At 40.3% G+C, this 243,793-nt stretch overlaps 12 protein-coding genes across 23 annotated transcripts; 2 read left to right on the top strand and 10 right to left on the bottom strand.

The window, feature by feature from the left end:
* Positions 1 to 490: 490 nt before the first annotated feature.
* atp2b3b (ATPase plasma membrane Ca2+ transporting 3b) lies at positions 491 to 69,488 on the bottom strand. Of its 5 annotated transcripts, none has more exons than XM_063463602.1 (27): positions 68,964 to 69,488; positions 58,710 to 59,496; positions 48,300 to 48,497; positions 46,299 to 46,556; positions 44,242 to 44,367; positions 42,775 to 42,900; positions 40,837 to 40,893; positions 39,572 to 39,613; positions 39,293 to 39,457; positions 38,837 to 38,908; positions 38,551 to 38,693; positions 36,032 to 36,164; positions 34,317 to 34,426; positions 33,970 to 34,104; positions 33,091 to 33,197; positions 32,839 to 32,914; positions 31,525 to 31,683; positions 30,843 to 31,022; positions 28,874 to 28,961; positions 28,675 to 28,781; positions 28,106 to 28,297; positions 22,250 to 22,463; positions 20,745 to 20,956; positions 15,785 to 15,892; positions 15,342 to 15,524; positions 14,262 to 14,348; positions 491 to 6,257 (listed from the first exon to the last, which is right to left on the bottom strand). In XM_063463602.1, the coding sequence occupies exons 2-27, from the start codon at positions 58,957 to 58,959 to the stop codon at positions 5,745 to 5,747; spliced, it is 4,041 nt and encodes a 1,346-aa protein (XP_063319672.1). In that variant the 5' UTR covers positions 58,960 to 59,496; positions 68,964 to 69,488; the 3' UTR covers positions 491 to 5,744. The 5 variants fall into 5 exon arrangements, with proteins under 5 accessions (XP_063319672.1, XP_063319668.1, XP_063319669.1 ...); XM_063463600.1 differs by having other exon boundaries at positions 6,125 to 6,257; positions 14,189 to 14,348; XM_063463598.1 differs by lacking the exon at positions 14,262 to 14,348.
* A 10,411-nt stretch (positions 69,489 to 79,899) lies between these two features.
* Positions 79,900 to 90,122, bottom strand: ccnq (cyclin Q). The gene is made up of 6 exons (XM_063465290.1): positions 90,012 to 90,122; positions 89,760 to 89,894; positions 87,081 to 87,264; positions 85,991 to 86,123; positions 85,494 to 85,712; positions 79,900 to 82,105 (listed from the first exon to the last, which is right to left on the bottom strand). Exons 1-6 carry the CDS (start codon positions 90,013 to 90,015, stop codon positions 82,016 to 82,018), a joined length of 765 nt encoding a protein of 254 aa, XP_063321360.1. The 5' UTR covers positions 90,016 to 90,122; the 3' UTR covers positions 79,900 to 82,015.
* A 482-nt stretch (positions 90,123 to 90,604) lies between these two features.
* Positions 90,605 to 101,429, top strand: cfap126 (cilia and flagella associated protein 126). Its single transcript, XM_063465074.1, has 6 exons — positions 90,605 to 90,675; positions 90,762 to 90,824; positions 90,940 to 91,014; positions 91,114 to 91,314; positions 99,444 to 99,551; positions 101,376 to 101,429. Exons 1-6 carry the CDS (start codon positions 90,649 to 90,651, stop codon positions 101,427 to 101,429), a joined length of 528 nt encoding a protein of 175 aa, XP_063321144.1. The 5' UTR covers positions 90,605 to 90,648.
* Positions 99,775 to 108,009, bottom strand: zgc:101663 (alpha-1,3-mannosyl-glycoprotein 4-beta-N-acetylglucosaminyltransferase C). Of its 3 annotated transcripts, XM_063464613.1 has the most exons (5): positions 107,780 to 108,009; positions 104,314 to 104,412; positions 103,926 to 104,076; positions 103,241 to 103,495; positions 99,775 to 103,140 (listed from the first exon to the last, which is right to left on the bottom strand). In XM_063464613.1, exons 2-5 carry the CDS (start codon positions 104,407 to 104,409, stop codon positions 102,245 to 102,247), a joined length of 1,398 nt encoding a protein of 465 aa, XP_063320683.1. In that variant the 5' UTR covers positions 104,410 to 104,412; positions 107,780 to 108,009; the 3' UTR covers positions 99,775 to 102,244. The 3 variants fall into 3 exon arrangements, with proteins under 3 accessions (XP_063320683.1, XP_063320686.1, XP_063320685.1); XM_063464616.1 differs by lacking the exon at positions 104,314 to 104,412; XM_063464615.1 differs by lacking the exon at positions 107,780 to 108,009 and having other exon boundaries at positions 104,314 to 105,337.
* Positions 108,010 to 108,160: 151 nt separating this feature from the next.
* On the bottom strand, positions 108,161 to 131,375 carry ap4b1 (adaptor related protein complex 4 subunit beta 1). The gene is made up of 14 exons (XM_063464823.1): positions 131,268 to 131,375; positions 130,968 to 131,085; positions 127,839 to 128,063; positions 127,629 to 127,759; positions 127,326 to 127,473; positions 125,810 to 126,095; positions 123,907 to 124,005; positions 122,107 to 122,218; positions 121,243 to 121,326; positions 121,008 to 121,111; positions 116,594 to 116,801; positions 116,195 to 116,509; positions 110,331 to 110,483; positions 108,161 to 109,164 (listed from the first exon to the last, which is right to left on the bottom strand). The coding sequence occupies exons 2-14, from the start codon at positions 131,078 to 131,080 to the stop codon at positions 108,665 to 108,667; spliced, it is 2,478 nt and encodes an 825-aa protein (XP_063320893.1). The 5' UTR covers positions 131,081 to 131,085; positions 131,268 to 131,375; the 3' UTR covers positions 108,161 to 108,664.
* Positions 131,376 to 133,947: 2,572 nt separating this feature from the next.
* On the bottom strand, positions 133,948 to 139,484 carry sephs3 (selenophosphate synthetase 3). The gene is made up of 8 exons (XM_063465141.1): positions 139,083 to 139,484; positions 138,275 to 138,378; positions 137,711 to 137,818; positions 137,387 to 137,541; positions 136,196 to 136,286; positions 135,528 to 135,627; positions 135,132 to 135,344; positions 133,948 to 135,037 (listed from the first exon to the last, which is right to left on the bottom strand). The coding sequence occupies exons 1-8, from the start codon at positions 139,357 to 139,359 to the stop codon at positions 134,787 to 134,789; spliced, it is 1,299 nt and encodes a 432-aa protein (XP_063321211.1). The 5' UTR covers positions 139,360 to 139,484; the 3' UTR covers positions 133,948 to 134,786.
* Positions 139,485 to 140,690: 1,206 nt separating this feature from the next.
* ikbkg (inhibitor of nuclear factor kappa B kinase regulatory subunit gamma) lies at positions 140,691 to 155,790 on the bottom strand. 5 transcript variants are annotated; one of them, XM_063464523.1, is made up of 17 exons: positions 155,706 to 155,790; positions 155,445 to 155,491; positions 154,751 to 154,891; positions 150,335 to 150,609; positions 149,808 to 149,882; positions 149,592 to 149,693; positions 148,962 to 149,147; positions 148,097 to 148,158; positions 147,821 to 147,868; positions 147,130 to 147,232; positions 146,898 to 147,013; positions 146,648 to 146,800; positions 146,018 to 146,090; positions 145,767 to 145,901; positions 144,468 to 144,604; positions 144,229 to 144,305; positions 140,691 to 141,930 (listed from the first exon to the last, which is right to left on the bottom strand). In XM_063464523.1, exons 3-17 carry the CDS (start codon positions 154,887 to 154,889, stop codon positions 141,746 to 141,748), a joined length of 1,866 nt encoding a protein of 621 aa, XP_063320593.1. In that variant the 5' UTR covers positions 154,890 to 154,891; positions 155,445 to 155,491; positions 155,706 to 155,790; the 3' UTR covers positions 140,691 to 141,745. The 5 variants fall into 5 exon arrangements, with proteins under 5 accessions (XP_063320593.1, XP_063320592.1, XP_063320594.1 ...); XM_063464522.1 differs by having other exon boundaries at positions 155,445 to 155,785; XM_063464524.1 differs by lacking the exon at positions 147,821 to 147,868 and having other exon boundaries at positions 155,445 to 155,785.
* Positions 155,791 to 157,358: 1,568 nt separating this feature from the next.
* tmed4 (transmembrane p24 trafficking protein 4) lies at positions 157,359 to 163,827 on the top strand. The gene is made up of 5 exons (XM_063464391.1): positions 157,359 to 157,551; positions 159,163 to 159,263; positions 160,375 to 160,500; positions 162,155 to 162,301; positions 162,406 to 163,827. The coding sequence occupies exons 1-5, from the start codon at positions 157,389 to 157,391 to the stop codon at positions 162,553 to 162,555; spliced, it is 687 nt and encodes a 228-aa protein (XP_063320461.1). The 5' UTR covers positions 157,359 to 157,388; the 3' UTR covers positions 162,556 to 163,827.
* A 106-nt stretch (positions 163,828 to 163,933) lies between these two features.
* plpbp (pyridoxal phosphate binding protein) lies at positions 163,934 to 167,735 on the bottom strand. The gene is made up of 8 exons (XM_063464390.1): positions 167,572 to 167,735; positions 166,879 to 166,986; positions 166,744 to 166,779; positions 166,588 to 166,663; positions 165,933 to 166,073; positions 165,710 to 165,852; positions 165,491 to 165,589; positions 163,934 to 165,110 (listed from the first exon to the last, which is right to left on the bottom strand). Exons 1-8 carry the CDS (start codon positions 167,659 to 167,661, stop codon positions 164,907 to 164,909), a joined length of 897 nt encoding a protein of 298 aa, XP_063320460.1. The 5' UTR covers positions 167,662 to 167,735; the 3' UTR covers positions 163,934 to 164,906.
* A 1,794-nt stretch (positions 167,736 to 169,529) lies between these two features.
* snrpg (small nuclear ribonucleoprotein polypeptide G) lies at positions 169,530 to 172,487 on the bottom strand. The gene is made up of 4 exons (XM_063464168.1): positions 172,367 to 172,487; positions 172,171 to 172,193; positions 171,372 to 171,496; positions 169,530 to 169,780 (listed from the first exon to the last, which is right to left on the bottom strand). Exons 1-4 carry the CDS (start codon positions 172,396 to 172,398, stop codon positions 169,730 to 169,732), a joined length of 231 nt encoding a protein of 76 aa, XP_063320238.1. The 5' UTR covers positions 172,399 to 172,487; the 3' UTR covers positions 169,530 to 169,729.
* A 1,257-nt stretch (positions 172,488 to 173,744) lies between these two features.
* si:ch211-148l7.4 (uncharacterized protein LOC563603 homolog) lies at positions 173,745 to 177,716 on the bottom strand. The gene is made up of 2 exons (XM_063463935.1): positions 177,573 to 177,716; positions 173,745 to 177,154 (listed from the first exon to the last, which is right to left on the bottom strand). The coding sequence occupies exon 2, from the start codon at positions 177,127 to 177,129 to the stop codon at positions 175,567 to 175,569; it is 1,563 nt and encodes a 520-aa protein (XP_063320005.1). The 5' UTR covers positions 177,130 to 177,154; positions 177,573 to 177,716; the 3' UTR covers positions 173,745 to 175,566.
* Positions 177,717 to 179,692: 1,976 nt separating this feature from the next.
* tbc1d22b (TBC1 domain family, member 22B) lies at positions 179,693 to 200,498 on the bottom strand. Of its 2 annotated transcripts, none has more exons than XM_063464404.1 (14): positions 200,205 to 200,498; positions 195,724 to 195,780; positions 193,707 to 193,899; positions 193,430 to 193,592; positions 190,438 to 190,605; positions 187,942 to 188,012; positions 187,536 to 187,664; positions 187,381 to 187,446; positions 185,133 to 185,247; positions 184,866 to 184,972; positions 184,716 to 184,791; positions 184,491 to 184,618; positions 182,556 to 182,651; positions 179,693 to 181,939 (listed from the first exon to the last, which is right to left on the bottom strand). In XM_063464404.1, exons 1-14 carry the CDS (start codon positions 200,258 to 200,260, stop codon positions 181,811 to 181,813), a joined length of 1,554 nt encoding a protein of 517 aa, XP_063320474.1. In that variant the 5' UTR covers positions 200,261 to 200,498; the 3' UTR covers positions 179,693 to 181,810. The 2 variants fall into 2 exon arrangements, with proteins under 2 accessions (XP_063320474.1, XP_063320473.1); XM_063464403.1 differs by having other exon boundaries at positions 193,430 to 193,595; positions 200,205 to 200,497.
* Positions 200,499 to 243,793: the final 43,295 nt, after the last annotated feature.

Genomic DNA, 243,793 nt, shown 5'->3' with positions numbered 1-243,793 from the left:
TGTTTTATGTTTTATTGGTTTTTATTGTGTGTGTTCTCCCTGGTCAGGGTTGTTTTAATTGCTTTTAACCTTTTAAACAGTTTTTGTATAATAAATTATATTTTAGTCATACAGATTCATATCCTTGGCTGCTCCACTGATCCGTTCGGTTGTTGTTTTGGAGGGTTTCCCTCAGAGTAACACCTGGTCAATCCACTTTACATATTCCCATCTAGTGATATTATTATCATTATGTTAATATACCACAAGGTTCAGTTAGCTTTGCACAAAAATGGAAACCTCCTCCAAAGAGCTACTTTTCACCTTGAGTACATTTTTACTTGAGTAAAGAGGTTGAATCAGTACTAGAGTATTTTTTTTTAACAGTAGTATTTGTACTTCAACTTAAGTACAGAATGTTTGTACTTTTGTCAACTCTGCTTATACATACACAAACCTCGTTAACTTTAATATCCGAATTCACCATTGTGACAGGATGTATTACAGAAAATAAGAAACACCATAACAAGCCCACTTTAATACTATCCACTCCACCTGTTTGACAAGCCACCATGTTTGTTGCGCAAGAGGTTTATTGAAGAAAGTAGCTGAAGCGTCAGGTTCATTGATGAAGAAACCCACACAGATATAAATCCTCGATGTTCATCAGGTGATTTTTAGTTACCTTTGAGGGACAGGATGACGCATCACCTTGTGCAGAGGTTTAAAAATGGAAGGGCATTCCTGCATTGTTGTGAAAAAACAACACAGGACCACACAAACTTTGTCAAAGTTATTATTGTAGAATACTTTGATGTATTTTTTTTTCTTTCATACAGACAAAAGGTGTTGGACTTAATTCCCATTAAATTCTCTTAGATTTCCATACAGACTTAGTCTACAGTATACAGGTGTGTTCTTTCTCATATATAGATATTTATTCGCTTAAATAACAGGCAGGTAACTCTTTAATATATTCAATAGTCTTCATGGTTTTTTTTTTTTTGTTTTTGGTCTTTTTTTAATTTCAGCACAGTTAAGGCTGCATTTTCTGTCTGCAGAACAGGACTGCTTTGTGCAAGAAGGGGGACCATTCCACACATAATATTTACAATAGTATGTATAATGAATAATGTAAAAGCCTTCATTCGTTCCTGTGGTAACATGGCAGTAAATACTGGTGGCAGATCTAAAAGAGCAGCCTAAACAGCACATGGAAGCACTGCACTTCTGAAGTCTCTAGCTCTGCATCACCTTCTGATTCTCCGTCCTCTCTGGGTCCCCACTTTGTCCAGTCTTTCAGACTATAATGAGGTACATTTGTATCTCCTGTTCTCTATTTATAGAGTGGTGTCTCTGGTCTTAAGAGACTGTAAGCATCTCTGCACCTCTGCACACTTCAGGGGCTGTTCACTGGACAGAAAACACAGCCCTCAGAATATGCTCAGGAGAATGTGCAACTGTCTTTCCATCAGTGGGAGCACCGGTGGAGAAAATCAAGAATAATAATCATAATAATAACAATATAATACAAGCGCTTCCATTTTGTTGTTCCTCTCTTTACAAAAAGCAATTAAAATAAAAGAAAGAAACATTTAAAAAAAAAAAGTGTAACAGGAACATAGTACCTGTAAATCAAAGATCCACGTGTGCACATTTGGGCGATCTGTACAGTGGTGCAGTTGTACAATTTAGAATTTTGATAAATAATTCTGATAAATATATTCTTCTTCACATTATTTTGTCTTTTGTGAATCTGGCTCACAACATCATGATGTAACATGGCTGGACAGATGGACAGAGGTGGCTGGACAATCAAATTTACACCACTTGAGATTATCGCCCTGTAGTCTGGTGTGTGTGTGTGCGTGTTTTCATACATACAGAAAAAAGCACTGATGTAGCTGTGCTGAAATAGAGGAGACTTGAGCAGGATGTGCGCATGCGTGCGTGTGTGTCTGTGTGTGTGAGAGACAGAAAGAGAGTGAGCGAGAGGAAGAGAGCAGATGTGGAGAGATCAGTAGCCTAAATGACTTACCAACACATAAAGAGTGACATTAATGATACCAAATGCATGCTTCAAAACAGACAGACCAATACAATGTCACCACCTGCCCCACCCAGCTCGGGTCGGTTTAAGGTGGTGACGATGATGATGAGCATTCAAGAAGACAAGAGTTCTGTACAGGTAAGGGTGTTCCCAGAAAGCCCCGCGCACTTACTGAAACAGAACTAGCAGGACAGATGCGTTCTCTCGCTGTGGTTTTAATCCTACGGTTGGGTACGTTTGTCGACATGGCAGTCTTTTGCATATCGTCTGCCCTTGCCTTAGTCTGGCGGTGGGACAAGTCAGCTGCGGGGGAGGTGGAGGGGCAGAGGAAGGGAAGGAGAAAGGGGAGGTAGCAGGAGTTTGCATTGCTTTGAGGTGTCACACTCTGAGGCAACATGAAGTCAGCGGTCCGCCCACACCTAATACAATATGGGATACAGGAGGGCGCTCTCACAGCCGCTCTGGAATGTGATGTTTGGAATGTATGTTCCATGGAATGTCAAGGTGGAGGTGATGTCACTGGTGTCGTCACTATGGTGGATATCTGATTTTTTTTTTCTCTTCTTTTGTTGTTTTCGGTGGGCTGTGTGCTCATGCAGTGTGTTATGGCCTTTTAGGTTGGCAGCTTAGACATAATGTCTGGCAAAGTGGCTGACTGGGTTTCTTGTAGGGAGTTAGATAAAGGCATGGGTTCAGCAGGAAGTTAGCTTAGTTTAGCTTAGCTTGACATAAAGACTAGAAACAGTTCAGTTCTTCTAGCAGCACATATAAAGCTCACAGGTTAGATGTGGTTTAATACAGAAGTGTACTTAGCCTGACCCATAAATCACTCTGCACACAAACCTTCCTAAAACCATGACTTATCCTTCTACTTCTAACCATTTCTCTTAGGGATTCTCAAAGTTAAGATGATTGGTTTCCAGCTTAGCAAGCCTACATTTACTTCACTGTTTGCAATGTCTAACCAGATGTTTTTTTATATGGGTAATTGTGGTTAATTGTTTGGGGGTTTTTTAAACACTAGTGAGCTGTTCTATTTTTTTACACTGAAATTGAGTTGAGTCATATCTCCTTCTGCACTGCATCACACCATGGTATGACATATTGAAGAGCGAACAGATGTACAGTAATGTAGTTGCTGGCTATGTTTTTAAGGGCTATGACCTGGAAAGGACTTGGTTGATACTTGTGTTTGTTACCAGAGGCTTTGGCCTTATTTCCTGGATGTGTGTTGAAAAGTGAATGAAATGCAGTAAGTTTAAATTCCATGCCCTTTCACCTTTTATATGATGAGGCACCACAACAGCAAACCTTCAGAAAGCTCTGTTGTAAAAACTGCAATAGATCTAGATTAGTGTCACAAAGAAAACTTACTATCTGTTTCATGGGCCTGCTGTCCAGAGTCTGGCTGGGGATGTTTTAAGCCCTGAAGTCTTTATTGCATCCAGTTTTAATTTTAAAATAATTTAATAAATGAGACTTGGACCTGCATAAACAGCATAAAGTGGAAATAAATGGAAATAATGTGTCAACAACTATGAGACCATTATGGGACTGTGAGCTTTGTGGTGTAGCAGCAGCAGTTCCTCTTGTTTGCTGTCTAAAACATCCTCCTGCAGCACAGTCCACTGTCACCACAATGCTGCTCTTTCTTGTAGCAGTCTGATGTCTCTTGACAGCCAAGAGAGAAGAGATTTTGACCTGCCCGTGTCCTGTGTTTTTTAAAGGTTACAGAACCATCAATGTATAGGCCTAACCCCTATATCTGCATTTAGGATGGCATTTACAGATCCTTATCTGTGTGTCATATGTTTTCATAGATATTGTGATGAATAGCTGTCAGACTTTAACTAAGATTTTGCTTGTTTCCCTGGAACAAAACAAAAGCAATAAAATTGCATAACTCAAAAATTTAAAAGGGAGATGTCATGTGGTAATTGGAGTGCTTTACAGGTGTTTCTGAATAAGGTAGGCTAGCTCTTTATGCTAAATGGAGCTAACTAGCTAAAACACATAGCCTTATATCCTTAAAGGTATCCCAATCGATGACCTGTACATAGTAATGAAGGGGAATGCGCAAGGACATAATAACGTTTACAATACGCTCTTCTTGGTTGTACCTGATATCTAAAAGTGAACACTGACATTAGACGTGGGCAAGTGGTTGAGACACTGAGCAGGTTAAAATGGCACAATCCTTTTGTCTGCGCAGAGGGCGCTGGTTACATAACAGAGACGACCTGATCATGTGAGCAGGAGGGGCTTCCAACCGAGTGCACGTTAAGTCTTAAAGGGCCTTCGCCTGTGCATTGCGTGTTTGATGGCATTTAAAGGGTTAATGCTTCCCAAGCATTCAGCTTTTTTTCCAAAAAGAAAAAAGCTGACACACACACACGCACCGACAAACTCGTAGACGTAATGCGACAAAATGAGCAAAGGAGGAACAGCAAGAGAGAAGACGATGGGACACGGAACAGAAATGAAGGGACTGGAAGAGGATGTCAGCCATGGAGGTTGCCCAAGGTGACAGGTGCAGATATTCCCCATGCATACTGGGGATATGGCAGGAGGCTTGAAATGAAGTTTACACAGTACGTAGACATGTATATATCCAAATTAACATGACATCTCATACACTGTTCATCTCAGAGCAATATTCCAGATAACAGGTCATGTGGACAAATGGGGCAGCATTCAAAGACAAAGTGAGGTGATGAATGAGTTCTGTGTTGTTGCTTCCCAAACATTTATATCTATGTATCTATAGACAGATACATAGATATAAATGCCCTGATCTTTTAGACATTGTCGCAGCCATTGTATTTAAATGAACAGCAACCTGTTTTTGTTATGCTTTTGTTTGTTTTTTTCAGAAGAGACAAGACAATACACGTACACACAATGAACGAGAAAGAGGGATGAAAGAAAAATAACTAAAAGTTTCTGAGAAGAAATAAAATGATACATAAGAACGAAATAAATGAGCACCATTATGTTGGGAAATAAATGAATGGGAAATGGAAATGACTTTTTTAAAGCTTTAACAAAGCATTTTACGTATATTACAAGCAAAGTAGTGACTTTGAAGCGGCTGCAGAATCTACCCAGATAAATGGTGGTAGATAAATGGTGGTAGATAAATGGTGGTGGAAAGTGGGTGACAACAACATTAATGATGAACACCAATAGAAATGGAGTGAGTCAGCCCCCATAGCCGCATGGCCTTGTTCTGCTGAAGCATTAAGGGATGTGTGGTTTTCTTCTGGACGTCTGTCACCACCACCCCCCACCCCCAACCCCCACTCCCACTCAGACCCTGCCAAAGCAGACTTGCAGGTGTGTGTGACAAGAGCGTGCATGAAGTCGGTGTGCAGCTGGGCAGGGTGAGTGGGGTTCCACAAGGAGGGGGTGACAGACTGAGTTGGATGGTTTTGTGGGTAAAGGAGGGGAGGGACTGGGGTGAAGGTGGGGAGTCAGACTGAGAGGGCTGGAGTAAGGGCAAAGGGAGGGAAAGTGGCAACATGTTCTCAGGGAGTTGTAAGCAGAAGTCTCCGGCCATTGTCCACTCCCTCCTTGTCCTTTGCTCCCTCTTGTGAGCTTGTTGAAAGGGTGATTAGATGAAAATGTCATGTGTGTGTCCTCAGCCCTCTCTTGTTCTCACCCTAACTTCATCCCCCCTTTTTCCATCCCCCTCCCAAACCCAAGTTCAGCTCAGTTATAAGGAGGTCTCCACACAGTAGAGATGGGCCGGGTAGGGGGTTGAGGGTTTCACCGGCCTGTCCCTGCCATGATGATTATGGTGGAGGTGGTGGTGGTGATGACGGGGGCTTCGGTTATAGGTGATGACTGCGTTGGTGCTGTTTCGGTTGCTGTAGGCGACCATTGAATCAATGCTGCTGCTGCTGCTGCTGCTGTTGTTGTTGTTGTTTCGGTTGCATGGGGTCACCGGGAGGCTGTACTGGCGGTAGGGACGGGTGGGATGGGTGCGAGCCGGGAGTTGGGGCTGGGTGGGAGGCGGGGGCGGCTTGCGGAGGGCCGGGTGCAGGTGCTGGTATCTGCTGAGTTCTGATTCATCATCCACATCGGTGTCGTCGATCAGCGGGATGTTGTGGATGAGGTCATTGATGAGGAACTCTGGGTGGACCATGAAGTTGTGGATGGAGTTGCGGGATTCCGGTTTCTCCCGGCCCTCGTACAGTGAACTACGGAATGCTTTCACCACTCGCATCTGCCCAGAAGAAAAGAGATCAGGGAGAGACCACAAGAAAGACAGAGGAGAAAGTCAGAGAAAAACAAGAGAAAAAGGAGACATGGGACCCCAAAGACAGACCCACTGTGTCCTCCAGCAGACAAACAGAGTGAGAGACGAGCAGACACTCAGGGCCAGGTGGCTGCAGTTAAAATAAAGGCAATGTAACTTCTAATGGTCAGTTAAGTTTTAATATAGATTTCTGACCAAGAGCTGCTGTGGAAGCTGAAATTAATAGGACTCGCTCAGGACAAAGGAAAAAGGCACATCAATCTTCCACTTTGTAAACAGAGTACAAGTAAAATAATATTTTGAAATGATAAAATATGCTTCGTTTTTTTTACTGAGATTTAAGGTGTTTTGACACTGCAAGTGACTAGTGCTCTTCAGAATGATATCAATCATTCTAATCGACACATCAATATTATTTTCAAGGATAAGAAACCCTTAATTGTATGGTAAGTTCATTCTCTTAACTTTGGATATGGTTAGGCTAGCGCTATATCTCTTGCTTTTTTGTTACTTAAGTTAAGCTAAACCTAAACATCAAACTCTTAGTATGAAGAAAGATTTTGAAAAAGATTTTGAAAAGGCTCAAATACACAAATCTGAACTGATACCCTTCTTGTGTCAGTCTGCTAAATATAAATGTACAGCTAGCACACTGTTAGCTAGGTCTTGATTTCTGATCTTCTGCTCTTGATTTATCCTGTTTAAAATCCCCGTCAGAGCAGTAGCTTTTAAAAAAATGAATTTATTTATTTTACATGAATTATATTTAGAATTTAAGTAAAAACACAATAAAAGCATTTAATAAATGATGAATAAGTGATATTATATTTTAGGCTTTAAGATGCTAAATAGTATGTGTCATCTGAACAACTTGTCAAATTAGTTCAAATCCCTACTTAGCTCTTTTCGCTCTGCCCCGCAGATGCCTTTTTGAATCATGCATCTTTAATTGCCCAGAGTGATCAAACTTCATGCCCTAAGCCCCTTGATGTCATAGATTTTAACACTGCATTCTTAAAAGCAGCATAAATACTGTAAGACCTATGTTTTTAATATTTATATTATGGCACGGATTCAGGTAAGAAGCAAGTTAAGAAAATGCTATAAAGATGACGTGAGAGCACAAATTGATATAATCATTTGACTGGTATGGAAGAAGGTTGACAAATAGCCATGGAAAGGAAAACATGGATTAAATAAATATATTTATAACTTCGTTTAGATAGATGTTGTTTTAGGTAGTTTATTTCTACACTTGGATCTGCATGATGTCATTGAAAGTGGATATCCCTAACATAGACAAAAACAGCCCTGGCTGTGAGCACAGAAGTCTCTTCTAGCTGTTGCTTAGACCTGTTGTTTATGAAGGGAGGCCAATCAAAAGAAAGTTGGCTTAAAGTGAGGGTAGTGTTAAAGGACGAGTTTCTTTCAGACAGGACCTCTATGACCTGAGAGGTTGTTATAAGACAGTAGAATAGGTCATATTGAAAATAAATTGGTGCATTTCATTTAATTGAGATATATCACCATATCAGGTAATAACCACCAAGTCCTTTGTGTTGCCTGCATGTATGATCAGTTCTGCATAGAAACACATTTTTCAGAAGCTACACCACATTGTTAAATAAGCAGAATAGATCTTGTTTAAAGTTTTTAACTATATCACCATCCAAACCATGGCACTGCACTATTTTAATAGCAAGCTGTCCGACAATTGTCCATTTGAAGATTAATTATACTGGGGTAACATCATATCTGGATTAATTTAGCGTCAGCTAGACATCCACCTGATCCTGTGTGTCTCCAACACACAAAAGTGAAAAATAAATAGTTTTAAAATGAGTTGGCTGATGACATATTTCTGTCAGTTCTCACACATCAGTCACACCTTACAAGACAAAAACATTCAGTAGCCACCATCACAAAAAACACAAAAGCTGCAGAAACTTTACATCACACACACTTGGCATATGTGTCTATATGACTGTGTTTGTGTGTGTGCATCTGTTGGGCTGGTGATACAGTATGCATGGGAAAAACACTCATACCTCAGCACACAGGATCACAGGCATGCACACACAGATGAAGGTGTTTGTTAGGCACAAATGGGGAAAGAAGCAGGAATGGTGAGTGTGTTAATTCAATATACAATAAAAGAAGAATTTTGCAAGAACCTATAGCAGTGACCAAACACACATACACACATAAATAATACACGCATGCAGCAGAGTGGACCAGAGTTATCTCCACATCATGCAGTTTGGAGTCTGAATTCCGCATGCATCGGGCAGCTGTCAGTCATGGGGGCTGTTTGTTAAAGAGAGCTGCTTTATAAACACAGCCAAACTGTGAGTCATTCAGTCAGCACCCCGACACGTGTGCTCATGCACATGTGCAAAGTGTTCTGTGTGCCATGCAGCAGTGACAGACAGGAGAGCAGAGTGACAAGAATGATGACGATGAAGTTGCTGCAGGATGTAAAATAACAAATCTTGCAAAACAGAAAAGTGACATCATGAAGAATCAGCAGGTTAGAACGCTACGTGATTAGCTAGATTACTAGTAACAAAAGAGTGAAGCTTGGGTGTCAGCCCTGCCACACAGAGAGAGACAGTCAGGTCATGCTGAATCAGATCTTTGTCACTTACACTCTCTTTCTGTCTCTCCCTCTCTCTCACACACATGCTCGCACACAAACACACGCACAAGTGAGTTTTACGAGTGCACTTCAAGGTGGTGTATGCGTGCATAAACACATTCCTTTGCCATAGCAGTTGGTCCATGCACCCCTCTCCAACGCCCAAACAGAGGAAAAGAAGCAGCATGAGCTCAAAAGAAAGAGAGACAGTTTAATGCAAATATACTGACAGGCAGAGGCAGACAGAGCCTTATACAGAGACAGTTTGGCCGAATGAGATCGGCAAAGAAAAAGCTTCATGTTCACTGCAACACCTACTGGAGTCCCAACTGTGATTATGAGAGGCGGATGGTCAAGCAGCTGAATGGAGTTCAATGCTGCAGTTGGCCAAACTAGGAGAAGTCTCTATATATGACTCTGGCTCATATGATAGACTGAGAGACATACAGATGTACAGACAGACGGTCAAGCGGTAGGTTCAGTGCTTATCTGTTTTTCCAAAGAGCATGTCAGACAGTAGAAAAACACCTCATGCAGCCTGAGAAGGTTTCAGAATGTTACTTTCTCACTTCGTCAGTGCTCGGTTTGTTTTCATTTTGTCTCCATGGTAAGAGTAAACTTTCGAGTATATGACGCCCACCAGTGTGACCAGAGAGGCCCGGAGGTCAGGGCACTGCTGTGTTACTTATTCCTCTCAACCATTTCTTTTCTCTCTCTCCCTCTCTCCCTGTTGGCTCTTTCAGCAGTGCTTGATGGAAAAACGATGATGGTTAAAGTACGAGGAGAAAAAAGGGCGCTGAAAAATAGAGAGGCAAAAGAACTGCTGGTGAGAAGAGACTGCAACATAAATACAGGGAGAAGCTGTGAGGTAGATGACTGGTTAATGGTTCTTATTTCCCGAAGTGAGGCCCAACTGAAGAGGCATTCACCTCTGGATATAATGAGCTGTAATCCATAGCGACACCTTGTGGCATTAAGAGCATCTTTTCTTCATATGTCATATGCTCACATCCCATTTAAGGGTGGAGGCTGATGTATTTTTTAATTTTTCATTTAATAATTCTTTACTAAAGAACTGAATGGATTAGAGTAAAATATCTTATTGCCCTTTGTTTTTTCCCGACAAAAGTAAACTTAAAGGTTAATCTCTTTAATGGGACTTGCTCGTGGAATTAACTAACTCAGCTTGAAATGAAAAGAAACTGGATCCATAGATCACTTCTAAAGATCCAGAGGAATCTCTAAGATCCAACACAGCTCAGGTGAATGACGGCAATAAACAAAGACTTTTATCATTTTTATATCTCCACTTATTATTTGTGATATTTCCCTCGAATTTGCCTATGCTGTCTTCTCACAGAATTGGTCAGGGAGTCAGTGGTGTCAATGTCAGGGTGTAGGCACACCATAATTCAACAGGGCACAAGTCTGGTTGCTTTAGAAAGAACTTTGGGTAGTGGATTAGAGTCTGTCCCTGAAACAAACTGTGGATAAGCAGCAATGCAGGGGGACAGGCCACTCTGTTTGGATAGCACATGGGCATCTGCAAGTAATGTGAATTTGGTACTTTGGTCCAATCAGACAACCAACCCCTGGCAATGAAGGGGACATTTCCCTCATCTTAAGAGGTCATTTTTTTAAAATGGGTGATAATATAAAACAATTTCCTGAATTGTGAAAGCTTCACTGCCACCTTAAACTTGTGGTCACTCATAGTATTACAGTCCAAATCTCTTTCACACTGTTAACAAATTAATATAAATAATCATAGAGTAAAACTGTTTACAGGACAGCCACAACTACTACAAGGCCAATTTTACCTTAAACATTTTTTAAAACAATTTTCAGTCCATTTGCCCCAGAAGTATGACTATCCCAGCTGACACTGGACGAGCTGCAGGGTATAAACTGGACACTGCATCAGGTCATATGCGTACTGGATATTAGCATGTTTGAACTGGCATAGAAGAGGAAAACACTGAAAAAAAAGTGGGGATTTTATTTCTAAAAAAAATGTCACTATAAAAAGATTCATTTATACCCCTTGTAAGCTGTTATAAAATCCAGTTCTAGCTATGTGTTATGTGTGCAACTACACTTGCTTACACACCGCTAAGGCTTGTGAAAAAATAAAAATGGTGCTCACAGATTTCCAATTTATAAACATTCAAATTAATGTAACACAAAGTCAAAAGAGAGCCATGACTTGGTCTCTCCTCCGGATTGTGGGTGTAAAAGCACATTTTACCCACTGTAAGCAGGTTAGCATGCTGACATTCACTGATAGCAGTAATGTCTACAACCAAAGAACATCTGAATACTTCATGGGGGCAAAAATTTCAATGGTTAAGCAGTTTTATCACGATTTTGACCAAAGGGACTATAGATGGCGTATTAGGGCCACATTAAGAACTGAAACATTACTGTTAATTTTAAGAATAAAGTCGAAATCTTGAGATTAAACTCAAAAGACAAAAGCTAAAATACGATTTTGACTATGCAAGTTGTAGAGAGTATAGCAGCTGTGCCAGTGTTTGATTTGAAATGACAACTTAAATCTCAACATTCTGACTTCATTCTCAAAATATTATTTTAACTTTTTCTCTCAAAATAATATTTAATCTCAAAATCTCTTTCTGTAATCATTACAGAAAGCACTTAGAGTCCGTGGTAAATCTTTAACAGAAGAATCAGCATGCATTAGCTGAATGGTAGCATTTTATGGCAAAATCTTGGCCCATGTAAAGAAAAAAAAAGCTAAAGCAAACTAGTGTTGTTTTGTTTCAGTTAATACAGTGGGGAAAGTTCACCTTGGCTGGCACATGCATAAAGAGCCATGGCTGAATACTCTTGCAGGCACATTACAATATGTGTTGGCACCATACTTTCATTGTTGGTTCACCTGACCTCTCCTTTAAGAAAAACCCTTTCTGATATATATATGTGTGTGTGTGTGTGTGTGTGTGTGTGTGTGTGTGTGTGTGTGTGTGTGTGTGTGTGTGTGCGTGTGTGTGTGTGTGTGTGTGTGTATATATATACATTTTATTTGACCACTGGATGCCTCCAGACAGCACAAAGTGATTCAGGGAACACAACCTGGGTCACATCAGACTCAAAGTTAATGCTTGGTCCTTCACATTCTCTCCCTGTTCCATTTGTTTGTCCAAATCCATTTTGTTTCCCATCAGGGGCTCAGCCACTACAGGATGACTGCAAAATGTAAAAAGTATGTGTCACGCTGCTGTTGAGTAACAGATTTGGACATAACAAGCTCTTCGAATTAAGGTAGAAGACTAGAAAACGCAAGCAAATGAGCTAGCAGACCTAAAAACTTGCTTCATACTTGGACTGTACATCCCTCCTTCCACTCCTCTACAACCAACTTTACACCAAACCAATGTTCTACTTTCAGTGTTGATATAATACATTTTTTAACATGCAATATTATAAACTGTTGGAGTGAAGGATATGTTTCCAAAGTACTTAAACAAAGCCCAGGTTCCTCCTACTGTCTGTGCAGGGTGATTGTGACAATGAGGTGTCAACAGTGCTGACTTGGGCCTCTCTGTATTTACACCTACATGTGATGGAGCATGGTGGAGAGGAGGTCAGCATGAAATGGAGGAAGGGAAGGATGGACGGAAGGGAGCAAGAAGGGTAAAGAGAAGCAACTGAGAAGACGGTTGATGACAATCAAATGAAGAGACAGCACAAACACACGCATGCATGCACGCAGTCACACAGACAGGTATACGAGCACAGGTGCACACACTCACACGCCAACAGAGAATACACACAAGTCAAACTGCAGCTCTCGGATATGTCAGCAAAGAACACATGTTCAAACAGGCTTTCACACAGACGTGCAGAACTGACATACAAAGAAATCAAGAGAAAAGATGGAAGGGTGATCGCTATTCTAGTAAGAAAATGGAGGATGACAAAAAGGGATGAGGTAAAGGACAAAGTAAGATCCAAGAAAACTGAGAAAAAAAAATTAAATGAAGAGAAACCTACTAAAGAAATCTTATCAGTATGCTACACAAGAGCCTGTATTTAGATCTGATAAAATCTAAATACCACTACAAAAGAACAACTCTACTTATGAAGAACATTTAGAAAACATTTCACAGAATATTTCTGCAAACAGGGAACCTGTAATATCTCATAAATAAGGAAGAAAGACAAGAAAGAGAAAACTGCCATTGAGAGAGAGAGAGAGAGAGAGAGAGAGAGAGAGAGAGAGAAAGGGGTGAGGAAAAACAGAGTGGACAGAGAGAGAAATCAGGACTTTTTGGAGACGTCAGGGGGCCAAACTTGTGACGTTGGAGCTGGAAATACTGTTACAGAAATAACCAGTTGACAACAATTTCAGCACCGAACAAAAGTGAGAGAAGAGGAAGAAGGAAAGCTAGAAAGATAGAGGCAAAAGGAACCGTTTCTTTATAAAACTACATTCTTAAAAAGAGCAGTGTGTTATAGGGCTTTTATACTCGAAGGTTTACAGTATTGCTGAAGCCACATGGAAGCCTTTTGTTAATGATAATGAATTCTATGGCAGTGAAATATATTTGTAGCATTTTCCAAAGTATGTAGAGACTCCAGAATGTATTAGAGAAGTACTACATTGTGTTGTTGTTCAGAGAATAGAAAGACACCTTTACAATAGAGATGTTTACAACAGAGGCAAACCACAGTAACTACGCTTGACCTCAGTCACGGACAAGAAATAACACATTGTGCAGGAGGAGCTGTTATCTGCTCTCTAAACTTCAGGATGCATCCGTAGCTTCTGAGAATTATGCATAACAAACTCCTTGTTTTTTAAAAATCTGAGTCACTTATAAAAGTGTTGCATCTTTTGCATCAGGGCACATCAGACAGAGAGAGAACAGTTAGCTCCCTCCTGCACTGACAAACGACAAAAACAGTCTCTGGCCTGGGACCAGGAGTGGGTTGGGACCAGACCAGACAATACCAGAACTACACAGCCGTGGCAGGATTGGGTGCTGTTTGAAAGGGAGAATAAGAGCAAAGAACAGAGGACACATTGCACACAACACGAGTAGCGAGCGAGCCGGAGGGACACAACCATAGAGAGTCAAAATACTGCAGTCCACGTGCCGTGCAGCTGTGTGGCAGTGTGTGGGTGGTTGGGTGGGTGCAAGTGTGTGTTTCTGTGTCTCTGAATGAGTGTGTGAGTGTGTGCATGTATGCACGAATGCTTCTGTATGTGTGTACATGCGTTCGGCGGACTCACTCCCAGGGGCTGGGCTGGTATTGGCTGTTGCAGTGGAGAGAGCTACGTGAGAGGGGGTAGAGATAGTGTTTACGTCGTGGAGCTGACTGAGCACAGAGGAGCGCCGTCTCACCGCTCCCTGAAACGAACCGCTTCGCTTGAACGTGCTCACTACCTCCATCTGCAGGACAGAGATACAAACAGCATCATTCAGTGAGGGCAGGAAAGTCCAGTCTGAGTGTGTGCGTGTGTCTTTGGTCCTTTTAAAAGATTCTCCTGTCACAGACAGAGTACAAAATTCTCTGATTTCAGTGTATCATAACTGATTCATGAATATTACTAACAAAATCTGTGCGTCTACACACTACGCACTCAGACCAAACCCTCTTAATGAAAAACTGGCCACTTTATGCAAAGACAGGCACTTAAGCAGAGAGTCTGGGCTGGCTCTCTGACACTCCTTAGGAGGAGACTGCTGTGGTTTCCCTGTCTTAAAGTTCGCTCTCACACAAAGTTGTGCAAGAATCAGTCAAAGCAATCAAGCGAATCAGTGGCCTGTCTAGTTGCATAAGCTTGCGTACAACATGTAAATACTCACTCTCGCACGCACAAACATATACACACACATACACTCACAGCATTTATCTCCTGTTATGTTTCTGAGCATCTAAAATAGCACTCTCAAGGTAGAGAACGCCATTGTGTGATTGTGACTGAGTGGAACAAAAAGGTTAGCTGCGTTGGGGAGAGAGAGAAAAACAAAAACCTGAATCATTATGTTTGGCACAATTCAGAAGAGCACAACAGCATGGATGAGAGAGATTGACTTTTGAAGAGTAAGAACAAATCTAAAATTGTAACTCTCAAAGAAGAGTCAAATATGCAGCACTTCTTTCTTTCCAAAAGTCTCTTTAGTTAGCATGTGACGGCCATGATACTAACAGTTTATTTAGGCAGTAAGAACACTCCCATAGTAATGTGGATTTTATCATGCTGCACATGATTAAAGAAGTGCAGCTCTTTGTGATACATACCACATCTTTTAAAGATTCCCCAATCTATCTGTAATTAACCTTAAACAAACTGCTTGTGGTCATGACCAAGTGAAGCTTCTGGCTGACATGTCTAGAAATCTGTTGGTGAGATTTTTGGTTAGGGCCTGGTTAAACAGTACCTGGGTCTGGATACGGTTGAGGCCTCTGAACCAGAGGATCTGTCCACGGCGCAGCTCTCTTTCTGCACAGTCGATCTCCTCCTCATCCTCTGCCAGCTCCTCCCCTTCCTCCTCCCCTGGTTCTAGTCCCAGCCCCGCCTCCTTCAAACACGGCAGTCGCTCTGCAGGAACTGTAGCGATCACCTGGAAGCCAGATTTGTAACAATGTTACTTGACCAGAACAAACCAGAGTGACAAAATAATGAGCAGTGTGTGTGCTTTTCCAACCTTAGTTCACATGCAGTGGTTTATTATTTAACTGTCAGTTTTAGCACAAAATAGCTCTGAAGTGTTCTCTCAGGCAGTGTGAATATATTTCCTTAGCCTCACCTTGGAAGAAACCAGGTCTGCCAGCCTACACTTGCTTAGTGTTGTTTGATTCAGCAGGCTGAAGAGCTACTTACCTGCCCCCAGAGCAGCTCTCCAACTCCCACAAACAGACACCAAAGCCACTGCTCGATGTTGAGAGGAGCACAGCTGAAGGGTTTCCCTCCAAACTGCACAATCACAATCTGCAGCATAAACACAGGAAAAGACGTCATTACACATATACACAAACAAAGCAGAAAGCAGTGCTACACCATGTAGCTCTGCTCTATCCATCACTAACTTTCACACTTCTTAGCATGTGACACAAGTCCCATCATAGGGGCAGAGTTCTCATGCTGCCAAAACTTACAATCCCAACAAAAAGGGGAGTCCTAAGGGCTTAAGACTGAGCCCCGAGCATGCCCAATTTCATCTAATCTCGCAAACTAATTAGGGTCGAGCTTGGTTAGTACATAGATGGGTGATTACCGTTGAATACCAGAGCCTATTTGAGTGGTTGTGGCTTAGGAGGTAGAATGGGTCAGCAAACAAAGAAAGTTTGTGGTTTGATCCTTGGCTCCACAAATCTATATGCTGAAGTATCCTCAGGCAAAGTACTAAAGCAGAGGTTCGTACGGAATCAGCCACTGGTGTGTGTGTGAATGTGAATGTTGTTGTTTTTTTTTCTACTCAGAGGACAATGTCTGAACATCAGGCTTTTCAATATGTTAGTGCTAACACTGATAAGTAAAAACCACAAATGATTATATTAAATAAAGGATGATATTACTTTCAGGTTGTGATTAATGTGGCAGAGGTATGTACACATACATATGAGGTCAGAATTATTAACCTCCCCCCCAGAAAATGTCTGTTATTAAAGTAACTCCCAGGTGTTGTTAAATGGAACAAGAGAATTTCAACACAGCCAAATATCCTAGTTTTATGTGGATGCTTATATTATTTTACTTTGAACACAGAAATACTTTTTTTTCCACAAAAAGCAATCATTTGCCTATCCTTTTTGCTCGATAACAGCCCGCAGTCATTTGTTGTCTCACTCATGTCTCCTGAGCAATCCAAGCGGATTCTTCTTTGGTAAATCTCTCAAGCTCCTCCAGATTTTATGATCTTCTGGCATGGACCTTGGTCCACGAATTTTCAATGTGATTCAAGTCAGTGCTTGGTGCAGGCCAGCCAGTAATATTCACTTTGGTCTTCTGGAGGTATAATTTGGAACATTGTCGTGGGGGAAGGTGACAAAGCGACAACCCAGACCCAGTTTTGCTTCTGACTACTTAAAGCTTTCTTTCAAAATCTTTACATATGCTTCTCTCTTTATAGTTCCTTCTACATTGATGAGATTCACAATTCCAACCGCTGAATAATATTCCCCCCACCGTGTTTCACTGTAGGAAAGGTGTTCTTGGATTGTACATCTGTCTTTTCATTCTCCAAACAAAAGAGTGTGTCTATTCAATTAAATTTTATTTATACAGCGCTAAATCACAACAGTCACCTAAAGGTGCTTTATATTGTAAGGTAGACCCTACAGTAATACATACAGAAGAGCTAGCTCTATGGCTAGAATTCTAGTTTCATTTCATCTTAACAATGGATGCATAATTGTTATGGCTGCCGTCGTGGGCTGGGGTTCTCACATGTAAATGTGAGTGTGCAGGTGCGCCTCCAGGAGTGGTGGATCCTGAAGATGGTGTGCCCGGATTGGATGCTGCTCTGGAGGCGAGTAGAAGACGGCGCGGTTGAGGACGGCAATCCATCCATCCTCGGTTTTACCCCAACCGGCTGGGGTTGCGACATGCCCTGTGTTGCTTTGTGATTCCAGGAGGAAGTTGGGCACAGTTTTCTCATGTTTTGTTAGTCAGGAAGGTAAGTGATTGTTGTTTGGTTATGTTTCTCTGGGGCTAGGCAAGCAGTTGCTCCTCTGAGTTAGTTTCCTTTTGTTTGTTATTTTGGCGTGGGTCCACCCCGAAGCCTGAGTGACTCCTATGAAACCCATTTTTGTTTCGTTCCTGTAAATAAACCATTCCTTATTTTAACTGATGGTGTGATGTGCTGCTTGGGGTTGAACTGGGGGTGGATCATTCCTCTTGTTGCGGTCAGGTCCCCTAGACCAGTCGTAACAATAATCTTTTCTCAAGGTTGTCGATAGTATGCTGCAGTCTAACTTGAACTTGTCTGCAGAAGTGGTTTTTCTTGGTCTTGTTAAAGGTAAACCTTGTTAGAGAAACCATAGTTGGCAAGCACAGCAGTAATGCATATCTTGTAGCTGATCACCAGGTTTGCACAGATCTTAAGAAGGATTCTGGGAAACGCTCTAAATTCCTTAGTTGTCTTGGCTGCCACTTGACAGCTTAAAGCTTCAGCTCCCTCCACAGCTTTTCTATAGGACTGAGGTCTGAATTCTAGATAGACCTTTATGTGGTTCTTCTTTAGCCACTCCTTTGTTGGCTTAGTGGTGTGTTTTAGGTTACTGTCATGCTGGAGAACCCATCCATTGCCCATTTTCAGTATTCTGGCTCAGGTAATTTGTCCTGTACGCTTAGCACAAATACAGCCCCAGAGCATAATGGTTCTACCTCTGTGCTTGAGTGTGGGGATGATGCTCTTTGGATCATAAAAGCATTTATATTGCTTCATTTGACCACAGCACTTTATTCCAAACCTTCTCTGAATCATTTAGATGGTTACTGGCAAATTTAACACAGGCGACTGTGGCTCAAGAGATGGCAGTTCGTCTTGTAATCGGAAGGTTGCCAGTTCGAGCCCCGGCTCCGACAGTCTCGGTCGTGGTGTCTTTGGGCAAGACTACTGGTGGCGCCAGTGCCCAGCAGCCCTGCCTCTGTCAGTGCACCCCAGGGCAGCTGTGGCTACAATGTAGCTTGCCATCACCAGTGTGTGAATGGGTGGATGACTGAATGTAGTGTAAAGTGCTTTGGGGTCCATAGGGACTAAGTAAAGCACTATACAAATACAGGCCATTTACCATTTACCATATACATGTGCCTTCTTGAGCAGGAGGACCTTGTGGGTCTTGTCGCTGCAAGATTTCAATCCATTATGGTTTTTTCATCATTTGTCTCTGCTGTAGTAAATAGGCAAATATCCGAGTCGGCAAATAGGTTTGATAATAAATAATATCAACTCATTAATATACTGGCCTAAAACGTATAAGGGCATCTGCACCCAAAAGCCTGTATCAGGCCAGCTCTGATAAAATGTCCTTTATTTCAGGGTCACTGACTTTGTACAACACAAAAGACTGCAAGTGTTTTAGTCTTATTGCTGCAGGGAAAACACTCAACATTGACAAACAGAATATGTTCCTGTTGCAGTGTGCTGATTTAAACTAATGAGATTTGAGTTTAATGGAGTATATAGTCACTGAACACATTAGTCATTGTTTGAATTTCCCAGATTTCTTTGAGTGTGGATTCTCCTGATTCCAAAAACAATCAACTGGAGAAGAGGCTTGCAGTTGCCCTTTACTGGGAGATGGAGTTTTTTTGTTTGTTTTATATATAGAAACAGGAAAACATGGAGTGGGCTTTGAGAAGAGTGAGTGAAATCATATGACCTCCAGGTATGTGAAATATATTACTTTAACTTATCGCCAACCATCAGATGTACTGCTCTTGTGTCACCCTGCAAATATTTGTTGGTTTCTAAAAGCACACTTAGATCAAGTGAAACGAGTTAAAACTTTGCCTGAACTCTACTTAAAAGTTCTTCTACAAGTGCAACCTCTTCTACTTTTTCCAGATTATCTGTGATACAGATAAAAACATCAACATTACATAATCATACAATGCTGCTCTTAAAACTGGATTTTATCACTACTTGAGTTGTGGAAACTTCTGGACCCCTGGAGATCTGTGACCCCTGAGCAGATTCATCTTTGGTAACTCAGACTTGATTGTAAGCTGAGAACAGGGAACCTCTGCCATATTAGGCAGATCAGTCAGTCTGCCCCAACTTACATTACTGTGTAAAAAGATGTATATAATGTATAGAACTAAACTTTAAGAGTAATTATTCCAAAACAATATACGTGGCTTGCTCAAACCACTTCTTTAAGCTCAAAGTAAAGCAGCACTCTTATGTCCTCTAAGGTCTACATGCCTCAGTGGATGTACCAACAGCACTTGATCATTTACACCTGGAACAAGGCTTATCAGTGACACTGTCATCTTTGGACCAACCCAGAGAGTCAGAAATCACACTGTGAATACGACCCATCATATCACATATAATATAATTTTGTAGCTTTCTTAGTTATTTCTTCCTCTTTCACCTCTCTCAAGCTGCTTCCACTCTTCAGATCTCTCTGATTTTTTTTTTTATACAAATCTGTTTTTTCATCACTATTATACCCCAAATCCCTGCTGCTCCCCTAAATGACTAAAACGTAAAACCCAGTTACAGTCTTACTTCTTTTGGGAGCATTACTTTTTTCCCAAAAATAAACTATGTTGTAATCCTTTACCAAACTGTTGAGATGAGACATTCATTTATGTCTCACTATAAATAACTATGATACAAAAAAAGAATTTAGAGTTCTGGATATGGAAATGTTAAAATAAATGACATGTCAGTGACATGCCATCTATGTAATGAAGTTCCAGTAAAAAAAACATGTGTTTTGTAGAATGTCATGTCCATGTACTATGAGCTTCCATTGCTAGTCTTGCATCTTAGAATTTAACTGAACTGAACCAAATGCAAATGGTCATTTTTAATAGAATTCATCCCTCATACGGTTATTATAAAGGTGAGAACCTTAGCCATAAATCCAACCCAAGCTATTTTTGTAGCATGCTGTAAACACTTTCATTTCATGGACTTAAGTGTGACATTTTAACACCGGAGTCTGTGACGTTTGACTCACTCTTGAAACAGCCACAAGTAGTCATTGGAGGAATTAGTTTTTGGCACTTGAATAACACAGTATGCTGTACCACAAGAAGGACAAAACATCAGGGGCTCAAAATTTCCTCTAAGAAATACTAAAAGGTGTTAAAGGATTAACCTGACCTGCACTGCAAAAGTTCCCAAAACAATGGAGCAGAAGATTGGGTTAGAAAAAATGCCATCAAAAACATTTCTCTCTCCATGGATTTTGCGAGCATTGATCTCGTTGAAAAGCTGCATGAGGACAAAGGTGTTGAAGATAATGGTGTAGTGCTCAGAGGGCGGGGAGTGAAGCGGAGCATTACGACCACTGTCAATGTTGAACATTCGTTCGCCTGGAGAGCACAGAAAAAAAGAATAAATAAAAGAACATTCAGACTTGGTCTTAGGGGTAAGATTAGAGACAGGTTTAGGTTAGGGCTAGCATGGCCAATTAATTCGGGATGCCCAAAAACTATTTTAAGTACATAAAGTCACAAAGAAAGGTGCAGTTGAGTGTGTTATATTATTCAAAATTTTTTCTAAGGTTTTCTTCCATATTGCCCAACCCTACTTCTGAACTCGCTAGTCCTCAGTGCAACACAATATTTTACCTCAATGATATAACACACTGTTGGCATTAAAGAAATTGTCCTGCAAACATTGGAATCATATTTATTTGATAGATTCCAAACTGAGCATGTAAATGGGGAATTTTCTTCACACATAAAAGTTATGGAGTTCCACAGGGTTCTGTGCTGGGACTAATATTGTTTCACTTAGACAATATTATTAGAAAAAATTATACATTTTCATTCTTTCTCCATGAAACCAGATGATACAAATCAGCTAGTAAAACTACAGGTATGTCTTAAAGCCCTAAATGCCTGAATTTACTTCTTTAAAAAAGAAAACTGAAGGGCAATGGGCCTAGAAAGAAAGACCATGTATTAGCTTATGCAGTGGCTCCCTTTTAAATCCAGAATTAAATTTAAAATCCTTTTCCTCATATAATTTTTTTTTAAGAAGTCATACTTTAAAGAACTCACAGTACATTATTATCCAATCAAAGCACTCAGAATGCACGCTTACTTGTAGTTCCTAGAATTTTTAAAAGTACAAAGGAAGACAGAGCCTTTAGTTTAGGCTCCTGTGGAATCCAGTTTGGATGTGGAAGAAATACACTCTCTCTAATTTTCTGATGAGAAACTTGCCTTTTTGATAAAAAGTTATTGTTAGGTGACATGATAGGTGTCCTTTGTGTCTCTCTGTTCTCTTCCCTTTCCCCTCACCCCTAATTGGCCATGGTAAATGATCGCCCCACCCTGACCCTGGTTCTTCAAGAGGTTTCTTCCCGTTAAAAGGCAGTTTTTCCTTCCCATCAAATGTTTCCTAACAGCGGATCTTCTGACTGTTGCTATTTCTTTCTAATATTGTCGTACATATTAGCCTACAATACAAAGTGTTTTTAGGTGACTACTGTCATATATTGGGAATATAGAAATAAAATGGAATTGAATTAATTATGGTTAGCATAAAGGGAAGGAGAATACATTATACCCTTAAGTATCCTAAGCCTGTGTATCAACCAGTACTCAATCTGAGCATATAGCCTGTATGTGTGTTTATTTTTAAGTGTATTTCTGTACCTATGAACAGCAGGGTAAAGATGATGACCAGCTGGTACACTCCATGGCCCAGGATGTTCTTCATCATGGTCAGTGAAATGAGCGGGTTGTTCCGGCCATAAGGCTTTCGTAGCAACAGGGCCTCAGTGGGGGGTTCGGTAGCAAGGGCCAGAGAAGCAAACGTGTCCATGATCAGATTCACCCACAGCATCTGCACCGCCTTCAGGGGAGAGTCCTGCAGAGAGATTTGCAAACATGGGTTGGTATCACAAATCATGCATAAAGTTCTCCTGCAGCAATTTATTTCTTCTACAGTTGGAATTATTAATTATTTTATTAATTGTCTATGTGTGTCTGCGTGGTAAAAGTAATCTAAAAGTGACTGTAAGGTTGCTGAGGACAGACTGTCTGCAGTTAAATTAGTTTTGTATTTTCCATTTGTTTTTATTTAGTTTAACATTTTTATTTTCAGTTAATTTCAGAGTAGGTTTACTAATTTAACTTTTGTTTTTATATGTGTGTGTGTGTAGGTTCTCGGTCATTCAGGTCATGGAAATCTAAGAGCTTGGAAAAAAAGCCAAGTCACTAAAAGAAATGTCCTTGGAATCCTAAGTTAAGTTTCAGTTGTATCCCTACAACTGAGGCAGTGGAGACGGTCAGAAAACGACTACAGCAAGACAGCTCCTTAGAAAACAGAACCAGCTTCACCCCTGATCAGATGTGCACCTTGTTAGGCCTCTGGCTTACCACCACATATTTTAAACGCAATGCAGGTTTCTGTAGAGGAAAACCTAGATGTGCCATGGGCACATTCTTTACATGGAGGAAGGGGAAAGTAAAACTCTTGGCTCTTATAAAGGGACAGCACCTAGCCACTGGTACAGACACCAACTAGGGATGAACAGAATGACAAACAGTGCTGGGGAGTAACACAATACATGTACCGGTGTTACGTATTTAAAATACAAAATATGAGTAACTGTAGTGCATTACAGTTACCTTTTAAATAGGTGATAATTAGAATACAGTTACTTTGTTGAAATAAACGGTTTACACGGCAGTCTTTTTCTGTTTCATATGTTAGGCTCTTAGGCTCCCTTTTTAATTTTGGATTCTTAAACGCATTGCCGGAAACCCAAAGAAAACATGCGAGAGGCTCTAGTGTAAGCATCCTGTTAATGTTGGTGGCGTCAGTTATAAATGTGTCACTTCAATCTCTTTGATGTACTATTGCTGTGTGATTTATTACTATTACTGAAGGCTACTCGCAACCAAGCTAACATTGTTAGCTGGCGTTAGCTAAGGTCAGTTCACAGACTGCAGACTGTTAGACTTTATGGACAGCATTAACAACCTGCTAGCTGCAAATAATCATGTGCAGTTCTGAAAGCAGACAAAAAGAAAACATATTACTGATGAAAAAGTTTTCTATACGAAATCACTGCAAGAAGTGCAGCCTTACCTACTGTTTTCTTTACTGTTACTTATTATTTATATCTTTAACATGTTTCTTTCCACATGTTTCTTTTTCCATAGCCGACAGCACCTCTGTCACTGTGGACGGGTCACTGTCACATGTTGAAATGTAACTGATGCAGTTTTAGAAGGCTCAAAAACAGCTGAATTTAATTCTTTCATCTAGATTTTAATAGTACAGCATATAGCTATTTTTAAATATGTTTCCAGCTTGTTTCTAATGATATGATACAGTATGAAAGCATGTAATGTGAGATAAAATGATATGTGATCTGATACTCCTTTGCAAACTGACCAGAACCATTGGTGTCCTACAATAGTCCACTCTCAGTGAAGTAGTGTGTGTGGCTGTGATTAGGGTATTAGGGTTGCCATTTCAGTCACCTCCAAGAACAGGAACTATTCTTTGAGAACTAGCCTTCTTTCTAGTTACAGCACCTCTTCCATTGTGTCTGCCTGCAATGGCAGATCTAGAAAATTGTACTTTACATTGGGTGGGGGCAAATCAGTCTAGGCAGGGTGGCACATACCTCTTAGTGAAGTATGTGGAAATCCCCTATATCTAAATGGAGTTAACACAATATCCACAAAAACACTTTAGAACTATTTATTGTATCATTTTCTTTTCTAAGTAAACAAACCTTTTGGGCAAAAAAGCAATTCGTTTTTCCACGTATTTTAAGGACATAAAATTTGGGGGCACCTGCACCTACATTTCAAAGATCAAAGCCATTTGTAAACAAAGTTTTAGGCTTTGTTCTATCTCTCTGTGTGCATGTTAGTGTATTCATGTTTGTGTATCCCAGGGGGGACTTTAATGTGACTGCATGCTAACCCATGGAGGTTACATTGAAGTCCTCATTTTTTGTCCCTGAGAGGGTAGTGTGTGTGTGTGTGTGTGTGTGTGTGTGTGTGTGTGTGTGTGTGTGTGTGTGTGTGTGTGTGTGTGTGTGTGTGTGTGTGTGTGTGTGTGTGTGTGGCTTTTCAAATACTTTTTTCAGAGTGTCTCTTCAGTGGACCTTAATTCACAGCAGACATTTTTCCCCTGTCATAACAGGAAACCAAAGGTGGAGATGAAAAGCGTTAATGATAGCTCAGATCCATTAATCGTTGTTCCAGTAAGCCAGCATACAAAACACAGGAGCAGAGTGGAATGCACCTATTATCAATATCATCATCATCATCATCATCGTTTATTTATATAGCACTTTAAAAACACACCTGGTAGACCAAATTGCTGAACAATACAACTATAAATAATAATAATATAAGAACTTAGCAAGACAATAAAATTAATAAAAATGTCTGTCACCCACAGAGTTAAAAGCCAGAGAATAAAAATAGATCTTCAATCTGGACTTAAAAACCAGCACTGATGTAGCCTGTCTAATGTGAAGAGGAAGATTGTTCCAAAGCAAGGGGGCCACAGTAGAGAACGCCTGGTCTCCTCTGAGTTTCAGCCATGACTTAGGGACTGAAAGCAGCAGTTGCCCAGCTGACCGGAGGGAACTAGTGGTTACATAAGGCTTCAACAAATCTGACAAATAAACGGGTGCCAAACCATTTAAGGATTTAAAAAACAATAAAAGAACTTTAAAACGGATCCTAAATTTGATTGGAAGCCAACCGGAGTGATGTGGTCGAGCTTTCTTCTACCAATTAAAAATCAAGCCGCAGCATTTTGCACTAATTGTAAGCCCAGCCCCTATTAAAATGGAATTACAGTAATCCAGGCGTGAAGTAATAAAAGCATGAATTACAGTTTCTAAGTTACATTTGGAGAGAAAGGGCTTGACCTTCGATAGACGTCTGAGGTGGTAGAATGCTGATTTTACCACCCCATTCACGTGGTCATCAAAGGTAAGTGCAGAATCGATCTTTACTCCAAGATTTGTGTTTGAACTCTTCAAATGAGAGGTCAGAACAGCGAAATCAACATCTGGAGGGTTGGAAAATTGATTTGGGCCAAGTAAAATCGCTTCCGTTTTACGATTGTTAAAATAAAAAATAAAAAAATTGCCATCCATGACTTAACATCACTAAGGCAGTTAAGGAGAGGTTGAATTGGGAAGGTATCCGCATGACTAAAAGGTAAATAAAGCTGGCAGTCATCAGCATATAAATGAAATGACACATTATGTTTTTGGAAAATCACGCCAAGAGGGAGAAGATATAGCGAAAATAAAAGATGCCCAAGAATAGATCCCTGCGGCACACCCCAACGTAGAGGGGCCACAGAGGATGAAGCCGACCCCAACATAACACGAAAACTTTTGTTAGACAGGTATGATTTAAACCACAACAGTGCCAAGTCATAAATTCCCACACAATGGTGAAGGCGGGAGATCAATAGATTGTGATCCACTGTGTCGAAGGCAGCGGTTAAGTCCAATAAGACCAGCACTGCATATTTACCACGATCAGTAGCTACCAGAACATCATTGATAACTCTTACAAGGGCTGTCTCCGTGCTGTGAAAAGGCTTAAAACTGGATTGAAAAATTTCAGACAACTGGAAGTCATTCAAGTAGTTCATCAGCTGAGTATAAACAATCCTTTCCAAGATCTTACTTAGAAAAGGAAGCTTAGAGATAGGTCTAATATTTGACAAGACTGAGGTATCTAAGCCAGGTTTCCTAAGCAAGGGATGTATAACTGCGTGCTTAAACTCACTAGGTACTTGACCAGACAGAAGAGTAGTGTTAATAATGTTCAGAATGTGAGGTCCAATAATAGGAAATACCTTTTGGAGAAAGCGGGGAGGAACCACATCATTCGGAGAACCACACGGTTTAGCATTTAACACCAGTTTCTCTAAATCAGGCAGAGCAATTGGTTGGAAGGCGGATAGCAAACATGAGCACGAAACATGCTTAGAAAGGTCGGCAATAGAAGGAGTTGGAGGTCTCAGGCTTTCAACCTTGTCCACGAAGAAATTAATAAACTTATTACACAAAGCCTCAGAGGACGGCACGGAAGCATAGCAAGTACAGAATTTATAGTGTTATACAGAATACAAGGACTATGCCAGTTTTCTTCTGAGTGGCTGCTACTCAGAAAAAAAACAAACAAAAAAGAAAAACAAAATTAGGTGCACGGTGAAAACTAAATGTCTGAGATGACCTTTAGTACAAATGTACAAGTTACGTCTGACCCAAAGGCTCAGACTGCTTTCAAACACTGTTTCAGAGAGTTTTTCTACTCTTGGCTACCAATCTCAATGTTTGCAACATTGGCCAAATTCAATATGAGCATCAAGATGCTTGGAAGCATGATAGTTCCTTCTTCGTAATTAAAGATTGTTAAAGTTGTTCATAATACAGAAATACAAACATGTAGTTACTAGGGGTGGGCTTAAAAAATCGATTTCCCCAAATCAAAACTATTTTAGTTTGAATAATGCGATATCGATTCATTAAATCCTGTATACATGTATTTTGCCAGAAACACCAGAATCTCAGGTTAAAGCTGACAAAACTATTTCAACAACCATCAAACAGCTAAAACAGCAAATAAGAGCAGGTAAACAGATTCCGCAAAAAGATGTAAACACAAAGCGCGGATCTCGCCGTTCACCCGGTGGCACATACGCGACACGCCATCGGGTGCCGAAAGTCGACATGTCACAGATTCTGAAACTGCAGGTTTTGTCACTCTCCCACCAAAATTCACTGAACCAGCAGCAAAAGAAGATCAAAACTATGCTTCATGTTTGAAAAACACTAACATGATTTCTCTCTTGCTTTTGCTGTTCCGCTTCCACCAAGATAAAAATCATACTTCCTGCACAGCTATGTGTAGACCAGTTTACCATCAAAAATCTGTTTTCTGCATTATTCGTTTGCTTATCAAACACCAGTCTACGTTGTGCACAGCACTGTTGCCCGCTGTTTTTTTTTATTCAAAAATGACCTCCAACTAGAAAGCCTAATTTCTGCTGTTCAATATCGAAAAAATTAAAGTTTTTACAAAATATGCCTAATTGCAAAATACTTACCTCTGCCTCTAATAAAACCCCTGCAAAAAGCCAGGCCAGGAAAATCTCCTTTATGTTTTTCTGTGCTTTATCCTCAGTTACTCTGACTCACTTTTGACTGAGTCAAAACTGAATCAAATCAAATCAGTTATAGAAATAGAAATCGATACCCAGCCCTAATAGTCCTATTACATAACTGTACATTTCTAAGTTGATCATCGTTACTTGTCAAACATATAGAAATGTTTCCAAGTGTCAGGACATCACTGCTTATATAAGCTTGGTGTACAAATGCATAAAAAAGCATTGTGCATTACGTTTGCCCTAGCAGGTATAAGTGAGCGACATTTACAGAAGTGATATCTGTGTGTGTGTGTAGGAAGGCACATGTGTCAGCATATATGTGTATTCATCTGTCTGTCTACCTGGGTGATACAGGCCCCGGTGAAGGCCACGATGACAGCCACTACGTTGACTGTGAGCTGGAACTGCAGAAACTTGGAGATGCTATCGTAGACGTTTCTTCCCCACATCACCGCCTTGACAATGCTGCTGAAGTTGTCATCAGTCAGGATAATGTCAGATGCCTCTTTAGCCACGTCCGTCCCTGCGATACCCTGACAGAGATTGAGACAGAGTGAGGGGGAGTCAGAGACTCATGACATGATTCATGCAAGCATTCAAGCATCCAAATTACTTTGGAGTGCTACTGTCTCAATATCATGCTGTCCTGCCTCCAAGTGCTACCACTTGGCATGAGTAAGAGCTGTGGCCAAAATAAAATGCACACTACTCAAAACACTTGTTATTACAAAGTACAATGGAAAATACTCTGTCCTTTACAGATTTATAATAGATGTATTTTATACATCTTGAATCATAAAAAGATTTACTTCAAAAATACAGAATAAGAGACTGATTACTACAACAAATGTCATGACAGAAGCACTTTAATCCCAAATAAACACTAATGGTGAACAGTATCTCAGGTTACCATGGCAAAGCCCACATCAGCCTTCTTCAAAGCTGGTCCGTCATTAGTTCCGTCTCCTGTTACTGCAACAACCTGCCTCTGTTCTACAACGCTGCTATCAATGATGCCTGGGTGCAAACACGAAGGAGAAAAAAAAAACAGTTTTAATTGGCAGTGAATCAGTTTGTGTGTGAGTGTGTGTTTTGGTTTATGGACTCACCTTTAACCAAAGTGTGTTTATCAGTTGGTGAGGACCGAGCCAGCACGCGCAGTTTGGGCCAGATTTTATCGATACGCTCCTGTTCAATCTGTTAGTTTAAAACAAAGAAAAGCCATTAACTAGTCTCTGCTTTAACTACATGTCACTGTGGATTCAAAGCGTTAAATGTTAAACAAGAAGCACTTGATTCTTATATACTGCCCTCCCTCATTCAGTGTAACCGCACCCTTGTATAATGATCACTTACACACAGCATTTTTAAGTGTACATTTAAATTCATACTCCATAGAAAACTAGAGCCACAGCACTAATCAACAGCCATCTATCCCATTAAGCATTCTGCTAAATTCAAAGCCTAAAGCTAAATAGGCTATATAAAAGCATTGCCCATACAAATTTTGCCTTTTATTGTGTGCACTAACTACAGTGGATACAGCCATGCCAGAGGTAATTTGAACCTCTTTATATTGGTTGCAAACCCAAATAGCTTTCCTTTGATAATTTAACTGATTTTAGATGCCATCTTTGTGCAAGTGGACTATGAAAATAGAGTAGCTAATATTCTGTGTGCTGCATCCTGCATGCTCTGTCTAGGCATCTACCTCGCACAGTGTACTTCCTGTAATTAGAATGCATCTGACTCCTATTGTGTTTCATTTTAGATTTGTGAATATTTGTGAAAACATCTGTAGTTTCTCCTCATGGTCTGGCAGCCCTCGCCAGTCGACCTTCGCCCGATGTGTCTGTGTATTGTGTTTTGTTTTGGTCTTGGCTCCCCTCTGATCCTCTATTTCCCTGTTTGTGTGTATTTGTTTTTGGACATGTGTGTGTTTCCGGAAGTCCGGTTGCGAACGTCTGCAGACCCAGAAGATTTCCTGCGCTGAAGTCAGCCACACCTACTGCTCATCAGTTCTCGCCAGCTGCAGCTGCTTGTCATCGCGGGCAGCCTCCCTACTTAACTGTGTGGCTGAGCTTCAGTCGATGCTGGATTGTTGAGTTTAGTTGTCAGTATAGCCCCAGCTCAATAGTGAAAACTTTGTGTGTATATCTGTGTGTTGCTCGCTAGACTAATCGTTGCATCTTGTCTTGCCAGGATTTGGGAGTGGAGCCACGGTACAGATTGGGATTTGGAGTTTCCCGATACACGCCACAGACATGAACACTGTGTGGGATTTGGGAGAAATCGCCACGGGGGCCACAGTGCGGGGATTGTCACATTGTTATTCACCTTTGTTCACTGTAAATAAATTCACTGTCTCTCTTTTGGAAAAGTCCTGTGTTTGGGTCGGATTCTTACCACAGATGTCACACCTCCCAAATGTCATAAATTGACTACAAATTTATGACAGAAAGTTTTTTAGAAAATTGAGCCACCTATGACTTGCATATCAGTTTATCAGCAATTTTACATATTGACATTAAATAAATACAAGCTTATATATAATAAACATTTGGATAAACGAGTGTATAAACGATTCACACTGCATTAGAGAAGTGAAACTAATGCAAATGTTCTGTAAACCTGCATTCTTTTTAATGATCAGCAGGTGGCGACTCCTATGATTGTAAAAGACCTCTCCAATTGTATAGAAGTCAGTGGCAAACTTGCACTTAGCTCTCAGTAAACATTTTCACTTTAACATGAAAATGATTTTATAAATTTAATTAACTAGCTCATATACAATGGCTAATAGCTTATTATTGACAAATAGTGGATGGTGAGTGTGCAGTGTTATGCTCTCATGATGATTTCAAAAAGCGAAGTTGGCAACATATGTGTCTGCTTCATTCTTGTTAAAAACAGGGTCAATAATTCAAAAATCTCTGTTTTAAGGGTCTTTAAAGGAAAGAGAAGCCCAGCTGTTTGACATGAAAGAGATGCAATCATTTTATAGTTTTAAAACAAATGTGTTAGTGTGCTTGGAATCCAGTTGACAAGGTATTCAACTAATTTGAGACCACCACTTACCTCTCCTTTCTCGTTCCTGATTCGTCGGTTAAAGTCTTTGCCCTCTAGACAGATGAAGTCATCTCCGGGGTGGATGATGCCACATTTAGCAGCAATGGCCCTGGCTGTGTTAATGTTATCGCCAGTCACCATCCGGACTGTAATGCCTGCACGCTGACACTTACGGATGGCCTCGGGCACCTTGGAGGACAAGGACGTTTGTTCACAAAAAAATATAACAATATTATTTTTAACAGCACAGTCGCATTATGGCATGAACAAACCCAAAGAACCAATTCAAATTCCAACTATTCCAAAACACATGCTAGCTCTCAAATCCCATACTTCCATACTGACACTTGAAAAAGTGTATTCACTCAGTAAAGGACAGCTAAATGCTAAGTGTTTGACGAGTGGCCAGATGGTGTACTCAGTTGCTGAGTGGACACATCTTGCCCTCGACTGTCACTGTCCTGAGTAATACAAAGCAGCAACCGAAGGACCACCAAACAATTTCCAGCCAGTGGAAGGAGCAGAAATCATCAGTACAATAATCATACTAATGCTAGCTGGCTACCTATATGGCTAACAGCACAATTTACTTAATACACAAGTATATATGTAGTGGACTATACAAAAATGAAAATGGATTTATCCAAATTACCCAAACTGAGGCAAACAAACACACTTCGTTGTATCCTACCTCAGGCCGTACAGGATCCTCTATCCCAACTACAGTGATGCAGGTCAACTCCGTTACTATCTCTGCCTCGTTGTCCCATTCTGGTTCCGGATTGGATGGAAGGTCACGGTATGCAATGCATATGGTCCTCAACCCCTCACATGCCATGGGCTCAATCACCTATTAATAATCATTATTGCAGCAATAATCAGGAAGATTAGACCATACTGCTTATTGTCCTGTATATAACATTTAAATATGAATACACAGCTGGAAGGAAAAGACCTCAAGCAGTAATGTAAAGATGAGGTGACTAAAGTTGCCACAGTGGAAACTGAACTACTGAGCTGGAACAAAATTGTGTAAGAAATTATTTTTCTCACGGCAGAAGTTGTTTATCAAAACGCAAATGTAGGCCAGTCAAGCAGTCTGTCAATTAACAATACTCAGCCTGCGCAGGCTTAGAACTATGTGGAGCAAATACATGTGTTTTGCTGTTAAAAGTTTTAGTTACATCAAAGCTGATCTGGTAAACACGTATAGCAGATTTAGAATGTATCTAAGTCTACCAACGCTGGTCTTAACTCACATTCTGTTCTGTGATGCTTATGGTGTTTAGTGTGACTCCAAGTGTGACTTCTTATCTATAATGTGTGAAGAATATTTTTGCTAGTGGATATTTAAGGTACAATATGGGCAGACTGAGTCAGGAAAGCAGTGGCCTTACAGAGTTTTTATCTGGTTTCACAAAGTAACAGCCAAACGTAATGATGCTACAACAGGCCTCTGTCTATCAGCAGAATACTGATACAAGAGATCCTTGTGGCAGCACCACTGGTGAAGCTTGTGCTTATCATGACAATTTCACGATGTAATAAGCGGTGCCGGCATCTCAAAGTTTGTCCTACACAATAGCATAGCTCCTCACTAACATCACGCATCTAACAAGATTATTAAACAAAAGAGGTACAGTATTCAACTCTGTACAACTCTGTATACTGTTTTATTTCACTTTCATAGCTTTCTTATATTTCTGTTTGCAGCTTTACCTGCTTGGCATAAAACAGCAGAAAGGCACAGTTAGAGACTGTGACGATTACTTTAAGTTTTGGCACTCAGCACTCAATCTGGGTTTTAGTTTCTGTTGAAGTCACCCCTCTGGATAGAATTTCTGTTTGATGTTTGTGGAAAACAAAAGAAAATCTGTCATGTTTTGTGACATGCTAAATCTTCTAGTTTCTGAAAATGGAAAGTCTTGAAAATTACTGAGAAGGTAGCTAAAATCTATTAGAAGGACTTTTAGAATGATACGATGAAGGAATCAGAAAGTCTTACCTGTTTTACCATCTCATCTCTGTCACGTGGGCGGAAACTGTGAGATTCTCCATTGGCATCGAGAATGTAGGAACACCTGGAAGACAGATGAAGATTTTTGGGGAGGAAAAAGAGCAGCTTTTATTTTACAGATTAAAACCATTTAAAAAATTACATTAAACACAGTGTGAGCTGTTGCTGTTATATTAGTTTACATAATCTCATGTAACACCAAACCATTTCCTCATTTGCTCATCCTCCCCTATCACTCACTTCTTTAACATGATTTCAGATGCTCCTTTGCTGTAAAGCCGGAAGGAACCATCAGGCAGCTTGATCACCGTGCTCATGGATTTACGCACTGAGTTGAATGTATACACCTGAGAGAGAGGGGAGATGTGTGATACATAAGAGTACAATCAAAAATAGACTTTAATATCCCTGACTTAACGCCCCACGGGGTGTGCTGAAGGTGTACTTAAGGGTTTGAATCTTTATCAATGTGAGAAATCATGCTTGCTGCACTGTCAGCATGTCGACTCATCATAAAGTAGGGGAAATCAGCTATACCCTCATCATTTCATCACTGAAAAGCGATTGTGGTTTATGTAGCTATGAATAAGTGATGATTTGAGTCATCACTGTGATCTGCCAGCACCAAGGAAAACAACACGCTTGTTTGTCTCCCATCATTGTAGCGGAGAGAATGCTGTTGAACCCAATCGTCAAGAGAATGTTTGAAAATCCTGTAAGATTTTACAGCAGAGGTGTCAAACTCAGATTTACCAAGTCTGATACCCCTTCTCATTTAGCAAGTTTAAAGATTGCACAATGAGAATCAAATCAAGGGCCATCATCACATGGCAAAAGTGCATCATTACATCATCAAAAGTGCAACAGAATGCAGTTCTTGCTTTGTTTTGAGGACACTGAGTGTGATTAGCTCCCACTTGATTTTGTTTATTAAAGCATATTGTGAAAATGTATAATTTAATTCTCAGACTTTAAAAAACACAATATAAAGTCTGTTGATTCTTTCAGTTAGATGAGTTCAAATACATAGTGACCTAACCTTCTGGCAAACTTTTACTAAAATGTTCTAAAAATAAAAATTGAACTGGTAAAAGTGAAATGTGCTGCATGAGTTCCTACCTTGTACAGTCGCTCCTCAGGGATCTGCTCTCTGATGGGGGCATAGTCCTGTTGTAGGTCTAATACAAATCCCAGCAGGCCACACTCTGTCTTGTTGCCCACCTGCTTTGCCAAACCCCCTTCCACATCAGGTGGCTGATGGAAAGTTAGTTGAGGTGTTTGATTGGAGAGCGAGAAATGATGGAGGGCAGAGAAAGTACAAAAATAAAAATGATATTAAAGAAAAGGAACAGGAAAAAGAAAACCCACAAGTCCAATTAATTAGTGACAACCAAGGACCGGTAAAGCATTATTAAACCAGAGAGCAACCTGCAACATAATGGCACCTCTGTCAATACATGACTCACTAAGATCTTGGAGGTGTAGGCGCTGTTGATTGCGATAGCATTGACTAACAGATTCAGTGTCCGGGGGTTGATTTGTCCAGGTTCTGGGATCACACGGTGGTGCACATCACCTGAAAACAAGAATATCACTTTAATCCACATTGGTAATAGATTTTTTCTGTGCTGCTATTGTGCCATCAAGCTGATAATGAGTCACCCATGACAGAAAGTTGTTTTGTCAAGACAGAAGACTGCTATGCTGCTAAAGCTTGTTTCCCCATTGTTTCCACTGGTGAGTTTTTGTAAGAGGAATGTATGTAGTACAGTTATGTGCCAATACATTACTGGCGGCATTTCACAGAGGCACTGTTTTCATCATGCAGAGTGCTGCTGAGCCTGTCAGAACAGTTGTATAATGTATTCTGTGGCTCTGCAGGCGCTTTGTCAAGCCCTAGAAAATACCCTGCCGATGTCATCACGTGACTACAAATTTATGACAGAAAGTAATTGTTACAAACTAGGACATTGTGTTTGAATGACATCGCTAGAAACTATTGAGTAAAAAGGATTCAGTATGTTTTGGAGCTTGACTCATAGCAAGAACTAAAAGTCAAAAGTTAATCTTAGCCTCTGCTAGTGACTGTTAACCAATCTTTTTGAAACAAGTTTCTTACAAGTTTCTTAACTTTGTAAAAGTGAGAAGTCTGATTTTGAAAAAGAAACATGAAATATAAACAGCAACAAAAAAGAAGAGGTGACTGTAACCAATTCATTGTGGATGTAGAGAGACTGTCAACAACTAGCATGTAATGTATTAACTAACAACGACAACTATTATTGTTGTAAAAGAGTTATATAAAGCTGCGCATCATCTGCAAAACAGTCAAAAGATCTAATATTTCTGGACACACTGAGCAGGCGCATGCATAAACAACAGTTCCATCTCCTTTATACCTTGAGGCAATGTTAAAAGGGATGTCATATATTTATTGTTTCAAATCATAGGTCAACGTTTCAATTAATGAGGTCAGCTTATAGAATCTTTCAATTTATTTATTTAACTAGAACTAGACTGTCACTAATTGCAATACTGAACTACACTACAGAATATTAGAATGAATGAAAGTTTGATTTAAACAGAATCTTATTTGGAAGTTTAAAACATCTAAAAGATGCTGATGAGACTGAGGGGCAACGCCATCACACAGTATAAACTAAAATATACTTATTTTGAACTTGGACTCTGCTTCCTTACTAATCCTGTGACAACTGTTCATCCATCCATCTTCTTACACTTATCCAGGACCGGGTTGCTGGGGCAGCAGCCTAAGCAGAGAAGCCCAGACCTCCCTCTCCCCAGCCAACTCCTCCAGCTTGTCCTGGGAAACAACAAGGCGTACCCAGGCCAGCCGAAAGATATAATCTCTCCAGCGTGGCCTCCTCCCGGTGGGACATGCCCAGAACACCTCACCCAGGAGGTGCCCAGGAGGCATCCTTTTCAAATGCCCAAACCACCTCAACTGACTCCTTCCGATGTGGAGGAGCAGCAGCTCTACTCTGAGCCCCTTCCGGATGGCTGAACTAAGGGAGAGGCTAGCCACCCTTCGGAGGAAGCTCATTTCTGCCAATTGTATCCGTGATCTCGTTCTTTCGGTCACTACCCACAACTCTTTAGCATTCACAAATTTGTTCACAAATCTTCAGCATGGCATTTATGAATTATCACTTGTACTCACCGATGTAAGCCTGCACTACAGTCATGCGGTTCGTGGTGAGGGTGCCTGTCTTGTCAGAGCAGATGGCCGTAGCATTACCCATGGTCTCACATGCATCAAGGTGCCGTACAAGGTTGTTGTCTTTCATCATTTTCTATAAATGACATAGCAGTGTGTGAGGGGAGGACAGGAGGGAGGGTGGGATGGTGTGAATGAGGATAGATAGATAGATAAGGATAAGGGAGGATATGGAGAAAATGTTAAATGTAGAATTAATGTATTAATAGTATACACTACGACACCAAACCCTTTTTCTGAAACTAGATGGACACTTTCTTAAGGTTCTCAATCATATTCTTTTAGAAAACTGATTTAGACACACCTCCTCCCCATCTTACCTGACACCAGTGTCTAGACTCCGGAGGGTCCTGTTCTAATTCCTAACACCACTGGGATTCTGTTCTGCTATCATGGGTCATCTGAGTCTAATTGCCAAATATGTTAATAGAATTCTGTATCTCAATAAATCACTTCACTTCTTACAAATGAACTCTCTTCATTGAACTGGCACAGTGGGATTCTCATGGTCATTTCAGAGCTCTTAATTATTTATTTATTTTCTTCATAAGGATTTCTGCTCTTTTATTAGGTTGCATTTTTAGTTTTCACTTTTCCTGTGTTTTAAAGTATTCAGCAAAGAGTTTTTCACATTTCCTTTTATCACAACATGTAATTACCCCACTTTACCTTACATTTGACCTTGTATACATGACTGTAAATGTCACTGGAACAACATGTGTACCACTTTGCAAGGGGAAAGAACAAAGATTGCGATGATGATTTAATGGATTAAAGACTGTGTGAAAGAACCACTGAAATCAGTGTAATATCACCCTTTTTGGGGACTTGCCTAGCCCTAGGGGGGGCCTCACAGGCGCCAATCCTCAGTTTCCCTGGCCCTTCCTCTGCCCCACCCTCCAGTGATAAGAGTGGGCAGGTTCAGCCTGTCATTCTCTGTCCTCTTCGCTCTCCAGATCACCTCCAACATCGCCATCTATATTCAACCTTGAGGAAAAGGGGCTTGGGGCAGCGAAGAAAGGCTGGTTACAAGACTGAGTACGGTGGCCTCACACCAGAGAAGTCTCTCTTTCAATTTCTGAGGATTCAAGACTGCGCTAGCCTGCTCTCCTGCCTCAGGATGGCCGTTCAGCGTACCAGAGCTCCCGCTGCCTGGCCCGTCAGCCTTGTCGTTTACATGGGAACATACAGCATGGGACTGTTTGCCAGCCTGTGTCAGCCAAGCTGGGTTTTCCAAGACCATGCCTGTCATGAGTAAGACTGACGTGTGCCTTTTCTGAGTTGGCCAATCTAAAATTTGTGTTTCCTCTTCATCAGTTGGTTGATATGTCTGGGACCATGAAGTTTGTTTCTTTAATGAACATTAAGAACTTGTCTTCCTGAGCCAGCTAATATGTTTTGTATTTCAGAAACGGTTAATAAGAAGAACATGTTTGGTGCTTCTGTACTGGCCAGATTTAAAACAGTGTTTCCTTTCCATATGGTCTTACAGAGTTGATCTTTTCAAAAAGTGATATTGTGTTTTGTCCAGCCTTTTTAAAGCCTGTTTCTGTGACTGAGCCACTCTCCCCAGAGACTGTTAAGGTTTCACAGCATGTCTCCCCAAGAACTGATTCACAGCACGACTCCCTATAGACCATTAGTGGTTTGGCTGAGCTGGCCTCCCCAGAAACTGTTGCCCTGCTGGGGGTTTCCTCAAAGACTGCTAAGTGCGCAACTGTGCTAAGCAGTCTAAAAGACTGTTCCGCTTCCTAGCTTGGTTTTGTAGAGACTGCTGCTCCACCAAGGGCCACTCCAGAACCTAACCCTTCACCTTTCCCATCCCCCAGAGTGAGCGTAGCCAGGATCCACCCTGTCCCTACATCCGTACCCACTCCCAGGGTGAGGACAGCTGTGGTTCCTTCTACTGGTGCCTGCTCCCAGGGAAGCTAGTGCCCAGACAGGGCTCAGCATGTCCCTACTCCTGTTCCAGTCCCCAGGATGAAGGTGGCTAAGTCTCTGCATCAGCACCACTCGCTAGCAGAGATGTGAGCCGGAGATGACTCCGGAGATGACTTGGGGAGATGCAAACTATAATAACAACCCTATCAGAGAGCATGAAGTCCTGTATGAAGCCTGCCAGGTAATACTGGGGGCAAAAAAGAAACACTTTCACTTATGCTCATACAAAACATCGGATCTGGAATTTGACAGCTGGACACTCAGAGAATCCAGATTATGGAAATTTCACTGAGAACATCAAGTCCAAGACATGTGACATGTCAGACTGGACGCATTCTAATGACACATACTGTCCAAAAGCATTGATTGTCCATTGTTGATTTCAGTATTCACATTCTCGTTTAGCTGACTTTTTTTCCCATGACAGTCTCAGCGTGAAGCCAACATGACCAGCTAAAGAAGTAGCAGTTCCTACATGTCCATGTGGTTAATCATTCATTAAAGCTGACAGGCGAATGTACCTTGACAGAGTAAGCCAGAGAGATTGTGACAGCGAGAGGTAAGCCTTCTGGGACAGCAACAACCAGCACAGTGACTCCAATAATGAAGAACTTGACAAAGTACTGGATGTAGACTGGAGTGCACTCTGGCAACCATGAGCGACCTGCAACACACAGCAAACTGCATATTAAACCTACACAACCTCTGTTGAAAGCCTAAGAAATGTTCGACATGACAAGAAAACACTGTTGTGTTTAAAACAGTAATGAGTGATTGTGTATGTTGGAAAGCTGCATAAACACAAACCTTCAACGACAAATGTGTTGATGACAAAGAACAGCACCAAAATGATGACAGTGATGGCTGACATCACCAAACCTGTAGGGAGATTAAGAAAGAGACAACTCATCAGAGTTGCTCAGTCAAGACTGCATTGCATTTTATGTTGGCCCTGTAGTGACGCATGCCAAGAATAAAAACATGTCGTTCACATTCTTGTAGCAGTCAAGAACATCATCTTGCACACATGCCTGTCTCTGAACAGTAATACAGCATCTTTCTACCCAAGTCTTCACACTTTCACACTCAGAGCTTCACACTATTCCCACAATTTGTTTTTCATACTGAGAAACCCATACATTGTTGCAACAAAAGCTCAGTAGGACATACAGCTGCAGATTCCACTTTGTGTGCTGATATTTTAGAGGACACTGAAACTATAAGGGCGTGAAATTCTGCCCGGTATAGGGATGAGTTGTGTACCTGCTTTGCCAATCTGAACAGCCAGTTTTGTGAGCTTTCCCTGCAACACACTCTTCTCTTTCTTTGGAACATTGGTCTTCTTCTTCTCTCTGTCCTCTACCTCTCCTCCTTCTGCACTCTTCAGAGGTTGCATCTCCATGGCAACTCCCCCATCCTGTTTTTTGGCTGAAAAACACACACAGCAAAAACATTTGAAAACTGTAAATGTCTTCAGCACCTGATGATAAAACAAACTCACTCGACATGCAAACCAAATTCCAACCAAACACAAGCCTCTACCTTTGTTCTGATTGTTCTCCACTGCACCATCAGGTTGCTTTCCTGAGACAAAAGGAGGCCAAGTTAGACAGGGCCATAAAGGTCAAAGAACAAGAACACAAAAAATAATAAAACAAATAGTGCATTTTTATTGTGATAACTTGCAGAAACAGAAAACACACAGAACAATACTAAAGGGAACAGTTCATACTTCATACACTGGGTTATACAATAGAGTGAGAGACATTTTCAAAGGTATTATCCAAAGGTAATCCACATAATCTGATATCACCACAATGGTGTTCCTACAACATGATGACCAATGTTGCTCTGGTAGTCACCTCACACAAATGGTTTTGGCTTCATGACATTGTTCCAATCAGTGTTTTCTCCATTAAAAAAAAACACAAAATAGCACTAGAAACAGAGATCATGTTTCCCTTATATAGGCTTCTCTTGACAAGCTTACTGTAAAATCTAAAATTGAATTGAATTTAAAATCATTTTCTTCACATACAAAGTCTTCAATAATAAGGTGCAGCCATATCTTAAAGACCTCATAGTACCACATTATCCTAATAGAGCACTTTGCTTTCAGACTGCAGGTCTAATTACTGAAGGCACTCTTCTGTGGAACCAGCTCTTGGTTTGAAATTGGGAGACAAACAGTTGACGATTAGATTTAAAACATTCCTTTTTGATAAATCTTATAGTTACGACTGCATCAGGTAACCTTGTAGCATTCCTTAGTTACACTGCCAAAGGCTGCTGGGAGATTTCTTGTGATACACTGAGTATTTCTTCTCCACTAACTTCTTTTCAAGCCCAGATGTTAATGTCCCACTGCTGCATATCATTATTTTTTGTCTTCTCTCTTTCCAATAGCATGTATTTTGTCCTTGTTTCTCCATGCTCTCCTTTTTCTCCCCCAACCACTCATGGCTGCGTCTCCATGGTTCTGCTGAAAGGGAGTATTTTCTCCCTATCATCATCTAGCCCTTACTCATAGGGGATCTTCTGATTGTTAGTGTTTCCGCTGTAATATTGTGGAGTCATCACAATATAAAGTTTTGCTGTAGTGATTTTAGGATAAAGGGGGGGGGGGAGGGGGAATTGCAATAACAGTTCCAGAGTAACATCATTATGATACTGCAGGATGAACATCAACACGGTGATATCAGATACAAAGTGGCATCATACGGCACTGTCACTTTCACTGTGTACACTATGGGGTCAATTCATTGGTTGAGGAAAGGAGTGGGGCGGATAACTTTATGCTCACATACCATTGGTGACTGTGCTGTAACTGGCATCTGTAGTGATGAGCAACTCAGTACTCTCCTCTGTTCGGGTAAATGTGTGACAAAGGAAGGTTTTTGTGGGAAGGGGCACATGAAGGATTTGGCAAAAAGGGAAAAACAAAAAACAGCAAATCAAGAATAAAAAAAACTCAAGAAGTGAATGTGTCTGTATGCACAGCTCTGCGTGCGTAATGCGTATTGCATAGAATGAAACCTCAATATAGGAGACAGATTAAAGAAGAAACGTAAGCAGCCCCACAGCAAAATCCCACTGCATGAGGAAAAACTAACAAGTTCTGGCATTTGTAGAAGTCTTCTGAATAATGTATTAGTTCCAGTAAACGAGTGTCTGAACGATCCAGCCCACAGAGGCAGCTGCACTGAGCTGCAACACATCCCAGGATGCAACGAACACTTTGGGAACAGAACGAAAACAACAAGCTTTAAGAGTATTCTTTAATAAAATAAGTGTCATCAGGCCCTTTGTTGCTGTCTATTTCTGCATTCCAGGAACATGCGTTCTCCTTTTTCAAGACGTCAACAGTAGCAGACGCATTCCAATGCAGAAGTGAGAACTGCAGCAGTATTGTAGAGGCACAGAAGAGTGCACTAATAATGATATTAACCTTAAGTGCTTCTGAAAGTATTTGTACCTTCTGCTGTCTGCAGCTCTGCTCTGACTGCATGGCTCCTACGGAACAAATATGAGCACAGACTAATGCTTTGTGCACTGACCAACCAACACTCTTCCCTGAAACTCTCCAGCTGCCTCACTCTCCCCTGCTCTTTCAATAATTGATTCAATCTGCAGCCTCAACCTCTCTCTCTCAGATTAAGGGTGGGGAGGAGAGACAGTGGAGGGCAACGCCAGAGAGAGGAAAGTGAAAGAGGGCACAGGAGCGGCGTAAACAAGAGAAACAGTGAGAGAATCGGAGAATGACGGACAGGCTGATAGAAGAGGGGGAAAATGAGAAAACAAGTGGGGAAAGAGAAAGGGAAACAGGTAGTGGAGAGAGAGATGACGAGGATGTGGGCTAAATTATCTATGAGGTTAAACTGGTGTGTTTCCTGTTGAAGCTCTTATCTGAAATCATTCGGGCATTCAGCTAACCCCATACACACACATCCCAGCACACGCATGTCACAATGTGTGAGCATGGATGGATTATGAAACAATAGCCCCCTGGGCAGAGACATGTAACAGCCCCCCCCCCATAAAAGCAAGACCTCCCTATTGAAGCAGACACAAAAGAAGACGGCTGTGTTATTTGTAGTTTCTGGTCTTTTCTTTACCATATTGTGTCTTATTTTTATGCTGGGTTTTAAGTCTTTTGTGTTTGTTTTGTATGTTTGATTACTTTGTTTCTGTTTCTCTTGGTGTGTGTCTCTTTGTAGTCATCTTGTGTCTTTTGATTTTGTTTTTTTGTCTGTTACTGGTTACTCTTGATATATTATACATTTTGAATGTCCTTATAGATTTTTCTCATCAGCACAGTCTCATTTAGTTACAATTTCAATGTAATTTCATTTATATAGCATCAAATCACAACAACAGTTGCCTCGAGGCACTTTGTATTAGTGAGTTTTTTAAGCTTACCACACTGTGAATTTTCATTTTTTGTTTTTTTTTGTTTGTTTTTTTAAATTTCAGTTAAATAATGTTGTAGTATGTGTGTCAGATGCTAACCAAAAGATAACCTTGTAAAGAAAGGGCGACTAAACCAAAGGTCACAGAGGTGATAAAAGAGAGAGCTTTATCTGCTTCATCTTTTTACATCCTCTACTGGTTTGAATATATCAACAACAATACTGCACGTATTAATAATAAAGATGAAAATATTTAAACCTATCATAAAGGTGAAATGCATCTTCAACAAAATTATCTTAATTATTGTCATTTATTGTCTCCACTGAGTCACTTACCTTTCTTCTCTTTCCCATCTTCCTCCACATCTCCAGCTCCCAGGAGAGTGAAGATGATGCCTGTCTGTGAGTTGACACCAACAGCTGTCACCAGCATCCTCCCCGAGCCCTCCATCACATGGGTACCTTTAATAGTTTAGATGAGTGCTACATGTAAAGTGTTGGTCTCAATAGTTACAGTAAAAAAAGACAATCTAGAGGAAAAAAATTAGTTAAGGCTAAACCCTAACCCTCAGGAGCAGGGTCACAAAAATACTGACTTCTCTTTCGTTGACTTGAATTGATGGCAAAAAGCTGACAAGACTTGACTTGGTGACCCATAGCATTTATAAATTGAATATGTTTGTATAGTTTTACAATCTGTTACTTTACCAGACAGTTATGAATAATAAATAACATCACGAGGATGTGCTTCATCTTCATAGCTGCATGCACACTTGTAGTTGCAACTGCTGGCACAAGAGCAGCATGAAGAAAACTCAGACTGCACAAGCCAACTAAAAATTAGCCACTGGATGTTTCATTCTGTTTAAAAGCTACAGCTTGTTTCCGCCTGATGTTTGGCATCAGGCCGACAGGTACTTTACCAGAGCTTTTTCATTGGTTGCTGGAAAAAAAAGTAGTGACACAGACAAACAACAAGAGCAGTCAGAGAACGCAACTCCCCCCAAAGGGCAAGTGCTATACTAAAACTTTGATGATGTTTTTATTACAACATGTTGATGAGGGCCTGCTTTTATAACATGCTGATGTCTGACCTTTGACCTATGAACTTGAAGCATTACATACTATAATTGTGTATTGTATTACCTTTACCCATATGGTTGGAGCAGAAGTGGTTGAAATTTTTGGCTTCTATAAGCTGCAAAACTTAAGATTTAAGATATATTCATGCAGTGTGTAATTTTCCAAAAGTTTATGGTGTCATTGTGATGTCACAGGGTGTTGTATTGAAGAAAGAAAAAGTGTGTTGTATTGTTCTCTCCATAATATATCAAATGGTATATTGGTTTAATTTTTTGACCTTTATTCCATGCTTAGCCAACGTAGGTACCAATGTCCCCCAAGACATTGTGAAGTTGCGAAGTTTGAAGATGAATTACAAATAATTGTGGGTAATATGAAGTTTTTACTGATTTTGACATTTGGTGTGACCTTGATCTTGACCCAATTTTCACCAAAATTAAATCAGCTCGAGCTGATATTGGTATCTACCGCCACACAAACTGTAATTAGAATTTTGATATCTTAATAACTGTGGACTCTAGACTGCTAACAAACAGACAGACAGACAAAAAAGCGAACAGAATGATCTCTCTGATCTCTCTTTTTGGTGGGAGAATTAAAAATAATAAACAGTGAGCTAAGGGGCATTAAATGCCCAGTACATTTAAGTACGTTATGTACTTAAAAATACCTGGGGGCAAAAAAACACTTGCCACTTTTTGAGCAAAAGAAACAACAAACCTGAGAGCAGCATGGGGTCCTTATCCACAGATTTGCGTACATGGTCAGACTCTCCGGTAAGAGAGCTCTCATCTATCTTCAGATCATTTCCTTGGACCAAGATACCATCAGCTGGCAGTAGGTCACCTGAACATAGACATACACATATCAGTGTTTTACTCAGCTTGCTTGCATTATATATTCTCACTATTACTGCACAGCACCAATTAAATTCACTTGACTTTAACTGCTTTTTATGCCATTTCCCTCTCTCGCTGTCTCTTTTTTTCTCACTGCCGATAGTATCCCCATCAATGCATGCATGCAAATGGCGTGACCTAAATGCTACAACAAACACAAGAAGGAACAATAAATGTATGGAATGGATGGTGTTCTTGATTATTTGTGTGTGTCTGCTCGTTTCAGTGGTCACTGTGGCTGGTAGCTTGACTAATGAAAAATGCCTTACCTTAAAAAAAAAAGCTTTTAAACTCTTTACTCTGTGGCAAGAAGTATAATCATTTAAAAAATAATTACTTTCTATCAATGAGAAGAGTGTCCAAAGTTTGAGTGTACACGTGTGCATTCACTGTTGAGGTAATGATTGCCATCTCCCCCTGGTTCTTTACCTGACATGCAAACCCATATTATAAATGAGTGGGGAAATGTCTTTGTTCTCATCAAGCAGTGGTATTTTTATGTTTCAGCATGACACAAATGATTAGCATCATCTCCTAGGCTAAAGGACATTTGTGATTCATAACTGAAATCAGTGTTATTCAATCATCCACAATCCAGGGTTGATTCTCTTTCCTTCTATGACCTTCACATTTTCTTTTAGACACTGCTGATTTGGAAAAACCAACATCCCTCTTAGTTCCCACTCATTTTACAGGCTGTCATTCTGGATGCTTGAAGCTTTGCCTCGATTCCTCACTTCCAGTCCCAGCATCAACAGAGAGTATCAATAGCTAATGGTATCTTTGGTCCCAGTCATAGAGACTTAGAGACTGGTTGGTGATTACCTGGCAAACACTGATCATTAGGGTAAAGTATTCCCCGCAAGTGGTTGCTGAAGGTTCCTTGCAGTCTCTATGATTTTAGCTAAACCACAGTCATGCAGGCCTACGAATGATCAGTGGGTCCAAGCCATGAAAAGTGTGTTTCTGGGTGGTTGGTGGTTGTTTGCTGACACTAGGTAAATTGGTCACAAAAAGGTATATGGTGATTCACCATGGTCTGCTGGTGACCAAATTACAAGGAGGTTAATGGTGCAGCAGCTTCTTTGTGACCAATTTGACCTAGCAATATAAGCAACTTCCAGCAACCAGCTGGTCGGAAAGGCACATTTTTCCCTAGTGATCAGAATTTGCCAGGACTGTCTCTAGGCATGTGTGACTGAGGCCTTACCTAAAAAAACCCCTAAACATATCTGAGTGCAAATGCTGGTTAGCTAACCTGTTGAATTATTGTTATTATTGAACAAGCTAGCACAAGCATATGTATGACATCAAATAGTATTGATTTTAGCCATAAGGAAATCATATAATGACCTAAAGTGAAAATGGTGCCTAGCATTGGTTAACATTAAGTTAACTTAACACCATCTTATACAATATCTATCATATCTCAGTTGTTGTACAAGATACATAACACGCAGTACATAAAACAGAGCCTCGTGCATGTCTCATCACTGTTTTGGATGACAGTAGCAGACACATGAAGTCGACACAAGCAATAGTGTTGATGTGGTTCATTTATTGCTATGGGTGTCATTAATTGCAATGGTTTTCTGAGGTTACACAGAGCTCCCCTAACAGCATACATTACATCTGTGTTTTACTAAACTGAGGTAGGTTTTGTGAAATTTGTACGTCAGCTTTCATTCATTTCATTTCATTCAACATATCAGATATGTTTGTGATTGACTCTTGTGATTAAGTTTTCTTTTATCTGCAGTGTCCTTAGATCTTCTAAATTAATCAAAATACTTACAAAAATGAAACTGAACAAATCATTTAATTTGTTGGTATGTTGTTGGGTTTTTGTATGGGAAGATCTTATAATGGATTCCTTACCATATTTGACCTGAGCCATGTCCCCCACCACCATGTCAGCCACAGGGATCTGGATGACATTTCCTTTTCGCACAACAGTGAACTTCTGCTCTTGCTCAATTCGACTCTGTAGACCCCGGAACTGCTTCTCTTTGGACCAGTCGTTAAACGCTGTCACCAAGACAACACACACAACAGAAAGCAGGATGGCAGCGCCCTCAATCCAGCCAGCATCTGCCTCGCCTTCATCCTCTGCACCCGCCGACACATTCCCGCATGCTGAAGATGGAGCAATTGTTTAGAGTCAGATATTTTTTGAACATACCTCGGAAAATCAATAGCTTTTTTCCCAAAAAATATCTAATTTCAAACGGGGAGGAAAATAACAGGGGAAAATATAATCAAATGGTCCACAAGAAAAACTGATATTAGGTAAATATCAAAACCTCATCATTGTTTCTGGTGAGTCACAGAGCGCAAAACAATATGGCTTAAGCTTAGAAGTGCAGAGGCTACTTTTGACTGCTATTTTCAGCATCATCTAATGACTACACATGGTCACTGCTCTTTTTAATTTGCATGTGTGGCTGGTTTAACACAGAGCCACAGTGTCCCATATCTGCATCCTCTGATGAGACCACTTCCTCTCTATCATGACTCTTTATTGTCACTGAATGGCTCACCAAATCCAACAGACCCAATTTGGTGAGCCATTTCACTTTCTGTCTCTTCAGCTTTTGTCTATTGTGTGCTTGTATTTTTCTTCCTTATATAAAAAGATTCTTATTTTTTTCACTCCTCTCTGATTTCACCAAACAACAGGAAAATCAACAGCAACAAAGTATAATATTTTGCTAAACAGATCCTGGTCTGATCCTGAGTAAAATGGGTCTACTGGAATGGGTCTCTGTATACATAGACAATTTGATGTTTAAAAGTCTCAATGCTGATGCCATTTTGGGCATCAACATCTTGGTCTTAGTTGGCATTAGTTGGCTAAAAAAGTAAATATGATAATAAATGAGCAGTTAACTTTGGGTAAAAAGAAAATCAGGACTAAAAGAAATGTACTCGCTTTTGCACCAGGCTCTAAATTATGTTTATTTCTTCTCTAAAGTCTGGTATTATAGGTAGCATAGGACTCTATAGGGACTGACTCACTATTAGATCCACCATTCAAAAAATTTCTCTAGCTTATACAGCAATTTTCAATAAGCTGTAGCTGACATCACTGAACAGCTGGCTGACTTTAGTGCTTTTATAAACACTTAATCTAATGCTTTCATACTTATGTTAATGTCAACTAATTTCTAGTTTGGCCACTGTGAGGCCAAAAAAGAAATTAGTTAGTGGTGATTGTTACTATATTTAGCATTTTGCTTTTTTGTAATTTTTGAAAGTCTAGATTAAGTTTAACAGAAATAAAACACGTTCAAGTTACTGCTGCATTATAATATTTGCTAACACTAATAAAATTTGAAAACAGATAAAACTGAAAATAAATAACTTTGCATTTTTCTCAGTCCTACCAGTCCTAGTCCTAGTCCTAGCAATTCTTCTTAGCTTTGCTCTAATATACTTTATATATTGGTTTCATAATTTGATTTGACCAACTCTTCTCAACTCAAGTTCCACTTCCTTTTTTCCAACAGCATTTAGTTTTTCACTAGCAGATTGGATTTGGATGAATTTAGCTCTTCTTTATTAACTTTTGACTTCTCTTTTTCAATTGCCATCAACATGTAAATGCAAGCTGGACCACAGTGCTGAGCAAAATGGCTTGCTTCAACCCTCTCCCTTTGTATTCTTTTCCAGTGTTTGTGTGTTTTCTTCATATAACCTTAACTTCTCCTCTGTCTTGTTCCTCCTCTCTTATCCTACTGTATGTATACTGACAATGTCTTACTTTTACTTCTCTCTATCTCATTTTCATTTTTCACGTCCAACTTTTTCACTCTTGCTGACAGACCTTTTGTCACACCCTCCCAAACCAGCAACCACACCCTTTGTCCACATCCTCACATTCAGTTTCTTTTCCAGGAGGCTGGTAGAAGGAGAGGCCAAGGGAGATGATGGCAGCGGCCTCCAAAATGATAAGTGTGACATCCTGTAAGGCCTCCCACACAAGTTCCAGGAACGTCTTGGCCTTTTTGGGGGGAATGAAGTTTTGGCCGAAGGTTTGGCACCGACGTTCCAGGTCTGCCGGCTCCCCACTGAGACCTGATAAAGGGAGTGGGAGGATGAGGCACGTGAGGCAAGGCTGAGACAGAAAATGCAGTTTCGTAAAATAAATGCTTTGAAATTTACATAGCCAAGTGAAAAAACAAAACACATTTGAATGCACAGATGTGCAAGTTTCATTCCTAAGTGAAGATATATGTGGAGATAAACCATCAGTGTACATAGGGACAGTAAGACACTTGGAATGCGACATACATGCACAAAGCATCACCCACACTAAATTTAACAAAAGCCCTTTGCCCAGTAAAATAATCTCAAAGTCTTTAAAAAATGTAGCTAAACATGGCTCTATATTTCGTTTGAGGATTTTGTGGACAAGAGACTAGGCGTAGAGTCTTGTTGTACTCTCTCTGGGAATTTTAATGGGTGGTAGGGGGTGTCACCTGAGTCCACCTGAAATCAGGAGGGCTGTTGTTGTCAAAAGTCTATCTACACTCATCATGTGCATGGATATCATGGTTAATTTGGGTGTTTAATGACTTCTTTGAACTGTTCCTTTTCCAGGGTGGAATGATTGTACACCACATGTCATTATGACTTTAAATAAGTTTGAATTTATTTGGGATTTTCTCCAATCCAGACAGAGTCAAAAGCATACATACAGACTTAAATATATACATACACTTAAATCTTTTAAGACGTGCTGCTCAGTGTTCTACAATTTCTTTTAACTAGACAAGGCAATGGCCTATTAACTTGATCATGTTTGACTGTAACTGTAACTATCATCCAGCACAAAAAGGATATGTTTGAAATAACTAATCAATATTCAGGGAGAAGGGAGAAGTCAGTGAACTCAGTAAAGATTTACACAGATTAGGAAGGTCTTTGACAACGTCTAAAAGAAGAAACAGATGAGATCTGGCACTATGTTAATTGACTTGAATTGAATTAAACAGAACTGAATTGAGATACATTTACTTACAATGTTCAAGAATAACCCAAGAACCATCAAGGCTCAAGCTTGCTATGAACTAGTAAACTAGTAACTACTGAAACATCTCTGACTGTCAGCAGTAAAGTGAATTTTACACCGCTATGGACTGAGAGGGTGCCAACCAAGAAAAATTGGCACCTTCAAGCTCAAGTGAAATTTGCAGTTGCCTTCTGGAGAAAAAAAAATTGAGCTACTTGGCCACAAGGATGAAATGCATGTTTAGAGGAGTAAAGGTGAGGCTTTCAGACCTAAGCACAATACACGTTAGTGGTAGCCTCATGTTCTGAGGTTGTTAATAAATTAGATGGAATAATGGAGAACTACCTCCAAATTTTTCAACATTGCTTCAGATTAACAGTTAAATGGTTGAAATATGGACACAATCGGGTGGACCGACACACCAATGATCACAAACACACTGGTTTTTGAATGGATAACATTAAGCTAAGAATAATTAAGAACATTAAGCTAAGAATTGGCCTTCCTGAAATGACAACCTCAAACCTATAGAACATTTGTGGATTATGCTGAAAAGCCAGATTCAGGAAATACAGCAAATTTAAATAAACCTGAAGAGACTGATCAACTATCCAAGAATTGTGCCAGCAGCTTGTTGATGGCTACCAAAAGTGTTAAGGTTCAACTTGCTTAGAGATATTTAAACAAATATTAATGGGAGCTCTATGTATTTTTGATCCTGTGTGAATTAGAGAAAATCCAAAATAAATTTACATTTAAAATTGTGCAGCCAGTTCTTTTAAAATTAAAGCTGTATGCTGTACAGCCATTCCACCCTGTAATCAAAAGCTCAAATTTACCATGACATTTATGCCCATGATGAGTGTATGCAAACTACTGACTACAACTATACATCTATGAAGGTAATACATCTCCATACTCACCCTCCTCTCCCCTCCCTAAATGATTCCGTTTCCATAGTGACTAGGACATCAGGACCAGGGCTTCCTGTCTCTAAGAGGTTTCTGCCCAGCAACAGGTGATGTCATTTCTCCTGCATGGTAGGTTTGAAGCAGAATCATTTTTTTCTTTTGTGATTGGCCGCGGGGGATAGGAAATGGCAATTTGTATGCTACTGTGGTTGGCTGAGCTCAATGACTTGTGTGCATGCATGTGTGTGTTTTGAGACATCCTGCTCCAGCGTGCTTGCAGGAGAGGAGTCATATGTAGCTCCCAGCATTGCTGAAGAGTTGTGTGGCAACAGGAGAGAGAGAGAGACAGAAAACAGGTGACCTTATGCTGAGTAATTGTATCCTCCTTTTATTAGTCCCACCTCTTCATTCTCTTCCATAGCCTCTCTACTCCTCCTCCTCTCTCTTTCTCCCTCACTCAATCTCCCCTTGATGTGTCCTTGACAATGCGGCAAGCTGTTCTAGCTTTTCCTCCTCAACCCCTCAACCACATCACACACACGCACACACACACACATGCACACACACACACACACACACACACACACACACACACAGACACACACACAGTTTATCTTATGCCCTCTTTCTCATCATTTCTTCTCCCATTCCATGTCTTCAGTCTTGGTATAATGGTCTCACACTGCAGTGTTCTAGTATCCATACACTGTGCGTAAGTGAGAGAGAGAGAGTGCTTCCATGCTGATCGGTGGATCATGTTACAGATGATGTTCAGCATTAACTGCATCATAATGTATACTTGTGTGGTGTGTTTTCCCTGGTGTGTCTGTTTGTGCAACACTGTATATACCCATAGTCTCCAATCTGATCTGTCAATACACATTCCAGCTCTATGTTCTGCGTGATTGTAATCATAGAGAGCAGAAGAAGCAGCTTTTGTTGGTGTGTCAGATCTGGAGCAGAAAATATTTCACGGAAATTATCAGCCACAAGTTTTTAAGCAGATCATTACAAGGTGGGGATAGGAGCATCTTTCTTCATGTGTGTTTGCACTTTGGCTGCTTTGAGATGACACCATATGTGATTTGTGAAAGCGAGCACAGTGCAAGAGAAGATGGTCAAAGTGTGTGGAGATCACCATTTGTGTGTGTGTGTGTTTGTGTGTTGTTTGCCAACTGTGCTTTGTAGGGACATCTGCAGATACATGACACCGTGTCAGAGAGGGAGAGAGTGACCGTGTGTGTATTTATGTGTGTGTTTTTGCATTAGGTTTGTTGGGACTTGCTGCACTGACTCCTGCCCAGCTCACAGTATCAAATTAGCAACACTCAACACAGACTTACTGTAGCTCAACACCCACCACCCCTCTCGTGTTTTTTCAATCTCTCTTCTCTGTCTCTCATTCTTACACACACATCTCACAGATTTTACTTGCACTTGAGTACACACACACACACACTCTCTCTCACTTCTTGCTCTATTCACCTCTCTCTGTTCATCACCATCTCACTCTTCTTTCACTCTCTCTTGCTGACTTCCCAAGCCAACTTCTCTCTGCCGTTGTGTTGCTAGGTTACAAACTAGTTGAAGGAGTGGGCGTAGTGTGGTACCACACCCCTGGTAGAATACACAAGTGTGCGCATCTACACATTCACAAATATTAAAGACACAAATATCCAAAATCTAGTTTGGCAAATTCATTATAACTTGATCTTTGGGAATCATGTGTGTCAGAAAAAAAGACTGCATGAAAAATTTACAGCACTGCAGAAGAAATTAGTTGCTTAATCAGTTAGTTGTATGAAAAGATCAGCTGACTTGTTTAGTGTTTCTCACACACACACTTTTCATGTTCTTTTTTATCCGAGACAACATGTAATCAACATAGTTTGGAATAATACACAAACTTTTATTTTGAATAAACTGGTTACCAGCTAACATAAGGTCTGTGTTGTAGCCAATTTGAACGTCCACCATTTGAAATGCAGCTGGCGATGGTAATTGTTCTGCTATATTGGATTTGGATTTCTGCTGCAAGTTGGAAGGTCAGTCTAACCAGAACCTGAACCAGCTGGAGAGCCAGCGATACTGTGTTGTAGCTCACTGAGTCTGCAGAACAAAAAGAGGAATACTGTTGCCAGTGGCAGTGCAAAACTATAAAGATGAAATGGGAAGAACTCATAAGACAAACACCTGATTATTGCTATAATATTATTGTTATTATTATTATTATTGTTATTATTATCATGTTACAATATATTGGTAGCATTATGAATTCATTTAAGAAAGCGTGGGTGCGCCTTTCTCTCATGCACAGGAACACACATGCAAATGCAATACAATCTAATTCTGGGGGAAACACTTATTTATTAAGTTAAGTTTGTCTCCTGGCATTGTCGATCTCCTTTTGACTGCTAGATAAGAGTCTTTCTGAAAAAGCAGCTGAATCAGTTTAAACACCTGAGAGGGGCAGGGAGGGCTAGCTGGTTAGCAGAACTATCAATATAACTGTGACAAAATTAATTCCTAGTTAATGTTTTTTCCTAAGTTAATCACAGATCGGCTGTTCACTATAGTGTATAAAAAGATAAAAGCTCAAAGTACACTTGAGCCAGACATCATTCTACCTGGGCAACCCTACCAAAGTGTGATAAACGCTGACATTACATATTTAAAAGTTTCATACTCTGCCATGAATTATACGTGTGTAAAAGTAAACCTCCGTGTCCCTGAATAGGGGCAAATCTTTGAATATGCAATTTGGTTCAGTTCCATCTCCATCTCCACCAACACCTACACCATTCACTCAAGCCTAGCTCCCCGCCTCCTCACAGACTGCAAGCTGTAATAATTCATCCATAATGTTCTACTCAGAAACCAGAGGAGGAGCAAACTGAACAGGTCAATGTATCAGAACGGCCATGAATTTTATGTGAACTGCAATGTTATAAATGTAACAACAGTTACCAATCATTACAAAGCATTACCAATTGATGCATTAATGTACTCACATTACATTTTTCTGTGACACAATAATGATGCCAGTATGTCACATGGTCACATAATGTAGAATTATCAGCTTCATATATTAGAAGAAAAACAGAAGAAAATCAACCGTTTTTATCTGGATTTACATAACATACTTCTTTTGAGTGGAGATATGCACATTCCTTCAAATTTGTTACCTAAAAAGACAATAATGAGATAGTTATACGTGCTGTTATTGGGATAGATATGTGGAACAATAGGATGTCAACTGGCTATTACAAGACAGTGCATCTCAGGCCATGTTGCAGAATAAGGCTATATAAGTAGCAGCGGAACGAATTACCTTCTACAGTGACCAAACAGAAAAATAATGTCATTTTTACTACTTAGCATTACATCTATTTTTTTTTTTTTTGCATTGCAACCGCACTACAGTACTGCACAGTATTAATATTGGGCAGTGGGCACACCTCAGGTTTGAGGGGTGTGTTGGCTGCTAATCTCCAGGGCAAACTAATGACTTCAACCTAACAATGACAACTTACCACATCCCTGTGGGTTGTGAACAAAAAGGGCCATTGTGCACATCAATTAACTTTCACTATTGTGTCATGATAAGCGACAGTTTATTACACACTGAGAAGAAGGACTGATGTCCAAATTTAAAGCCTTGGTTTCCTTGTTACTATGATGTTGATCAATGTGAGCAATTTGTCTAATGCTCAGCTTGTGTACAACTATAAAGAAGACAAAGCAAAAGAGGAGTAATGTTGTTGGTGTAGCTAGGTCGAACTGAGACGGCATAAACAGGCAGTACAACCACAAAACACTTGGTTGCCATTGTCTATTGACATCTTTTTCTGGACCTCGCTAGTTAACAACATTAAACATGACTGATACCCTTGTCTTTCACAAAATGGCAGGAGTTTGTGCCTCTGTAACGGCCTAATCTCACACGGCGCCCACCATGTCTCCAATAGCAGTTAGCGTGAGACTGGAGGCATGGTGGCTAATGTTAGTGGTTTAACTAACATTAAATATAACAAAAAGGTGAGATATCTGACAACAATGATGAACTTCACCTCCATCAACGGCCAAGTTCTCCCAAGATATTAACATGATTTGATTTCCACATACTGAATAAAACATTCAGGTCATTTTGCAATTTTTAGTCATTATACATGCCAGAAAGGAGGAGCAGACCAAGGATCTGATCATTGACTAATGGCTTGTAATTGGGAAGTTGTTAACCAATGAGCAAGCAGCTTCACAGTCAGAGCCGCCATATTTGGTTTCAAAACACAAAGCTGTTGTTGCCAAATAACACTCATCTTAACGCTTCAGAACGAGTGCTCACAAACCTATAGATGGCATTATGGTGGCTATATCCATCTTTTATACCATCAATGTTTAAATTTAGAATATTACATGAATATTGATATTATTATATATTGCTGATAATATATAATGTTGTAAATATGATAAACCATCAGCAACTCTGGCAAGTTACCGCCACCAGGCAAGTCAATTTGTTACATCACGTCTCCTTTCTCAAGCTGTCAAACTCAATTCTGTTGTCATTACTCTGGTCCATTAATTTGCTTGCCCACCTTCTGCAAGCCAGTTAGCTTTCTCTGTTCTCTGTGCCTTAATTCTGTGCTCCTCTGTCATTCTACCTTTCAGACTCTCATTCATGCCACCTGCCTCCCCATCTACACCTCATCATCTCTCCAGTCACTAGTATCTAGGCCCCAGGAGGTCCTGTCCTACTTCCTACCATTGTTGGACTCCACTCTGCTGTGTAGCTTTATCACAGACTAATTATCAAATAGTTTATTACCCAAACTCATTGTGCCTTAAAAAAATAGTTTTCAGTTGTTTCAAAACATCCTATTTATTCATTGTTTAAGTCTACAAATAATCAAACATTAGCGATAACTAATCTCCAATATACACCAATCCAACTTTTTCCAGTTCTGTACTGATGATATTGGCACTTTGGCTTCAGGTATCTGCTGATACCAAATACTGAAATCATACCACAAATAAATTAATAAGCCTAATTTATCACTGTTCTCATTAGTCGTTTGTTATGATAAGCAACAGACTCGACAATTTAACACTGCTTTGTAAATTAGCAGTTTAAAACCTAATATAGAATGCAGAAAAAAATCACTAAAAAATCTAAATAAATTTGTCCCAATTTTATTTAGATTTTTAGCGTGCAGCTCTTCGCATCTAAGAAAAGTAAAACAAAGACAATGCTAACTGACTTGACAAAAGAGAGAAAGGAAAACACTGTTGGTGCTTTTCATTTGTGTCAATGCACTTTGCAGTTCATTCAAAACTACTTTAAACATGCAAAAACAAGCTGTAAGCCTAGCAGGTGTGAAATACCTGCAAACTTGAAAAAATGGGCAGTTAAAAAAAGCAAACGAATTCAAAGACAAAAAAACATAACAAAACATTTATCAAATTTGAAAGGTTCAAAAGTAATGACAAGCACGTCCGTGGCCAGGTGAGGCCAGAACCCTGAGACTCAATGACACATTAAGCAGATAAAAGAAGTGTTGTACTTGCATTAGCTGTTCAATTAAACTCTCAATAAGAAGTCCAAAGAGATCTAAAAAGAGGCCTTTATTATGCTGAAAAACCAAAATAAACCTGTCAATCTATTGGGTTCTCAAAAATAACAGTAAACAGGCTAAACAGTTAATACTTTTGTTAAGCCTCTTGAACTAAAACTGAAAATCTGTAAATAATAATAATAATAATAATAACAACAACAACAACAATATAAAAACAGATATAAGTTAAAGTACTTCTTATCTTGATGGCCTGAATGTATTACTTTAGTGAGTGAGGGTTTATAACCGTCCTGCAATCAACCCTAACTTCATGAATGTTGTGATGTTCAGTATTTGCACAAACCACCAACATGAGTCATACAGAGAGGTATATTAAGGCTAACTTCACTGATGTGAATAAGACAGGAAAAACACTAAGCAAACACAGGTATAGCTGAACAGCTTCAACAACTGCGAGACAACACTCGGGCATCATAATAACTTTGAAAAGGATTTATTTTATTAGCATGTCCCGGTAACTGGCAGCCTATGAAAATGATTATTTTTCCTTTTGCCTCCTTGATTGTTAACAGTTGAGAGACAAACATAACAGACTTGCACCTAAACCACCAGACACCCTTGCAGGTATACTGTCAGAGATTGTAGTTCATCCATTTATTGATTTACTCTATCAGCTTCCCATTCACCCATCCAATATAATCCCATCATCCATTCACCAATCAGACCATCCGCCCATATTCTCTTTGCACGCACCTCAACCAGAAGCTGCCTTCCAAGGTCAGGATTACAACTACAGGAAAATGGAGGCACCAGCACTTAATTCAGAATTCATCTAACATGTGTTGCACTCATTTGTGTATTGATATTGCGCACAACAATAAACATCATTAGCAGTTTTAGTGTATGTCTGTAGCTTGTTAAAATAAAAGGTGGCTTTGTTCTAAAATGACTGGTTTCTGTTGGCCAAATGATGCCAAATGATGATGAGACAGAATTCCCACCAGTGATGGGAATAACGGCGTTACAAGTAACGGCGTTACTAACGGCATTACTTTTTTCAGTAACAAGTAATCTAACTAATTACTATTTCTATTGTTACAACGGCGTTACCGTTACTAACAAGAAAATGCGGTGCGGTCACGTTACTATTTTTCAACAAACAGACGGTTGAAGCTGTCTTCAGCTTACCGCATCTTATATCAGTTGCATGGAAGTAGCTGTCTATGTAAGTAATCTGGGCGCTACAGCTTTAAGCAGCTGCGCGAGGTCCCGCGGACGGCAATCACTTTCTGCCCGACAATCACTTTTTTGCACAACACCTGGAGCTAAGGGGGCAAAACAATCGCATGAGTGCTGCTGTTTGACTGAGGAAGAATAAAGTAGTCGTGGTAAGCCAATCACATGACCACTTCAAGATGATAAAGCAAAAAGGTGATATATACCAGTTTTTAAATTGTGTTGATAGGCCACGTAAAACCAGAGTCATGATAAACAACATATATGTGGCGTTTTTTCCTGAATAGTTTCGTCATGTTTACTGTTTAAGGACAGCGCTAGCAAGCACTCTCTGCATATGACCAAAAAACCCCAAAAAACAGCCCTTTCGTGTTGGTGGAAAAATGCACCATGTCGACCAATCAAAAATGATATGGCAACATGACATTTGGTTGTTTAGGAAGAGGGGGAAGTTTTAGGAGTGACCGAGAGAGAGAGAGAAAGAAAGACAACAGAAAAAGAGAGAGAGCGAGTTTTGAGATGTGAGAGATTTGTGACGTTTAGCGTGTTTGGAGTGTGTAGTTAATGTGCTGTCTTGTGTAGTTAGTGTGTAGTGTTGTGGATAGTTTTGTGTTGTGTGTCAGAACAATGAGGCGACTGCTGTCTCCAGGTAAAAAACAGGATGAGTGACACACCTGCTGCTGTCAGACCTGCAGGTATCAGGCTGTGATGTTCTCCTTTATAGTGGACAGGAATTATTTTTTTGGAGTGGCACAAATAATTTGTGTGGCATCTTATTGAAGAACAGCTGATTGTTATGTAAATAGTTTGAAATGGTTATTAAAAAAAGGGGTAAAAAGTAAATGGCTGCAAATAACTTTGTTGTTTGCAAAACTTGTGCATATGATTTTAAAATTGACAATTTATATTTACATTTAAAGTTATGAAATATGATTCAATAAACATGTTTGTGGTTGTTACAGTAAAAAAATATAACTTTTTTCTACTCGGATTTTATGTTTTTTGTCTGGTTTTAGATCAATTGTGTTAATACAGTCAAAATGAAAACATAACTGTAAATTCAGACACGTGAGGTTGTGCTGAAAACAATGATACCAAACAAGACAAAGTAAATAGTTTTTAAAGGTGAAATGTAGAGGAAACATCAAAAGTGGTTAAAATGGCCAATTCTACCCTGGACCCCAGAGGGTTAAACTTTTTTTTTATAATGCAATAGTTACTTTTCAAGTAATTAATTACTTTTAGAATCTTGTAACTCAGTTACTAACTCAGTTACTTTTTTGAAGAAGTAACTAGTAACTATAATTAATTACTTTTTCAAAGTAACTTGCCCAACACTGATCCCCACTGATGCGCTGGTGCCTGTGTTTGACTCCAATCAAGAGTACAATCTCATTCATCCTCCATCTTCTGCTCTATAAATTCATCCAACCAGCAACCAGCTACTCATCCACTGTACCATTCCTCCACCAGCCCATTCATCCATCTAGGCACGTCTTCTTTTGTTATCAGTTCTTCCCACTGAACCGTTTCTACACCCATGTCTGCTCACCATCAGTGGTATTGGACTGTAGTCGCCGGCAGAGACCCTCTGTGTCTCCATAGCTGTCCTGTATCTTCTGTAGGGCATCAGCCCCTCGGAGCTCCATCAGCTCCCTGAGCTCCTGCACTGTGACCCCAAAGTCTCCCCCTGCATGGCTGCCATCTGCCCTTCCTCCTCCTCCTCCTCCACCTCGTGTCCCTTTGGGGTAAAACTCCACAGCGCTGTTTGCCATTTCACCCATTGTGGCTGTTGTTGACATGTCAGTAAAAGGTTTTGTGTGTGTGTGATTTCCTTTCTCTCCGTTGTCTACTCAGGCCCCCTTTGGTTTGGATTCTGGAGGGTTGTTCATGTGCTCAACAATCCTGTTTCTGACTAAATGTTTTATTCAAAAATGATTTTATATCAGGGTAATATGTATTTTTTTCACTTTAATGTCTTGGCCTAATCTCTCACTGCTCCTTTAAATCTCCATAACTGAAGAAGGCTGAAGAGGAGGATGAGGGGGATGAAGGACAGCGAGCAGGGCCACTTCAGAAGCGTGACATCTGAATGAATCCAGCTTTCTCTTCCGTAGTCTCCTCTGCGACTCCACTCTTTCCTTGTTTCTGTCCCCCTCCCTCCAGAGTCACGGCCAGTCCATGGACAGATGCAGGTACGGTCAGGTGGACCAGCTGTTGGGCTTACTGATGGGGATGAAGGGATGATGAATGGATGGAGAGAGGGGCGATCAAGGCAAAGGCGGCTGATAAATAAGAGACAGGATGTGGAGGCAGTTCAGAGGTAGCTACACCAGGACCTAAGAGCAAGAGAGAGAGAGAGAGAGAGAGAGAAATTACCAGCCTGTTCTACCAGTCTCAGTCATTAAGATTACATCAAATCATTTCTCGGGGCAAGTCGGCAGAGTCAGATGCAAAACTGGTGCTTTCTATGCAATAGTTAAAAATGAAAGCATTAATCTTAACATAAATAAATGTACAAAGAGGAAAAAGTCACAATAAAACCCTGAAACACACAAACCAAAGACCATCACCCATATAGTCATTGACTTTTTGGCAACTTGGGAGTAGCAAGCAAAGTCAAAACACAACATTATATTTATTATATTAAACAGTGTCTTACTTTGACAGCCAGCTCACAGTGAACAGCATTAGCAGTAAGTTCATTTTCAGAATTTTGAGTTTTGTCCCCAGACATTGAGAAGAGTAACTAAAGTCTCTTAAGCTGCTAAATGCACAACAGTTTTTTGTTACAATTTTTCTTTTTCAATGATGAGAGCAATGAGAGTAAATCCAAGCAGCAGTAGAGATAAAACAGAAACAAGACAAGAAACTAAAAAACGTATTGTATTCTATAAAAATCTTAAGTTACCCTTTCTTTCTTTATATTTTGCTTCCAAGGAACTTTCACGTCATTTTTCAAAATGGTCTATTCTTTCCCTTTTCGTTGTTGTTAAACACTTATGAATCAATCAAGCATAAAAACACAGCTAACTCAAGGATTCAAGCAGTGCTGTCTTTACATGTCACAGACAACTTAGCAAAGACACACCAACTACAAATTGTATCTTTAGGCACTTTGTTACTAGCAGCCTGTGAACATAATTTGTTCTCATTTCTTTAGTTAAATCAACAAAAAAAGACAAAGATAACACACTCTGACAGCCAAAAAAAAGTATTTTTGCACCAACAAGGTGATTCACGAACAACTATTAGTTCTAAACTTTGTATAGCGTGTAGTGAGTCCTTTAAGATGGTAGGAAACGGTACAAACTCTGTTTTTGACTTATATACTATATTTCTATATTAAACAGAAATTAAAAACAAATATCAGCAAAAGGCAAAGAGCTCAGCTCTCAAAGCAGATCACTGAAAGCAAAGACCCTACCATAATACAGAGAAATAATACAAGCAAGCACTTGGTGACAGTGGGACGGAAAAGCTCCCTTTTTACAGGAAGGAACCTCAGGGAGGGGCAGCCATCTGCCACAACTGGTTGTGAGTGAAGGGAGGAAGACAAAAGACACCCTGTGGTAGAGAGCCAGAGAATAATAGTAATTAATGATTAAATGTAAAGTTGTGTATAAACATATATAGAGTGAAAAGCAGGATTAAAAAGAAACACTCAGAGCATCATGTGACAATCCCAGCAGCCCAAGCCTATTGCAGCGTGACTAAGGGAGGATTCAGGGTCACCTGATCCTACCATAATTATATGCTTTAGCAAAAAGGATGGTTTTAAGCCAAATCTTTAAAGCAGAGAGGGTGCCTATCTCCCAAATTTAACCTGGGAGCTGTTCCCACAAAAAAGTTTCAAGTGTCTGCGTTTCAAAAGCAACACAACATCTTACTCAACATTCTGAAAACTCGCCCATTCTGCAATAACATGCATGCATAAAGGTCAAGGAAGACAACAGAAATTGTCCGACATCACCTCAGACATCCATAAAAAGGAGTCTGTACAGATCATAGCATTTAGCTCGCAAAGATGAACGGCCTTCCTGCCTTCTGCAATGGCATATTGGGAACAATTTTAATTTTACTCATATCCATCATGCAGGCACAATGAAATGAGTGAGATTTTAAATTTTGCTTTAAGGACATCTGTATCTAAGAATACGCTTAGGTCAGACACATTATGTATCTGCAATAAACAGAAATGTAGCACAACTTAAAACTTAAAGAATTCTATGTTGATTTAATTTAGTGTTAAGTTTATAATTTCTATTTCTAATCTAAGAGATACACTGAATTAATTGGGTAAATAAGGAGGATGATCTTATGTTGATGCAAAGATTTGTACAATAGTAAGAAAGCAGAACAAAATGGATGTAAAAGCAGTGTTATGTTTACATAAAAATACAATACACAAGTATTTTGTCACTAAAATCAATAAGAATACTTGAATAGAATAATACTGATCTCAAAATTCTGGATTATCATAACTATAATTATGTAGCCCTAAAAAAATACAATAACATACAAATAAATACAACACAATACAACTAGGATATTCCATGAACTTAAAACTTTAACTTTGCAAGAATTATTGAAAACTGAAAGGTTTAAGTTCAAAAATATTTTCTGAGATTATAAAGTTACATTTTTGGCATTTTGTGCATCTGCAACGTAGGGCTGTTCGATATAACGATATATATCGGATGACGATATAAAAACGTCTATCGTTTCATTTTACGCTATCGTTTGTTTCATAGTGTCGAAAAATAAACTGTTTACGGCAATATTTTTTCATCATTTTGATGGTCACTGTAGCGGCTATATTAATTTCTTAAAGTTCTCTCTTTCTCTTATATTTAATATAACCACAGGACAGACAGACAGGCGCTTGTTTTTATGCGTTGTCGTTAGCAACAACAACGGTAAAACCACGGCGTGTCCGCTTGTTTATTTTCCACATAAACCTTTCACAATAAAGCTCAAGATCCTGTTGAGACTTTTCAAAATAAACTGAATCACGTGAAAGGTGCAGAGTATTTACGGATGAGAAGCAAAAAAGAGCCGTCAGGTGCTAAAAAAAAATAAACCTTAGACTCAAACATTAGAACACGCTTTTCCCCGCAGCACGCTGTGTAATAAATACTCACAAAGAAAACGGCGCCGTTACAACCTATGTCTAAAAACGTATAGTTTCATGATTCAGTTAAAACACTGGACTCTAGGTACACAACGCCCAGCTGGAAACACTTCACGCAAGTCGAGCTGCCCAAGATTCACAGAATTTACAGAAAATGTTACATTTTTGTGATTTATATCGTTATCGGACGATAGATGTCTTAATATCGGGATATGAGATTTTGGTCATATCGCACAGCCCTACTGCAACGGATTATTCAAACAAATTATAGTCTACTTGACGCAATATGGAAATACCTACGACTAAAGTCTATAACAGACATTAAAGAGACACTGACATAAACTGGGTCTAGTCAAAAAAGAGCCGAAAAACCCTAAAACAACAAAACACTAATTTAAACTGATTTAAAGAAACAGGAACTGAAACACAACAAGCAGATATAGCCTGACACATAGCTGGTTACATTCTCTTTACTGAATCCATGGATATCGGTCATAATACATGATTATAAGACTTCAGGGTTGTTCTCTCTGAAAGCTCCATGAGTCTTTGTCTTTGTCTTTTTCCCATTTGTAGCTTTTGCTTATATCAACTAAGAATTACAAACTTGAACACACTCATACTGGATCATTAAAATGCAATATTTGCCTTGCTGACCGTTTTGTCAATAAACACCACGAGAAGACCTAAACCTACACTCTACTGTACAACTGGGTGATACACAGATAAAAATAATTATCATGCGAAAACCTTCCTATGTAAGTATACCAAACATAATCAAAGTCAACAGAGATCATTCCAGCCACGTTTTGACAGACAACACAAAAGGCCAATGACAATGAGAATAGTGCTGCCCATAACCAATAATATGATTGGAATAGTTAACGCCATGTCAACTTAGGTTGGCACACACAACACAGAACGTAGGAGGGGGAGCCAGGAGCAGCACAGGAGCTAATGTTTGGGCTGCTACGCACTAGTAAATTAGGAATGCCAGCGAGATAAAAGACACGATGACATCTGAAAATATTAACAAAAACTTGAGTGACAGCATTACCGAACATGACACCCCAACGGACACGGCTCCGAGGCTCAAACGCAAGGACAGTGTTGAAAAGAAGGATTCGAGGAATTTGGGAGTATGGAGATATTTTGGATATTTAAAGTACGGCAAAGAAGCACAGCAGCATGCAGACAAATGCAGGTAACACCACAACATTATCTCAGTAGCCACAGTCAGACATGTCAGACTTAAGCAGCTAAATAAAGAGACTGACCCTGACTACCAACGTGGCCGTAAACATTTCTCGCTTTTCTAGCTACATCCGAACAACTGTGTTTGCCACATCAGACTGATGTTGGCATGACTTGCACACCAAATCATACATAAACCTCACTGCTCACTTCATTGACACTGTACAACACTTCCCTTGGACCATAAGCGATCACATTTGAGTGAATATGTCCATTTTATTTCTGTTCTCGTTAGTACAAATTCAAGAAATGTTTTCACATGTGAACGAAGGATCATCAGTTCTAAACAGTTTATTTCTATACATAATTATCTACTTTATTTCTTTGGAACTGATCAAAAGATTTCAGTTTCTTTGTGTTTTTCTGTACAGTGGTCCCTCGCTACACCTTTCGCGGCCTCGCAGTTTCGCGGATTTTTTTTTTTTTCTTTTTTGGTGCAATTTTGCATGCTTTTTTTTGACAGCGCATTGTGTTTTGCGTCCTGAGTGCCTGTAGACCATTCTCAATCAATCTCGTGCCGTGTCTCCTCTACAGTACAGAATGCGTTCAGCTTGTCAAATTTACATAAATCTTCGATCGCTAGCAATGTGACTCTGAAGTGCTGTACTGTATGTCTGTAAGTTTTCTCCCCAACAAACACAACAATGTCGTGTTTTGCACGGTCAAAGGCAGCCGCGGGTGCCTTGGTTTCATTCTATAATACTCGACTTATTTTTCTACGAAGGTTTGAACTTTGAGTGTTTAAACAAGTGAGAAAAGTGTGAAATGCTCATGCCTGTCTGAGAAAAGTGTATAAAGTGTGTAATGAGGAGTTTTACAGCCTATAATTGTAAAAAATAAAGTTGGCTACTTCGCGGATTTCACCTATCGCGCGTTATTTTTAGAACCTAACTCCCGCGATAAACGAGGGACCACTGTAACACTTAAAGGTTTTGCTTTAGTTTGCTATTTAAACCATGTTATTAATTTAAAATACAGTTGTTGCAGTACATTTATAATGTTCAGCTTCTGACAGAAATAATATTTAAACCATAATTGACCTTATATTTTTACAACTCACCTAAAATTAAAAAGGAAGAGAAAAAGTCATCCTTGTATTTTATATCATGACATATATCAATATGAAAATAGTTAGATTGTTTTCCATATCTCCCAGCCCTACTCTAGTGCTTTGTTGCTCAGTCCTTCTCTGCCCTGTCCATGTTACTGAGCCACAAGCTGTGGGACAGAGAGCTTTTTATCGAAGATGTAAAAAATTGGTCCCAAATTCAGAGCTCTTTCCTTAAAGTGGGTCTGAGAGGGTCTGCTCATTTCAAACTTAATATGCTTAATCTCTACTGTTTACTGTGTGTGTACCCTTTCATGCTTCACAGTTCAGAGTAATCTTACACTAATCATTTATGAAGCTCCTCAGCTGATGCTCATCTAAAATAATCTGTTTTCGGTCCCCTACCGCTCCCTTTCAGATAACTTTCTTCTGATTGGCTGCCCCTCACAAGGTTTTATAAAGTCATGTGAATAAGGCTTATATGCGCACCACCAGACCTACTCTCACTGACATCACACAGAGTCAAACAGAAAACAAAAGACTGTGTCAAAGTACGTGAGTGAAGCAGTCTGAATCCTGAGCTTTTCACTCAGACCGATTACTTGTACATATGATAACCACATTAATTGAAAGACTGGCTATGTTTTACAGTATCATGCACCTTTGGAACAGTATACAGGGAACAGAAATACAGGTAAAGCAGAATAGACCCATTTAAAAACAGAGCACTGCAGTTTTTTATTGCTTAAAGAGGACTAAACTGATGTTTTACAGAGAACTATTTACAACTGTGGGTCAAAATGCGAATGTGTGCAAACGTGGGAAATGAGAGAGCATGTCACCCAATGTAACACTGTGCCTAAATAGCAATAGTGTTTCTTTTCTACAGCCTACCATTCTCTAACTTCTTTACTTTACAAAGGAGGACTTCACACAAAGTATGGGTGAGACGTTATTCTTTAATTCTACCACTCAATAAAATAGTTTTGTATTTACAGCGCTGCACTGTTTTAGCCCTACTATCCCCGGGAATCTTGTCCTGCATCATACATGGGGTCACCATATGGTTATAGGGCAGCCACGTGTCCTACTGCAAAGCCCCTTGATGTAGTTGCGAGGTCTGTGATTATTAATGTCGTGGGAACTCACTGAATTTGCAAGTAATTTTAGCTGGTTTGGTTTTACTTCAGATGGAATTTTCTGATCCCATCCCCCCGGTTCACTGGGGCTATTACATTAAAAAAGGGGAAGAAAAAAAAATGGAAACGCCACTGGTGGGGAAACTAGATATATTCTTCTTTCCTGCTTTGGATATTTTGATATTTTTGTGGGACTTCTAAACAGTAAGCTGGCCTGTCATACTCCGATAGTATTACTTTAGACCAGTTGAATACACTACATCTGGAATTTCCTGAAGTGAGCTCCTCATCTTAATCTATTGAAAAACAATTTCCTAATCACTGACAAAAACATGTTAACCTATCTCTGGGACAAATTTCATTAAAATAAATCTGACACCAACAACGCTCAGCATCGCCTAGGACAGCAGCACATTCCTTTCTCTTTCCACTGCACCAACACTAACGAAGCTTCATCCTGCATGAGCAAATAGCACCACCTTTAACTATTCTCAGCATCACACATGACACATCAGATTCTTTTTCCCTATAAGAGTATTTTACATGTGGACGAGCAGAAAAAACCCCAAAGTGAAACTGATTATTAATTCCTTTTCTCCTCCCTCCTCTCCACTCTTCAGTCTCTGCCTCTTGCATCTTCTCCCTCCCCTTTTTCTTCTCTTCCCTGTCATGCTTCTATCCTGACTGAGAGTGTTAGTTTATGACTGAGTCACCCTCCTTTGCCTTTGAAGCTTCCTCTTGCTCTATATCTATCTTTCTGCTCCATCTATATGGTTTTACCACCTTTTTGTGTTCTTCCATTCTGTGTCTTGTGGTGTCTCATTGCTTGTTATTATTTTTACCAATTTTTACCTCCGCCCCAATCCCAACACCCTTTTCTTGCTGCTCTCCCCGTCTACCTGCTTCCTGCTACTGCAATCATTTATTTACTCAGCCAGTCGCACATTTTCTTATCCAGCCTGATGTCTTACTCACTGATTCCGTCTGATTTTGTAACAGTCACGCAACAAACAGCTTCTGTTCATCCTCCAAACTACTGCACCCAACTCTGAATGTGGCCTTCTGCTCGACTCAGCTTTGATGTGTGCAACACACGAGTGCATGTAAGGCTGCATTACATACATAGCAAAAAAAGAGAAGCACTTTGTTTTGTCATGCATTTCTAACTCTTATGCACACAAACCTTTAGGCACAGGATGCAAGCATCACAAATGGACAGTAAGCACACAAAGACACAAACCCTCATGCCCAGAGACATCAATTATATGATCTGTCATGACACACACAAATGTGTCATACACAACGATGCTTTCAAAATAAGAGAGTCAGCGAAGGGGGTAGGGGTGTCCTGTCCTGACTGAAAATGTGTCTGAACATGAAAAGAGTCAAACAAAAGGTCACCACAATTGTCAGCAGCCTGCCCATTTATACTGAATTCTGGACCTGCTTGTCCACATACTATCCCTTAGAGGGTTGAAGCAATTTGATTTTTTTTAAAAAGAGAAAGTGTCCGCTCTGTTCCCTCTGGTGTTTTCTCTTCATTGCAGCAGCAAGGAGGTTGAGAAGTGTGCAGAAGACACAGGAGAGAAGATCCTCATGGGATTTGAATTCGGGCCAGGAGGTCCATGTATGCTTTCTGACTTTGTGTGTGTGTGTGAGTATGTGTGTTTATGTGTGTTGTGTGTGGTGGATAGAGGCAAACCAGGCTCCACAGACTTGAGCATGTGTAACTGAATAAGTTTGTGTGCAGCAGTGTGTTCACGTTTCTAAATCTTGTGCACACTGTTGTCATCTGGGGTGAGATTGTCCACATTCCGTGTGTGTGAGCGTGTCAGTATTCCCTATAGCTCGACTGCAGTCCACCTGTGCACCTGCAGTCCTACTTTCCGACAGGCATCTGAAGGGTCACCTCTGGTGGGGCCTTTGTATCTGGGCAGCTGCCTGCCTGGCTTGGCGCCAGTCACACTTCTGTTATTCCCCAGTGGGAATAGCACACTTAGAATTTAACACAGTCAGAGGCTGAAGCCATTAAAGGTGGGCCGCCAACAGGGCTTAGATATCCACATTACGGTAGAGCCCGTTAAAGAAACAGGATAATGATGAGGGGGGTGGGGATGGAGAACGTTTGAGAAAGACAACAAAATGTGGGCATGAATTTGAAGAAAGAAAGAATGAAAGAAAATGGCCTGGTGATAACCAGTTAATGGGCACTATCGTGTATCCATCTGTATCCATCACATCCAGCACAGATATACTCAAGGTATCCGATGTACTTCCGACATGAGCACATATACATCTCCACCCACCCAAAGCTAAAGTCACACTCACACACATTACTAATTCTTGGTGCACCTGGAGCTGCCCCATGCAACAGTGTATTTCCCACTCAAAACGACCTTTCCTGGTCACCTTCACACTTACTCAAGCTTCATCTCTCGGCTCATCTTCAACACATACAGCAACAAGAGGAGGTTATGAATAAAGTCGAGACACTTACACGGCAGGCCCGCTAAAAGGCAAGGAGAGACAGAGTGAAGCCAGTGGTGCGCCACTAGCTTACCGATGTCCCTCCGCAAGGTTACTGGCCCGGCCACCGCCGGCCCACTCTGCCTAACTCACACCCACGCGACGCCGGGCGACATGTGAAGGTCCCTCGGGCCACGGATCATTACCGGATCAAAATGAAACCCCCGCAGTTGGCGCTGCAGGTGCGATGCGCCGTAACCGAGACAAACAACGCAACTGATCCCAAATAGCCCTTACATGCCTGCTGCATACAGCGCCCGGGAAAGGCGAGAGACAGGCGCGAGAACAGCGCGTGCTGCTCGGTGATAATGTGGGACTGTAGCCCTTCATCAACTGACACGGGACACGGATGAGTGGATGGATGGAAGGATGAATATATATGTAGATTTACACACGCGTGCGCACGCACATCGGCGCGTAGACGCGCGTACACGCAGGCACACACTTCCTTATAATGTCATAGCGCTGCTCGCCAGGTTATTATGGTATGCTCTACTGTATAGGCTTTATTATAGCTGTGTAAGGCCTGCGATGACAAATGCCACATCAGGCCATGTTGCATATTCTGTAAGCCCGTAAAAACCTCCCGACATGCGAGTAATGAATCACAGCGAAAGCAGCACATCTTCCCCATTAAAAAGGCGCTCGGGTGCCCGGGGTAAATAACAGTCACGCACGCGAGCACGCACAGACTCATCGACTCACCGTCCAGGCCGAGCTCAAGGACATCAGCATCAGCGCGCGGGTGGGGAGGCAGAATCCCCGTTAATCTGCGTGTGCGTGGAGCGGAGAATGTCCCAAACCGGATGAGAGGACACGGGGGGACAGGGAATGCGGCAGCTCCCGTTGCCTGGAGTCCGAAGGAGTGAAGGGATGAAAGTCGACGGCCGTGCGGGTGAATATTCCGCTCCGCGCGGTCACCTTACGGTTGGTCGGCGGAGTTCTGCGGCGGTTGGAGAGAGAGAGAGAGAGAGAGAGAGAGAGGATGCGCCGGTTGAGGGTTTAAACACCTCCGTTGTGGGGAGGGGGCGTCCGTGTGCCTGGACGAGGATAGCTACTCCCCGCTGTGAAAGCAGCTAATTTAACCAAATTCGGCGAATTGTGAAGGGCAGTGGGAGAAAAGGGAAAGAAAAGAAACGTGTGAGGAGAAGCTCATGCGACATCTTTGCAGGATGAGGAGGAGGTTGAGCTGCTACCAGAGCTCGCGCGCACAGGAGCTCAGTCTCAGCATCCGTTAGAGGGGGTTGAGGGATGCTCTGTACGTCACCCCCACCTACTCGCCTGCGTCATGACGACACCAGACACACCGCAACGAACGTTTTTCCTCTAGAGCGCTCTGTTATCAGTTGGCATCTAAAGCCATCTTTTAAAAAATCCCAGCACGGGCACGCATTGAGCTCAACATTACCTTTTAAAATAAAACTTCCAGTCGTCCACTTATAGGCCTATAGCCACAAACTAACCATTCTAATCCACTTCATTTTGGCTTAAATTGAGTTCTCCAAATTACCAAAATAGGCAGCCATTTTGGTAATTTGGAGAACTCATTTTATGCCAAATCAACTAACGGCAAATGTTATAACAACGGAAAACATCAAAACTCTTATTCTGCAAACAGCAAAATATGAAATCCAGCACCTTTAAACAAAATGGCAATTAGTACTACATTTAAAGAACACGTGGATCAGATCCTGTCCATTTAAATTCACTACAATCTTTACATGTCTGGCATTTGAGTTACGAACACTTTATACAGAAAGAACACCAACATTTTCCTTAAAGGTTTACATAAATGGTGTGGTGTTGGTGGTGATATGTTATTTTGCCAAATGTGTGCATTATGCTGTGCCTTCACTAGCTGGGACCACATCCTCATTTAGAGTTTCAGGTAGATAATGGTTAAGCAAGAATTAAGGCTGCAGTTTAGGGACAATCTCAGCTTCTGGGCCAGGCATAGCTTCATGTGCTAATGAAAAGTAAATGAGTTTTTAAAAGGGAGGGAGGATGTGCCATAAAAACAAGTAAAAACAACAAACAGCTTGTCTTTCAGGAGGTGGGGGTCATATACAGACAGACAACTGGAAGGGGTGTGTATAAGGTGTTGGCCCACTCCTGAAATTCAGATAAATTGTCTCCAATTATGAGCTGCATTATGGCCAAACATCTCCACTTTTGTCTTGTCCATCCAAAGGACATTATTCCAGAAGTCTTGTGACTTCTTCACATGCAGTTTTGCACCTCTAAGCCATGCTGCCATGTTCTTTTTAGAGAGGAGGCTTTCTTCTGGCAACCCTTCCAAACAAGCCAGACTGGTTCAGATTTTTTGTTATTGTGCTGTCATGAACTTTAACATTTAACATGCTAACTGAGACATGTGGAATGTGAGATATAGCGCTTGGGTCTTTCTGTTTTTGGGTATTTTTTTTTTCTTTTCTCTGAGCATTGCATAGTCTGACAGGACAGCCACTCCTGCGAAGATTGTGACATTGTTTTAACACACACCTGAATGCTCCATACAAGCAAACTGCCACAACTTCTTTTATAGAGGTGTTCACAGTGCTCGATTAGCAGCACCTGGATGCTAATTACCTTCTTAATTCCTGGCAGCGCTAATGGTATACTTACCTTTCACAGGACTGCATAGAGTCCCGTTAACACTTGTTTTGTTGTTTATCATATTACTGTAGTAGCTCTGTTCCAGTCTTACTAACCAACATTTGATTGTATGGAAGTCTGTGAGGAAACAACACATTTTAATGACCTTGTATTGCCCCCTAAGTAAACAGTGTCCTGATGACTTTATGTTCTCTATAATGCCACACAATGTTTCATGTAGGCCTGCTTTGTTGTAGAAAAGTTACTATTACCAGCATGCAGAGTCATTTGGTTTCTTAGTCGCTCTTTGTTTCTAATTTCAAAACACCAAGAAGGCAAAAGCTAAATTCTCAACTTAAAGCTCCAAAACGAGACTTCACTAAATAACAGGTGATGAAATGATGGCTAACTTCATTGTGTATAGTTTACAGTCAGATAGATTTTTTTGTTTGTTTTTTGCTTAAGTTTTTTGCTTAAGTGTGTAAAATCTTTAAACCTCTGCCATTTATTTAAATAAAGTTGTGAGCTTTGTTACAGCTGCTAATCTGAAAACTGACCGAAAAGACAAACACTATGCGTCTTTGTTGTCACTGTTTTAATCTTAGTTTAGTACCAAAAGATTGAAAAAATGGCACAGAAAATTTTCAGCAAGTTGTAATTATTTTTGATTGTGGACAGACCTACTGCCTCCATAAAAATGCATTAGAACATTTGGCTACTTTGTAGCAATACAACAGCTGTACTCTAATACAAAATTCCCTGTAAGGTGGCAGAGGGAACAAAATGGTGTCTGGTGACAGCCAGAAATATGTCTTATTCTAATGTCTCACACATTCATCTTTAAGTTCACCTTTGCAAAGTAAAGGAAATGTTAGGCAGTCGGCCAAACCGCTGAAAACCACATAAGACCTACCTAGTACCATCTGAGGTCTTCCACCTGTACCACCCCTGCAGTACAGGATATTAATAAATATACTATGTTACTCTCCAACTTTAAACTTTAATACTTTAAAGCTAACATGCAGACAGAAGCTGTGCTTAACTGTGCTTGCATGCTTAAGTAATTTGTTTGAGCACCATTTGTATCCAGTTAATTAAAGCCCTTCCTGTTCTGTTTGCAGTGTGTGGTTCTGGGAAATCTCCTCTGGGGCACAGGAGAAGATGAGTTTATATTTCTGGAAGCAGCAGCAATTCTTATGACATGAATGGAAAAGGATGCCCTGTTATGTGGAGTGAGATCAACTGAAGAGACAAAGTGTTCTTTTCATGCAAACTCTATGAAGTCAAGTGCAAAAACAATGCTTTTCAGAGTCTGCACATACAAGCCCTGTAGATAGTGGCCTCCACACATTGGGAAGCTGGTCCACAGCTCATGTGTCTGGGTGAGAGGGACCAGAGTTAATCCCACTTTAGAAGCTGGGGGCTGTTCTTCTGTTCTCTGCAACTCCGCAAAGCTCAGGAACTGTCCACTGTGCTGAAAGCTTGCATATCCTGGCGCTGAAGAACAGAGAGTCATATGTTCACTTCATGTAATCTCCAGCCAACACACACATATACACCAGTCACCCAGACCCACACCACCCTCCCCCATCCACATGCATGGCTATTGTCAAAGCTGTTGTACAGCATTATACAGCACACCAGTGTGAGGAGAAAGAGGAGAAATGTATTTATAGATGAATCAAATGAATTTATTAATAGATATCCTCTACACTGCAGGGAGATGGACCACAGACTGTCCATGCAGACACACACACACACACTGGCACGGCATGCACACACATCTTGATGAAAGCTTTGGTGCTGATTTTATAGTTTCATCTTGTTATCTTTAACTCAAGTAAAGTCTTGCGTCTTTACTTGAGGTTCACATTTGTGTTGTTATCTCAATCACAGTTGAGAGTGATTTGCATTCCACATGATGAATGAGAGATAGTATATCTGGATTTCAAGAGCGGGTTCTCTTGTCCATATATGATTCCCCTGTACTACAAGCTGTTTGTTCTTGTTTTAGTGCCCCACCCTCCCTCCCTCCCTTTTTCAATTCATTTACCTCTCATTAGTACATGAGGATCTGCCCTGCCTGGGAGCCGGCGCCAGTCCCCTCTGAGCCCTTCCCCAAACTGCAGCCTCAATTCATGCTCACACCATCTGCCATTATCTACTCGAAACACTGCCAAACCTAAACGTGGATGTGGTCCCAGGTAGTGAATTGTAATTCCTTTGCTGATCGTTTTAATCTAGCACCAGCCTCAGGTCAAAATTTTATTCTGTCAAATTCTGTACCTTACTGATAATTATCAACATGCTGGAGACATGCTTATGATTACAAGTTAACAAACAAGCTCCTGCTTCCATTTAAGTTTCATTTGAGTTTAATTTAATTCCCAAAAAATTGAGAAGCTGTAAAAATATATATTGCAGAAAAGACAGTGCAAAGTCACATAGTGGAGCTACTGAAGTCTCCGAGGAACAAGACACAAAATTCTGATATGACGCCTCTTATTAAACAAACCTTTGTCATTTGTCATGATGTGGCAGGTAATTGAGGGGATCCAGTGAGTGAAATATGTTCATCTGCTTTAAAAAAAAAAAAAAAAGCATCTCAGCAGTAGATATTGTAGTTAACTCTTCCATTAAAAAAGAATTTAAAAAACAACAACAACATATTTTCTATTCAGACTGAAAAGACGACTCAGGATATGATATCATCTGATGGATGATACAAATCTTTTTTTGTAAATATATACTTTCCCACCTCGTACCAAATTTGAATATTATTCTTGACAACTGGATCACCAGCGTGCGTTTACAGGTTTTTCATATTAGCATATCTGCTCAAAGCACGGCTACATCCAAGTTAAACTTTCCAAGCTGCTGGCATGCCTAGAGACTCTTGGCCTTGAGTCTTAACTCTTAATAAATTATAACTGAAGATGTTTTTTCAGAACACTTTGTTTTTGTTACATAACATCTATTTTTACAAAGAAATGCTTCACATTTGAACAGTTTCTTTATAATTATATTCCCAGTAAGAAAGGCTGTGTCTCATAAGGCCTTGACAGACCTTCAGCTGACAGTACGATGGCTTTTTCTGTCTGCTGACCGATCCATCTTTTCATTATCTCTCTGTTTACACGAACGATGAATCATGCAAACTGCGCTTTTTGCTCCTCCCCTAAATACTAAGACCAGGCACACACACACGCACACACACAGACAGACAAACTTGCTCTCTTCAATCTATTGTCTGTGCATTAGGCATTTAGTGTGTTTAGAAGCACTTGGTTGATCTCTAATAGGTCTGAAGCTGAAGGCTGCAGGGCTTTTATCAGGTCAAGGACACTCAGCTCCTAGACTGCAGGCTTGATACAGCTTCAACATCCCAAACTGTCATTTTGATATAAACACTCGTGCACATGGAGATGCACATGAACACAGCTGGTTGTGTGAGTGTGACCTTCTGACTTGCCCTCAAGCCCAGAGTAAAGGCTGAAGTGATGTGTAAGCAGATCAGAAGTCGACAGAGGAGAGGGGAGGCCATCCGAGCAGGCTGGAGAGTGCTGAAGTGTGATACAAAGATAAACTCTCCAATCCTCCACTCGTCATTTTACCTTCATCTTTGCCTCCTTCTTCTCCTCACCTACCAACCTTACTTCCAGTCCTCTCACATCCATCTATGTTGCTCTCCTTTCTCCCTACTCCTCTGCTCCTTCCCATCTGATGGTTAATTTATGGAGCCTGCCTGAACGTGCACCTTCTCCATTATTAATACAACATTAGGGAGACAGAGGGAGGAGGAGAGCAGAAGGGAGGAGAAGCAGAGAAAAAATGTGGGAGATGCAGGGACAGAGGACAGACAGTGAAAAGAAAAGCAGTGGAAGGAAGCTGAGGATTTGGGCAGAGGGATAAGTATGGAGATGGACAGCAACAGAGAGAGAAGAAAAACAGAGACAAGGAAGACAGGAAAGGAGCAACTGAGGAGAGAAGCAGACAGATTTTTCCCCAGTACATACACAACGGGGGGAAAAAGCTGGAGATAAACGAGAGTGACAGATGAGAAGGGAGAAAATGTGTCAAGAAGAGGAATGCTACATGACACGTGATGCTGTTGGGATGCATGCAATGTATCCTGCCCCGTGAAGAGAGGCAGAATGCACGAAGAGGAGAGGAGAGGAGAGGAGGAGGAGGGGGGCAGAGACTCAGATGTGTCACAAATGATCATGTGACTATCTTCAACCTGGACAAACACACACGTACAGGCAGACCTGATTTTTTTTTGCAAGCTAAATTCAGGAAAGTAAGGTGCTCATCTGCTAAATATATCACATCTAAGAAGCTTTGAACAGAAGGAAGAAAAAAAAGACTTTAATAGTATCCACAATTTCAGTTTTCCCCTCGCACACAGCAGCAGTGGCAACATACAGAATGTAAGGATGGATATATTCCATATTCATCTTATCATCAGTATATCTTCAAGAGATGATCACAACCAGCAGTGTGGCAGACATCCAAGCACAGTGCCAAACAAGAAGGAAGAAAACATACATTTCACCATATTGATTTATCTCAGTTTAGTATTTTTCTGTAGTGTGGGTTCACAACAACAATCTTCTTATGGTGCTTTCTATTGGAGCGACCGTGGTTCAGGGGGTTGGGAAGCTCATCCTGTAACAGGAAGGTTGCCGGTTCGATCCCCAGCTCTGTCTGTCTTGGTCGTTGTGTCCTTGGGCAAGACACTCTACCTACCCCCTACTGGTAATGGGCCGCTGGCACGATATGGCAGCCTCGCTTCTATCAGTCTGCCCCAGGGCAGCTGTGGCTACAACTGTAGCTTGCCTCCACCAGTGTGTGAATGAATATGGGTGAATGAGACATGTTATATAAGAACCAGTACATTCACCAAAGGATTCAGGAATACCTTGAATAAGAATAGGATCCACAAGTTTTTCATTTATTTTGGATTTCCTCTAATCCGCACAGGATAAAAGTATACATATATACCCAGGAAAATATCTGGCTAATTGTTAAATGTCCCTTGAGAAGTTGCACATTGACCAGATGCTTCTGGTAGCCATCAACAAGCCTCTTGTATTTGCTGGATATTTGATACAATTTTTCAGTAGGGTTGAAAACGGGGCTTTGGGAGGGCCATTCCAGCAAGTTAATATTAGCCTGCTTTATCCAGTCCAAAACCAGTTTTGGTGTGTGTTTGGAATCACTGTTGAAACACTAGGTTGAATTCAAGTTTCAACTGTCTAGCCATTGATTTGAGGTAAAGGTATTAAAGATGTACAGATGAGGATTACAGAATTTGTAGCCCTCTATGAAAATTTATTGGTAGTTATGTGGAGGTAAGCATCAACGACACAGTGCTCTCAGTTCTCACTCCTTCTTTATTCGTCTCCAACATCAACTGGACATATCGCGCCACAAAACAGAGGACACACTTCCTCAACACTGGGTGTGAGTGGAGCCCTCTAGTGGTCCACCACACATGCCCCCCCCGAACACCCAGCAGAACTAGTCCAGGACCCGGGGCTTAAGCAAACGGCCGGAACGGCTGAACCGGGGGGGTGGGGAACTGACAGAGGGCAACCCAGCCCGGAAGCGAGGTTGGCACTGGCGGTCAGAAAAAGCTGCAGGCGACTCGGACTCCGTTGATTGCGCGGCGCTCCTGGGGGAAAAAACAGAATCCATCAGCCCGGTGGCAGGTGGGCGGCCGCGGCGAGGGGCCTGGGCCGGGACCACCTGATCCTCTTGCATAACATGTGCAGGCTTAAGTCTGTCAACAGAGACAACCTCCTGCCGACCGCCAAAGTCCAAAATGAAATGTTTGCTGCCTGGTTTAAGAACCCTGTATGGCCCGTCATATGGTGGACGCAGCGGAGTCCTATGGGCATCGTGCCTGACGAAAACGAAACGAGCAGAGTCCAACGAACTCGGAACAAAAGTGTCAGGCAGGCAGTGGTGCACAGGACCGGGAACAGGAAATGAGTCTCTCGGGGGGCGAAAAGGCAACAAAGAGGCATCAAAACATGGGGGAGGGCTCTCAGGCAAGAATTCCCCGGGGACCCGGAGGGGCTGGCCGAGGACCAGTTCAGCCGGGGAAACCCCGAGGTCTTCTTTAACCGCGCTACGCAATCCCAGCAAAACCCACGGAAGACGGTCGACCCAGTCGCCACCTGTTAAGGAAGCCCGGAGCGCGGCCTTAAGAGACCGGTGAAACCGTTCGCACATCCCGTTAGCTTGCGGGTGGTATGCTGTGGTGCGGTGGACCTTGACCCCCAGGCCGTCAGCCATAGCAGACCTGGCTGCGGAAAACGCATGGAGGCGTTCTGGCAGCCAGTCAACCGGATCTTTGGCTGTCTTACCTTTTAAGGCAGCATAGAGTGGCTGTAACAGGTGGGCAGCTCTGGGGAGAAAGCGGTTGTAAAAATTTATCATCTCCAAGAACTCCTGCAACGCTTTAACCGACGTGGGGCGCGGAAAAGCTGAAACGGCCTGGACTCTGTCGGGCAACGGAACCACACCTTCAGCGGAAATGCGGTGCCCGAGGAAATCCAGAACAGGCAACCCAAACTGGCACTTGGAAGGGTTGATGATCAGGCCGTGCGCTGCCAAACGCTGGAAAACCTGGCGCAGATGGGACTCGTGCTGGCTCGCCGAGCAGCTGGCCACCAGTATATCGTCCAGATAAACAAAAACGAACGGCAGCCCACGCAAAACTGAGTCCATCAGCCGCTGAAAGGTCTGGGCGGCACCTTTCAGGCCAAACGGCATGCGCAAAAACTCGAACAAGCCGAACGGGGTAATGACAGCGGTCTTCGGCGCGCACGGGAACTTGGTGATACCCCCGCACCAAGTCAATTTTAGAAAAAATCGACGTTCCGGCGAGATTGGCAAAAAAATCCTGAATGTGGGGGATGGGGTAACGGTCATTCTCCGTGGCATTATTTAAACGGCGGAAATCTCCGCACGGCCGCCACCGACCGTCCGATTTGGGCACCATGTGAAGCGGAGAGGCCCATGCACTGTTCGAACGCTGTACAATGCCAAGGCGCTCCATGGCAGCAAACTCTTCCCGAGCGACGGACAGTTTCGCAGGGTCGAGGCGACGCGCGCGCGCGAACACCGGGGGCCCGACCGTGGGAATATAATGCTCAACCCCATGCTTCGTTACCGTGCCAGAGAAATCAGGGACAGACAGCGATGGAAACTCTGAAAGCAAACGCTGAAAAGCATCCCCGGAGGTCACTACATTAGCCCGAATTACGGGTTCGGCGGCCCGAGTAAAACACGGTAGGGAAGAAAACGAGAGAGCATCAATTAAACATCTGTTAGCAACATCGACAAGCAGTCCATGAGCGCACAGAAAATCAGCACCTAAAATAGGTACAGAGCTAGCGGCAACAACAAAGTTCCACTGGAAATCCCGGCCGTGAAAACAAACAGTCACCAACCTTTCCCCAAACGTTTTGATGGGAGAGCCATTAGCTGCCATGAGCTGCGGCCCACAGTTCGCTGCTAGTCCGTCGGCAGCGGTAGGGGGAAGGAGGCTCTTCTGGGAGCCGGAGTCCACGAGAAAACGTCTCCCGGAGCGCGAGTCCTCTATGAAGAGCAGCCTTTCTGTGTCGCCAGCGGTCGCGGCTGCTACGGCGCGCTGGCGGGTCCGTTTCCCTGGGCCGTGAAAGCGCAAGGCGGCAGGCAGCGACGCGCTCTGTCGCCAAAACGCTGATAGTAGAAACAGATGTTCTTTCCGCGGTGCCGGCGTGTAGCAATCCCTGCCGTCAGCAAGGGGGCGGATGCTCCGGGGGAGGCAGGTGGAGCAGTGGAAGGCGCCGCCGGCGAGTCCGTAGCCAGGGCGTGAACGTTGAAAGTGCGGCTAGCCAGGAGAATGCGATCCGCTTCTTCAGCCAGGGAGCGATAATCCTTCGCCGGCAGAAGTGGGGAGTTTGCGAGGACAGCTCTCACGGCGGCCGGTAGCTGGCGGAGGAAGAGGTGGGCGAAGAGGAATCCCCCGTCATCCGGCCCGAGCAACGATAGCATGTTCTCCATGAGCTCGAGCGCGGTACCGCCACCCAAGCCTGACAAGTTGAGGAGCTTTTCGGCTCGTTCAGCGTCGGAGAGGGCATAGCGCCGAAGAAGCAGCTCTTTAAGGGCGGCGTATTTCCCTTGGGCGGGTGGGTCCCGGAGGAGCGCCATCGCGCGACGGGTGGCCAGCGGGTCGAGCGAGGCCACCACATGGTGATACTTCGTGTCGTCAGCCGAGATGCCGCGAAGGGCGAACTGAGCCTCCACGTGTACGAACCACGACGGGGGGTCATGGAGCCAAAAGTCCGGCAGTTTCAGCGCCACAGCGAACGTAGCTGCAACAGGAGGCGGAGGTCCGGCGGCCGCTGATGCCTCCATAGCGGAGTCTGCGTCATCTGCGGCCCGTTGCATGCTCGAGTCAGGGGTCACCAATGTGGAGGTAAGCATCAACGACACAGTGCTCTCAGTTCTCACTCCTTCTTTATTCGTCTCCAACATCAACTGGACATATCGCGCCACAAAACAGAGGACACACTTCCTCAACACTGGGTGTGAGTGGAGCCCTCTAGTGGTCCACCACAGTTAAATATTTTCCAAGTGCTGTTAAACAGAGCAGGGAATTTTTGACATAGCTTTCCCAAACATCATAGTTTTATTTTGGATACTTTGCTTACTGCTTACTGAAACAAAATATTACACAAACCCCCCAAACTACCAGCGTGAAAATTATTAGCCCCCTCATGCTAATGGTTAACTTTATATGAGTTTGCTAAATAACAACCTGCAGTCATTTGTTGCAGTATTAAAATGCATCCAAATATTAACAGAGAGAAGTCCAATCATTAGGTGATGTATTTTGAACAACTTGGTGATACTGGGGAAGTAAAACTACATTTTAACAAGAAGATAGGTACAGCAGAACCAGCCTCAGAGAGGGAGAAGCAGTCTGCCTAAAAAAAGTTGGTTGGTGAAGGAAAGACAAGAATATGAGGACTGAGGACCAAAGAAAAGTGACTTCACAAACAGTGTTGACATATTTTCTTTTATTTATTATTAACTTTGTTTACTGGTATTTGTTGCCATAACAACAACTGAACACCTGTTCAAGTCACATTAGGTGACACAATGCAGTGAATCAAGCATTTTTGAAATGTAAGAAATTACATTTAAGATTTGTTGAGGCCTTTTTATACCAAACAGAATGAAATTTAATCCCTGCTTCATGATCAAACCTTCTAAAGAATCAAGACATCACTAAAATCCAGTAGGGATTTACAGAGAGCAAAAATTGGAACTGGATTTAAAAAAATATCCTTCTGCCAGGTTTCTCATCATTGTAGAAGTTAATCAAATAAATCTAATTATTCCCAATGTATGCCATATTAGATTATGCTGAAATGTTATTTTGTATGTTATGTTGTTTTGTCACAAAACGCATCAGACTCTGCGAAATGTAGTGACGGTCCAAGGAAAATAGCAGCTCCATTGTTGTGACTAATGTGAATCTTACTAAATGAAACATGCTATGTAACCATAAAAAGCACTAAGAAGGGAATAATATGCCTGTTATGGACATCACTGTAACATCATTATCTTCATTTTGTTTATTTTGTCAAAAAACAACACAAAAAGACCAAAACCTGCATTTTCTTGGTCTGTTTCTCAGTATTTCCCTTTATTGTCTCTCACTCTGTCCCAAACAAATTGGTTACAAATTTAGTTCCTTTTTATAGTTTCCTTAAAAAGATCTTCTTATTTTCATTTCCAACACCATATTTTCATTTTTGGGCGACACAATGTTAACTTTAAATGATTAAACTTTAAAAGTTCAACAATATCTTTTCCATTCAAAGTATTTCCTATAAATGAGCTTGAAAAAATATACGTAAAACTTAGGAATAAAGAACCATTTAAAAATCTCTTAACACTGTTTTATCTATTCATTTGACATCCATGAACTTAAGGTAGGCTCAGTCTTATAATCATACTGTAAGTGAATGAGGTCAGCTCTCCCCTGGTATATAGACATGTTACTTTCTCGCCATGCTGGAAGTGAGAAATATACTCCCTCGTCTCCCCGTCTACAGAGCTGCACTTACTCAGCTTGCTCATGTCTGTGCGTTTTGCAATAAGCATTTTAGTTGCTCTATAGCACTATACCCGACTCCACTTGCTGGTTTAACATCTTTCCTGGTGGAAAGCCACTGTAACACAATGTATTTCTGATAGAATATAGGGAAAATGAGTCCCAAATATTTGTATTATTATCAGAATGAGCCCCCTTTAAATTACAAACAGTTTCTAATCATAATATGTAACATTATTATACATGGAGAAAATGCATGAATATGTAAAGATTTGCTAGCCCTGAAACAGACTTGCAAGTTGTTTAGCATACGATGCCTCTCGCCCTAAAGCGGCTGGGATAGGCTCCAGGCCTCCTGTGACCCTGAACTGAACAAGTAGTTAATAAAATGAATGGATTAATGGAAATTACACTGCTGCCAGATATTCCTCTATAATACTTCATCCAACCAATGTATTTGCATGTGAATACTATGCATCGTAAAAATACGAGATATTTATGGTATCCAGTATGTAGCATCCATTGTCCTTGAAAATATGCAGGTTTATTCTGCAAGGTACTAATCAAGCCTATAATCTCAAAGAAAAAACAAACAAACAAAAAAAAACTGTGCAGTACTACCCTAGTCCAGAAAGATCTAAGAGTAGTCACCATTTAGCATTTGTAGTAAAAATGTGTGATGTGTGGAATATGAAGAGATCAGTGGTACTGAGAGTCGGCATGTTTTTGAAGCGCTCAGGATGTATTATGCAGTGCAAGGCCAACAAATAACAGATCAGAAATGAAAGAAATGTCTCCCCACACTGGAAGAAATCAGTAGTGCAGGCATGTTTTTGTCAACTCACGGAATAACTGGGGCAAACACACAAAGTGCTCTTCTACCTTAGACATACCTGAACACAAGCGCTTTGAGTGCCCAGTTGTAGCAGAGCACTATATAAGTACAGTTTTACACTACAATGTGCACCATAACACACATTCAGCTTTGTACTGCACAGTCAAGTGGCAAAACAGAGACGTGATGGTCTTGTAGGTGTGTTGTTCAGATACACTTGGCCTCCATATCGTAGAGCTGAAGAAGGTCTGCGATCACAGCGTCGATATCTGCTTTCATCACGTCGTCACACAGCACCTACACACATACACACACACACAGACCTCAATAAACAGCAGACATCAAAAGGTCGACACACCATTTTTAAAAAACATATTTTTTTGTCCTCTTGCCTTGAGGACCAAAGCAGAAAGACAGAAAAAAACTGGGTTTGCTCCATTTCCATTTGAATACTGCAACTTAGAAAAAAAAATCTAATCTGGTCAGGTTAATGTTACTTCGGTTTAAGTGCACAGTGGCACAAACAGTATGTTTGACACTAACCATGATAAAACTAAAATCATGGAGTGCCTATGCAAGATCTGTACTGTTTCTCCACCTCACAGTGCTGTTATAGACAAATCTAAATGCACACACACACTTAAGCCAGAAGCTCACGTTCCACATCCTGCAGGCTCCTTCAAAGAATAATTCCAATTTGTGTCAACCAGCTGGATTTTCCATTGACATGGCTATTGTCTCCTGCAGACACTTGAGGAAATGAGGACATGCTGAACAGAAAGTTATCCACAGGTAAACAAGTCTCTCTCATGTGGACCAATATACAACAGGAGTTTCAAACAAAGGGTTTCATTCAGCAAACTGAGCCTTTGAAAACTATGAAAATTATAGTGAAGTCATTAATTTTTAAACAAAAAGTACTTGTATTCTTGTTCTTCTGGTGTCTGCATAACTATGCTAGAGTGAAATGTATGGAAAGTAAAAATTAAATAAAATATCCAGATATTAACAAGTTGTTTGAATAATAAAGTTGAATATTATTATTGTTGTTGTTTATCATTTAGTTAAAAAAAAACAAAAACAACTCAGCATGCAAAGGTTTTGTGCTTCTTGGTAAACGCTTACCAAGAATGCAGGCAGAGAATCCTGACCGCATGTTATAAAACGGCCAAACCTCTCACATGTCTGGAAATGCAACCTGGGCCAGTCAGACAATGAAATCTGCTGGCTGACAGGCCCAGGAAGGCTTTTCCATCTTTAACTTGTGTAGCATGCTGTAAGAACTGTGATCGATCCGCAAGTTTCTTATAAACATATAAAGGAGAGTTTAGTCAGAAGTTTAGTCATTTATGAATGTGCTATACATAAGTATTTATCCATTTGTGTCATTATAAATCACAAAAGTTCAAAAGGTTTTAATTTTTCAAGTTAAAAACTTATAGAATATAGACAAAAATACATGTAATGAATGAACTGTGAATTGTGGCGTATTAATTCAGAATTTGGAAATGTTCTCAGGCACTCCATACCACTCAATAAAAGAAGAAAATTATCTCTGATATAGAGGAGTAGGACATCATGTAACTTTGTCTGGGGCTTGTGGTTTCAATGTAAAAAAAAAAAGTGGCTGATGTGAGGTTTTCTTCTCCACTCGAGCTCAAACTGTTCTGGATGTGAAAGAGTGCTGTGGAGCAACATCAGCATACAACCCTGACCACCTGGATGAGGCAGTAAACACCACTTTGGTACTGCAGATTATTCCTTAATTTTTGAAGCTACAGCAGCTCTATAAAACATCTATTTACTTTTCGACTGCTATCAACTTCAGCACATAAACTAACGCTTCAATTAACTGAACACAGATGCTTTAACTGACATTTTAAATGCAGTGTCAGGGTGGCTGAAGCTCAGGAGGCAGAGAAGGTCATTTGCTAATCGGAAGGTTAGCGGTTTGATCCCTGGCTGCTCCAGTCTGCATGCCAAATATCCTTGGGCAAGATACTAACCCCTAAGTTACTCTCTGATGTATCCATCAGAGTCTGAATGTGTGTGAATGTTAGATATAAAGCACTTACATAGAAAAAGCATAGATAAAAGTGCTTGTGTGGATGGGTGAATGAGGCAAGTTGTGTAAAGCACTTTGAGTGCTCAGGTCGATTAGAAAAGAGCTCTATAAGAACCCGGTCCATTTACCATTTACCAGTTGGTGGTTTCATACAGTTACCATTACTGGCTGCATATGAGCTCATCAGTCAGCTGCTTTCAAATAACACATCAAGAGTGAAGAGTAGGCTTTAACTAAAGACACATGGCAGATGCTGCCTCTCTCTAAGCCTGGTTCTACTGGAGGTTTCTTCCTCTTAAAAGGTAGTTTTTCCTTTCCACTTTTCTCTGTATCATTGTAGGGTCTTTACCTTAGAGTGCAGCTGTTGTTGTGATCTGGCACTATGTGAATAAAATGGAATTGAACTGATATCTATAACTATGGTCACTGTAAACATACAGACTGTCACTTCAAGTATTTTCAGCCATGATATTTCACTTGCTATCATTGCCGTACTTCAGCTGCTCATCCTTATTCGTCGAGTTAAACGTTTCTTGTTGCTGCTAACATGTTGACACTGGACACTTAACGGCTGTCACTTCCTACACAAAACGAGTTCCAGAGGTTTGCACACTAAAATACTTTAAGTATCTTTAGTGCTTAGAAGTTAACTGAAACTTTAATCACATTTACAGTTTACATTCTTCCCTGAGATTTCAGTTGCTTTCACTGGAACACTTTGACTGATATCCCACTTGCTTCCATCTCTTATTCTTTGACATTTGCCGTCACATATCTGCCATTTCAGTTGCTTTCATTGGTGACACATCAGTTGATAAATCGCAACAACCAAATGGGACTAAAACCTTTTTCGAAATCTGACACTGCAACTGGTATACCAACTTGTGTTGTTTTGACGAACTGTGACCTTGGACGTAATGCTGAGCTTGTCATTGGATGTAATTTGTTAGCTTGTTTTCTAATTTTTAATTCATTTTCTCTATTATTAAATTTATATTAGATTCAATCTGCCTCCCTGTAGTTTCATGTTGGCATCCAGGCATAAAACTGACACTCGTGATACACAATGTAAATGCCTGCGCCTCTACCCTCACTAAAATGAAAGTGCCATGTGAGCAGCTACTCTGATCCGACATCATCATCTCAAAATGAGGGAAAAACAGAAGGAAAGTGAAGGAGGGTTTCTGTTCTGTTTAAACTGGAGCTTAATGGAAAAGTAGAGATGTCAGTTCATCATCATTAGTGACTAACTTCATACTTTAGAAGCTGGAATTGGAAAATAAACTCCCTTTTGGCATCATACAGCAGTGGCGCCTCCAGAATGTTTTCATAGGTGTGGCAATAGGAGGGTCATTAAAAATACTAGGGTGGCACACCAAAAACAGAATTTCCTGTGTTGATTTCAGAGCTAAATGAAGGAGGAAATAACTTTCATCTTCTGGGTTTATCAGCTAACACCTGCTAGCCTCTAACTTCCTATAAGATGATGTCACATTTTCCTCTTGAAGTAATAAATCCACCTACAGTGCACAGATTCTTTCTCTCACTTGAGCACGGACACACGCACTTTGGATTAGCCCTCTCTGTTCAGAGAGAATAGGAACACTTTTCAGCACGTACCTGCCACCACTCTCTCTCCCCAGCAGGCAGTTCCACTCCATAGCTGTTTAGAGCCAGGTACAGCATTGCTATGGCGATGTGTTGGGGTCTGTGGCGGATGACCATGGCTCCATGGTAACAGTCTCTAAGCAGCGCCCAGGAAGTTTCAGCCACAGGAGTTCGAGACCAAGCATGGCGGTTCACAAGTGACTTGACAGACAGCAGGTAGTGGAGCAGATACTGAAGATGAAAGACAGCAGACAAATTTAAACTTCAGAGATCAGGCACTACTACACTTTAAACCTGAAAAACTTACTATTTTATTAAATGCAAGGGTCATGTAAGTAAAACTAAAAGCATTCAAGCCAACAGAAAACACTTGTTTGTCCCAGAGATCACAGAGATCGTAAACACAAGCACATTTGCATCAGAAAATCAGGCAGTAACACAGACCAAAAAGGAGGTTTAACACCAAATAAGGAGGGAACAGGGATCCGTGCACGTGCGCTCACAACTACCTTGTGAGGGTGTTCGAAGGAGACTTGGAAGTTGAGCTGTCGGAGGATGAGGAGCTCACACTGCACCACGCTGTCCCTCAGGTCCCAGAACTCCTTGTCACATTCTAAAGGAGTACTGCCACTGTTGAAATACCTGAAAGGGTGGAGGAGGGAGCAGGAGTGGGAGGAGAGCATTTAAGGTGACAGCTCCAAAAACTGAATGGTTAAACTGCCTGGTAATGAATTTGTTATTTAATGTATCCACTTCCATAAAAGTGTGATGTGAAATGTAAAATAAAACAGGATTCACAGTTGCCTGCTCATCCAGCTGAGCTAAACTGGTGCCCGCCAACATAGAAAAATCAGTGCCAAACTACATAATACATATGTTCCATGTCCAGAGTGGAGTTCAGGTTTTTTTAAGGCACAGGGAAAATTTCAGTGAATGCAAATATTGAAACAATCAAAAGCTTCAGAACAAGCCAGTAGGTGGAGGAGTGGGACTGGCAACTTTTAACTTGGCTTAATTTTTAACAGAAATACTTTTATTATTATTCATGTTGATGTTTTTTTCACTTTTTAATATGTTTACTCTTAAGTTAATGTGTTTTCTCCATGCATTTTCTCACACATGAGTGGGTTAGAGCCTGTCCAAAGTCATACTTTAAGAACATCAGGGTACCAAGTGCAGATCCCGGAAAATTAACATGCTTTTGGACTTTGTTTTATGTCTTATTTAAATGTATGTTTATGACTGGAGACTGAGTATATTCTGCTTTTGCACTGTTGATGGGACAGAGTCTTATCTAAAAATATTACCTTGGGCTTTACAAGCCTTCCTGGTCAAGGCTATTTTGTTTTTACTCTTTTGTGATGTTTTTCAGACCAAACCATTTATTCAAGAAAAGCAGACTACTCATTAAAAATGATTTATTAAATGTTTGGGGCTTTTTAATGTGCCTCTCATAACAAAAAGAGTTCAGAAAGACAAAACACCTTTTTGTTCTCAAGCAAAGTCAAATATCTAAGAGGCTCAGTTAGCAAGAAATTGTTTTTCTCTCAGCAGTGAGGTTAAAATCTTGATTATACACTCCACCTTATAAATTATTACCTGTGGCTTACATTGATGATATCACGGGTCCTGATGTGCTGCTCCTCCACTTTACCAGCCAGGTACACACAGCTCATGGCCACTAGGTAGGGTTCATAGGCATGGATGCTGACCCTCTCAAAGAAACGATGATAGAGCACACATGCTGTAGCCACGGGCACCGAGCGCATGCAGAGTTTCACTCCTGAATAACAGAGGAGGGGGTAAGATGTAGGTCTTTAAGGGCACACTAATGTTTTATCATCTTTAGCTGACTGATTCACACCTATTTTCACCTGCTGTAATCCTGAAATGCAGTTTCAGTTCACATTACTATTCGTTTGAAATCCCATTAAATCAACAAATCAAAAACCAGGAAAGAATACATAATACTGGACACGTTTCAAAAACCTTAAACCTTGACTTTCTTAAAGAGAACCTGCTCATTTCCAACTCAATATTTTTTTTCTTGAATTCTCATAAAGAAGCTCTATATGATTTAAAATTTCAAATAGTCCTTATTTAGATTTTAGTGGGTCTCAGCACAGCGTTCATACGCTGTGTGAAACAGACTGTCTTCCCCCTTTAAGCGTCAGAGCAATGGGAGATGACTATTATAGGGAACTCCGATATCTCTCACTGTCATCAGAGTGTAGAGCAAAATTATTTTGGCTCATTCTTTGATACTATGGTGATGTTCAATATGAACATCTACCACTGGAGCAATGTATTTGAAAGAAAATAAAGACGAGCATAAAATGTGTTCTTTAATTTATCATTACATCAAAATAAGCAATCACTTGCCTTATGTCAAAAACTAAATGTCAATGGGAGCTGCTTAATCACGTGTGTGATCACATGTGTCAGAAAGTGAGGACCATTTCAGGAAAAAGGCTGATTAGTCTTTCTAAATTTCTGGCACCATATATCTAATTTTTATATATGCCCATTTCCACTTGGTAAAAAAAAACATGATATAAATTAAAAAACAAAACAAAACAATACAATAATGCATACTTTAACCATCTAGATCATAACTAGGGCAGTAAAGGTTAGTCAAAATCTATGTTTTCACTGAGTAAGTACATAGACAAAGTATTGTCCTATAACAAAACCTCTTTTTTTCCAGGCTTAGACAAAATACAAAAGATGAACGTAGACAGTGTTAGCACTTTGCCCGCTGCCTCGTTGTTTATTTGAGACAGAACTGGCTATATTTAGACCGGAAGATGCAGCGCTGAGCTCAAACAGAAAATAGGAAAACAAATATTATTATTATGGTTTTTTGGTGTGCTGTATATTCTTAGCAAACCATAGTATTTATCAGATATAACATACATACAGATATAACAATAAAATTTTAAAATAGAATCAAGATGAGCACCTCTGTACAGTTGTAATGAAGGGAGAGATTAACTATAGAGACCAAAAGCATTTTTTGTGAACATGTTTACCATGCATTGCTGAATTCAGGCATTTGAACATGGGAGTCTAATGTTCAAAACACTCTAAGCACAATGAAGTGGGTAAGAGGGGAGGTGTCGTGGGGAATGGGGGGGGGGGGGATTTGAGACAAGAGCAAGAGTGAAAGGTAAAGTTTACAAGAAGCTAGTGAGACCTGCTATGATGTAAGGTTTGGAGATGGTGGGACTGAAAGAAAGATAGGGTGCGGAGCTTCAAGTGGCAGAACTGAAGATGTTAAGATATTTACTAGGGTCCACCACGATGGACTCATTTAAATGTTTAAAGTGTGTGTCTTTTAACTTGACACAGGGTTATTAACTTCTCATTAGTGATCATGATTGACTATAACTTGTAGTTAATCTTGACCAGCATAAAAAGGATTTCTTTGACAGCAATCACTGGACTGTATTCAGAACAATGGGAAAGTACTACAACGTCAGTGAAGCTCTGTGACGCAGAATGGGAATGTCTCTTGGAGACATTTATGAATAACTGTGCTTTCAATATAATCAGTTCAGACAATTGTGCATAAGTACAAGTTATTCAGATGTCACCACTTCGCCAAGTCTGGAGGAAAACCCAAATGAGACAAAATTGGTAACGATGTTCGCAAATAACCCAGGAACCAACAACGCTCAAGCCAACGATGAAACTTTCAAGCTCAGCTGAAATTTAATGCTGCTCACATGGTTGCCTCTTTAGGCATTTGACTTTAGGCATTTAGCTTTTTGGACAAAATAACAAGAGATCGTTTTGAGGAGTAAAGGTGGAGCTTTCAAACCTAAGAACATTGTACCATCTTGCCAAGAATGGTGGTGGAAGTATCATGCTCTGGGGCCGTTTGTGGTGGTACGAGTTGTACTGGTACATTGCACAAAATAGACAGCATTATGAAGAAGGAGGACTACCTCCAAATTCTTCAACTTCAGCACACCTTAAGGGCTAGCTGGCTAGCTGAAACTTTGATCTGAGTGTTCCAACAGGACAGCGATCTCAAACACATGAAACCAATTAATAAAAATGAACAACAACCCACCTTTTTTTTAAACTTTTGATACAACTGATGATGTAAATCAGCTGATACATTGATCTGAATTCATTATACTTTTTTTTTTTAAATCAAAGACTTTACTTTTCATTCCTGGTAGGTAAGACTTGATAAGGTTACTTTATAGCCCTGAAAACGTGCTCTTCGAACCCTCTCTCACACTCACACACAGACCACCCCTGGTTTACCTGTCTCCATGATGAAGCGACAAACGCGAAAGTGTTTCGTGTCACGGCTCGGATCAGCCTCTATATCCCCACCAGAGTCTCTCCTTCCAGCAACGCGCAGAGATGCGGTCGAGTCAGCAGATGGTCCCTCCATGTCTAGTGGAGTACAAGCAGGGGTAACCAACAATAGAAAAAAAAAAGCACAGACTGTCTACGAGAGTCAACAAGATGATAATTGAAGGCTGTGAGTTTCATTGTAAACTTTTAACTTACCCATCCAAAGTGCAAATTCTACGTGATATATTTATTCCTACTTTTTGAAAAACAAACACAAGATCTGCTTGTTAGTTACATATCTTAATCAACTTGTCTTCTCAGTTGCCGCTAGTAATACCCGGAAGAATAATAGTTGGACTTCCGGTTAATATATATATATATATATATATTTTTTTTTTTTTAAGTGCGTAAGAAAGAAATATGCTTTATGCAACACTCTGTGTAATCCCGTCTGCAGAAAAATAAAAACATAGTTAAACGCAAGCATCCGCACATGATGTGTTTTGACATACGAAATCGTTTCTACCTCATAACTTCCGTTTAAATCTTTCAAAATAAAAGCCCCCCTGAAGGCGGGACAGATCACATTTAGGCCAATAAAACAACTTGTAAATTAATCATTATAAACACGGAATCAGATAGTACTGATAAAACCTGTATGAATAACAACAACAAAAAACACAAACAAAAAATAAATAAACTGTACAAACTGATTCATCTGAGGGGTTTTCCAGGCCACAGTTTGTAACTCTTTTCAAATAAGCTGTTGTAGGAAGAAGTCTGTTTGTCTATATTGCTAAGCAACGAGTCAACAATTTAACAGATTAGGAGACCGTAACTTACAGATCCAGCAATGTCTTCCAGCTATTCGGCAAACCAGGTAATCTAAATAACAACGCCAATAAAAACTCTAAACATTACACATTTTACTGCTCTGTTTATGCGTTTTAAAACTTCTATTCACAGTATGACAGCGCCTTTAAACCGCACAGGCTGCAGAACTGGTGTGAGACTAAGCACTTCAGAGAGGTATAGGAAGTTTTCAACTCTTGATCATTTCCATTTCGTGTTAGATTCAAACAAATTCGTGCAAAAATAGATTTGTACAAAGATTTTATCTCCCTCTATGTGTGGGTATTTGCAGAGACCTAGTGCACAGGTGGGCCGTACCACCTTCATCGCTGATGATAGAGGACACCTGCTCCCAGGAGTGGGGAAGGTGAGATCACATCTTTCTTCTTTCCCCTCTTCACTGGAAGTGATGTTTTTCACTGTGAATATATGACTTCACTCCCTCACTGTGTGTGTGTTGCTACAGAGAGGCCTTGCATGGCCTGACTTTAAAGGCACCTGGGATCTACCTGCTCGCATCCCAGGCCAGCGAATCAACCCTACCGCCCGCTCTGTGGAGGGCCTCAACAGGCTCAAATCATGGGGACTGTACCCAAAGAACGCTGACATGTCTCAGCCACACAGAGGCAGCAAAAGCACAAATAGGCAGAAGGAAACTGGCGAGCAGGTTAGAGCCACACAAACACAACAGCCTGGTGTGGTGTTGAGTGTATACTAACAATTTTTCCATCCAGACTGATGTTTTCACAAACTCTGTGCTGTTTTCACAGTGTGTTTGTCAGTCATGTGACTTACCCAAAAAAGTTGCTGAGTACTGCTTCATCTTTCCAAGTAAACGGTAATGTTTGAGCTGAATCTTGAGACTGCCTGAGCAGGTTTCAGCGAAGACTATCTTTATTTTTAACTACATGCTTTGGTACAAATATTACTGATTCACTATGATGAGTACAGAGAAAGCATATTGCTGTGAATGCTTTCATCAGCAACTACACTCGTGTGAAAGAGACAATTTTCATAGGATTCTATGATATTCTATGATATATTCATTGTTCAGTAGCTTAACAAACGACCACAAAAAGAACATTCCTCTGAAAACAGTCAAGTAAAAAGACTGGATGGAAAATGAGTGAAAAAGAAACCAATATCTAAAGTAAAAGTTTAAAAAATCTTCAGAAAGCCTGGAACACTATTTCTCAAGACCACTTTAAAAATTGCAAGAAAATCTGGCTCCAGGAAACAAAATATAAAGAAATGAGCAGTGAAGACTTGTTGTAGTTATAGTTGGAAAATTGTAGGTACATATTACCTTCCACAAGTCAAGGTCAAGGTCAAGGTAACTTTATTTATGCCCATAGGCAAGGTAAATTTGCTTTACAGAAAAATGATAGCATTTGGCATCCCTTCAAAAACACACAAGTTTACATATTTGTGGTGCATTAACAATCACATTTTACAGGATATCTGATTGTCAGATTTTTGTTCAGATGTTACATCATATCCTTAAAAATGTATTTAGTGTGTCATCAAATGGAAAAACTTTTTAGATGCTCCTAATATCTTCTGTATATAAAAGACACTGTTCAGATTATGTCTTTAAAGCTAAAGGGAGGCCATGCTTTGCTTTGAAAGACCATAACTATACCACTCCAAATAATATCTTCTTGGAGAGGAGGAGGAATATACAAATAGGTTGTAAGTAACCGGAGCTACTGTCTTGTTTCCATATGGTGAGAGGATGGAAATTAGCTGGCTTCAGGTTGCCTCAGAGCGTTGTTGACATTTAAAGGTCTCTCTGGTCACTCTGGACCAAAATAGAATAGGAAGAGGACCAAAGAAAAACAATAAGGAACCCAAGAGTCCAAAAAACAAAGGGGTAGTTCTGAGGGTCTGCCTGGTAAGACAGATGAGCCATAGGGACCGGCTGCAAGGCAGAGAGAGTGCTTTGGAGGGCCGACCCCGGTGGAGAGGACCTTTTAGAAACTTGACTGGGGGCTCACTTGGGACGGACAAAGGCGGAGGCAATCTAACACCCATGAGGAATTTTGCTTTTTTTTTTTAGATAATTTTGGTCCCGTTTTTCAAAGAAACATGTTGCGTCATTATTTTTTTTCACATTTTTCATTTACTGTCCCTTGAAGTGGATATCAGGTTTTACAGGTGCTTCTCAAAAAATTAGCATATTGTGATAAAGTTCATTATTTCCTGTAATGTACTGATAAACATTAGACTTTCATATATTTTAGATTCATTACACACAACTGAAGTAGTTCAAGCCTTTGACTGTTTTAATATTGATGATTTTGGCATACATAACTCATGAAAACCCAAAATTCCTATCTCAAAAAATTAGCATATTTCATCCGACCAATAAAAGAAAAGTGTTTTTAATACAAAAAAAGTCAACCTTCAAATAATTATGTTCAGTTATGCACTCAATACTTGGTCGGGAATCCTCTTGCAGAAATGACTGCTATAATGCGGCGTGGCATGGAGGCAATCAGCCTGTGGCACTGCTGAGGTGTTATGGAGGCCCAGGATGCTTCGATAGCGGCCTTAAGCTCATCCAGAGTGTTGGGTCTTGCGTCTCTCAACTTTCTCTTCACAATATCCCACAGATTCTCTATGGGGTTCAGGTCAGGAGAGTTGGCAGGCCAATTGAGCACAGTAATACCATGGTCAGTAAACCATTTACCAGTGGTTTTGACACTGTGAGCAGGTGCCAGGTCGTGCTGAAAAATGAAATCTTCATCTCCATAAAGCTTTTCAGCAGATGGAAGCATGAAGTGCTCCAAAATCTCCTGATAGCTAGCTGCATTGACCCTGCCCTTGATAAAACACAGTGGACCAACATCGGCAGCTGACATGGCACCCCAGACCATCACTGACTGTGGGTACTTGACACTGGACTTCAGGCATTTTGGCATTTCCCTCTCCCCAGTCTTCCTCCAGACTCTGGCACCTTGATTTCCGAATGACATGCAAAAGTTGCTTTCATCCGAAAAAAGTACTTTGGACCACTGAGCAACAGTCCAGTGCTGCTTCTCTGTAGCCCAGGTCAGGCGCTTCTGCCGCTGTTTCTGGTTCAAAAGTGGCTTGACCTGGGGAATGCGGCACCTGTAGCCCATTTCCTGCACACGCCTGTACACGGTGGCTCTGGATGTTTCTACTCCAGACTCAGTCCACTTCTTCCGCAGGTCCCCAAGGTCTGGAATCGGTTCTTCTCCACAATCTTCCTCAGGGTCCGGTCACCTCTTCTCGTTGTGCAGCGTTTTCTGCCACACTTTTTCCTTCCCACAGACTTCCCACTGAGGGGCCTTGATACAGCACTCTGGGAACAGCCTATTCGTTCAGGAATTTCTTTCTGTGTCTTACCCTCTTGCTTGAGGGTGTCAATGATGGCCTTCTGGACAGCAGTCAGGTCGGCAGTCTTACCCATGATTGCGGTTTTGAGTAATGAACCAGGCTGGGAGTTTTTAAAAGCCTCAGGAATCTTTTGCAGGTGTTTAGAGTTAATTCGTTGATTCAGATGGTTAGGTTAATAGCTCGTTTAGAGAACCTTTTCATGATATGCTAATTTTTTGAGATAGGAATTTTGGGTTTTCATGAGTTATGTATGCCAAAATCATCAATATTAAAACAATGAAAGGCTTGAACTACTTCAGTTGTGTGTAATGAATCTAAAATATATGGAAGTCTAATGTTTATCAGTACATTACAGGAAATAATGAACTTTATCACAATATGCTAATTTTTTGAGAAGGACCTGTATTTGATCGCAGAATAATGATGATGGGTGAGCGAGGCAGAGAGGGTTTTCCTCAGAACTGGAGTCATACTTAGAGCAGTCAGCAGATTAGGGCTGCAACTAACAATTATTTTGATAGTCGACTAATCTGCCTAATTTTTCTTCTATTAGTCGATTAGTCAACTATTATTTCAGCAACTCTTATGTCCGCTTCCTGTGGGCAGACCTCATGTTCTAGGCTTTAGTGCCTCACCTGCTCACCCTGTTATCTCATGACCCAGAAAACATATGAATTTGAAAAAAATCAGATGTATTTTTAACATAAGACTGTCAGAATAAAAATGAAATAAATGAAAATATTAGGTAAGACAAATTTAAGTGCAAGTAGTATTTAAACAAAATTAATGTGTAAACAGAAAACTAAAATGGCTTCTGTCCACAAGTTCGAATAAAGTTTCAAATTAATTTTAAAAGATTTTATTTTCGAGTTTAGAGATGATTCAGTTCATGAATTTCCGATTGCAGTGAACATGCTCTGGAGTGAGGCTTGCTCTTATCTTTGAGATGATGTTCCCAGCTGTTGATAACTATGCTAAAGATGCTCTCTATCATGACTTCAGCCATTTGAAAGGTGCATGAGCTTCTCAGATGGGGATATGACACGTCAACAATAAAATTCTGTGTCGACAAATTTTATATATTCGACGACATCGATTATGGCGACGAATCGTTGCAACCCTACAAGAGATGAGGTTGAGGCGTGCCAGACAATAGAGCAAGAAGGTGAGAGCTCACACAGAGGACATACCAGCTTTTGGGGAACCCGAGAAGGGGAAAAATGACAACACCCAAAGTCCATTATGGATAAGAAGTATTGTGTAAGCTGGGGCTATGAAATTGTGGGATTTGGTTTCTCAGTTTCCATACAAGACACTAGCCTGTGAAGGGAACCATCTTTCCATGGCAGCCTTGTTACATTGTGTTTAAGTGGCTTTAAGAGGCAGAATAAAGCCCTGACTTTCCACAGGGCTTTATTCTTTTCCTGTTTATCAGTTACAAGACAATAGAACTTCTAACTATTAAATAATAACTATTATAACTTGGAAAGACTAAATTCTGATCCTAGGTTATCTGAGCCATTCAGTAACCACAGATATGCTGAAGAATGTTTTGGTCCAGAATGTTTCATGAGAATTCAACTAAATATCATGGTTTGGGGTTGATGACCCAGCAACCTTTGAATCTATAATTTCATTCATTATTGTTTTGATTTGGAGAAGTTGGCTTTGAGGTCTCCAGTTTAGTCATAAATAACTTTAGGGTTAATTGTGTACTTACTCTTCCCTTTGTCTCATCTCTGGGTTTCATCCTTTAGTACCTTTCATGTTAAGGCTATCATGTTTCTGTTGCCTTTGTCAGGCTTGTGTGTCGTAATCCTGTGTGCTTATCTTTCCTGTTTTATTTTGATAGTCCCTTGTCTTGTGTGCTAAATGTTCCGTTTTGCTTCCTCTGTCTCATTGTGTCTAATTTGTCCCTGTTGTTTTTCCCAGCCCTCCCCTACTCATTTTCCTGTGTATATACTGTGTATGTGTTGTGTCAGTCTCTCTTTGTTTATCTGTTCAGTTTCCTTCAGTGTTATCTAGCCCCTTGTACCTCTGAGTATTTTCCCAGTTTAGGTTGTGTAATCCAAGGTTTTTAGTTTCTTTTGTATTTTCATGCTCAGTTTTTGTTCTTGGAAGTTCAATCTAATAAACCACCCGCTTTTATTTAAGATGATCTTGTCTCCAAGTGTCTGCACATCACTCTTGGTTTCCACAAACCTTGGACACTGAAAGGGTTCTTATTCCCCCTTCTAGATATAATAATGGCTAAAAGCTTCAGAGTCCTACATTAAACAGTTCTTAATATTATAGATGGTAGGTACTGTCACACTGTCCCTGCTCAGGCTCTTCAAAAGCTGATATGTCTTCCTCTTAGTTTTCAACTTCTTGCTCTGATATCTGGCCTTCCTCCACCTCATCATACCCTGACAGCAATGAGACTGATTCCGCTTCCACAGTTGTGAATAAATTCCTTTGGGCCTCTTTCTGCTCTCTGCTTCCTGAAGTATGAGAATTGGTTCAAAGCCAGTAGGGCACTGAATAAAAGTTTTGTTTTGGAAGGGTAAAATTACTTTACATTCCTGAAATCCTACCTAATCCCAGTCCCTGTCAGAACTGTTGCTGCAGCTTTCTGAATCAACTGGGAGCTTTTTTGAGCTTTTATGGCAGTCTGCTGAATTACTTTGAGTTGTCAAGCCTGGAAGTAATAACTTCATGAATCTTTTCAGCATCTCTTTGAAACAGGATATTTCTAACTTTGGAGTTATTGTGCAAATGAAGGGCCAGCCTTATATATTTAATATGCACATCAGTAACTAAAGCTGACTAATTGCTTGCGACCTATTGGGACTTATTAAGTATGAAATATATTTGTAATAGGTGGATATCAGTCCAGCTCCAAGATGAATTTGATTAAACTAGTATATCCAACATCAGTCAAAAGACCACGTGCCCAGACCTTAGTTCAGCTAAGACTAGTCCCCCTTTTCCTACTCTTGTGCACATAGTAAGTGGTAGTAAAGACTTTTAATGCTACTGACATTAGCAAAAGTTAAAAATGTAAAAAATGTTAAAAAGTATTTCTTTATATTGGGGGTTACTGATTAGATGTGCTTACTTTATGACAGTTTTCTGTGTGTGGCACACAGTTTTTGGCATTTAACATTATCTGGTGACTACAGCTGCGCTATAACAGTTACAGTAGGAACACTGTGCCAAGAATGAGGGCAGTTCTGTGGATGACCTCAGCCCTGCTAGTGTGTTTAAGCCAAGTCTATGAAAACTTCTAAATCAATATTCGTACTGAGAGGGAGTAAAAAGAAGAAGAATTAAAAAGCACAAGTTGTCTACCAGGACTAGTTCTTAAAGAAAAGCAAACAGTTATAAACTGAATTTGGTTCCTCTAGCTTACTTGTTTCTTGCAGTGCACAAAATGGTCATCTCGGTTAGTTTTTGTAAAGACTTGCTAATTCTTCAGGTATTTGCCTGAAGCAGTAAAAATCGTCACTGGCATGTTGCACTTAATGTCTGACCTAGGGAAATGCAGTAGAAACTCAGAAAAAAGAGAATTTTCATACCACTCACCACAACTGAAACTAAATTGCAGCCGCAGTGCTCATGCAAACTTTTTGCAAGAGGAAACTGGCCTCGTACATGTTGGTATTTCTTGTCCCAGTTATCTTATGAGCAGCCACCGGGCTCTAGTCCTTAAGAAATCAAGATTTAAAATTGATATTGTTGCTTATTATTAGATCGAAAGCTTTCAAATTTAAGAAAATTAAATAATTTAGTTCAAATTGCAAATATTACTTAATAATGATAATAATTATAATAATAATAATAATGGGGAAGGCTTTAGGACCCAGGGGACCCAAGGGAGGGTATAGAAGAGGAAGTAGCAGCAGGTGCTCTTTTTTTTTCTTTTCTTTTTTTTTTTTAGAAAAAATAAACCTCTTACCAATTAGCAACCTTTGTACAAAAAACGAGAGAGAGATAAAGACGGAGTTATAAAAGTTAACAGAGTATTAACTCACTAAATCAAAATCTTCCAAAAAGGAAACAAAAAAAATGCAGCCTTTTTCTTTTTAACTAAAGTCAGAGATTTAACCAACAGGTTTAAGTCGTTTTTCCAGTGAAGTAGGGTTGGTTTGGTCTTAAATAAACGACATTTATGTATATATTGCTTACACAACATTAATAAAACATTAACACCATAATTGGCTTTCTTTTCCTTCAGAAACACTCCAAAATCCATGAAAATCCAACCAAAAGATTTGTAGTTTCGATTGTCTTATACACAAACTGTCATTGTAAATCTCTACAGCAGAGGTTCAAGGTACAGGCTGTTTTTCTTTTATTGTTTTTTTAAGGTCGTTTAAATGTATTTGATGTTTATTGTATTTCATGTTTTTAGTAGTGATTTTATAAGACCGCAAGCAAGTTGTGCAGCAAACATAGTGGTCAGCTGGAGGTATGTTAATTTAATATATTTGACATTAAAAATAGGATAATTATGCACTGCAATGTAATTTATATTGTATTGCCTGCTACAGGACAGGCTGCACATGTGAATTTGTCACTGTTTTTTCCTCCTTCTCCTTTTTGTTGCATTTTCCTCCCAAATTGGTTTTAGAGTACAGTCACATTTTAAAATTGATTTTTTTTATTTTGGGTTTGCTTTTATGTCTACTGGACTGGTGCAATATTGGTCAGGCAATGCACAATCCCTGAGCTGGGCTCTTACCTTAGAGAGATTAGGCCTTGCATAGGTGCTCACTGTGAGTGGAGTTGCTGTGCTTAAGATTGTAGTGCTACCAATCTTTGAACTTAATCTGTTCGCTGCCAGGTTTTCTTTAACAAACTCAGAAAACTCTTGAGTTTGTCTCTGAGTTCTCACCTTCTGCTGCATTTTAACCAGCTGACTAACATAATTCATTTCTTCATTAATAAAGTTGCAAAGATGTGAGAATTCATTTGCAGAATTCTACAATTTTCATGAAACATTAGTTTGCTTAGTTATTTTTGTATTTAACATTACCGCTTTCACAGTTATTCAGCTCTTAGCGACAGCAATTACGTCACAGATTTATTATCAGCTCAGAATCAAATCTATAGACTCCATCTCTGTAATTCTGTAGACAGTAATGCTGTCAGCTAGTTTTCTTACACTGCGAATATTTACTGTACGTTACAAACTATGTGGTAATTGGTCACATTGATCTTTTTCTACTAACGCATGTGTTTAAATCAGGTTGAACAAGAAACTCAGAGTTGATCAATTCAGAGTTTGTTTTTAAACTCAGAGTTTGAATCTGCTTCCTGGAACAGGGCCCTGACATTATAAAGAATGCTGAATTTTTAAAAGCACTTTGTTTTCAATCATTTAACAGCAGTACCATTAAAAAGTATAGTGAATTTAAATGTTTCAGCTTCTGTTTCAATCCTTTTCAGACCAGTTTGAAAGTACTGCAGGATGATGCCACCCAGTCTGCTGCAGCTGCTCCAGCTTCTCAGAATTGGTCCACTACTGGGAGTGACAGAACTACCAACCAGAACCAGGCAGGCTCACAGGCAGCAACAGAACAAGCTACAGGAAATTACAGGCTCCCTAGCCATTGCTCTGCAGCTGAAAAGAATTCAGCTTTGAATCAGGCTGCTGTGGAGAAAAACCATATCAGGCCTGATACTGGTGAGGGGAGACAAACAAGAAATATGTCAGCAAAAGCAGTCAGCCAGCCATCACAAGCATCCATTGAGCAGAGACAGAGAAACATACAGCAAGACCTGTGAACAGTCCTTTATTTCTCAGTGCATCAGAAAATGACAGAAACCTATAAAAATAAATACACCTGAACAATAGTAGTGTTGACCAGTTGTAATGAATCCATTTTCAGCATGTGAATTATGGAAAGGAAAAATATGGTAATACAAGGAAATGTTATTGGTGTTGCCTCAAATGTTACTGATTGCACTCAAACTGCCCACTACATCAGCCCTTCACTTCTCCTGTGCCTTTTACCTCTAATCTGAAATTTTTTTGTCAAGTTGACACTCCAATCAAGAATCTCTTATTGTTCCGTCAGCTGACCAGTGTAATGAGTTCCAGCATTACTGAATGATGGAGAAGAATAAAAGGCATTGTTCTCTCACACACGCTGTTGGTTAGTAACATTACAAGTGTTCAGTGTACTGTCAGACTTTGTGATAGGTTCAGCAGCATTTTGCAGCTTTATTCTGTCACATTTGTAAAGCTTTGTATACACTGGGTTCTGTTTTATAAAGCTAATCATTGGGAAATTGTAAGCAGCCCATTTTTGTCTCCCACTATATCAAACCATAAACGGATGAAGCCAGAGTTTTGGCAAATACTGTGGTGTTTATCCTCTTTCTTTGTTAATCCAGACTGTATTAATTTGGAATCTGTGGGTGCTCCCAGAAGACAGGGTATGTGTTCATTTATTGCATGAAATGGGTTGATTGGATACTTGATAATTCAATCCAGAAGCAGGGCATGAGACCATGAAAGGAAAATTGGCAGTGCCAAGAAAAAAAAAAAAAAAAAAAGGCAAGAGGGGCATTCTCACAGAATATTTTTAATCTACTTTTTACACTATAAACTTTAATTACTGCCCTACAAAGAAGTAGATGCAGAAATTTAGTTTTTAGCCAAATCAAAGTGAAATTAATCTCACTGATTATTATCTGTTATATATTCTAAAAGTGGAACAGATTTGTCTAATTAGCTGAATGAATGCAGGTTTCAGTGGAAAGACATACCTTTGTGTCTTCAGTGCATATCTTTGTTGGGCTGTGTTAAAAACATGCTGTTCAACAGGTGGCTAATGGATGGACACTTTCTCTCAGAGAGAGATTGTCTGCTCTGTTATTCACAACAGGTTGCCACAGTGGCTAACTGCATGCAGAATGGTAAATGGACTAGTTCTTATGTAGCGCTTATCTACTCTACTTGAGCACTTTATACAAGATGTCTCATTCACCCATTTATACATCAGTGTTGAAGCGCTTTCTATGTAACATTCACACACACTCACAATCAGATGAATACATCAGGATTCAGTATCTTACCCAAGGATACTTTGGCATGCTTTTTTCAGCCCAGTTTAATGCGAAAGAGTGTAAACTGGTCTGAAGCAAGTTAGATGTGCAGTATAAATTTAATCTAGTCAAGGGATCCATCCATCCTCTTAACTGCTTATCAGATTTAGATTTGGGCATGGGAGCCTGAAGCCAAGAGTCACCTGAGCTGGTTACCAGTCCATCACAAGACCAACAGAAAAATGGTCGATGACTCATGCTCACATTCACACCTGCAGCCAATTTACAACCACCAGTTAACCTAACGTGCATGTCTTTGGACTGTAGGAGGAAGCTACGGTGCCCAAAGAGAACCTACACAGACACAAGGAGAACATGTAAACTCCAAATAAAACTTTCAGTTGGCACATTTGAACCCAGACTTTTAATCCTGTGAGCCAACAGAAAGAACCCAGTGTACTGCTTTTGTGATACTGAAAACTCAACATACCTTGTTAACCCATTACCCTTTATAGTGCACCCCCCGGAATCAAATAAAAACATATGTACTTATTGGAAAAAGGAGCTGAGGTATTTAAGAAAGCAAAAATTCCTATTTAAAAAAAAGAAAAGAAAAGAAAGAAAGATCAGACTGCAAATGGGACCCGGCATCTTTTATCCCCTCTGTGTAGCTGTTGTAACATGTGACAGACGTACACTATTTATAGATCTGGCCTGAGGTTTGAATCAGGCTGCTGGTGCGAAAGGCCATAGCAGGCCTGATACTGGTGAGGGAAGACAAACAAGTAATATGTCAGCCAGCCATCACAAGCATTGACCACCTATTGACCGTAGGTTTCAACCTACAGTCAATAGGTTTCATAATAAGCACGTGGATTTTCTCTCGTCTTCATTTTAAAACAATGAATTAATGATGAGTGCAGTTTCACACACAATGCAATTACCCAAATGCATTAACAATACATACATACAACACATGGAGTTGGTTGTCTGCTTATAGCTCTTTGATTCTGTGAAGAGACAACATGTCATCACAAAGTTTGGTCAAACTTGCTTCAAAGTGACAATTTGCTTAGAGCACTTAGTTGATGTTTGATAAATAAAACATTTTAACAAGGCACACAAGTCCCAAGTTCAGTTTGGCAGATTTTGATCAAAATAGTTTTCAATCTGCCAGGAAGAACTAACATCTACGTCTATTGATGAGGTACAGTCAGCTTTGTGGTGATTCTGATTTTCGTAATGATCAACCAGTCCTTCTGAGTAGCTGTGACCTTTATCTTCAGACACGAAGAGGCTGAGCTGTACTTTTTATCCATCTCCTGCATTTTAAACTTTCCATTCTCAAATGCTCCCACTGACTCAAACTCTGTACAACTCTTCACTTTGTCTGTGGCCACCACATTGTGACCCATCTCCACCTCACCTGACTCCAGGATGTCTTTGCCTCCTGACCCTGTTTCTACAAATATCCCTGTCACCACAGTAGGTTCAGTAAACACTACAGTCAGGTAATTTCCTTTTTCTGGGGTGCGGCCCCAGAAGAATCCTTCGCCAGCATCCCAGGCCAGCTTGGGGAAGTGCTTCTGATAGGTGGACATGTCAGAGTAAACTTCAGCTGATGGATTGGTATAGACATCCTCCTCAAAATCCTTGTCTTTCAGCTTATTGTATGTGCCTTGAAATGAGGAGAAAGTTCCCATGTGTTGAAACAGCGAGGGTTTGAAAAGGATGGTCTCCTTTTGAGTCATCACCTCCCGGAAGTGAGTCATCAACCAGTCACAGGGCATTTCCTGGTAAAAGATGAAGAGGAAGCGAGCCAGAAGAGGAAGATGGGCTGATTTGTAGAGTTTACCAATATAGCCGAGGGCAGAGAATTCCAACGTTGCCCAGGTGCCCTTCTTTCCTTCTTGCTCCTCAACTCGCTTTTTAATGGTTGTGAGGAAGTTTTTTGCAGAGAACACATCATCCTCTAGCTGGAGGTAATACCGTCCAAGACCTGCACAGTAGTGGATCAGGAAGGAATAATCCAGGTTCTGCTTGGAGCGGAACGTTACCCTTTCGGGAGCATCGTTGAAATTCCTCTTCAGACCTACAGAGAACCAGACAGATTTGTATCACAAGAAAAAAAAAACATTCGAACTGTATGTGAATGAATATGTACACTAGGGGTGATTGCATGTGAGCTGCACCTGTAATAGGAGGGTACCAGTCCTGGGGAACATGGATGACCAAAAGGTGGCCTTGTTCCAACTCAGAGGCAAAAGCCGATTTGATCTCCTTCACAGTGTCGACTCTCCAGCTGACGTCGAAATCTGCTAGCAGCACTACCACCACCATGGAGGAGCGCTCCTCAGGAGACGACTGGGAGAAGATGGATTTCAATGTGGGGACCAGGTAGCTGCCCTTCTTCCTCTTTACTGAGGATAATCCAACAGATAAATACTCTGAAGCCGAAAGAAAAAGGAAAAAAGTGAAGGGTTTTATGCAATTTCAAATCTAAAGCTGAGACTAAAAAATATTTCTGACAACAATTATTAATTAATGTGGCATGAAATTCAGCATGGCAACACCTTCAGACTGTGAGTGAATAAAAGTAAAACAAAAAAAAGGAGAATTATTATTGAAATAAAAACAATAAATGCATGACATAAATACCAAAATAATACAAAATAAGGCACAACTGCTCATACAAATAGGAATATGCAAGTGACAGTGAAAAAACGCATTCCATAGTTTCCATAAGTTAGGGAACAACACCGGAAAGTGCTGTCATTATTTCTATACGTGACTTTTTGCAATTTCTTTTTTTTTTTACAGTTTGAAAAGGCAGCAGCCGCCTTATTATAATAATGAGAACAAAGTGTGGAGACTCACTCTGTTGAGTAGGCAGCACTCCAGCAAGCAGCTGATAGGACACATTGAAACTCAGATAATCTGCCTGGTCAATCCAGGACTCCATACTAACCGGCCTGTCTGCTTGCCATGTTAACTCATTAAGAACTATTTCAGGTGACCTTGCAAAGACCTGCAAAACAACAACAACAACAAAAAAAACAAACCCAAAAGACAAAAACATGATTATTGTCTGATTAGAATATACACGTTGATGAGTGAGACAATGCACAACCTTTGTTACTTTGCAAAGCAAGATGAGAGCAAGTGCAGTTACAGGGATGGTGACTTATACAAGTCTACCTACAAGTAAGTAAGGTGTACAGTTTGAAAAATAACTCAAATATCCTATGTGTAGGTGTGTTCTTACAGCCAGGAGGAAGTCCGAATGGTTAATGAAGTATAATCCCCCAATGACAAGCAGCACTGCCACAACAATATTCTTCTTCTTCGAATGAATCCGCATTTCCTATCACAAACACATACGTGATATTCCATCCATTATGCTGGTGTGTGAGGCAGTACAACTGTAAATAATTCAGCCAATAGTTAATGATTCAGAAGGCTTGGACACAGGTTACACGAAACTGAGTGTGTTGTTGTAACTTAGAGTCTCATATATACACTTTGTATGTATCAGATACAGTTTACTGAACACTGTTGCTCTGCTGTAAATAACCCTGTGTCGCAAGCTGCAAAAGCCCTTTAACATATTCTATAGAGATGCACATTGAGAACCACTTACAGTTCAGGACAGGAAACAAATTGTCCCATTCAGTACATTTCTCATTTTATCTCATCTTTTGCCAGTGCTGGAACTTGGTGAAAGTTCAATGAGTGAGTTTATATGTGAAACAGTGATGACACAGAGTGCTGACTGACCCTGACGAATTTTCTTTCTAATGTTAAGGTTGTTTAAGATATTAATTGTCAGTGGTCTAGTTCTACTTGATCACAGTAAAAACACAGTTCAGTTTGGCTACAGGCAATGTTCCCTCTAATTTTTCATGTGTCTGAGCGAACACACAAACTCCCTGAGCGGTCCCTTGGACCACTGTGAGCAACAGCAGACGTGTGCACTGTTGTCACGCCAGCATCGAATCCATCCAAGTTACATGGTTTATTAAAATAACCAAATTACAGCATTTACATTTATGTTAGACTACTTTTAATTAACTGCTTTAGCCCACTTACAATGAAAAAAAAATCCTGTTCATGACCTGTGTAGTATGTTAACACTATTGGAAGTAAAAAATAACTTGAACTTCAATTTTGAAAACACAACTTTCTTTTTTTTTTTTTATAAAGCTCTGACTTGTATTATGAGTATGAGTCTGTGGTCTGGGAGAGAGTCCTGTAACTCTCTGTCTGTAAAATACAGTAAATAATGACCAATGTTGGGCAATTAATTATATAGTTACTTCTTCAAAAAAGTAACTGAGTTATGCAAACAACAAAGTTTTTTGCAGCTGTTTACCTAAAAATGCAGCCAAGGCATTTTTAATAAAATAAAATAAAATAAACATTTCAAACTATTTACAGAACAATCAGCTGTTCTGCATCAAATTTGATGCCACACAAATTATTTGTGTCACTCCAAAAAATAATTTCTGTCCACTATGAGATAAAGGAGAACAACAGCCTGATACCTGCAGGCCTGACAACAGGAGATGTATCACTCCTGTAACACCTGTAACATTCAGCAGTCGCCTCATTGTTCTGACACACACAACAAAACTATTGACTACACTACACACTAACTACACAAGATTTGCGCTAAACGTCTCAAATCTCTCACACCTCAAAACACTCCTAAATTTCCCCCATTCCTAAACAACTAAATGCCATGTTGCCATATCATTTTTTGATTGGTCGACATGGTACATTTTTCCACCAATAGGAAAGGGTGGGGTTTTTGGTTTTGTTTTTGCTCACAGGCGGAGAGGTTTTCCTTATAAAACGCCGTTTTTACCGTTTCTTCCCGCAGTAAATAAAAACAACGATAGTATTCAGGAAAAAACAAAGAAACACTGCATATATTTTTATCATAACTCTGGTTTTACGTGACCTATCAACACAATTTAAAAACTGGTATAAAGTCCACACTTTTTCCGCCAATTGTTCCGTCTGTCCTGCTCACATCTCCAATGGTTGTACACGTTGTCATTAACGTGGCTTCACTCCACATCAGCCACGCCGCTTTGCTAGCTAAAACACCGGTGTCGGCACATAAGGACGCTGTCATAGCCTGTCAACGACGTTGATTAGCTGCGTATATACGAATGTGAATCGCATTATTGGCTGGACTATGGGATAAGGTGGCATCGTTCTAATCCCATACGGGAGCAGCCGGTCACTTACTGACTAACACTGCAAAACAGTGCAAAACAGTACAATTGCGCACGCGCGCAGCTTAGAGGGAACATTAGTACTAGAATGTGGCACAAAAGGATGAACACCCCTCCTCCAGCAGATAAGTGTTGATTTGGCATTTTGGTGATGGTGAAGGAAACAGTTGTTAAACACTGTAAGAAATCCCATTTGGGTTGAGATCCGGTGACTGAAGGCCACAGCATAAAACCCTTTATTTTTTTCAATCAACCCACTCAGTGAAGTGTGACTATAACTAATTGTTTTAGCTACAGACAATTTATTTGTACTGATGTTTTTAAATGGAAAAACCTCGTTTCAATCACAAGCCCGCTGAGCAATCTGTTAAAGTTTGAGACAAACTCATGTGGCATGCTCAGCCTTTTGGGTAGTTAGGATACAGTGCCATAATCTACTCGAGCGGAACCATTTGCAGCAGCTGTTTATTATTTATTCAGCTTTCCCCCCTTAATTTGTCCCTCGTCTGAATATTTCCTACAGCCATTACAGTGCAGTCTCCCTCAGACGGAGTTTCTGCCAGTGTCGACTGTTACTTAACCTTTTTTCTTCTTGTTTGGTTACATTGTTCCCGAGTTCTAAACGGAGGAAAGGGCAGAGAGGTTACAGGGAAGCAGTGAGTAAACACTGTAGATGATAAGCTGCTGAGGTTTATAGCCAGGCTGCCCCACTCTTTTGTTTTGTTTTTTTAAACGCACTGAGAAGTAAGGACAAGTAAGGAGATATGAAAAGCGTTGCGTAGCCTCATGTCAGACTAATCCTTAGAGCCAGGCTAGAGGTCAAGCTTTACTTAGATTTTTAAAATGCTTTTGTTTTGTCAACGAGTACAGGGTCACTTCATAGAAGATACCAATTATAGCCGAGGCCACCTCATCTATAATTAGTACGCGGTCTCCTCTTTGATTTTTGCAATGTAACGCTCGCTGAAACAAACGCTTCCCGAACAGAACGACGAAACCGCAGTTACCCAAACAATGACAGAATATAGAGAGCTGTCCGTGTGTTTTAACTTAAACAGCTCTAATAATTTGAAGGTACCGCAAGAAAACTAGCCAGTCTTATGGAACGTTTTCAGATAGCGTCTACAAACAAGTGACTTCCGTAGAAGATATTTCAAGTTAAGAAATCCGGAGGATTTTTTTCTTGCTACCGGGAACCTGTCTCTGCGCGATCAGGCTTTAAAAAAGCCATATCAATAGGGTTTAGCAATTATTTCCAACCGTCGCTCATAACACAAACACAGCCACACCGAAAAGTCTTGTGCCATGTATGAACCCACAGCTACGGTAAATGAGAAGAGTCCAAATAAAGAGTTAGCAGAAGGTACAGTGCATGAGCTAAACCAGGCATCCAACCATCCCGTCACTGAAAACAAAAAGCAGCTGCTGTGAGTCGGAACATAAATGATATAGCTAATAAACTTGTTCCTGACCGGCATCTCCACTCACCTCCCTCCGCCGGTTGTCCTCAGCTCGATAGATAACAGTCAGTGAACGAGTTGCAGTCACGGCGTGATATACTTACAGTACAACGCACCGAAAGTCAGAAAAGGCACTGACGGAAATGAATTATGACTCGCCCTTTGGCACCCATGCATATAAACCAGTAATGCCGCATTCTGCACGTGTATTTCCACCTATAGTCCCCGACGCTCAACAGGCGACCCCAAGTAGCAGAGGCTGTACGCCAGCCAGGTGTGGCGTCACGGTCGGACGACAGCCAACCGCTTACGTTCAAAGGCGGCCACATTCTTTGGAACTACACCAGGAAATTAAAGCAAACGCCCTGAGCTATTATGTTAACACAAAAGCAAAAGACAGATACACAGGTTTCCTTTATTTTATAAGTTCTTAGTCATTTTTAAATTATTTTCTATTTCTCTTGCATTTTCTCATCAGCCATCTAACATTTTAATTTTAAAAATCATATCAAACGCAATCTAGCATCAAATAAACTACAATAATAAGCAGCACACCGTGGGTAGGTAAGATAACATCATCATTGTATGTGTTTGTAGGTAAACAGTATTTATCAGCCGCTTTTGGTGCATTGGGACTGATCCACAATAGTGCCCCCATAAGGCCAAACATAGCCTGAACTCAGCTTTAAAAAAAAATCCTCTGAGTTTACGTTACAACTTTTTGGTAGTTTTCTCTTAAAAGGGGGTAGTAACTGTCAGTTGCTTGTGCTTTCCTGTTTTATTAGAATAACAATGCTTCATAAAGTTGGACCAGTTTTGAATGTGTTTACTCCTTCAATATGCTGTTAGGCCCAGGCGGTGTGACTGATGAATGAATTTGGAAGGATGTAGATCAAAGGGGAAAAGTCTATTTTTAATCTTTCTCTGAGGACAGTGTGTTCAGTACAGTGGTAAGGATTGTGAGAAACTGTCTCAGAGCGTCATCATCTTTTGGTTGCTGATTGAGAATCACTTTTATTCCCTCCTCCTCTTCCTGTCTGTCTTCGCTCACCCTCAGCCTGTCAGCTGTTGCATCCATTTCCTTTCTCACCAGTTGGCCTTCTTTACCCTCTGCTTCAGCTTCACTGTAAGCTGTGCCTTTTTTTACTCCTGCTTTCTGATTGGCTTCTCCAGAACATAGCAGCTCCCCCAGTATGAGCGTAGTGTTGGGTGCGTCCATGGAGTGGGAGCGCTGGGTGTGTGTGTACAGGTAGACCCTCCAGGGCAGCATGTGCTGTGGCGTGAACGCCAGCGTCTGGATATTGACCAGCTGCATGGCAGCTTGGAGGCTTTGGGGAGAACAGTGAAGTACTGCTGGACACCGGACACATTCTTCTATCCACGCACAGTCAACCTCCTCTATTTTCTCAGCACCTTGTCACAACAAAACAAGAAGTCACAATGATAGCTTTTAAATGTGGAGAAACACTGTACATGTCAAATGTTCATGAAACAAGAGAAATCATGAATTTTAAAATTATTTTATTTTCTAAATCTATGTGCTGGAGACCTTATTACTCACTCAGAGTCAAGAAAGAAAAAAAAAGCTGTCTGACTCTGACATTTAAAGCCATCTGAAGCCGGAGGTTTTCTCTCACACACAATACTTGTGGTGAGGTCACTGCAGATGATCACCATATGATAAAAAAGGTAACTGGATAATAATAAATGATAACTATTATTATTACAAGTTTGTCATTGCTCATGCTGTAATGTACAAACAGTATTTAACTATAATTTTCAATAATAGTTTAAATATCCTGGCTATTTTCTCAAGAAACTAATTGTCATCTAAATGTACAGAAAACAAACAGACCACATTCATATTTGAAAGCTGTATCTATAAATTCATTCTTCTTACATGAGTAAAACTAGCATTTTCCCTCATGAATCTATGCACTCATTATTCATACTTTTTTTGCAGTTTTTATCCACTTTAAAGTTAATTGTGTTGTGTTTTGTTGTGTTTAGTGCTGACGTGGGACAGTTTTCCAATTTTATTGTACTATCATGCTAAGTATGACTGTGCAATGACAATAAAGAGTTATGATCTCTCATGTTACTCGATAACCCATACTGATGAAACAGAACGTTTTTGTTCGGTATAATTAGGTACAGTTAGGTATAATTAAGTCCTTTTACAGCCAAAAATTTCAGTTTTGTTGTCTTATTTTCCTTTTAACTGAGGGCAGTGTTCTCATGGGAATATCTTAACTATCTGAGCTACAATACATCCTGACACATTCTAACATGCAGTGTGGGTTTCAGACCTTTATATATACACAGTTGTGAGCCTTTCAAACATCAATTTGCCACAGCTTGACACTAATCAAATCTAAAGTATATCAGATTTGTAATTGAGTATATACACATTACTTTGGTGGAATTGGTATATTCCACCAATGGAGATTTCACACTCTTGTTAAAGATTTTTAGGAGGCCTACATGCTCCTTTTAACCACATTTGCTATCGAATAAAGGGGAAGCTTTAGCTATGAATCTCTGACTTTAGTTTTCAATATAACCTTCCATTTCATTACCGCGTTCAGTATGCAAAGCCTGTCGCTGCAGCCACAGGTGCTCAAAGTCCTCTGGGCTGACAGCTGGGGAGAGGGACAAACTGAGAGGGGCTGCGATGCTGGAAGCCAGGACATCAGTGGAGGAGTCTGAACACCGCATGGCATTGTCTGATCCTAGAGAGGACATACAGAGACAAAGTGAGAGGAAGAAGGGGAGGATGAGGTTAAAAAACAACCAAACAAAAAACAACAGGGCATTCTGAGAGGAGTGGGAGGGTTTTAAGTATTATTAAGTATTATAGTAACACAACGTTCTCAGACTCACACACACACACACACACACACAAATTACCCCTAAACCTACTAACTGATTGCAGTTCTTGCTGCCAAGGGTACCACAATCAAGCATTTGCGATAACTGGCAATGACTCATTCACATCACTGTGGGGGAATTTTGGCCACTCCTTTTTGTAGGATTGTTTTAATTCCGCCACCCTGCAGGGTTTTCAAGCATGAACAGCATGTTTAAGGTCATGCCAAAGCACCTCAATAGGATTAAAATCTAGACTTTGACTAGGTCTCTCCAAATCCTTCATTGTTTGTGTTTTTTTGTGGGGGGTTTTAGAGTCATTCAGAGGTGCTCAAGTGCACTTGGGTTATGCAGGTTTTGGGATAAGTGGGTTACGTGCATATACTAATTTCTGGACTTTTGGCTTGCTTCCTGGACCACTTCAGGGCTTCATGGTTCCATCAGTTATAACTTCATTAAAAAACGAAAACAAAAGTTATAACATGTCGTCCAAGTCTCGTTAGTCCACAGAATATTTTCCCCAAAGCCTTGGGTATCATCAAGAGTCACAATGTTTAGGAAATGTTTTTGTAACGCTTTCTAGACTGACAGATGTCAGTTACTTTGAAAGAGAAGTAGGTTAAAAAAGCTAAAAAAAAAAAAAAAAAGCAGCTCATCATGCAACAATAACGACAGGTGGGGCTTTTCTCTGTTTTCGTTGTATTATTGTAGGGTGTTTGCTTTACAATATAAAGCGCCTTGAGGCAACTGTTGTTGTGATTTGGCGTTATAAAATAAAAATAAAAATTGAAATAGATGGCTAAGCCTTACTGATCTTGGCTGAAGACCTCGTGCTGTAAGTGTTGCTTATGAGTATTATCTGACTGATGGAACATTCTGTCTAATATTGTGGTGAACTGGTGCAAAAGGAACAAAATGGAATTGAAACATGTGAATCTGCAGTGTCACAGCAAAGTTTTACACTAAATATGTGGGAAAGAGGTGCTACCTACAGCATGGAACACATCTCTAATACACTGCTCCAATTTTGTAATACCACTATAATTTTCAATTTTGGCTTAAGAACAAGACTTGAAATTGCTGCCGTTCCTTTCATGCAGGACACATACATTTTCCATTAGGTGAGGACATTTCCTTCTAGCAGGAAAACCGCAAAAATACCAGCAACTGAACCCAGATGACAATGTGTTGTTAAGTAACCTTGATAACCTCCTGCAGACAGATTAGTCATGTTGTGTTTTGTGAGGCAGTGAAAGCAGAGTGCATGGCAACACTGCGCTGCAATTCAGTGCTCCATTAGAAACGTGCATACACGCAACTTTTTGGTGACAGTATGAAAACTGTGAAAGTTAAATATGAATGTTTAAAGTAAATTAAGTTAACAGATAAAGATGGTGTCATGGACTCTTTAATATTTAGTGGAGTTTTTATGTTTTATTTGTTGTCCTTCCTGCTTACAGACATATTAGACTACCTACCACACAACTAATAAGCATCATGACTTAGATCTGTGTGGCTTTACACTCCTGTATAGCACTTACTTGTTTAAATACTCAAAGTGATCAGTTACCCCAACATAGAAAGAGGATTTGTCATGGGAAATAATGTATACTGTTTTGGTCAACAACACAGGCAGAAATAGGTCCAGCTCTCAACTCAAGGGAAATGCTGCAGTGGGGCAATAAGACAGCTATGCATAAACAAACGCCCACAAAGCTCAATGAACTGATGCAACATGGTTAAGTAATCTGAGAGACTAATACAAATAATACAGAAAATGATTATTATAAAGGTTATTGCTGGTAAAAGGCAATTCTAGAAGCTAGTGAGTCTACTTAGTTTTTCACAAGACTTCATGTGACTGTACTATTTTGTCCAGTGGGCTTTGAGCCAGTGTGAGGTAGCATAACGTAAGCAGCAAGGAAGGTGATAAGTAAACAGCATCAGCAGACTATTTAAGTTTCTTTTAAGTATACTTTATTTCTGGCATCTCCATTCTACCATAAAAACAACCAACCTGGTAGGCAAAAATCCCACTTGCTTTATACAGGACTTTACACACACCTGAACCTCGTTAGTCTCTACCACTGGAAAAAAATAGGTCAGACCAAACAATGCAATTCTAAACAAAGAACAGGAATCCGATTATGCATGAAATTGACAAACTCATTTTCTCAGCTAAATGGTCTGAGAAGTAAAACACTGCATACAATACAACTCAAAAGGCTACTTTAAAGAAAATAAATAATACTATACAAAATGAAAAGCCCTTCATTTGGTTACACCCAGTGATGCAATCAATGACCTCATGACCCTATATAAACAGGAACTACTGTGGCGGCCCTTCCCACACACCTGGTTTAGATATAGGACCTGAAGTGTGCTGACATATTGCATCGGTGTGTGGTTCTCCAGCTGCACCACAGCACAGAGAAAGGCACTCCAGAGAGTCATCAATATGGCCCAAAAAATCATTGGACATCCTCTTCCCTCCCTGAAGGACCTGTACAGCACTCGCTGTCCCAAGAGGGCACGCAGCATCCTACGGGACGGTACACACCCAGGACACGAGGTGTTTAAGCTGCTGCCGTCTGGCAGGAGGTTCAGGCTGCTGAGGTCCCGAACAAATAGACTCAAGGACAGCTTTTACAACAGGGCAATAGCCCTGATCAATGCAAATAGCTGACCTGACTGGCTACCTACCTGGACTTTTTTGGGAGGGGTTAACAACGGTAAAAACAGTAATAATAATAATATTTATATTTATAACAAGGTGCAATAATAATTAATGTGCAATAATAACAGTGTGCAATACAAATACACTTATTCTTCTTTTTTATTACTAAGTTATTATACTGTGTTGTGTTGGTTGTGTTGCGTTGTGTCGTATCGTGTTATATGTAGTGCCGACGTAGGACAGTTTTCCAATTTCATTGTACTATTGTACTATGTATGACTGTGCAATGACAATAAAGAGCTATCTTATCTTAATAAATGGACAAACGTGGTAAGTATAAACAAAGCAACATAAAGAAACATAATTTACTAGACATTTGCCTGTGAACAGAAGAAAATTCAAATGACCTGATGGTTAGTAGTGTTTGCTTTAAAAAACATATGCATGGATGTAATGAATGTAACTACTGCTACCACAAACAAACCCGGGATAGTGTGTTAAGCAAAGTTACACCAGCAATGTCTAAAATAAAGGACTATGGTTGACTGTAGAATAACAAGGAAATAAATTATCCATATGGTTAAGGGACAGGTGGTAAATGAGTTCATGCCTAATCACTTTGTCACAGCCAGTGATGCTATTTCATTATTTATTATGAGACATTAAGTCACAGTTACTAGATAAAGCCTTTCTCTCTCTTTTTTTTTTAAACCTTTAGTACATCACATACAATGCTTTTATTGTAAGACCTGCAGTCTTCAATATAAATACAACACTGCTGCTGTGTCGTAAAATCTTTTTATGATGCTTCTGTCATTGAGTTGTTGTGGACTTTGCTTTGAAAAGCACACTTCATTCAGGAAAAAATAAAAATAAAATAACATCTAAAAAAAAAAGAAGAATATAAAGGCAGGAGATGCCAACACTATACAGTTAGCCATAAAGTGAATTAGCTAAGCCAACAAACACCCAAGAATTTCACTCAAAGTTAGCCTGCACAGCAAAATTTACCAAACAATAACAACGTGTGTGTGTGTGTGTGCGCGCATCTGGATATAAAACTAAGTTAAACCCTCTGAATGAAAGAGTTTATGATCATACAGAGTCACTAACCTTGACTAATGCAATAAGTAAAGCTATGCTCCCACACCCAGTGGCTATGGCTATGAGCTCGACTTTCCTGTGATCAAAATGTGAACATGAAACGGATATATATGTGGTTTGATTGTGGTTGATTGGGCTCACAAGCTTGTCGTGGTCTTTGAATGTTTCCCTTGTTAGTGAGAGAATATTCTTCTACTGGTTTAGTGCACCTCTTCCCCAACTATGACATCACAGATGGCTTCTAACTGTTCCTCACTCTGTTCCTCACATTTCTACATATTAAATGCCGTGGAACAGCATAAGGAGGAACGTCCTAAACTTTGACAGTAAAATATTACACCCACAAAATCACAATAAACACAGGCGTGGAAAATCCTGTCAGATTTGTTTAGAGAAAATTTTAATTAGAACAATTTAAAAGAAACAAAGTGAAGAATCATAAATGGAAAGTTGTGTGGTTGAGAATCTGCAGGTGGCCATACAGAATCCAAGGCTTCTGTAAAGGTAAGATTTATTTTCCAGCAGTGGGGAGAACAATGTTTTAGCCACAACATGTAAAAACACTGCCCCACAGTAAAACAAACATATGGGAGTTTGAAAGACATCATCCAGAACAACATTCCTGACAAGCCAGAAACCAACCAACCTTCCAAGAACTACACCATCGCTCATTTGGACAAAGTATTAGCCCCTGACTCATTTCAAACATTTAATTAGGCAGAAACTCTTCCTGGTGCTAAAAATTGTCACAGGCGACTAATTTAAAAGTATAGAAAATCCGAACAGTGTATGCTCAGCTTTATTGGCTTTCCTCCAACATCAACTTCAGGTAGTGGGCATGCTGAAAGGTTGATACGACGACTCTTACCCTCAAAAGGGAGTTCCTGTTGCTCCGCAAAGATAACACAAGCAAACAATTCACATCTACTTTGTTTTTGTAACCCCACCCTGCAGAGTCCAGACGCTAGCAGTGTGCTTCTGTGAATGGAATACCTGTCAGCTGGATAGGAACAAATCTTTATACCGATTTTAAATATCCACAGTCCTGGTGGATGAACCTTAAGGACCTAATGATGGTAATTTTTCAGGACTAAAATGTTAAGTTTTACAGAGCTTAGCCTTGTTTATTTGAGGGTTGTCCCAAATGTCCAACGGTGACAAGATGATTTGGAAATATCTGCTAGGAGGCAAGTCAGGTTTGCTAAACGATTTATGTTGTGTACAAGGAAGCCTTTGCATCTTCTACAACCCTCACTGCTTCACCTGAGTGAAGTAATCGTGTCCTTTACTATGTAGATCTAAAGCAGGCACACAGCCACACAAACACCAAACAAACAGAGCTGGATTTAAAAATGTAGACGATCCATTAAGTGTAATCTTAAAAGAAAAAGAAAATGTAAGACAATTAAAACATTTCAGTCATTATTATGCCTCAGAAAACGTTCATAAAAGAAACCCAACTTCATTATAAGTCGTTAGCATTTTTAAATCCTATTTTCTATGCAAGAGGTGACACAGGAAACTCAACTGAAGGGAATATTTGAACAGAACGAATTTGTATAAGCAAATTCTTTGGTTTAAATATATGCTAGTCTCTGTCAGCGAGGCGTCCTGATGGTGAATTAGCATGAACATTATAAGGAAGTAATTTTAATAGTTTGTTTTTAGAACTCCATTGGATTTTTATTTTAGAACAGGCATTTAGTTTAAATGTGGAAAACATTTGCGCTGTGCATAGCACAAATTCAGCCAATCAGATTTTCAAAGCAGAAGGATTTCAGTGTCATGACTCACCTGAATGAACCTCCTCAATGTGACTACAGCTCAGTGTGTCTGATAGGTCGGCATTTGGCTTGGGGTTATAGGTCATGTGTTCGGGGCTTTCCCTGCTGGCTGACTCGGCCTCTACAGTACCCTGGCTCAGAGGCTCCAACGTGTTAAAACAGCATGCCCACTGGCTGACAGGCTTGGCGGGACGCCCAATCAGAACACCCAGAGAGGGATCTGACCTCCGACCCTGAAGGACCTCGCGTGTCTTTTCTATCCCACAATGAAGCAGGCGATAGTAGAGAAGAGCCTGATCACGCACGCACATGTCTGTCTCCTCCTCTGGAAAACACAAGGGCATCAAAAATGATCTATTTTTATCATGATCTGTCGTATACACACGTGTACACACACATAAACACAAACCTATGCAGTAGTGCAGCAGTCTTCCCAGCATGTCTTGTGTCTCAGCAGGCCGACACAGGAAGAGTCTCATGGTGGCTGTCAGCAGCTCCATCTTGATTCCCAGAGAAGCCTCGCTTCTCACTCCATCGATGAGCACTTCCAAAGTGTAGGGGGCACTGGAAATTCGCTCCCCATATACACCCAGCAACCAGAGCAAGGCCTGCCTGCCCTAGTGAAGGACGCAGTGGAATATTTAGATCCGTGACAAATGGGACTGCGCAAACAGAAACTGACCGATTTATCAGTCGGCCAATATCATCCACCTATATTTGTGTGGATGCTGGAAGCATCCACACTATTGAGTTCCTGTTTCTCTTTATTCTTTATTCCACTATATTATTCTAGTTGCTTCTGTACGTTTTTTGGCACTTAACTAGTCCCTCCCTGTGCTATTTTCACTGTTCAAATTTTAAAAAATTCTGCTCTTTCTGGCTATGACTTTTGGTGCTCATAACTTCTATACTTTTTGAGATATTACATTTTTTATGCAATTTTATTTATCCCATTGAAATGAATGGAACACATTATCAATGTGGTCACTTATTTTTGCTTGCTGGGTTGAGTTGTGTTTTAGCTCAGTGAGATGAGCAGCCGTTCTCAGAGCGGGAGGCCGGGGTTTAAATCCCACTTATGGCAGCATTTTTTTCAGTTGACAGTTAAACTTTTTAAATTCTTTTCAACACAAATTTTAGCTTCTTCACCCCTTTTCAGCAGAATTTTCAGTTTTTTCACCCCTTTTCAGCTCAAATCCCTGCTTTTTTAGCTGTTTTCAGCTGAAACCTCTTTTCAGCAGAAATTCTGCTGATTCACCTCTTTTCAGCCTTTTCACCTCTTATCAGCACAAATCTCAACATCTTCTGCTCATTTCAGCAGAATTGTCAGTTTCTCCATCTCTTTTTAGTTTTGTGAGAACCGGTTTGGCTCAGTGAGATGAGTAGCTGTCTTGAGACCAGGAGGCCTGGGTTCGAACCCTGCTCAAGGCAATTTTTACTTTCAACAGACAATTGAACTTTTTCACCTATTTTCAGTACAAATTTCAGCTTTTTCACCCCTTTTCAGCAGAATTTTTGGCTTTTCACCTCTTTTCAGCAAAAATTTCTGCTTCTTCACCTGTTTTTACTGACATGGAATTTTTGCAACTTTTCATCTTTTCAGTAATTTTCAGCAGACAGCTTCAGCGTTACAGCATCCACACAGCATTTTTGCAGAAAATGCAACTTTTTCTAGTAGCTATTAGCTATCAGTGTTGGCTTTTAACATTGGTCAATAAATGAAACTGTCAGTATAAATGTCAATGCTTTTCAACCATAGTATGAGTTTTGATACTGCATACATAGTTTGCCCAACACAGGATACTTTGCAAGCTTGTTATTGAAATGCAGACTTAGTATACCACAAACAACTAGCTGATCAAAATAGTAAGGCAGAGTGTAACTGAGTGAACATGTAAGTAACGTAAGTGTTAGAAATTAGTTTATGATTTGTATGTCTGAAAGAAGAAAATTTCTGCTGAACATTAGCCATAATACGACTCACCAAACATCAGTATTACGCTTAAACCATTATATACTGCTGTTTGACATTTGCAAATCATTGATTTCTGTTTTTTCTAATTTACATTTTGCACATTGTCTCAGAATCTTTGGAATTGGCTTTATATTCTCATTGTTGACAGTTTCAAATGACCATTTTCGCAGTTACTTAGTTTCATAAGAATTTATGCCTACTCACATTTGCTGCCAACATTACATAACATTATAAATTTCTCTGCTGTTCAAGTTCTCAAATTTCTGGTGGCCTCAGTGCTTCAATTCAGTAAGCCTACTCCAAACAACAGAGCGTCAAGTACAACCATGACTGATAGCATGGTATAATGAGGCTTTTTATTTTTTGTTTGATTACTGCAAAGCTTTATCAGGGTGATCATGTATCTGCAAACATAATACAAAGTCTAGTCAAACAGAAGTGGTTTCACTGTCGTCCTATATCACTACCAAGAAATGCTTGGTAGTATAATTACCCAGTGCCAAGCTTGTTTTTATCTCCTCAAAAGTCAGTTCTACTCCAAAGTACAGTTCTGAAATATATCTGCATTTCTATTTCATGCATTTATTACAACCCCAACTCCAAAAGAATGCGTACAGTCGTTATAATGGGGGAAACTATACAGAAAAAAGTTCTTGTACTGGGCTGCTGTGGAATACTGCCAAGTTTGCCATTATAACATGGGAGCCTATGGCGACTATCTCACTTCATTTGTCACCCCTTGATATTTCAGCGGTCTAAAACAAAGTTTCAGGGATTTTTTTCTACACATCAGTGTGAATAAGAGAGCAGCCGAAAGCAGCGCAGTGAGAGCAGATATTTTCGATCTGATCATCTCAGCTACATGGTTCTGGCATTAAGCACAGGTAATGAAAAGAAAAGCAGGTTTTCAGGGGGAAGGAGAGGTAAAACAGCTTGTTTCAGACAAATGAACTTAGTGGTAAAACAGTGCCCTGCTAACAAGGATTAGTTTCAACTGTGAATCATATACAACTACCAGAAACTAGAGTTGCAGAATAACAATAGGAACTCAGTAGGATATATCTACTTTAATGGGGGCATCTGGATATTTCACTTGCACTTAGCATGAAAAGAAACCTGGCCCCAATTCAAATACTTTGGAGGCAATCACTGACCAGAAAACCACATAATTTGTTAACATTTCTTCACTTTAAACTATGTTTCATAAATTGTGTTTAAAGATAAGATAGCTTGATTAGCATAAAATTATATGAAACAAAGAAGTTGTTGGCCTAAAAACTAGCTACGACAGATGAACAGTATCTGAATGTCAAGACATAAGTAGAAGTGCAGCAGATCTGACCAGACATAGGACCTGAGAGATGCATCTGGGCCTTTGACTGATCCATTAATTGTTGACTCATTCAAAAAGTCCTTTATAAGGAAAGTAAAGAGGAAGAAAAGGCTGAAGAACACACTGCACAATAACTAGACTGACAATCCGTGGCAACGGGTCTTATTGTGGCTGCTCCATAACCAACGGCTGTGGCAGGCTAAGCGTGGGTACTGAAGACGCGCATCAGTAAACACATAAAATGCACTTTGAGCTGTTTGTTCTACTTATTTAACCATTACACTGTCCAAACCACAAGTCAGTACATGGGATCCAAAAAAACCCAAATGCACAGACTCCACAAACAAATACAACTGTTGCACCAATTATTACACCAAACTGCAGCATCAAATTGCAGTCAACTGAAAGTTTCACCTTATGCTCACCCTACCTTTCTGCTAATCAAACAACAGGTGAGGTGAACAGGTGGGTGCAACCACCACTGTTGCCTAATACGCACCCATGAGTCACGCCCCACAACTGTGCACCAAAACATGTGCTTTCAGATTCTAAACCAACGCACTTGACCCAAAAGGAAAAACTCACACATGGCAAGTGAAATTTGAAATGTATGATTCAAATCATTTTCAAAATGCGCAGAGAAGCTTAGGAGAGAGATACAACAGTGAGAGTCTACAGCTGTAAAGCACAATGGAGGTTTGTGACTACATTTGAGCCAATGATGTTGGAAATCTTGTCAGAACCGATGGACTTATGAAGACAGAACAGTACCGTCAGATTTAGAGCCATCGTGTAATAGCATCTGATTGGCAACAGATTCATTTTTCGGCACGACAGTGATCCCAAACACACTGCCAGTGCAGCAAAAAACATACCTGAATAGAAAAACAGGTCTGGGTCTCCCCAGAGCCCAGACCTTAACATTACTGAAGTAGAGAACAGCCAACATCAAAGAAGAGCTTTAAATGTTCTTAAAGAAGCCTGGAGAACTATTCCTGAAGACTCGTGTTGAAGAATAAAGGTGGTTACACCAAATACTGACTTTCAGGCTTCTTAGAATTGTACAAACCCTGTTTTTACCTTATTTACTATATTTCTGTGTTTGTTTGCACGTTTCAATAAAGAGCTGAAGCTAGTTTGCAGTTTTCTACCAAAATATGAAAGGATTAAGAGTGGCTCATGAACTTTGCACAGTGCTCTATACCCTACAGAAAATGAAATAAATTATTAATGGATGCTTGGGATTATGTTCACCAACTTGACCATAACTGAAATGTATCGTTACAACAGACTGAAATAACCTTGCAGAATTATGAAAGTAAATTTAAATTTCAGCATATAAAATAAAATACCATGATAATGCCCTGTAGAATAAAAAAAGTTTCTGTTAAGTATATTTCTGATAATACTTTTACCAATTTGTATTTTCAAAACAGGACATCTACAGCACATACTCATTTATGGCATGATATTGTTTTTTCTTGCACTCAGTATATAGGTATGTCAGGATCTAACCTGGATATCCTGCAGTGTTTCCTCGCAGCCTTCCAGTGCAAGGCACACAGTGTCGCTACACTGGGGACACACCCAGACCAGGTCACGCATGGTCTGCACCACCGCTGAGAAGGGTAGCAAGAGAGTAGAGAGACAAAAAATGTGGTGGAAGAGTAAAAAAACAGCTCTGACAGCATGAAGCTGTTTGTGTGTATACTGTACTGTATGTGGGAGGTTGTGGAACTGATGTTTTTACCAGAAGTGATATGATCCTGTTTGAGTCCAAGCAGCCCAGTGAGGATTTGTAGACATCTGTCGCTGTAGCTGCGTCCAATATGACCTGCATACAATAAAGGCAAACACAGGGCGTTAGAGTGACTGATCAAACACATGGATAATGAGTTTTTAGAACCTGAACATGTTCTACCCAGAAAATGCAGCACGCTGTGTATTCTTATCCTTAATAAAAGGGATGTGTTGTTCTTTGCTTATCATTATTTACTTATTGTCAGACAAATGGGTTAACATTTTGCATTTCAGGAAGGCTGAAAACAAATGAATGTAGAAACTCCATTTGGAAAGAGTGTGTCTACTGGTGTGTAAGATTAACATTAACATCAGCAATTTAAATTTGAAACGAAAAGCAGTTAGTTACATTTAGAGAAAAAAAATCCTTTAATTCGTAGTTTATAACACAATGGGTCTGGGTAGTGGAACCACAGAGCTGGAATGGTCTTGGTCCCAAACTCTGGTGCTTATAGCAAGATAAAATGTTTTCTATTCAATTGTTTCAATTTCAACATATACTTCACACACACAGGTTCGGGAACACAGCAAAAACATGAAGGCTTATAAATATAAACCAGCCTTCATTTAATACAGTATGAACAGAGTAAGACAAAACATTTGAATATCAGGATGTGTTACTAAATCCATATTATTTACAATCTAGTGCTCCTAATCACTACACCCTCATTGATACAGCAGTCTCCACCTGAAGAAGTTTTGTAAAAAAAAAAACAAAAAAAACAAAACAAAACCCTACAATAGTAGACACAACAGAGCCTGAGTGTCAAATTACATGATACTGGCACACAGCAGCATGTGTGAACATGTTTACCTATTGCTGAGATTGCAGCCTGGGCAGTGTCAGTGTTGACATCAGTGCAGTATCCTTTCAGCTCATCCAGTATCATTGCTACGTTCTCGTCATTCACCAGCTCTACCAGCACCTGCAACACACAGCAGCTGAAGCTATAGTACCGTCAAATGATCGCCTCCAGCTGCTAACACTGGGTACTAACTCTGGACTTGTGGAAAAAAAAGTAGTAATGCAAAAAGCTAAAAATCCAATTCTTGGGGCTGGCTCCAAGATTAAGCTAATCCTTTTGGATATTAACATGTCCAAAGTTAGGAGTACGGCGTGGACTGACACAGGCAGCTGTAACCATGAGCTGTCTGTTAGGTTTTATCTCCATTAATGGGGTCACTATGAAGCTTCAAAATGCAGTCCCAAAAACCAAAGGCTAACATCAAAGTGGCTATGGCCATCTTTTATTTACTGTCTATGCCAAAGTATATACATGAAAGCAGTGTCATGGAGCATCCTGACCAAAAGGAGGAAATACAAACTTATCAAAGCACCTGAAAGATGTTTCCACATCTGTACAAAGAATTCATGCTAAGGGGGTTTCAGGTGCTTGTTAAACTTGGCAGCTGTGAACCAGTTGGGATCAAACTCCACCCCTCCAGCTACCTGTTACAAAAGGATTAATTACTTTGTCGGGGTGTGGAGTTAGCTCACAGTTTGGGTAAAATGGAGATGGACAGATTGGCATTGTACCGTCGACAAGGTGAGCATTGTATAACGCTACTGAGGAGGCAAATGACCCAGAAGGTAAACCTCTCAACCAAGTCTACATTGAAAATCTCACCTATGAATATGAGCACTAATTAGTGATAAAAATGTTGAGTTTGAACAGGAACTCAAATACAGTTGTTCCTCATTAGGTTTGTAGCTGCCTGAGGAACCAAGATAAGCAGAAAACTAGAGGCAGCTTGTAGATGGGGGTGCTCTGAAAAGAGCCCGTTGAGGCTGTTTGAGCATCCTGGGTGCCTTCCAATTGGAGTTTTTTCAGGCATAACCAACTGGGATAAGATGCAGAACATGTAGAGACTCAGCATCTCACTTGTCAGGATCTCCCAGGAAGAGATGGTAAGTGGTTCTTATATAGCCATTTATGTAACTTGCCTCATTCACACAAACACTGTTTGCTATCGAAAGTGCATTTTACCGATGGATGCATCAAAGAGAAACTTGGGGTTAGTATCTCACCCAGGGACGTTTGGGTAAGAGCTGGAGCTGCCAGGGATCAAACCTCCCATCTTCCAATTAATAGATGCCCTGCTTTACCTCCTGAGCTACAGCCACCCAGGATGGAAAATGATCCTGTGTAAAGGAAATTTTAACTACCCTGTTTAGCCAGCTGCAATCTGACTCTGTGCGCAACAAATGGATGAATGAATGGATAATGGAAATAGTGGAGTGGAGTGAACAGAGTGTCATGCTGCAAGATGAGTTGACCACTAAGTGAAACTGAGAGAATCTATTCAAGCAGGACTTACTGAGGCAACCTCAGGGTTAACTTTCAGTGTTCTGCAGCATTTGTAATGTCTGGAGTCTGCATTTATTTAATCTCATGTTTTTCTAAGACATAAAGTTTCCTTTTCCTTTGTATAAAACAAGAAGTTGGTCCACCAACACAAAAGTATGTCCTATGTTTACTGGTTAGAGTTTTACAAAATAAGTATTAGGACTTTGGATTATTACAGCTAAAGTTTTCTTCTTTCAAAAAGCACATCATCATATAAAAACAAACTGAAGATGAAAAATTCAAAGGATGAGCAAAACTGGCATCACCTGCATCTTCCTTTCTTTGATGTAGGCAGGCTCAGCATAGCCACAGAAGAAACGCTTGTAGTGCGGCCCCAGCAGGCCAGGGACAGAGCGCAGCAACAACTGCAAGCAGACAGACATATCTTTTTTTTCTCAGCATGACATGTACACATAAATCCAGATGCGGTGAATCTGAACTGTTGCTGCTCCCTCTGGGGACTAAAAAAGACACACGTCCACATGCCAATGATTCACTAAGTGATTAAGCTTTTCCACAAAGACAGAGTTATCCAGTCAGATGTCATATTAATTTGTACAATTTCTTACACTTTAACTTAATACCGAAAATTTAGGATTTTGGTCTAGACAACCCAAAATGTGATGTCCACATATGTGGACGCCAGGTCCTAGGAGGTTTTAATTTCCTCAACGTAGCCACTACTTGCAATTTACCTAATAATTTTTAATAATTTTCCAAGCAGCTTGTGACTGCCCTCTGGAATAAGGAATAATATCTTACATTATTGAATTTAATTCTGTTATATTTATGCAGTGCCAATTTACAACATATTTGTACCAATGTGAATAGGGTCATTCTGGTCTCTGGTCTGATGACAAAAGTCTCTTTGTGATAAGGTGAACTGATTTGAATGTGTGGTTCCCACCATGAAGCTAGCAGGGTTTCTGATGACAATGTTGAGGGAAACACTTTAACCAGCAGGGCACTGTTTGTTTTCCAGCATGACCAAAAGCCAGTGCTGGGGAGTAACGAATACATGTACCGCCGTTACGTATTTAAAATACAAAATATGAGTAACTGTATTCCTTTACAGTTACCGTTTTAAAAGGTGGTATTCAGAATACAGTTACTTTGTTGAAATGAGTGGATTGCATGGCGGAATTTTCCTGTTTCATAAGGCTATGAACTCTAGATCTTTGGTGTCCATGCCGGTGGAAACCCAAACAAAAACACGCATTAAGAGGCTCTCATGTCTGTGTCTCAATCACGCGGCCCATGTCACCGCTACTTGCAGCCCGCATAATGGCGTGAAGAAATATTTTAAAAAATTATTCACAAAAATGATTTAATAAGAAGGCAAGAGGCAGAGTGTTACAGGCATCGCCCTAAAGAATGTAGCCTCATGGGCAGTGTAGTCCGTGCTGCAGGGAGAATTGACTGTCATACCTGTTATGTGTCTGTGAGCGCGAGGAGGGAGAAAAAGGAGAGTCGAAAAGTAAGAGATGTCACCGACCAGAAACGGGAGATGGAAGCATATATATATATATACACACACACATACAAAGTTGACCCAGACAACAAAGTAAAGCTAGTTTTCGGCTACGAGCCCGACATAGAACTCAACGTATTAGCCAGAGGTCTCTTTACGGTTTTATGCCTTTACGGTTCGGAGCCGCGGACCGGTTTTATACTCGCGCGGAATAGTTTTCTATACAAGATCGCTGCAAAAAGTGCAGCCTTACCTAATGTCCATCCTACTGTTACTCATTTTATATTAACATTTAAAAATCTAGTTGCTATTGGTATGGTGAATAACCTTCAGTAAAAGTAATAAATCACACAGCAATAGTACATTCATGTAGTTGTAAAAGCATGATAATATATTAAGTAATCCAAAGTATTCAGAATACGTTACTCTCATTGAGTAATGTAATGGAATACGTTACAAAATACATTTTGGGGCATGTAATCTGTAGTGGAATACATTTTAAAAGTAACCTTCCCAACACTGCCAAAAGCACACCTCCAGCCTCTGTGAGGGCTGTTTGAACAGGAAACTCAGTATATGTGAGAACTCTGAAAAGCTCAGAATGACAACCTCATGAGGCTGGTGGAGAAAATGAAGCTGTTATTGAAGCAAGTTCTAGCTGCACAGTCCACTCACATGTTTAAATTAGTCGCACTGACCTGTATGTGGCAGACGGCAGCAAACCTCATCTCTCTGGACCCACTCCCACAGGCCGCAAGCAGGGGTCCACTGACTCGTTCCAGGGCCGCAAGACTGATGGCGGGCAGGCTGGAGGAGACGCTCAGGAAGAGGCTAAGGGTGGCAGCCATGACAGGGGGGTGGGGGCTTACAAGCAAGGAGTCCAGCAGGGACAGGATGTCAAAGAGCTCGTCCTCTGACTGGGGCCTGTAGCGCTGAAGAACTCTCAGCACCTCACACTGACCCCAAATGTCACACTCCTTAAGCCTAGGAGGACAGACAGACTTTTTTTTCTAACAGTGTCTTTATTTATTTTGAACATAGCACTGTACACATCCACTAAGCGTAACAAAACAAGTAGCTAAACTTACATAAACTACAAACTACACATACTGCCTTTATCCACATAACACCATAAAGGAAAGGGAAAAAACAAATATTAAATTTCAGTTCTTTGTATTCTCTACGGCAAAGAAAGACACGGCTCAAAATGGTCTAACTCAAAAAATGATCTTTAATTTTACAAAAACAAAAACAGGAAGGACAGACAGACTGTAATATGTGAGCCACAGCTGCTCAGCTCACACATGAGTATTACCTTTCAGCCAAAGCACAGGATCAGTTTGAAACTGATAATGTGATGTGCATTCATCATAGTTTACGAACTCATTTTGCCACTGAGAAATCAGTTTCAATGTTAGGACAAAATATAATGTTGATGTTAGGTGATGGAATAAAATGTGATTTTATAAGCGTGATTATTTAGGGTCAGTTCCTGGGCAAGTTCTTACATCCCCCCAGTGCCAGTAGCGGAAATTTGCTGTCACTGACAAAAATGAACAAAACAAAATAGCCTGGTAGCAGATACGGCTGAGGAAAGTCACCTGGACATTGCCAGCGTTATGCTATGCTACAATAGTTAAACATGCAGGGAAATATATTTATGTGCACATCTGCTCTTCCTGTCTATAATGCTGGTTTAGACAGAAGTCTAACAGGAAGCTATTTGGCTCTGCTGATATGATTAGCTATCTGTAGAAGGCTGGATGGTAGCCACACACACAGACAGTCCTGCAGATTAAGGCTCTCATTAGACGAAAAATGAATTCAATTTCAGTAAGAAGACAGAATGCCTTTTTTCCATTAACTGAGTAGCAGATAAAGAGGAGAATGTAAAAACATTAGAAACAAATTAATGGCTTTCTTCAAACCTCTCCTTCTTTACCCCCCTTTTTTAACTTCTTCCTGTGATGGGATTCTTTTTCTTCTGGTGAAATTTCACAGTTTTCTAGATGTGTCACCATCCACCACTTCAGCTACCCACTTTGCCTAAAGGTAAAACAGTAGGGCACTCCCCTAAAAACATCACATCTGAAATTAATCAAAGACCTAATGCAGTTCAGCACTAACAGTAAAATAAACTGCATGCCAGAGCATCCTTATTTTGACAGATTTCATGTATCCACATTTCATCTGATGTTTTAACTGTGGACCAACCTGTTGAGCAGGTGGTGGGTAATGGGTTTGTTAATAGCAACACCACCCTCCTCCTTCAGGATCTCCTCCAAAGCTCGGAGGCAATTCACCATCACCACGGGGTCCGGGTCCCTCAGGAGGCTGTAAAGTTCATTCACCACTGCTGCATCTGGAAAGAATCACAAACAAGAGGTTTCTGTACATGACGCTGATGTATCAGCAAGTGAAACACACCTGCTGATACATCAATAGTGATGGGATTAACTTTCTTCTTTCTTGCAAGAGAAGAAGAGAACTGTGTTAACGGGATAAAAAAATCCCCACCTATCTCAGAGCTAGGTTGGAGGTTGTGCAATTTGGCCCAGCCGAGTACAGCCACACGTCGTACGCAGGCTGCTCTGTCTCTCAGTCCTGCTGTTAGAGGCTGTTCCACATACTCCACCAGGCTGGGTAACCTGGCAAACAGACACATTCAAAACCAGTCATGAGTGGATGTGGCAGCTTACACTGAGGTCCCTGTGTACAGCAGCTCACCTGAGGTTGGTCATGTTCCTGAGGGCTAGGCTGCGGACCATTGGGTTTGGATCCTGGCAGTCCTTCCTCAGAGTGTTGATAACCAGCAGGGACAACTCCGGGTTTAAAGTGGCGTAGGAACACAGGAAGACATAAACCAATTTCTTCTGGACTACATCTACTGTGGCACAGGCTTTCACCATCTCACTGAACAGGCCAGACACATCTACTCCTTGTGACATGGTCCTGAAATGGAAGGGGGTGTAGAAGGGGGACAGATAAACAAGAAGAAAGACAAAAGCGGGAATGAATAAGGAGGGGACAGTCAGAGTTGAAATAGAGAAAGAAAGATTACAGGAAAATGAAAAATGGGGAAAGAGAACAAAGAAAGAGACACATGGAACAAGAGGAAATGATAGGACACAGGAAAACCTTTTAACATCACATTTAACAAACATTTAATTAACATATTCTTCTTACTAACAAAACTTTGTCAGTGCCCAGATATTTCAAAAACATGTGAGTGCAGAGAAGAATATTTCTGCAGGCTTCCTGAAAGAGATCCAAAGCTCTCCTTTGGAAGCTGGTTGTCTTTTGTTCTGCTCTCTATCAAGATGATCCCCCACTGCTTCAATAATATTCACGTCTGGGCTCTAGGGAAGCAAGTGCTCCATTTTGTGTTTTTCTCTATAGGTTTTTTTTACTGCACTCTGTTTGGAATCATTGCCGTGCTGACAAACAAATCCACTGCCAACCAGATGCTTTCCAGATGGTATTGCACGGTAGATTAAATCTGACAGTACTTTTCTGTCTTCATAATTCCATCAGTTCTGGCATGCTCCCCAACACACTGGCTGAAATGCAGCCCCAAACCACAACAGAGCCTCCACCATGTTTTCAGATACCATTCAACTGCGGTAGACAGTATTTCTTAAGCCTGCCACTTCTTCTTCTTCCTCGGTTTCTTTAGGGACAGCCTGCACACCACTTTGAGATAGTTTTAACCTCATTAGAGCAAAAATACTATTTCATGTCTTTCAAACTCTATTACTGTTGGCATTTCTGTAAATTTAACAAACAAATTGGAACAAATTATGTATTTTTGCAACAGGCTGCTAGTAAAAAAGAGCCTAAAGAATACAAAGCACAAACTAGGTCTTTGCTACTAAGTTGTCTGTTATGTGTAGACACAATGATTCATCCCTTCAGTTAGGCATCTTTTTATGCGTTAATGCTTCCTTCATAAGTTAGTGATAAGTATATAAAACAAACAACAAACATCCCTCTGAAAACAGTCAGGTACAAGGACTGGAAATGAGTAAAGAGGAAGTCTAAAGAAACACGTCAGAAAGCCTTGTGAAATATTGTTTAAAAAACATACAAGAAGGTCTGGGTGCCTGAAAGCAAAATATAAAGAAATGAGGGGTGGCTCAAAACTTTGCACAGTACTGTATATCTTCATATAGTGACCTAATTTTCTTTTTAATGTTGCCCAGTGTTTAATATCAACATTCATTATTGGAACAGAATAAGTCCACTTTAAACCTTCAGCTTACGTCTTTCCTTGAAATGATCTACTGCTTCGTAGCGAAAACAGGATGATAAACCCCCAGTCAGTAGTGATGTTAGTGCTATGTCACTAGTCCTGGTTGGTCTTAAGCCATTGAAACAAAGGGGAGTATTAGTCAAAACAACAGAGTGTTACTACTGAGGGGTACGATTGGGACCTAGGGGCTGTGTAATGCTTATATGTTCACTTTCCTTTCCAATATTATTTATATAAAAGGCGAATGGAACTTTGGGGTCTTAACAATGCAGCCAATGTAAAAAAGAGCACTGTTTTCCTGGGTCCATCTCCTGACAGCCTTCCATTTTGATGTTTCTCGTGGGAAACAGATGTATTTTTTCATGATCCTTAAACTGTATTTGAATAACTAGAATCCATACTTTAGTAAGTTTTATGTGTTTGTTTAATGTTACCTAACTTTCCAGATTGCCTATGATATGTAGTCTACACCAGTGTTTCACAAACTGATTACAGTTTTAACGCATCTGTTAACACAAGGGATGTTGAATTAAGTAGCTTGCTGTTTTTTTCTGTTGTTTCAACACTTCAGCTCTCTTTCCTTCAAAGACACAGCAAAGAGCGAGACTTTAAAAACACACAAAAATGAATCATGGTGAGTCGAGCCACATGTGGGACTGTTCAATTGGGTGTAAAATGAATTTCATCAATCTGAGCTTCCACAATAAATAAGCAAAATGTTAACAACGCTGACAACAATTCGCAACCATTTTCACTGCGATTATCTCATTTTCTTCTTATTCACAGTTAGATGCTTATGACTCGCTGTCAGCAGTTGGAAGAATGTACTGAGACAAGTGTGCAGGGACTGTATCTCAATTTGTTAAACTTTATTACTGAGAATGTTTGTTCACATAGCTTCTTCTGAACATTTCTCCTTATGTGTGGAAAGTTTCAAAGATGAGTAACTGGGCTGCCTTGTGGACAACAAACACTCTTAAAAGTGTTTTTTGTAATTTTGTGAGAATATCGACAAAGCTCCTGGTTGTGTACAGCTTGGTAAAAAAGTCCTTGTTGCTTTTGCAGATGTCTGTTCTTGTTCTGCATCAGTCAAGTTCTTATAGTTCTCTGCATGTGTAGCCTCATAATGTCGATTTAAACCATCATCCTTAACCATAACCATAGCAACCTGCTCTCCACCAGCTAAGCACACAGCATTGCCTCTGATTTTAATAAATAACTTCTGAATAGAAGTCAATGTCTAATAAAAGACTGCCAAACTCGTATTTCTCATAAACATGGAATCCAGCACATTTACAATGAAGCTGATTTCCTTGTGCACACATATCTACGTAAATCTACAACAATAGCAGTCATCTTCAGAACCAACAAAGCTGTATTGTAATTTCCCACAAAAATTATGTCACTCTTTCATATTTCCAGTTAGCTGCTAGCTAACACCTGCTTTTTACAGTGACAATTAACTTAAATTGCATGGGGGATGGGTTGGGGTGGTAAGCAGGTTCCCAAAAGCAAATGTGTGCCCGGCACCGTTTGACAGATGAATGCGACCTTGCAGGCAAACCGCAGCGCCTGGTGGCTGAGCAGAGGGATGAGATGAGTACCTGATCACTTTGAGGATGGTGTTCCTGTACCGCAGCGGGTCTGACTGGACGTTGGGGTTGGACAGAGCTCTCCTCAGCTCCCTCACCGTCTCCTCCCCGCCCAGATAAGGCATGGTGGCTAAGAGACACAAAAAACATCATTCTGCTTGTCAGTAACAAGCAGGTTCCAACTGCACCTCTGGCTGGTGGTTTGACAACACAGCCGGTGACCCAGCGTTCAGCCGGTGAGATAAAACGCAAAGCTTTTATATGACACAGCAACCCAGCAACACACGAACTTGTTCATTTCAAAAGCATTACCGTTTAGCACTTTGAAGGACGAAGTTCATCCGTAACAAAACAACAAAAATGGCTAGAATATTTACTCCCTCTACACATCCGCATTTCTTCTTCAGCGTTGTTTTTCTCGTTTTAATCCCATGCTGCTCTCTGCTGGCTGGCGTGAGTATAGCACGACAAAGGCAATACTCGCCCCTATCTGATACTTTGTTTATATTTCGGTGGAAAATGTTGCACTTTACTCCAGTCCAAATTGTTGAAATTTGAAGACTTAGTGAAATTACAGACATTATTATTCATGTTCAAGGCAAGAAATAATACATTACCTCTTAAGTTACAAAGTTTGTTTGTATTGTGTTCAGGAAGTGGGGACAGTAGAAGGAAGTTTGACTTTAAGCATCAGTTTGCTAGGACCACACAAACGCAAATGTGTCCGACAGTTAAGGGTATAAGAATATGGAATTCTCTTCAAGATAATCTCAAGAGTTGTACAAACATGCACCGTTTTAAAATGTGTTACATACTTAAAAGGATAAATCAATATGAAGAACATGAAAGTAATTTGGGCTAAATGTGGAAGGAAAAATTTCCATTGCCATTTAGTGCAGTATATTGCTGATTATACTGATTTGTTGTTTAGTTTTGCATTGTTACATAAAGATACATGTTAGAGGGTTTTTTGGGGGGTTATTGGCGCCCTCTTGTAAGAATAATTGGATTGCAGATAGGGGGCAGGTGCTAACAAGAATTTATTCTTCTTCCTGCTCCTTTTCACCCATGGGTGCAGTGTTATATTAATGGGAAGGAGGGTCTGTTTGTAGGAAACGAAACATTGTTGAACCATGTGTGAAATAAATAAATGAAATGAAATGAAATTAAATTTACTCCATCTGACAGTGGTTGTTAGTCATGTGCAGACCGACATAGGGTACAGTCTTATAGATTTAACTGCCTAGAGCAGAGCTGGATTAAACCACTGCAGGCACCTAAGAAACTGTTGAGTTTCAGTGACCCTTGTTACATTCTTTCTTTAAGCATAGTATTGTTTAAAACAGAAAAGTAAATGCACACAGCAAAAAAAAATCTAATTTGTAGACCCACAAACCAACTATTAAACTAAATGATGTTTCAGGTCCCTGGATGTCTGGGACCATACAGTCCTTTTCTACTCTTGGCTGATAATCAGACTTTGTATAACATAAGAATAAACTCAAATAATTATGACAAGACTGCTATAATCAAAAGAAAATATTTTTTTAAAATCAAGCACATGAATGTTGGTCCATATGCAAATGTGGAAAGTCAGAAGCTAGGAGAGTAGCAGCAAGAGCTCAGTTCCTTTACATTAAACATTAAATTGTAGTTTTCCTATTGAAACTGATATATCCCATGATGCTGATGCTCAAAGTTGGTTAAGGAAAAAAATGGGGAAAACAATATGATTTTGACTCAATATTGTTACATTTTGCTTTAAATTGATTTGGTTGAAATTACAGAAAACTGTAATGCGTCTCTTCTGTCCAGAACATTTCATCTGGTTTTATCCTGCACTGATGTTTATGCAGGAAATGGTGGCACAAATAAGGTGATCTTGTGTTCTATGGTGTATTGATAGTCATGTGCTTTTTGTGCTGAGGTGTTTTTTTTCTGTTATCAAACTGTTCTCCCATTAGGAGCTCAGTCTGAGTGGAGTTTTTTTTCTCCTCCTCTCACCTCATGTTATGTATTTTCCTTGTTTTTTTCCTATCAGCCTACCTCTCTGACATGTCTTCCCAATGTGTTGTTTGTGTAAGTTTGGTCAGAAGGTTCCTTTGTAAGCGTGCATGCTGTAACCCTAATTTCCCTCGGGATTAATATAGTATTCTGATTCTGATTTAAAAATAACCAAAATTCAACCTATTCCTGTGAACTTATTCTTGTGTTGTCCAGGGAGGGACTCACTGATTTCCATGGAAATCCCACAGACAGCATCAGGTTTACATGCAAACATGCATGGATCAGCTATCTTTACACAGATCACTTTGGTAACCCAGTGTAAATCAGGCCATATGCCGCTATAACTTTCTGCGCATGCAGCCATTTGAAGATGACAAAATCCAGAATTTAACTGAAAAACTGTTAGCAGTGCATTTGCACATATTCATCCACCCAGTAGATCAATACTACTCTATTTACTCCAGGTAGGTCTCAGTGGATGTTTTTTTGTTTGTCTTCCAGAACAAGATCATGCTAAATGAGGCACATGCGTAGTGATGGATGTGTGTCAGTCCCACAAAGTAAAATGGGTCAACGGTCTCAATGTCAAAATGCTGGAGTAGCTATTAATCTAGAAATGAATATGATTTGAGATTAACATTTGTGAACTTGGACGTTGTCTGAATGTCCAAGTCAACACCAGTGATGGAGGAGCTGTCTGAGCAGCTTAATATTACAAATATACTAGCAAGCAGGATGACTGACGCTAACAACACGGCAGTACAGTCCTGACACGACTGGTGTATGCTTGTATTAAACCTGACCAAAGGTTCAAATAATGAACTCATTGTATGTACTAATCCCTGTGAGACAAAAGATCAGGCTTCAGACTGCTCCAAACCCCTTCAATGTTATTCTTAGCACTTTTCAGTGAAGGTTTCTTGGTGTAAAAATAAAAATGTGCCTTCACACTACAGTTGCATAAGACCCAAACAGCACTTTGGTCTAAATTGATGATGGATTTATTTGATTGTGAAAAGCAAGAAATCTACAAACAGACAGCACTAGACCTCCAGCACTGAAAGTCCAATCCCTGATCCAGAGACAAACATCCACTCTGCCCGGCCCTGCTGGTTGGGGTTTGAAAGGCAGAGCTTCATTAACAAGGAAGGGCGGACTTTGTGCTTGGGCGGTCAGTCGACTGTTGACCCAGGTGGACAATCTGAACACGGCCCAACAGGTCCCAAAGGAAGCTGCTCAAACCTTCCTCTGGATGGCGTGGGCAGAGCCAGGTTCTAGGAGTGATACATCATTTCTTTTCCACAGTAAACCGTCACCAAATTAACACATTTAATGTTAGCCATACATCCTAAAATAAATCACCCTAATCCAACCATAACACACGCACACGCGCACACACACACAGTTCTCATTATTTGCTGCTTTGGGCAAGTATGATTCAGTATTTTTCTTTTTTATAGAACTGAAACTCATTTTCCAGAAGCTGTTTATGATTTTGATAAATCATATAAAACAAGTTTTCTATATGAAAGGCAACAGGGAAAAATAATGCTGAGAGAGGCAGTACAGCATTGTGCCCTGAAGTTACAACATGAAACATGAGAAGTACACCATGTTTTAGCAGCTCCTTCTAAAGCTGGAGATGTATGCAGCCTGTGGTCCATTTCCTCTCTCAGTGGATCACATGACACTGGGTTTTGGTCTGTGCACTGCCAACTTTTTGACAGAAAAGGTAGATGGGATGAACAACAATTAATACACACATAGACACACTCATTCTCTCTTGCACACACACACCAGAACAGTGTCAGAGGGTGACAGTGTCTATGACACATTGGGGCTTGGGTCAGGGCTGGTGGAGCTGTTTTCCTGATTTGCTGCCTGGCTTCCTCGGGGTGGAACCTCAATAATGCGGGGTTTGTCAATGATGCGAGCATGGCGGTCGCCTTTCTCCACAATACCAATAATCCACGCTCCGCCCACCGCCCCCTGACCCCCTGCTCCGGAGCTGAGGTTTTTCATCTCTGAGCAGAACTTGGCTGCCTGCTCTCTGGGCAGACACACCAGCAGCCCACCTGGAGAAGAGGGGGGGAGAAGGGATGTGAGTTCCTAGCTTTAAATACTGCATTTATTCAAATTTAACCACATGTTTAATGTCACTGGTCGTACCGGAAGTCTCAGCTGAAGTGCCCTGAAGCAGGTTAAACAGGTTTCCGCAGGCTTTACTGATGGCAGCCATCTTGGCTATGATTGGAAGGTTATGGATAACGAAGGCCACCTCGTTTTGCTGCTGTCTTGCCAGGTTGTTGGCGTGACCCAACAAGCCGAAACCAGTCACGTCTGTGGCAGCGTGGGCCTGGTACTTGTGCATTAGTCCCGCCGCTGGAGGCAAAATGTGAATGAGCCAGAGTAGAACCACAAGAAAGAAAAGGGAAAATAAATTAATCAATAACAGCTCATATAAAGTCTGCTAACTGTAATTTAAACATTATTTAGTTAAATAGTTAACTAATAATACATTTTCATGACCACTAATGACTGCAGATCTTAATCAAAGTAGTGTACCTGTGCGGTTAAGGGTTGCCATGGAAAACATAGCTTCCTGATAGGCCTCTATAACTTCCTCTTTGGTGACAACCAGCTTGATCTTGTTCCACTTTTCAGGCTGGTAAAACAAAAACAGCAACAAGAAAATTAATCTTCAAAGCCCTGGTTGCTTGTTTCATGAGCAATCCAGTGCTTTTATACATTTCTACATGCACAATAACCCACACATGGCAACTGTTAGCAAACAAAACATTTTTTTGTTACACGGACACAAACCCTGTCAGCAGTCTTGGGCGTTTCATCAAAGAACTGGAGCAATTTTAGCTCATGTGACCAGTAAGTAACCAATACATATTGTCTTTCTTGTAAACATTTTTCCAAATGTGTTGGCATGCAATTCTCACCAGATATTGTCAATCAAGTGCCAATTAATATCATGGTGTGGGGCTGTTTTCAGCATACGGCACTCGCACACTACATATAACACTGAAGGAAGGATGAATGGAAAAATGTACTGAGACATTCATGATAAAAGTCTGCTGCCATCTACCAGGATGATGAGGATGAAACGAGGGTAATGTTTCAGCAAGACAATGATCCCAAACACACAGCCAAGGAAACTCTCAATTGGTTTCCTGTGGCAACATTACACTTAATATTTCTGGGAACACAGTTGAATGGCTAACCTGATCGATCCACAGATAAGCGTTTACAGCCACCCGAGTGCCCAGAGGTTTGGTCAGCACCAAAACGTCACCTGGTACAGCCCCATCAGGCCTGGAAAATAAAACAAAACGTAAAACATGCAAATCTTTGCATTATGTGAGTCACAACTTTTCATAATGCGTTATTCATAAAACCTCTTTGTTTCTTTGTCTTCACAGGCATCTCTGCTAACGAGACACTGGCAGAACTTTTATTGTTCATCAGAATTTTATTGCTAATGAACAATAAAAGTTAGTCACATCCAGAATATTGCAGCTGTAAGAGATAAGAATGCAGAGCGTCCCACAACACAGAGTTGACTTGTGTGGTCCCCCATGTTTCACAGCTGCTCAAACACAACCAGTATTTGAGTGAACACCCTCACTCTTGTTATGAAAGCTTAGCTGGATGTGGCCCTTCCTCCCCAGGCATCCTGGCTAGTTCAGTTATGCAGGTCTTGTCCTGCTGTGAGGCAGACTCCAACTCCACCTACTTGGACTGCAGTAGTTTTACACTGAAGTACCACTGAGCTGAAGGCCACTATCTAGAACTAAGTAGAGACCTGGCTTAGCTATGTCAGGAGTTGAACTAAATGTAGATATAAGACTCTCAAGAAAAGTCTGATATTGATAAGTTTGTTTGTCACGAATAAGTTTTAAAATAACAAATTTGTTGTATTCCCAGTCATTATTGGTATTATTTGATAATTACATTAAGAACGCATGTGCACCTCCATTTGTGGTGCACATGCATCATCCCTGCCAAGAAGAAAATGTAAATCTGTGGCCACAGTTGAACACAAAATGTTAAAGTATTATTACACAATAATGCAAACTAATTAAATGTAGTTTCGGGGGTTCTGGAGGTTTGTTAACAGTGTTAATTATGACCCTGATTTCCTTGTTACAGAGGTAGGATTGCATTAACAGTTGGGAAAAGGGAAGATCAGGTCCAAAAGGACAGAAAGAGGTCTGTAAAAATGTAATAAATATGAGGTGAAATTCTAATTGACCAATTCAAATAAACATTAACAGTGATGTGATACCAACCAATCTGCATCACTGATATCAAAACTGGTGCTTTTAAAACTGGAATTCAATTAAGGAGAACTGCACCAGTGGCAGACTGAGGTGATCTAACTATAGTAAAGTAAAGCTGTTTCAGGTACTCACATAATGAACTCATTAGGTTGGCAGACGACCGATGCTACTCCTCCCACAATGATCCAGGGATTTATCACAGTCTGTCCACCTGTCACTGAAGTTCCTCCCTCTTCTGCTGCGTCACGAAAGCCTCGAATCATCAGCGGCATCACCCGCTCACGGTCCTGTTTTACACATGCATAAACACATGACCATAAACTATCAACGAAGCGCTTATGCCAGCTTTAATCAATGTTAATTTATTTATGAAAATTACAAGGACACAAATCTGTTGACAACCCCCACTTCATAATCACATCAGAGACTGACTCAACACAGCACACAAAATCCTACCTTTTCATTCATCTTCTGGCTGACACTCAGCAGCATCAGCATGTTGTCACACTCTGTGATGCCCATGGCATAGAGGTCGCTGAGGACATTAGCGCATGCTATCCTGCCCTGTAAGACAAACGGAGAGAGAGTAACAGTCATGTGACTGTTATCTTTACAAAGCTCCCATAGATAGGTGGCACTCAAAGACAGAAATCCTCACCAAAAACTGCCAGTGGCACAACTAATGAACAGAAGGAGCTGGAAGCTTTATCACAGTATCACAGTCTAATTGCCTGTGATGTGGGTTTTTTTTTTTTAATCTTGATATTATAGTCTGCAGTACTGTTTTGGACAAAATAAGTAATAATTTAATATGTGCATTTGATGTTTTGGTTTTATGGGCTAAAATCTGCTATTATACTGCTATAATACTGTAAAAAAGAAAAAAAAAGATGTCACTTTAAACAAAGATGCCTAATTATCAGCAAGTTATGCTGTTACGTTGTTTGAATAGCTTTCCCTCCTTGCCCATGTACTGTCTAGTAATGCTTAGTGGAGGGAAATGCATGCTAGTAAACTCACCATCATGTATGGATCTTCCACCAGAGGGTAAAAGAAATCTGTGGTCTGGACAAGTGACAGTCCTCCATGTCTCAGAGGAATGACAGCGGAGTCCATCCCTATGCCTGTAAACACACCACAGGGGTGAGGACAAGACAAGCGCGCAGCACAGCCAACAAATGTTGACTTATTTTGTGTTACTACTACTTTTTATTTTTGGTAGTCCGTATTTAACTGCAGTTAAACAAATTTAGTAGTCTAGTTATTACGGGACTGTTACACGGAATTGCCTGACACTGTCTGAACTTTACATGAATTTGTTTTAATCTTTGGGGGTTACTCAGTGTAACTTCGTATATTGCTGTTACACGGAGTTAGAAAGTGTGCAAGTCAGTTACAACAGGAATATTGGACTATCTGCACGAACTTCGCACTCAGAGCATCCGAGACATTTCTGCTGACTCATACTTACCGTGTGGTAATTTGATAACTTGCAAAACATGTGTCCTGTACTTGCCTGGCTAGTTAACTATTACATGTATTAATTATTAATTATTTAGCTAAGCTAAAGCACTATGCAAACTAAAGCTAAGCACTACATGGGTAGCTTTAGCTATCAATATAGTGTGTGTGTGTGTGTGTGTGTGTGTGTGTGTGTGTGTGTGTATTTGAATCTTAAAGTGTTTTCCGCCCATTGCTTTCTATCAAATAAGCTGCCATTAGTAAACACAAGCTAGCTAGGTTAGCAACAGTTGCATTAGCTAACTGACGTTAACTTGGGTTTTAGAGTATAATGGCTAGCTCTACTAACTTCGAATTTGTCCTTTACCTAGTCGTGGGCCAGGTAGCTGTTGGCCGAACTCCGAAGCTTGGTCTCCGGCCTTCCCTGTCCCGTCGGCCCGGTCCGGCTCCAGTCCCGCCAGGAGTTTGAGCAGAGCCTCCTGCGGGACTTTGCAGCCTCATCCCTTCAGTTCCGAAAAGCTTGTGAGGCGGAACCCGCGCTCCAGTCCGTGCTCCTCGGGTTTGAACGGTTTGTATCCTGGGGGAAAACATCCCTCAGTGCCCACAGCCTCCACTGTAGGAGGCGGGGAAGTTGAGCCTGACATGCTCGTGGCCCTCTTCTCCCACACAATACCAGCTGCGTAGTATAACACCGGTGAACACAGGCGCACGGATGAATGGAGCGTGTGTCTGGCGAGTGGTACGTGAAACGGAAGACCTTGGGAAAGTTAAACGGCATAAATGGAACTTCCTGGTGTTATTTTCACTGTAAAATCGTTTGCGATTCAGCAGGTCTAACAGCATTCAAAATGTTTTTAAAAATCCCAAATACTACATTTGTCGCATAACTTGGGGATTTGATTTATTGCTACTACTATACCAGAAAAAAAAGGGGGGGGGGGGGGGGGGGGGGAAGCAACAATTGAATGAGATCTAGAGGAAACGCTTTATTTTGTAGGTGATGACTATACTTCCGGCTTCTCCCTGTGTTTCGCAGTCAAGCAATAGGACCACAGAGTGATTAGAATATTATTCTCTGCTCTTGCTGCCGGGTACACTTTTCTAAACAGTGCAATTTGTATGTATTAATTTAGAAATTGAACTGCTCGGTGACAGTGAAATTGTAACTGCGAAAAATATATTGTCACTATGCCAAGGTTTTGATAAACTAATTACCCCGCCCAAATGGTCGTAAACGGTTTTTTCATAGTTGCGAGAAAGCATTTACGATGACGCAAAACAAAGGCAAGGCGAGTCTAACGTGTGAAGCAATGGTGTGACTATGCCGAAATTGTGTCGAGGTTAAGAAACAATCAGAGCGGTTTCCACAGTGACATCTCATAATGCTGTTTTGTGAAAAAAAAATACACAAACTCTGCACAATTACAATCAAGGCCAATTATTACACCAGACTATCAATAACTTTGATCAGCACGTGTTTTGGGGAAATACCCGTACAAACAAGGAAGAAAAAAAAAACACCGAGGCTGTTCCCACATTGAGTGTTCGCTGACGGTAGTGTCCTTCAGAAAATTTTCAACAATACCATTTTCTCTCTGTTGACCTTCTTGAAGCTGTTTCAGTTGCTTAGTGATTGTTATGAAACACACAATAAATCCATCTATAAAATAAAATATTTTGCGAATGGACCGATATGTTTATTGTGACAAGTGTTTAGCTGTTTTGGGGCTCAGTGAGCTTCATTTTTAGCGAGCCTTGCCAACAGCCTGGGAAAACACCCTTAAAAAAATCGGAATCCTTGCGCCTGGCCTGCCTTGAAACAGCAGGTGAGCCACCTGTCGAAACTGAGTTGAAACGCACCAAAACCCTTACTTATGTCACATGACATACGTGTTTGAACCCCACTCTGGAGCAGTGTTTCTAAACGAAATGCTACAGTGTCGAAACATCAATTCCATATCTATATAAAAACATATAAAGTCAAATGAATAACTGATTTATTTTGTAAATCTCCAACAGTTTGATGCATTTTTTCCACAAATGTTTCTATACTTAGTTAAAATCCACACAAACTGTGAAGAAATCTTACATTCAGATAGATAAATAGGTGCAACAGGTAAAGCTAAGACAGAAGAAGGGTCACAAAAGGGCTGTTGGGTTAAGGACTGGGTTTAGCATGAGGTGCAGTCAGTCATGTACACAGGCACCGAACACAGAGAATGGTTACTTTTCTCCCCCAACAAGAGTAAATCCATCTCTAATACATCATAATACATGCTCTGAGGTAATGCAGACAGCTACATTTACAACCATAACATATCTGATTTTTTTTAAGCTCAATATGTTATTCACATGATCATGTGTTTTCTTCTCTGGACTGTCACTTCTTTTTTTTTCTTCTAAACTTATCATCACCTTAGGTCTAATAATTACTGATCTTTTGGACTGATGCAATTACAAGTATACACATTTACTTCACAGCATGTAGTGTGCTCCTCTGTCATCACTACAGCATTGAAGCAAAGAAGCAAGGAAATGGGGGATAGAGGATCATGTGAATCTAATCACTGAATCTAAAAAATACTGATGAAAATGTGCATCAAAGTGCTGTCTCAGAGGAAAGTAAGCATAGGAAAAGGTAAGAGGGGAAACATAAGAACAGAAATGATTATAATGATTGTGGAAAGGGAAAAACTACAGCAGAGACTGGATCCACACTAGAGCTACAGGGAAATATCATGCTGATTTTCTTGTTTTTCTTTCACTTGTTCAGACTGTCATCAGATTGCCTTGGCGTGAACTGTCTCGATTCCAGCATACTGAACTGTTCAACAGAAAGATCCAGAATTTGTGTTCAGGTTTGTGGATGTGTGTTTGTTTGAGAGAGAAAGCGAGAGTAAGGTGCAACTATCCAAACATGTTTTTCCAGCGGGCACCCAGAAATGGGAGAAGACACACTGAATCTAAACAGACTATACATACTGCATATCTATGTATGTTGTTGTCATGGTGTGCAGGGCAATGCTTATGTTACTGTATACAGTCCATTACATGTATCTGCAGTGTGTCCATATCTGGAGCCAGGTACTGGCACTTAGGACAACATAAATCCGGCAGCTCCTCAGTTCCGACTGGACCTTGATCACCGACTGGTCCCAATCCCGGAGTACGGAATGAGGGAGCAGGGGGCACCGTGTTGAAAGGGGGGAACACACCTAAGGCCGAGAGAAAGGAAACCTTTAAAAGAGAAACCACGTTTTACATTTCCTCAGTACATGGTGGTGGTGAAAGGTAGATTTACTCAAGTACGTATACACTGATCTTGACTTGAAAAACTAGACTGTCTATTGTTATCAACAGGACGATTTTAATTCAGTATAGTTCTGTTGTTTCTCTGGTAAGTACGCCACGTGTCAGCAGCAGTGCACCAGTGTCCAGAAGGAAGGCTACCATAACATGAAGGAATTTAACAACAAGAGCTGAGCGGTATTTTGCACTTGCTGCTTCATCACCTTTTCTATACCTGTGAGTAAACCGCAAACAGCTGTCAAGTTAGTACAATGCTTTCCATGTCATCTCTCTCCCTCTCTCATTATGTTCTGACTGATTAAATCAATACTTGTTGGGAAGAGGCTTTTGCACTGACAGTAATATAGCCAGTTGTAATCAGCTCCATTAATCAAGTTGACACATGCAAGCAGGTACTCAGCCAGTAGCAGTATGCAGTGAAGTCTTTCACACGATTTTGAATTAAGGCTACATCCACACTAATGGATGGATCCATTAATCGTTTTCAAACAAAAATGCATCGTTTTCTCTCCGTTTTGGCCTCCCGTCCACACTGAGACGGCATTTTCCCCGAAGGAAGACGCAGCGTTTTCAAAATGCTCTCGAAAACGCATACATTTGAAGATGGTGTTTTCGCGTCGCAGTGTGGACAGCAAAAACGGAGACTTTTGAAAACGATGACGCATGTTAGTCATATGATGCAGTCATGTGACCAATTAAACAAAGATAGCGGAGGGCATTATACAGCAGTTGTTTTGTTTGCTCTCAATTTTGACAGCCCTATTAAAGATTAATATCAGTTTGTACATGCTTCAGATAGCTTTAGTTCAAATTCAATAATTCTCACTCGCTTTTGCAACTTTGTACTTTTGTGTTACTCGCAGCACAACTCCACCTCGTTAGTCCATTTAAAAAAACTCGGTGCTTTTCCTCGACATTTTGCTGCGACGTTTCAAAGAGCCGGAAACTAAATAAACGGCAGACAGAAATGAGGCAGGCCAAATCCTCTTGCATTTCACGCATGCGCAGTACTGGACCGTAAGCGCTTTCGGCCGCTTCAACGTGGACGCACAACTCTGTGAAAACGACTGAAAACGTAGTGTGGACGCGGAGCACTTTCAGACGAAAACGCCGTTTTCAAATCTATCCGGGCTAGTGTGGACGTAGCCTAAGAAAAGCAAAACAGTTAATAGCAAAAATAGTTTTTAAATTCTTACTGTTTTTAACTTGTATTGTTTTTTTACTTGTATTGCTATGTATCACTTTTATTTATTTATCTTTTTAGTTTCAAATAGTTGTACAGCACTTCGTTTGAAAGTGCTTTATAAATAAAGTTATTATTATTATAATTACTATTAAAAGTACACTGTAAGAATAACATCCACAAATACCCGTGCTAATATTGAGGCAAAAAAGTAGGATCGCTAATTTGAAAAGTATTTTCCTTTTTCACTGTTGCATTTATTTACAACATATAGTTAGATCCAAATGTTTTTGGACAATGACACATTTTTGGCCATTTAGCCTCTGTACACCACCACAGTGGATTTAAATCAAATAATCAAGATGCAATTGAAGTGCAGACCTAAAAAAAAGTATTACAATACATGTTTAGGATTTACAAACATTTTTTTTTACATAATCCTCCATTTTAAGAGGCTCAAAATTAGTTGGACAATTGACTGACAAGCATTTCATGGCCAGCAAAATTAATTCTAAAGTGTATAATAATTTATATTCTGCTTTAATTCAGCCTAATGCCACAAAACTGATCGGATAACGTTTCAATGTACAAATGGAGAATGACCCAAACCATACTGGAAAAGCAACCCGAACGTTTCTGAAGGCAAAGAAATGGGATATATTCTTCAATGGTCAAGTCAGTGACCTGATTTCAAGCCAATAGCACATGCTCTTTAGTGACTGCATAAAAGGAAACTGACGGTGGTCAAGCAAAACTAGACATTCAACAGACATCGTCATAAGATACGGGCACTTCCAAAGAGCATTACTATTTCTTTGAATCTTATGAACAAAACATTGAATGTACTAATGAAAAAAATAATTGTTAAAAACTTTAACAAATTAATAGTTTTTAATTGCAGCCCTATATGTAAATAAATTAAAAAAGAAAATAAATTCCAAAAAACACACAGCATGAAATTTTCTCTATTTCAGTAGTGAAAGTAGAGCTTCATGAGAATAAAACTATCATGATTCTGTACCTTGTGGGGGGGGGATGAGTGTGGGCCGTGCAGAGAAGTCATCCAGGTGTCTCATCTTCATTTGTTCCATACGTGCACTGAAACAGAAGGGAGCATTGAAAAGTTCTATGTTAAATCTCATCTTATTAACTGTACATGCAGATGAAACACACATGATGAAGCATAAACACATCCACATACCCAAACTGATGGCACAAATAATTATTATAATTTGCAATGTCTTGGTTTTTGGTTTTTACCGTGACGTAGCTTCCTGTTTAAGCCTCTCATTCTCAGCCAAGGCCTGATTCAGCTGCTCCTGCAGCTCCTCCTTTTTCTGGTTTAACTTCTCTCTGGCTTCTCGCTCAGCAAGGAAATCTGCCTTGTAGATCTCAGCCTGGGTGAGAGAGACATGTGAGGTCATTTTTCATGCAGTAATTTGGGTTCATTTCAATAAACTGGCATTACATACATGTTAAAATGTCGGTGTGGCTGATACAGACTGAAGTTCAAATGTGTGCTGTCATCATTATAAGAATACTGAGGTTCTCTCTACTCTTTCCAGGCCAGCTGCTGAAGTCACCTTAGTTTGTGGCGGTTTGAAACAATTATTAGCACTTTAGATTCAAAGGACTCCTATGAGAGGAAAGAATCTGAGGGACCAGTTCACCTTGGCTGGGATAGTGTGGAGGGCACTCAAGGGAGAGCATCTGGTGGCCAGGCCTATGGAACCTATGTGTTACACTACTCAGCATTCCTGGAAATGTCTATACCAGGTCTATGTGGGGGTTAGGAAAGTCCGTCCATTAGTCGAATTTAGGATTCAGAGGGAACAATGTGGTTTTAGTTCTGGTTGTGGAATGCTGAACGAGCCCCTTACCCTCTCACAGATATTCAAGTGTTCATTTATTCTACATGTACTTTGTGCGTGTGGAGAGGGCATTTTTCCATTGAAAGATACGGAAGACGGTCATTTGGTCCCTGTGCACCCGCAGTGAGAGTTTGATCCACATTCCAGGCAATGAGCTGAACACAATCCCAGCAGAGTTGGTCTCCACCAGGACTGTCCTCAACACCATTTCTATTCATAATTTTTATGGACAGAATTTCTAGACAAGAGCTAAGTTGCACCGGTGGCTCTCAAACAGTCTTTGTGTCAGATTCAAGATGCTGCGATTAGCATTTGAGCATTTTTGCTCCACATTGATTACATTACACTTGGGTCGTGACAATGAGATTCACTACACCACTATCATGGACTAAAGAAATCATATCTCTAATATCTCCCCATTTATAGAAATTTTCAAAAAGTAATGCAATAATTTTTTATTTATTTAAAGTTACAGTGTGTAAAATCTCACAACTAGATGTCAGTAGACTGCAAATTGAGTTCTATGCATAAACTTAGCTACACTGGCCACTGTTCATCTGTAGACTGTCAGTCCGCTGTTTACTTCAACTGTCAATATGTGTCCATAGTCACTGTCATCTACCAGACCTGTCAAGTGACCACTTTATAAGTCAGGAAGTACATCAGCTCAACAGCTGAGAAGGAATACCTGTGCAGTAAGGACAGGAATTGTTTCCAGGGAGCCTTTCTGTTGCTCCACCTCTTCCTTCAGTTTATCAATCAGGTCCTGCTTCAGGGCCAGCGCTCGCTCAGCCTCCTCCAGTCGGCTGCACAGATCTCCACCCTGGAATGCATACACACAGATTCATGTTTGGACTTGACCCCCGAGGTATTCCAAAACTAATGAGTGTAAAAACCTTTTTTAATTTAATGTTTGTTTGGTTGGGTTTTTATTTTTACCTCATTCTTCAGTTTAGAATCATAGTCTCTAAAGAGACATGTGTATGCATGCTGTAGCTGTGTCAGTTTTTTCCTGAGGAAATAAAGTGCAATATATTGGTAAACATTTAATAAACCAAAAGGAGGAATGACCAAAGAGACTGTTAACAACACAGAGCTATTACCAATCAGTCTGTCTGGCTAGTGATCTATCACAGTTTACAGGTATTGCCCATAAAATCACAAATATGACTTTGACCACAATTTGGGTTAAAACCCATTAGGTTATCATTGTGTATAATTACCAGTGTAATGCATCAATAATGTAATATAGAACCACTTTTTTGCACAAAAGATTAAATAGTAAAGTAATTATTCAGGGTCATCACAAGCTAGTATACCCTTAAGTCCTAAGCTCGGATAAAATGGGAGGCTTGTGTCAAGAAGGGCATCCGATGTAAAAACTGTGCCAAATCAAACATACATATCCGTTCACTCTGGTGGCCCCTTGTTAAATAAGGGAGCAGTTAAAAGCTTCTACATTTTTTAATGCAAGTTCCACCACTCAAATAAATCTTTCTAAATAGCACAACAGTGCAGAAACATATGAATCATCTTGGCTTCTTCTATCTGTACGTGTCTTGGACTCACTTCTCCTCAGTGACAACATGTCTCTCTGACTTCAGGGCCTGCTCCAGGCTCTGGGTTTGCAGCAGCAGCTTGTCCATGGCTACATGATGCTGTTTCTTCTGCTGTTCAAGCTCCCGCTCTGCCACCTGCAGGGCCTTTATTTTACTGCTTAATCTGCACACAAGCAAAAAGAAACACATAAGCACACCTAAAGGGTGAACTAAGACATAATTCTGTGTATGGATCTATTGCAGGTGATGTAACAACTTACTTGTCTTCCAGGAGTACGCGTTCATGCTCACTTTTGTCCAACCAGCTCTGTCTTTCCTGTAGTTCTCCTAGCAGGGAAGTTGCCTGAGCTTTCAGGGCCTCGCAGTCCTTGGCCAGCTACAAAAACACAAACAAGCTTTTTTGCACTCCGCTTGCTAGGATTAAAAGTATAGGAGGTAGAAGATTTTTTTTATGCTGTCAGAGTAAAAATGACAGCTAGTCACATGTCATACCTGGGCACAGTCCTTGTCCTTCTGTTTGAGCAGAGCTTCAGTTCTGTCCCTCTGAGCTGAGCTCTTCTGCAGGTAATCAAGCTTCTCCTCCAGCTCCCGATACCTACAAAATAAAAATCACTTGTAACAGGCAGTGACAGTGACAAATATTGAAAAATAAATAAATAAATATAGGAATGCCCTTTTTAAATTACTGTTTAATACAAACAGACAGCATGTATATACAATATACTGCATATCATTATATATTAGACTCAGAGAGCTGATCTTTTCTATAAAAGCACAATTTGAAAGACCGGTTAATTTGACATAAAAATAAATTAATTTAAAGTAGTTAGAAAATCTGAATATTGTACTTGTACATTACTGGATTAAACATTTATAGGATGTCTTTTAATAACTTTTGGAAATTATGAATGAGATAAAATACTAGATGACACTGGACAAATCATTGCTGTTGTGTTACAACATTATTGTGTTATTGGTCTGTGAGCTGAAGTTTGGCAGCTCTGATAAAATAAATGAAATAAAAACAAATACATTTCCTAAAACAAACAAACAAAAAAAACAGACTTTTTTCAGAATAAGAGACACGCAGGTAGACCTCCTGCAGTGATGGAGAAGACAGCAGAGCAGGAAGCAGACGTGCAAACAGTGAGAAAGACAAAGCCACACAGAACTGCGGGCTCACCTGCCCTGTGTGGCCTGAAGTTGCTCTGTGAGCTTAGCCAGGCTAGAGCTGGGAAAAGGGAACAGAAAGAGAGGAAGGAGAAGGAAGACAGCATCTCAAACGTGAGGCTTTTGTTGTTTTAAGCAATCAAAAAGCATGCTGGTGTCATTTTCCAATAGAGAGCAATTCTCTGCAGATATTCTGTATCATTAAACAGAACTGTGTTAAAGGTTTAGCAGAAAGTAAAGTTAGTGCTCTTAGTTTCCAACAGTGCGCTTAAGTGAAAATGCTTCATACCAGTCGGACGAGTGCTGTGCCTCAGAGCGCTGCTGGACAACCTCCTCAGTAACATTGTTCGTCTGTAAAACAGTCATACAAGTTTTTCACGTCACAGATGACAAAACAGATTGTGTTTATCATCACGTCATCTCTTTTGTCATTTGCAAGCAGTGAAAGGTCACATCTACCAGTGACACGCAAAATGCAACAGAGGAAAACAAGCCATTACTTTGTGAGGCGATTTCTTCTGATAACATTTTTATCATTTTTTAAATCTTCTTTATTCATGTTTTCAAATGTTATTATTAACTGTAGTGCTAATTGCTATTTAACATTTATGCAAAGAACACACAAGGAGGCTGAAAGCCACGAGGTGGAACTGAGACATGAATCTTCAACGTAACTAAACAGTGTTGTTCTGTCATGGCTTTAGGAAGGCTACTCAAAATTATTTTATTAATTTTGATGTGATTAGTTTTTATTTACCATGGAGCTGATTCAGCACATTTAGCTACACGGTACAGTAACATTACCGATAAATCATTGCTAATATTTGGTATTTATATTATTAATTAATATTTTTACCGATTTTACTTATTATTGTATTTGTGATTTCATATTAACTTTTACCTTAACATGCCAGCTAACTGCTATATTATCTACAGTAGCATCTGGGTGTTGCGTTCAGTGCCAAGTGGCACTTCATGCTATACAAATCTGGAAAGTTATGCGACAGAAACAGAACATTCACACATTGTTTTGCTAGTAAATGTTCCCTTTACGCCTGCCAGGATCATCTAACGCCTGCCAGGATCATCTACATTGCTACCTTACCATAGTGACTCATCTGGAAAACTTTTATGTGCCTGGATATCAACGTTACCTGTGCCTGGGCCAGTTTACCCCGGAGCTGGTCTATGCAGTGAAGCATTCGCTCCTTCTCTTTCTCTCCCTCGTCCCTCTGCTTCTCTAGCTCCTCATTTTTCCTTCTCAGCTCTCGCATCCCTTCCTCCAGTTTCTCTTTGTGGCTCTTCAGCAGCTGCAGGAACTCGTTTGCACCTTCCACAGGCTCCAGAGAAAAACATGGAAGTGGTATAGAGATGGGTTAAATAGATGAACATACAGAGAAGCATGAGAAAAATGGATCGTGTTCGTTGTGGGCTTCAGCACTGAAACTACACCGAAACATCCAACACGATGTGCATAAGGAGAAAAGGAGAGGTTGTGATTGGGATAAACTGTGTTTTTTGTGTTTTCAAAATTTTATTTGAGTGTTGTCCGAAAAAACCCCACGTTTGACCTCAAAATTTATGCTGCTGAATGTAAAACACAGTCCAACACACTTCAGTTGCTGCCAATGTCATTTTAGTCACATTTTCTATTTGTTACGATTTTCGACCTCAGCCATTGTTTGTAGATTAGGTGAGGAAAGCTCAAACTGGAAGTGTGAGGGCTGCAGGTGCAGCGTTAGAGATCTGACTGGTAGAATTAGGATGGGAGTGACCGGGCTCACCTGGCTATTGTCATTGCCCATTATATCTCCCAGTTCATCTGAAAATGATATGGGGGGAGAGGACTGTGCGTAACTCAATGAGCTATGCACACTTGTGTTATCCTAGACACACAGACACACTGATTAGATTAAAAATATGAGCAGAAAAAAAAACAGAGTTTGCTGACCATGACAGCACATGAACATGAGCCACAAACACACACACAAACATCTTACCAGGCTGCGAGGTGGCGATGTCTGTGTGCATTGCTCTGTATCTTCGACTCTCTTCTTTTCTCGCTGATCTAGAGTCTGAGAGACATAATGGAAAAGATTAAAAGTCCATTTCTCACCTTTCCCATGATATATATGGATGCTCATATTAAACAGGTTTAAAAAATTAAAAAAAGAAAAAGACCTGTTTCAGACCTTTTTTAAAATCTTTGCTCTGTATGTTGTCATATGAGCGGATATCCCTAATATAATCTCTGGCTATGATACAAAAAACCCCACCCACCTATTACCCAAGCATTTCGTTACTGAGGAACAGCCAATCAAAAGAAAGCTAGCTTAAAGGGGGGGGGGGATGAGCTAAAACAGTTTGTTTCTGTACTGAGGGGCCACACAAGGACCCGTGTGAGTAAGGATTGCCTTATATACATCTACAGGACACACAGATTTGGTGGATGTCTGCTTGCCTTTGTAAATTTGAAAGTAGGTAAATGGAAACATGACTAATAATTATCAGTTTCCAACTAGCCAACCTGTGGTCCGTCCACTGGTCCATTCCTGGCTGGCCGTAGCTGCGGGTTTTCAGTCTGGCTGGAGCTGCAGCAGTGATTAGACGAGGAGTTGGAGGAGCCAGGTCCGTTCACCATGCTCTGTAAGGAGTGGTTCTCCTGGGCCAGCCTCTCCACCAGGGACCTTGCTTCTTGGAAGCGACAGCTGAGAAACTCTCGTTCCTCTTTTGTCCTTCGTTGCCATCCCTCCATCTCCTCACAGCGCTGACGCAAGGTCAGGTTGCTCCGCCGCAGCGCCTCTGTGGGAACAGAATGAGGTGGTAAAAGGAGATGGGGGAGACTAATATATACTAAATACAGTCATGTGAAAAATAACCATTTCACAGGCTCTGCAAAGTCCTGTAAAAGACAAATCTGTGAAACTGTGATTCAGTAGCTTGTAGAAATACCTGTACCTGACTATCAGTCTCTCACACAATTGTGGAGGATATTTCACTGAACCCTCTTTGCTCCACTTCACTCAGTTGTACACTTGTTTAAGCACAGCTCTCTTGTGGTCCTAACACAGCATTTCAGTCAGGCTGATGTCTGGACTTTGGACCACTGCAACGCTTTGATTCTTCTGGGGGTTTTTTTAGTGTAGATTTGGCGATGTGGTTGAGATCACTGTCCCATTGTCGCATGACCCCACTTTACGCTAAGCTTTAGCTGTCAGATAGAGAGCCTCAGCTTTGACTCTATAATACTTTCACCAAATGTGCCACTGTGCATTATAACCAAACACAATCTCCACTTTGCTCTCATCTATCCAAAGACATTGTTTCAGAGTTCCTGTGATTTGTTCAGAGGCAAATTTGCAAAGCTAAGCTATGCTCCCATCTTTTTTTTAGCGAGAGGAAGTTTTCTCCTGGGAACCATTCCAGTAAAGCCATACTCCTTTAGTCCTTTTCTAATTGTCAATCCATGAATTTAAACATGCTAACTGAAGCCGGTGGAGTCTGAGACGTAGCTTTCAGGGTTTTTGTAATCTCCCTTAGCATTGCATGCACTGACCTTGGGGTAAATTTGATAGAACATCCACTCCTGTGTTAACATGCACCTGAAAACCAGCAACCTTAAATTTTTTTAGAAATGGTCGCACCTGCTGTAAGGGTGTACTTTCTGTATAAAGTTGTTGAAAATTATGCTTTTCACACGACTGCGTGTTAATGATATTGCTGAGTAACTGAATTAGTTTGCTGATGGTTTCCTTGAATTAATGTTAATAAATATAATTTGCTTAACTGAAACACTGTTCCACTGACACATCAAATCTAATTATACTTTTACAAACTCTTGCTCAGTTCTTGGAAATGCACTCAGATATGACTTTTATTTTTATTACACCCTTTCCTAACTGACTAACAACAGTAGCTGATGTCAACATGAGCATAGAGTTTAAATAATGACACAGACTCAGTTTGCTGACTCTTTCTTCGCCTTCCTCTGTTACGCTACTGTGTCTATTAGTCATGTTTACCATTATACAAATGTTGACAAAATAAATGCTCAACTTTATTAGCAGTAAAAACATTTCTCAGTTGAATTAATTTACATGAGCTGCAGCATATAAAGGTTAACGCCAACTAATGCTAGTTAACTTCAGATAGAGTTTGCTGTATAACTGAATATAGAAATCTTCCTCTTTACACTCTATAAACTCAACAGTGAATGACTGAAAATACTTTGTTTAAATGTTCCTTTGAAACAGTAATGTGTACTCAGTAAACACACCACATTACTTACATTAATAAAGTAGTTTTTTGTGCACTTATCTTGAGAGAGAAAGCATACCGAGCATACCATACTATATACTGGACACAGTTAAAGTGCTGTGACTCACAAGGTGTGTAAAGTAAAGTAAAGTAAAATTTTACTTATATAGCACCTTTCAAGATAAAAATCTCAAAGTGCTTCACATAAGCTAAAACTTAAAAATAAAAATCAACCAAAAGCAGGTTTAAAAAGATGAGTTTTTAGCTGTTTTTTAAAAGGGACCACTGAGTCCACAGATCTCAGGCTCAGAGGGAGAGAGTTCCACCGTCTGGGGGCCACAGTTACAAAAGCTCTGTCACCTTTTGTTTTCAGCCTCGTGTGTTGGACAACCAGCAAGTCCTGATCACATGACCTCAGGGACCTGCTGGGAATGTATGGATGTAAAAGTTCACTTATATATGTTGGTGCTTGTCCATGCAGAGCCCTGAAAGTCAAAGTCAAAACCTTAAAGTGGATTCTGAATTTAATAGGGAGCCAGTGCAGCTGAATCAGCAGGGGTGTGACATGGGAGTACTTGGAGGACTTGGTCAGAAGCTTTGCAGCAGCGTTCTGAACAACTTGCAGATGCTCCAAAGAGGCTTTACATAAACAAGTAAACAAAGAATTACAACAATCCAGACGAGATTAAACAAATGCATGAATGACAATTTCTAATTCGGAGCGCGATACAATGGGACTCAGCTTAGCAATGTTTCTCAAGTGATAAAAACAGGAGCGGACCAGAGCTTTAAAATGAGTGTCCAAAGTCAGAGCTCAGTCAATAGTAACACCAAGGTTCCTGGTAGAAGGTTTGGCAAATGTAGCAAGTGGACCCAAGTTTTCCATAACACTAGGAACAAATTTTTTAGGAGCACAAACAAGGACTTCAGTCTTCTCCTCATTTAGTTGAAGAAAGTTTCCAGCCATCCAACCTCTAATGGAGTCTATGCACCTATGCAAAATCTGTAGCTTGGAAACATCTTGGGGCTTAAAGGAGATATATAACTGAATATCATCTGCATAGCAGTGATACGAAATGTCCTTAAAAGTGCTCAATAAGTGCTGAAGAGAAAGTAAATACAACAAAAACAATAAAGGCCCCAAAACAGAACCTTGTGGCACACCATAGGCAAGAAAAGTAGAAGATGAACTGTGCTTAGAGGTAGCCACAGAAAAGGATCGTTCATGCAAATAAGATTCAAACCAGTCCAAAGCAGCCCCTGATATACCCACCCAGTGTCTCAGCCTATCTAGCAGAATATGATGGTCCACAGTACCAAAGGCGGAGGTCAGGTCCAACATCAACAAAACGGAGCATTCTCCTGCATCACATCTCATCAAAATGTCTTTGGAGACTCTAAGAAGTGTAGTTTCAGTAGAGTGAGATCTACGAAAGCCAGATTGGAATTTATCCAGAATGCTGTATTCATCTAGAACAGCTATAAGCTGCTTAGCCACAACCTTTTCTAAAATCTTAGCAATGAATGGTAATTTTGAAATTGGTCTGTAGCGTCAAGCTTAGGTTTTTTTAACGGTGGGTGAATAACAGCATTCTTACAATAAACAGGGACCTGACCGGAAATCAGTGAGGTATTGATAATTGTAAGCACACAGTGACCGATAGACTGAAAGACATTTTTAAACAAAGATCCATGCAAAATATCAAGAGAGCAGGAGGATGCTCTCATCGAATCAACGCCTCCATGTTTCTGCTGATCTAGCTTATGTTTTTCTGTCTGTATTTGTGGTGTAGGTAGGTAAAGGGGTATCCTGCTGCTTTGTGAGGCATCTGTTGTAGTCAAAGCACTTGCAAACAGGTGTGAAGAATTGTTCAACTTCATTCGTTGCATGCATCATTAGGTCTCCATAAATGCTTACTAATTTGTAAATGTGAATAAAGGAATTTGTAAACCTTAAGTAACATTTGCTTGCAAACTGAGACCTGGAATTGAGTATACAAGTGTGTAAATGACCTGTAGTTAGAGACAAGCGTTCCCACAGATATTTACATCTACAGCGGCACAAGTATATCTGTAACTCATGAACTGTCTATTTTTCAGCCATTAATATCTCCGTACACATCTGTAGATTTCATCACACTAGGAAATCTGAAACTAGATTGAGGTTTTTACAAATGTACAAATCGGACGTCTTCCTGTTAAATGATAGTTCTGCCTCACCAACATCATCAGATACTTGCTCATAGGGGATTGTCTGCTATTTGGGGTTTTCCCTCTATTATGCTGTAGGGTCTTCACCTTACCATACAAATGTGACTAACACCAGAGACATTGTAAGAATGAGATGTGACACTTTAAGAGCAAAGACGCTGATAGAAACAGAACTTCTAGGGGAAAAAAAGCTTTTTAAAACTTCATCCTGGAGCAAAGTCTGTAACCTTTGAAAGTATTTGTTATCTCTGCATACAGTTTGTATATCCCAGTGACCACTGAATTCCAGAGTTAATGTAGATAAATGCTTTAAAATAATGAACCACACAAATATGCTTCTAAAATGGCTTTTAAGGGACAAGATTTGCTTCTTTCTTTCTTTCTTCCTTCTTCTTTCTGCGTCTGCTGTTTGAGCTCATCACTCAGTGCAGTGATATTCTTTTATGAGACCTTTTTTTTGTGTGAACACGCTTACCTCTAAGCTGCTGGTTGTCACTCAACAATCTGGTCACCACTTCATTGGCTGCAAGCTCTGGTGGGACCCTGAGGGTCCCTCCACTCTCTTCTCCGGACATCTCCCACTGCATGGGGCCATCGGGTTGTGGCTGCACCATCACTGCAGAAACACATCAACATTACATCACATATACACACATTTCTTGTTTAACTAAACCGTTATTAATATTGAACATCAATATGCCGATGACCTTCCCGGCATTCTTCATCACATGACACATGGCAGACCAGGCCTCAGCGCCCTTTAGGCGGCCCAGGCTGTAAACTTTCATTTTCACTTTAATACAACGTCTAAATCCAAGTCCAGCTTGTGTGTGAGATGAGTATCTGACCTGATGATAGACTTCTGCTTCATGAGTCACCGATAAAATGTAAGTGATTTTTGAGCTCACGTACAGGAATGGAGGAAAACATTACGTCATCCGCATTACCGAGGCAATGGACTCGACACAAATGTAGATTAATTAAAGTATAAACGCCAGTCGTCAATTTTAGCCAAAAGCACCAGATCGCCCCAGCTGTGTTATAGGTAACGTTATAAACATCTTATTTTCTCCCCAACTAAACAAACAGGGTCAAACATGACCCCCGTCCTAATTCTAAGTCCATCTGACAGGTAATGTAGCTGCATTACTACGTGAAACTTCACTTACCCAATCTTCTTTTTCACTCCAGTCGCGTAGAGTATCAGACAACACAGCTGTCAGTCACATACAAACTGTTATTAAGGGTATTTAACGTAATTAAACCAGCGTCAGGGAGCTGGGAGCTGGCGCTAAACAGCTAGCGACTTAGCTAATGAGCTAGCTAGGATAACAAACCAAAAAGACAACAAAGTAAACTTAGGCACTTGTTGACTGACATTAAACTAGAACTACATTAACGAGCTGTCTGTCTTCAGAAAGATATTGTACCTGGTTTGTAATATTATTCCAACGGACTGAACGTGTTTAACATGGGCTGAGCTATCTGTTAAAGCTGAAGCGAGTGTTGTTAGCTCAGGAAATGAGAGGGAAAATTTCACCCTGAGTTGAGTCTCTCAGGCTAACCCCTAAGTCTTGCTAGTTTGAAACGTTTCACATCCCATTATTTATTAGAATTATTAGAATATCTTCTGAAACTCAACTCAAATGAGTTGAGTTTCAGACCCATTTTAACTGAAACGGATTGCCCATTATATCTAAAACATTAACATAAACTGGGCTGTCAACTAAAACAAAAATGTGGTTTATTTTACAAAATGTCAGCATTTTATCTGACAGGAACCATCATGACATGGAGTAATTTAGAGTAATTCATTATCCTTTTTATAATTGATTTATTGGCTTACATGCTAAAATTGAATGTGTCAGGTCAGTCACGCAGTTTTCTGTGTCAGTCTCGCAATGAGGTGCTGCTCTGCACCACCTAAGTCTCAGACCAATAAAATCAATCAACTCAAGTGTTAAATGTACTGTACTGTTGTGGCACCAGCCTGCAATCACTATCACTCACTGGCTTAAAGCTTTAAAAGAGCTTCATGCTCATAGCTTAAATGACCAGTTTTACAGATTTTGCTGATTTCATGCCTAAATTACACAGAGACACAGCTAAGTGACATAACAGTGGCATATATACAAATCTTAACTTTCAATATTGATACCATTAGTACTAACGGACAATACTTCGGTGACTAAAGCTGGTTCGATATTTTGGGTATATACTGAAATTAGTTATAATCAAACTATTAATATCTTTCTAAAACATACGAGGGACTATAAAAAGGAATCAGAACTCACTTGTATCAAGTCAATAAAAAGGCCTAAAACAAAATACTAAACAGAAGAAAGAAGAAGAGAAATAACAATTTAACATAAACCAGTGACACACCACCTGATCAACCCTGGCAGGGCCTCCTTGGATGAGGGTGTCTAATCAGAATCAGAATCAGAATACTTTATTGATCCCTAGGGGAAATAGTTTTTTGTTACAGTGCTCCATTATAAACAAGTGATAATGGCCGAAACAGCCGATGAATCCAAGGTCCACTATTGACGATGTGTCCCAAATTTTAATATGATAACCTAGATCAGATCTCTAATCCCTAAACCTAACTAAGGGAGGAAAAAATGGCAGATAAGTTTGGGTAAAAGACCGAAAGTTGAGGCACACAACGACGTGTCCCGCTGGTAAAGTTTCTGGGCTGCCTTTCCTCATAACGGCCATCCCTCAGGATTTTCTCCATTTAAAGCAATGCATTATCAGGCATTGTAACATCTAGTCCTTTTACTAAAAAACTGGTTTCAACTGCATCTGAATAATCCAACAATTCCAAGATGAGGCTTCGGTCACTACTAATATGTTTTTCTTTTTCATAATACAGTGGGTTTCTGTTAGGATTAGGATTTTTTTTTAGATCTATTTATTGAATTTATTAAAAAGGTCTGTGCACTAAAATATAAAACTTATTCACGGAGTGAATCGTGGACGAGCGTGGAAGAAAGTCGTGCCTGAGAGGCTAAACTCAGGGCACCTCGTTACACCAGGAAATCCCCTTCCTTCTTTCGCCGAGAGAGAAACGTCAGGTAGCCGCAACGGCTTTACAGCTTCCTGTGCTGATGCGCCCAAGTGAAAGAGGCCACAAGATGCTGTCTTTCCCGGCTGCTGGAGTTATTTTATTACTAGCTTGGATTTATCCAAGTGACAGCCTTTATTTTCATATAGGGGAGACGGAGAAAAAATGTTTCATTGAAGAAATTCCGGATGAGACCATGGTTATTGGTAAGGACTATTCGCTTGTTAGCATAACCTAGCTAACTAACAGTACACGCTAACAGCTGGCTGCAGCAGAGATGCTGCGTTGGAAATGACATCGGGGACCACACGAAGACTTCTTCACGGTGTTCACACCGGTTAAAAGTGTATAAACAGCAAACTGTCAAGTTTTGTCCTACTAAAGAGGCAATCGGTTTGTCTTTTTATACTTAAAAAAAATATGTTAAAGTGAGTTTCTAATCTTAGTTAGCTAAACAGTATTTTACACCTGAAGCTAGCATAGTTGGAGTTGTACGTGGTAAAACTGAACGGGTTAACATACGTGTGTGTGTATATATATATATATATATATATATATATATATATATATATATATATATATATATATATATATATATATATAGCTTTACCTTCACTCGGATGAATGCATTGGCATTGCTCCCTGTAGATCTATTTGTGGCAAGTAACCTTCACAGTACACTTGATTCGGTACATTTTAAGCATATGGATCTTTACTGTAGTTTTATGGTGTAATAGATTTAAATGACACGCTTTCACCAAGACTTTTTTATTCAAAAATTGTCCAAACTCAATTTCTTTTTCACACTGGGTAATAATATTCATATTACTAGAAATCTGAACAGAATGATGGTGATGCACCTAATATATGACAGTATTTTTTTTTAAACCAATTTTAGGAACAGTATCCACAAAATTGTACTTACCTTACAGGGCTCTTATATGTGTCACATCTTTGCATTTTATGTATTTATGCATTTTTAGGATGTGTGTAAGGGTTCAGCTGCACTCAGAATGCTAAAACATTCTTAAATTGATCTCAGAAATGAGAGGGTTTTTTTAATGGTGCTTTAATTGGGTGTAAACCCCCCCCCCCCAAAAAAGGACAAAAAAAGGTGACGCTATGATGCTACACTCCGTTAACTCTACTGAGTGTTTTGGCCCTTACAGTTTAATATTTTGGTCTTGCTCTCAACGCTCTGCCAGCAGTGATTTTACTAACTGCAGCAGTGGTGTTTTGAGTTTAGAAACTACAATTTAGGCCTCTGTACACAGATACATTTACTAGCTTGTGAATTTTGTGTTTAAAAACAATTTTTTGCCTGACATGAACAGAAATATGCATATTGTCAGGATGTAGAGATTGTCCCGCTTGCATTTTTAAGATCTTAAGCTGACTCTGCTATTTTCATGAATGCTTTTTAGAACGTCAGAAAACTGAATTCCAGCGTTTCCAAAAGTGAAATCTGCCTTTATACTCAAACATGCATAAATGTTAAAGGCTGTTAAAACTACAGATCCACTGAGAACTGTTGTATAGTTACACTTTGATGCATCAAATATTTGAAATAAAAAAAAATAAAAATAAACTGTGTTTACTTACTTACATTTTGCTTTTTATGCTTTACCATTCAATGTGTTTTTATGTCCTGACCCTGTACATCTTGCATAAATACCCTTGTTCAGTGTTATGATAGTATTTCCAACAGTATGTTTAATATAAACACACTTTACTGGCTGTGTTAGCAGTGCAGAAGTGAATGATTACATGATCCATTGATGGTATGTTTGCTTGTTTTGTTTTTTTTTATTTAAAAGGAAAGTACAGGACTCAACTGTGGGACAAACAAACCGGCTCCTTCCTTCCATCCACCCCTGGTCTTGGGATGCATGTGGAGATCAAGGATCCAGACACAAAGGTAAACACATGAGAGGTAATTTTCCATGGAGTGAAATTATTCTCAAATGAATGTTCTATGTTCCACAAGTGTAAACTAACATTTGCAAAATGGTACAATTTGTTTGTATTTTTGAGTAGTCAAAAATGTGTGCTCCAATCTAAATCCAAAGCAATTTGAAAACACAAAAGACAATTTTACAAAATACACATATGAAAACTTGAATAAACGCTAATCATTAACACACAGATTTTTAAGTTCAGCTATCTAAATTGATCATTTTTGCTTTCATAAACCTTACATATGTTTGTTAGTCATTAAGCTAAGATGACTGCTATTGTGCTGTGTTCTGAGAATGGTAAGGTGATTCAGATGTAGTTATCCCACATCACCTGAATTATATCTATATTTCGATTATATAGCAGATTAGTTATCTTGTACTAACTTCAGAGGATGAGCCAAAGGGATGGCTTATCATGCTGTGCTCCAATCCGCAGAGGCATACTGATTGGCTGTTTTTGTAGCGGAAGAGCATCCACCAGGAAGCAGCAGCATATTTGAACCATATATCAACCTTCATAGATTACTGTATAGGATCTGTAAGTGAAGGGTGACAAGCTTTTTTGTTTATATAGAAAACAAAAATGTCTGTGTTGTTTGAAGTAATGCAGAAATCCACAAGATTGCCAGATCTTCCAGTTTTTTAAGAGGACTTGAACGCTGCTTACATTTATGGATCTGTTCTAAGCTGACACTGTGAAAAGAGTCCCAAACCCCTCTGTGCATCTCTGACTTGATCTGTGGAGGGAGCCTTTTGAAAGCAAAAATCATAAAATTTATGTAGCTGAACTTAAAAATGTGCATAAATGATGAGTATTTATTCAGGTTTGGATATTTGCATTTGCAAAAGAGTTTTACCTTCATTCAAAAAAGCTTTGTACACCTGTATGGATTGGAGCCTGCAGTTGTGAGTACGAACACACATTTGTAAATCTTAGTTTACCCTTCTTGGTTATAACATACACTTTTGCAACCCTTTTGATACCAATTTAGCTCCATAGTTTTCTAATACACACCTGCACATGGAACATATAAGTTAAATCTAAGCATTTGCTGTTTACACATTCCCCAGATCATCCTTTCACGTCAGTATGGATCGGATGGACGGTTCACATTTACCTCCCATACACCTGGAGAGCATCAGATCTGTTTGCATTCAAACTCTACCAAGATGGCTCTGTTTGCAGGTGGAAAACTGGTATGTACAAAAGTGCATCTCTGACTTTTTGAACTGCCAGACTGCTTTCCATTTAAAATAATTATCATTTGTTTAACAATAACTGAGTAATGTTAAGCAGTGTATAAATGTTTAAACTGTACATTAAATGAGTGGTTTAAAAAATAAACTACCTAAAAGTAGTTGATAAATCATTAAAAAAAGAATCAAAAAGTGTGATGTTAGTCAAGTTTAGTGTATAAATGGTTAAAATTGGTAGAGATTGTTTATATTTGAGCAATTTCAGTTGGTAAGTTTGAAATTGCTAGCTAAAAGTAGCTACAAAATGAGCTGAATACCCGCAGAAACTAAAATGAATGGTTGGTTTAAATAATTAAATGATTAAATTAAGTGATTTTAAAAAATTAGTTGATAAATTAGGTCTTAAAGTAATGGTAAAACCCTAGCTACATAAGGGTAAGTTTATAACTGATAAATAATCCTTGTAATACGAAGTTGACCAGATTTCTTAAATGAAAACTCTGTCATCCTTTTTGAAGTATTTGACCTTCACATCAGTGTTAGTTAAACAGGATAACACATTTACTTGTGTCTAAAAACTTAAATTTCTCAGAAAGTCTGAGATTGAAGGTGAGTTAACCCTAGAGGCAACAAAACAACAACAACAGTGGCAGCCTACCTTAACAATGCTGTTTGATCAGCAGCGAAAATGTAGAGCCAAGTCACTAGAAGCACAGTGCTACCTTAGATAAATTAAAAGTATCGTCTCTTTTTGTATTTTTGCATTACCTATTTATTATCATACATCTTAGAATTATGTTAATATATTTTTTTGGGCACATCAGTGAACTTAAAAATAGTTTTCACTGATGTTGTTTGTTTCTTTTAATCTTTATATATAAAAAAGCCTCTTAACTTTCTGTCTGGTCTGGCACTAGTCTGCACTTCACCTCAGACTGAAGTAGCAAACAATATGCCAGTATCCAGAGAACATCTCCAAAAGTTGTTCAGTGGAGACTGAAGAAGTCACTTGGATAAGTGACGAAACATTTCTCCCACAAAACGCTACGTCCAGATGAACAGAATCAACTTTTGGAGACTTACTTTCCTGGATGATTGAGAATGCATCAAGACGTATTCAGAGAACATAATGTATGTGCTGTAAAATAACACCAATAAATATGGGTGTGTTAACTTATCCTGACTCATTACATCCGTCTTCCGGCTGAAGCTAGGCAGAGCTATGCTGGAAATGACCTAAGCCCATTCTGATCCTTTTGTTTGAGCCTCTTGGAAGATTTTTCCACCAGATTAGCTGAGGTTCTTAAACCAGTACAGTTCAATATTCTTGGGACCTTGGTGCTAGCATTTCAACTATGCTTTGAGTGAAAACATCATAATCAAGGATACATTAGCACCAAAGAATCCCACTGATGTCATCGTTCTTCTTCTGTGGAAGGAGAACCTGCTACTTTTTGCTTCCAGACATGAGTGAAATTTTAAGGTCTAAAAAAAATTATTTCATAAGGACAGTGTGCAGCTGTAGTCACCATTTCCCAAATAAAACTTAAGGTTTTAGTTAGTACATCAATTTAGCTTATTCTAAGGAAGTTCTTGATCTGAAGTTGACTGAAAAGCATGTAAATCTGAAGTGTCTGTTACTGTCATGTTGCAGAGAGTGCATCTGGACATTCAAGTGGGAGAACATACCAACAACTATCCTGAAATTGCAGCTAAGGACAAACTCACCGAGCTGCAGCTACGAGTCCGACAGCTGCTGGACCAAGTCGAACAGATCCAGAAGGAGCAAAACTACCAGAGGGTGAGTAAAAAAAACCCAAAAAAAACAAACAGTTCTGTTTCATGTCAGAAGTATTGGAGTTGAAGCCACTGCAGTGACTTGAATGTGCTGGTTGTCTTCTGCAGTACCGTGAGGAACGCTTTCGCATGACGAGTGAGAGTACCAACCAGCGTGTTCTCTGGTGGTCCATCGCTCAGACGGTCATCCTCATCGTCACTGGTATTTGGCAGATGAAGCACTTGAAGAGCTTCTTTGAGGCCAAGAAACTGGTGTAACGTGAGTGTGAACAGAATCAGGAAATGACACAAGCAGACAGACTTTGCTCACCCAAATAAAAAGGTGTAGGAGGAGACACTTGGTCCTAATATTAGCCATAAATGGTACGAGCAAATCTGCAGATACAATTTTGTGTCCTGGGTAATGTGGCTTTTTCCTTTCCTTTTAGTTTTTCCACAGTAACTCAAAACGGTTTGTTGTGTAATCCTGACAACACTGGACGTGTCACTTTTCTATCTTAAAGTGCAGGAAAAAGCTTTTTTGTGATTGTATATGAAGAAAAAATGAGAATGCTGAAGTTGTTACAAGTATTTAATTTTGGTCATTGTTAGTGTTACACATAGTTTCACACAGGTTTTGTATCTTTTAACCATAGGATTTCAGCTGTACTCATCAGGTACATACATTTCTGCATATACTATAATGCCTTTGGTTCCTTTGGCGCCCATTTCAGTGCTTGAGTCCCAGTTAGTTTTTATAAGCAGCATAATAAATAGTTTATAATTATTCCAGACTGTGTTAAATACACACATACAGGTATTCAAAGATTAACTCACGATACTTTGCCCACAATAGCAATGACATCATGATTCTGTGATATACATTAGGTTGATTTATTCAATGCATTGTGAGTTTCAATAGCTATATTTAGCTATATATAATATTAATATTTATTTAACCTATTGAATATTTTAGAGCTACAGCTTTGATATTGTTTCAGGTGCTTTACAGAAGCTATACCAATATTAAACCACTCGTCGAGATAGGCTTACAGTTATACTATAAACCTTTTATATGCTGCTTGTTTGTGTGAAATGAAATGTTAAAGTGTTACCATCCATCTTTCTACAGACTATGTATTGTTTGTAGTATACCAGATGTATCTGTAGAGCCAGTTTATGATATTAACAACAGGAATGTGTGTATAGATACTGGCTGCCCTTTTCTAACGCCTTTTACAAGGATTTAATACTACAAGAGCCTCTACACTTATCATTCCTGACACTAGATTGTGTTTCAACAAAACTTATTTATTGAACAGTTGTGACTTTTTTTTTTTTGCTGGGCTAGAGCCAAGTTGACTGTCAAACATTAGCAGGACAGCATTTTAAGATTTCTGATCATTTCTTAAATGCAGAGTTTAGATCCAATTTCAGATCCATAGACATCATATGCACTAAAGTCTTTTCAGAAATGTTAAATTGCCACTCTGAAAATATTCTGTTTTTTACTGTGGTCTGGGTGCCTGTTTCACATGCTTAATAAAAAAAATAATTAAAAAAAACTTTGGCTGAACTCTTTTTTGTTGTTGTTGTTATTTGCACCACTTTGTCCTAAGGAGAAGAAATACACAGCAAATGGATCATCGTTTCAACAATAAAATTTATTGCTTGGCTTCGGCTTCCCTGTGAGCCAGATTCTAAACCAAACAATGCTGAAATGCCTCTGTAGGACAGTAACCACACATTAAATCACAAACTGACCTTTTTTCCCCCCATGTTGACAGAAAAAAACCCAAAAGACACACACAGATCTTGTGATACCGGTAAATAAACCACTGCTACACCATCAGAGCTGCAGTGTGAAAACCTAGTTAGATGATGAAACAAAATCACCACTTTGCATAGGTTAACCCTCACACTCACCGCCAACAAAGCACCACAGCACGGACACGAGACTGCTACACAGAAACACTTCCTCGGTTTACGCTCAGGTTTATTAATATCAAGAATAGAGTTTTGTCACCTTTGGCACACCAAACAGAACAATATCAAACACACAATACAATGTGTCATTATAAAGGGATAAATGATTTATTTGTTAAATCAGGTCTTTGTTTCATATGTTCAACAAAAGCGGTACACTGTGCTGTGTGGAGGTCCTGATCTGTGGGAGACACATTTCAGCACCGTCATGTGTTTGAGTGGAAAAGTAGAAAATATCACACACCAGCACAAGAATCCAAAGAAACCTCACACAAAAACACTGAAGTTGTCGTGTTTTCAGTAGTTTGTCTTGTATCCAGTTATCTTCACTAAAAGGTTTTCCATGAGGAGCAAGTCAGGGCACTAAAAGTTAATAACACTTGTTAAACAACGTTAAAAAGGTTTTCTAGCTCTGTGCCAAATGCCACTTTAATGCTTAAACTGCAACAAGGGCACACAAAAAGTTAGGATTAGGCAAATACAATTTACAATTAATGCAGGATTCCTCAATCCTAGCTCCACAAGGCTGTGTGGAAAAGATCTGCTTCACCGCTCTGTTCGTTCTGCATGTGAAGAGCAGAGCTCTTTTGTTTTTTGTTTTGCTTTTTTAATTAAAGGTATTTCAAAGAAGGAGAGGCTCCTTCTTAGCGTTCAGACACGGTGAGGTGCTGCATCTTCTTGGCGGCATCTTCTGACACCATCTTAGATGTTTTCTCTGGACTGGGAACTGGACTGGGACCGGGACTAGGACCGGGACTGGGATTAGGAGTGTTCAGTGCACTGTTGGGATACTCCCTGTTGCCGAATATGATGCTACCCACTCGCACGTTGGTGGAACCCACCTCAATCTTTACATGGAAGCAAAGAAGACAAAAACAACAGTTAAAAAGGAGGAAAATGGGATGTGCCGATTCAAATCAAATATCAGCAACAATGCTGAGGAGTCTCCAAGGACAAATGTTTGTGCAGACAGTCAGATTTTCACGATGACTCCACTGATCTTTTCTGCAGTGCCGGTACAATGCTGACATTTTTTCAAAGTTCCACTTTTAGGAAATGCAATGTATGTGCTGATGTGGGATTTGACACAGACACTCATGACCTACAGAGGATCATTGACTTTAATCAAAGTGCATGCTCTGAAGCAAAAGAAATTTGATTTCAGAATTTGGACACTCAAAGTTTTTTAAATTGCTGTTACCAGCTTCCATATAGGAGAGACACTCACCGCATGTTCAAAATCGGTGGACATGCCCATACTCAGCTCTATGTCCTCCATAGGCAGCTTCAGACTGTCACACACCTCCTGTCTCCGACTCAGCAGCATCTGTGCAGGTGTATTGTTAGGATTACAGACTGACACTAATATTGATAATGTTTTTCATTTTTCTTGGTGCACACAAAAATGACCACAGGTAAATGTAGCCATTCTGTAATTGTTTCGTACCTGGAAGTCTGGGTTGGGCCCCAGAGTGAGGTCATAGCCGTAGCGCCCAATGGTCATGAGTCCTAAGAAGTGCAGGGCGGGACACTGTGTCACTATGTGCTTCACCGTGTTGACCGTGTCCTCTGGTGGCAAGCCATGTTTGCCTAAGACAAACATTTGACGCATTGTTCACGTAACAGCAGCAGTGTTGGTGATCAGATCGTCACACCCAAGAAGCACTCACTCTGTTCTCCGCTGGTGTTGACCTGAACCATGACCTTTAACCTCTGTGTACTGGCTCCTCTGATGCGCTGCCACGAGCTGTTGACCCTGTCAGCCAGTTTCGCAGAGTCGATTGTCTCCACAAGGAAGAGATTCTGCACTCCTGCAAACATGAGGATGAAAGGGTATCATGCTGTGGTATGTATTCATTTATTTATTTAGAAATAGCTTTTATTTGGTACAGTCATGGTAAAGAGAAAGTACACCCAACAAGCTTCATGGCCCTTCCCACACTGCTTCTCAAAGATCACTGCTGATTGTCTTCCCTCCGTGGCACTGTGTTAACACACACCCGAATGGTCCAAATGATCACACTGCCTTTATAGACGCGCTTGTAACGATTAGAAGTACCTGACTGTTCTCTCTTTAATTACTATGGAAGCAGTAAGAGTGTACTTTTTTCAAACACTGTTTTGTTAAAACAGATAATGACACGGTGTAATATGACGTGTTGTTGTTCATCTGAGGTTCTATCTACCCAATTTTCAGACCTGCTAAGGACAATATGTTTTTAGGTTTTTTTTAGGTTTACATAAAACCTTAGAATAACCACAAAGCACTCTGAGAGACCGTTTCCCAGGTCTGTGACCTCTACGAGAGAGCTGATGGTCACTCACCCAAAAGTTTGTTGACGTTATTCTTCTGTAGATGGCCGATAAAATGCCACTTGATTTCTGGACACGATTCTAAAATCTGGATGAAGGGAAAAGAAACACGGTCAAGGTCTGCGGTGGGGGAGGAGCAATCCAATCTTCTAAAATATGTGAACCTACCAGAGGATCTGAAGCTTTGTCAACAAGTTCATTAACCTAGGGAGAAATGAAGGGCAACGTCAATCATCTGTATTACTGTCCACCTTCATTCTCCTCACAGGTCATGCAGAGACGCTGGCAGTGTTGCACACTCACATAATTTTCCCCAAAGTTCCGCTGCCCTTGCTTGTAGGCCTCCACAACCATCTCTGGGGGTTTTGTCTTGCTGACAGCTACAAGGCGGGGTGGTACAGCTGGTAGAGTCTGAGGAAGGACAACACAAGCTCATTTTTCATCTGTATCAGTGAGCATCAGCAGAGGAGCGTGTGATGCAGCATGCAAGCAGAGGTCTTTTGCAGAGGAGTGAGTCAGCCCTGTCAGCATCATCCAAAACAACGATGCTTCCGGCTGCATTCAAATCCTGCTACAGATCGTTCAGCTGCTCCTCATCATTTAGATAAACCAGCTCACAGCTGTGACCTACATCAACCTTGATTCTATTTGAATGGAGTGGCACTTGTTGAAAAGGACATCTACACTCGTGGACGTTTCCCATAGAGCAACAGTCACACAATAATGGAATGAGTAACTGACAGACATCATCTGTACCCACTAACACGCAAACACAGCCAGAGTGCGTGTACCATGCTCCCCGCACGCACTGTCACGCTGCATGCATGGGGCGTTATGAAAGTGCTGCCGCAAGCCCGACTGTCTCCCATTCAAAGGTTGAAGTGTTTGGCAGCCTTACATAACGATTCGTGCTGCCGCAGCACGTTTTTCTCAGGGCCCCATGAGAGGAGCGAAGGCAGCGGCGCTCCAGTGCGGAGCATCCCGGCCTGCAGTTACCTTAGGCCGCCGGGCCGCCGCCTGGTTCACCCGTTCCACTACCGACTGCAAAGCCTTGGCAACTTCCTCCGACATCGCTACTTTCCACATTCCGTTAAAACAGCTATGACACAGAACGTAAAGAAACGCGTCCGCACTGACGACACTCGGCTTTCAAAATAAAAGTCCACCTGAACGGGAAGTCAGTCGTCCGGAGTGCGCCCCCTGTCGACCCGCCGTCAGCATTTGCGCATTATGATTACACATGCACACAGCACTCAAACGCACCGGAACTGAAACCTGAGTGAGAATTCCTCTCCAGCTTCAGGCCAGAAGAAAAAAACTTTTTAAAGTCATATTTAGGAATAAGGTCAGCAAAACTGTCTTCACCAGGTTTTTCTAGATGCAGTTTTTATGTGTTGCTGACATATAAAGGGCAACAGTATCCAGAGGCATTTGTTGGCTGCTGCAGTCTGGGAGACTTGCTACTGAGAAGGAATGACATTGTTGTTGTTTTTGTTTTTGTGTATGTAGATACAACCTGTTGGCAGTAAAACTTTTATTTCGATCATGTCCTGCATTAAAAACATATCTAAAACAATACACACACTTTATATATTTGTGATCACTTACTGCTTTTTCTAAATATTAGAATTGCATAAGGATAAGACAGGTTTAGTCATTTATTTATAATCTTTAGTAGTTCTCTTAAAGAAAATGTTGGCTGCTTTTTGTCCCATTCTCTGTCAACATGATCCCACACTGCTTCACTAATGTTGGCTGAGCTCTGGGGACACCAAACCATGACTGACTGATCAAATTTCACTCACTTCACAAGGCTTGTTGCCACTGATTTTCAAGCCACTTCTAATGTCAAATCAGAATCCTTTAATAATCCCTAAGGAAATTATGTGAACACGCATACCTCAGCCTTTTCTGCCTGTTTGTCTTCCTTAAGGATGACTTGTTGACAGCCACTCTTCCACTCAGACCATTTCTGACGAGTCTTTGGTGAACAGTAGATGGGTCAGGAAAGGGCCTGTGCCAGATCTCTGCTGGATTCTTCTTTTATTTCTTAAGGACATGACATTCAGATACTGTTTGGCTGCTGTAGCGCTTTAGGCCTGCCACTCCTTTAATCCTTCACTTGTTTGTTTTTCCCAAAAAATCTGTAAGCACACACTTGACACAATCTTGTGTCAAATATTCAGTTAACAGCTCTTTGGGCATCACATCATTGGTGAAACACCCCCCCCTCTTTTACATTTGTCAGGCTGCTACCTGTAGCTCAGGTAGAGCAGGTCAGCCACTAACCAGAAGGTTGGTGGTTCGATCCCAGGCTGCATGCCAAATATCCTTGGGCAAGATACTAACCCCATGTTTGCCTACTGGTGGTGGTCAGAGGGCCCGGTGGCGCCAGTGTCCGGCAGCCTCGCCTCTGTCAGTGCGCCCCAGGGCAGCTGTGGCTACAATGTAGCTTGCCATTGCCAGTGTGTGAATGGGTGAATGACTGAATGTAGTGTGAAGCGCTTTGGGGTCCTTAGGGACTAAGTAAAGCGCTATACAAATGCAGGCCATTTTATCTTTGTAGATTCTGAAGCAGCAGGAAGACATTTTGTAAAAGGCATGCACTTATGACTAACTGCATACCTAAATTCAACATGTATTTGGTTTTCTCCTTCTTTTGAAAATAGGCAGGTATAAATGAGCTCAGCAGCAGCCAGTCTCCAAAGAAAAACTTTTAGTTTCCGAAGGCCAGGAGAATTGCTTAAAATTTCCAAGAAAACCTGTCTGTTAGTGGGGAAAATATGAAGAAATAAGGGGGTTGCACAGTATTTTATATCGGTCCAGCTGGACTCTTATCATCATATTTAGTGTGCAGCTTCCTCTGCCTGTTGCTATAGAAACATGTTGACAGTAACAGAACAATAACTTGTTGTATTGTGGTAATGTGATATAAACTGAATGCAGAAAACCAATTACAAAGAAAACTGATTTATTCACAAGGTCACACATTTCAAAAGTCCAAACAAAAAGACTGTATCTATCATCTCACAATTCAAATACAAATGCTTTGTCTCCTTACTGAGGAGCCAGAAAGGGACAATAATGTAAAAAAACAAAACAAAAAAAAACAACAAAATGTAGGGATCATTTTCTTCAGGTGCCTCCTCCGCTCTCATACTCTCTCCAAGGCCTCCAGCATGATGATGCTGTTTCCCCTGATGACCTGTGAGAAACAACACCACACAGAGTAAACACACTGCCATCATGACAAATGTCCTAAAGGTTTTAAATAAAGAACTGAGCTCTCCAAATCTAAACAGAATTTAGTATCTTATTCATAGAAGGTAAAGCAAACAGGCTTAAAATGTCAAGAAAAGCTAAATTATACTGAACAGCTGAGCACTCATTCCTGTTGTTTGTAGTTCATTGCCTGGGGAGAATGTGTACTTAGTGTAAAGTAAATCATCCACAGACACAGAGTCCACATAGTCACAAAAAGCAGGCAGGCACAAACTGCCCTAACCATCTCATGATGAAATTTATATCAGTGGGACCTGAGTGTACCCTAGCGGACTTGCTGACGGTATAATTCCTGCTTCAAAACGAGTTAGAATGGTTTTGAAATGAATGAAAATGATTTCCTGGAGCAAACAGCAGCAGATGCAGGTATAACTAATAATGTATGGTATGTGTACACAATTCCACAAGTGTGCTATCGTGCAGTCCACCAAACAGTCCCAACAGCATGTCACTGGATGTGGAAGACAGATGTGTCGGTCAAATGCTCACTGGTTGACAAGTGGGCCAGAACAGGGGAGGGCGCGATTGTGAAGTTCGGCAGGAAAGGGTATGACACAAATATGAAAAGAAAAGTACAGACAGTGGCTGCAGTGGACACTTTTCGTTGTTTCTGAACACACTGTTCACTTCAACTCGTTGTATTGAGAACTTTACACTTCTCTGAGGCTGGCTGATGGAACAACGACAGCACAAGCAAGTGTGGCCCACACACAGGTTGTAATACATATTTGTGACACTCCATCAACAACAAACACTCTCTGCAGGCAGTCTGTGATTGCCCAGGAACTGCATTCATGCTACTCCCACTCAAGAATAAAACAAGCATAACAATCTAACGTGTTCAGGTCATGGGTAATGTTATCAGGGACATGCTAAATGTCTGTGAAATAAGGCCCTAAACAAACTTGTTCCACCAGCTGAGCTAAAACCAAACCGTCAAGTACAACCAGGTTACAAAGGACGAAATACTAGTAGCACATGATATGCAACCAAAATGTACACAAATGACTCCACCAAGTCTCTTTGCACTCCATATGACAGGAAGAGCAAACGGTGGATGGAAATGACTAACATGATGGAAAAACAGGGCTTTAATCAGGCACAAAAAATTTATTTTATTTTGTGATGATATCGTGCAGATTTCAATTTGTACTGCTGCTGAAACAGAGTGTGACCAAAATGCAAAGGGTTCACGTGCAAATGAATATTGGCAATCCTGCTAATATACTACAGCTAAAGCTATCAGGAAAGATCGTGGTCTTAATGGGAGCTCTTTGCAGCATGTTCAGACCGTGGCAAATATGAAGTCTGACACCATTATAACCAGAACTTTCTAGTAAATAAACAAGCTGTAGTTGAGAGGAGAGCAGACTGCTTGAAAATAAAAATACTGTGCTTATGTTAAGCGCACAACTTTTCTTTGGTTGGATGCACAAACTAAAGAATGAACAGAAGGAATGGGTTCATGGCCTTTGGTGACAATACAGAAAATTAAGAAAGACAAAGGTACTGACCACCATGCCAATTGTGTTCTGCTGTCCTCCGGGGCCCATCTCCAGACAGTCGTCCACCACCAGGTTCATAAAAGGGTCGAACCCCCGCAGGATGCCTTGCACATGTCTGCCTCCATTCAGCTTCACTGAAAGGAGAAAAAAGAAATCACTCTGAGGAATTTTACAAACTGCTCAGTTTATTTATTTCTGGGACTGATCCATCTTTAAACTCAAAGTTTAGATTGCCCACATACTACCACGAATATTTACATACAGCAAAGTAAGACATCCATATTTATGCTATCACATAACCTAACTTTTGAGTCCACATCTATGAAAGGTACTTGACTTACCCAGTGTGAGGAATCAACTTATTATTCCGAGGGTTACAACAAGCTTATTTTCCAACTTTTAAAGACCATAAAGACATCTCACAATTATAGTATAGTATCAATGAAAGACAGTAGGGGTTATAAGACCTGTGCAAGTTATACAATATATCAACATTTGTCCTAACCATCGCATTTCTAGCAGTACTTCCCAGCAACACAACACGCTGCGCGTATTAAAATAAATTTCCCCCCATGTGTATTGCCTGCACTACATGTCTGCCCTTTGTTATGAGATCCTGAGCAAACAGTGAGCAGAGGTCATCGAAGAAGGCTTTGTGAAGTGTACCAGCTGAAAACTTAATTACTGAAATTATTCAATAACTTTGCTTTGATATTTCATGCTGTTGCTCAAAAACAACGGAACACAGGAACAGATTCACTTTTAACATTCCGGGTGCATTTGAATCTGTGCTTGGAGTCATACTCACATGAAAGCTTCTTGTCCATGAACCTGGAAAAGAAAACCATCAGCATCGGTTACATGGTCACAGTTTCTTCACAGGCAGGCTAGCTAATGTTAGCTTGTGGCTATTACAAACAATGTACCAGAGCTGCTATACAGGAAACAAGAAGCAGGTACAAAATAACCAGTGCGCGTTTATTTATCAAAGGTCATTGACTTACTTCTTCAGCTCGGGTGGGTGTGCTTTACTCATTTTATCTGTATTTTCTGAAAGCCGAAGCACTCGTTCGCACTCTTTTCGTTTCACGAAACCGCGGAAGGAAAGCGTGCGCCGACAACCGGAACTTCATTGGTGAACTCTCATAGTGGACCTTCTGCGTTTTCCTCACAGCGCCGCCATGAGGACAGGAGGAGGGAGAGCCGGCCAGCTTTGAATGCATATAGTAGTGGAAGAAACATTCAAATCGTTTATTTAAATGCAGTTATCACAGTATATCCCTCACATCAGCACCAGAAACAGCCTTTCCTGTTGATAAAAGGCAGGATAGATTCATACATTGATGTTTAGGCAAAATTCTGACCCTGCCATCCAAATGTTGCAGCCTGGGATCAAAACTCAACAAACCAGGTAACATTTTTCTAACCCTGTAATGTCCACTTTTAGTGAGCCTGGTTGATTCGTAGTGTCAGTTTCCTGTTCTTAGCTCACAGAAGTGCCACCCGTTGAGTTCTGATGGTGTTTCAGCACATCTGCTTCATTGTCCGTGTTGTGCATTCAGAGATGCTGTTCTGCATACCTTGGTTGTAACAAGTGGTAATTTGAATTATTGTTACTGTCTGGCCTGACAAAGCACTAGGCCAAAGCATTTTCACCCAGAGAAATTTTGTTCACTTACTGGGTGTTTTCTCTTTTTTTAGACCATTCTTTGTAAACCCCGTTTATGGTTGGGTGAGGAAAATCCAGTGTATGTTCAGTTTTTGGGGTTTTTTTTGCTAAAAGACCAAGTGGGCCCAATGACAACCATTATTTGTTGACAAATACATTTAATAATTTGAGGAAAATCATATTAGTGTAATTATTGTTTTAATAATGAATCCAATGTACATTATTGCATTTTATAACATTGTTTTATTGTTCCTGCTTTAAGAGTAATGTGTAAGCTTCATGGCCATTAGTTGTTACACCGTTGACTATGTTCAGAATACAAATGGAAGAGCTTTTAGCTGTGACCTGCAATTTCAATAATGATTTATATTATCTGAACCTAGAAACTAGCTAAAATCATTAAAAATAAATGTATATATTTGAGTAGAAATGAAATAACTTTAAACCACCTTGAATAAAATCAAATTATGGTATAATTTTTGCAATTTCCCCTTGCTAATTTCAACTGTTATCCATCAATTACTATCAGTCTGCTGTATGGCTGTGGCATGCAGTCAGTTTGAAACTCTGCGGTTTAGGTGCTCTGGAACAGACTTCAAAGATCCACAGTATGTAAAACTTCCATTAAAACACTAAAAATTCACAGAATTAGAACAGCAGAAATGATGCAAAGAAAACATCTGACAACTGTTAAATTTTATTTATGTCATCTGCAAAGAGCCATACACACCAACTTACAAAAGACCTCAGAAAAGTAGAAACTTCAAAACCTAGAAACGTATCTTCTACATGTTCACAGTCGCATTTTGAAAACAGTAGTTGAAAATACTTTAGAAAAAAAAAAACATGTTGATTTAAGTTTATTCACCAAAGCGCACTTATTGAGCATCCTAGACACACTGAAGGGCTGCCGTCAGTCCATCTGTTTGCATAGTTAGGAAATACGACCCGAGCTCATGCAAGCTAATAAGCAGGGCCATTATGAAAGGCATTGTTTCGGGTAGAGTTATCCATGAAAGCCAAGTTTGCTCACTGTATAGTTTACTGCGATCTCTCTTCCATGATAAAATATTGGGAAACAGCATGTAAACAAACAGCGTTACACACTACAATCTCATTCAGACCCCGGGGCTGCATTTTATCTCTCGAGCAAAGAAATGAACCTTCACCCAGTGCTCTAAGTAGTGCTGCTAACACTCACGTTCGGGACACAAGACTGACAACACGACAAGTTCAGACACCACAATCGATGAATAATTATTGCCAAATTTGTAAGAAAATACAGCAGAAAACATAACAAAAACTAGACAAGTAGCAAACAATGTGTCAGGCAGTGTTCTGGCCAGAATGTACCACAGTTGAGCAGATGGCCTCATTTCTCAAAAGAACAAAAAACAAAACCCTGAGGCAAAGATGAGCTTAGCTCCACTTTGAGCATGCGAGCAAATCCTAACCTGTTTTTGGAAAATGGGGTTGATTAGAAATGAACAGTTCAAACTCTAAGCGCTGGGAAGTTTATCCAAGGTCCAGGAACCTTTACACAACTGATCTTCACCATAATAACAGCCATTTTCAGCTGCTCCCTTCTCACAAGGGATCGCCACAGTGGGTGACTCCACAAGTTTGACTGGCAGAGTTTTATGCTCTTTTTATGGCCTCCCTAATACAACCCCAAAGGGGCTTTGTGTATCTGGCTGGAATTAAACCAGCCCAGTTGCTGCCAAGTGGTGAGACCATCTTCCAGGATCATAAGCTACCATTCTTAATTTAAAAAAAAAGAAAAAAAAAAAAAGGAAAAGCAGACAATTTGTGGAAGTTTTTATACCACTTTTACTCTGTGTAAAAGAGGATACACAGACAACCACTGGTCTGAAAGAAGGACTCCTGGGTTTAAAGGTTTGGATACTTTGAATGGATCAAACGAATCAAAATCAAACCGTTCTGGCTTCTACAGTTTTCAATGCATTATAGAGTGAAAATTTGCACACAACAACAGTCCTTCACAGTGAAAATGTTAGCTTTATGTTCAATTTCATATCATCAGTCTTGCTGTAATAAAGCTGAGGCTCATCTTAAAGGCTGCTGCTGCTAAACAACATAAACACATATTCTGTGTAATTCTTCTTTGTTGTATTTCACTACAATGCAACTTATTAATGCACGGCTGCTCTGCAAGACGCATCTGAGAAGATGTCCTGTTCTCAGATGTACAAACACTGATTAAACCTCCCTTTAAAGGCTGCTGTGATGGATCTTAGACAAACTGATATCCACACTGTGCTTTTCAATGCGTCTTGCAGGAGAAAGTAAAATTCATGGTAAAGGGCTAAATAAAAGCTCAATAAGACATTCTTTTTAACTGTTGATATGGTTTGGATAACAAAGCCCGAGCTTGGGGTACAAAAGCAATATATTCTGAATGCTCAATCAGTGAACTCGTGACTCAACAAGAATTTCACAGAGATTTCATCACTCCCCTCTGTCTAACCCTTCAAGGCAAAAAGGCGGGTTGCTGATGACATTCACACTGACACGTCAGGCTTTGTCGGCTTGATGCGTGTAGCCCTCTGTCAAGCTGTCCTCCTCCACCCTGACTCGCAGGTGCTCCTGACAGTGTTCTAGGAAAGAGTCAAGTGCAGAGAACCCCTGCTGGCAGGGCACGCAGTGGTACAGCCTCTGCCTCCTGGAGCCTGGCCATTTGCACGTGTCCATCTCGGTGGTGCACACACTGCACTGTCTCCTCTTCATGGAGGTTTGGTGGAGCTCCATGTGTTCCTTCAGCTGTTGCTGCAGAGAGAAAACCTCTGCACAGGAGGGGCACGGGAAATCTCTCTCCACCTCCTCCTCCTCCTGAGCTTCAGGCACTTCTGTGCATCTCCCTGAAACACCTTTCTTGGTCAACCGTCGAATGACTTTCCTGGGTCTCCCTGGGCCAGCCCTGACTGTCTTAATCTCAGCGAGGCTGGTTTTGGCTTTATTTGGTCTGTTTTCTGATAGCTTGGAGGATTCTTTGGTGGTACATCCTACAGTCTTGCTTTTGTTTTTGATAGCCGCCAAGCTCAAGGCTGTATGCTGTCTGTAGTGTGCCCTAAGTGATAAATGGTGGACAAAGACTTTTCCGCAGACCTGACAGGGATACGTGCCTGCTTTCCTCCGCTTGATGACGACTGGCCTCGGCTCTCTCCTGACATTCTTCTCTCTACTGTGCTTTTCTTTTCTGTGCACGTATAGTTTAGAGGTGCTCCTGAAAACCATGTCACAGGAGCGACAGCTCAGCAGCTTTTTTTGAGATTTTGAACTCTTGCTTGGCTCTTCATTCACCTTAGCACTCCTTCCTTTCCTCACCTCCCCATTGGTGGCATTTTGCTCCTCTGCATGGCTGGCCTGTTCATGGCGTTGCAGTGCAGCCTCTGAGCGGAAGATTCTTGAGCAGAGTTGGCACGTGCTGATAGCTCGGCCACTTGGCCCTGGAGTATCTGAAGAATCAGAGCGAGTGGAATCCCCCTCAGAAACAGGTGAAGAGTCGTCAGGGAGTCTGCTGGCATCAGCTATATCGGACAGGGACGGCAGCTCATTGCAGCCGGCCTGTTGGTGCTGCAGCAGAGCCTGCTTCTGGCTGAAACCTCTCCCACACGGGGCACACGCATATGGGCTGCGGTCCATGTGATGAGGCTGGCGGTGAAGTGGTTTGTCCAGGGGCCTGCCAGGATCAGAAATGTGAGTCGCGCACGTAGAGCAGGGGGAACCAAAAAGTGACATCCCATGACAAAGCTCGCAGCGGGTGGACTCGCACTTGTGTAGCTGTAAGGATGACCTCAGGGAGAACTCCTGGCCACACGAAGGACACCGGTGAGGCTTGGGCAGTGTGTGTTCAGACTCCTGGTGTTGTAACAGATCTGTGGCATAAGAAAAGGCGTTACCACATTCTTGACACAGATAGGTGGGCTGCTGGGGCAGACGCTGCCTCTGGGTTCGTGTGTGCTGTTTTGTCTCTGCCCTTGCGATAAAGGTGGCAAGCCTTGACAGAGTGTCTGTGGCTGAGCTGGAGCGACCAAATAACTCCTGGGACCTTGTAGTACTCCAGCTGACTCCATCCATCCTCCTTCACCAAGCTTTCTCCTGGCTTTAATGGAGACACAAGAGGTTTGAGCAGCTAGCCTTTAATTAACTCAGACACAAGATCTAAAAGGCTAAGGCACTGAGAAGTGTTTTGGTTGTAAGCTAAATGGCACCACGCCTGCAGTCAACAGCTAGCCAAGCTCTGATAGGATGAGGGGAAACGTGCCTTCTTTTTAACTTGTTCCTCTTTTTTTGTTGACATTCTGAATTACTGGTCGCTAAGTTTTATTCTTCTATTCTATTTGGACAACACAGACTGAGACGATAGGTATCAGTTTAGTGATAAGTCTGAGCCTCTACAACGGTAAACCTTACAACAACACAGCTGCGACCACGGGCTAGCTTTGTGTTTGCTAAGGTTAGCTGCTGCTAGCCTCGCCAACACGTCAGAAATGCACACTTGCGCTTGTTAACTAGCTTACCTTGGCACTCAGACAGGAGCAGTGCAGCGGCTGTATTGACGAGTGAATAGATTCAGACAGTGCGTTGCATTATTAATGGGATTCTTTAACACAAACCACACTGGCATGACTGCTAAACTGAAAGCGAAGTTTTCTTAGCACTGGGTCCGGGTCACTTCCGGCACGTCACTTACCCACTTTGCAGCTTGAGTTCTCAGATATGCACAGTGACTGTAGGTGTGATGCTTCTCCTCTCTCTTATCTAGCATATTTACAGTCTTGCTAGTTACAATTAAAAGGACTTTCAAACCAAAACAATTTATTAAAATTTTTTAAATTAATGCCAGCAGTTGCTGACCCCTAATCAAATCAAAAATGTTCTCTGCCCCTTTCAACAAGGGTGTTTCCAGATTCATATCGACCATGTTACAGATGGGAACTAGAACAAAGCAGGGAAGGCCCAAAGAAATCTTATTTCATCAGAGAGAATAGATTATAATGTAGGAAACTGGTAACGTAAGAAAAAGTTGTAAATATTTTTTAGGCGTTTATAATTAGAGTACTTAAAGTAAATTACTTATTATTTAGTTATTCTTATTGGATCATAAAATTTATTCTTTTGTGTATATCACTTTAATGTTGCTGGTGGAGATATCTTCAATGCCTTGCGATGTTGAGTAGAAATGATTGAGGTAGCGTGGTGGTCCTGGGTTTGAAACCAGGTTGGGGCCTTTCTATGTGAAGTTTCCATGTTTTTCCCCTGCTTGCGTGGGTGATCCCCGTGTACTCTGGCTTTCTCCCACAGTCCAAACATATGGATGGGTTAGGTTAATTGGCCATAGGCGTGGTTCAGGGGGTTGGGAAGCTCATCTTGTAACCGGAAGGTTGCCAGTTCCATCCCCAGCTCTGTCTGTCCTGGTCGTTGTGTCCTTGGGCAAGACACTTCACCTACTGCCTACTGGTGTTGGCCAGAGGGGCCGATGGCGCGATATGGCAGCCTTGCTTCTGTCAGTCTGCCCCAGGGCAGCTGTGGCTACAACTGTAGCTTGCCTGCACCAGTGTGTGAATGTGAGAGTGAATGAATAGTGGAATTGTAAAACGCTTTGAGGGTCTCGAAAAGCGCTATATAAATGCAATAACTGACTGTTTGTGTGTTTTAGTCCTGTGATATACTGGGGAACTCGTGGAGGATTACTCCACCTTTTGCCTGGTGACCCTCCCCCCTTTCCTGACTTGGAAAAAAAGAAGAAAATGAATGGCTGAAATAAATTATTGTCACACAGAAATACTCAAGCAAAATTTTAAAATTAGAGAAACAACCCAAGTAAGTATAAAATGCAGTTTTTAAATGATGATTTCATTTATTAAGGAAACAAAGCTATCCAAACTTAATTTAAAAAAGTAATTACATGCGACCCCTGGCAGGAATAGCGACAATCAAGAACAGTGGCTCACATCGTTGTGGAAGAATTTTGTCCCACTCTTCTTTGCATAAGCATTTCAATTCAGCCACACACAAAAGGTTTTTGAGCAGAAGCCGCCTGTTTAAAGTCACACCGAAGCATCTCAATCAGGTTTAAGTCTGGACTTTGATTAGGCCACTCAAAAAACTTTTTTTTAGTCATTCACAGGTGAACTTGCTGGTGCATTTTGAATTTTTGTCTGAATTATTAAGTGTGCTTGAGCTTCAGGGCATGAACAGACGGTGAGAAATTCATTCTTTCGGGTAGAGAGCAGAATTCATGGTTCCATCAATTACAGTTGAGTTGATGATGGCTGGGATGACGTTCTTCTTATGAAATGATGTAATATTTTTATGTCAAAGTGGTTTTTACTACATTCATCCAATCACACACACTTATACAAATTTTTTGTTAAGTTTATATGAATGTGTGTGTGATTGGGTGAATGACCTGCTGTAGCAAAAACCACTTTGAATGCCCCCCCCCCCCCCCAAACAAACAAACAAACAAACAAACAAACAAACAAACAAACAAACCAGGAAGACAGCAAATACTTTTTCACATCACTATATGTGCTTGTATAATTTTTCCTCACATAGATTTCATCATAAATGTGAAGCATGTTGGAACTGTGTGCTTTAAATGGTGCTATAAAATAATATATCAACCCAATCCATGTACACACATGTTGTTTGTTTAATATCATCAGAAAAGGTGAATATACAGGTGAGACTGTAATAATTTAACAAGTCTTCATTTAAGGCTGAAGCCAGCATTGACTACTGAAGCACTCTGTAAAACAGGCTGTACTGTTCCAATAAAGATTGGATTTGTTGTTGCAGCTGCATGGAAAAAAAACATTTTGTTAGTCTTTAGTTATTAACATCACATTTTTTGAACAGAATGACCTTTAAATTAAAACAAACAAAAAAACCCAGCATGGAGTCACAGTAATGACAATCACGTGGCTCACCTGAATGAATGAAAGTGACTTTAAGGCTACACGCATACTGTAACACTCCAAAAAACATTCAAGGTGGTAGATGAAGATTGATTATGAAAATCTGATGACTGATAAATAGTGGACAAGACTGGTGTTCCTTCATAAATAAAGGAGAATCTATTTCACCATCATGTCTTCAGTAGCACTTCACTGAATAAAATGCCATTAAGTAGCTCAGAACTCCAGTTATAGTTGAAATGGATTAAGACTCGTGAACAATGTTGCTCCATTCAGTCTGCTGTGATCTATGGTGATGATGGTGGCAGCCATCAGCTGGGCGTCACAACTTTCCAACAGAGACTTTGGTCCAGAATGAATCAGGTTAAAGAGTGAAGCAGATGACTCAACTTAGATTGATTTTCTTTCTATTAGATGCACAAAGTATAAGAGTGTTGTCATACCTTTCAAACATATGTTGCACTATTATTATCACTGGCAATGAAGGTAGATGAGTTGTAACGCACACAATCATATTTAAAAAAAAAAGAAAGAAAAGAAAAAAGAAAGAAGAAAAACACTGTTGCACAAATAAAGTTTCATGGAGCATGTCAGGAAAGCGTTACACTGCATGTGTACCTTACCAATGCTCTATAGGGTATTGTCAGGGATGTGGAGCTGCATTCAGATAGCATAATGACTTTCAATACCAACACAGGCATTTCCTCCAATTAAAACATACTGATTGTAAATATTCTGTATAACTGATGTTATTGAATGTTTTTCATCACTTGTAATTATGCACAGATTTTACACTGACAGGTATCTCTTGAAACACTTCGGGTAAAACCTCCACCCTCAGGCCAAAACTGACAAGCTGGCTGACTTTTGAGTGTTGATGCAGTGTGTCAATCTGCAATCTTCATCAAAAACTGGATTACAATTGTATAAACTTTACTACAATTTTAAACAATTTTAAGCAGCTACTGAATTAATTTAGCACAGTTCAGGTTCAGGAAAGACCTGAACAGTGCTAAGTTTAGATTTTCAAATAAAACTCTAACTTTACAGTTGTTGTTATTTCCAAACTATACTTCCGTTCTTCACAGTGATTTAGAAATTAAAAGTGATATTGACACCAAATCAGTCTTTTTGCTTTAAACCCCAAACACAACCTAAAAAATGAAATACAATACCTTCTATTTGCTACTCTTAGGTCTTACTACTAATTACAACCCAGAATATCAGTCGCGGCTTTAAAGATGCTGATTGTACAGAGCGACTTTGGTTAAACCAAAAAGCATCTATTTAACAAAGAAAGGGGACTGCCAGCCAGACAATGTAAAACTAAGCTTTGTATTCCAGTTGCCTGCTTTATACCCAATGTTGTCCCTTGTAAAACAAAAAATGCAAAAAATATAATCTTTAGATACCATTTCTCACTAAAAGGATGATCTCACAAACATTCATCATCCCACTATATTACAGTGTCTTCTTTCACGCTTACAGTGAACATAAGAGATGACCAAAAACAGTATAAGTAAACCAGAGTGGCATAGCCGAGTTGTTTTTTATACTGTCACAGTCCACCGTTGCTGTGCAACGCTGCCTGCAAAATAGTCCCGTATTCACTGAGCTGTGTGCAGTGTAAGCCCCAAATCCACTTAATATTCACTGGACTTCATTTTCACAGGATAAAGTTGATATCACTGACATAACATCCCGTCAGTCTCTTTTACGTTACCTCAGAGACAGCACCTGATGTGCATCTCAGACACCGAAGTTGCCCACTCAAGGTTTAAATAGATTTTTAAAAGTCAAAATGCAGCATTTTCCCTGGTGCAGAAGCATTGGGCTTATCTCTTGTAGTGGCTGGGAGCGTCTGCAAACATGTATTTGAGCCTGTAAGCTTCAGCCAGGAGGAGACCGACTTCTTCGTTCCCCCAGTGGATTGTAGGAAGGTTCTGCAGTAGCATGAGGAGACCCTAAAGAGCAAGAGAGAGTCCTTAAGACACTCAGCGTTTTGAAAGTTGGAGATACAAAGCCTTTCATTGTCAAACGTAACATATGGGTTAGCATATAAAACTTAGCAGATGTACATGCATACTTGGTTGGTAAACCTACTACAAAACTACAAGCAACACTTTTATTTTCTGGTGATCAAATAAATGATTACACTGACATGTTGATGTTTAGAAGGATGAAAGAAAAGGAAGTCAAATTACAGTATTTAAAATAAACCTACTGCCCCCATGCTCTAGTTCATCATCTTAGTCACTAGTTTCAAGTCTTACCAATTGCAGCAGGTTTATTTGGTAATAAATTATGGTACCATTAAGAGTAAAATACACATAAAAGCAGGATATGATGTAGGAAGTGGCTCTCTTATGATCAAAAACAAGTTAGACCAGCATCAAAATTGAAGAAGAACTACAAATGATGTGATTTAAACCTTTACAAACAGTTTATCCAACAACAGTTTGACAAACAAAGTAAAGTTAATTAATTTTAACTCAGAAGACTCCGCCCTTCTCCGCCAGTCTGCCTTAAATGGTTCATATTAGTTTCTCTGCCGTGACTGGATGACATAGACAAATGTACCTGAAAGTCAACCATGGACAGGATTTCTTTGCGCCACTTAATGAGGAAAGCAGCACAGACGTACAAGTGGAAGTGGGAAAAACCCTCTGCTTCAGCCTGTGGAAAACAGAATAATGGTAGCCAATTATACAAATCAGCTTCAATCAAGAAAAGATTTGTCTAATGACTTACAAATACTGTGTAACAGGCCAAATATTGCAACCACTGACATACACAAAGGTTAAATTATTGTGAGTGATTGAAAACGGCATTCTTTCTAATGTTCAGAAAGAGGCAACTCCTTTGACTGCCAAAAGAAGAGTCCTTGTACAGAATTCTGTGAGGGAAAAAAAATGTTACTTTTCACTTTATCTTCGACCTCAATGAACACATTTCTGATGGGTTTATTCAATTCAGTTTTATATGTATAGCCTCAAATCACCGAAACAGTCACCTCAATTCACTTAATATTGTAAGGTAAAGACCCTACAATAATACAGGGAAAACCCCAACAATCAGACAACCTCCTGTGTGAAGGAAAAACTCCCTGCTAACAGGAAGAACCAGTCTCATGGAGAGGCATCCATCTGCTGTGACCGGTTGGGGATGAGGAGGAGGAAGGAGACTTACAAGCTCTATCGCTAGTTTCAAGTCTTGTTTAAGATGTCATGGGGTTAATTTAGTAAATCATCATTTGGTGTAAAATATAAGAATGCTTCGATGTATGGATACTTTGGTGAGTCATTTTGAGTGTGCAGTGTCTCTTGGATTCTTAGTCACATCCACCCCTTGGCTATCATGTCCAGTTTTCTAACATGATTTCCAAAAGACAGTATGCTGTCCATCCTTTATGTCACACTGCAGTTTGTACTGCTGTTGCACTGGATTACTTTATTTGAACTATTCTCCACCAGTCATAAGTGCATTAACTACTTTGTAGGATAACAGATTTCCATTGTTGTCATCAGTGTACTGTTTATCACCAACGGAACAATAAAGGTGCCTGGAACCACACAAGTCCTTGTAACTCTCTGCATCCTCAATTAATGTTCATGTGATCCATGCTGACCTGCTGTTCACTTCTGGAGGGGAGTGCAGTGTGCAAAATTAACCTCACCATCAAAACTTTTCATTAAAAGCCAAAACTGGTACATTAATAAAACTGGTAGTGGCTATAACAATTTAGTATGTGGCATCTAATCTGGTAAAAAATGTGAATGTGTAAAATCACCTTTCAGGTATTTTCTTTTGTAATAGTCCTATACCCATTTTGTAATTATAAGATGTATAATGCCACACATGTTGGACTAATGAGCTTGAATAGTTTTACAGTCTATCAGGGCCCCATTATACCCACTGTCTCATGCCAGGCAAATTGGAATCTGTCATTTCTGTTGGTCATGCACTCAAGATTTTTGTAGCCTGGCGTGCTAAATGAAGACAGGAGGATTGTGTCGATTGTTACTGTGATTATAATGACACAGATGCTCAGAGATTCATAGATTATACAGAGGAGATGATGCAACAGTTTGAAAATATGACTTTGTGTAAAAAAAAAAACTTTTCAAAGCAATTTATTTGCGTCCCGTTTTGACAACTTCTCCTAAACCAGCACTGATGTGCAGGATTTGTTTGAGTTGTGACACTTATCATTCAGGAGAATACTGCAGCGAGTACCTGTGCTGTAACGGCCAGCATAAAGGGATACAGCCATGTGATGATGTCACCAGTGACACGCAAAGTGACCAGTGTGGTAAGTATAATGGGGCCATCAGAGATCTCAGATGCACATCACAAGATTTCATGAAATTTCTTCATCTGGACCCACAGAGCATAAAATAAGCTGCACTACAGATGCAGACGCACTGACTGAAACAGCAGCAAATTGTCTGAGCCAGCTGTGACTCGTGTTCATTGCTCATAAAAGCTCAGAAAATGGTGGACACCCTGCCTTACCTGGTAGGTGTCCCAGAGACGGATAGTGCAGCGGAGTGGCAACTCCCTCATCAGAAGATTGTTCATCCACCGGAAAGCAAACTGCAGGTACTCCACTTCATACCTCTTGAAATGATTGTGAATGTCCTCTGGCAACAGACAGATACACACACCTGTTAAAACTGTGGGTCTCCTGCTGTTAGCTTGTGGAAACAGGTTTCCCTAAGCATAAGCTTGTCCACGTACCATCTATCCTGCTGACCAGCTCCTCTAAAGCTTTCACTTTGTTCTGGATTCCAGGCTGAGCAAAGGTGTAGTTGTCCTGAAAAGAAATAAATTTCAGTAAAGTTGCTCACTAGTTTTAAATTAGCACTGATTGAGATTGTGTGTCCCGACCTGTATTCCATCCAGCAGCTTGCTCATGCACCAGAAACTGTCAGCTTCAATATTTCTCTGAGTTTCCAGAGGTAGTGCTGCTACATCAAAGTTCTCCATATCCTCCGCTAGAAAAACAAATAACACTGACTGAGACTGATGACTCATATCAAGTCTTCTCTGATGTGAGCTGAGCTTTGATGAAGAAATTTAAAATTGTTGATATTCAATATATAACCTAACTAGAAAAAGAACAAACCAAATTTTTTTTTCCCCGATTCAACTTACTGACAAACTCTGACAGGAAGACAACAAAAAAAGGTGTGACCAGATCGTTGATTCCTTGAACGTAACCGCTGGCTGGGTGACGGATGGCCCAGATAAAGAGAATTCGCTCAAAAATCTGAGGAAACAAGGAGAATTACTGCTAATGTTCAGCTCCAGCGTGGAAGTCTTTTTTTCTTTTGATTCCTGTCCACATTTTCAGTCTTATGTCTGTAGACACATATAAGTGTCTGTAAAAAATAGCATGAATGCTTTAAAGTGTGTTTTACAGACTGTTGAAACTGTTGTGTACATTAACTGAGGTGCCACAACATGACTGGTATGTCTAATGCTTATAGCTGGGGAGTGTGGGCAATATTCTTGAAACTAACTGTGTTAAGTAATAAGACTATCCTACAGCACATTAACTACTGATAAATTACATGTACACTGGTGGTCAAAAGTACCCCAAGAAAGACTTTTATTTTCTAACCCTAATTTCACAATATTATGTGACAGCATTTCAATGTACAATATGAACAGTATCACAAACATAAAGAAAAGCAAAATATTTTTATTTGACAGGTGTTGTCATGAGATTTGAGCAGCTGTAAGAACAAAAAACTGAAGAGCTCAGGGAGTTTACAGAGGAGGTTGTCAACTGGTCTCAAAGAGTTCAGGTTCTGGCAAACCAAGTAAGGAAAAGGAAGGACAGGAAGGCTTCCCTCGGGATGTGTTCTGCTATCTTGGACTTGAGACCTAACCAACACATCCTTGGTGGAGGATTATGAAGACTTTGGGGAAGGTCTCAGCCATTACTCTGGCAAGGCTTACCAAAGGAGCTTCTTTGTGGTGTTGCATTTAGTGTAGATGAAGGCTCTGGATATCAGTAGGCTGTAACATTATGTTGAGATCGGGATCAGTAATGGTTGAGTGCTGGACGAGACTTAGATTCTTTCTCGGATGTCAAGTTTGGAGGTATTTAAAAGGAACACGAACATATGTAAATCCTTAAGAGTTGACAGAGGCTGTACATTTTACCATTAATGTAAATACATGTTTGTGCTGAATATTCAGAAATAATTATTGTCATGTGTAGTATCTTGGTTGTTTTGCAAAGCCACTAAAAATCACTTCATTTGAGGAACAGGCTGGGCTCAGTGCATTTCCTTTTTAACAGCTAACTTCCTCTGGAGTGCACTAATCTGATGAAGCTTCTTCCTCAATGACAGGCCAATACACCACACTATACAACCCTGTATCACTTACAGTGTTGTCAATGCTTTTCACAATGAGTCCAGCCACAGAACAAAGCTGGAATGTTAACTTTTTGAGCAAATTAAGATGATATGCTGTATATCAGCACACACAAATAAAGACAATGAAAAACTTCATTATCCCAAATTAGTTTTTCAGTAAAGTAAAATATGACTTCTCAAAAGGTGAGTTCCCTTCATGGATTTATCTTCCTCCAGAAAACATTTTTCTCCATGCAGAATCTGACTTTGTAAAAAAGATTGACCAGTTGCTATGTTCCCTGCTGATCTGCACTAATAGAATAAAAAAATAAAATAAAATCTTGTATAGTATACATAGTCCCTGTGCAGCCAGCCAGGAGACGCTGCCTGTTTCTCCATAAGAGCAAGACTTTAAACATTTTTAATATCATATTCATAAGGAATTCAAAGTGGAATGTGTAACATATCGTTATTCTTAAGTGGTGTACATACAGGAAGAGATCAGTAGCTATATGGTGACCAGAGACCATAATGCCAATAAAATTCAATATCTGGCATGACAATGAACGGCGAGTTAACCACTGGCGAGAGTAGGTGGGTTTCTGACAAACTAATGTCAACTTTGAGGGGACACAAATGAAATCAGTGGGAGGATAAAATTGAAAGAAAACAAAAAATCCAGAACTTCCAATGATGCCAGCGACAAAGCAAAGCCTCACATTACATGTCTTATAAAAGCAGTAACTCATACTAGGGGCTTAGCTATTAATATAATCTCAACATAGGACAATCTGTTGTGATGTACCGCTTAAACATTTTGTAATAGTGGAAACGCTGAACTGAACCAAGAATTAGCTAGAGCCACTATCTCCAAAACAAAAACAAGTCCCTGGTTCACTTTAAACTGGAGAAACGAACCAACCAAACATTAAAATAATGTCGGTATTCCGACCCTCATCATGAACATAGAAAACGAGACACGTGTACTTTGGAGAAACAACTGAGATATTGGAGCTGCTTTTCAGTAATCTTACCTCTTGTACTGCAGGCTGCTGAAACAAGGGAATCAGAGGATTTGTTCTTGGAATGTCAATGTGGATCTGACAGGAACAAATGTTGACATGTTAGGTCATGGATCTTTTACATACATAAACTACATCTCTTTTTTGTAATTCAGCTGCAGTATCACCTGTCTGTATGTGTCTTTATAGTGCTCGTCTGTTCTGGAGTGGTAATACTGCTCTATGAACCTGAAATATTCCTCTCGCTTCCTTTTCAACACCAGCTCTCTGCGTTCCTTGTTGGCTGGCAGGTAGCCCTGAACGAGCCATTAGAAAGGTTAAGATACAGAAAAAAACAACCCTTTTTTGATTAGCTGAACAATTTCAGAGGAACAGAACAGGCTGGCCATTAGATAAGACGAGAGAACACTTGAGATATGTTCGGCTGTAAAGATAAAGCTTTTAACATTATCTAAAAATTTTTACGAATCAAACAAAAAGAATAAAAAAAATTGAGCTATTGAGACAGAATGCTTTGGATTATTAAATGCTGAGAAAAATGTGCTTTTGCAAAACTGAAGGTCACAGCCTTACAGAAAGAAGTCTCCATGTGATTGGCCGGACTTCTCTTGGTATGCCTGACCAGCTGTGCTTGCGGAGTTCTTCTGTAACAGCACAAAGCAAGATAGAAACAAGCACTGTCAATGCTATATAGAAACCAGAGCAGAGATCAGCACAACCTACACAACTAGTGACGAGTCACCCATGCAATAGAAAAAAAAGCTGTAAAATCAGTTTAATAGAAAAAATGTGATGTTCAGCTTTACAAAAGAGAGTTCTTTTGGTGAAAAAATCTCATCAAGTCCTTCATTACTTGTGTTAACAGGTTTATTAAACTGAAGGCTGTGTGGGTTCTTTCAGACAAACCCGTACCACATATTCTGGATCCATTTCTTTCTGGTGACAAGCTCATAAAGTTTTGCAGTCTATTCTTTAGCTTGACATTCCAGTACGATGAGTGAAATCATTATCATGTTGAGCACTGATGACAGAAAAGACATTAAAAGAAAATGGCTACAACCTGAAAAATACAAGTATGTCTACAGAAAAATCTAACTTCTAAAGCACAAACACAACCAAAGTCTTTTAGAAGAAAGTCTCAGCACACAAGAGGCATTGTGAAGTGCAGTTCTTTCAAAGTGCGATCTAACTCACAGATACTTCATTTCAGAAATCTTTGAGGACCAGTCTTACAATGTTCCTAGCTACAGCCTAAAGATTTTTAGCAGTGCAACAGTTACAGCATGGCAGCAGTTCCTCTTAAAAGCTGGGGAGATACTGTGCCAATTTTGTTAAATATGTATGACGTGTTAACTCACACTACACATTTGAGTTAAAATCAGGCTTAGTGTGCAGCCAGAGTTTCCATCTTATTTGCACATGGGTGAATCAACTGGAGCTCACACTGTGTGTAAATACCCAGAGCCTGGTTGTTTTCATCTAGTGATAGTTAACAAAATTACAAGTTGAACAATGTCTTCTCTATGTCCTCAGTGTTTACAAAATCAACATCCAGCAATTACTTTTTAAAAGCTGAATTTGAATTGCTTATCATTTAAGTTGTTACATAGATGTTTTCATGGGCAATGTTTATTTGCATTACATTTAAGAGATCACTGACCTTTCCTTTAAGCTGCATTGAGGATTATAGTTAAATTGTAAATTTGTAAATTTTGGATCTTGTATGGGTAATGAAAGAAATTTCTCTGCTCTACCAAAAACATATAGAAATATATAAAGGCTTACATAGAACAATTTTTTGTTTTCTTTAATTTTGTGTACTGTTCCATTTTCAGAAAACTCTTGTAAGTAGAGTCTATGGAGCTTGGAAAGAAAAGCGTCTGGACTTCTTTAAGTTGCTTGAAGACGTTTCACCTCTCATTTGAGAAGCTTCTTCAGTTCTAAGGTCAAACGGTGGACAGTCCCAGATTTTAAGCCCTATGGGAGTGTCCCCAAGAGGGTCATAGACCCCCTATTGATCCTCTACATAATCACATGAGCCAAGGTGTGAAAACGGGTGTAAAATCCGGAACTCTCCACCAATTGCTCTTAGAACTGAAGAAGCTTCTCGGATGAGAAGGAACCTTAAAGAAGTCCAGACACCTTTCTTTCCAAGATCCTTAGACTCTGATGACCTGGATGACTGAGAACCTTCACAGACCTCTCAATTAGACCACAAAAATGTCAAATTAATCAAATCAAATTATCTTAATTTATTGATTTTCAGCAAGTGTGAGCACCTCTATAAAAGCAGAAGTTTTGGCAGTTTGCTTGTTTGGAGTTAACACCATATCACACAGAAAAGACATCGGCACTAATCTTAGAGGTGCAATTGCTGCTGCTTATCAGTCTGGGAAGGGTTATAAGGCCATTTCCAAACTATCCAAGTCCATCATTCTACAGCAAGAATGATCACTCGCAAGTGGAAAACATTCAAGACAACTGCAAATCTCAGCAAATTCACCCCAAGGTTCAGTTGAAACTGAAACTTCCCTGACCAGATAATTTACAACATAATGGCTAAATGGGCCATTGCAACACGCTGATCATTTCCTTTTTCAAAGTCCAGACCTCAACCTTGTTGTAAAGAAGAGTGGGCCAAAATTGCTCAGTCAGCAATATGAGAAGCGTCAGATATAGCTGATTGATTACTGATTGATTGCTGCTAAAAGTACTTCTACAAGCTACTAAATCATGGGCTTTACTTCGTTTTTCCACACACTGCGTCTGCTTTTTGGCTCAGTTTTTGTAATTAAAAAAAATGACACAGTGTAAATGTCACATTTTTTGTTCATATTGTTGTATTGAAATAATCTTAGAATCTGTTTTATACATAAAACCACAGAATTTCTTTTCAGGATGCCTGCACATTATACTTGCATGTCAATAATCTGTTTCCTTGCTGATGTATGGTACTGTAAATTATTAGGTAGCTATCTTCTGATTCAACAAAAGGCACGGCCTTCCTGCAACGATCACAGTCCTTTAGCACATCCCAATATAAGGGAAAAGCTGCTTCTCTTGCTGTACCTAGGTCAGTGTTGGGACTAGCCAGTAGCTGCCTGAATTTGTCCAGCCGGCTTTTCTCTCGCACTGTCATCGGTGGTGCCCCTGATGCATTCTGGTCCGAGATGCGAGCCACCAGTGGGATGATGGGACGAACTGGGAGAGACTGCTGCTTCTGCAGTGTGGAGCGAACTGCATAAGGAGCACACGATTAAAAACAAGAGGCAACTTTACAATGGAGAATGAAAACAAGCAAGAGCCACGATATTAAAGGAACAATAAAAAGGTTCAAATATTTTCCAAATGCAATTAATCTTAAATTAAACAAGTAAAGCTAAAGAGATGTATATTACTTTACAACAATCTCCTTAAGCTATGCAATTATCTTCTTACTTTGTTGCCATATTTATTTCTGTGGTCAGGTATTTATTCCTTGGTGGGAGTTGTTGACCCACTATTGATCCTGTGCCTCACCAAAAAAGGCATGGGTCATTACCAGCAGAGGTTTCGGGTGAAACCATTGGGAGACCTTGCCTCACCCTATCATGTGACCTCACCCGATGTGAGTGGGGGTTAAGGTGCCTGGGAAGGGATCTCAAAACTGGATTGTAGGTGGAAGAGTGTCAGTGTTGTAAGTCACCAAGACTGTGACTTTGTAAACACATAAAGGCAGTTTAATAGGATTAAATTAGCTGAAGTGTTGACTACTGGCTAAGGCTACATCCACACTAATGGGTTTTCGTTTGAAAACGCATCGTTTTCTCTCCGTTTTGGCCTCCCGTCCACACTGAGACGGCGCTTTCCCCAAGTAAAAACGCAGCGTTTTGAAAACACCCTCGAAAACGCATACATTTCAAAATGGAGCTGTCCCGTTGCAGTGTGGACACTTGAAAACGCAGACTTTCTAAAATGATGACGCATTTTAGTCATGTGATGCACTCATGTGACCAATTAAACAAAGATAGGGGAGGGCATTATACAGCAGTTGTTTTGATTGCTCTCAATTTTGACAGCCCTAAAAAAGATTAATATCAGTTTGTACATGCTTCAGATAGCTTTTCTTCAAATTCTTTAATTCTCACTCACTTTTGCGCATGCGCAGGACTGGAATGTAAGCGTTTTTGGCTGTTTCAATGTGGACGCACAACTCTGTGAAAACGACTGAAAACGCTAGTGTGGACGCGGAGCGTTTTCAGACCAAAACGCCGTTTTCAAATCTATCCGGGCTAGTGTGGACGTAGTCTAAGAAAGGCCAGTGGGAGACCAGTCAACAATGTGAATATTCAGAAACTAGGTGACTTCTGAATAAAGATGCAGCTGACTATTCATCATATGAAAAGCCACTAGATTTGAAAAGTGATCCTACTCATAAAGCCGAGGGTAAAGCTAATTGAGGATTGATGAAACCTGTTTTCCATGTATAATTTTTCATTATTCACACAGTCCTACAATTACATCTGGCTTTGATCTTTCATCCTGTCACATATAAGACATTTGCAGATGGGAGTTATTTTTATTCATGTGCAGAACTTCAAAAAGAAAAAGAAACTTTTCTTATTAATTTCTAGTGTCGAACTTGATGACAGTTATTTCATAACTTAAGCTATCAAAGGGGATTTCTTATGCTTATTTTCCAATCCATATTTTTAGTCTTTATTCTATTAGCTCAGACTCACAGTTCAAAATAATCCTTGTTTATCAAAAACGGGTCCTTGGTGCAGCCCATCAGTTCTTTCAGCTATTTCAGTTCTCTTCCCCCTACCCTTTGAGACAACAGTCTTCTGACTGAGTGCCAATCCAAACTTGTTTGAAAAGCGGTTGGGTGAGACTTCTGTGCTGACAATCAGAGCTGTTTGTCCAAGGTGAACATGTAAGGTAATCTCAGTGATATTAAACAGAGACAATAGCAGAAAAAAATAGTCTGAAACTGAGTGTTTGGAGCAGTCTACAGCCTGAGTGACTCACAGGGATTCCTGCTGTACGCTGTTTGGTGAAACTGACAAATCTACTGAATTAAAGGCCTCCATTAAACTTTGGTTTTCTTAAAGGTGGATAATGAAAGGATATTCTTTTGGCAGACTGACTCCCAAAATATTTTGGACTCAGTCTGAAGAAGTCTGAAGAAGAGGGACTGACATTTTATGCTGCATAGGTCCATCTTATCTCAGTATTGTAGGAATAAAATGTTCCCACAAGCATTTTTGATAAATAAGGTACTTAGGTTGGGTACATATAACCTGGCGTTCTGTAAAAAGTGTTGTGAAGTTTTGCATAAATTTTCCCTGTACTCGATCTTGTTAATTATTGAATTCACACATGACAAACTGTTTAAAATCAACCCTAATATCGAGGGTTTGCAAGAGATTTTACAACCTAAATCCAGGCACACTAACCATAATTAAACACTGTACTTCCCTCATAGGCTCTTAAAAGAAAGCACTTAGAGATATTAATGGTAAAGAGGCTGAACAGGAATTTGCAACTGTTAATTAATGCTTATTATAAATTATATAATTTCATCACAACAACATAATTGGATTGAAATCTGGGGGGTTGGTACATCACAAGAAGAGCTAGTCACAGAAAGAAACACTGGTTAGGATAAGATTATCAATGAAGTAGAAACTGATTTCACTTATTCTGTGTGAATGTGCCTTATGAGACACAGAGGTGATCAGATAATTATTAAATCACATGTGCTCTCTCTGTAATACTAATCCTGTATACATCCTTATTTTAGTATTTCTAGTTCTATTTTTTGAACATAAAGAAAACCTAAAGACATTAATTGTACAGCAGTAAAATAAATAAGTGGTATACAGTCCTCTGTTGTCTGCATTACTCAATTGTGATGATATCATGGAACATCAGACACATCCTAAAGGCCTTGCTATAATCCCACCAGCCCTAACTGCAGTCTTAAATCCCACCTGTGAAAATCTGTAATTAGCTTCACTATGAATCACCTGATAATCTGCTCTGTAGATCTTAAAGCTGCAGCATATTAGCCACATACCTGAAGATGTGTTAAGGTGTGCATCGCTGCTAGACTTGACAACCTTGCCGTTGGCTTGCTCGTACTCCGTGTCCTCCTCCTGCACATCCTGAAGGTTTGGACCTTCTGTCGTGGGTGGTGCCAATCTGTGTGAAACTGCACTTTCTGTGTCACCTGCTTGATGCTGCTGAGATGAAAATAATATCAAATCAAAAAACACACTAGAATGTCTCTTTTCTTTTCACACTAGTTCATTTTCTTTACTGCTGACTGACAAAAAATCAAATCTTGTAGCTACTTGGTTCTGTATGGATGACGTAGTGTGCAGGCCTGGTGGTATAGATACAGCTGGGTTGAAGGTGCCAAGGAATTCTTCGTCCTCCTCATCATCAATATCCCAAGCATCGTTGGTGCTGCGGGCAAACTCATGAAAGCTGGAGGCTTTTTTGGTCTTGATATTGTTGAACTTGGGCTTTGTGTCTTTGGGATACCTGCAGGGAGACAGATTGAAATATCAAACAAGCAGAAAAGACAAAGAAACCAACCAAAAAACAACTTTAGGAGATGATGTCTTGATGCATGTTCAATCATTCAGTTAAGGAAATCCCTAAAAAGTCAATTCTGTTCATCTAGACGTAGAGTTTTCAGTGGGAGAAATGTTTTGTCACTCATCCAAGTGACTTCTTCAGTCTGAGACTGAAAACTTTTGGGGGGTTTAGGAGATGATGAAAAAAAAGGAAAATCCAGTGCAAACATTTGGCCACACTTGCACAGGGCTGGTGCATGCAGTCCACACATACAGTGCTGTGGAAAAGGTATCCGGCCCCTCTCCGATTTCTTAGTTTGATTCATTTCTCATACTTACATCTTGTGTTCTGATCACTCCCAATGAAAATCTTAACAGCTTCAATCTTTTTACAAGTTTCACTATCTCCAAACTGTAGACCATCATAGGAGGTCTCACTAACATCTTGTAAATCTTCCCATTTGCTCTAACTTGCAACCTTCTGGGACATCACCTGACACTCTCTTCTTGACCACTTTTGTGCCCCAACCCAAGATATTTAAACTACACTACCTTCACAACCTACCCTTTGCCACAATTCTGTTTCTCATTCACTTGCTGCTACTAACTTTCATTGTTTTACCTTCCTAGTGCATACCTCCATCTCTCCAGCCTTTCTTCCATCGGATCCCTACTCTCACTACAGATCAACATCATCTCCAAACATCATAGTCCATGGAAACTCCTTCCTGACTTCATCTGTCAGTCTGTCCATCACTACTGCAAACAAAAAGCGTCTCAAAGCTGATTCCTGCTGTATTCGCAACCCCACCTTGAACCCATCTATCACTCCTACCACACACCTCCCCACTGTCTTGCTGTACTTACACATGTCCCCCACCACCGTCACTTACTTCTCTGCCACCCCTGACTTCCTCATGTAGTTCTATAGTTCCTCTCGTTCCACAAAGACACTAGTGAAACTAGTGAATCAGTCACTAGCTGTCCTCAATCTGTCTTCCTCTTTCGCACTGTCCTCATTCTTCAGCTCTTCAAAGAACTCCTTCCTTCTTCTCAAGACATTCTCTTCATTTGTAAGTACATTTCCATTCTATCCTTAATAAACCCAACCTGCTGCACATCCTTTCCAGCTCAATCTCTCTGCCCAGCCAATCAACACAAGTCCACTTCTCTGGCCTTAGTGTCCAACCTCACACAGAAATCAGTATTTCTTTGCTACCTGTCACTTCATTGTATGCCTAGCCTACCAGCATACTTGTCCATTTTCTTCATCTCCCTCACTATTCCACTTTTTCTTTGCCAACATTTGAATACTTTTCTGTACTTCCTCATTGCACCACCAAGTCTCCTTGTCCACTTTTCTCTGTCCAGTGAACAGAGAAAAGCCCTAAACAGCCGTTTAGTACACTAAGCAGCTTCCCTCGGCATTACAATGGTACTTTCTCAGTCATCAGGTAACTTTTATTTAAGTCTGGTATTTACTCTTTCACAAAGGACCAGGTAGGTTTAGAAAAAATTTCCCCTTTAATAAATGAAATAAATAAAAACACTAACTGTCTTTTGTATTTACTTGAGTTATCTTTGTCTAATATTAAAAATCTGAGGAGCTAAACATGTGTGACAAATATGTAAAACTATAAGAAATTAGAAAGGGGGCACATATTTTTTCATAGCACTGTATTCAAGCACTTGTGGCAAGAAACAGCTACGAAATACATGTTATACTGAGATTAAAAGTTAAAATGGGTTAACTGGGATGACGCGACACCATGCAGCCTACTGCACTTACGTGCGTCGCAATCGGGGGTCAAGAGGTGGATGCTGAGCTCCATAAACTGGTTGCACACTGTGGAAGATAACATGTAAAATGCCGTCATCTCTTCACCGAAAAACACGCAGCTCTCGAGTGTCTGACTGAGCGAACAATCAAAGATGAACTTCTTAGAAGATGTTAATTAATAACTGTTCACAGGAATGTTGGCAGACATATGTCCTGGCCTCTGATGTGTTGCTCTTCTGAACTCACCTTTCTTAGTTTGAGTAAGTTGCTCAGTTTCTTTAAAATTAGTTAATTAATTACACAGCAAAGAGGGAGAAGTCACAGAGGAGAAGCAACATCTGGAAACAGATTGTATGACTATCAAAAATGTGTATATGGGAAAGTATATGCTTTATATGCTTTATAAGTGTTTAAAGAAAAAGGTGGGCCAGCATAAAGCCTATGAACTGAACCCTGCACTGGAGAATTGTTACACCCCAAACATATAGGTAGGCTGTAGCCCGGCTAGAAGATCTGTACTGGCAGCAAACACAGTTGTAATTTCCTGTTCAAATCAAATCAAATCAAATCAAATCACTTTTATTGTCACATCACATGTGCAGGTACACTGGTACAGTACATGTGAGTGAAATTCTTGTGTGCGAGCTTCACAAGCAACAGAGTTGTGCAAAATACAATAATGTAAAACAAGCAAAATATAAAAATGGCTAATCTAAAAAGTAATAAATATATGTACAATATGTAAAGGTATATACATTACTGAATGTGTATACTAAATATGTTTTTCTACGTGTGTGTGTTTGAGTGTGTATATAGTATGTATATACATGTTTTACAAATGAAATAAAGTAAACAATAAAATAAGATATATGTTGAGTGCATAATGACATCTATTTGATGTTTGGGACATCCCTAAAAATGAATTTCAAATCTGGGAACTATCTGAGCATTTCTTTAATGATCCTGCAATGCTAAAATCCCAGTTGGTAAATCACAGAGCCAACAAATACTGTTCTACATGCTGCCTTCCCTTCCACATGACTCCTCAGTCAATCCCTTATATGAAATATCCCTATTTCACAAAATGAGCTTGTTTTAAGCATGCACTGAACAGAAGAAGTGGACAGCTTGCAGAGCGCCTGTGTTCTTTACCACCCTGTGGTGTGCAGTATGTTCAGCGGATTTGAGAATCTTAATACTCAGCTTCTTTCCAAATCTCTGGTGAACTAAAGCAAAGATAGTCTGGAGTGGTAGGATAGGATCTACAATTGCCAAAAATGCCTCTTACCAAAATTTTATTTGCATTCTATTAAAGTCTTTACTCAGCGGAAAAACACTGACAGCTGCCCATTTTGCGTTTCCTTTTTTTTGCCCCTTCAACTTCATTAGTTACATGTTGCTAGTACCAGGCTGAACCTACTTTTGCCTTCAGAACTGCTTTAATTTTTCGTGGCACAGATCCAACAATGTGCTGGAAGCATTACTCTGAGGTTTTGGTGCATATTGCCATAATAGAATCATGCAGTTGCTGCTGATTTTTCAGTTGCACGTCCATGATGTTAATGTTCCGTTCCAACCCGTCCTTAAAGGTGCTCTGTTGCATGTGTAGGCGACATGGATATAGCGAAATTGTTGTGGTCAAAAAGTCTGAGAATATTTGAGTTTGGTGACACTGTGAATTATCCTGCTGGAAGCAGCCATCAGAAGATGTGCACACAGTGGCCATAAATGTATGAACTTGGTCAGCAAGAATGGTTGAGTAGTATGTGGTGTTCAAATAATGCTCAGTCAGTATGAAGGACTCAAAGTGCACCCAGAAGATTTCCTCCACACTGTTATACCACCACCACCAACAGTCTGAACTGTTGATACAAGGCAGAAGGTTTGATATCATCAAATTCTAACCCTACCATCCAAATGCTGCAGAAAAAAATGGACACTCATCAGACAAGACAACATTTTTCAATTCTTCTATTGTCCAATTTTGGTGAGCCCATGCAAATTGTAACCTCAGCTTTTGGTCAAAGTCACAGTGACAAAGACTAAGGTCTCTGTTGAAGAGGGCTCTCTTTGATATGGGCCATTTAGAGATTCAGACATGAAAATATTATGATAATACTTTAAAAAAAATCTAATTTCTGTAGTTTTTCACAATATTATCCATTTGTCATGATAACCCAATTATTCTAAGTAAGGGAGTGGGTTTTGTGAGAATATCACAGGGCTGCAAATAATATGAAGTTTATCAAACTGCAGCTGTTCAAGCCTAAGGCTGAGAACTGAGCCTGCTGATTATCTGGCAGTGCCAGAGTGTCTTGTTTACCAGCCTCACACTTGTTTTATCAGGAGCAGCTCAAGGACAGGCAGCAAGACTAGCTGTTAGCCTTCCTGTTCAAACATATGTTTGTGTTTCTAACGATCCACCCACCCCAGATCAGTGTGTGTGACAAAGACAGCACCGCCCTCTCCTTGGAGATCCCGTCTTCTCAGATTTCTAAAACAGGCTGACCCCCCACCTCCACCCACTTCTTTTCTCTGCTCCACCCTCTGGCAGTTAGATGGTACCAGGAAAGGACATTTAATCAGATTATCAGTCTTGATGGTCATAAAAAAACACAGAGGTCAATAAAGATACAAACGCATAAACATGAAGAAGTGTCTTGTCTTATCAGTGAGGCGTGAGGGATTTTTAGCTTCCACCTGCGCACAGGAAAAACTAAAATAAAACAAAACAAAGCAGGGAGTATCCCCTTTATTAGCCATGCCCATGATGCCTATTGCGTAAGCTCTGCATGCTGGGACTAGCCTAGCTCAAGTACGTGTCTCCCATTATACTCAGCTTAGAGACTAATAAACAAACTCCAAATGAAGTTTGCAGCAGAGCAAAAAAAAAAGTTCTGTTAGTTTTCTGTTGTCTTGCAGTACTTTATAGACAAAATAATGCACACATGGGTAACAAATTAAAGATAAAAAAGTGCCTCAATAAAGTGTTCGGTCCCGACCTGCCATCAGAACAGTTTCAATGTGTCTTGGCATAGGCTGCATCCAAAATTAAACACTAGTGTTTGTTAAGTATGCCAAAATATGGTATTTTCAATGATTCCAAGAATTATTAAAATGTACCCAGTAATACAGCAGATACATTCTATATTCAGGTGAATATTTAAGTATGCACACACAGAACATTATACCAGCATAAATATCTCACAATGAAATATAAATACAGACACAGTATAATGTCAATAACTCTCCAGTTTAGGTGCTTAAATATTAAAGTTTTCACCCTGACAGGCATTATATATAATTTCATCAGATATTCACTCTTATCAAATGAGGTTAGACCTGTGTGATTGGGCCTTACCTACATATCAGCGGGTGACTGCCTGGCAACCACCAGTTACTAGGGAAAAATTACTATTCTCCAGTTGCTAGCCAAAACTGCTCCCAAAAGGTATACATCACTGCATCAAATACCTCCTTGTGATCACTAGCAGACTGCTCCATGGATGACACCAACTGGTCTGCAAACACTTGCCAACTATTCACTACACCGTTGTGAAATTGTTAAGAATGAACAGCTTACAAACCCGTTCGTTGCCCCCCCTCCCTCCTCTATTAGCATGTTATTAACATGTTTTCACTACAGGATGAAATCAGCATTCCCAAAGTGCAATGTTTCCCTCCTATAGTTTCCGTTTGCAATGACCATCACCAAAATGCCCCCAACAGGTGGATAGAAGGGCTCTGCATTTTTTCTTGTGTGCTTAGTCAGTGTCTGAAAGATGTACTTTTTTTTATTTATTCTTTTTTGGGGGGCAGTGCAGTGAGTAGAAACTTTTTAAATATCTATTTACAAGACACTTTGAACACGAAGGCTTTCTACTGTGCACTTTATTAAAATTATGCTTCTCCCCACTCTTGTAACATAATCTTTACTATATACACATTTAATTTGTATACAGTAATGTCTTTACTGTGTCCTCCCCAAGTAATGCTGCCATAAAACGAGGATGCATTTCATTTAACTCCTCCAAGAAAACCCACTGAGATGACAAAATAAAATATTAGTGCCGTGCCAGTGGTTCAGACAGTGCATTCTTCCTCCCTGATGTTTTTGATCGTTTTACTGTACTGTCACCAGCACCTCTCAGCATAGACTGAGAAAGCATATGGCGGTTGACAGACAGCTGCCACCTCCAGTGTGATCGTTAGAAACCGCAGAGAAGAAAGAGATGGGGGTCTGCCTCGGAGCTGGGAGCTGTTATAACAACACACACTCGAATAAGACACTGGAAGCGGCTCATGCGTGAAATCCAGCGAACGAGTCGATTTGTGCGCTCGTGTTTCCACACAGATCTGTTAGTTACGAGTATTATTAATACAAAAGAGTATTATTAATGTGTGTCTTTGTTAAGGACAATATTTCAACAGTGCCCGTTTGAAACTCACTAAGAAATGTAGTACTACTTTATGAAGAAAAGAGGACCTACCTTCCAGGAACCTTTGCGTTTCTCCTCCAAAAATTGATCCTGTTGTCGGTGGCCATACTCAGATAACCCCCGTCAGACCGACACCGAAACCGGCTGCTCTCGTGAAGAAACCATGCGGCAACCGCTTCCGCGTTTCACTGGCGACAGCTCGGCCCCGCTCGGCTCTCTCTGCTCGGCCTCCTCATGAGTTTAAACGGTCGAGTGATAGTAATATTCGCTTTCCAGTGTGATGATGTACACTACAGCACACTGTAAGCCGCCATCTTGGGGCGCACCGACAGGAGCGCGTGATTGGTGCCAGAGTCTAACAGGTGCAGCGAAAGCAGCCAATCGGACGAGCTCGCGGTAGAGCGACGGTCAGTGATGCTCGTGGATAAACAGGCACAAAGACGTGATTCGTTGACACTGGATGCTGGCAGGGGAAAGTTTGGTGTCGACCTCAAACATCTAATGCAGAGTCTTTCTTAGGACTCCAGCCTCTGTTGACGCCTGCATTGTGATGTGTTTGGTTTGACCACTCAAGTCAGCAGATGGGTGGAAAGGTTTCTTTATTTGACACAGTTTGATGAAATAAACTTGAAATCAGACGAACCTCAGCATAAAGTGAAATAATGTATAGGTATCTGTGTACAATACTGATTTACACTACCGATCCATGCCTGGTCTTTTGGCCCAATGCTACTTAACTTTCAAATCTCATCTAAATATTAGTCAATATGCTGTATGCACGTGGTGTGTTACAGTTATATTGCAAAGGAAAAATTATAGGGTCACTGCTTGACTCTACACTGCTAGCTGTGATGCTACTCTACTACACGTGTATGTATGCTATCTTGAAATCTATAGGAAATGAGAAAAGGAACCCAAGTTATGTGCGTTCCCCCCTAAGTGGAAAAAAAAAGACAGTAGATTGGGGTTAGCATAATGCTTGACATTAAGCACAGTATCTGAGACAAGGTCATTTCAATTCAATTCATTTTGATTTATATAGCACCAAATCCAAACAACAGTCGCCTTGTGGTGCTTTATATCGTAAGGTAAAGACCCTACAATACTACAGAGAAACCAGAAACATTCAGATGACTCCCTACAGATGACACCAGGCTCAGGGAATACACACTGTGGCAGAAAGCCAGAGATGAATAGTAAAATAATGATTAAATGCAGTGTGGTTGTATAAACACAAAGTAAGTGATAAAAGGTGGGTGAAGAAGAAACACCCAGTGTATCATGTGAAGCCCCCAAAGGCTAAAGTAACCTGAGCCAATACTAAGTATATGCTTTATCAATAAAGAAAGTTTTAAGCCTAATCTTGAAGGCAGAGAGAGTGTCTGTATCCCAAATCCAAACTAGAAGCTGGTTCCACAGAAGATGGCCTGAAGGCTCTGTCTCCCGGTCTACTTTTAAATATCCTTGGAATCACAAGTAAGCCTGCAGTCTGAAAGTCAAGCGCTGTATTGGAGTGATACCGTGCTATGAAGTCTTTAAGATAAGATGGGGCCTGATTATTCAAGGCCTTGAATGTGAGGAGCAGAATTTTAAATGCGATTCTGGACTCTTTCTAGTCCCAGTCAATACTCTTTGCTGTAGCATGTTGGACCAACTCAAGGCTTTTCAGGGAGTTTTTAGGCCAACTATAACTGTCACAACCACATATGAAAGGTCTATCCTTACTATCCATCGGAGCGTGAGTGCGTCTGTTATAAAGCACTTGGGCATAGAAGTCTTGTATGAATGTGTGTGGGACAAATCCCTCATTTGAGCACTCAAAGGAAGTTCTTTGAGTGACCAAAAGAATAACCAAAGTGCTATATAAGCACAAGTCCAGTTAGACCTTTTGTCTTGTGCATCAATGTGATCCTCTTAGAATTTAAAAGATCAGCAATTTTGTGTCAGTGGCTAACCTCTTGTTGAGATGACTTTGTGACAGAAAGTTAAAGAATGTGGAAATGGAAACAAAACCACTACCCTTTGCTAAACAGACGTACATCAGGCAAGACGTACAGAGGCAAGCAGCTTACTGTAGCTACTGCAAGCTCTTCAAGCCACAAACTGTCATGCAAATCAAAACGCTTCCTCTGAATGTTGACCCTTAATTTATGCTAAGTAATACTTCTCTTTCCCCCCCCCCAGTTGCTGCATCTACAGTCTCTGTCCACATGAGGGCAGACATCTTCTGCTCTAGTTAAAGAGCTTTGCTCAAAATGAAACCAGTTCAGCTACTACCTATTTACTGTAAATGTTAGAAAAGTGAATTATCCTTTTATGCTGCTTATTCTGTGGTGTTGTCAACACCAGATAGCCGACCACACAGTGGGGACATAGTCATGCTTTTCCTGAAAAAAAAAAAAAAGAAAAGCAAATTGACTCAATTCATCTTATTTTGTCTTATATAGCACATCTTGGCCTCTTTTGGCTGCATTCAAATACAGGCAAATGGAGGTTTTGGGACATGAATTGGTTTCGTTTTACATGTTGGCCTTGTATTTGAATTGCAGGTGCTCTCCTGTGTCTGTTTGTTTAGGGAAATCACTGCAGCACCCACCCACCTGTTCACTCCTCTTCAAGCGTTCAACGGACTTCAACTGACAAAATCCAGGTGAGAGTTAATATTTGCTGGATACAAGTGTGTGCTGTGGATTTCATGTCATTGAGAGTGGAGAAAACTCCATTGAAACATTTTCTGGAGATAACTCTTTGTAGAGACTGTTTGGAACTTTCTCTCGAGGCAGTCTTGTGACTTTTGGCTACTGGATTTTGCTTGGTGTGGCCATCTCACTGAAGACAACAGTGGTATGAAAGGAGCAGGCTGAGAGGGGATGCACTTGTAGTCACAAGGCAGGACAATAGGGAGCTGTGTGAGGGACTGCTGGAGTTGCCTGGGGCACAGTGACTCTCTGCTGTTACTTTGATCTTCCTGCTGTCAGGAAACCATGGCTATTTATTGAATTACTTCTAGATGAAGGCATGTTTTGACTTGTCTGCTGTAAATACGTATTTTAGTTCTAAATAGTTCATCTTTAATGGCATGAATTTCCCTGAACAGTACATTGAAGATAAGTGGTTTTTCAAAATAAATGTATGACACATGCTCAGTGGAGTTTAAGCCCTCAGCCATATTTTGGCTTGTGTGACCCCCCCTCCCCTTTTTTGTTCTCCCTCTAACCCCTGAAAGGACAGCATTGTAACTTCTTCTCTTCCTGAATGCTTAAGTGGCAACAAAACCACTCCGACAGCATTCTTAAGAAAAGAGGAACTTTTTTTTCTTTCTGTTGTCCTGTCACCGTGGCGCAGTGTTCAGCAAACAGTTATTTTTAAAGTTTTCTGAACTGTTTGAGAAAGAAGATATTGACCAATATAAGAGGTCAAGAAGTCCTGAAATCAGTTTTGAACTTTGGAGTTGGAGCTTATTCAATGGAGGTAAGTTTTTTTTGTTTTTTTTTGCTTTCCTGTTACTTATGTCAACATTGCTCAAAATAGTTCTATGGTAATTATCTACTATTGTATACTTTTTGCTGTAAAAAGCACTAGCCAGATGTGAATAAAAGAAAGGGAAAACCTCCGCAACTTTTTAGCATGCTTTGGCTTCAAAGCTCACAGTGAAATGTACTGTGAAAATGTGCATACAGAAGCATTAGATGTTTGCGTTTCCTCTTCAGGCACATGGTGATGTCTATTGGAATTCTTCATCTCAAGGTCAAGAGGTCACCAACAGCTGTGCTTACACACTCTGATTGTGACCAGGCCATGAAGGATTGCGAATTCGTTGAGAAAGGTAAGATAGCTCGCTCACGATGAGGAAGTCTGTATGAGTGCTGTGTGTGGTGAGCTTAGTCTGCAAAAACTATTCATGTGCTCATCATCTGGTGCTTACATTTGAGGGTTTGGAGGGTATATGCTGGACAGACCACAAGTCCCTCATTAAAAATGCTGATACATCCCATGATCCATAAATAATAAATAGGGCCAAGGATTGTTCAAATTAAAAAGTGTGCATTTAATTAATAATTGGACCTATAAGTATGCTAGGAGTAAAAGCTTATGACGTGCAAATAAAGACATAAAGAGATGAGCCTCTGTTATGTCTGTCTTGATTTTGAACTAAAAGTCCAAAGTGCAAAAAGGATTTTTGCATGCTTATATATTTCACAATGCCTGCTTCAGTGGACACTACTCTTTTATTTTAATGGATGAGTCCTTTTGAAAATTTCAGCTTTCAACTTTAAACACATTTCCATGAGGTCCTTTGACTAAAGAGAACACCAAACATCCGGCTTGTTTTCAGCGCTCAGTTCTAAAGTCTGCATCTTTGATGACATAGTGGTGCATTAGGAGCACTTTTTCCCCCCCACTTTTTGCTCTTAGGGACAACCATTTGGGAACTTTCCAGTTTCTTTCAGCTCTTTGTTATCTGAAGCTTTAACCCTTTAGATAACAAAAGTAAAGTCAGATTGATCAACTGATATATCAAAAGGTGATTTTAGTTTTACCACTTCAAAACAAAGCGCTGCCTGACCCACTCTAACTGTAACTTCCAGTCATACCAGAGCGTCCTTTCCACTGGCTACTTAATCAATGATTGGCCCAAAGAAAACCTGCCATCACGAGTCTTCATTTTATAGCCACAATCAGGTTTTAGATGAACATTTAATCCCAGCCGGATGATGATTTGTTTTGGGAAAATCTACACTCACTATCATATTATTCATCACAAAAAATGCACATCAATAATCATTTAGCCAATGTTAATTTGCATGAAAATGACTATGGTGAGCACGTACTTCAAGAAGAGGGAGGACAAAAAACTGCCAAGAATTTGTTTGGCGGATTCTCTGGAAAGACAAAAGTAGAAAAGGAGACGTGGTGGTGGAATGAGGACTTACAGGAAAGTATTCAAAGGAAGAGGTTAGTAAAGAGAGCTGGCAAAGGCAAAAGGCTTATAGTGAGGTCGTACACTTGTTTGGCTGAGCAGAGAGACTGTGGTGGAACACAAGCACACCTGTACAGCAGGTTGGTCTTATTAAAAACAGAATAGAAATATACTAACAAGTGAAGAGAGTGTGTTAAAAAGATTGAAGCTGATGAATGCAGAATTTTTTAATTTTGGATGATGGGACTGAAATGTGTGTATTCCTATCCCGAACAAATACAATCAACCTTCAGTTAATACTGATATTCCCAAGTAAATATTACACATGAATGAATGGCTACATTTCCATGTATGATCAAATACAACCCCTCACCCTATGAGACCTTGGAGAGGCACTAGTTTTTCTGTTACCCTCACTTGTAAGCAGCTAAAAAACAGATGGAAGGGTAGATTCAGAAGTCTGTTGAAACTTTATTTTTTTGGATTTTTTTTCCATTTCTGTGTGACATGTTTGCTAACACTGCTACAATTACAAATGTATGTCCATTCTGTAACTGCTGCACTGTGTAGGTTCAGGTGTTGCAGCGACCTTCTGGTTGTCTAGCAGCTGACCCTAGATCAGACTGAGGTTAGTGACATTTTACACCTCAGTGCCTGCCTATCGTGCATTAATCCTCTGATAGCACCTGTAACCTGGTGTGTAAATCTGTGAAGGAGAAGACTGACCCACACTTTCCTACAGCACCCATGAAGTCAATATACTGGAGGAAATTTTTTTTGTCCTTTGCATTAACTAATTCAAGAAATACTTGATAATACTTAGGCATAAATTTAACTGTGTAAAGACAGCAAAGAAAAAGAACAAGACTTCTAATACGCTTTATCCATACAGCTGATTTGCATACATTTTGTATAGCTGTGCTAAATTGAAAGAGTAAAAGGAGACTATAGGATATGTGTTGTGGTGTGCACTTATCGTAAAACAACCCTTAGACAAAGTGTGACAGTCTTTATGGCTGCTGTGCTTTTAGCAAATACCCGTCTTTACCTCTGTGTTGTTATCACCCTGCTTATTATGGATGCACAAACAACGTATACACACACACACACACACACACACACACACACACACACACACACACACATGTCTGGTTTGCTATCCTCGTGGGGACATCCCATTGACATAATGCTTTCCCTAGCCCCTTACCCTAACCCTAACCATTAAAAATGAATGCCTAACCCTAACCCTTACCCTAAACCTAACCATAACCTAATTGTAACCCTGACAGTAAAACTGCATTTTGAGTGTGAAAATTGCTTTCAACCCCGAGGGGACCTGGATTTTGGTCCCCACGGTGCAGAAAGTCCCCACCAGGATAGTAAAAGTCAGATTTTGGTCCCCACCAGGATAGTACGAACCCGTACACACACACACACACACACACACACACACACACTGCCCCCTGTGCTCAGTCCAATTGACACACTCAGTTTAGTTTTGTGAGAAACTGTGTGTATGCATGTGCATCTGTCAGTGTGTGTGTGCATGTGTGCAGTGAACTGAGTTATGAGCATGAAAGAAGCGAATGGTATTTGACCATGTGCATTGTGTTTTATGAGATGAGCAGGCTTTAATGACTCTGTCACCAGTAAATGGACACAGATTTGTAGCACAGCTGTCGCTCCACACTCTGATCAACTCTGGAACCTTCTGGAGACACACTTATGCAGAATTAGTAAATATGCACCACATCCCCAGCGTTAAAGACCTGTGTTTAAACCATATATGCTCACAGAATTGTTCACCCAGAGTGGGATGCTGGCACAGACTCATTAATGGGTGTTAACGGTACAGAGAGTAACTGCAATCTAAAGTGTAATTGAACAAAAATTACAGCTGTACAGATGCAGGCAACAGTCATGCATTAGATTTCATATTCAATCAATGCTACTATTCCTCAGAGATACCGCTGATCTATAACCTGCTATCAGTAACATGGCTTAGATCCCATTTTTGTAGATACTGTGCAGATGGAGTTATGTTATTTATTAACACAGTGAGCAGATGTAGCAAGAGGCTCTTTTTGGAGCAGTGAGATGCTGTTCAACCCCCCCCAAAAAAACAAAAAAAACAAAAAAACAACCTCTATGTTTCCCAACACCCTGCTCACATGTCCTCCAAGGGTGTTTGTTCTGTAGTTCCACTTGCACTGCTTGTGTTGGGGGAGGGTTTAAAAATGGAAAACCAATTTGGTGATGGGCGATCAATATCATCACAACATGAATCACTGTAAGCCTGGTCATTTCATCCTTGCCTAGTTCAATAATCGTGGCGCAGGTTTAGTTTCAAAAGGTAGAGCTGACAGTTCTGCCTTTTATCTAAATATTTAAAATAACATATATGTGTTTGCAAATTGTTATGTTAAAGTTGAAATAACTTTTTTGCATATAATCTTATAGTTTAAGAAAACAGATACATGGGAAAATGTAATGTTGATATGTATTATTAAAAAGAAAATACAATAGTGTTTTCCAAATAAGAATTGACAAATCATTTTTAAAGGCTGTTTTCTCAAATCAGTTTCTTCCATAGACTGTATATAAATGATGGATGTTAACACTCTGAGGTCACTCCAGTTTGTAATGTCTTGTCTATGACTTTACTTGAGTTAGAAATACTCTAGATGATTTTTTTCTTACATAAATGGAAGCCTGTACTTTGCCCTACAACTTCAGTTCCTCTTGTCAAGTAGATTAACATTCCTCCCCAGGAATTTGATGTCCTCAAGTCATCACTGTAGCATTTTAATGTCATCAGAATGACAAAGCTTTATAAAGTGGTTTTCACACAGGAAGTGATTAGTAGTAATACAGGAACCTAAGACCACAGATTGTCAATGTTGTTCAGGGACTTGAAGCTGAGATTGGCCAAATACTCTTTAATAAAGATGTCACTCTCAGGAAATAATAACTTTATGGCTGCTTCTTCAAATCCATGAGAGATGCTAGCTGGATTAAATCAGCCCGAATGCTTGCGTTTCTTTAGTCACAGACTAGGGAAAGTAGGAAATTATAGGTATGCTCAGTGTAAGATGCTTAATTAATTTTGGACTCTCAATAGCAGAAGAAGAGACTTGGGTATAAAAATGTGAATTCAGTCATTTTTTAGTTTTAAACATGTTTTTGAGTGATTTCTAAATTTTCTGCCATTCCCTTGTTTTATGGCAGGTGTTCTAATAAATTTGTTAAGCAAAAATTTGTTACTCTAAGGTAACATAGCCTGACACTGTAAAACACTGTAAAACTGTCAGTCACAGGAAGCATTCACAGGAAGAAGAGGACCCAAAAGCAGGAAAAGCTCAAAATACAATTCTTTAAACCAAAACAAGCCTAGATTATGCATGAACACAGAATTAGAAACAAAAAAAACAAATACCCAACAAGTTAAACATGATTAATGCGTACTGTTCTCCTCTGAGTCACTGGCAGGATGAAACTTTATATCTAGTCTTTGCACATTCCTGCTGCTCGGTAAATATGGGTCTTTCTGTTAGTCCCTTAATAAATGAGTAAGAAGTTAAGAATATGGACGCATAGATGTGGTGCAATCAAATTAGACCAGTGTCTCCCAACCTTTTGGAGCCACGGCACATATTTCACATTAGAAAAATCACACGGCACACCACCAAACAAAAATGTCACAAAAAGCATATTGATCATTTTTCCACGTGCACCAGGTATAGCAGAATTGGCTCCGTTTGTGCCCAGTATACCTTTTTTGCTTTCTTCTGACCATTACTCATGCTAGGGCCTTTTCTCCAGGACCTAGGTCAGATTGACTGCTTTTCTTTTCAGATATTTATCTACTCTGGTCTCACAGCATGACTATTATGTAATTTCTTCTTCATCTTCTTCTGTTTTACTGGCAGTTGGCAACCAATTTAATTAGAGCAGGTAGTTGTACTGCCCTCCGTAGAAGAGAATGTAATTGTTCTGCCCGTTTCTAATCAGCTCGAAGCAGATAGTCTTCCACACCTATGTGCTGCGGATCAGTGGTTGGGAAACACTGAATTAGACTACGTATATGATTTTTTTCTCTTCATGATTTAAACCAACACCTCTCTAAAAGTCAAAGACGGTAAAATAAGGTACAGTTGTGATATCATGTCCACCTCAAATGTTTTTCTCATTGTTAGCGCACACATTTCAAGCAGCTCCTCACACAAGAATTGCACAGAATGGTCAAATGCTGCTGTGCAGGTCCATCTTCTTTATACTTAATAAACCTGCCCCTGAGTAAGTTTGACTTTTGAGAACTGACAGATCTGGGATCTCATCAAGATTTCACTGAGAATGTCCTGAACGTATGGAGAACAGGCCCCAGGACTTTTTTCAAACAGTGGCCTTGCTCCAGGTAAGGTCAGCGTTTCGAATACAGTTAGTTTCAAACCACACTTACAATTTGTTTGAGCGACCCTTTATTTTTCTTGACATTCAATTGCATTGTTTGACGTAAATATTTGTTCGTGTTTTGTTTTGGACTTGTTTTAAATTCTTGGTATGGTTTTGCCATACACACACTGTTAGCTTCAGCCTTCACCAGCAGATGTCACTGTTGCAGAGTGTTTACAGAGTCCCACAGGTTTGGTGTTTTTAAATGATTTGCTTTACGGTTGTCAGCGCTGTCTTCTTCACTTCACTGCATCACCTTACAGACATTCAAACGGTTGCATTGATCTATCAATCTGTCCTGTTTACTCTGCAGACTCAAAGCTCACTGTCAGCGTAACAGGTGTGCCCTTTTGATTTCAGGGAAATGTCAGATGATGATGTGTATGAGGAGTGCGTTTGTGTGAGGCCTGTGCGTTATCAAGTTTGAAATGATTTCTCGTGTTCTGCTCTCTCACCATCATGCACTCTGTGTCTTTTACTCTCTCGTCTGTTTCTCTGTGTTCATTTAGCAGTGAGCCGCAGCAGCAGCAATTCCACTCATGTATGCTGCACCTTGTTGACTTTAGCCTCATTAAGAGACCAAATGAATATGACGAGTTGTGACATTAGGCTACAGCTGGAACAAATGTGCCAGCCGCTCATTCTCTGGCCTGGCCAATTTTTTTCTTCACTTTGTTTCTCCCTCCCTCCCTCGCGCACACACACACACACACACACACACACACACACACACACACACACACACACACACACACACACACACACACACACACACACGTACATGTGCTCGTTTAGTTTTCGGGGAAGGGCTCGGTGGGGTTGATGGGTTTGCAACAATATTGGAAACGTAGATGGGCCTGTGTTTTGAATTGGATTGCATGCTTTGATGCAGAGACAGATTGTAAACTGTGATTTTATTAAATCCTTCATTAGGATTCATCAGTGAGATTGGATCAGAAAAAGGTCACTGTGCAGATGCGCCCCCCCCCCCCCCAAACCTCTCTCTTTCCTCTTTGCTCCATCCCCCTTTAAACATACCCTCCTCCTCCATCCTTACCCCCCTCCACCCTTTCTTTCTCTGTCTCTCTCTGCTTCCACTCAGCAAAGCATAAGGGGGACTTGCTCCATCATCTCCCCCTCATGCACTCTGGCTCACTCTCTCTTCTCTCGCTAGCCCTTGCCCAAAACAAATTTGTGATGAAAATGGGGAAAAATGATCATCATGGGCCTGCTAGAAAAACACAAGGTGAAAGTGACATTATCCCCCCAACCCAGCCCACCCTGGACCCCCCACCCCCACCCCACCCCTCCTCACCGCCATCTAGGCTGGCGCCAGTGGGACGCCTGTGCCACAAATCATTTGTATACTCTCATTTCTGCGAGCGGGCCGCAATGTTGCTTACTGCTTAGCGAGCAGATGACTTTCAGAAAGAAGAGTGAATTGGGAGGGAAGGATGAAGAGACGGGGCAATGAGGAAAGAAGAAGAGAGGGAGGGAGGAGTGTGTACGTGTGTGTGTGCGCGCGCGCGTGTGTGTGTGCGTGTGTGTAGGGGGGAGGTGTGGCAATTTGCTGGCGTGTGAGGACGTCTGTGGGAGTTGGATCTGAAATTGCGAGGGAAATTGTGCGCGCCATATGTCAAGTTGTGCAAAGGAGGGTTCTCATTGTGCACCTATATTGTGTGTCTGTGTGCTTATGAATATGTGTGTGTTTTCTGTTTCAAAATGAAGCATCTGGGCTGTTTATTGAATCACCTTCACCATTGTCTGCATTCCCTGCTATTATCGCCAAAAGAGCTGCAGCCCCCCACCCCCCGTCTACTTCCCCCCCGTAACAACTCGGAAATGGGAAATGTGGTGCACATATTGTCTGTAGCTAGTGTTTGGTCATCTTTGTCTCTCTCTTTCTCTGACACACACACACACCCTTCCCCCACCCCTGCCCAGTGTGATACATCATGATTCTTCTGGTACACTGAATACATTCTCCATGCAGTCTGAGCCCTCAAGTCCATGCAGGCGAACATGTGACATTATATTCCTGATTAAAAAAAAAAAGAGTGTTATTTCACTTCCGGCACAGACACACACACTTGTTTTCATATCTTAGTGAGGACATTTAATTGAAATGATGCTTTCCCTTGCTGCTTACCCTAACCATCAAAAATGATTGCCTAAATGTAACCATAATCTAATTGTAACCTTGACACAAAAAACATAATTTCGAATCTCAAAAATGCTTTCAAACTTGTAGGGACTGGCATTTTGTTCCCATAAGGGACTGTTGGTTCCAACAAGTATAGTAGCGTTCCAATTTTTGGTCCTCACAAAGATATCTAAACATGGTATATATACATACACACACACATACACATACTTCAAGTCCTAGTATTACAGAAAAACAACCATAGACACACTTATCAGAGCATGCATGTTCATATAAATATAAGCACATACACCCATATTCCTCCCATGGCATGGCAACGTACACCATTACCTGCACACAAATAAAAATACTCTCTTTTTTATCATCTCTCAGTCTCTGTCATCCTGGCCCACCCACACAAAAGCCACCCACATGCATAAACACTCACAGTTAGGTTCATTCTGAATAAATATAGAATGGAGACAGTGTGGCACAGTGACCTGCAGAGGAACCCGTGCATTTTGCCTGCAAGTTCCACAAGGGCCCTGTGCTTCCAGGAAAGCCATGCAGTATTCATGGCTCAGTCACGGGAATCCGCAGGGCAGGATGGTAGAAAATGCAGTGGAAGTATGGTGCTAGCAGCTCAGCCGGATAGTGAAAGTGTTACACAATATGCACTGTAGATCCTCAGTGTGCTTTTGTATTTGATGCCTGATCTGTGAAGTGGAACGCCTTCCTTTCAGAAAGTCTAAATCAGGATTCAGATTTGCTCTTCTATTTGTCTTCATACATTTTGCACATGTGCGTGTGTGGGACTCTGTTTCATAAACATGTGGTCGTGTGTTCATGTTTCATGTGTTTGTATGTCTTTACGCTCCACCTCCTGCTTTGAGAAATAGGTCCTTTCTTTATTATCACCCCAAAGGCAGTCTGACAGTTTACTGTCTCTCTCACACACACACACACACACACACACACACACACACACACACACACACACACACACACACACACACACACACACACACACGGTGGAGTTCCCTGTGACCCACATTCATTAGATTCAACCCTGTGGTGCCTCCAGGGATCTTAGGGGAGTTATGCCCCCTGCATTGGGGGTCTTGACTCTGAGATATGCAGCCCATGAACCCCACAGCATTCATCCTGTTTAGGGGGTACTGCACTTAGCAATGCTGGGAGGTCGCAATTGAGACGACGAGACCAGAGATAAAGAGGTTTGGCTGACTGAATATTGCTGCACAAAGACCACAGTCATATGAATATAAACATCTAGTGCCTGTTTACTAGCAGAAAATAAAAATAAATGTCATCTGATTTTTTTCCACAGGTGAAATGCTTATGTCTGCTAGTCCTCAGGTTCCACTGAATGTAATCCACCAATAACCAGTAGAAATTACTATTTCCAGTATTTTCACTGTTCAGGAAAACATTAAAGGAGCACTTTGTGAAATTGACACTGAGAAGTAAATAAAACTGTCAACAGTAGGAGGCAGCATAGAGCTGGAAAGTTATGGTTTAGATGTCAGTCTCTATTGTATACTCTCAACAGTTCTTACCGGAGGTCTTTGGCCCTTCACCCTCTTCAGAGAGCTGAGATACCACTGCTGTCTTATTGTCTATATATGTTGCTTCAGGCTGCCTTTTATGATATTGCTTGGTCAGTTCGAGCAATATCTATTAGCAAGAAAGTTGGTAAAGCAAACCATTCATCAAGGCTATTTAGGCTAATGCATTTTTTGATACATTTCTGTTGTCTAAATATCTTTTTTGGATTGTCCAAAAAAATTTTTCTATGAAAAAAGCCAAAAATGGTCTCAGTTTGGTAGTTTGATAACAAGCTAAATGTGCTAGTCATACACAGTTATCCAAACTGTTCTTAAATGAATCACAAATGCAATAATGCTGTAATGTTCTATACTGTAGTTAGATAGTTTTAGAAACTAAAAATTGCTTTATTCTACTAGTTTTGCTTTCCATCACTGTTTTGATTTGTAGAGAGTCCATAATGAATCAGGCCAATTTCCTTCTGTCCCTACCTAGTGGTTGCGGCCATCAGCGAGGGTAAAAACAGATTAACTGGTAAATTGCTTAGTTCCCTCGTCACTACAACAGGCACCCAACAGGGTGCAAGCCACCCTAGTACAAGCTGGAGGTCACAGTGTAAGTAAAAACCAAAGAGGTGATCTGGGAATAAGTCCGACCTACTGCGAGCAATGTGAACCAAGCTCTTGCTGTGGTTGTACAGAGACCGAAACCCCTCGTTGCAATGGGTCAGTCACCTCATACTCCCAGAGCATCACCCACAGGATGCTCCGAGGGACATGGTTGAATGCCTGCTTCAAGGTCAACAACCACATGTAGACTGGTTGGGCACACTACAGTGCTCTCTCTCACAACCTTGAGAGGATGGTGGTCCAGTGTTTCACGACCAGGATGGGAACTATATTGCTCCTCCTGAATTGGGAGGTCAACTAATGGATGGACTCTCCTCTGCAGCACCCTGGTGTAGATCTTCCTGGGGATGTTGAGAAGTGTGATCCCTCAGAAATCGGAGCACAGCCTCTGGTCCGACTTCTTGCAAAAGAGTGCTACCACTCCAGTGTGCCGATCCAGAGGCACTGTCCCCCACTTCCAGTACTTTTGAGTTTAGCTGTTTATCTTAATTAATTTCTATTCATTGAGGACTATCTCACTATATATCTATATATATATATATATATATATATATATATATATATATACACACACACCCAGCACGCCCCTACGGGCGGTTTATCCTTCAAGCTCGGGTCCTCTACCAGAGGCCTGGGAGCTTGAGGGTCCTGCGCAGTATCTTAGCTGTTCCCAGGACTGCGCTCTTCTGGACAGAGATCTCCGATGTTGTTCCCGGGATCTGCTGGAGCCACTCGCCTAGCTTGGGAGTCACCGCACCTAGTGCTCCGATTACCACGGGGACCACCGTTACCTTCACCCTCCACATCCTCTCGAGCTCTTCTCTGAGCCCTTGGTATTTCTCCAGCTTCTCGTGTTCCTTCTTCCTGATGTTGCTGTCATTCGGAACCGGTACATCGATCACTACGGCCATCTTCTCCTGTTTGTCTACCACCACTATGTCCGGTTGGTTAGCCACCACCATTTTGTCCGTCTGTATCTGGAAGTCCCACAGGATCTTAGCTCGGTCATTCTCCATCACCCTTGGGGGCATCTCCCATTTTGACCTCGGGACTTCCAGGTTATACTCGGCACAGATGTTCCTGTACACTATGCCGGCCACTTGGTTATGGCGTTCCATGTATGCCTTGCCTGCTAGCATCTTGCACCCTGCTGTTATGTGCTGGATTGTCTCAGGGGCATCTTATATATATATATATATATATATATATATATATATATATATATATATATATATATATATATATATATATATATATATATATATATATATATGTGTGTGTGTGTGTGTGTGTGTAGAGAGAGAGAGAGAGAGAGAGAGAGAGAGAGAGATAAGCCTTGAGTTAAGTAGTTTATCTTTTCAAGATTGTTAAATAGGTTAGACAGTGTGCAGGGGTTTAGCAATGTGATTTCATTAAAAACTTTAATAAAAATTAGTCTAACCTTTATGTTTTACAGTCTATGGCTTCTTAAGTTTATCTTGCCTTGAAATAAAAAGCACAAAACAAACCTATTTTCCTTACACGGCAACAATAAAGAGGCTGACTCCACTGAGGACCATAGCTTTTTAAGGCCCAGTCAGCAAAACACAAAAACCTTTTTTCCATAAACAAATAACCAGCGCAGCATAATGAGAGTAATAACAACACATTTAAATACATTTTTACGATAAGGCATTCACAGTTGTCTTTTAAAGATGAGAGATAATGGGTCATGCCTTCTTTTTCATAGAAGCATAGGGGATGGGTTTCTGAAATGCTGTTTTCTTTTTTTCTGGGGGAAAGTATTGTTTTGAAACTTTTCCAAAGTGAAAAGTAACTTGGGACAAAGTTTGTTTATCTCCTCATTATGGATGTGAAGCGTATCTCCCACTGGCGCACGCCGTTTTAACAGACGCTTTGTATGAGCTCAGGTGTCACACAAAGTTGTCTTGTTTTGCAACAGAGCACCACTTGTGACAAACTGCAAACTTTTCAACCAAGTTGGAGAATAGGCACTTTGATACTTGAAGCCTTAGTTTGGCGCTTTCCTTTCTCAGACCAGGTGGGCGCCATTGAGAGGGAAATGTCTTCTTGGAGGGTGTAAGTTTGGGGCTGTAACTCATGAACGGGACGGCTTTGAAAACACACAGGCTGCTGAGTGAGTGAGTTTTGTAGACACTGAGCTCCTTTGCGGTTGCGTTCTTCAGCCCTCATGAATAATTCGGCAGCGTCGCTTGTCACTGTCCTTGTTGTTGTTGTTGTTGTCGGCTGTGGTGTCACTCCTGTCTGAGAGAGACGGAGGAGACAGAGGACTCTTTACACTTCAGTCTCCTCTGCACTTCCTCTTTCATTCACGAGGAGAGGAAGCGGCGGGGCTGTGTGCTGCGTCTTTGTACAAGTAAGAGAGAAGGGGAGACAGATAGAGAGAAATCATGTCTGCCTGTCTGGCATAATGGTCTGTTTGTGCTCCTGTTATAGTTTGAAGGAAGGAGGAGAAAAAGGCAAGGAAGCAGGAGAGTGAAGAGAAACTCTGCAAATGCTCGTTGTATTTGAGTTCTTTAAGAATAATCTGTAGATTGACCTTTTTTGTGTGCAAGTTAGATGAAAAGACAGATACCACTAACTTCCAAGAGAAAATGAAAATAGAGGAAATCACCGAGGATGAACATTTAAAACACTTAATCTGACACAGTGAATGACATTCATTTAAATAAATTTTATTTCCCTGTCTGTTGCAAATGTGGTAACATAATGAAAGTACTACAACAGTCTCAAGACTAATAGTTTGTAGTCTTGAAACTTGATGCCTGTATTACAAAGCAAGATCAGCATATCCAGGATATATTTTCCAAACGCTGGCAGTTACCACAGGGTTTCCTAATCTAGCCATGAGTGTAAGTAAGCCAAATGTTAAAGACATGTGAATGTAGCATGAGTGCTTTAACCACTCTCACTGTATCAGTGTAGTTTGTTTACAGCCAGGAAGAAAAGCTGCTCAAAGTTATCAGACTTATCAGTGTTATTGCTTTAGCATTAAGACAAAGGAGGATCTGAATATAATTAAACTATGTTGTGTTTTATTAAATCAATGTGCTGCTCAGATGTTTTCTTCTGAGACAGTTTCAGCTGTAACCCTGGTGGTGTTCACTGGTCTGGGAGCAAGTCAAGAAAAAGCAAAACAAAACGAAATTTAAAACAGCAAATAGGCTTACTTGTAAATGACATTTAAGTGTAATTAGTACAAACATGGCATAGTGCTCTGCTTTGAGATTAAATTGCCATATTATAGTTTGTAATAACAAAAACCTACTTTTTCCTTATTCACAGAGGGATGCCACAGCTGTTAGCTGCACATGTTTGATTTTGCTTATTTCTTTTCTCTACCTGATGCAATCACCAGGGATTTGTGGCTCCTTACAAGAACTGTACCAGGGACCCTTTGCTTATTACACAAATATAATAAAACCACTGCACTAAAGAGCCACTATGGTAAATATATACCTTAGGGAGGTGGTTATGTAACTAAATAGAAAAATTCAAATATAATAATATAAAAAGAAAAAGAAAAAAATAGTTGCAAGACAAGAAAGCTGTGAAAGTAGAAGTAATGTGTTGATTGTATGTTGTTTTGGATCAATTTATTTCTGATAATCAGTATGCTAAGTCAGGTTTACCATCGCTGACCTCCAGTATTTGATAAATATATGTTTTTGAATTCTCAGGGAGAATTGTCCCATCTGATATGTCTCCTGTACTTTCTTGACCCAGTTGTTATATGTTGGCGAGGGGTTAGGTTTGAACCACTTAAGTGTTATACAGTTGATTGCTGCAGTTAGCAGGATGTCTTGAAGATATTGTTTAGCGGTTCCATCAGTGCCCTCTGGTATTCAACCCCAAAGCACCACATTCAGGTCCTCTATGAAATTTTGGTGGAATACCTCTTTGGGTGTCTTCAAGATTGCCTCCCAAAATATTGTTAGTTTAGGACATGACCATAATACGCTAGTATTGTCATTCATGTGTGGCCCACGTTGTCTCCAACACTCACTTAATTGTGTTGCACTAATTTTTTTCACTATTACCAGTCTAAAAATAAAAACTAGAAAATACTAACTCTCTTCCATCTGAATTCCCTCCATGTATTGGAGGTGTTTAGCAGGGGTACTCTAGTACATCTTTCTTTCCAACTAATCTAAGCGCAGTTTGTCCTCCCATTTTTGTTTTTCATCTGAAATGCATTGTCCCAATCCATACCCCAAATTATATGATGAGGTGACCTATAACTTTTATATTTTATATAATTTTATTAAAGGTTTCCCATTTGCTGTGGGTGCTAAACCTTTCTTCATTCTTTATGTTTGATTAAGAAAGTCCTCAGTTGAAGATTCTTGAAGGAGTGTGAATTGCTCATTTAGTCAAATGACATAAGACCGCCATCTTTATGAGCTAGTCCATGTTTTGACCCTAAAATCCTTTTGAGAGAGTAATATTGGTAATACGATATCCAATGTTTTTTCAGTTTTATTCTAATTCTTGGTTGTTTCCTGTGCCACATGAATTTTGAAAACAGTTCATCAAATTTATTAAGTGTTGATTAAAAATATAAATGGATAACAGAGAAGTTTCATTATGTGAATGTGTGCGAATGTTAGAAAAACCACAGAAAAAAGTGCTTGAAGAGAAGTACCTATATGTCACTGTCATTGTCTCTAATGACTTGTTCTAATAGTTCTGTATAGATATTGAGGCTTAGCGAGCGGCTTTGTCTGCACCCAGGTTCTTGGGTAAATTGTTCTGATGGAAATCCTTGCAGATTACAATAGAGTTTGTAAACTGGTATACCAGATTGCCATTACACTTCTCTCTGGTAGTTTTATGGGGTGGCTTTTCAGCTTAATGATACATGAGAGTTCCTGTGAAAAGCTATCAAACACTAGTTTTATGTGCATAGTTTAAACTGCATGTCAGTCAGTTGTCCAATTACTTTTGAGCCTTAGATTGTAGGGGACCGTGTATAAAAATGGCCTAAACAGTTAATGCAATACTTTTGTTAAACCCTTTGACTTAAAGTTGAAAGTCTGCACTGCAGTCACATAGAAATTGTGTCGTTGTTCAAATATTGAACCAAAATGTGTTTATCAAAAACGACAGGTTCTGATGAGCGATGATCTACATGGAAACAAAAACAGAGTTAATGTATCCGGAGCAATTTTGGAAATACACTTCAAAATAGAAATTTGTGTCCACTGGAGTTTTCCATCACTGTCAGTATACAGAAACTAGAAAGGTTAACTTTAGTGCCAAGTATATTAAGGGAAGGACGTCAAAGCTTTACACACAGTTCCACAGCACACACCTTTAACTGCTGCTTCTAGTCTTTGAGAGTGTACTTTCATGAGGCCCAGATTGGACTGTTGAAGGAGAAATTGATACCTGTGTGTGACTCATTCAGGATTTTCACAAATGTAGTTTTCTGCCTTCCTACTTTCACTGGCTTACCTAAAAGATAGAGATGGAGAATATATTAGTTCCACCTCCAGGTTAACATTTTCTGTTTATCTATCATTTAAAAGCATTACAGAGCTATTTAATAAAGATGTTATGGCAATAATAGTAGTTACTATAGTCACCACTACTTATTACTACTTTTTAATGTATTTTTTCTATAAAAACCAGCTATTTATTAAGAAAGTCTGTGTCATTTACTCATCCACAGAGGTGGGAAGTAAAGAAAGACAAATACTTAGTAGACTTTTCAGGTACAGTGTGTAAATGTGTGTAATAATTAGAACACCAGTCATAAAAAGAAGAAAATACAAATATTTTAGAAATATGTCAATAACGATTATTATTTATTAGGAAAATAACACACTGAATTTACATTTTTATGCTCAGACTTCAGCTGGCACACTGGATTTCTGTAAGAAGTCAGAAAATAAGCATAAGATTCAATCATTAAAATGAATCTTTCTGTTCAGGAACACAAGTTAATAACTGTAATTTGGCATCTTAATCAAAAGATAATGTGTGTTACTATTTTTTCAGCTTTTTTGTAAAACAGTAATCTGAAAATTATAAAGTAATTATGATAATATATTTTAGCATTATAAATTTCATTTGATTAATTACTCCCCTGCCAGTTCCGTCTCACTGGCCACACACAGGCCCAATTGCTTAGACACTGCTTGATAAAGTGAAGTAGGCTAAGAGATCTCCAAAGGCTACACATCATGCCACGATCTAAAGAAACGCAACAGCTGAGAACAATGTCAATGACATCTATCAGTCTGGAAAGGGTTACGAAGCCTTTCTAAAGCTTTGGGACTCCAATGAACCACGGTGAGAGGCATTATCCACAAATGGAGAAAACGTCGAACAGGGTTAAGTGTGACAAATCTGAAAAAAAGAAAAAAGAAATCATTTATAATTATATCCTGTATACTGGATAAAACAGTCTATATACTTAAATGATATAAGCTATATTATCTACTAATGTTTATCATATATTAATAAAATCTCTACCACTTACTAATAAAGCTAATGTCATTTAGTAACTCAGTAAACTTAATGTTTACTGTATGATGTAATTTCTTAAGTTATGTGAGTTTCACAGTTGGCATTCTGACTTTAACAGCTGTCCCATCATACTTTTCTGAGTAGGAGGTCTATTTCCAATCTTTGAGTTGAATTGAATGCATCATAATTATCCCTGGGGTCTATATAAATTGAGCATGCCCGTGTTCTGGTCCCCTTTGCACAAAGCCTCTCTTTTTTAAATAAAGAGAGACCTGATGTGAAAATAAATATAATAAATTATACAGGCATGTTAGGCCCAGCAGGTCTTTTGTAGAATTTTGAAAAACCTCTGTGAGGAGTAGTCTGAAAAGCTTTATCAGTTTTTAAAAATCGAAAGTTTTGAAAAATTGGTTTCGCTTTAAAGTTGAAGTGCAATTTTTAAAAATAATTGCTCAAAATATAATCGGCTTTAAAATAAAATATGTATCACAGTAAAATGTGAAAAAATGCAGGTGTTTAGAAACTTTCCAACAGCCGTTATATGTAAGCAGATGCTCACACACCTCATAAATACACCCCTAAAATAAAATAAACACAGGACACGACAGACTGGAGTAGAGGTAAGAGAGGTTGATGTAAGGTGCGTGTGTGTGTTCGTATACATGCAGGATTGACATGGTGGTGGGGTGTTTTTTTGGGTGGGGTGGGGGCTCTATTTGCATCTAAATAGCAAAAACGCACCAGTCCTCTACTGCACGGATGACAAAGACCATTTTGGGATTGACTGAGCTTGTTTGTTATCAATCAGTAGAAAGTAGAAAGGAGGAGTAGACAGTGGTTTACATGGTCAACAGAAACCACACGAGGGAGAAGGTGCAGGAGTGTGTCCACAAATATATGCTCCGTTTTGAACAACACAGATCAAAGAGAGAGGATGGGGAGGGATCACACCGTCACCTCCACACCCTCTGACTGGACAACCTCTCTCTAACCCCCCCTGTCCATCTCTCTCAGTCACCATGTCATTCAAATTTTATTCCTTTCCTTCGTCTTTTGCCCTCAGTGACTCCCTCTGTTATCACTCACTCACTCACTCACTCACTCACTCACTCACTCACTCACTCACTCACTCACTCACTCACTCACTCACTCCTCTGCATCCACTTCCCACTTGCCACTTCCCTCGCCCGCCCACTCAACCTCTTCCCAACATCTCCGTCAGTATCCTCCCCCATCTGTAGGCATACTTTGCTTTACACCCTATTTCCCATAACTCTGTTCTACACCACCACCCCTCCCCCACCAACCCACCCTCTCTGTCTCTTCTTCGATTTCCCCAGTGGACCCTTACAGTAAACTGCCAGCATAATTTAAATGCAGCACCTTCCTTTTCGGATGGACGTTCCTGACGGGCAGAGGGAAAGGAGAATAAAAAGGGGCAAAGGAGGGGAAGCAATGAATCCCATTATCACATATATTGAAAAGGCTTAGAGCACAGGCATTGTATATATAAACAGAGCCCTCGGCAAGTATAATAAACCAGCTTAGATCATGTTGTCAAATCTAGGAAATCCTTTTTGGTTGTAAAAAGTTAGTATTCATTCTTTTGCATGGGGCTTTCTTTAGTTTACATCTTGGTCTGTACAAGATGTGTTGACTTACATTTATCCACTTTGATGTGTGTGTTTGCATCTGTATGCATCCAGGCTTAAGGCTGTTATCTGTCGTCACATACTTGACTGTAATCATAAAGATATACTGTGCAATCATGCATGTTATCAGGGAGGTAGTGTATGCCTAAAATAATTAATCTTTTGTGATACACAGTAGGATTCCCTGACAAATGTCATTTACAGTGCTGTGAAGAAGTATTTCCCCCTTCCTGATTTCTTATTTTTTTGTATATTTGTTACACTTACAATTTCAATCTTTAATCTCAGTTTTTTGGCCTTTGTATAAAAGCCTTTGTGCTGTTTTTGGTCAGTGCTGATTTTCACCTTGGCTCTCCCCCTAAGTCTCTTTCCCATTGTTAAATCATGAATGAGTTTTCTCCATTTGTGTATAATAGCCCCCGCTGTGATTCGCCTTAGAAATGACTTTGCAACACTTTCCAGATTAATAGAAGTCGATAACTTTGTTTGTCATCTGTTTTTGAGATTCTTTAGATTGTGGCAAATGGTATTTCCTTTGGAGATCTCTTATTGTTTGCAGTAATGCACATGTAATTACTTTAGGACCAAAAGAACCCAAAGAAAAAGTCAGGTAGGTGGCAACTGCTTTTTTTTTTTATAGGACTGTATGTATTTCCCTGTCTTTTATGTATTGAAATACATGTGATTGGTGCTTTCACTTGCTGTTCACATTTTAAACTCACATGGTCTTAAAATGAAAGAATTCCAAGGGCCTTTTTTTTTTTTTTTTTTTTAGCAATAAATGCAATAAATGCTTTTATTGTCATCATGGCATAGTCATGTTCCTTCTAAAAAAACAAACTGATGCATACAAGACTTGGTTAGGGACTTTAGCTTATAAGACGAAAGCGTCTTGGAGTCTTGGACCCACATCCTTTTGCAAGAGCACCTCGAACAAGAACAATTCAATTCTACTTTCCACTGATGGATGACAGACAAGGTCCGTCAATCCTACTTAAATGTTTTTTTCAAGTTAATTTAAGGGTTAAGCATTCACTTACTGTTGAATACATAATAAACTGCCTTCACTGTGTTGCTCGTTGTATTGCTGTGTACACCAAATAGCACTGAATGGGAATGTGGATGATCACTTTAGTGTAGAGATGTCCAGTTTAGTGACTAGAATTAGTGGAGGAGAAGGATAGCAGACAGTGTCAGCTCAGCCACGCCCCAACTGTAGATAGTATCCATATGGATGAGTGCTAAAAAAAGCCAGGCTCAAGTGACCATTAGAGAAACTGCAGCACTGTACTAAGCTTCTAACCTGAATGGCAGTGTCTTCACTAACTGCTATACTTGCGAACTAATTTGTGTGCTTGCTTACAATAAAACAACAGAATGGGGAAAAAATGAATGAGCAAGACGATTTGTAGGTTACACCTCAAATATGAGCACAAATAAATCTCTGTGCATAAGTATGCGTGACAGTTATCACTTTGCTGTATGTTTAAAAACTCGAGTGGCAACATAAGATCATATTTCTTTTCCAGGCCTTAAAGACATGATTAGTGGGACTGTGTGTGTGTATAAGAGAGTCGGTGACCCCTCTCCCATTATTGATCTGAATTCCCTTTCTTTCCTCTCTGCATCTGTTTCTCTTTGCATCTGTTTCCTCTTTGACACTAACACTGCACGTCAATAACACACATCCAGCAAATGACGAAGACTTTGCCTTTCTTTTGTTTTCTCTCTCTAGCCCTCTCTCTCTCTCTCACGCGCACTCTGTGAAGTGCATTAACCACTGTTGCATCAGTCTTTTGTTGTTTTGATCATTTCACTCTAGGTTTTTCCCGTTCTGTTATCACTGCATTTTATTAGTTCAGGATCATTCATTTTCTTCTCAAAATGTGTTTTTCTCCCTTAAGGACTAATTAGCCTTGCTGCAACTGCAGGGCCAAACAGGCGTAGCCAGGGTTTACTCATTATTTATGCCACTAAGTTTTCCTGCAAAACAATGTTTCTGGCTTGCTGTATCTTTTTGCCAAAGGAGATGATTTATCAGTTGGACTGCAGTTTTAAACAAGCAAACTGTTGTTCTGTGCGTAGCCAGGTGTAAACACAATCAACAACAAGTTGAACCTGCAGGGAAAAAAAGATCTGCCCGGGCACTTTCAAGGCTGTCTAGACTTAGCAGACTTATTGAAAGCTTAGTGACTTGTGGACATATATTTTGATATAATCACAGACTGACTTTACTAACAAATACATCTGACTAGGTTCTCTGTGTCTTTAGGCTGAGAATATGAAAGGGACAATTCAAGGACTTTTAAAATCAGAACGGCACAGGGGGACCAGTGGGAACTTTGTCAGAAATAAAACAATTTTGTGGGTCGACTGGCCGTGTTTTCTTGATCCCGAGTCTTGGTTGAAAAACAGTTCTAAAATGAAAGTTGGGCAGACATTCCAGACACAGCCTAAGTCTCTGTTGGATGTTCCTCTAGAGCTTTGCCTCGATGTATTTTGGGGGGATTTTTTAGCAAGAGGTGTTTGTTTCCTTTAATTCTTTTATTGATTGAAACTAAATGAAAAAAAAAACTTTAATGATGGAGAGAAAAGGAAGTCCCCCCAGAGAGAGCGACTCAAACTGTTGACCACTTGCACCATGACACATAAATTCAAACAAGACATAATTTATGCATATAAACTAGTGCTGTCAGTGTTAATCTCGTTAAAATGACGTTGACGACATAACCGATTAACGTGGCAAATCTTCATTAGCAAGTTAGTGCAGATCGCCCGTGCGTGGGGCTGCACGGCGTCAACGTGTTAGCACGGTTAGCTCGTTAACGCGTTAGCGCCGTCCAGCCCCACGCACGGGGTGATCTGCGCTAACAAGTATGTATTTGTTTTATTTTTTGGCAATAACATGAAAACTATTTCTTAATTTACAAGTCAGTCTAACTGAACCACAATTGCACGTGGAAGCAGCTTTTTGCCATCATATCAAAGATAGTTTTTCTGTTTCAACAGTCTATGAAAGTAGAAACTATGCTTTCATGACACCAGGTAAAAAGTAACAATGTAAATGCAGAGTGTTTAAAAAAAAAAAGCGGTGAGACTAACAATACAAACCCCTGTGTTGTATTGATTTATTCAGGAAAGTGTTTAGTAAAGTCTTACAGTCATTTTACCATAGATTTCTAACTTGGGACTTTTTCTGAAACCAAAAAAGTCTCCCTCTGCTGGCCATTAGAAGAATGCAGGCTTAAGGCCCTGCATGTGTTTTCATACTGTCCATGCAAACATGATCTAATTTTATAAAGCTGTGATTGTAGTATATTTACTCGCTGAGGAAGTACAGAAGATAATTAGAATTAATTAGTAGTCGTGCTTATGTCCTCATGTTGGCTATTTGATTACCATTTGCTCTCCTAGCCTTTATTTTGCTTTTCTGCCATTATTTAAGGAATTAATGGACAAACTAGTAGCAGATTTTATATGTCTGGTTTGTTTGAACAGTAATGTACAATGCATTCCTAAGTGTTTGGGGTTTGCTGTCCAAAAGGATGCTGATAAGACTAGTGACAGTGAACCAAAACAGCAAAGCTGGGGCAAGAAACTCTTAAAAACCAGGATGCTAAAAAGTTCCCTCAAACTGAGGGGGGAAAAGCTTTTTTCCACTGCAAGTGATGGTGTTCACAGTATCCATAAAAATGTGACTTAGTGCAGCTTTAATAAGGTAAACTAGATTACACACTGGCAAGATTGATTCCCTGTCTTTTAACTTAAAAGTAGTATAGGAAATTTATATTTCATATTCATATTTATCCCATTAAATTAGATCATATATGAACTCGTAATAAACTCAAATAAAAAAAGTATGTCAATTTAAAATCCCTTCTAATGGCATCATCTCTTGGACATATTGGTCTGACAGCAGGGTTAACTCACTTCTCTTCATGTGGTATGAGTAAGCCAAAGTTCCTGCAAGTATGTGTAAGTGTGTGTGTGTGTGTGTGTGTATTTAACGTCACCACACAGTGTTACGTGGAAGCTTCAGTTGCCCCAAGAAGCCATATGGTCCAGTCCTAATCTGAGCCTCATCCTGCTGACAACACAGAGATTGACTTCTGTAATTAGATCTGATCTTAGGCTCCTGGTCACATTGAGTGGGAACAAATAGGGACAGAGGTGGATTTTAAGCACAGCAAAATCCAGGGTGTATAAAAATACATTTACAATTTACCCTGTGTAATTATAAGTGAAATGTGAAGATGTTGCCAAATTAGCTAGTTCTTTGTTTCAGCAGCATCTTTAAAGGCTTCACTTTAAGGGGAATATTGATGGATGAGACCCTTTGTTGAACCTCAAGAGCTCTCACTCTGATCTAATATTCTAATGCCTAACTGCTCTGCAGCAGTAAACCTTTCCTCTCACATGTCATGACCGCAGAGTGATCTTTCCCTTCCCTCCAGCCATCTTTTCATTGTATCTCCACCTTGATTGTTCCTCCATCTTTACAACCTCTGCAGTGAATAGACTGGGTTATAGCTGGACTCTGGGGGAACCTTTTCTTTCTCTGTCTTCCTGTCCAACTATCTTACAGTGCAACTCTGCTGCCACTGTCTTTGTCACTCTACATCTTCCTCCCGCCTCTCTGTTCTTTACCCCCCCGCATTTCCTCCAGAAGGCAAGTGCCATTCTAATTACTCTAACCCCATTGTTGTAAAAACTTAGCTGCTGCCTCTCTGAGGGAGGTCTGCTGTCCCTAGATCGAGTGGCTTTCAGGGCCCTTAATGGCTTTTACCTCTGTGTGTGTCACTGCCACAGATTGATCAGATAGCATGTGTGCGTGCACACACACTGGCTGTCTACTTGGGGCAGGCATTCAGGGAAAAGGGACATTGGAGGGGTGAAACTGAAAGGTGGTGGGGTAAAGGCAAGGATGTCTTATCTCCCTTGCCTGCCTGTTTCACTGTCCCCCAGGGGTGGGTGAGGATGGTGACGCTTGATCTGTGTGTGTCTGTTTGGGGGTATGATATGTTGCTGTTCATGTCAAAAGTCACTTCACCCCGGGGCCTTCCTCCCAGCAGTTGCCTGCATCCTTCTGGAAGTTTTGCGTGTGCAGTGGTGCGTGAGAATGTGTATTGTTTGGAGCTGACTGTCAGTTTCTCCCTGTGTTTGAGAGATAATGACCTGTGGGCCATAAAACCAGAGCCAGACCCCCCCCCCCCCCCCCCCCCCCAAAAAACAAAAAACAAAAACACGTGCCCACACACAAAAACCACCCAGCAGAACAACAACAACAAAAAAAGCCTTCTCATTTTTCAGGGTTAGCCCAAACAAGAGCAGACCCACAGAGAGCTGTGGGCTTTGCCACTCTTCTTTATTGTGTTTTAGTGCTGTGTGAGCGTCCCTCTCTGAATCTCTGGGGTTTTGTCCAGAAAGACATCACTGATTCTCTAATACAATCAGCAGAACCACAGCTGCACCACCATGATGGCTAATTGCATCATGGAGTCAGTGATAAAGTCTGGAGTGGCCTGCTGTTCCTTTCTGGGAAGATGAGCCACTTTTTGTGGCCTTTGAAAATTTTTTTAATCTTAAAGTTTGGCCGGAAAGCCATTAATGGGTTTACAGTCAGTATAGGCCTGAGTCAGTTTTAAAGTGAAAAGCCTACTGTATCTTTGGAGTATAGATTGTAATCAGGGTCTATGATCTATGACAGGGCTGATGTTAAAATTGAGATTAGTTTAAGGCAGCGTCTTTGGTTGGGAATTGCTGTTAGATAACTGTGCTGCAGTAACAGTTTGCATGATATTCCTTCTGAGCATTTTTCTGCTTTTTATTTATTCTATTCTATTCGGGTTTAGTCCAGCCTGCAGTGCCCAAAACTACTGTTGTTGGAATGGTCACTTTGAGGCTGGTTCAGAACATATAACAATATAAAAGACAGATGCAACCTGTGGGTCTGAAAAGCCCATAGGATGCCTTAAATGTGCTTTCAGACAAAAGATTTCCAATTCTAGAAGTCTAGAAGGGAAGACAACCCTTGGCCCTGAACTCTGTAAACACTTTACATACATGCTGAGGGGCTCAGTCACTCATTTTGGGTCATATCATGTTGCAAATCTTGCCAATGAGGATTATCCAGCATATAATCATTATGATGATCATGATAAGTCATCAGCCAATTAGCGTACAGTTCCAAATTTAGAACCCCTTGCTTTTCACATCTAGCTTCAAAAAGCCAAGATGGCAATGACAAAGCTGCTCATCTCAAGGGTTTTTCTTCAGTTTTTGTGACTCAAATTAAACTGAAATTGTTTTAAACCTATCGCTAATGAGCAGGTTTCTATGTCTCTGGCTCATCAAGCCTGATATCTTAGTAATCCACCCTGTTGACGGTCTTCTCTGGCTCCAAGAAATCGACGTGGCGGGGCCAATTTGTGTGTGTGTGTGTGTATCTGTGGTGTCCCCCCCATAATCCATCGTCAACTGTTATCCGATATGATTCATTGGCCAGGATGCAGATATATGTTGCTAATGATCTTTCATTTAGGCCGCATGATTACTTCTTTAATTGCATAGTCTGAATATACAAAACTGTATTACTTTAAAGGAGAAAATAAATCCATTAAAGTATGTGAAAACATAATCGGAATAATAGAATAGTAATGTAACAGTAGTTGTGATGAGGAGAGGGTAGGGCTCGTGCCTGTGGTTGGAGACCTTGATATTCCATACCTGATCTTATTTTCCTTCAAGCTACTGGAGGCTAACGGGCAGGATGAAATCAGGAGATGTATTGATTTGGTCAGCAGGGACAGGATCTGGTCTCTGTCTAATCATGGAGAAATGAGAAGCTCTTTGGGCTATTGTATTTCTACCAATCGAAGGGGGCACTGCCTCATTTGAAATTTGGCTTTAATCTTTATGAATTATGAATTGAAATTCTGTGCTTGAGAAGAAAAACTGCATTTACATAACCCCCCCGACCAGTGCTTCATGTTTTATGTGTGCTCTGTTTCTTCACCACAATTTACAATAGAAATCATTCATTTATATTTTCCTGCTTGTCCACATTAAATCAATATGAAGTGTGGAATTTAGGTTTTATTTATGCTTTCTGCTGCATTCATATATACAGTAGAGTATAGCTTGTGTGCACAGTGAATGAAATATTTGCCGTATAATTTATGTTTGATGTACACGTGTGAGTTCCATTATAATTGCTCATCCCTGTTGAACCATGCAAGTCAGCAGGGGGGAATTGAAGTCTTCTCCCTTTGGGCAGTATTTATGGAAGTGTGTGTAAAGGTATTTTCAGACACAAAAAGAGGAGCTTTAAATTTCAAATGGGATTCTGGAGGTTAGTTGAAAAGGAGAAGAAGAAAATCTGTGGAGGGCTTTACACACTCCATCCCTCCTCTTCCTCCTGCTCCTCCTCCTTTCCTCTCTTCTTCATCTCGTCTCTCCCCTCTCTCACTTACTCTCTCTCTTGTCAACCTTTTCAAAAAGCATCTATATTCTCACACCAGGCTGTAGGGGCATGTTGTCATGTTGCTATGCTACCTGAATGTCAAGCAGAATGTCAGAGTGATGGCAGAGCGTGAATGCACAATAAAGACGAAGCTTCTTCTGACTGGAGAAGGCAAAAAGTATAGTAACATTCAAAACAAACAAAAGTATCTGTATAGCTATTTGTGAAATGTAATTATCTCAAATATCAAAAATAAAACACAGAATTTAAAGATACATATATTATACAAATACATTCCAAAAGTTCCCAAAATCTGTGGTGTCTGAGAAGAACCATTCACCCAGCTGACCTCTTGAACTCATTCACACTTATTCACTACAATCATATCAGCCAGAACGCTTCAGTTGTGAATGGAATCAGCACGGCGTGACCACAGGTCACCAATATTTGCCTCTTCCTGCTAACTTCAGCGAGCCATGTAAAAAGTAGCAGAAACTATGTTTGCTTATCATTGGAAAAAAATATTAGGCCCCAGTCAACAAAAGCATGTCTTCTCTGCACCTGGAATATGGAAGTTATTAAGCTAAATATTGAGGTTACTGTCATCAGGTCAGATTGTTGCCACGAGGAATCATTTTAATATCAGATGTAAGTGATAAAATTATTAATAGATAATACATTGAAATTGAATTGAAAACTGAAGTTGCTGCTGCTGCTCTGTTAATTTAGAGAGACAGAGAGATTTGAGGCATTCAGTGTTGGAGAAGTGGTTAAATATGTTTAAACTGCTTTCCATCTTTCCATCAGAATACGTTTCAAGGTAATTTGATGGTGATGTGGATCGTGCTCATTACGTTGACATTAACACTGATGGTTATTGCCGTTGTTGTAATTTATTTCTTTGTTTCAGTTCCCTTAAGTCCAGTTATCTCACCGCCGTACAAATCTTCACAGCTCCTCTAAAATTAACTGCATTTCATTTGGATTAATTGAAAAGTGACCATAGCCTGCAGCCATTACTGTCTCTTCTTAATCCACCATCACACCACACTCCTCTTTTGCTGCAAAATACTCTCTTCTCAAACTCTGCATCTCACCTTCTCCAGCGTGCGTTATTGGCTGGCCTGTAAAGCAGAGTTGCGATATAGACCCCAAAGACGTAGAAATGCAGTAGGTGAACAATCAGATGACAAGAGGGCTTGACAGGTTTACTAGTGGGGAGGTGGGCTGATGGAGAGAAGGACTGACAGTTAAAAAGACAGAGTGGGAAATGGAGGAGATGTGGGAGGTGGTGGGGGCTGTGTGCTGTGGAGCAAGTGATGGAGTGGAGAGGTGAGATGACAGCTGTTGATTTCTAACATCTGATGTAAAGGTTTGTAAATACAGGTAACTTTCCATGTCATTGACATTGACTTACATATCTATATGTTCATTTTTGAGTACTCGATATAAAGGACGGGCATACTTTTTGAATGTACATTCCATCTAGCGGCCAGTAGGGAGGGATTCCACTAGTTAATTGCCCTCTGTAATTATTTTCCTGAGCTCTGTTCATAAGGTTGTGGATTTAAGACAGCACGATGTTCAGTTTGTAAAGTTTGGGACTATTTAGAGAATGATACACAGAAAAGTGAGGCATCTTTTGTCTGCTTTGTAGTTGACCAGTTGGTACCATATGAACATGCAGTATCCCCGGCTCCTCAATCAACCCCATGCTTGTTGTGTCTAGGTTCGAAGAGCAACATGCCAAGGGGCAAAATGCCCAGGTTGAGGCTTCCAGAGAGGACTTAACAAACCAATATGTCCATTAAGTCACGGGACCTTCATGCAGCTGACAGGTTAAAGACCGGTTAATATCGAGTCCTCTGGCATGTGATATTTGCATCCTCACATGGACATCTGCTGGGTAATTCGTAGAACAGCTTAGGGTACTAAGTGCAGTGCATGTGTGAAACTTTTCTTTCTTTTTAAAAAGTGTGCCGACATTTTTAAAAAATGACATTTTATGCACACGCACAAGCAAAGTGATCAGATTTGGCCCATATTTCATGGAGTGCCCCAAGACTGAGCTATCCAAACGCACACAACATTTTCAAAAAGACTTATAGAGATGCTTAACACCATTGTGACTTTAACATGGCCTCCTTTGTCACACGTACCTGAAAGAACCAGCATGAAGCTGATCATTGTGATGTATTACGCTGGAGGAGTGCGCTAAATCCCCAAAGCAAAGTGTAGAAACCTGCAAAATGGATTCACGACACCATTTTTCACACCCATGCTTCCTGGAGTTACATAAACTCATACAGTACTGCTGGGCACTATAGGCTCCAGCAGCTGTGTTAAATTGGACAGCTAGAGGAATGGATTGAAAACTGATTCTGCTGTGTCTGTAACGTCTTCCTCTTACCCCAGACTAATTATCAACTCCTATTTCACTTCATGGACAAAATTAGAAATTTGTTTTTCGATCTCCTCTCTGCCATTTTGGTTTTGTTTTCCTTTTCTCTTCGGGGTGGGGATGTGTTTTTCTGTTGCATCAAGGATCTCAATCTCATTTTCTGCTCTGAATTACTGTCTAATGAATATAAGGTTTTCGACTTAGAGACAGGCAGACTACCTAATGGGTTTGTTAGTTTGTTGAGTAGCATGCCACACTCATTATTGCTTTCAATGCTGTGATTAACTTGATTTGCCGGGCAAATCCATCGGAGAGAAGATGATGTGCTCACATATATAAACGCACGCATGGCCCGTAATGTAATTATCCAACTTAATAAGTTATTAATACAGTTTGAGGCTCAGTTGAAAATTGAAAAGTGGATGGCTGAAAACACTAAGCCAACTGATGATCATGTTGTGATTGATTTAATTTCATTTAGTCAGGGAACATGATGTTACAACAGAGACTAACAGGACAAGAAAGTCATTCAGGGCTGCTTCTAGTTAAAAAAAACGAAACAAAAAACCCCAAAACAGTTATATTATTGCCTCATTCAAAACCTCCATACCACTTCTCATTATTTTTCTAATATTATTTTTATGGCATCCCTGGTTTACTAGACTGTCTATAAAAAAGAAGGAAGAAAGACGGGATGATTTTGTACTGGATTTCAGCTTGCATAGTGCACTGAGCCTCAAGGATGCCGCATATTGTGTCATCGTTCTTGGTTGAATTTTTCCAGTTTTTAAAGTGAAAAAGTCGCATAACAAAAGCTCTCAGTAGACCCACAAAGCAAACATCCACACCAAGCATATTCTAGGATGATGCATGCTATGTGAGTAAGGTATGAGTAAAAGGAGTAGATGAAGTCACTCAGGAATGCTCTGCTGAGAAAGCATTGCTCACAAAGACAAATAGCAAGTATAAGCCAATGTCATGATTGGGAAGTTGGCGATGACCGCAAACAGCCAGTGACCACAACGGAGGCAGCTTTACAGTGTGAGTTAGCTTCTGAGATAAAACGATCTTTCATCTTCTGATAACTGTCTAAGGGAGATCTCTAAATGTCGCCTTAATGGTGTCACAGTGGCGATTATCAAGCGTCCCCTGCTTCTTCGTTGAGCTCGAGGCTGTCACCAGAAATGTCAGATGCGTCCTGTATTACTAGTTGTCACGAGAGTTATGGTAGAGAGGACAGCTGCTGTGTGCTGTCTTTAAGGTTAGCCATCTGGATGCATACCAAGTCTTTGTGCCTGCCTTTGCATGAATCTGTAAGGAACAACTTGCCATCATAACCAGATGAGACCGACTGAATCAAAAAATAAACAAGCTCTAGACAACGCAAGCTTACTTTACTATATTAGAAATTCACTCGCTGATGAAGGGGTCAGGAGGGTATCCGACTGCAGCGGTACTTTGTCGTATCATTTATTGTATCTCTCTGGGTCTGAACCAAACAATCAAATCACTTTATAGCTTAAAGTTTAAAGCTTCAAAGTTAAATTAAAATATAAAACTACAATAATATCAACTCCTTGACATGCATGGGCGTAGATTTGGACCATTGGGGGTTATACATGAACAGGGTTACGGTACTCATCTAGAAAACTGCTGAATTTTTATACAGCAAATTTGTAGTGTTTTCTACATCATTTTTATTATAGAAACATCTTAATTTATGTAAAGCAAAACAAAAATAAATTTAGTGTTTAGTGTAATAAAATACAGTGAGCTTCTCTGCATTATGCTTTTTTGCAACTTTTCTGAGGCATGAGTTACTCTTCGGTACTCTTTTCGTTGCCTTTTACTTGGGAAAGTATAATCTGCTTAAATGTGCATTGCTTATATACGTCTAACAAAAGAAATATTAGTCAGCATCCTAGCATTGGTACATTTTAAATGGACTTGCTTTTATACTCGAGCACTCAGTCACCCATTCACACCCATGCGAGCACCTTTTTTTCAGTGCCCAAGTGCTATCTAACTAAGATTTACACACATTTACACTCCATTTTCACTTGGCATTCAGTCCAGGGATCGAACTACCACCCCATTAAGATCTCTAAACTCTAAAAAAGGGATGCAGGGATGCAGACTGATAATCACAACACACTTCTTGTCTTTAAAGTCCTTCACAGTACTGTACCGCCACCTTTTAAAGATCCAAGCAACTCTCCTTTTCATTTAAGAACATTTAGCCATTAACCAACCTCTCACATTGCAATAGAAATCAGTCTGGTCAATATGAATCACCGGCAGCAATTTTACCTTTATCTTTATATTGTGTTTATATATTCATGCGGAGTTTGGTTATTAAATGGGGTGTGTGTATGTATAGTTTTACAGGGTGGGAGTGAGGTCAGAGGGGTTTTAAGCTATGTATTGGTGTATTTAATGATATTGTTCTAATTAAGTATCTATAGATGTATTTTATATTTAATAGCTTATGTTATTTTTCATAGCTCATACATATGGATAACAACATATAGTTAAATCTGGTAGGAGGCATCTTTTCTCTTATAAAGGTATTTCATGCAATCAAAATATAGGTATTTTGACTGCATGCAGTCCTGTCATTAAGGTACACACAAATATATCACAATACCTTAAAGCACATTTACGAGGGGCATGGGTACAGTTAATACAAAGACCCATAGTTGTGCACCGAGAAGAAAATATCCAGCAGATTCAGAGGACGTAATACCTGTTTTTGTCCATGAAGTCAAAAAACAAAACAAAAAACACATTAGTAATGATCTCTGCTCACAGTTCTCTCACTAAATTACTTTAAAACATGTGAGTGGAACTAAGAGAGAAAGCATTACGAAAAGTCTTACCAGTAGAAATGGCAAACTTCATGTAAATGTATGGTCAATAATAAAAACATGAAAGATTAACTGAGCTGCCTGCATGAGACAGAGCAAGTTGAGTTTGATTTTGTATCATTCACAACCGTCCACCTTTCCATGTGCTGCCTGCCTTCTTCTGACCCGTGTACATCTAAAGTTCACAAAAAGAAACCTGTGAAAAAATAGTTTTGTTTTTCAGTTTTTTTCCCCATTGGCTTAAGAAAAATCAAATTCACCTCATCAATACCTCCTGCTGATGTTGTGTTTCACCAGAAAATGTAGTTCAACTCTGTCCTCTTCATTTATCCCTTCAGCTCAGAAATCACATAACATGGCTTGTATGAAACTGAGCATTATTTCCTTCTCCGGAACATATACTGTATATAAAAGATGGACATATACAACATGACATCACCTAGCGATTTTCAACTTCTTTTGGAGCCGGAAATGGCCATATCTGAATGTGGAGGGTTAATGCTATCCAGCTTGGTTAGCAGACTGCATTCCACAACCTTTTCACTGTACCTGGTTATAAACGTAGCTTTTAATGCTGCTATGTTGGGTTTACGTTTTTATCACAGGAACCATGGGACTGACTTACTTTTGTAAGCTGTAAGAGAAACTGCACTCCTGCCTTTGCTTCAGAACTGGAGTTTTACACTTGATGCTAACCCACTGAAAATACACCGTGACTCATTTTGTTCATCTCTATTGAATTTGTCAGAATGGTTTTTAACGCCAGCCATCATCAGATGAAAATATCTTTTGTAAGAGAGTGTGGTTTGTTCTTTCAAACAATTAATAAATTAGAATCGGATGAACTAGAGAACAAAGTGCCATCTCTGAATGCGATCTTCCAAGATGAAGCCTGGATTGATCATAACCGGAGCGTATCTGTCTTATTTGCGAGACAGATAGCTGCAAAACATGTCTGCCGAGGCACAGCTTTACATATGTCCACAAAATCAGCTAAAGCGTTTAAAGTCCAGCTGAAATGAGATGACTTATTTTTATCTGCTATAACATATATATCCCTTGGGGTTGTCCTTTGATAAAAATCCTGCCCACACAAACCAAAACTACAAGCCCTAAACAACAACCACATAAGCTTTCCTAAAGTTTAATCTAATATGAACAAGCACCAGGTAAACATTTAGCAGGTAAAAGCACACCGCTAGTGTCAGTTTGCAGGCTTGATATCTTGCAGGGTAGCCTTACTTTGCCTCTCTTTTCTCCTGCTGGGAGCAAGCCTGTTGGAAAGGAAGAATGAAAATTTCCCCAAAGCCCATTGTTCCTTCCATTTAATAATAACACACTATTAATAAATGTCAAGATCACTCTGACATACTTTGTGGCCTCAGAAAGAGATGAATACATGTAATTTTACTGAATTATTGAACAAATCACATGGCACATGGAAACACAGCTAAAGCCTGTGTGTTTCTGTGTGTGTGTGTTGAGTTACCTGCAGCGATCAGAGTCATTTGTGATGCCTGAACATGCTGATAAATAACGTAGTACCATCTCCTGTTGGCCACTCAACTCAGCCCCTACAGCCTTAACACCTGCCTGCCAGGAAGTACATGAAGGTCACAGTGAGGGTATTGTGTGTATGTGCGTGCATACAGTATCTGCCCCGCACTGATTGGATTGTGATTCAAAAACACATGCACGCACACAATGAAACACACAAACACTAACTAAAAATGTAAGTTTAATGGGTAAAGTCTGGAGTGTCTTTTCTCACCTGTCACCTCTCATTAGACTGCGCCGTGACGACTGACCTTGATTGTCTTTCCGAGGGCCGTTGCGCTGAGCGGCGTGTAAGCGTGTGTGTGTGCGTACGTGCCGGTGGCCATGTGTTCATTCAGGGGTTGGGGCTGCTTCACCCTAACGATGTGGCTGTGAAATCAGGCCGGAGCCCAGCGCCATCTCTTATTACGCCCCTCCAAATTCATTTGCCACGTCGGTTCTGCCTGCTCAAGGATGCGCCACACGCCTCTCTACCCATGTGGCTTTGTTTGTACCTGCCGTTAGTCTACATCTGATGCATAAGCCAAAGTGGTTAGTCTGAGACAGGCATGCATACATGTACACATGTTAAATCACACCTGGATAATCTTCAGATCAGAGATATGATCTTTTATGATGTCATTTATATTCCTTAAATGGATTTTTCTTTTGTAGTTTTGTTAAAACATAGCTGTTGACTTTAGGGCTACACTAATATTAAGCACATTGTGAACTGTGTTAATGCAGAGCTTCCCAGTAACTGTTTAAGCTATTTTAATGAAAACATGGCTATTTTTTCCATTTTTACCAGGTACTAGCAAACCAGAGTATATTGATGGAAGTATTACTAAAATAGCTCAAAACAGAATGCACTGCTATTTGAAATTGTATTATTTCATATTACCCCCCCCCTCCCTTTTTTTTTTACTCTGCAGTAACTTCTACAAAATATCTATTCCTAATGTTGATTTTTCCAAGATCTTTAAGTATAGTAGTTCCACACAAGGTGTTCTTTTGACAATTCTTCAACATTACGAAGGTATTTAATTGCCTGCCCTTAATTAAAACTAGGTTATTTTGATGGCCTAAATGCAATACAAAGTCTTAGTGTTAAAACCTAACCAAGTAGTTTTCATAACCAAGAAACTTTAGTTCCTAAACCTGACATAGTAGCTGTCAGTGCTTAAATAAAGTAGTAATAAAGAGACCCTGTGCTCTTTATTACCTTAACTTCTAGTAGTTTTTAAACACAGTCAGGTGTGTTGTCCAAACCTAAACCTAAGCAATGACCTTTAAGTGTCTAAATCATAAAACAGTGATTAAAAGTAAAGAGCAAGTGAAAATGAAACAAATGAATAAGGTGAATATGGGAGAAACACATCAAAACTACAGATGTCCAAAAGGTATTTGGTCCATGCTGTGTTTTCTTGCTGTGACTTATGCCCTTGTGACACCTTTGACTCCTAACACACATTTTGTTGGGCTCTAAAATAACTGTTATCTCTCTGTGGCCCCTGTTTCAAAAGAAACTTTGTAGATAACGGTGAGACCCAGGTGGCTTTTGATAAAACAACATTATTTGGCACCCTGGGATGAAATGCTTTGGTTTACAAGAACCAAAATGAAACACAGGCCAACAGAAACTAATAAGGGCATAAAATACAATGGCGAAGGTCTGGATTCAGGATGCAAATCAAATGAAAATCTCTTTGCTGTGCAATATGCAATATGTAGAATAATTTAGAAGGAGTCACTGTTGTTTCACTGCCATAATGCTTCTTTTATGTGTTAGCCTGACTAGCTTGTTAGCCTGTTTGTATCTCCTATCCCTGGACACTACTGCTGCACAGAAATCTGCCTGATATTTTTCGGAATAAGTTCCATGATGCTGATATCGTCACATCATTACATTGCTGCATGGATGTGGCAAAATCTGTTAAATGTAGAACATTAGCTGGCTCTTCCATTAATCCTGCTCTCCAATGGCCTTCTGTCAAGACAATCAGCTACTGCTGCTTTTACCATTTTGTTTTCTTTTTCTTTGAAGATGAAACCAAAACATACTCACTACTGTGGCACACTGGATGCAGCAGTACACTGACTCAATATCCCGTCTTGAGGTACCAGTTGATATTACGCAATGGTATGGATTAGTTGGTTAACATGCTAACTTCAGGGGATATCTATTCAAAATAAAATACATAACAACCTTACATATTATACCTTTAAACATCCAAAGGCATGAATTAAAGCACTGATAATGGCTTTAGGGTCTCCTGTTGGAGACAGTAACTTGTAAAAATGTGAAATAAAGTTGAGCAGTCAGAGTGAAATTTAAAGGATCATTTTTATCAAAAAGCTAACATAATTAATTTTAATTACAAAATGTACATTTACTCACAGAAACTATACAAAGACTGGAACCACAGACTACCCAGTTTTTTAGCTTTGAAACTAGATATCACATGCAGTGGGTTACATTAATCACAAGATCATTTCTCATTCTTATTTCTTTAAAGGATACCTGCTTTGCTTTAATGTCCTTTTTGACTTCAATTGGGACATAAATTTATCAGAATGATATAATAAAGTTATCAAACTTACTGATGTACCAGAGCAGATGAGACAAAAGCTGAATTTCTTCTATACAGTGAAATTTCATTCTTGAAGACACTTCTGCATTGGCTTCACTGTCAGACCAAGATGATACATTATATCCACCTTTATACACATTCTGTGACTAGTACAGAAAATAAACAGTGACAAAATTAAAAAAAGAAAACTGAATACTACAATTACACAGATATCATACCTGCCTGTCAATAAGAATTAAATTATTTTTCAAATGATCAGCACAATGATCAGAAGGGAGTAAGTCTGTATAAGAATACGCAATCACAATAACACCTGTAAATAAATTACGGGCTTGTCTCTACATGTAGTTGAATGGGAATTTATTGGATTGGATTTTTGACATTTGAACCTGTTAGACAGTCATTGGTTCAGGCTACAAAAGTTGCAAGTCATGACAGCTGCTACATGGATGCAGCACCATCCATTTAAATCCAGATTAATGCAACTAGGAACAGCATTTACTCATACACAGTAGCTTTACTATTTAAGTTCATTTTGATGTTGATGTAGACTTTGGACTTCTTACCAAAGTCCATTTATTTGTGTACGTACTTCGGTATTAAGTATTGAGTTACACTGTTGTTTTGTGACTGTCAAAGACAGCTTGTGCATCGTCACACAAATGAAGACTAAACAAAGAAAATAGTCCATGTCCAAATTTAAATCAAAGCTGTACTGTGGTCTTACCTCAGGTTGTGTCAACAAATGTCAGCTGACTGACTCCCCTTCCTCTGTCATATATTGGATCTGGCCCAAGTTGGCCACATCAGTCAATGATTAAGGCAAAAATTGTAGGTTGGGGGGGTGGGGTGGGGTGGGGTGTCCTTCTCTTGATGGAAGATGGAACTGACAGATATCCACATCAAGGATCTGCCCTCATGACCTTGATAGACATGGCGATAGCCTGGTAGCTCTAGCATGTAGTCTGTGGACAGCAAAGAAAGCTGCGCTGTCCTCTGGTGACAGCAGGAGTCTGTATTTGGATCACAGATACAAAGCTTCCTGTAGCGTGCCAACAATCACCTTTTTTACTCTTCACAATAAGGCAGCATTAAACATGCAGCACGAACGTGACGTGTGGCTGATACGCAGGGCACGGTCTGCATGTCGTAGGTTCTCTCACTCTGTGTGTTATCTGATCCATTGCTATCTTGTGCATGTGTGTGAATGAATGTGTGTGTGTGTGTATGTTGCGTCTGCCTGTGCAACAAACAGATGGTATCATAATGACATCATTGCACACTAGGGTTATGTTCTCCACGGCTCAGAGCAGGAGGAAGAAATTAGGAGATGAGTGTTTGTCGATTAATCTAAAAGAGACACAAAAAACCCAGAGAGCTTTCCAAAACATTTCCCTTCAGCTCGCCCAACTAAGCGCCACCCGGATTTTTCACCTCGCCTGGCCTGCTGCTACAAATGTCAGCGCTCCCAGTTAACTGGACTAGAAATGATCTGCCTCTGTCTTTCTCTGCCTCTCTCTATCATGTTCTCCTTCATTAGTTAAGGGTGCCTGAGTTTCTTTTTAAGAGCATCTCTTTTTCCCCTCCTTTTCCCCCCCTTCCCTTCTCTTCTCATCTTATAGGAAGGAAACAGGGAGAAACCTGTCACCACACAGCATTAGTATGCTCTTTTCATATCTGCACCCCACACCCCTTTCTCTATTCCCTCCCCCTCCTTCTCTGTCCCTGCAAACATAAAAATAGTTTATGCCTCTGACAAGAAAATGCCTCTAATCCTGAGGTTTGTTGGAGAGCAAACAGACGCAATTGGCCACTTATTATTCTGTGTAGAATTTTCTATGTGGGGTGTTTGTGGTATCCATGGCAACAAAGTAGGGTGCACATAGCCCCCCCCCACCCACCCCCCAGTCACTGAGCAGAATGGGAGAAGAGAGGATGAAAAGAGGCGATAAAATAGCACACTTACTGAAATGCACAGGGCAAGCTATAACCTGTTAGTTGAGTATCTGGGTGTGTGCGTTCACTCTGAGTGTGTGTGTGTGTGTGTCAAGTTTATGATGGTATTTGCGCACCTGCCTATAGCTGTTAGCTTTTGCACAATCAGAGTTGCATTTCTTTGATTGCATTTCTGTTTGTGTGTCTGTGTGTGTGTGTAAGAACTCAAGCTATTACAGAAAAAGACACAGGTGTACATTTGTTGTAATGCATGTTTATTCACTTATAGATTCAGATGCCATTATAGTTAAAGCTTGCCTCCAGCTGGGTTGGATGGCCTCTTTGTGTGCATGCGTGTGTGTGTGTAAATGCCACAAGGAGATAATCTTTGCCATGACAAGTCCTCTCCTCAGTGTGCTCCTTCTTTTCATTGGCCTACGCAGGCCCTGCCACTCCATCTAACACCGTGGAAATCAATGAGAGCCAGTCGGAGAGGTGTGAAGATTGAGCTGCGGTCAAAATACTTTGCATGCTGAAAACTAAAGCAAATGGGAGGGGCAACAGCAAGAAGTTGAGCCACTGGTTGTGTTTGCTGAAAAGAATTTGCATTGTGATTTCATCTAGGTGAAAATATTTCACCACTTTCTGTATGCAATTACATACATATTTAACTGACTTTAATTGATGCTTCACTTCTCTTCTTTTTATGAGATCTTATGTTTTGGTTGTGGTTGATTTGTGATTGGTTGATATGTTTTTGAACCAATGTGTCGCCTCTCATTTATTCTGTTCTCGGTAATCTTTTTGGCGCATGCTTGATTGATAATTTTATGACTGTAGAAGTGTTCAACTCTAAGGTTAGAGGTCACAGGGGACAGAGGTCATGGGGTGAGTGAGTGCTGAGTGTCCAGGCCCTGACCTCTTCCTCCTCAATTATGACCAAGTATTCTTTTATTCAGCGCCTTCACACAGGCAAACAACACATTCGTTAATATGGGGTCTCTTAATCTGAGATTATACTTATAAATAGAAAGACATCTTGACTCATGTCAGAGTATCCCATTTCAAACAACTTGAAGTGTTTACTGTAACCTTTAGGATGATTTCAAAGAAAAATACTCAACCTTAATGGCAATAGCAACATCAACAAAGAGGGAAACCTGATACAGAGCATCCTGTGGATCCAAGTAGAGCCAGTATACAAATGAATCCAATGTTCAAAATATGTGTTAAATAAAGCACTTCAAATTTGCGATTTTCAGTTCAAAGATAAGTAGCACTGAGGGTAAAATATTCCTTGTTCCTGTATGTTTTTTCAAAGTCGTACCAAATGGGAATAGTCTGAAGTCAGTGAAGAGAAACCACTGCTGTGTGTGAGCAGTGAGTGTGTTTTTCTTCATTTGATGAATACAGATTTGTGAACACTGGTGTTAATAATCTTATTTAATAATCTAATCTGTTGATTTTAAAGGCTCAGCAGTGGCAAATTACACTTTGGAAATCTATAGGCGAGTATGTATGAAATATGAATAAATAGATATGATTTAGGTTGGGGCTCCTTTCTGATCTCAGTGCTGCGATCACAGAGCAGATCACATAACCTTTGAATCTGGAGTGCGACGTTGCAAAAAAAGAAAAATCAGAAGGCAGTATCGTGTTGATGTTCCCAGGTGATTTCCCCAGCTGTGTCTCTTATCCGGTAGCTGCACAGCATGTTCCCTTCGGTTTCCTGCTCTCATCCTCTCAGCATTGTAATTGAAGATTAATAGAACTACGAGCCCTGCACAAAGTGTATAGTAATAGCCTAGATTATTCAGTACCTACTTGTAATCTCTGACATTCCTCTCACGGTCGATGTTGGCTGACTGCAAACTGGGCCCGAAGTGAATGTACAAGCTTTAAGGGATACATGTGGTGATATTGTGGAATTATATTATTGTTGATAGCTCTGATTATCTATTTTTTTCGGAAAGCTACTCCAACACCACCTGCTACTTAAATTATTCACCATACACTCAGACAGTGCCTACATTGCTGCTGGTGACCGTGTTAATCTGAAAACTGTACCGTCTATCCAAATTCAGTTCAGTTCAATTTGGTATAGGGCCTCTAGGTGCTTTATATTGTAAGGTAAACACCATACACCAATATAGAGAAAACCCCAACAATCAGACAACCCTCAAGAGCAAGCACCTGGCAACAGTGGGAAGGAAAAACTCTGGCAGAAGCAGCCATCTACCAAAGCTGGTGAGGACATGAAGACAGGACAAAAGATGCACTGTTGAAGAGAGCCAGAGAATAACACATAGTGAGTAAAGTGGAGTGTGTTAAGTTCTTGGGGCTAATGGTGACAGAGCAACTGTCCCAGTATTCCAACGCAGTCTGGGCCATCAGAAAAGTCCAACAATGCCTCTTTTACTTCAGCAAACTGAAGACAGAAACGCTTCTACATAGACCAGGGGTGGGCAACTCCAGGCGTTGAGGGCCGGTGTCCTGCAGGTTTTAGATGTGTCCTTGATCCAACACAGCTCATTCAAATGGTTAAATGACGTCCTCAACATGTCCTGAAGTTCTCCAGAGGCCTGGTAACGAACTAATCATGTGATTCAGGTGTGTTGACTCAGGGTGAGATCTAAAACCTGCAGGAGACCAGTCCTCGAGGCCTGGAGTTGCCCACCCCTGACATACACTGTTGGTCCATTTCTATATGCTGACACACTGTGTGGTTCTTCAGTAGTACAAAGGCAGAAGAGGAAGCCATCCAGTAGGTTATTAAAACTGCTGGAAAGATCATCGGGACAGAGCTGCCAGATATTACAACCATCTCCACCTCCTGCTGTTTGCAGCGATCACTGCATATCCTCACTGACTCTTCTCACCCTGCCCATCACCTGTTCTGACTGCACCCATCAGGCAAAAGGTTCAGGTCCATTAAAGCAAGAACAACAAACAGTTTTTTTACACGTATGCAGTCAAACTTCTTAATA

The sequence above is a fragment of the Pelmatolapia mariae genome, linkage group LG20 (genome assembly GCF_036321145.2).
Source record: "Pelmatolapia mariae isolate MD_Pm_ZW linkage group LG20, Pm_UMD_F_2, whole genome shotgun sequence".
Taxonomy (NCBI): domain Eukaryota; kingdom Metazoa; phylum Chordata; class Actinopteri; order Cichliformes; family Cichlidae; genus Pelmatolapia; species Pelmatolapia mariae.
The sequence above is the reverse complement of the archived record's forward strand: the minus strand, read 5'-3'. Positions and strand labels throughout refer to the sequence as shown.

What these genes read in the sequence shown, in the direction of transcription:
- ap4b1 (XM_063464823.1), bottom strand. Translation starts at nt 131,080, where the DNA reads ATGCCTTATCTGGGCGGGGAGGAGACGGTGAGGGAGCTGAGGAGAGCT. An exon ending in ACAGGATCATATCACTTCTG is followed by an intron (nt 121,112 to 121,242) that starts GTAAAAACATCA and finishes TACCCTTCTCAG; the next exon opens with CGGTGGTGCAGACCATGCGT. An exon ending in CATTGAGGAGGTTCATTCAG is followed by an intron (nt 110,484 to 116,194) that starts GTGAGTCATGAC and finishes TGTCCTCTCTAG; the next exon opens with GATCAGACAATGCCATGCGG.
- tbc1d22b (XM_063464403.1), bottom strand. Translation starts at nt 200,260, where the DNA reads ATGGCCACCGACAACAGGATCAATTTTTGGAGGAGAAACGCAAAGGTT. An exon ending in CTTCCTGTCAGAGTTTGTCA is followed by an intron (nt 184,973 to 185,132) that starts GTAAGTTGAATC and finishes TTGTTTTTCTAG; the next exon opens with CGGAGGATATGGAGAACTTT. An exon ending in TGTCCATGGTTGACTTTCAG is followed by an intron (nt 181,940 to 182,555) that starts GTACATTTGTCT and finishes CTTGCTCTTTAG; the next exon opens with GGTCTCCTCATGCTACTGCA.
- atp2b3b (XM_063463602.1), bottom strand. Translation starts at nt 58,959, where the DNA reads ATGTCAACAACAGCCACAATGGGTGAAATGGCAAACAGCGCTGTGGAG. An exon ending in TCCTGGAAAAGAAACTGAAT is followed by an intron (nt 46,557 to 48,299) that starts GTGAGGATGTGG and finishes CTCCATCTTCAG; the next exon opens with CATGCGGGAATGTGTCGGCG. An exon ending in GGAGAACAATCAGAACAAAG is followed by an intron (nt 39,458 to 39,571) that starts GTAGAGGCTTGT and finishes TGTGTTTTTCAG; the next exon opens with CCAAAAAACAGGATGGGGGA.
- plpbp (XM_063464390.1), bottom strand. Translation starts at nt 167,661, where the DNA reads ATGTGGAAAGTAGCGATGTCGGAGGAAGTTGCCAAGGCTTTGCAGTCG. An exon ending in TAACGTCAACAAACTTTTGG is followed by an intron (nt 166,074 to 166,587) that starts GTGAGTGACCAT and finishes TCATGTTTGCAG; the next exon opens with GAGTGCAGAATCTCTTCCTT. An exon ending in CCACCGATTTTGAACATGCG is followed by an intron (nt 165,111 to 165,490) that starts GTGAGTGTCTCT and finishes TTCCATGTAAAG; the next exon opens with ATTGAGGTGGGTTCCACCAA.
- ikbkg (XM_063464523.1), bottom strand. Translation starts at nt 154,889, where the DNA reads ATGGTGCAGCCACAACCCGATGGCCCCATGCAGTGGGAGATGTCCGGA. An exon ending in GCACAGCACTCGTCCGACTG is followed by an intron (nt 147,869 to 148,096) that starts GTATGAAGCATT and finishes CCCTTTTCCCAG; the next exon opens with CTCTAGCCTGGCTAAGCTCA. An exon ending in AGGACAAGGACTGTGCCCAG is followed by an intron (nt 147,014 to 147,129) that starts GTATGACATGTG and finishes GTGTTTTTGTAG; the next exon opens with CTGGCCAAGGACTGCGAGGC.
- snrpg (XM_063464168.1), bottom strand. Translation starts at nt 172,398, where the DNA reads ATGAGTAAAGCACACCCACCCGAGCTGAAGAA. An exon ending in CATGGACAAGAAGCTTTCAT is followed by an intron (nt 171,497 to 172,170) that starts GTGAGTATGACT and finishes TTCTCCTTTCAG; the next exon opens with TGAAGCTGAATGGAGGCAGA. An exon ending in AGAACACAATTGGCATGGTG is followed by an intron (nt 169,781 to 171,371) that starts GTCAGTACCTTT and finishes TGTTTCTCACAG; the next exon opens with GTCATCAGGGGAAACAGCAT.
- cfap126 (XM_063465074.1), top strand. Translation starts at nt 90,649, where the DNA reads ATGTCTTCCAGCTATTCGGCAAACCAG. An exon ending in AGAAGGAAACTGGCGAGCAG is followed by an intron (nt 91,315 to 99,443) that starts GTTAGAGCCACA and finishes AATCCTTTTCAG; the next exon opens with ACCAGTTTGAAAGTACTGCA. An exon ending in GAACTACCAACCAGAACCAG is followed by an intron (nt 99,552 to 101,375) that starts GCAGGCTCACAG and finishes TTTGGACTGTAG; the next exon opens with GAGGAAGCTACGGTGCCCAA.
- zgc:101663 (XM_063464613.1), bottom strand. Translation starts at nt 104,409, where the DNA reads ATGCGGATTCATTCGAAGAAGAAGAATATTGTTGTGGCAGTGCTGCTT. An exon ending in ATTCGGACTTCCTCCTGGCT is followed by an intron (nt 104,077 to 104,313) that starts GTAAGAACACAC and finishes GTTGTTTTGCAG; the next exon opens with GTCTTTGCAAGGTCACCTGA. An exon ending in CTGGTACCCTCCTATTACAG is followed by an intron (nt 103,141 to 103,240) that starts GTGCAGCTCACA and finishes GGTTCTCTGTAG; the next exon opens with GTCTGAAGAGGAATTTCAAC.
- ccnq (XM_063465290.1), bottom strand. An exon ending in TCGCTTCATCATGGAGACAG is followed by an intron (nt 87,265 to 89,759) that starts GTAAACCAGGGG and finishes TCTGTTATTCAG; the next exon opens with GAGTGAAACTCTGCATGCGC. An exon ending in GGGAGAGAGAGTGGTGGCAG is followed by an intron (nt 82,106 to 85,493) that starts GTACGTGCTGAA and finishes GTATGTGTGTAG; the next exon opens with GTGCTGTGTGACGACGTGAT.
- si:ch211-148l7.4 (XM_063463935.1), bottom strand. Translation starts at nt 177,129, where the DNA reads ATGGATGGAGTCAGCTGGAGTACTACAAGGTCCCAGGAGTTATTTGGT.
- tmed4 (XM_063464391.1), top strand. Translation starts at nt 157,389, where the DNA reads ATGCGCCCAAGTGAAAGAGGCCACAAGATGCTGTCTTTCCCGGCTGCT. An exon ending in GGATGAGACCATGGTTATTG is followed by an intron (nt 157,552 to 159,162) that starts GTAAGGACTATT and finishes TTTATTTAAAAG; the next exon opens with GAAAGTACAGGACTCAACTG. An exon ending in TCAAGGATCCAGACACAAAG is followed by an intron (nt 159,264 to 160,374) that starts GTAAACACATGA and finishes CACATTCCCCAG; the next exon opens with ATCATCCTTTCACGTCAGTA.